At 48.0% G+C, this 280,001-nt stretch overlaps 5 protein-coding genes and 1 long non-coding RNA gene across 6 annotated transcripts; 3 read left to right on the forward strand and 3 right to left on the reverse strand.

Annotated features, from left to right (window-relative positions):
• The first annotated feature begins 12,985 nt into the window (after positions 1–12,985).
• On the forward strand, positions 12,986–16,147 carry LOC119376980 (uncharacterized). The gene has a single exon (XM_049411514.1). The coding sequence runs from the start codon at positions 12,992–12,994 to the stop codon at positions 14,786–14,788; it is 1,797 nt and encodes a 598-aa protein (XP_049267471.1). The 5' UTR covers positions 12,986–12,991; the 3' UTR covers positions 14,789–16,147.
• A 121-nt stretch (positions 16,148–16,268) lies between these two features.
• LOC119376981 (uncharacterized) lies at positions 16,269–22,684 on the forward strand. Its single transcript, XR_005180715.2, has 2 exons — positions 16,269–17,473; positions 22,501–22,684. It is a non-coding gene; the product is annotated as an uncharacterized LOC119376981 (long non-coding RNA).
• Positions 22,685–30,287: 7,603 nt separating this feature from the next.
• LOC119376982 (uncharacterized) lies at positions 30,288–36,085 on the reverse strand. The gene is made up of 2 exons (XM_049411516.1): positions 35,966–36,085; positions 30,288–33,676 (listed from the first exon to the last, which is right to left on the reverse strand). Exons 1-2 carry the CDS (start codon positions 36,083–36,085, stop codon positions 33,287–33,289), a joined length of 510 nt encoding a protein of 169 aa, XP_049267473.1. The 3' UTR covers positions 30,288–33,286.
• Positions 36,086–36,483: 398 nt separating this feature from the next.
• LOC119376979 (uncharacterized) lies at positions 36,484–46,604 on the reverse strand. The gene is made up of 3 exons (XM_049411515.1): positions 46,535–46,604; positions 46,046–46,144; positions 36,484–36,704 (listed from the first exon to the last, which is right to left on the reverse strand). The coding sequence occupies exons 2-3, from the start codon at positions 46,122–46,124 to the stop codon at positions 36,484–36,486; spliced, it is 300 nt and encodes a 99-aa protein (XP_049267472.1). The 5' UTR covers positions 46,125–46,144; positions 46,535–46,604.
• Positions 46,605–47,250: 646 nt separating this feature from the next.
• LOC119376977 (uncharacterized) lies at positions 47,251–49,518 on the forward strand. The gene is made up of 4 exons (XM_037646629.1): positions 47,251–47,752; positions 47,809–47,918; positions 48,041–48,257; positions 49,360–49,518. The coding sequence occupies exons 1-4, from the start codon at positions 47,294–47,296 to the stop codon at positions 49,516–49,518; spliced, it is 945 nt and encodes a 314-aa protein (XP_037502557.1). The 5' UTR covers positions 47,251–47,293.
• Positions 49,519–67,996: 18,478 nt separating this feature from the next.
• Positions 67,997–220,079, reverse strand: LOC119376978 (WW domain-binding protein 2-like). Its single transcript, XM_037646630.2, is given in 10 exon segments — positions 67,997–68,396; positions 69,934–70,064; positions 130,805–131,017; positions 141,222–141,308; positions 141,311–141,370; positions 158,537–158,629; positions 183,831–183,969; positions 200,187–200,211; positions 200,213–200,287; positions 219,847–220,079. Coding segments are annotated over 10 exon segments (927 nt in total). The 5' UTR covers positions 219,903–220,079; the 3' UTR covers positions 67,997–68,348.
• Positions 220,080–280,001: the final 59,922 nt, after the last annotated feature.

Consider the following 280,001-nt stretch of genomic DNA (forward strand, 5'->3'; position numbering starts at 1 on the left):
ACGGGGTTGATCATAACCTTGCATCCCCACAGATTCTGACATTACCGTTTCGCTTGGGGACTGGAACAGTGGGTGTGGTCCACTCCGCAGTCTTGACTGGTACCAGGATGCCTTCTTGCTGCAACCGTTGCAGCTCCTGGGTGACCCCGTCCTTCAGTGCGAACGGCAGTGGGCGAGGCTTGAAAAACCGAGGCCAGACTCCCTCGGGTACATGGATGCCAGCAATCGTACCGGCGAATGTGCCCACCCCTAGCTGGAACAGTGACTAAAAATCTTTTGGAAGGCTCGGGATGTCTTCTACGACATGTAGGGCTGCTTCCTGGCCTTCTGGCAGCCGAACATCCAGTGCGCAAATCCAATTTCTGCCGAGCAGCGTCGGTGACGACCCCTTGGTCAAATAAAGAGGAAGGGTTGCTTCCCTGTTGCCAAAACGAACGCTGACCTATGAAGACTGCCTTCATAGCACCAGACGGCCTCTTTGAGTTCAAGGTCATGCCCTTCGGTCCTTGCTTGGCGCCTGCGACTTTCCAACGCGTTCTGGATACAGTACTGGCAGGCTTGAAGTGGCAAACTTGCCTCGTGTACTTGGACGACATCGTTGGGTTTGCCTCAACCTTCGACGAGCATCTGCAGCGCCTTGAGGCTGTAATTCAAGCAATCAAAACCTCTGGACTCACCCTGAAGCCAGAAAAGTGCCGCTTCGCGTATGAGGAGCTCTTGTTCTTGGGCCACGTGATTAGCAAGTCTGGAGTTCACCCGGACCCACGGAAAACAGCTGCCATCGCTGCCTTTCTGCCGCCCACCGACAAGATGGCCGTACGCCGATTTCTGGGCTTGTGCGCCTATTACAGGCGCTTCGTCAAAGGATCTTCAAGGATCGCAGAGCCGCTAACGCACCCCACGAAAAGCAACGTGGAATTCAAGTGGGGAACGGCACATGCCGAAGCATTTCAAGAACTGAAACAATGCCTGCAGACGCCACCGATACTTGCGCACTTCGACAAATACGCCGACACAGAAATCTACACCGACGCAAGCAGTGTAGGGCTCGGAGCCGTCCTAGTGCAGAGGACTGACGGACTAGAAAGGGTTGTCAGTTATGCTAGCCAGTCACTATCTAAGGCGGAAGCAAACTATTCCACAACAGAAAAAGAGTGCCTTGCCATCATCTGGGCTACATCAAAGTTCCGCCCCTATCTTTACGGGAGGCCTTTCAAAGTTGTGAGCGACCACCACGCCTTGTGTTGGCTAGCTAACTTGAAGGACCCTTCAGATCGACTCGCACGGTGGAGTCTGCGACTTCAGGAATTCGACATTACCGTTACGGTTTTTACAAGTCCGAACGAAAGCGCTCCGACGCCGACTGCCTGTCCCGTGCCCCCGTTGACCCACTGCCACACGACGACCAGGACGGTGACTACTTCTTGGGAACCTTCAGTGCTGATGACTTCGCCGAACAACAGCGAGCCGACCCGGAACTCAAGGGTCTTGTGGAATACCTCGAGGGCAAGGCCACCATTGTTCCACAGGTATTCAAGCGAAGACTGGCGTCGTTTTTCTTGCGGAATGTCATTCTCCTAAAGAAAAACTTCTTGCCACTCTGGGCCAACTACCTCCTCGTAGTACCTTCAGCATTACGTCCAGAGGTTCTGGAAGCTTTACACAACAACCCGACGGCTGGACACCTACCTCAGTGTTTCCCGCACGCTCGCGAGAATACAAGAAAAGTACTACTGGCCTTGCCTCACTGCCGACGTCACCCACTACGTAAAGACTTGCCGAGACTGTCAGCGACGGAAGACACCGCCGACAAGGCCAGCTGGACTTCTTCAGCCGATCGAGGCACCTCGCCGGCCATTCCGGCAAATCGGGATGGACTTACTGGGGCCGTTCCCGACGTCGACTTCCGGAAACAAATGGATCGTCCTAGCTACCGACTACCTCACCCGCTATGCCGAGACAATGGCCATGCCCAAAGGCAGTGCCGCCGAGGTGGCCAAGTTTTTCGTTGAGAACATCGTCCTGCGTCATGGCGCCCCAGAGGTCCTCATTACTGACAGAGGTACCGCCTTTACTGCGGAGCTAACTCAGCCGATCTTGAGATACAGCCAGACAAGTCACCACCAGACCACCGCCTACCACCCTCAGACCAATGGCCTCACAGAACGTCTAAACAAGACCATCACCGACATGCTGGCCATGTACGTCGACGTCGAGCACAAGACGTGGGATGCCGTCTTTCCGTACGTGACCTTCGCAGCTGTCGTCGTACAAGTTGGTCTACGGAAGGAGCCCGGCAACGACGCTCGACGCCATGCTTCCAGCTACCACCAACGAAGACAATGTCGACGTCACCACTTATTTGCAACATGCCGAAGAAGCTCGACAGCTCGCCCGCCTGCGTATCAGGAACCAGCAGAGGATCGACAGCCGTCACTATAATCTTTGGCGACGCCACACGGAATACCAGCCCGGTGACCCTATTTGGGTCTGGACTCCGATACGCCGACGTGGACTCAGTGAAAAACTTCTTCGGCGATACTTCGGGCCATACAAGGTGCTTCGACGTCTCGACGCTCTAGACTACGCGATCATCTCAGACGGCATTACGAACTCCCAGCGAGGCCGTGCACGACCTGAAGTCATCCATGTCATGCGCCTTAAGCCGTTTTTTTACGCGTTCGTGAACCTGTGGGCTCTACTCTTTGCTTTTCTGTTGTAACTTATTTGCGTAGACACTTGTTTTTACCCCTTCTATGTTCTGTCACAAGCATCGGGACAATGCATTTTCAGAGGGGGGCAATGCCACGCGCGCTTCTTTTGCTATGTTTTTGTAACTTGTCCGTTGCACGTGTAATCGCTGTCTTGCGCGGACCGCACCAGAATGTCTGGGAACATTCCAGACTGTAGTAGATCATTTTGTCAAGATTGCGCACATGAGGTGAATAGTCAAGATTATTCCAGAGCTTGCGCGACCACCAGTGATAAGGCTGGAAAGTTCGATGCATGATGTGTAAAAGACAGCGTGTCCCAGCCATGATGAGTTTTATCGACGGCTGACGCTCTGTTTGCCGCTATCAGTGTACAGTGTGTATTGCTATAGTTTAACTTTCCGTTTCCCGGCCACAAGTTCGGCCAAATAAAGAGTGTTATCTTCGACACGCCGACTGCTGCCTTCATCTACGTCATGACCACGTGACAGTATACAGTTAAAACTCAAACTAACAAAACCCAATTTTCAGTAGTTCCCAGTCTAAAGAAGAAATTTGTATACGCCGGCAGCTACTCGTAAGGTACAGTGTTGTTGTCAATCCGAACTAACAAAACTAACTTGGAAACAAAACCGATTTAAAAAGTTTTTCTGAAATTAATAAGTAAAAAGAAGCACTAATTTTCTGCCTTTTTTTTACACAGATGGCTGTTTTCTTCAAGCGTGGACACTAATGCTATGGTGTTAAAACACCTGTTGCCTATAGTCACAAGCCTGGATTTATTTTGACAAGGATACACGTTACTCACATGCACTCACATGCGCAGTGAACTCAACAGTCGTGCTGTTACGTACCAGGTGGTACTACGGGTGGCGGTGGTTTATTCCCGTCAGTGCTCCCACAGGAACACTACTGTGTGCTTTCATTAATTCATGATTTATGCGACAGATGACCCTGATCATCTCGCAACTTTCGTGCTCGCCCTGCTCGGAAAATCGTTGCATTCGTTCTTCCCTTGCATTTCGGCTGCATGTCATATTTCATGTGACTGTCTACCTGGCCTCCCTTGCCTGGACCACATACGTGAGGCTCAACGTTCGGTAAATCTGAACACACTTTTCTCACAAGGATGCGTGGGTTAGCAGCAAAAACAATGCTGTGGTAGATTTTGGGTCTGTCTGTTACAGTTTAAGTTTTCGAAGGACTGAAAAACCCCCTTCCCAATTTAACTAAGTAATTGTGGTGATGACTTTGTGGGATGCCGTGTAGATGGAAGGACGCATCCCAATATAAAACGTAACGACTGTGTATTAGCGTAGTAGAAGCAGCGGGGCGAGCATACTGACGCTGCGCTCAGTCGGGTAGCGAAGGAATGGGAGCTTCCGAGCTTGGCAGCTTGGGTTTATAGCCACCGTCGGTGACGCAAGCCTCCGATGATGCTGCGATGCTGTCCCTTAACGGAGGCGTAGTGCAGCATGCAGCCGTGTCACGCTGGGCTAGCTAGTGACGAGGTGGAGGCTGCGCCGGTTTGTGCGCAGTGTGTCGTCACAACTTCATTCAATTGAGTTCTAACTGTATAAGTGCGATAACTTTAGTCAGTATTTGAAACATTGTCATAGTAAAGAAAAACAGAAATGCAGCTCCACTCAGAGTATCTACCAAATCTTTCCAAATTCTCTGAATTTTCCATGACGATTCTAAGCAAATTACATGACTGGTAAGTCTGCTTGTAAAACTCTGTGCACTGGAAACAAACCCTCGAGTGGTTTCAAAAAAGATGGAGCACTCACGTAAACTGCAAGCCATGCCACTTTATTACATTGGCTGAAAGCATCCTTTACAATAAACAAAATATTTAAAAAACAATAACTGTATCTACAAACAGAAAAGCTGGTTTATTTGCATTGGCAATAGTTTTACTGTCAAAGATTCAAGCTCTTGCTGCACCATAGAGTCTTGAAGTCGTGTGTCTTCTATCAGCTTTAGCTTCTTACGATTCAGTCTCGTTCAGAAGAGCCAGTTATCTTCTTTCTTTCAACATCCGATAAGTCCAACTGTTCCTTCAATTTCCTCTCCATGTCTCCTTTCCATCCGATGCTGGCACTTCAAACCATGTCAATCATCTTGTCTGTTATGTCAACTTCTGCAACACCACCTCCTCTGGACACCTCATCGTACACTCTACGGAAAAATTTCAATATGAAAGGCAATGTGCCATCTTCACAAACAGCATTAGTTCAACAAGGTGTGGGTTCGAGCTAGGTGGTACTCCATGATCAACACTTATTGCGCCCGTCTGTCTGTTTGGTCCGTTGTCTAAGGAATTTTTGCCCAAGAAGTGTTGAGCATTAGTTATTTATGAGAACTTTACCATAGTTACACCCACAGTGTCACTAAGAGCTCTCTTGTGCAATCAAACTTTCACAAACGCAGGGGTGAGACGGCTGAAATTGATTTGGGAGCAGTTTTGAGCAGCAAAATTTCGATTTTGGAGCAGAAGAACCCTGATTTGGAGCAGTTGAACGGAATTTTTTTATGTCATCTCAGGAGCTTGAAAAACAGATTTGTAGCAACTTGGGGGGACAAGTACATATTTAAGTTGGCCTAGGATAAACGTAACACAGAAGCAGCCTTTGGAGAATGTATCACCAGTTATGAACTATACTACCTCTTACTACCTCTTTAAATACTATGCGACCTATCTAGCCCGGGCAAAAAACGCATGAAAAAGGTTTTGCAAACTAGGTTCACTTCATAAAAGATGTGAAAAAAGCAAAAAAAAAAATGTGATTGCACAAGAATTGCAATTACATAGCAGTAGGCCTTTTTAAGATCAGTGATATAATTTAGCAGATTACTGCTTTGGCTTTTATTTCGATAGCAATTATATGGACATTCTAAAAAGGTTTTTGCCGTCGGCATCGCAGTCATGTTCCGTACAAAGTCCAAATCGATAACATCCCGCGCGCATCATATGTTTTACCCTTAAGTAAGAGCGTGCGAGCGAGGGCGACGAACGTGGCTGAGGCACAGATGTAAAGAGCCGACCGTTCCCACTCATGCAGAGAGGAAACGCGCCGCCAGTCTTGAAGGAGCACGAAGGAACGCGAGGGGGGGGGGGTGTCCCTCAAGCAGCAACTGTAGACTTTGACTTTAAGGGCGCGGTCGCGATCTCGGCTGGCATTACAAATGGCTCGTATGCCCCTCTAAGTGCTGTGATCTCAGCGCTTCTCTCCTTTGAGCAGCCGTATTCTCTTACACCAGCGTTTTGTAGTTACGCGAGATCGGATCCATAAGTGTTGGTTAGCTGCCAGCCTTACTTCGTATAATATTACAATTTGATGCTATCGCATTCATTGCTTCACTAGTGGTGGAACTGATTTTATTGCGATAGCTATTATATGGACACTCTTGGCTGATTTTTGCAGTCGCCGTCTGTCGACGCCGTCATGTCCCGGATATGTATATGTATGTGTATATATAAACAGGGTGTCTACCAACCGGGAAAACCGGGAATTCTCAGGGATTTTGGCTAGTCTGGAAATTCTCAGGGAAAACTCAGGGAAATTGTGCTCCCATCAGGGAAAATCCACAGTAACTTTATTCAAAGGGAAAGAAAGTCGCGGTATTGCTGGCTCGATATTTTGTGAACGCATTTTTCAAATCAAACGGCCGCTGCGGCAGCGGGGAAGTGGCGCACCTCGATGCTGTCATCACCTTGGGAGCGGTGAAGTGGGAGAGAATCCGGCTAATGCGTGGCATGCGGGAACCATGAACCACGACACATCGTATCGCGCAATGTTGTCAGAGTGTTCTGTGACTACGCGGTGTAGTTCTGTATTCTTTCTCGCGCGTGCTGTGCGTTAGCGCCCGATATGGTGCTTTTTCTATCGCTGCGTGTCAAGTAACAAGCATGATTAGTTGTAGAAGCGGTAGCAGTAGATGTAACGAGCTTGAGTTATCTTGCAAGCGATCGCGATCGTTCAGGAAGCGGATGTCTTCGACAAGGCTGGTATCTGGCAAGCCATCCCGATCGGCGAGAAAAAAGACGACGCTTGTTGGCTGTTATCGGAGAGCTCACTCGCTCTGATCCCGAGCATGAAAGATGCTATTTAGGACTCCGTGAAGAATAGAATAAATTTCCAGGCGAGAGCTAGCGTAACTAACGGGCCCATTCACATCAAGTGAAAGCTTTTTTCTTTCTTTTTTTTCTCGATGAGGGCACTGCTGAAACAAGTTTTAGGCAGTCGGCCGATATTTTTTGGGGGCTGCAGCTCGCAATTGCTAGCCACACCACGTGGATGTCTGCTACAAAGCCGAATTACAAAACTTTTCAGAGCCAAGGCATAGCGGCGACCGAAATTTGCGACACCGGCACTGGTCCCACTTTCTGGATTGAGCGTGCGATGTCGGAAAACAATGTTTCCACAATAATCGGATGTGCCGTAATTCAAGCTGTTGCCGTGCTTTCATGCGATATTAGCCCGCAGCTATATCGCTTTCGCTTTTTTTTGCGATAGCAATTATGTAGACACTCCGACGTGAATTTTTTGCCTTCGCCGTGATCTTCCTTATCAAGTCCAAATTGCCATTACATCTCCCCGCGCGTCATATGCTCCATGTGTGAGTGAAAGCGCGCGAGCGCTGCCGACGAGCGGGGCTTAAGCAGAGATGAAACGAGCCGACCGTCTCCTTCGCGCGATGGGCACATGGAGATAATAGCCGGAAGGTTGGGGAGGGGGGGGGGCTGCGTGAGTCTGACAGGAAGTGCGTACTTTGTACCAGCGCGCGTGGTCGCGTGCGTCGCGGTATCTTTAGTGGGGATCAGTAGACGGCTCATACCTTTGTAGGTGTTGTACTCTAATTGCAAAACTTCCGTTGAAGCCATAGCAGCGGCGGATCCAAAGGGGGGGGGGGGGGTAGCGGCGATCGCACCCCCCCCCCCTTAAGTCAGCCCCCGCCCTCTCCCTTAAAGTGCCTGTCGTCCACCTCCTTTGTCAGGCTGCCTGTTGAGTTTGCCCCCTTTTAGATGCGTAGCAGCTCTTTTACTAGCCTGTGTAACGCTGTCCGTCCGCACAAACGCAAGGCAACGCGCTTCCCTCGGTGCAGGTGTTGGAGCGGTGCCAAGTAGGTCACGCCGCAGCTGGGCGTTGGCGTCACGCACCCCTCGCACGCTTCCCTCGCAGGTGCGCGCGTACTCCACTCTCTCCCTCACCCGCCGGAGCGCCGCAGCTGCCGGCTCCGACGCCCGCTCGCCTCCCGTGTCCGCGTTTCAAACAAACGTTTACACCAGTAAACGCTACACCGAGTTTCGCTTCAAACGAATCTTCCAGTGCTCACCGCAACACCCGCGTTAGCGCCGTTCAACCCGTGACGCCACCCGTGTGCAACGCTGCTGCTTCGCATCCCATCAGCGTTCCCTTCGGGGAGATGGTCCAATTTTTTTCAGGTTGCTTTGCCTGTCTACCTCTCTCATTGCTGTACCCTTTCCTGCTTCCCTATGCACATTTACAACGAAGGCTTCTTAGGCACCGCCATAATCCCATCTGGGCTGTTGTAAATATGCGTGACCCACCAAAATGCACTGCTGAGCGGGGGCTTCAGCCTTTGTTCCACCCCCCCCCCCCCCCCCCCCCCCCCCCCATTAGATACCTGAATCCGCCCCTGAGCCATGCATAGATGCATAGATCCGATGCATAGATCCATGCATAGATCCGCCCCTGAGCCAAGTGCAGCGGCTGCGTTTCCTGAAGGAGCGACCTGCTAGCCTATATTCATATAAAATTCCTCTTTGTTGCTATCGGATTTACTATTTTGCTCTCGCGGTGAAACTGTGACTCTTTTTTTCTAACGTGGGATGGTTTTCGATGTTGTGCGTTCATGGAGAGCAAATGGTTCGGCTGGGCAACATGATAGCAAAGGCGATAGGACAACTACCCACAGCAGCAGAACAAGCGCAATTCCACAGTGCATTATACCCGCATTTGTTTCGTCTTTACATGTGACACTCTGGCAAGGCATCTAACTGTGATTGCTGCACCGCAGGCTCAACAAAATTGATTTTTTTTTCACGCAAAAAATGAAAAAAGTTTTTTCTTGTCGCCATATTAGTCGAGCATTCTTGTGGCATTTTTAATTTAAGATTAATCCTTCAGTAACTACGCCTTGCATGAAAGGTCAAATTTCAGTTTAACGAAGTTTCGAAATAACGAAGTGAGTTGTCGCTTTTACCAACTTCGCTATATTGAGGTTTAACTGTTCTATGTACTATTCAAATGAGATTAAGTCGTTTTTATTTTCTAACGTGCGTATTAGAGAGTGACATTACCGAGCGATATGGTCTCTACCCATCTTGACATAAAACAAAGTTCGGTTTCACTCAGGGAATTTTGCAAAAACACTCAGGGAAAACCTGGAAAACTCAGGGAATTTAGCAATGTCAACTTGGTAGACACCCTGATAAAAAAGGCACAAAGAAAAATAAAGCAGAAGAGAAAAGTTCTGAAGTACCGGACCGCAGATTTGAACCAGCAACCCCTCGCTCCCCAGCGTGCTGCGTTAGACAACTCAGCCACACGCCACGTATGCGCCGGCGAAATAACGGTGAGCTATTTATATACACCATGTACCGCTGGTGGTAAGCAAATCTCTGAGGAGCGTGAGCGTGTTTTCTATCACGCAACGCTCCTAATTTTCTTTCAATTTGAAAACTGCCCTTGAGTCACGCACAACAAAGTGGCCTTTTCTGTACCCACTCGTGATGAGGAAGAAAAAAAAAAAAAGAACACCGGGAACACCTTGCATCAGGCGCCCCCGTGTGGCTGGAGACGCACGGGGTAACTCCACGCGCCACAGTTTAAAAGAAAAAGAAATATCTAAGAGTGTCTGATTCTCGATTGTCGACACTTGCAGACGTAGCGCTCCTAATTTTCTTTCATTTCGAATACTGCCCTTGAGATGCGCACGACAAAGTGGCCATTTTCTGTACCCACTCGGGATGTGGAAGGAAAAAAATTGGCCGCGTATCTGCGTGCTTCGCTGCAAATGTCGTGTAAAGACGATAGAAGAGGCGCTGTGTGAGATATGGACGCCATCTGGCAATACGTCGGGAAACATGAGTGCTGTGTTGCGTGCTGGTAGTCCCGGCGCAGCAGCAGGCGAAGACCTTTGCAGAGAAACGTCCGCACTCAACGAGTACTCTCCACACACTCTTTTATTTACACGTCGCCTGGGTAAAACAGGAACGCCAGAGCGGCGCCCACAACCGGCAGCCTGAAGGCCGCCCACAACGCTGCTTTTTCATTTTTTAAATATTTTTTTTTCACCTTCTTGGCCTTCTCAAAGCTAAAGTTTTTCAACACCAACCCATGACATTCGTACAGTGCAATACAGAACCGAAACCGAAACACAACAATGAGCTCGTGCGAAGGGCACGGAGGAAGGCAAATTTCAGCGCAGTCGCATTTTCAGCTTTGTTGAAACAGCGCTCACTAGACGACGACGAAGTAAAAGAAGGCACAGGACAGGCCTGTCCTGTGCCTTCTTTTACTTCGTCGTCGTCTAGTGAGCGCTGTTTCAACAAAGATGAACGCATACCAACTCGCTCAAGCTTCCATTCTTATGCATTTTCAGCGCAGCTTAAAGGGCCCCTCACCAGGTTTGACAATTTTGAGCTGACGAGTGCAATGCATGCACTGGGCGTTCACGATTACGTCTGCCAAAATTTGCAACGCTACGCGCCGCGTAAATGGGTCAAATTTCAAGCTGAACGCTGCTTTCCCTTCTTCTCGCGTCCGCGCGCCCAGAGAATGAGGGGATGACGTACGTGAGAGAATGGCCCTACGTAGATGGTAGTGCTGTGACATCGCTCCTCTACGTAGACGACTGTGCTCTGACGTCGCCAACAGTAGCACGTGACACTGCGATAATTATTTGACACGACGTGTAGTTTGTGTAATTTGTTGCTTGAATGGATGAATAAAACTTGAGAGCAATAATAAAACACACAAACGAAATGTGTGCGTTTTCTTTTTTTAATTTTTACTGCGAATCGCAGCGAGATTCGAGACTAATCTACCTCCGTTTCGCACGCGATCGTGTTCTCGCGCCTTGCGCATCGTGCAGACGCCACCCTTTGCAAAGAAACTAATTTTCTACCGCGTTCCAGCGCTCATTAGGCTCATTTATCCTCCCGCGTCTAACTATGTTCATGCAGCACACCGCTAGTCTCGCGTCCGTACAAATGTTGCAGCTTTCGTGCTCAGTAATAGGTTAAAAGCCAAGTGATCGGCGAGGGCGCATTCGGCATAACTTGCAGAGATGAATCGAAAAGAACGCCGCCACAACACCGCTCGCGTCTCGGGGGTTCGGGCTGGTTCGGGCACGTCATGCGCTCGTGACATTTTGTGCGCATGACGTGTTCATGCGTATGCGTTATGTGATCCTTCTGCTCGCGTGCCGAAGAGGGCAGGGAAGGGATTTGGCTTGCGAAGGCTACACGGGGCGAGCGGCAAGGGTTTGCAGCTCGCCTCCTCGCATCATGGTTTCGCGCCGCTACAAATTATTGTTTTTCTCAGCTTCTAACCGACCGATTAGAAAAACTCTTGTGGCAAAATGCTCTGTATTGGGCTCGCAACAACTTGCAATGTCTAACTAAAATTCGTTAGGTCACCTGGTGAGGGGCCCTTTAAGAAACTAGGGTCCTTAAAATTACGTATGTATGCATTTTCTATTAAAGGAACACGCCACCTAATACTTACCTAGTGATGTTGCACCTCAGATATGCATGATATTTACTTTTTGAACGACAACGTTCACAAGTATGAACAGCTGTACCAGTTCAAGACGGCTGGCCCTTGGGCAAGTGGTTCAACTTTGGCCGAGTGGCCGAATCGAGGGACGTGCCGACAAACAGAAAGACAGACAGACAGAAAGACAGACCAAAATTTCTGCGTTTAAGTTCCCCAATAAAGACTATCGTCTTTAAAAAAAAAAGACAAAGGACACCGGGCGCACCTTGCATCAGATGCCCACTGTGGTAGGAGACGCAGAGGGTCACTCCACGCGCCGCAGTTTAAAAGCAGAAATATCCAAGAGCGTCTAAATTCTAAATTTCCCCACTTATTAACCGCCGGTTTCATGGCCAATCCCCCGTAGTGGGTAAGAGCCAAGAATTAAGGGTCAAGCAAGCAAGCGTCTGATTCTCCATTGTCGACACTTGCAGTGTGTTGATCAAGCACATAGGGGTAACAACTGTGACAGTTGTTAGTTCACGCTTGCCCTGTGCATGCCTGTGCGTTCATTTAGGGCGTCCTTCTTTGTGCTTCAGCAGCACACTGCAAGTATCGAGCTGCTTCTGGTTCTTCGTGTGACATTTCGATTTCTTGCTATCGCATTCATTGCTTCGCCCTTGCGGCGAAACTGTGATTTTTTTTTTTGTAGATCTGCTTATTTAGCTTTTCAAGCTTCTCCAGAGCTTCCTGTAGGTCAGTGTTTGTAAGGAGGACATCACAATAAGCGCCTTCAGCTCGGCCACGCAGTTGGCGTAGCGTCAAACCCACTGCACGCTTTGAACAGGTGAGAACAAAGGCACGCTACCGCCGTTCGCTGCCCCCTCGTGCGGAACCGCCTTTGAGAGCGCGGCGCGGGCGCCAAGATACCTCGCCGCATTTACTATCTCATAAAGCTATCTCGCACTGACTATCGCGTACGGTACTGCGAGCATAGCGCCGTTGTAAGCATATTTCACACTTTTATTGGGGAACGACGCGAAGGCGCTTCGCATCAGTCCGCTGCCAGCTTCGGCGTGAAAAACCGCCAGAGCATCTCAGAGACGCGCCGTATGCAGGAAGCTAGTTGTCGCTGCGTTGATGCAACAAGGGTGATGCCTCTCCCGTGCACGGTATGGGTCGTAACGGTACAAACATTCCCACAGCAAATGCGCGCGTAGGTGACCACACGCAGCAGCGTCGACGTGAATACCACTGTGACCGGAGGAGCACGCTACGCACAATGAAGAAACTGAGAGCCATTCCAGTGCCTCCTCTATAACTTTCAGTGCCTGGTTGAACACCCTCCTGCGGCCGTCGGCGCTTTCGTTTCTCCCGCTCGCCACCACTGCGTGGTGGCGCTGTGCAAACAGGGTCGGGTGCTCTGCCGGTAGTGCTGGTGCGGGCGCGGCCTGGAGCGCTTGTTTGCCTTGTTGTGCCTTGACACGTTGAATGCGGTGGAAGTTTTTTTTTTTATCCTTTGTCGTGAGCACGTAGCTTGCATGACTTGCGATGTCGTACTGCTGCGTGCCGCTGTGCAAGTCGGACGAAAAAAAGAAAGTGCCTGGACTATCTTTCCATGAAGTTCCTGCTGCCGCCGACGTACGAGAGAAGTGGTTGGCCGCTATTCGGCGGGACGGCTGGTCGCCAAATGCAACGTCCTGTTACACGAAGGTATGTAGCCGTCATTTTCGCGTCGAAGACTTTCTTGAAGGAAAGAGACGACGGTTGAAGAAAGGTGCAGTGCCTTCAGTTTTTGAAGATTACCCCAAACACTTGCAGCCAAAAGGAAGTGCTGAACGAAGCACAGCAAGCATTGAAAAGCGAGCTTGTGCTCCGTTGAGACTGGGGAGCGGTCATGCGACAAGCGGCGCTACTGGGCTGTTGCCACCTGCAGCACCCAGACCACCAGAACCTGAATGGGAGGAACCAGAGCCCATGGACACCGCCGATAGTGTCAGCCAAACCGATCAGCGCAATGATGTTACGCATGATAAGGAAGGTGCACTCAAGCCTCGTGCATGTGACCGAGGTATTCAGGTCGACAGCAGGCAAGTGTCAAGTTTGCTGACCACAGAAAAAGCCAAATGGAAAAGAAAAGAAAAGGACCTGAGGAACCAGGCACTTAGGTTGCAACGGACTGTGGAAAAGTACAAATTGGAGCTAAGAAAGCTGCAAGAAGATTCCTTGGCGTCAGATATCTCGTATATCAGACAAAGGGCCACAGAGCAACAGCCTGCAGCATTGTTTTTGCTAGACCAAATCACAAATTTTAAGAAAAAAAGGCCAACCTGGTCTGAAGAGACAACTCGTCGGTGCGTGGTCCTTCGACATTTGTCAACAAAAGCATACGAGCACATGCGACGTGAAACGCTTCTAAAACTTCCAAGTCGAACAACCCTGACGAATTACATTGGCACTACCAGTGGTGAGACAGGCTTCAGCAAACTGGTTGAAACCAGGTTAGCTACAGAAGCTAAAAACTTGGACAAGCCTCAGTCAAGGGTCTGCTCTCTCATCGTTGACGAAATGAGGATAAAAGAAAAGTTACAGTACCACAAGCAAAGGGATTGCTTTGTTGGGCACGTAGATGTTGATCTAGAACAAAACAGCAGCAGCCCTGTTTTAGCCAATTCACTTCTTTGTTTCGTGATTAGTGGCATGAGCACAGCATTCCGAATACCAGTGGCTTACTACTTTACGAAGGGACTTACCGGCGACCAACTTCATAAATTGATTGTTTTTGTAATGAAGAAAGTGGAAGCATGTGGATTTAAGATTGTGCGGCTAGTGACCGACAATCACAAAGTTAATGTGAATGCCATCAAACTTCTCGGGAATGGATTGGTAACCTACAAGACTGAACATCCCTGTGACCCAGACAGACTCCTTTTCATGAGTTTCGACCCGTGTCATGTGTTAAAGAACGTCCGGTCACAACTGTTGTCGCATGATATTGGGCCAAAATGTGAAATTTCTGCTTCCTTCATCAAGGACCTGTACGAGATGCAGAAAGGTTTAACTGTAAAACCTGTCCGATATTTGAGCCGGAAGCATGTTTTCCCTAATAATATAGAAAAAATGAACGTTGGAAGAGCTGTTCAGCTCCTCTCCCCAAGCGTGACGGCTGCTTTAGAGTACTTGAAAGGTCAAGCTGGGCATACATGCTCCAAATCATTTTCCCATGCAGGCCCAACCATTACCTTCATGAAGAATTTTTACCGCTGGTTTGTACTGCACGACACAAGCAATACTGTGCAGCACATATATCAGAATTTTGCTGATGCTCGACACTATGACGACGTTTAAGATCCTAGGCTCGAATGGCTTGAAGTCACCTTTCCATTGTATTTGGATGGGCTGAAGAAGAGGTGCAACCATCCACGAGAATTTCTTACGAAGGAGACGTACGAGGCTGTTCTCGTCACCACTTACTCTACACTGGCATGTATAAGATACCTGCTCACAGATGAGAGCTTCTTCTTTGTTCTTACACGCCGGTTCAACAGTGACCCAATAGAGTCATTGTTTGGAACATTGAGGATGTCATCAGGCACAAATGACACGCTGGATGTTCGTGCTGCACTTTCGGGTCTCGAAAAAATCCTGAAGACCGGAATCGCTGCGGCTAGTGCAGCATCAAATGTTGCTCATGCTGAGAGTTCAACATCAGTGCCCCTACCTGCCGGTGCTTCAAGTTCGCAACCGTCGTGTACTTTGTCCGTGCCGCTTCCTTCTACTGCAAACACAGATGTGCAAACACCACCTTCTATGAAAAAGGCAGTTGTGGTGTTGCAAAGGCTAACCGCTTCTGTGTTGCCTCAGTACCTGCCATCTCTTCAAATATCGGCCACAGCATATGTAGGGGGCTACATTGCCCGTGTGGTGAGTGAAAAAGTGAACTGTGAAAACTGTGTCTCTGTGTGTTCGAAGCCAGCCAGCAACCAGCCGCTCCTGCAGCTGACACGCCACCAGGACCGAGGTGGTTTGCTGTATCCATCTGACCAGCTCCTTTTTGTCCTTGACACTTTGCGAGCTTTTGCAGACGGTGCGCTCAAAGACAACCCGACTTTGGCAAAGCCACTCAGTACCTTGACAAAGTACACAATTCCAGCCCTCTGTGCATCAAGGCTCCTTAAATGCCACAGTGATGGCAGCTATGACCACAGGGTGCGACTCATGAACATCATATGTATTTACTTCCTCAGGCCACTCCTCTCGAACTATGCATTTAATGTGACTGACAAGCAGGATGCTTGCAAATATTTCGCGAGGAAGCCACTTTCAAGGAAGTATGTAAGGATTTGAGAAAGGTTGTGTCCTTGTGTATTATGTGATATTTTATTTTGTCAACAAATATTTTCATTGCAAGCCATTTTATGCAGCGCTGTGATAAATATTCTCTTATGCAATTTATGATATTTTTTTCTTGTCAGCAAATGTTTTAACCTTAGGCTATTGTATGCATGGCTCTGAAAAATAGTTTTGTGCAATTTATGATCTTTTTTCTTGTCAGCAAATGTCTCACTCTTAGGCCAATGTATGCATGGCTGTGAAATATTGTTTCCTTGTGCAGTTAACGTTTCTTTAATTGCCACCAAATGTTTCACTATTATGCCAATGGATGTAAGGGTGTGAAAATCATTGTGTGTGTAATTTTATATTTATTTTTTTTGTGCGCAAATGTTTTAATAGCGGGGCAGCATATGTACGGCTTCGAGAAAGGTTGCTTTCTTCCAATAAATTTTTTTTTTCCTTGTCACCTGGTGATTTAATCTTAGGCAGCAGGTTGGACCCTGGACAGAGAAACAGCACGCCTTTTTCTTAATGTTGGGTTAATATTTCACGAGATATATTGAATTGGGACAGCAAATTGGTTCAGTTGGATTTGGTTAATGGTGGAACGTAGACTGATTTTGAATCGGGTTTTGTATAAACTTGCTCCGCGGCCGAGCGCCAAGTCAGCGACTGCGGGTTTTGCCAAGTCTTGTGTTTGTTGCGAGCGAGCTCAAGAGCTTAGCGATCGAGTAGGCCTTGCTTCTACCGATCATTGTCAGCATCTCAAGAAACCCTGAAGTCGAAAAAATCGCGACACGAAACTAGCAGCCGCACCTGCGCAACTGATGCGCGGGCAGCGAGCGAAAGCGGCGAAAGAACGCGAAACCCTGTTTGGGTGGCGGCGCCTGGCGGTGAACCGTTGTACTCGCGCCGACGGTCGCGCCTTTTGTTCTCCTCCCCGTCCACCAGGCACTGAAAGTTATAGAGGAGGCACTGGCCATTCCCACTACACATGCCACTTGATAGCGCCAGAGGACACAGCCTAGCGAGAAGCAGCAGCACGCTCGGGGCACGGCAGAACATTTTTGGGGCGCCACGTATATTTACAACTCAGAGGAGGTTATGGCGGCATCATGGGAGCCCTCATTAGAAAGGTGCATAGAAGCACGGTTGGGCGCGTCTACGCGTTTTGCGAACGTCTCATTTTCTTAGTATCCCAGTCTCTGCTATAGGTGCAAATTGGAAAATCATGTTGTCAACTCTGCCTTTTTTCCCAATGAAGCTGACGTGGGCATAGAAATTCTGGCTTTCGAGGCTGGTTTGGAGCAGTTCGGCGCAATTTTTGCGATTTTCATGCTTTTGGAGCAGCTTGGCGCAGGAAAACGGAATTGTATCAAAAATGCGCAATATGCGCAGCTGTCTCACCCCTGCAAACGCACTTTTGCAGTGCTGGTCAAGCACGCTTGCATGTATGACTGACCTCTGTAGTTTAGATGAACTTGTTGTTGGGCAAGTTGGTGCATCTTAACAAAAAGTAAAACCCTGTGCAACCGCACAACCCACACATGAGCACAGTTTGTGTGTCTGGTATATGTGTATTTGTGTTTTTTCTGTGGCGGCACAGAGGAATTTGTCATGCTGCAACAGACGGTGGGGCAGCACCATTGCCGTATCAGGAGGCAACAGTTTCCTCAATTCCGTGGAGGAATCATGGAGGTCGGTGCATTCCTTTCATTTACGTACTCTTCGATAGACACGATGCTCAAAAGTAATCACAGATTTAATAATACGATTTCAAGAAACCGAAATGAGATGTATAGCTGCAGTTATGCCATGCTACCCTTGAAACCCGAGCTACCAGCAATAAGTGTATAGCTGAGGACATTTTCTGTTTCATTGCCACTGAATAAGCTTGACATGGCCTGGCGAGCCTCTGCTGATGGTACTTCTAGCCTATCCAGCATGCTTTCAAGCTGAGCCGAGATTATGACCAAGACAAGGATGCACAAACTTATCGGCGTGAGTAACGTCGTGCTTGGGATTTGAGAGATACTCTGTGATCTGTAGAAGCAACAGTTATGCACTGTCTCTTTTTTTTTTAATGCTTCTGCTTAGGTGTTCACTGTCACTGCAGCCAAAGGAGCGATTTTTCAAGCTCTGATAAAAGGTAAAGATTATTTCCATGACGGTCACACAGACTGCTGTCAGTTTCCATGACCTGGCCAGGTTTTTCAGAAATTCCATGACTAGTCCCTGACATTTCGAGATGTGTCCAAATTTCCTGACTTTTCCAGGTTGGTAGACACACTGTCCACTATTGTGAAACCTGAGGAAGTGCGTAGCACTAGGCACCCAACGATTCCCGTTGCGCTGTTATAGGGGGCATGCACTGAGCCTTGATCCGCAAGGTGGCAACACCATCGCCGTGCCATCTTGGAGGTCTGTTCGTATACGCCGTCCGTGCGTAGGCGTGCAGGAGGTGTTATGGAGGTCTCTAGTCATTTGTGCCGTACGGATCTCTGACACAGCACGTGCGGAGAGTGCGCGGACCGTCAAAATGGCAACCCCACCGCTAGCGCTCCTCGCGGATGACGTCATGTGCATACCCCCTATTGTTATTGATGCTAACAATTGTTGTTGTTGCAATGTGGGTATTATGGTATCGTGAGGTTTTAATGTTATGTGCTGAGTGGTAATGTGTAATGACGATTAAATGCTGTTATAGTATGGTTGTATTGTTGCTGGTGTTGTTGCACACAGGAAAGGTAGTTGAGTTATTCTGGTGCATTTGACATTGCGCGGCAGCTACCTTCTCGCGCACCATGGTTGAATTAGTCTGGTGCTGTAAAAGTTTCACTTGTGCTTGCTTTACCTTGAGTTTACGATCGGCTTGCCTGCACTAACGAGCCGCAGCGGTCCTAGCTTTAGTGATGCCGGGGTTCTGTTGTCATCCCTTACGTTCTGCAGCTGCTCACTGGGAGTTCACATGGAGAGGCAGTGGCTGTTGTTGCTCTTGTCAAGTGGCGGCTGCTTGTGAGCGTTCACCTTAGAATTTGTCTGGCGTCGACGCTGTCTTGCGCGAGCCAGCGCTCACTGACACTCGATGCACTCTTGCACAGCTGGATCCATACGGAGAATTTAGGTGGAAAAGCGAGGAGTGGTTTATAAAGGTTCCGTGCAGGTGCGGTTGCAACACAGCACGTGCTAATTGGCCGCCAGAGTAGGTGCCGGTGGGAGGAGCCATCGCGCACTTGGCGAGACGGCGGCGCTCTCTCTTGTGCAACGCCGGAGTCACTCACATGTTTCCAAAATGTTTTTTGCAGTGTTAAGTTAATTACAGCAATTACTTCTTTGTTACTTCTGTTAATTATATTATTTTAAAACTGGTTCTTTCATTTTAACGTGATTTTGAGCATTGCTAGCCTTGTTATGGCCTTCACTGAGCTCTTTACTGTGAGCGTGACTACGCCACATGAGATGTATGGATGGACGACAAGCCGGGCCCCTAAAGTTCTCCGCACTTCAAATCATCATGTGGATGCCGTTTTTTAGTCCTTGAAAAACGTGCGACAGGCTCTTGAAATTCCTTGAATTTTCTTCTTTGAAACCTGTATGAACCCTGCGGGCCCTAATTGTTGCTTGCAAGAGGTAAAGCCACATCGGCGAGGCATCTAGCAAGGGCTCTGTGTACCAGCCACATGGCTTTACCAAGATTTCTTGTCTACCAATGATTGTGCCACAAACAGCAACTCGTGGATGCATTTAGCTGGGCTAGTTGGTACTGATTGAATGCTTCCATATTACTAGCGAACACACACAAGGACTACAGCGAAAGATACAGGACAACCGCTAGAGGTGATTCGCTCCGTGGAATTCATGTGCAACGGTTGCGTCGTCCGCGATGCCTAGTCTTCTCCGCCTCTCGCCGATCGTCATGCCGTGATGGTTGCCTCGTCCGCCAAGCCGTGTACCTCTCACCGATCAAGGTTCGCCTTTCCGTGATGTACCCGTGCCCCTGGCCGATCGTGGCCCCGTCCCTGAACTCTGTTGACCGGACACCCCACTCTTTCCTATTATTCTTTTAACCCCTCCTTATCTTCCCCCTGAGAACTACTGCTGAGGTGTCATCCCAGAGATAGACAGTTGCGGGGCTCTTATTTTTCTTCGCTTCCTGTTTTTTTTATTATTAAGAATCACTACCCCCCCCCCCCCCAACTGCTAGACTTCAACTGAGTTAAGTCTAGCGGTTGTCTGCTGTATACATGCTCTGGCTAGAATAGTTGGACTTTTATTTGTTTCGTTGCCTAGCACGACACTTTGCAAATATTGCATACTATATTTCTCTGGTCTTTCATAAATGCGAGTATAGGGAGGGCAGAAAACCTTTATATGTAATGTGTATCCCATATAAAGACAGCAGCTGCTGTGAGGTACATGGTTCCTTGACTCAGCAGCCTGATTCTTTGGGATAAATGGTGTTCAAGATATCTTGTATAAAAAGGAAATGTCACATCGAGAGAGTGAATGAATGTTAAAGCAAATCTGGGAAAGAAATAAAATATTATTGGCTGATTTGCAAAACTTCATGTCATTTAATTCTAGTTAAATGAAAATTTTATACTTGTTTTTGTTCTAGACACTTGTTTGCAGTAAAAAAAATGCCTCATGATTTTCCTCACAAACAGTTGATCTCGAACGTTAGGTGCTTGATGCTCTATTAGGCAAGCGTCTCGTTATGGCAGACTCCATGCCTTCAGGTAGTATGCAAGGGACTTTTGGTCAGCTACCAGCTCGTAAAGAGCTCACGTGCTACATAATGCTAGCAGGCAGAACAAGAGTGTTCCACACTCGCCATCATGACTACGAGAGGGGTGATTAACACTCCCAAGTACCCGTTAAAGTGGACGGGAGGATGACTGCCGCCGTAGCTGAATTGATAGAGCATCGGACGCGTTATTCGAAGGTTGCAGGTTCGGTCCCTGCCAGTGACAAGTTATCTTTTCGTCCAGTTTACTTTCTTCACATTTGCATCATAATTACTATAAATAACATCCCCTATACTCTCCTGGGCTTGATTGTCTATTTCTCATTAATGTTGCATCTACCCCCCCCCCCCCCCCCAAAAAAAAAGCCGGTAAAATTCACCTTTGTTCTATTAAGTTTCTAATCCATGCACATGTTTATTTCCTTGTGAATAAATCTTATTGGTAACCACTTTCTAATACAAAAACGTAATGTACAGTATATTTTTGGTGGAAGTGTGGACAAAATTAGGCAGCAAGCAGACCAAATTACGCAGTCTTCCACTCCAGTGCGAACCACCAGAAGATAAGTAAACTTAATTACATTGTGTATGACACGGTGCCGATCCCGACTGCGGCGGTTAAACACTAGAGGCCTGTGTACTATGTGTTATCAGTGCACATTAAAGAACCCCATGCAGCGAAATTCTATGGAGCTATCCACGATGGCATGCATCAGTCATGATCATGTTGCAGTGTTGGCCATAAAACCCCGGAAATTATCAGCAAGTGGTCTTTTGTTAAACATTTGTTACCCTTACTAGAATTTTTTATTCTATGTAAATGGCGACCAGCATGTTTGGTTCAGTCACCAGTTAATAGACTTTGTATAATTTTGCAGCACACCTAGGGTAGTTGTCAATCCCTTTAAGGAATGCGTGGATTTATTTTCTGCCTGAGAGTGAACCTACTGGGGACTGGCTATTAATACAAACATTTAGACTTGAGAGTCCGTGATGGTGTAAAACCCCTGCCTCATGGCTTCTTTGGTTTTGTGAGGGTTTGCGCTAGGGCTTCCATTGTGTTTGCTGAGCCAGTCTTGGGTGAGGCGCAGGTAGATAAACTGTTAGCGGCCATCCATATCTTCTTTCTCTCAATCCTCAAAGAGGCATATCCACCAACCTACCATATTTTGCTGAATGTAACGCGAGTTTTTTTTTTTGTATTTTTGCTACTAAAGTCAACCCTCGTGTTGCAATCGAATACCGAAATTCTATTGAAGTCACCCGTCACGTTACAATCCAGTAAATACGGTATGTATTCTTATGGAGATTTACAGGGAAATTCTTCCCCCTTCCCAGAAAACTGGACCCCCAGCTTTGGGGACGTTAAAAGGACACTAAAGAGCAAAACAATTTTTCTCATATTAGTAAAGTACTCTTTCACAATACCAAAAACACTAAGCTTGCTGCGAGAAGACGCTTAGTAAGCGAGAAAATGCGCGAAAACAAAATGTGGGTGGGGACGCCACCTTGAAGTTTCCGCACCATTCGCTGTGACATCACGTTTTTGACGGCGCCTACCCTACTATGTAGTTCCTAATCAGTAAAAATGAAGTACATTGTCCTCTGAGGGGGCCATGGACTTAACATAGCAAGTTTGCTGTAATTTGTTGAGCCAATGGCGCCAAAATACGATAAATACACTTTGAAATCCGTGACGTCACGTGGGGAGATTTCAGTGCGAAATTTGAAAATGAAACTTTGAACTTGATTTTGTCCTCTATTAGTAAACCTATGATGGCGAAATTAACGACATTAGAGTTCTCGGAGCACAATTTATCTATCTAAACCGATCCATTTTTTCTCTTCAGTGTCGCTTTGAACTTTGCCCTTCCTTGGTAACGAGACAATGATCTCAACACGAGGCGCCCTATTGCAGGGCGGCACAACAGTTTAATCTACGTTCTAAAGCTGTCAATGCATCCATTTCTTGCTACAGTGAAACCTAGCTCCCAACAAACGTGGCCAGCAGATCACTGACGAGGAAGAGGAGGCTCAAGTAACACTCCTCAACCAAGCTTGGCGGGCTCAGCTGCTGAGGCCTGTGGAGCCCTGGACTGGGAACCTCACCGACATGCTTCTCCAACCTCTTTCCTTTTACAATAAATAATTCTCAGTTAATACTTGAAGTCATATGCCATAACCAAACCTGCAAATGGTTCAGCCAATTTAATATAGTTGTCACTGACACATGCACTTTTGATTGCAATCGGGGCCGATCCGGATCGGACTTCTTGAGCGCGATTAGCAAGTTGGTCGCTGCTACGCGGTGCAGCCTGAGCCAGGTTAAGTTTGGCATGGGCATCAGCCAAATCGTGATGCACGAATTGTGATAGTTTTTGATCGCAATTAAATGTGACCGTGTAGCAGCTCCTTATCCAGATCAGCCCTGATCGCGATCAAAAGTGCCCATGCGACACCGGTATAAGACGCACATGATGCTTGCAGAGGATGAACATTCCAGATGTCTTGCGGTTGGATTATGTCCAGTGTGACAAAAGCTCATTAATGAACAATGATTCCTATTGAAGCCCTTGTCTTGTCGTATAGAATTTGCCACACAACTTAGGTTACAAAGTACGGTGCCCTACGATGTCCATGACTGAATCCCCCCCCCCAAAAAAAAACATCAGCATTGAGTGACATGACTACACAGGTGAAATTAACGAGACACTACGTGCTTCATATGCATAAATAAAATTTCACTTGCGAACTATTTTCTGTTGTTGCAATAGTCGTCCTGCTACAGCATCTGCTGTACCAACCCAAACAAATAATGTTATATTGATTTGGCAGGCTGGAACTAGACCTCACTATGCTAGTTCAACCAATAATACAGCAGTTTATATAAGTGTGATGGCACGGCAGAGGTTTGTGGACTGCAGTAATGTAAATGCTATGCGAGTCCTTAGACTGGAGTCATAGAAGTGCCTTGTATTTATTGGTTGCTGTTGTGGTTGTAAACTACTGAATTTCAAACTTCAATGTCACGTAGCTGCCAATTTTCTTCTGTAAATATTTATCGCCATGTACTACCTGTTAGCCATACACATGCACTTGCAAAAATGTAAATACTTTCCGTAAGCCTGTTTATCTCATAAGCATTCTTTTTGAAAACTCGCCAGACATATGTCTTAAGCAGTTAGCAGTCTCAATATGGACAGGTGTCAAAGAAGTTCATGATAAAACGGTGCCCTATTCAAGGTGAGCAAATGCATGGAGAAACTGAATCCTCTTGCCAGACATCTGTCTTAAGCAGTTAGCAGTCTTAATATGGACAGGTGTGAAAAAGATGTTCATGATAAAACGGTGCCCTGTTCAAGGTGAGCAAATGCATGGAGAAACTGAATCCTATAGATAGCTTGCACGTGACGTCCTGGACGCAGCTTCTGAATATACTGGCACTCCACGATGGCAGCTTTGATAATAAACAGGTTGCGGTTAACCTGCTTCAATGTGATAATGACGAGGCAAGAACGCCTCTGTGCATGAATAAAGAACGGACCTGCATGCAGTGCTTTGATAACATTAATGTGACACTGCAAACACCGTGTCCCCCCATGCTGGTACTCCAACACGGCACTGCGGTTTCAGTGACGCCCCTGCAAGCCATCTATTGTCTTTCCATTGCAGATCCTGCATTGATTTCAGTTAAAACATCTGAGCTACAAATGACGAAGACTGCCACAAGAAAATATGCCTTTTTGCTGCTAGTGTTGTGCTAATGCTCTGGTTTTCTTAATAAAAAGCGCACAACTTAACCAAATTATGGGGCAGTTGCCTATGCGGTCCTTATTTGCGCTAAGAGAGCACTTGCGGCCACTTTGCACATATATTAGACGCACGCACAACATCATGTCGGCGAATTCAGGAGACTGCAGACTGGGTGCCTGGGCATCCACAAAACGCTCCCGCGCACGTATAGAGCTCGACACCCTTGTCAAGAACACTGCAGCGCCGCATTTATCTTTGAAACTTTATTCATTCCATCATTTGGGATGCTGAGTGCTGGGGTCAAAAAGCCTCTTCACGGGCACGACTAGGACCACGACCCCGTACAATTTCAGACTGCATAAACGGCGTTTACTGATAATGCGTGGCTTGAGATAACCCTCATCTATTTGGACGAATGCAGCGCGATTTAGACGAAGTCAGGAGAGACGTGTAAACACACGACTCGCCCAAGTCAAGGTAGTATTGGAACCCAAATTTAAGCATGCGCAGCTACGAGTGATGCATGACTAGATTGGGCTATTTCAAACCAGACTTCATCGCTAGACGCCACGTGTGCAGTCCCGAACTTGCCGCTCAAGCGTTCTACACAAGCGCGTTGAGCTCTGTACAACTTTGCAATATTTTACTAATATCGCGCGAGCGTTGACCCCTAGTGCCTAATATATGCAAGAAGTAACGAGATTTCCTGCATGACGCGCAAGCGCAGAGAGCACACCCGTGTGCAAGCGCCGTATGCAGCGCTATTTGCTAAGTGATTCGTGCACGCTATCAGCCTTATTTGTGCGATCACATCTTCAGAAAGCCGGTGTGACGCTGATCGTCGTATCGCTGATCTCGTTGCTTCCCTCCAATATCAAAATCTACCGTATCGTAGCGTCGACGCTCGCGCGATATTATTACAAAATTGCACGAGTGTAGGGATAATGATCAGTAACCATAGTTATCTCATACTTTCCGCTATGCATGCAGAACCATCACAGACCGTACAACACACAGTGCAAGAGAACATTTCGAGTAGCAAGAACGTAGTACAGTCAATACTTACTTGTGTATGCGCGAAAGCTAGCGCAGTTGCTGCGGTTCCGCTTGGTACTGACGGAGACACAGGCCTCTTGATTTACCGACATCAACAACAACTTTTTGAGCACGCGCACATTGTTAATAGCAAGTTGGATACATCGATAAACCCATGGCTGTTGAGCTCGCAGCGATTTCTTCGCCGCCGCAGTGGTCCATATTGTAGTGCATGGAATGCAAGTCAACAGTAGTCACATAATGGCAGTGAATAACAGTTAAACAGTTCAGTGGCGTAGACCGCACCGCAGCAATTACTATAATTCTCATCAAACCCCACAATTGCATTACCCGCGCTCCGCTGCGGCGCCACGGTCGCGTACGAGCAGCGATGGCGATGGGGCTGGACTAGAACAAACAGCAAGATATGCATTTTTTTTCTGCTTAGCCGCAGTGCAGTTCTCTTATGCAGTTAAACATGCACAATGTTTTCAATGGCTTGAAAAGAGGGTGTAAATCGGTGCAGCAACGTAAGAAACGGTTGAGAAGGTCTACTTGTGCACTTTTTACACGTTGAGGCACTCTCCCAGCGACAGGAACGCTTCAATGAGCAAAACATTACAGTAATAACTGTACATGCTCATCCGTAAAAAAATGTCGCATGAAAAAGCAAGTTATCAAATCATGCACCGCATATGAGACAGCGCACAATCCGTTTTCTTTTTTACTACCTCCGTCCTTGGCACTGCTTGAACAATATCACGCGAGAAAAGCTCGCGGCTTACAATTTTTCCGTTCGGGGCCAAAGTAACGTGATAAGTAGTTTTGAACAACGATTACCAGTAGTCGTTAGAGGTACCGGCGCTCGCAATTATAAGACGCGTCCGCGAATGTACTATTACGAAACCCTTTTTCCACTCATAGTGCACTTCATTGCACGACACTGCTGTAACGCAGCGAAGTAAACTTCTGCAGCGCAGCGCGCAGTCTTTTTTTCCCCCGCGAAAGCAAAACAAGCTGTTGCATGCGTCACACTTCGTCTACTAGGTACCACTTTACGCTGCAGTACGACGCGCAAATGATCACTTGTGTGCTAGTTCCTGATCGTAAAATAACAGCGCAAAAGACGACGGACGAACACACGAGACAAACGAGCGCTCTGTGTGTTCGTCCGTCGTCTTTGGTGCTGTTATTTTACGATCGTGAACAACCAACTAGCCCGATTTACCGCCATCATGCTAGTCAGCAAGAGCGACTTATATGAACATAAGTGATTTACTTGCACTTAACAAAACCATCGGTGCATGTTGCCGCAAGCAAAAGTAAACAGGGGGAGGTGGGTCCAAACCCTTCCCGAATTTTTTTCAATTTAGCCACTATATTTATGCAATATATGCACGCACGAAAATGCATAAAGTGCACAGCTACGGATGAGTCGGAGTTCTAAAGTTCAGGAATTCGTAACACCCACTGAATTGAGTGCGATCCGGGAATGGTACGAGAAATAAACTTTCTCGGTGCATTTAAGGGGTCAAGAAAGGCTGCAGTAACCAGGAATTATCGTCAGAACTTCACTTACACCGAAACCTCACATTGAATGGTGTCACCATCCGTAAATTGAAGGAAACCAGAGGGATGCACACGTACACAATTCACTTCAACTATTTACTTCTTGAACGAACATTATAATGAATACACACAAAAAGCACTGCCCACTATATTACATGATTCGACATCGCTAATAAAAAGTCCAAATCACAGCCTAATGTCGCGGCACGTAAAAAAGTCCACATTTACTTTCGTTTGTGTCGGTCGCCGTCCGGGGTTGCACTTGTGAGCCGTCCCCCCCTTGCTATCGACCGCCAAAGAGGGGGAAGCCAAGTCCCTTTACTCGACCAACGCTAAGGTCGCCACTATCTACTCTCGCTCACCCCTATGATATGACCATGTGACCGCATGAGTGTATATATTTGAGCCTCGCTTTGGTGATTAAAAGAGTTGGTAGTCTAGCCACTTTCCTGTCTCCTTCACCGTTTCCTGTGTTCGTCTGTTTTCGGCTGGTATAATTCCTTGATGCAATGCACCAACTAGCCCAACGAGTTCTACAAGATGAAGCAAATGAACCACATCATTGACGATGTAGTAGGCAACCAACAAGCAGTCGTAGTCAATTTAGGGGAGGACACAACTGAGGAGGAGGAGAACAGTATGGACGATGAACACTTCGAATGGCAGTGACTTATAAAAGTTGAAAAAACTTTCCCGTAACATTTTCTTTACCAGTTACGCAATAAACATTGCAGTACGATTTTACGTTGAAAAGCATGTTTTGTTTATTCACTTATTGCTCAACTGAGGGCACGCACAGTACGTTACACACTGAAGCACCCACAAACTGTAACGGGAACTAAATATTGAGCTGTCAGGTTGTCAGTATCAAGCTACTTTCGGCAGTACCATAACTGAGCCTTAGTGACTTTAGTTGGAAGATATAATCTTACACACTTCGCGAATGCTGTAATATACGTAACGTTAAAATAGCCACACTACGTGTAGATAGGGGTGAGGGGAGTTATTAGCCTTATTTATTTATTTATTTATTTACATTTTCTGGCGTGAAAACAACCTATGTCAACTGTGGAGAGCAAGTACCGAAAAAGCAGGTGAGCCGACGCCAAAGAGACGCCCTGCAGACGACGCAACACGGATTAATAGATCTCGAGGGGCTTTCGAGTTTCCCATTGGCTAAGACGCCCTCCAGCTTACACAGTGCTGAGATGGAGTATAGATGGTTCGGAGGAAGGTGCGCTGCACGCCAGGCTCTCCGGTGTCAACGATGTACCACCAGAAGACCTTTATCTTTCACACTTTCCTCTCACAGTGCTCTTGGATAGAGCATGCTCTTTATAATGGGGCGGTGACGTGTGCAACCAGGCTCGAAAAAAAAAGAAAAAAGACGCGCCGTTGCTACAACCGTCCCATTCGGCGCGTTTGCAACAGACGTGTAACTTTGTCAACGCTTTAACCAGCGCTTTAACACACCGCAAGGTGGTGCTTTTAGCCGCTCATAGCATCCATCCATATCGAAAAGTAGCTCTCCGACGCTTGCCTGGCTCTCGCACCGCGTTCCCCGCTCGCCCTGTGAGAATTAACGGCCAGGCTAGAGGGATGACACGACGCGCGTAGCGTTCCTCTTCGCGTTTCACGACGCTTTGAAGGAATGCATATTGAGTATCAGTGTTTACTATGCGCTTGTTGATGCCATCTTTGCACGGGATTCACCATATGCGGTGTCTGGGTATATAATGACAATTTCAGCTACCGCAATGGTTAAATCTTGATCTTGGGCGTTAGTCGTCGGTACGGAGATGTGCCACTAGGCGTTAACGTGAGGGCGTTCACATCAAGCGGTGCTATATCAGCCAAACAACAGTAGACATGGTACAAGCTCTCATATACCAACGCACTCTAAACAACCAACTACATCGGTGACAACATGTTTCACTTTCATGTTATCCTGATTCCTATGACAGAGGGATCAGCCATCTTTTTTTGTTATTTATAGCGGCTCTCCGGCCGCCATCTTGAATTTCGGTTCGGGACCGAGCAAGCACCCCCCTCCTAAATCTGGTCGAATTATCCTTCGCCGCATGGGGGAGCGCTTGCTCGGCATTTTACGGTAGTTTTTTTTTGCCTCAAAGAATGTGTTCATGCTATGAAAATATACCAACATATTGTTTCGCTCCCCTAATAATAATAATAAATAAATAACAAATTTGCCCCGCAGAATTGTACTCTAAAACAAGCAAAAAACAGCTCCAATACTGTGAAACCTGACGAAGTGTGTAGCACGGGCACTCAGTAATTCCTGTTCATAGAGTTTCCGCTGCTCTGTTTACGAAACTGTGGATAATGTCAATGTTTGAGGTAAGCATGTAGGGTTTCCCTTGCATGAGTAGAATCTTGTTAGGGAGATTCGCTAACTCGGTGTGTGACACACGCAGTACTTTTTACAGCGAAAGCTGTTATGAGATCGTCTCACCGGCCGTTTTTGGCGCCGTAGTTGTCCGCCGCCGCTGCCGGTGTTCGTAACCGCTATCGCACGAAATAAGAAAAAAATATCCAGGATGGAACGGGGTTCGAACCTGGGCCCTCTGCGTGGGAGCCCAGTATTCTACCTCAGAGCCATGCCGGTGCTTCAGAAAAAGGCCCTATAGAGGCTTCATGTCGAGAAGGAACCACATTAACATATGTAATATAGCATGGTAGAAGAGCAAAATAACTACCAGGCGTCACACAACGCAAATCCTGTAACCAGGTGTCACACAATGTGAATTGCGTAATGAGTGGGTTGTTGAATGCGTCCAACCCATTACAAAGCGCTCTGCCATAATTCTTCATCGTCGTCAGGCACAGCATCAACAAAGTGCAAATAAGGCCTTACAGGTGTTTGGCGAATACCACGGTTCTCCGCAGAATGACGAATAATGTCATAGTTGCTGCTTGCCTTCTTCAAAAAAATTATGATGATTTATAGCGTAGTGGGTTCCTCCCAAGTGCACTTGTATTGGTTGCCAAGGAACCCCATAGGGCCCCCATGATCCATTTCCTCAGGGTCTCAATAAAGTTCTTTCCCTCTCTCTCTCTTTCTCACATTAACGTATGTAATAGAGCGTGGTGGGAGAGTGAAATAGTGACCGGGCATCACACAATGCGAATTGCGTAGCTAGTTGGTCATTTAAAGCTTCCAACCCATTACACAGGGCTGAGCTGTAATTCTTCATCGTCATCAGTCGTCCTCCAGCGCGTGCTAATCGCGCGCAATGAAGGACCTCAATAAAGTTATTTATCCATCCATCCATCCATCCATCTATCCATCAGTCGTCGCATCAACAAAGTGCACATAAAAATGCCTTTCAGATGTGAAGCTGGTTCCTCGCTTCTCCGCAAAGTGATGTAAAGTGGCGTAGTCAGTGCTTCCCAACTTCACAAAAATTTATTTGTTTATTTATTTGTCAAATACTGTCAGCCTTTCCCAGGCCATTACAGGGAGTGGGTCGAAAGGTACACATAGAAGTACAATGCACAATAAATCAAAGAAGACATTAATAACGACAACCAAAACAACAAACAATGCATAAACCTCGTAATCAGGAGAAGAAAAAGATTGTACAAAAAATACCGCTATGCTATAGTGTACAAAAATATTCTTCTACCCTTTCCACAAAGCTGTCTACGCTATTCATGCCAATAATTTTCTGGGGCAACGCGTTCCATATTTCAATGGAAGCCGGAAAGAATGAAAATTTGAATGTGTCGCAGCGTGTGGCGTATTGCCTGATGTGCTTATCATGGCACATTCTACGGGAGTGACGATGCGGAGGTTTCAAGTGCTCGTGTTTATCTATGTTTAGGTGATCATTATAGAGCAAGACAAGAAATTTCACCGCTGCCACCCGCCGCCGGCAGGCTAGTGTAGGAATTCCTGCGGCATTTCGAAGAGCAGTGACACTATCATAACGGGAATACTTTGAAAAAATAAAGCGTAGTGCCTTGTTTTGGATTCTTTCCAATCTATCTGTGAGGTATACCTGGTGGGGGTTCCAAACTATACTGCCATATTCAGGGATGGGGCGCACTAGAGTTTTATAGGCAGCTAACTTAACGGATGCAGGAGCCGCAGCCAATTGCCTTCGCAGAAACCCGAGTGTTTTAAATGCTTTTGTGCATGTGTTTTCAATATGAGCGTTCCATTTTAGATTACTTGTGATAGTTACACCCAAATATTTTATAGAGTCTGTTCGTGTTATATCAGAGCCCGCCATTTTATAATTGAATGTAACAGGTGATTTCCTATGGCTAATAGTCATACACTTTGTTTTGCTGACGTTTATTTCCATACCCCAGGTTACGCACCATTGAGCAATTTTATCTAGAGAAGCATCTAGAAGCTTCTGATCGTCAGTACCGCGCACACACGTGTACACAACCAAATCATCGGCAAATAAACGCACTTTCACGCCTTCTTCAACACAACTAACAACGTTATTGATATAAATAAGAAACAATAGCGGTCCTAATACTGACCCTTGAGGTACCCCCGAGTACACCTCAAGTAAATCAGAGTTAGTATTATTAACAGTGACATACTGTGTACGATTGCACAGATAGGCAGTAATCCATTCTAATAATTTTGATTCAATACCAACAGACCTTAGTTTCTCAATTAATTTAAAATGCACTACGCGGTCATATGCTTTTGAAAAATCAATGAATATAGCGTCGATTTGGGACCTATCATTAATTGCTGATGCAAAGTCTTTAGTGATCTCTAAAAGCTGCGTTACAGTAGACAATCCTTTTCTAAAGCCATGTTGCATTGGGCTCAAGAGATTATTTTGTTCTAAGTGGGTCATAATTTCTTTGTTAATTATGTGCTCAAGCAACTTACAACAGCAACTTGTTAGTGATATCGGCCGGTACTTATCTACCAGCGTCTTTTTCCCATCTTTGTGAATGGGGGTAACCTTTGCGCATAACCAGTCCGTGGGTAACGTTGCTGTACTAAGCGACTCAGTAAATATGATGTGGAGGTAGGGCGTTAGCTGCTGCGCATATCGTCTCAGAAACATATTGGATATGTTATCGGGACCGGGCGCTTTCTTGGTATCAATTTTTAAAAGAAGGTTCAAAATACCCGACTCTGTTATTAGAATTTCTGGAATAACAATAGTAGGCTCAGCCAAAGGCGTGCTTATCCTGGGTGAACGAGTGAATACGGATTGAAAATAATTATTAAACGTATTTGCTATGATACTTTCATTTGTTACCACTGAGCCACCAATTTCTAATTTACTTGCACGATCCTCTGGTTTAGATAGATACCTCCAAAACTTTTGAGGTTGGTTCTTCATAAAATTGACTAATGTATTTGAAAAGAAGTTATTTCTTGCAGTTCTGACCTCCGACTTTAAAGCCCGTGATAGCTGAGGTATGTCTTTACAGGCATTCTTTTTATTCCTCATTCTTTTGAGTTTCCGTTTAAGGTGGATAATGTGTCGTGTTATCCAAGGAGACATATTCCTGATCCTCTTGCGTTTTATGGGTATAAAACTCCTTTCACAATGCATGATGGCTTCCTTTAATTTCAGCCACAATTCGTTAACACTTCCACATGACTCAATTGAAAAATTGTCGAGTTCTTCCTCCAAATAATCTATGACGCTCTCGTCGGCAGCTCGGCTGTAATCTCTAATTTCAATACGCGAAGGTTTAATGCGATTACTAGTGCCCATATCTGAGGTGCGCACTGTCAACACTAAAATCTTATGATTCGAGATACCATCATCTATGCTAATATTTGTTGGCAACGATCCTGACACGAGAGCTAAGTCTAGCACCGATGAGGTATTTCCCTGCACACGTGTCGGTTCTTTGACAATTTGCGATAAAGAAAAACTGAACAATATATCTAAAAGTTGCTCACTACATTGTTTTTCTTTTGTGCCCACAGTTAATTCATCCCAATTTATATCTGGTAAGTTGAAGTCACCTGTTAAAATTATTTTAGTGCGAGAGTTTGTCATGCTTTGTAAATAGTCATGTACCTGTGCTAGGTATTCATCCGGCGCTCCTGGACATCTATAAATAGCTCCTATTAGGAGTGAAGTGTCATTAAACTTAACCGTACACCACGTGCTCTCGTGATTTACTATACCTATTTCTCGTTGGAAAGGTAGGTGATTCTTTATCGCAATGGCCACTCCACCTCCCCGTCCGGTACGATCGGTGCGTAACAATGTATATGAGGAGGGGACTACTTCTGAGTCATGGATTTCCGGATGAAGCCAGGTTTCTGTAATGATGATGACGTCTGGAGAGTACAGCAGTAATATTTCTTCCAATTTATCAATTTTGTTAACAATGCTGCGGGCATTGAAACAAAGCAAGGAAAGCGAGGCAGAATTTCCGTTTCGTCAGGCGGTCGTGCCGCTATTCGCCTTCGCCATGTCCCGCTTAGCCTGGCCTATTTGGACTCGCTTATTTTCTCGATCGTCCCACACGAACAGTTGGTTGCCCACTTTAAGTTTGTCAAATACAAGGGCTACACGATTTTCTTTGGCTGACTGCCATAGTTTTCTGCGTCTTTCGCGAACCTCGGCAGAGAAATCTTCAGATATAGATATCGAACTGTCTTTCAGCTTGAAAGCATTGCGCAAGATTGTCAGCTTTTCTGTGAAGTCATAAAAGCGTAAGATCACGGGACGCTCTCTATTATCTTTTTTAGAGCCAACTCGATGAATACAGTAGACTCTCATTAAACGGAACCTGAAGGGACCAGGAAAATGTGTTCCATTTAACAGGAGTTCCGTTCAGGGCCGTACCCAGGAATTTTTTTCGGGGGGGGTTTGCGTGTAGAACGGCTGCCATTTTTTAAGATTTATACTGGCTTATTTTCGTGAATAAAACAAGTACATCGCTTACTTGTAATAATTCGATGGTACTTTTCAATTATTTGTACCCAAATAAAGAAATTGGTATGTCAACCTCAAATTCTGGTTAAAGCAAGAAATAAGTTTGGACAATAGCACCACCAAAGCCGGGGACACCGCGACCAACGGCTCCTGATGAAGTAACACAATGTAACCGCGGTACAAAAACGGTATGTATGTGTTACAAGCTGCCACTCTAGCGTCGCCAGCGCGAAGTCGGCGACGGGAATGGCAGCAGGTTAGGTCGTTCCGTACGTAAGCAGAGACAGTGAAGAGATCAGAGACGTGTGAGGGGAGGCGAACCAGAATGTGTAGGTGCCATGCCACTCACCTTCCTTGGGCATTGCCCAGTGGTAAAGGCGTCACTTTGCCCAGCGTTGACTGTAGAACAAAGGTCACTTGGAGTTGCACTGCGGCCACCATCATTTCCCGGCGGCGCATGGGTGTCCTGCTTGTGTTCGTTCTCAGGTGATTCATATAAACCGGTGCATTCTCCTGAGTCGCTACAGAAGTTCGGACGCGCTTGGCTTTCCACCAGTGCTGAGGAGGGCGAAGTTTTATCCTTCGAAGGAGGCGGTTCTTCTCCGTCCGCTTCATCGGTTCGAACTTTCTTGAAGTAAGACGCAAGACTCCTTTGCTTCGTTGTTGCAGAGTGTCTTTTCATTTTGCTGCCGCAATCCTGTGCACGCACACAGAAGTGGCCAGTGGCTCCAAAAAGACGTTTGCAACTGCTTCGACTGCCTGGCGTGAACGGCGGGCGATGTTTTCTTCCTCTCTTATCCACTTTACAGTGGCTAGAATGTAGAAGTGTGATGAACGCGCCGGCTCCCGCGTGGCGCATGTGTTTTCTGAACGCCGCTACAGCTGGTGTGCATGCAGGCCCATTATTGTACTCCAGCTGCAGCAAACTGGATTAACGCTACTTAAAGACCTTTTCACAGAAGACTCCATGGGCACTGCATACTCCCCTATACGTGAACCCCCAAGAATGCACTGCCGAGACATTTGCACTCCCGTGGTACAGTCCAGAAAGGAGGTGTTGCTCCATTCCTGTGAAAAAGTCACCTTTTCACAGACGGCTCCCTGGGTGCCTGCATAATTCTCTCTGGGCTGCGCTAATTAAATAGCCGTGACCCCCCAAAAATGCACTTTGTAGGCTGTGACGTCAGCCTCTGTACTCCCGCGCACAGCCCAGCTTGGCGGCGTTTTTTCTCTCCTGTGAAAGTTGACCGCTGGTGCCGGATTGTGTGCCGGCTGTATCCTCGCTTTGTGCGCTTTGTAGGGAGGTGCATATACCTTCTGTGTACAGAAGAGGTAGATTTCCTTGCGTGTGGTTAAGGTTGTTCGAAGTTGCTCGGATATGCCAGTCTTTCAGTAGATGTCATCTTCGATGATTCGTTTCGGTGGCGAGGACTACAGTTTGAGAAAAGTTTACCCTGCAGCCTGCGTCCTCGGAATGCGCCGCTGAGTTTTTCCGCTTAGGGGTTTCGTTCCCTGGCAAATTTGCGCACGTCGTGTTGGTGTTGCCGTTGCTGTCGAACTGTTTACCTTCACAGAAGGAGATGCGCTTTCCGTAGGAACCCAAAGCCGACACGTGCGGTCCGCACAGATGGATAACTTCTCCAGCGGCAATGGACAAGGAAAGCATCTGGAATCGATAAAGGAGCTGCTACGGGGTGAAAGACGAAAAAAAAAAAAAGACTCGAAGGAACGCGAGGGCAAAGTGCAAAGCTGTACAAATAGGGCAGGTGCGCGTGCGGGGGAGGGAGCGCTGAGGTGTTCTGGTAAAAGGGTAGGTTTGAAGAAAGGAAGAAGAGGGAAGCAATGCCAGGAAAGTTGCAGTGTAACTTTGGCAGCTGGTGGTCGCTGTGAAGGCGTGTAAATATTTTAGTATCACCCGAAAAGTTAAAGCATCAAAAAAATTTCGGGGGGGGTCAGAACCCCCTCAACCCCCCCCTAGTTACGGGCCTGGTTCCGTTTACTGAGAGATGAACTGCATTGTAGCGTTCAGGTACGAAACCAATCATATCGGAGTCAGTTGTTCCATTTAAGCAGCAGTTCCGTTTAACAGATTTCCGTTTACTGAGAGTCTACTGTACGTTCCAAAGAACGTACTTCAATGCCTAGTGTATCCCTGATAACGTCTTTTACAATTTTTCATTCAAGTGTTGCGTTGTCCTCCCGTGCGCTTTCCTTCAAGCCGTCGACAACGATATTATTTCTTCGGCTGCGGTTTTCCAAGTCACAAATTTTCTTGCTCATTTGGCTGACATCTATGCGCATTGCTGTGACAGTTTCTACGCACTCATCAACTCTTTCATGGTATTGCTTTAAACTAGTCAATGCCGTTTCTACTTGCGTTAGCCTTTGCTGTACACGCCTGTGAAGACTTAATTGAAGTCACCATGGCGAGAATTTGGTCCAGCTTATCTGGACCGGGATTCTCCTCGACATCACCACTAAGTTGTAAAAGCATCAGGACAACAGAAAACGATTCGTAGCAACAAGATAGCAGACACTGTGGGCTTGGCAGCACAATAAGGCCTACGTAATTACTCTTTACGCAGTTGGCAAAACACCATTTGTCACTAACCTGGACAAAGAAGAGCACGAATTTTAACATCGTGCGCTGAACGATGCCGCCAAGCCCACTGTTCTGTTCGTGCCATAATGCTCCGCTTTTAACCGTTTCCCACGATGTAATCGATGACGCTGGTAATCCAGGGGGCGGGTCCAGGCGGAAGGTTGCTCGCAGGGTATCCCTGTGATGCGGCGGCGTCAGCAGGGGCATTAGCTTGACTGTCGGGCGAGGCAGCACAGGTTGATAGTCGGTTGTCGAACTTTGGTGATGCAAGAGCAAGGGCAAGAGGCCATTGCTTGAACTGCGTACTTCCACGAAGACCTGGACAAAGAAGAGCACGAATTTTAACATCGTGCGCTGAACGATGCCGCCAAGCCCACTTTATTATGAATCATGGAGTAGTGGGTATCTTGCTATTGTACAAGGTATTAGCAGCCCCAAGAGAGTTTACAACGGGCTCAAAAAATGCCGCTCTTCCAGCTTTCGCTGTGACTGTGCTGCGCTTTCCGCGCAGGCCTGCCATTTTTTTGCTGCATTTTATCGACTTCCTGCCTGTTACGGCAGTTGAGATACGTGTCGTCTGCAGCAACCGCCGTCGGGTTGTTTCCCCCTTCTGACGAAGTGACGAAGGCGGCAGAGAAGCGCTGGTCAGGGGAGCGATTGCGCGCTTTGCGAGGCAGTAGCGCACTCTCTTGAGAAGCGTGGGTGTCAGTCGCATGTTTTCAAAGTGTTTTAGCAATTCTAAGTTAATTATTGCGATAACTTCTTGATTATTTCTGTTAATGACATTATTTTAGACATTGTTTGTTTACTCGAATCCAATTTTGAGCATTGCTAGCCTTGTTTTAGCCCTGTATTTAACACTTGATCTTGAGCGTGATTACGCCACATGAGGTCTACGGATGGACAAGGCGGGCCCCTAAAGTGCTACGCACTTAATAAATAAAAGACTTTGCTGTCGTCTTGCTGGGGGCGCGGCAGTTGCATGCCACGTCACTGCAGGCAATGCAATGAAAGGGTGGAGAAAGCGTTCATACACCCTGAAGAACTACAACATAAGGATAAACACTGATAATTGCAAGTTGTTCCTACAGTGAGTAAGATACCTAGGCCATGAAGTTGACAAGAATGATTACCACTACAGACAAAGTAGCAGTCACAAAGCAATTGTTGAGTCTGGACAACTTAACTCAACTGAAAGCCTTTTTGGGGTTGATTAATTTCTACTCAATACTTTTGCCTAAACTAGATATGGTTCAAGAACCCCTGCATGGCTTGTTGCGTAGAGAAACAGCATGACATTGGCCGCATCAGTCTCATGGTGCACTTAGAGCTTCTAAAGAAATTCTGACCAATGAGAGTGCGCTTGAGCTGTATACTGTCAAAAAAAAAAAAGAAATATGGCAAATGTGTGATGCAATGGAATACATTCTTGGTGGGTGCTGATTTATCCCATGTCGCGGATGGAAAGGAGATGCCAACTGCATCTGTGTCACGGTCACTGTCACATACTGAATGCAGTTATGGCCAGGTAAAAAAAAAAGAAATAACCTTTCAGCACTGCGTATGGTGTGAAAAATTTTCACTACCACTTGTATGGTTGAGCTTTTAATGTACTAACAGACCATGAACCTCTAACTATGCTTTTCGACCTGAAAGAAACTGTGCAGCACTTCATGAAGTGTACAAATTCAACACAGCTACCACATCTGGCTCTGTGCAAAATGTGCGAACACCTATCATTAAGGGTGCACCTTGACTTTGGCAAGAAAGAAGGGAAATTGTTCCTTTTTGATGTGTACAGCAAGTGGTTGTAAGTTAAAGTGTGTAGCTCAACAATGGCCATCATGACAGTTGCAGTAATTAGGTCTCTGTTTGCAGCACATGGTCTGCCTTTAGAAGTGCTATTACATTCCAGGCCACAATTTCATGCAGATGGGTTCCCAGACTTCTTGAACGTGCAATATGTAAAGTACACATTCAACCCTCCATACCACCTGCAGTCCAATAGGGTAGCTGGGCGCGCTGTACAGACTACAAAGACAGCACTGCTCAAGCTGTTGCTGGAGGACAGAGAAAAAGGCAGTACAAGGACCTTGCAGCACAGAATACATAACTTTCTCATGCTAGTGAATAATGCCACACACATTCACCAGGACGACATTGACAGAATTGTGGCAATTGTAAACCAGATTTTCTCTGTCAATCTGACAAGGGCCATGACCAAAGAAGAAAGGGTGAAACAATAAGCTGATAAGCGCAAAAGGAAGCCGCAATAATCTGTAGCTAGTGGCCTTGGGCTGGTCCATGCCATGTGAGATGAACCGGTGAAGTGGCTGCCTGGAAAAGTTAAGCAAGTGGAGTCTCCAACTGCTTATTTGGCTGTTATTAGAAACAAAATGAGTTTTGTACATGCAGACAATTTAGACATTCTGTGCTTGACAAGGGAAACCAACATAACAGGGAAATTTGCTTGCCATTCACATTCGAGGCCACCTCTCCTTCGCTGCCTGTTGATCAGCTAGAGCCTCAAGTTTAACCAATCTGATACCACAAACACAGAGCAACTGCAAAAGGCTGCCTCCTGCACAGTAAGGCTACACCTGCTTCTGATCTAGCATAGATGTAAGTGTTGCATTCATAAGCGCATCTACCAGGGGAACGCTAGCCCCCCCTTTGAGAAAAGTTAGTGGGGCGGAGCCCCCCTACTTTAAAAAGTGGTCACTGTATGCTACACACTGGGAAACCAACAACTAAGACAGCAATCATTCAACACGGCAATCACGTAATCATATAATGAAATTTGTCCGACGCTTCTGCTGTGAGGATTGTCCTCCGTGTCTCAGGACTACGCACCGTAGGCTCTCAAGGTGCAGGCCGCTAATCGGTGAAGTAGCCAGGGGGGGACACACCGGGCCCGTGCCCCCCCCCCCCCCCCGAAAATTTTTATTTCCATGGGATACAGAGCAAAAAATGACACTCGACCCCATTTATCTGCCCAGACCCAATGTCGAATCTAGGAGGTGCCCCCACCCCTGAAAAAAATTTCTGCCTATGCCACTGCCACTAATGCGACGCTTTCACGCATTGCAGAGGAGGCTACTGCTGAGCAGGGGCGCTATAATGTAGGAGCACTCTGTCATGCTTTTGTTCTGCTCTGCCTAGCCTAAGTTTACATCATCGACGATGCAGATATGGGAGGAAATCAGTAAACATTTTGTGGACCGATCAAATATTGTTCCTGTTTCAGGGAATTTATTTTCTTTATTCGAAAAAGAATAGCTTTGAGCTGCATTGAGTCAATGAATGTGCAGAAGTGTTGAGTGTTTTAGTTGGGCCGAACTAGAAGAGCTAGAAAAGATTTCTGCTTTAGTCTCTGATTAACCTTCTTCACCTTGCTTATCATACGGTAGCTTGCAGCAATCACAGAGGCTTGCAAGGTGACAAATAAGGTAGGTGACTAGAGCGATTGGGATCCCCTCTTTCAAGCTTACCCCTCATTGACCTACCGGACCAGGGAGATGGTCAGTGTCCATGGTTTTCTGGACCAAGGAGATTGAATTGGAAGTCGGGATAGTTGGGTTTATTCATCTTGAACTACCTTGAACAGCGCAACATACAACTTGGACTGCAAAGAAGCGCATACACTCAGAGCTCTAGGTTTGTCTCTCTATCTCTCTTTTTCTGAGCAAGGATGAGTTCACAGAGTTCTATACATGCAGAAACAGCTCAACGTCGTTATACTGCATCTGAAAATATTTATGATACTCATATGAATCCATCTCACCAACCGCTATAAGTAGCCGCTGCCAATGTGATCGGCGGGCAGCCTTCCTGAATTACGTTCAGAATGAGACACTGTCCGGTCATTCCAAAAAAGTTTAGCTTTTGTTCAGCATAGTAATGCTCTGTTTAGTGTGCACACATCATTTTAACTCTGCAAGATTTCACAGGTTTGTGACGTCGCATACCAAGCAGGTGATTTTATGACACAACCAAAAATTTTTGACGAATGACGAAGAACCAAAGGCCAAAACTATGCTGCACTAAAAATAGTGTATTATCTTAATTTTTTACGCAGTCGTGTATAAGTCGTCATTACGCGATGGATAATTTTCGCCTCATATGTTGCATCACGTTACAAGCAGGTGCTGTGTGTGTAACCCAGAAAATTTCGACCAGTCATAAACAGCTGACAACCAATGCGGAGTATTTTAACGTTATAATCACCCACATTTCTTCAAAGACGATTCACGCTTACACCGTTTGCATAGGTGTGTCTGCTTGGAGTGGCCAAGAAATGTTGCAAATACAAATACTACAAATAGGAGTATAAAGTATGTACTACACCTCAGTACCACAAGTTCTTACTTTTTAAAAGATAATTCATGGTTGACAAGTTAGCAATAATAGTAATAATAGTCAAGTAATAATGCATTAGAAGCGCTATTCCAACTAGGGGCAAACAAGGTAAAATATAATATACGCAAACCTGAATATGTGAAGGAAAGAGTAGCACTGATTATGGAAAAGAAAAGGCGCAGTCACTATTACCTATATTAAAAACGCAATTATTAGTGAGCAGCTTTTAGACATTAGCGAAACTTCATTGAATGATAGAAATCTATACTATTGGGAAGGCTGCCATCGAGATAATTGTATTCATGCATAAAGTTGTGTGGTGAACGTATAAAAAATGTTGCTTGTAACACTATGACGTGCATAACATGCGTATGTATGGTTGTGCCAGTGTATGCCACATATAACCGTACTTCTTCTATAATGTTATGAAACACTGCTAAGCAAATTCTATCTCTGTATATGATATATCACATCAAATTGAGTGCGACTTTCCCAATATATATATATATATATATATATATATATATATATATATATATATATATATATATATATATATATATATATGGGTGATTCCACGTAAGATCGAACAATCGATGGCTGGTCGACCTCTCAAATTTATTTCAAAATTTTATATATTATTGCCTGATGAGTGGAAAGAAGAGATCCGCAATTTGTTTTGCCGACAAAAATTTTTTCGAAGCACAGGAAATCAATAATGACGAAGAGGTGGAGTGGAGCGCTCATCCACTCTGCTGTTTTGGCCAACTTTCGTTATGAATTGCACAAAATATATTAAAGTTAGGTAGATGAAATTTCTGTAACTAAATATATGCATGTTTTTGCTTCTGCTCAGGTATTTTTAGTTTTGATGTGTAGTGTAGATGTTTTTATAAAAAACCTCAAAATTGGCCCAGGAAACGTTATTTTCTTTACTTTGAAGGTCTTTATCTCGAAAAGTCCTTGTAGCAGAGCGACAAAAATTGCGCATTACGTTCTTCGCATGCTTATCTACCACACTGTCCGAATCTTACATTTATATAATTTTTCAGTAAAGAGATATGATCGGGCAAAGTTAAAGAAAACACCGGACAATCAAAACTTCTGATGACAATTAAAAAAAACCCCATTTTTTAGATTTCTTAAACTTTGTCCACTTATTCTCCTCCACATCAGCTTTCATAATCATTGAAAACATGTTGCATAATGTCGTTGCACTAATAGTTACGACCCCTCCAATGAGACCCTTAGGCAAGGATTGGCAATTCCGACTTCTTGCCCAGCAAGTTATAAAATGCAGGCAGGATTGAATTGCTTTTTATCAAAAGGCCAGCAGGTACCGAAAAAGGTGTCTCCGGCACTGAAGACGTTAATTTTGAAATTATTTCGTCACTGCAGCGGCCACGAGCGCGGGGCTCCCGAGCAGCAGTGAGAGCTCGTTTTCGCGTCCTCAGACCGATTGAGTGCGAAACAGCAAGCCTCTCCGGTGACTTGAACGCACGTGCACTGGAGCTTCGCTATTCTATCCGCCCTCTGTTCGGATCGCAGCTAGGCGCTGATAACAAGGCGGAGATGGAAGCAAGATGAAAACTCTATAAGGGAGCTATGAGCGCTCGCTTCACTCACGCTGCTGCCAGAGAAACTGCGCTGCGCCAGTTGCGATCAGTGGAAAGCATTAACGTGGCGCTCTAGTGGCAAAGCAAAATACGGAATGTCAAAGGAAAGAAAAGCAAAACTATCGGTAACCGGATGCGCTTGCCTATCTTAGATGTCGGCAGCAGACGGCCTGAACTAGCCGCGCGTTCAGAGCGCTGTTCACACTTCATTCGGCGCGGATGGTTCTTGTGCTTTGCTCTTACTCTACTCCTCCTGTGCATCTCATGGCGAGAAAGTATAGCTCGGAATGAGTGTATTGTGGAGACTACCTTTCGAAGCTTAAGAAGCTTAAAGGCCAACTCTGGCGATTTTTTGGCCATGTCAAAGTAATGATGCTTTTATGTTCCTGAGACGCTCCTGTTACGGGCCCGATAGCAGAAATACTCGGCAAATTGGAGAATAATTTTAAATAAGCAAAAAAGCGCGACACCGAAACCGAAACCCAACCGAGTGTACTGTCTACGTATGACGTAGACGTTGTTACGAACGAACCGGAAGTCGTGCGAAGCATGCCGGTTACGCCGGCGCGAAGTATGAAAACTGTGACAGCCGGGACGACCAGCGAAGCGCCGGCCAAAGCAACGCTGTCTGTCGCCTTGTTCACAGCAGACGCTCGCTGTAGCAGCCGAAGCGCCGAAGTTAGCGGTGCCCTCGGCTGCGTCACTTCCGCCGCCTTCCCAATACTGACGTCACAGACGCAATGTTGCCAATAATTGTGGGAAGCCAGGAGGGCGTTTGCAGACAATCTTTAAAATTCATTTGCAAACAATCTGCGCATGTCTCAAGCCTGTAATTTGGAATAAATGACGGAAACGTGTAAAGGAACGTACCCAGCGAATTTCGTTGAGATCCATCGACCTCGAAAAATCGCCGGAGTTGGCCTTTAAAGGAGTACTGACACGAATTTTTAAAATTTTCGGATTGTTGCTCTAAACAAAAATACTGGTGTCGAGAAACCTAAAACGACTATTGTGGTGCCTGGGAATGCATCGTATATATTTTAATTAGCGCCACCTTAAAAAGACACTTTCGGGTTAGATATCGAGAGGGTGTCTTCTCAGTGTCGTTTCATAGCAGTGTGACGTCACGGATATACAGAAAATCGCGACGTACTAGCAGCAAATTCGTCATCTGCTCGTGGTGCACATAAACAACGATTAGTGAATTGTCGTCCTGTGACCCTGACAGTGATTTCTGCGATTTAGGCTGCATGCAGGACGCAGAACTCGCATACTCGGGCGAACTGTCTTGACTTGTCGGGATAATGTCCTTGCAGTGGAGCTGGCTTGCAGATGCTCAGCGACGAAAACTTCAAAGTCAAATTAAAATATTTTATACATGTTCTCCGACTCGAGTGTGTGGACAGCGTTGACACTGCATACCAACGAAGCAAAAATGTCCCTTTTGCTATGTCTCAAAATCGTGTCAGTACTCCTTTAATTATTGCAAAGAAGCCAAAATTTCGCAGAGTTACCGACCTAGGCATATACGCTTTGAAGAAACGTTTAACGCCCGAAAGATCAGTGACTGCCAGTGAGACGGACTACTTGTGCTACGCGTGCTTTTGCTACCACTGCAATGAAAGATCTTCACGGAACGCAGTTTAACGATGACATTCTTATGCCCCCTGAAAAAGAAATCGACGTCATTAACCAGATCACTGCGACTACCGGTGTACGTGCGTTCAAGTCACCCAAGAGGTGTTGCTGTTTCGAACTCAATCGGTCTGAGGACGCGAAAACGACCTCTCACTGCACCGTCTCTTACAACGCGCGCCTGCTCGGGAGCCCCGCGCTCGTGGCCGCTGCAGTGACGAAATAATTTCAAAATTAACGTCTTCAGTGCCGGAGACACCTTTTTCGGTACCTGCTGGCCTTTTGATAAAAAGCAATTCAATCCTGCCTGCATTTTATAACTTGCTGGGCAAGAAGTCGGAATTGCCAATCCTTGCCTAAGGGTCTCATTGGAGGGGTCGTAACTATTAGTGCAACGACATTATGCAACGTGTTTTCAATGATTATGAAAGCAGCTGATGTGGAGGAGAATAAGTGGACAAAGTTTAAGAAATATAAAAAATGGGGTTTTTTTTTAATTGTCGTCAGAAGTTTTGATTGTCTGGTGTTTTCTTTAACTTTGCCCGATCATATCTCTTTACTGAAAACTTATATAAATATAAGATTCCGCAGTGTGGTAGATAAGCATGCGAAGAACGTAATGTGCAATTTTTGTTGCTCTGCTGCAAGGATTTTTTTGAGATAAAGACCTTCAAAATTAAGAAAATAACGTTTCCTGGGCCAATTCTGAGGTTTTTATAAAAACATCTACACTACACATCAAAACTAAAAATACCTGAGCAGAAGCAAAAACATGCATATATTTAGTTACAGAAATTTCAGCTACCTAACTTTAATATATTTTTTGCAATTCATAACGAAAGTTGGCCAAAACAGCAGAGCGGATGAGCGCTCCACTCCATCTCTTCGTCATTATTGATTTCCTGTGCTTCGAAAAAATTTTTGTCGGCAAACCAAATAGCGGATCTCTTCTTTCCACTCATCAGGCAATAATATATAAAATTTTGAAATAAATTTGAGAGGTCGACCAGCCATCGATTGTTCGATGTTACGTGGAATCACCCATATATATATATATATATATATATATATATATATATATATATATATCAGGGGCGTAGCCAGGGAGGTGGCTTATGGGGCTTCAGCCACCCCCCTCCCCTCCAAAAGCTTTTCATACTGCCATGTACCGCCGACCAAAACAGCCACCTACGCCACAAGTCATCCCGGATTTTTTCTAGAATTCCTTTTCACAGTTGAAAAGACATTTTGTTGCAGATATTACTGACCCCTGGAGGTGTTTTATCTGGCTGTGCAGCGCATTACCGTCAGAAATACTTTTAAAACAGAGGTGTAGCGATACGCTGATTAATGAGCTCCGCTCTCCCAAGCTGAGCCCTGCTAAGACGAACTGAACGCTCGGGATTAAGCTGTAGATACGGTATTGTGAATACACCTTTGCGGCGGGGACATCTTAAACATGAAAGGATTATATTTTGCTAGCGGAGCTTAGTCGAACACGATGGTGACCCGTTGTGTGCAGTGTCTCGGAAAATTGGAGAGTTATAATTTCCCCGCAGAAAGCACTCTTGCGCAAAAAATCAACTCCAGCGCTTGTTAAATGGGTGCCGCAAAGCTATACAGGTGACTTGCAGAGAGGGGGCGAGCCCCTACTCATAAAATGGAAGAGGCGGCTGCCCCCCCCCCCCCTGCCCTACTTAAAGCCCTGGCCCCGATCACACAAAGGCAGGAAAACGTAGAAGTTATTCGTGAATCAATTGCCTCCATTGCAAGCCGAGCACACACCATTTACATCCGCCATCCCCTTTTATGGGTACATAGATGTGTGCAAACTCTGTGCCATGGCCAGCGTCACTTCTGGCCGTGACAGTGATTATGGCAAGATCTCTTCTGCCCAAGAGAATCACAAGATTTCTATATTTCAGGAGCAGTCAGCTGACTATAAATCAATGTATCAGTAAATGTTTTGACTGAACACAGTGAGCACACCAACGTTGCACCGAATATCAACATGATTCCACTCCACACGTGAAGTCAGTCTTGCCTTGCCTCGAAACTTCTTCAGAGTGCTGGTACTGCAATCAGCTCGGTTCTCCGCAGTGCCAGATATCCGGCTCCGCAGATCCATCAGGGAACTGGAATGGGCACCTGCATAAATAAAAGATCTTTCCCTAATTCTTACACCGCGAAAGGTGCCGGACTTTTCGGCGTGCATAGTACTAACGCACACTCCAACCTTTTTAGTCAATATCCCGGGGGAATGCCGTCAGATTATCGACAAAGTGAGAGAGGCGACGAGTGAGCAACTAGTCGTCGAGCCGCAGTAGAATGGCTCTGTATAACGCAATCTAAATCGAAGCAATCAATCTGCGTGACAAATGCTCGATTCGGCGACCTCGAACGCCCGCCGGGTGTCGCAAAAATGGATCGCGTTTTAACAGCCGTGCACCTCCGTACATTAACCCGGCAAACGCTTTGGCGTTAAACCTGTCTACGTCAGATTAACGCGCCTTTAATTTCGGCTATTTGAGGACTTACCTCGCTCGCAACTCCCATATTCCCCGCGCTCGAGCGGCCCGCCACAACACTCGGGCCCGCCGACATAACCAGCTATAACCTAGGGATAAAACGCGACTCACTGACCTATCTAGGGAGTACCTAAAGTTTGAAGAAAAAAAAAATCCCTAACACTGCAATTGTTTTTTTTTTTTTCGCGCATGCGCAGAACGGGGATCAGAGCGCGCGTGAATGTCAGGTCGACGTACTACGTGACACTACCGCTACGGGTCACATTTTTCTGCTGCGCGTCGGTGCTGCTCCTGCACGCGTTCGCAGCACTCGTTTGTGATCGACGCGTCATGGCCCTGCTCCGCAGGTGTTGTAGCGCTGTTTGTTCCTGCGTGGTGTGAGTAGCGGACTTCTTTTTTTCAGGAAGGAGGAACTTCGCGATCTCATGCGGTAACCCGGCGACCTTCCGCGACGGATTTTTCGCCTGTTTCTCGCAGGTTTCGGTGAGGTTTTTCCTCTTTTCTGACGCTTTTTTTCTTTTTCGGATAGGCTAGCTTTAACCTCAGTTTTTTCGAGGGTAGGCTAGCTAGTCCGCCGCTCGCCGCCTCGTGGTCTCTACCGCGAGGCGGCCCCTCCGCAGCTTCCGGCCGCTGACGTTTTACGGTCGTGTTCCTAGGCACGACCAACGTTGACATCTGCAAGGAGCTCGTGAAGCGGTTCTCCGCCAAGCGAGCTCAAGTGTGTGTTCAAGACTTTGGCGCCGGCAGATTTGAAGTTACCTTTGCGACCATGGCGGCAGTTGAGCGATTTCTCGACCAGTCTGTCGTCAAGGTTCGCAATGCGGAAGTTAAGTTCGAGTACCGTGGCGTTCGTGTGAAGACTGTGCGCGTGTTGGGCTATCCAGCCGATGCCAGTGACAGCGCGCTCCTTAACGGGTTAGCGGCGTACGGCAAGGTGCTTGGTATGGACTACGAGCACGTTCCGGAATTTAAGACTGTCCTCACGGGCAACCGACGCGTACGTGTCGAGATGGCGCGACCCGTTCCCAACCTTCTTCCGGTGGGGAGCAGGATCGTGCAGTGCGAGTACGATGGTGTGGTTCGCCTGTGTCGCAGGTGCTTTTTTCCGGGGCACCACGCGGCTGACTGCAAGGTCCCACAGTGCGAGCGTTGCGCTGAGTTCGGGCATGCCCGTTGCGAAGCGGTATGCAAGCGCTGTGGCGACGACCATGCTTTGTCTGCCTGCAAGGTGCGCACATATTCGTCCGTTGCTGCGCGTGCTCCTGCTCGTGTTTCTTCCTCCAGGTGACGAGCGGTGCAGCTGAAGGCCAGGAGGCACCTTCGAAGGGTCCCGAGGGCTCCCCCCTGCCAGAGACGGAGCCAGTTCGTGCAGAGGCTCCCGGGGGGCGAGCAGGGTACGAGGCCGGAGTTAGCCGAGGCTTCCGACCCTTCCGCCGCCTTGCCGCCGCCGGCCGCTTCCACGGACGTGCCTGCGGCGCCTGCCGACGTGCCTGCAGTCCTGCTGACGCGCCTGCAGCCGAGAGGACCAGGGGGAGACCATGGATGCGGAGCCGTGGAGGCTGGTTCGAGGAAAGAGGCGCCGGGCGCGGTCCAGCGACTCTTCTGACGAGCGGCCGGCGGCTGCGTGCGGCGGACCCGGTGACTTGGAGGAGGGCCTGCCTGGCGTGAAGCGCACCGCAGCGGCGGATTCGGACTCGGAGTCAACCAGTCCACCGTCAAGGGCAGTACCGAGGGTGAGACGAGCCTCTTCTCTTCTTCTTGCCCCTACTGCGGTCTAGGCACTTGCGATGGTGATTGTTCACCCTTGTCTGACCGAGTGTACTCGTCCACACACGAGGACTCCTCCTCTGACGAGGAGAGTTCTCAGTAGCCTTCCACAGGTAGCTTTCAGTGGGGCTAGTATTTTCGTGTACTAGCCTTCCCCATTCTCTCCACCTTTTTCTTGTTTTCTAGTTCCCCCCAGTCCCTTCTTGTCCTTAGCCTTGTTCCCCCCTTTTTCTTTCATCATGGCTACCCTTCTTTAACTATAGCTACTTTCAATTGTCGCGGTATTTCTCGAGCAGCTAAACAAGCTGAGGTTATTCACTTAGCTCGGTCTCGAAAAATAGACATCCTCGTTTTACAGGAAACATTCGTGTCTAGACTGGGTCAGATTTACAACTTTGACAGACAGTTTGGCACCAAATCCTACTGGAGTTATGGCGCGGCACATTGTCGGGGAGTTGCCATCATCTTGATGCCACGATTCACCGGCTCTGTGCTGCGCCACGCCAGGGATTCGGAAGGCCGTGTCCTGTCAGTAGATCTTGACTCTGGTATTCGGATTGTCAATATTTATGCTCCCACTCAGAGGAAGGAACAAAAGGATTTCTTTTCCTCGTTGGATCCGTATTTGGTTGGCCCTTCTCGAGGTATTTTAGTCGGTGATTTTAACTGTGTTCTTGAACAAGTGGATCGCGTATCCCTTAAGGGAAATCCAAAGTATAGAGACAGGAAAGGCGACTTAGAGCTGCGGGAGCTTGTTGATGAGCTTGGACTGGTCGATGCCTGGCGCACCCTTCGCCCTGTACAGTCAGGAATGACATGGACAGGGAGGGGCAGCCGATCAAGGATCGACCGCTTTTATGTCTCGCCATCCCTCGTTCCCAGCATGCACTCCTCCTGGTTGTGTTCTTCCGCTTTGAGTGACCATTGCCTCCTTGCTTTGAGATTCGCCGATTCCAACCTCGTAGCACAGGGCAAGAGACCGTGGCGTCTGAACCCACGGCTCTTAAAAGATGAAGAGCCGCTAAAGAATGTTGCTGGCTTCTTTGCCGTTCGTTGCTTGGCGGACAGGACTTAGGCGGCAGCGAATGGGATGCAGTGAAGGCCAGTGTCGCGGAGTGCTTTCGGGAGTGGGGCAAGCGGCGGCACGCGAGGAGCGGTGCTGAGATCAAAATCGTCTCAGACGCTATCCTCCTGCTCTCAAAGCCGCTGTCCGTGGCCCCGGAGTAACCACGGCTCTGACTTTCGCTTCGCAAAGAACTTAGAGTCCTGCTTCAGCGACGCTTGGACCGCTTGCGAGCCACAGCGCTGCTGAGCAGTGGAAATGGAGGCATGTGTAGCAGTAACGTCCTTCGTAGGCACTTAGCTCGAAAGAGAGCGGTTATGACTTCTCTCACAGATCCAACTACTGGTAATCTTGTTGAAAACGCAGGACGGAGTTTTGGAGCTGGCGAGGCAGTTCTACAAGAACCTTTATGCCAAACCACCTTCCTCCCCGTACTCGTTCCCTTCGTCAAGTCCTATGAACAGGTCGATATCTGCGACTCCCCACTTGTTGAGGAGGAGCTTCTTGCAGCCCTCAATCTATGAAGCGCAATCGCAGCCCAGGCTCGGATGGCTTGACCGTTTGAATTTTACGTCAGTTTTGGAAGGTTTTGGGGAAGCCCTTTACCACTCTTTAAACAGGCTCTTCGTGAGGGGACCTGTCAGCAACTCAAAGGGGAAGGGCTCATCACTCTCCTGTGCAAGGACGTCGAGACGCACTGACCTGAGAGCCTGGCGGCCCATCACCCTTCTGAACTGCGATTACAAGCTCATAGCCAAGTGCCTGTCCGTACGACTCACTCCAGTGCTAAGGCACGGTTTTGGGTCCGTACCAGGCATTTTTGTTCCAGGGCGGTCCTGCCAGCTTCATGGCTTTGCTATCAGGGACCTGATCGAATGGCGAATGCACGGAATCTCAGCGGCATTCTCTGCTCATTCGATCAAGAAAAGGCGTTTGACGTTATCAGTCACAGGTACCTTTTCAAGGTTTTAAGAGGAGGCCGGGCTTCAGCGGCCAGTTTATCAGTATGGTTAGGGCTCTCTATTCTCGTCCCAGCTCGGCTGTTGTAATACAGGATCGCATCTCAGAACCTTTCGACGTAGGTCGTGGAGGTTAGGCAGGGGGACCCGCTCTCGCCTGCCCTCTATGTGCTTGCGTTCGAGCCGCTTCTGCAGAGGCTTTCCAGTGACAACAGCATCGGTCGATTTCCCCTTCCACCAGCTCCCCTCCTGTCCGCACTGTTTGCCCTACGCAGATGACCTCTCCATTGTTGTCCCTACGAGGCCACAGTTTGCACCGTCTTGGACGTCATGGAGGGGTACTGCTCGCGAGCGGAGCCAGGATAACAGGTCCCAGAGTGTAGTCATGTATCTGAACTCCGCTCCTTCCAGTCCGCGTCCTGTTCACGGGCCTACCCGTGCAACAACGCCTACGTATTCTGGGGTTTTCCATTTCGAACCGGATGGCCTGACTACTGAAAACTGGAGGCTGGCTAAGCAAAAGCTGACCGACAGGATTCAGGAAATCAGTGCCTATGGGATGCCCATTGACGGCCAGAGTAACGATCATTCGATCGCTGCTCTTTTCTTTTCTGACCTATGTAGCTTCCGTTATGCCGGTTGCAACCCGAACCAAGCTAGTCTTGGAGGGGCTCCTCTTTCGTTTCCTATGGAGTGGCTCCTCTATGTATGTGGCGCGTCCTGTGATCAAGTTGCCCAGGAATAAGGGAGGACTCGGAATTCCCGACCTGGGCATCGTGGCCACTGCGCTGCATCTTAGATGGACACGGGTAGCTCTCGAATCGGATATGCTCCTAACTCGAAGCTTTGCGTCGTTTTTCCTAAGCACACGACTGCGGCTGTTCTCACCTGAGGCATTTCTAACTCAGTGCCTCGGGCGGGAACTCCTTCAACCCTTCTATGCGGGGGCCGCCTCCACTCTGGCTCGTCTCCGTGATGCCAACCCAGGGATAGAGCTAGATTCTCTCGAGCTCCATGATCTAGTCGACTTACTCACGCCGGACCTCCCGGCCCACTGTGTGAGATATGACCTGTCCCGCCACAGTCCTAACTGGAAGTTAATCCATGCCATTTTTCTGGACGCCAAGCGCGCTACATTCATGTACCGCATGGCAAGAGGGTGCCTGCCCATAACATTCAGGCCCTTCACAAAAATCCCTACCAGAAGGTAAAGTGTCCGTTTTGTGGCAGTAGGGAGGATTTGGTTCACATCTTCTCTCAGTGTGCACTCCCAGCAGCCCTCCTTCAAAGGATAGCTAGCTTGTATGGCCACCCCGGAGTTCCATTCGAAACCGTTCGGTTCTTGAATCCCCTGCCTGCGCAGGCGGTTAACCAGTACGTGCTACTTCTCGTCGAGTGCTCTTACCAAGTTTGGGTGGCACGGTGCGCTGCCGTTTTCGATGGGAGGCGGCCGGGTCTTCACGAAGTACTTGCAAAAGTGCGGAAGGAGATCTGGTTTGTCCTCCACCGGAGCGGCAGCGCCTGGGCGTTAAGAAGTTTCTCGAAACCTGGCACCGTCCAGCAGTCATCTTTAGTGAGTCAGGAGGGCAGATCACCATCACCTTTTAATGATGGCTCCCTTTAAGGTACACCGAACTGGCCTAGCGTGCCAGTCACTTGTGTTTGCGGAACCAACAGCCCGAGCCGGTCTGGGTGCATGCGACTTCGGTTGCTACACCGCGGTGATGACGGTCGAGGTCTCCGCTGTTGCTTACCCGTCCTTTGCATGCGCCCGGGTAATCCAGTCGCCTTGTTGGGCTCCACCCACGAGGTCCACGTCGGTCCGTTTCCGTTCAGTGCTCGGTGACTCTGTTCGCCGCGACGAACGGCGGCCCCCTTGTCCGGGTAGGACACCCGCTGGCCTTTGGCCACGCGGTACTCCCTGGGTACGTCTAGTTTGGGTGCGGTGACCAAGGTTGCCGCGCCAAACGATAGCCCCAATGTGGTTGCAGTTCAGTGCGCGACGATTGGACTCGTCGAGCCGAACTGTGGCCCCCGCCGTCCGGGTAGGACCCCCGCCGGCTCCCAGCCGTGCGGTATTTCTCGGGTACGTCTGTTTTTGTGTGTGGCGACTGAAGTTGCCGCACCAAACTGTAGCCCCATGGCCGAGTCTCTCTGGCTGGGGCGTGAGACTGGCTACGTCTGTTTGGCGCTTCGCGCCGAGCGGTAGCCCCCTTGTCCGGGCGGGACCGTCTTTCCGAAACAAACCTTCCCCTCCACAAACCCGAGGGGGAGGAGTGCCGGGATAGACGTACGGATGATGATGGGTTGATGAGTATCGTAGAACTCCGGGACAAAGCGCCTCCGGGCGCCGCGTCTCCTTCCCATCTGACAACGGCACAAGCGCGTCGACCTGACTTCGCTTTGTTCCCGCTCCGGCTCCCTCTACGGCGCCACCTTCCGGCTTGAGCCTACGGCCTACCTCCTGAAACACATGGCGACGAGTTACTGAACCCGGTTCAACAGGCGACGCCAGGAAGAGCACGACCGTAAGTGACACTCACCTCGAGTCGCAATTCTCCTGCACGTCGGTGCTTTGTCCTTCCTGCTTGCTACATTGGCGTCGACCTGACTTTTCTTGTTCCCGCTCCGGCTCCCTCTACGACGCCAATTTCCTGCTTGAGCCTTCTGCCTACCTCCTGCACACATGGCGGCCCTTTTTTGCCAACCTTCCTCCATTCCTCGACGTGCCGGCACGCCTCCTATTCCGTGGCATAAATGGAAAAAAATTTTCCAGGTACACCTGAAGGCGGCCGGCGGAAGCGGCTGGGAGGACGAAAGACGCGCGTCAGCACTTCTCAGCGCGCTCGGTGTCGAGGGCCAGCGGAAATACTTCGCCGCGCAGGAGCAGCTCGAAGCTCAAGGCGTCCAAAATGCTCCACACACAGCCAGCACGCCGGCGGCGTTGGGCACAGGTGCGGTGTCGACGACGGAAGCGGCGGCGGCGACGGAGTACGACACGTTGCTTCAATTCCTAGACGGGCTCTTTGCCGAGACGACTAACGTGCTAGCCGAGCGGCACCTATTCACGAGCCGCGAACAACTGCCCGGCGAAACCTTCCTCGAATTCGTCGCAGCTCTCAAGGAGAAAGCCCTCTCGTGCAAGTTTGGCGCCACTTACGACGACAGAGTGCGGGACCAAGTAATTCACGGAGTCGCCAACGCACATGTACGGGCCAAGCTACTGTCGTACGGGGAAGCCCTTACGCTGCAGAAAGCCGAAGAAGTTGGACGCGACTTGGAAGCGCTCAACAAAGCCAACGCGGCATTCGGAGAGAATGAACGGCTACTCGGCTCGCTCGCCGGGGACGGCGGTAGCGTCCAGCGCGTCGCACGTGGCTACGCAGCAGCATCACAAAATGGCGGGTCGGCTTCCTCGGCGGCCCCGCATGTGACTCAACATGGCGGCGGCTTCCCCCCCAACTCGGGTGGCCGCGTCCAAGATGGCTACGCGGGCTCGTCAGCGCGCCTCCAGGACGGCGTTCGCGGCCAAGACGGTCAGCCCGCTTCCAAGCCTCTAGTGGCCCTTGTTTTTCGCTGCGGCAAGTCAGGGCATTTGGCCAATTCCAGAAATTGTCCGGCAAAAAACAAAACTTGCCAATTTGCCGCATCAAGGGGCATTTCGCGGCAGTCTGCCGTAGACGGCAAGCGTCGGTGCAAGAAGTTGCCCCCGTCCAAGACGCTGACTCCGGCACTGCCACAGTCCTGTCCGTGCAAGCTGCGCCGACTAGCCCAAGAGACTTGCGCATCCCTGTTATCGTCGGCGGACATAGCCACATGTCATTGCTGGTGGACACCGGAGCCACTGCATCATTAATGACCAAGAAGGACTTCGACATGCTTTTCGCTTCGAAGCACCGACTGCTCCAAACGTCCATCCAACTGCAGAATTTTTCGAAGCACCGCATACCGGTCCTAGGGTATTTCCGCACAGACTTGCAGCACCATGGCAAGCGGGCCTTTGTCACCTTCTACGTGACCGCACACGGCACTTCACTGCTGGGGCTCGACGCCATCCAGCAGTTGGGACTCCTGATCGACGGCGCAACGCTAACGTGTCGTCTGGCTTCACCCGTTTCCTCGCAGCTTCCTGCAGGTGTGCTCCGGGGTTCGAGCACCTGTTCGACGGGAAGCTGGGACTTGTCAGGGACTACGTCCACCGGGTCAAGAGGCGGCCGGACATCGTACCAGTGTCCGCCAAGCTACGTCGCCTGCCTCTGGCGCTCCGGCAACAAGTCGCCAGCGAGCTGCGTCGACTCGAGGACAACGACGTCATCGAGCGGGTGTCGGCATCCGAATGGGTGTCGCCACTCGTGGTCGTCCGTAAGAAGGACGGGGACATCCGCCTATGCGTCGATCTGAGAGAACCGAACAAGGCCATCGTCGTCGACCGGGTTCCCACTGCCCCATGTGGATGAACTGCTTCAATGTTGAATGGTGCGTCATACTTTTCAAAATTGGACTTAGCATCAGCATACCACCAACTGCTCCTAGAGGAATCTAGTAGAGATTTAACTACGTTCATAACACATGAAGGATTGTTTCGTTTTAAAAGAGTATGCTTTGGTCTAGCCTCCGCACCTGCGGTATTTAAAAGAATGATGTCTAGTATCTTGCAAGGCTGTAACAATGTTGCGTGTTACTTGGACGACATACTAGTATGGGGAAGCTCAAAGTCTGAGCATGATGCGAATTTGAAGAAAGTGTTAACCTGCATTGCGCAGAGTGGCATGAAACTGAACCAGAAATGCATTTTTGCGGTGAAGGAGTTAACGTTCCTGGGGCATAAAATTTCTGCAGAGGGTATATCGCCCATGGAAAGCAAAGTTCGGGCAATCCTTAATGCTCCTCCTCCTACGTGCCTGAAAACCCTTCAGTCCTTCCTTGGCCTTACAGGGTATTACGCAAAATTCCTTCACCACTACGCAGACCTCGTTGAGCCACTCCGCAACATGCTCAGACAGGGCCAACAATTTTCTTGGTCAGAAGATGCGCAACGCAGCTTTGAACAAGTGAAAGCTCGCCTTGCATGTGCTCCTGTCGTAAAAATGTTTGATCCTTCATTACCGGTGGTTGTTACGACAGATGCTTCTGATGTTGGTCTGGGTGCAGTGTTACAGCAACTTGTCGGTTCTCAGTTACACACCATCGCCTTTGCATCTAGGACCTTAACTCCTGCAGAACGAAAGTACTCTGTGGGCGAGAGAGAAGCATTAGCATGTCTATTTGCATGTGAGAGGTGGCACATCTATCTGTGGGGAAGGCGTTTCACGCTCAGGACGGATCACCAGGCAGTAGTTGCCCTGCTAGCGGCAGGTAACTCGGGCAGACGTCCTCTCCGTATCTCCAGGTGGTCGGCCAGGCTAATGTATTACAACTTCCACATAGAGTACTGCAAAGGGTCTGAGAACCGTGTGGCTGATGCATTGTCGAGGCTTCCATTACAAAATGATAGTTCTACTGTTCAGGACGAGGAGATTGTCTCCCTTGTAACCACTGTAGTCGACAAGCAGACTGTTCAGGCAGCTACTGCGTCTGATGAAGCACTGCAACGGGTCATTCACTACGTAACTCGAGGATGGCCCCCAAAAAAAAACTCTAGACACAGCACTGATGTCCTACTTCCACGTACAGGAAGAGCTTTCTTTCGTTGACGGACTCCTGATGCGGGGCGAACGTGTAGTTATTCCAAATGTCCTAATACAGACTTTCTTGCAGTTAGCCCATGAGTCGCATCAGGGTATTGTTCGCACTAAGCAGCTGCTACGTGAGCGCTATTGGTGGCCTCACATGGATAGGTGTGTGGAAGAGTTTGTAAGGCAATGTCACATCTGCCAGCTCGCTGATAAGTCAGCTAAAACTACAGTACCTCCATTTCAGCCAGTACAGTGGCCTGAGCAGCCATGGCAGCAGTTAGGTATGGACATCATAGGTCCTCTGCGTACAGCTCCTAACCCTACATATGCTATCACCTTAATGGACTATTATTCTATGTGGCCTGAAGTCCTTTTTACCAATTCAATCACGACGCAAGACGTCATTAAGCTCCTCAATGCTGCTTTCAGCCGTGAAGGTCTCCCTGAAACCTTAGTTACAGATAATGGACCCCAGTTTACGTCCAGAGAATTACACGATTTCTTAAAGGAAAGAGGCATTGTCCATCACTTCTCATCCACCTATTACCCGCAGGCAAACGGGCTAATCGAGAGATCAAGCTGCTCGTCAGCTTTTTCTCCCTGCCTCCCTCATCTTATGCTTGATGAAAAATAAAGGACCTATTATTATTATTATTATTATTTAACCGTGTTCTCAAGGAACACATTCAGGTAGCTAAACTGCAACAGAAAGATGTCATTCAGAGCACTACAGAGTTCTTAGGGTCTTACAGGATCACTCCTCATTCTACTACTGGTTGTTCACCAGCTGTTCTGCTTCACGGTCGCCAACCGCGATCAACCTTAGACATCAGTAAACATAAGCTTCCGGGTTTGCCACAAACCTCTCCTGCAGCACTTCGTGAAAAGGTTCAGCAAAAGCAGCAGAATACTAAGTCCTATGTAGATGTGCGCAAGGGCGCCAAACAAACTCTGATTAAAGTAGGCGACAAGGTAAAGGTTAAGCTACATACGAAAGGTCCATTCAGGTTCAGCAAACCCCTTACAGTCCTACAACAAGTCAATCCGTCCACATTCCTCCTCAGCGATGGCAGGAAGTGGAATGCTTCAAAGTTAACGCTCGTTCCACATGTAGCTACAGCATCCCTTCCGTTAATGCCTCATTCTGAGCCCATCACTGATGCAGATCTCCTGTCTTGTTACGATGACTTGGGTAATCTTCCCTCTACTTCCAATACAGAGCTGTTGCCTCGGCAATCCATTCCTAGTGCCCCGGCTGTCCAGTGCGACGGCGCACCAGCTGAAGTGCACACTCCGATGCCTGCGACCCAGGATCAACCATTGGGTCTTCAGGAGGAAAGTCCTGGGTGTTCCTCCTCACCTACAGTAAATGCACCAAATTCCAACATGGGGGAGGGAAGAGATGGGAATGGGTCTTCAAAGTCGGCTCAAGACAGCCGCAGCCCACGAAGTTTTTTGCCTGGGAGTGATGGGAATGGGTCTTCAGAGTTGGCTCATGGCAGCCACAATCCGCCAAGTTCTTCTGGGAGAGATGGGGACGGGTCTTCAAAGTCGGCTCCCGACAGCCGCAACTCTCAAAGTCCTCCTGCAGGGCCTGGGTCACGTCGCCCACAGCGGACGCGCAAGCCCCCAGCCCACTTGAAGGACTACATCACAGACTAAAGTAGTCCGCGTCTTCTGGGGCTATACTGCCTTAAGAGGCCCGCAGTATAGCCGCAGAGGTCTGTGCGTTTGTGTGAACTTTTCGTGAATAGTGCAAGCTGGCACTTGTGTTGGTATGGTGAAGTGACTTTTTTTTGTGTGTGTAACATAGGTTGTAATATGTACATCTAGGACTGAACTTCTGCGTATTGCAGGTGCCATCTTTATCGGAACTTGAATGTGAATTTTTTTAGTGGTTCCTGATGTACCACAGTTACAATTGTATAAGGATGCAATTCTTCCCAGGGCGGGACGATGTTGTGTCGTGCGACCCCTGGTGCCATGCTGAGACACCAGTGCTGTTGTGCTTTCTATTCATGCTACTGGGGGGAGCTGGGTCTCTGCCATGCCTCTGTGCTACCACCAATCCGGCGTGGCCATGCCGGTCATGTGACCCGTGCCTCGCGGACCAATAGCCTTTCTTCTCGCTCCTTAAAATCGCCTGCAATAAACGCGGGAGAGCAGTCTCCCGTCAGTCTCGCCGAAGCTTGGTCTCTGCGTCGTCACTCCGCGCGCCCTCCCGTCGTTCGGCCTCTCCGTCGGCCCGCCGCGGGTTACGCCGCGCTCCTGCCCTACACAACAGGGCCAACGACAGTGCAGTTGGCCAGCGACATCAGGCCGACATTTTGCCAAGGATAAAATGTTGCTTGGGACGATGCTCGCCGGTTCAAGGCCATTCGGTCCCACGCCGAATGGCCAAACACACGCCCAAGTGGATGTGTTTCTTGAGCGTTCTGGCCGGCGGCATATTTTTCGTTAAATTCACGGAAAGAGTGGCGTCACGTACACGAAAATTAGCTGAGTGAGATATCTTGTAGAACGCGAAATCCATAATTTTTGGTAACTGAACTCGATAGGTCAGGTACAATTTTTAAGGCGAAAGCCTTAGATGCAGTAGGGTACGAATTTGGGCTGGTTGGTGCATGACTTCAAGTAGAAAACAGCGCTACGAGACGGGACAAAGAAGGGGCACAAACACGGCGCTATCAACCAAATGTGCTTTATTCCACCAGTCCGCATATTTATACTCGACCAAGACTAAAGAAAGCATAACAAAAAAAGCAGAAAAACCCGGTCAGCCTGCGCAAAGGCAAGAAAATTTTTTAACTCGAGAGAAATGTTATCCCTTCGGAAGCAGTGAAATCGAGAGGAGGCTAACACATGCCTCGCCGCCTTTACAAATGTGATACGCTTCGGAAACGAGACGCGCACGTTCGTCATAGTACTTTGATAGGAAAGTCGAATCTTTAAAAGATGGCTGGCAGCTGCATTCATTGCAATGAATGGACAGTTGACTGTCTTTTGCTTGTTTAGAGACCTTGTTCGCGTGCTCGCGCAAGCGGTCATTAGCGCACCGGACAGTTTGATCAACATAGTAACGCCCGCAGGAAAGAGGAATCTTGTACACAACAGAATCGCAACATTCAACAAACTTTTGCCGGTGCTGCTTACTACATCTTTCCGTCTTGGTTTTAGGGGCGAAGCTCCTTAAAGCGGCACCCGTTCGTCCCCGTCGTAGTGCGTAACCAGTCTTAACGCTAGTACCAGATCTTGACCTCCAAGGTGGTGCCGGTGGGAGATTTCTCCTGTGCGTTGTTGAACAATAAAAAATTCGCAGCGTGCGCGTTAACTAAAAGCCGAATTCTTCTGTCTCTCATTCCCCATTAGCAGCCATTAGCATGTTCCAGTAGGAAACGTTAGTAGAAGTAGAAGTGTAAGTGTTAGCTAAAAGCCGACTTCTTCTGTCTCTCATTCCCATTAGCAGCAATTGTTTACTTCCAAGGTAGTATCTGGTGAGATTTCTCCTGTGCGTGATTAAACAATAAACATTTTGTTCAAAACGCCGTTGATTGATGAAATAAACCAACGAAAGACGCCAGATGTTTTCTAAAAGCAAAACGAAAAGACGCCAGATGTTTCTAAAGCAAAACGCAAAGACGCCAGCTGCTTAACGAAAGACGCCAGATGTTTCTCCTCTGCTACGGTCCAAGCGCCTGTGTCGTGTGTTCAATCTTTCTCCGTCCCGTTTTTTGCGCTGTTCCCCTCAGTATGATGTACCAACTGGCCCTTCAAGAAACCCTTCTGCAATATTCTAATTACTACAAATAACACCCCCTATACTTTCCTTGGCATTGCTGTCTATTAGTTCTCATTAATATTGTGTCTAACAAAGAAAAAACGAGCCCTTAAAAGTAATCTTTCCTTCATTCATAGCGAGGGTCTCGTTCTGGCAGACATGATGCCTTCAGGTAGTATGCGAAGGATTATTGGTCAGCTGCCTGCTCGTAAATAGATCACGTGCTACGTGACGCCAAAAAGTCAGAAAAAAGAGTGTTCCACACTCGCCGCCATGGCTGCGACTTGCGCTGACTGACACTCCTAAGTTTCAGTCCACATATATACCCTATAAAGTGGACGGGGAGATGAGCGCCGCCGTAGCTCAGTAGTAGAGCATCGGACGCGTTATGCGAAGGTCGCAAGTTCGGTCCCTGCCGGCGGCAAGTTATCTTTTCGTCCACTTTTACGACAAATAACACCCCCTATATTTTCCTTGGCATTGCTGTCTGTTAGTTCTCATTAATATTGTGTCTTACAAAGAAAAAACGAGCCCTTAAAAGTAATCTTCCCTTCAAGCACATCACATAGTGCATTTGGCGTCGTCCTAAACAAAAAAAAGTACTAAATGTCGAGGTATGAATGCAGAATTTTAGTGACATCATCTCATGAAGTGTTGGTTTTATTTATTTATTTATTTTTACATAATGCAGCCTCAGTGAGGCTATTGCAGGAGTGATAATAGAGAAAAAAATACACTAACAGCAAATCAACATTCATGAGCGGGCTTCCAGAAATTTTTTGAGTGGTAAGCAACGCACACTTCCGGGCAACACAGACCAGAATTTTTTAACCTCGCACGCAGGCTGCGCGCACGCTTTGATACTCTTAGAGTTACTGTATATGCTACCTTTAGGTAGCAGAGTTGCGCCACTCTTTTCCGGACGCCGCTCGCTCTGCCTTCGACGATTCCAGCAACGCTATTCGCCGAGCGCCGTCACGTGGTCATAGGTGGCTCCTTTGCGCTGCGGAGAAGCCAACACTGCCAACACTTCGCAGGCGACGCCGACACTCCGTAGATTGCGGCGGCTCAAGGGCGGTTGACATCGGCGCTGTTGTTATTAGACAGGTATTAGATCAGCGTTAGCGTGATAGCGGGGGTTAAAGGAATATCGTTACCATGCCGCAAACGTTCGTTGTGGACAGCGTGTTTTAGTTTAACGGAATAGCGCTTACGTGCCCAAGCTGGGACGGTGGCGCCACCTAGAGGAGGGTGAATGCGTTAAAAAAATGTGAACAGAAAAGACTGAGAATTCTCACCTGTATACCAGCACGACGCAATATTACTACTTTTTTGTATATTTGCTTGCGTTCACTCTTTTAGAATGTGACGAGTGCAATAAAAGCCCCATGAAGATCTGTTTAAATCAACACTGTTAATCTGTCGCGCGAGCGCGGCTCCTACGCGGATGGTGAGTGGCTTTCCCGCAAGACTTCGGAGCCCAAGATGGCGTACCTTGGCGCAACTCTGCTACCTAAAGGTAGCATATACAGTAACTACCTAAAGGTAGCATATACAGTAACTCTAAGCTAGACTAGAGTCACTGTATATGCTACCTTTAGGTAGCAGAGTAGCGCATAGGTCCGGCTAGCAACCACAGTTATGCGGTGAAGTCGCACTCCATTTTTGCAGGCGACATGCCTACCGCGTCGCCGATAAACATGTCTGGCGTGTCGAAGGCCGGCGATAAACACTGGCTGTCGATGACTAGTGTTAATTGAGTGAGCTGCAGCGGCGGCGTCGAGAAATACAAAAATTTGCCCGAGCGTCAGCTTCTCCGCAATGCATGGTTGCTAGCGGCGTTGGAAAACAGATGCGCAACTCTGCTACCTAAAGGTAGCATATACAGTAACTCTAAGCTAGACGTGACTGCAGCGCCACTAGTTCTCACGACCGCCACGCGGATCGCCTCTCCGGCGGAGCTTTTAAACTGAGTTTGTTCTAGTAACGTTGAGGTAGGCATACACCAAAGGTTTGAGGTTTGTTGGAACATAAAATGACAGGCCCTTCAAGAAGTGCTGGATGGGGGAGTATATGATGAGCAGCTCACGGCCAAAAAGCTGTAACGAGTCTCCGCAGGTTGCATATTCTGAGAAAAACAACCCAGTAGGTGCCACTGGAAGTCGATTCTCTACTGGAGAACAGCGCCGATGGCCACGCTGGAAGGATCTACCATAATGCGAGTGGGCACGTCAGACCTCGGGTGGAGGAAGAGCACCACATTGGCGACAGCTTATTTACTGGCTGTGAAAGCAGCTGGAGCTTCAGCAGACCAAGAAATCATGAATGAGGAGCTCTTGGTTCTGCGAAGAAGTTCGGTGAGTGGGTGCACAATCTCAGCAAAGTGCGAAATAATGTGACAGGGAAAATTCCCCAGGCTCAGGAACTCGCGCAGCTTCCGCAGGTTGGTGGGTGCTGTGAGGTCCTTCACGGCCTCGATGTGAGAGGGCATGGGTCGGTCGAATTCCCACCGCCGAGATGTGGTGACCCAGGAACTCAAGCTCGGAAGAGCCGAAGACGCATTTGTGAGGGTTGACAACCAGGCCAAAGTGTTGAACGCGTTGAAAGAGTTCTTGGAGATGATGCTCGTGGTCTTGTGAAGTGCGGCTCGTGACGAGGGTGTCATCAATGCAGGAAAACACAGCAAGAAGGTTGCGTTTCGTAAGCCAAAGGTATGTGCACGTAATAGAGGCCGAATGAGTGTCTTCGGTATATCGGCCAGCAGGCTCCACTGGGACAGGGCTGGGCAGCAAGGAAAACACATGCATCTTAGATGCCATCCCACATATCATATGGGTATCTTGTGTCCGTTTGGCAGATGGGGTATCAGTATCTGTTGTAGAAAACAGATTGAAGATGGAGCTGGCGACGAGGAAGAAGAGGTGGCCAGGGAGACGCTCTATACACATATTTTTTTTTTGCTCGTTCTGACAGCAATAAACCGAAGACGTATCGGTTCTGCGGTCTCTCTGGTCCTTTAGTTCCGTGACCAGGATACTTAAAGACAGACGCGAAGACTTCAGCCCACTTCGCAACAACGGGTTGAAGAACGGACCAGCGGCGTCTGGCTCAACATCGAACCGTCACGGGAAGGACCACGACAGATGACCGTTGGCAACGCAGCTACACAGGCAAGGGCCCTTTCAACACGATTTTAAGCATGAATAGAGAAGTCCTATTGAAGAAGCAGAAGACGCTTTGAGCAAATGTAACGACACTTACAATCGAAATTGATAAAAAGATAGAAGACGCCGATCGAGCACAATTAATGATGCTTCTAAACCAGATGAAGAGCGTGTCACAGGCGTTGAACCAAGTTAACGAACAGATTGAATCGCTCATCGAAGAGGAATACGTGGAGGCAGAATTTGAAAGAGTTTTGCATTATGAGATGAAGATCATCGCAGAAACGACGAAGCGATTACGAGAGTTGGAGCGAGCGACGCAACTAACAAGAATAGTGACAGACCAGGCGAGAACAGTGCAAGGTACTAACCACACCTCGGACATTGTTAAGTTGCCATGTCTTGAAATGGTCAAGTTTGATGGGAAAAAACAGCGTGGCCTAGGTTTTGGCATCAGTTCGAGACATTGGTGCACAACAGATCGAACATGCCGAACGGTCAGAAATTTAATTACCTCCTGGCGTCACACAGCGGAGAGGCTGCTTCTCTAATATGTAGAAAGTTTAAAGTTCTCTGATGAGAACTACGATCATGCAGTTGACCTTCTGAAAGAAACGTTCGGGCAACAAGACAATTTAAGAAAGACATACATAAAAGAGCTAGCAAATGTAGAAGCAGTGAAGAGTTCCAGAGATGTGGACGGATTGAAGAAACTATTCCAAAAATTGCAAGTAAATACACGAGCATTGCAGTCGTTAGGCATGGAAATGGACAGTTATGCCAGAGTGATAATGCCTGTCGTGAAATCTGTGCTACCGGTGGACATGAGGATTGAGATGAAGATGAAAGAAATAGAGAAAGGCGCAGACAACAGTCCAGCAACGACGGCGTCGGACTCAACTTCAAGAGAGAGCACGCGTGGTGTGAAAGGAATTGTCGAGTTCTTAAACATCTATATACGCAGCAGAGAAGAAACACGTGAGGGGAAACAAGCCGAGGACCAGTCACCACGTAGTACGAGAGGGACAAGAAGATGTGCGCTTCAAAGCACCTCGATGAAAAAATGCATTTTCTGTGAGCTGACTGGACATTACACGGAAGACTGCAGAACAAGCATAACGATGGACCAGAAGAAAGAAGCCTTGCAGCGGGAGCGAAGTTGTTTCATATGCACTAGACCTTACCATACGGCGAAGATATGCCGCGCCAACGTACGCTGCAAGACATGCACGGGAAGGCACGCGACATCCACGTGTCGACTACGAACATCTGGAACGTCAGCTCAACAGTCAAGCAGCAGTGGTGGACACGTACGTACAAGCGCCCAACTTAATCAGGCAGACGTCAGCAAGTCTTGCAACATGCACGCACAAGTCTGGTGAGCGCAAGTGCATACTACTGCAGACAGCCTTTCCATGGACGGAGGGAGAAGAAAGCGGGTGATACACATGGATTATGCTGGACAATGGGAGCCAGAGGACATTCATCCTCAAAAGATTGTCGAGAAAACTAGGGTGCAAAGTGAAAAGATCTGAAAGAATCACCGTTGGATCGTTTGGAGGAGGAAAGGTGGAACTCGATTTGAAAGTCGTCGAAGTGAATGTGAAGAAGGACCCTACATCCGAACACATCACTACTGAGGCGCTCGAGATAGAAGTGATATCCTGTGATGTGCTACCATCCTTTGGCGGGTACAAGAAACAGCAAGATCTTTAGGAATTTCTTTCGCTGATGACAGTAAGAAGGCGGGCAATGGCGGCGAAAATCTCGAAACTTCCATATTAATTGGAGCAGATTATTACTGGACGGTAGTCACTGGTCGCATTCGCGAGATACAGCCGAAAGTAATGGCAGTAGAAACGATGTTGGGATGGATGGTTCAAAGCCCTGTAGATCGTTTTGTTCCACTGAAATCAACGGTTATGGTCCTCAAAGTCAGCGCCAATTCTGACACGATTGTCGATGAACTGCAGAAGTTCTGGGATTTGGAAAGCATGGGAATCACGGAAAAACTCATGACAAAGCCAAGCAATGACCGTGTGATGCAGTACGTCAGAGAAACAATGGAGTTCAAGGCAGGAAGGTGTCAAGTGTGGCTGCCATGAAAGAAAAACCTAACACTGGGTGACAACAAGGCAATTGCAGAGAAGAGGCTTATGCAGGTTACAAAGAAATTATGGAAGGATTGCGATGACCTTTAAGCCTACGACAAAGCTTTCCGAGAATACTTCTAGAAAGAAATAGCAGAAAACGTCGAAGAAGCTGCCGGATCAGACATACAGAACAAATTTGTCTATTATATGCCGCATAAGGCTGTGATCAAGAAAGAAAGAACAACGACAAAGATACAGATCGTATGTGATGCATCGTCAAGTCAGAACCCAGGGGAATCATTGAATGACAACTTGGAAAATGGGCCAAACCTTAACACCGACATCACAACTTTGCTAATGAACTTTCGACAACACAGGATTGCCATGTCATTAGATGTGGAAAAAGCGTTCCTGCAGATAGCGATAAAAGAAAATGACCGAGAGACACTGAGATTTCTGTGGTGGGAAGAAATACCCAGCAAATTTATGCCAAGCCCGGAGATAATAACATGGAGGATGACGAGAGTAACTTTCGGCACTACACCAAGTAGCTTTCTTCTAGCGGCCACAATTCATCGACACTTGGATGACTTCGAAGAAAAATATCAGGCAGTTGTGGCGCAACTCCAGAAAGGAATTTACGTCGACGACGTCTTACTAGGAGCCAACGAATACTCGACAGCTGCTAAACTGTACAAAGAAGCAAGAGACATTTTTCGTGGTGCAGGAATGAATTTAAAGAATTTAAAGATTTAGATAGAAGAATCAGAAAAGAGGAACAAATCAAGGTTTTGGGATTGAAATGGAATTTCATCGACGACGTGCTGAGCTTCCTAGACACTACGTGGCAACAGGACGTGCATTCAAGACAACTTTCAAAACGTCAGGTTTTGCAAGCTACGGCAAGGCTATACGACCCTTTAGGTTTTTTGACAGCATTTTCTGTTAGAGCAAAGATGCTGATGCATAAGATTTGGATAGAAAACCTAAAATGGGACGACCCGTTACCAAGCCAGCACCGATCAGCGTGGAAGGATTGGGCAGAGGAGCTTCAGCATCTGGATAACTTCACTATTAACAGGTGCTACGACTACAAGCAAGCTGAGGTGAAAGCATCAACTGTACACGTTTTTTCAGATGCAAGCCCAATGGCGTACGGAGCACCAGCATACCTTGTAACAGAATACTCAGGTGGAAGCAATGAAGCCAGTTTACTCATGGCAAAAGGTAGAGTCGCTCTAATTAAAAAGATTACACTGGCAAGAATGGAGTTGTTGGCCACCACAGTATCAGTCCGATTGGTCAGTCATATAACTGAGAATTTCATCAGGAAAGCAAGCGTGAAATTCTGGACTGACTCTCAAATCGTGTTTTGCTGGATCAAGTCAAGCAAGACGCAAGATCTGTTTGTTCACAACCAAGCACCAGAAATCAAGAACAAGTGAAAAGGGAGTCAATGGGGTTATGTTAAAAGTGATGAAAATCCTGCAGATTTGATGACAAGGGGCGTGAAGAAGAAACATTTACTGAACAGTGAATTATGGTGGAAAGGCCCCACGTGGATCAGGAACGAAAAACAAAGGCCTGATTATGACATCAAGCTAGAATCGGTCAATGGTGACAATGAACACAACGAAGAGATCGTGGCAAGCCTAAATACCACCATGAGTCAAGAAAAAATAATTTGTGTAAACAGGTTCGCATCGTATAAAAAGGCATTGCGAGTTACAGCGTGGGTGATGCGATACATTGGAAATCTAGGAAGAGAAGCGAAAACAGGTTCGCTAACAGGAGAAGAATTGGACAAGGCAGAGTAGGTACTGTTAAAGCAGGAGCAGAAGACGTTACAAACGAAGTGACATGAATAAACGACAAGATGAAACTTTACAGCATGGACATCTTCGAAGACAATCAAGGCGTCCAAGAGTGGAAGGGAGGCTTCAATGGAGTGATTTAAGCTTTGATGAAAAGCATCCCATTGTTCTGCCAAGAGAAAGTTGATTTTCAGAACTCTTAGTACTACATGCGCATCAAGTTACCATGCACGGTGGTGTTGCATCAACATTGACACATTTAGGGATGAAGTTTTGGATTGTTCGGGGCCGACAGATTGTAAAATACGTTATAAAAAATGCATCACGTGCAGGAAGTTTAATTCCCAACCAATGACGCAAGAAACGGCACCACTTCCAGCTGACAGGATAACAAAGACAAGGCCATTCGACATGGTATAGACTTCACTAGACCGCTTAATGCTCGAGTGGAGAAAAGCAGCAAAATTACGATGTTCTACATTGCGATATTTACGTGTGCAGTAACAAGAGCTGTACAACTAGAGTTGGTCAAGAGGATGTCATCGGAAGTGTTTATACAAGCGTTCCGAAGATACAAGCGTTCCGAAGGGGACATTATTTCTTCTTTTTCGTGAAAGGTGGGCCGTGATCGACCCAGCCCACCTTTCACCAAATGGCGATGCCATGTGATGACGTAACGTGTAACGTCACGTGATGTGACGCCATGGCGACGTCACAATTTTGGTGATCTGTGACGTCGTGCAGACTCGGAATCATTCAAGCACACATACAAGAGGGGCCAAATTAAAGGCACACAGGGCCCTACAAAGAAACCTGCTGAAGACCAACAAGCCCGCATCGCATCCCTTGTCGCTCAAGAAATATATTTTACAGGGAAGCTGTACATGGCATGACTGCCCGTCGTGTGCGGGCAGAAATGTATGTGCCACAAAAATTGAACAAATCCCACTACTTGCCCCTGGTCCATTAAAAATTAAGGAAACACAGGCAAAATGTTTGCATGCAAACTGGGAACTTGCAACGGCCCCAACCATGGAACTATAATGCTGAATAAACTAATGTATCGCAGGATCTTTAGAGTTACTCCTTTAACAGCCCAACTTGGGTCTTCACTGTTAAGACCAGGTGGCAATATGAAGCAAAAGACAAAGAATATGTGTCCAGTCAAACTATCATAAACATCTTTATTACATAAAACCATACAGCCAAGTATAATCTGTAAACATGACCAGAACCACTTCAACAGACTACACGCTACACTGTCAGTCGTGCAACGTATGATGCCAAACACCACAGTGAACTTGGCGAGAACTGGAGTACTATACGCAAGCGTCTTTTGCCCTGCACATTAACAAGAGATAAAGTGTTCTCCGCTCACATGTTTATTTCCCCATTTTTATGGGTGTGAAAGGGAATGTCATCCCTGCACTTGCAGACAGGTTAGAGACTAATCCAGGCAAAGGAGAAAGGGGGGCTACTGTGCACGGGAGGAGGCCCAGCGCTGCCTGTCCTCAGTTGGTCTTCTTGGAACCCTCGGAGTACGGTGGCGGTGGTCCCTCCTGAAATTACAAGAAAAAGATTCACAATAATATGGTTGGTTGCCAGAGAGCCCAGGCGTCAAGTGAAAAATATTGCAGGTAAAATAGGGGTACGCATTATGTTTAGTGAAGAAGAGCTGCTCAAAGACCATGTACTGCTCTTCAATTTTTGATCTTGTGTTTGTGATTGTTGTGTGCTGATGTGTAGTGAGGCCGGTTAATGTATACGTCGTGAGGAGTTCCAAGTATGAACATAACATGTGCTGTGTAATAGCTTCAGTCTAAATGACGCTCTTCGATGCTGCAGAGGCTTCCATTTTAGTATCACCTTAGATTCCGTTGCACAAAACTGTCTGTTATACATGGGTACATTTAACACATACCTTGCCAGCATGGGCTGAACTTTTTCTAATCTTTCTTTGTTAGATGCTGTTGAAAGGTCCCACACACAGCACACGTATTCCAGCACTGATCTTGCGTATACTCTATGTAATAACTCCTGGGTTCACGGCAGAAATGCACGTGTATTTCGTCGTAAAAATCCCAACCTCAGACAAGCTTTACCTACGGTACAATGCACGTGCCAATTCCATGATGAAAAGGGCAAAAGCAAAAGCCTAGGTATTTGTATTCAAATGCCATTTTTACTGGAGAGCAATTTATTCTGTATTCAAATCCACCTGAACTTTCTTTCTCTGGAGAACCTCATGCACACCATTTTCTTAAGATTCAGTTTCATTTCCCATCGCTCACACCATGCGTGTATCGCACACAAGTTGTTTTGGATCAAAGAGCAGTCAGTTTCAGGGGTAACTTTACGGTATAATGTGCAGTATGCCTAACATGAGATATACCTTCTCCACTTGTACTGCAAGTTGCTGTGATGTACAGTGTAACACAGCAACTTTTATTATTTATTTATTTATATTTATCAAATACTGCGGACACGTAGTCCAAGCACGGAGGGCAATAAAATGGTACAACAATGAACACGTTTGGCAAAAGTTGGAAAGAACAAAGGAAATAAAAACAATATTAGAGAAATAGAGTCAATATGTTTGGCAAAACGCTATATAAAACAAATCAATAATAATAAGGATTATGATGTTGATTCGATTATACAATTCCATTTGGTTATAGTACGAGGGAAAAAAAGAATTCTTAAATATGTTCGTTCTCACGAAGTAAGGTGTTGATGCATCTTGTCTATGGTGGCATGTGGGTCTGGTTAATAGGGGTGAGAGATATAGAGATGAGTCTAGTGGTGAATTGTTCGTGTAGAGCAGTTTAAGAAAATCCACTCTTTTTGTGTCTTCTCATCTCGAGTGGTTCAATATGGTTAGCTTTCATAAGTTCTGTGGGTGAACCCAATCTTCCTCAAGTTCAAGCAGGATGAGTTCAATATTCCTGATGTTCAAGCAGGATGAGAAGTTATGTCAGAAACATATGAACCAAAACAGAGCGTGACTGGGCAGGGAGGAAACAACTAGAGATTGCTTGAAGTCGTAACATGCATGACATGTCCAAGCCATGACTGTTGAGCCAAACTCAAGCTCACCGGTGGTGCACTGGCACTGGCCTGGTCAAAGGATGGCGGAGGGGCCGGCACATACATGGAACCTGGGTTGGCTGGGTTGTAGTAGGCCGAGTTGTGCGATGCCTCGGCTGCCTTGGCCATGGCTGCTGCCGCTGCGGAAGGAGGGCAAACCTAGTGTTACCCCCCGAAGAAAAAGGCGTGGGACGAACGCCCTAGAAACCACAGCAGGGCAATAGAGTCGAACCTCAATACTGACGCATGGTTGTGACAGTGAACGAGGCGGCGGTCGGGCTGTTAAAGACAAGACTCTTTATTGGACGAACTTGTACTCAGGAAACGAACAGTCAAAGTGCAAGAAATACACACTGATAGCGGCAACCACAGTCATCGGACATCGGTAATTTGATTGGCAACGAATTTCATCAGCTTTTACAGATGCGTCACAGTGCATTATAGTGCAGTGGTTCTCGAATGGGGCTCCATGGACCCCAGGGGTTGCGTGAAGCCATTTCTGGGGGTCCTCAAAACCCACCCTCGAAAAAAGAGCAAAGAAAAAAAAAACGCATATTTTGGAGGCACAGTATGTCCCGTGACACAGCCCCTTCTAATTTTTAATATGCTTCTCTGCATAACATTTTGTCATTGCAGCGAAGGTGACTTATGTTAGCTGCTCTTCATGAGATGGTTGTAAAGCTTTTTGTTGCAGCTTTCGACGACGTGCTGGTGGGCATACATTTTCTAGGCTTGCATATTTCAAGAGCAAACATAGCCCGACACCGGTTGAATGTGGCTGCAGAGTGCACAACTTATTGACAAGCTGTTGAGATCGAATTGGCACGGCCTTTTAGTTTGACCACTGTTTGCCAGGGAGAAATAAAAGGCACCTATTTCAAGCTGCATTTTGTGCTAAGATCTTTTCCCTCACTGCAAGGAGCTTCCTTCATCAGTTCCATCGGTCCACAAGGGGTCCCCGAAACCTCCATGGCTGAGAACCACTGTTCTAGTGTTATCACTAGAGCTGTGTGAATGGCAATATTCTGGATGCCAAGCAAACTCGAATACTGAAAACTGGAGTGCGAGTAGAATAGAACATTTATCGAATACTTCCAAGCAAAATGCAGAAAAATGTTTCAGAGCATTCCTAAGCATATTCTCATGGCTAGGTTGGTGTTAGGAGGAGTGCTGCAAAGTGGTGTTCCAGGGCAGTGCCTCTATCTTTCTGTGCCTGGGCGAAGGAACGTAGCGCAATGGGAACGACCGTCGGCGTTAGTGCGGCTTTTAGCCGCCGGGCGCCGCCACCGTAGTAGACCCGTCGTCGCTCGCGGAAACGAATGCCGTGGCTGCATTCGAAACTGCTATATGGTTCAGTTTTCGGCTGTAGTTGCGTTGTTTAAAGTATAACGAAAACTTGTTAACGGGAATCATGAAGCACTTGTCGTTCTGGGCAGCCAGCCCATTTCGAAGGCATGTGTCTTTCGCGGCTATTTGATCGAGATGCTCGCGCGTCGTCTGCTAGCCCGATACCAGAGAGTGCATGCCAGTGATGCGCGGAAAACTGTTTTGTCACCGTTATATTCACTTGACTGAGAGTCGGTTATTGACTGTCTGAAAGTCGATTTTCGAAAGCAGTATTTGCCAGGAGCTAATACTGAAAGCTGGGGCGCTTAATGTTCCCCAATGTGTGCTATCATTTACTGGTGTAGCGCACTATATGCAAGCCTGGAGTTAATGCACTAAATAGCACGAAATGTTACTAGACTGCTTCCAGGGATATACGTGATCACCTGTTCCCTGCGTAAAGCTTTTGAGAATTACATTTGTTGCCACCGGGAGGAAGCAACAGCTGGTGCCAGAAAAAGAGGAAGTATGCCAAGTGATTCCACCATTCAGAGCTTAAACCAGTTAACTCGTGGTGGTACGAAAAACAAACAGAAACAGCTGCATATGCCGCGCGCTTCGTGCAACACTGACCAGTGTGTGTGAACAGACGTTACCTAATAATAATAATAATATCTGGGGTTTAACGTCCCAAAACCAAGATATGATTATGAGAGACGCCGTAGTGGAGGGCTCCGGAAATTTCGACCACCTGGGGTTCTTTAACGTGCACCTAAATCTAAGTACACGGGCCTCAAACATTTTCGCCTCCATCGAAAATGCAGCCGCCACGGCCGGGATTTGATCCCGCGACCTTCGGGTCAGCAGTCGAGCGCCATAACCACTAGACCACCGTGGCGGGGCTGAACAGACGTTACCGTTCAAGTATAAAGTAGTGCCGACTCAACTTGAGCCAATGTGATAGGCGTGAAAGATGGCGCAGCCTGTTGTGAGTTGCTTGAGCTCGTCTTAGTATTTGTCGATGGATTGTTGTAGCTTCAGTATCGGGCTCCTCAGGTATCATTCTTTCCTCTTCCATTTAACCTTAGTAAAGTGAAGCTTTGGGCTAGTTGGTTTTGCATTATGAAATGGTAACAGCGCGATATTCTGCACGGGAAAATATTCAGATGAAAGCAAATAGCGCGAAAAAACGTAAGACAAGACGAAGAAGGCTACAGCACAAGCACAAGCGCTTCGTCTTGTCTTACGTTTTTTCGCGGTATTTGCTTTCATCATGAATTACCAACTCACCCAACAATCAATCCTTCTAACATATTCAGCTTTTGTGGACACATAACAGCCAGCGCCCCTGGCGGGTGCGGCGCGGAGCTAGCGCGTTTGCAAAGGAACTATCGAGTTTTTCCCAAAAAATTAAGCACAGAGGTTGAATGTTGAAAAACGCAGACCACAAAGCGCTTCTGGGAACCTAAACGCACGAGAAAACTGCAGCGATCATGTTGCAGTAAGCGTCAATTTTGTTCCCAGAGCAGTTAAAGATTGTACAATGGGAGTCTATGGAAATGACGAAAAATGTGGCCTGTTTTTCGAGACAAAAACACTCACTGTGGTAAAACTAAGCAAGTTATATTATTGGTCAGTACATCACATGTAGTTCTGACACTCAGCTTTCGATTGAAGCCATTCTCAACTTTTCGCAATTGGCATAACATTGTTCTCTAACGCGTTTTTTTTGAAATGCGGTCCTTCAAATGCTTGTGGTATATTGATAAACCCTTCCTTATCACCAGCGACAAGGCGTCATCCGTGGCAGAGTGAGTTAATCGCTCACGTTCGAAGCGCAACATTACCGCATCGTCATCGGTTTGATTCCTGGCGTCGGAGCTCTAGTTTTTTTTTTTTTTGAGCCCGTGACTTAGTTCCACAGCTTCCCACAAGATATCGCTGTAGAAACAAAAGAAACAGTAGCGGAAGTACCAGTGCGCAAAGGCAACTTGCAAAGAGCGGTTGTCGACGTAAACAAAGAGATATGGCGAATTAGACGAGAGAAGGGTTTCGAGGTAGTGGATATAAACAGGGAGGTGCACAAGTGGGGCGGTGTCCAAAGAGACAGAATTCACTTCCATAAGAGGCTTGGTCATGAGGTGGGCTGGCGACTGGCAGGACGCGCAGTAGCTTTTTTTGGGGGGCATGCGGGCCCTTCGAAGTCCGGGGTAGCTAGTAACAGGGAAAACAACCAGGACTTTTTGAGAGGTAGTATTGCGAAAAACCAGAAAAAAGGTAAAGGAAAAAGGGAGAGGGGGGCGTGTTGCAATTAGTTACATAAACATGCAGGGTGGCAGAAAAAAGGCAAAATGGTTAGAGATTGAGGAGCAGTTAAACAAATAACAGATAGGCGTTTATGCAGTTACAGCAACACACCTTAGATACTTGGAAGAGCCACCACATATTGAAAATTATGTTTGGGAAGGGTGCAACAGGATCATATCAGAAAGGAAAGGTGGGGGTGTAGGATTGCTAATTCACCGTGGCGTTAATTGGGTAAGAGTGAAACAGACGTGTTCAGAGCACCTCTGGGTTTTGAGCACAGTAGGTGGAAAGGAAACGTGGCTAGGGGTGACCTACTTGTGGACGGGAAATAACTGCAGAGAAAAGGATCGGGAGATAGTGGATTGCATGAGTGCGGATATTCAGGAATTTGGTAATGGGGCCAAAATCATCCTTCTAGGGGACATGAATGCCCACATACATGACCTTGACGGATATTCAGACACAAATGGGAAGTTATTACTAGATCTCTGCGAGCAACATAGTCTGGAGGTAGTTAACACGGGGCCTAAATGTGATGGCCAGATCACATGGGAAGTCGGAAACAAGCAATGAAGTACCGATTATTGTCTCATGACTGAAGGAATTTACCACAAACTGAGAGAAATGAGAATAGACGAGGAAGGGATTAAAAGCTTGGGTAGTGATCATAAATAAATAACATTACAAATGGGATATAAAACTGGAAATAAGAGCATGGAATCAAGGTCTGGCACCTCGTATTTAAATGACAAACAATTAATAAATATAGCCACAACACTCGAGGAAGAAGTGGGCAAAATACCAGGCAAGGACTGGGAGCATAGTGAGCTGTTACACCGAATGACGAAAGAGATAGGGAGAGAGAAGAAAACTACTCGCTGGAAAGGAAAGAGGTAGCCAAAAAGTTCGGGGAACAAGAAAATCCGGGAAGCGATCAGGAAGCGGCGTGGAGCATCACGGGAGCATAGAAGGGCAGGGCAAAAAAGGAGAAGCGGCCACAGGACGAAGTCAACAAAACATGGGAAATATATTTAGAGAAAAAATCCATTGTACAGAAAATGGTCGAGGCAAAAATTAAAGGTGAAAGTGAATGCTGGGTGACAGAGATTCACGAAAAAAAGGAGGCCGCAACTAGGATATTTTGGAGACACATAAAGCCACTAGGTAGGAAGTCTGTCACAATGCAACAACATATTGTAGATGAAGGAGGAAATCAATTGGAAGGGTACGAAGCGCTAGGTTACATCCGAAAAGTAACAGCCAATTTGTTTGAAAAGAGCGTCCCAGGGGATTCCCCGGTGAGTAAAAGTGTGGCGGATGAGAGCAACCCAGGAAAAGCTAGTACTGGAGAATCTCAACTGTAAAAAGGCCGAAGGAAAATTTCCAAAGCGCACTGCCGCGGGTTTAGATGGGATTCCCGTTAGCCTCATTAGCGAACTAGGGCATAACACTAAGAAGCACTGCTGAAAGCCGTAGAAAAAGGTTTACAGGACAGGCAAATACCGGACAGTTGGCGAAAAAGTAGAATGAACTTAATCTATAAGGCAAGGGAGGAAAAGGACAAGATTCGCTCGTATAGACCACTAACCATTACATCGGTGCTATACAGGTTGGCGATGCAAGCAGTAAAATGAAAGTAGAAATGTAGGCGAACATAACGATATTTTGGGAGAACTCCAGAATGAATTTCGAGGTCGACAGGCGGTTAGACGATCACCTGTTTGTTCTCACTCAGTGTATAGAAATATCTAAAATAGAAAATAGACCCTTGTACGTGGCTTTTCTAGACATCACTGGTGCGTACGACAACGTTAATCAGGAAATTTGTGGGATATAGTGAAAGAAATGGGCACAGGCGACGACTGTATACAGCTTTTGAGGGAGATATACCGAGAAAATACAGTTTGCATAGAATGGGAAGGAGTTTGTAGCAAAGAGAACGTTGATATTAGCAAAGGGCTGAGACAGGGATGTCCTTTGTCCCCGCTGTTATTCATGCTGTACATGGTGAGTATGGAAAAAGCGCTAGTAGGTAGCAACATTGGTTTTAATCTGTCACACAAACAGGGTGGCATGATGATTGAGCAGAAGCTTCCATGATTATTTTATGCTGACGATATCGTCTCATTTGCTGACAGTCGAAATGATATACAGCAGCTGGCAGATATATGCAGAAGGGAAGGTGAAGCTCTAGGACTAGGATTTAGTGTAACAAAATGTGGATTGATGGTATTCAATGATCCTTGTGATCAGGCGGAGTCAATACAGGGCCAACAAATACCGAGGGTGAGGGAATACAAGTACCCCGGAGTATGAATAAATGAGGATGACATGTACATGAAGGTACAGGAAAAAGCCTCGGCAGCAAAAAGAAAGAGGAATGCTGCAATTGTGAAGCACAGAGCATTGTGGGGATACAATAGGTATGAGGTGCTTGGAGGTCTGTGGAAAGGTGTAATAGTTCCAGGGCTTACTTTTGGGAACTCAGTGGTGTGCATGAGGGCAGAGGTGCAATCGGGAATGGATGTAAATCAAATGACTGTGGGACGCCTCGCGTTGGGTGCTCACGGGGAAGGTGACAAATGAGGCTGTAAAGAGCAATATGGTATGGGCAGGTTTTGAGGCGAGGGAAGGAGGTTCACTAGTAAATATACGGCTGGTAGTGTAAACAATATGTCAACAAAGAACGTTAAGCGAAAGTCAGAGAGGATTTACTGGATGGCAGCTATGGAGAAAAAACCGGCTTTGAGTAATTACCGAAAGGGCAAAGATGAAATAAGGAGGGAGGCATTTTACAATAATTCAAGGGGAAGCGCTTTACTGTTTGAAGCCAGATCGGGTTGCCTTAGAACGCACAGTTATAAAGCGAGATTCAGTAAAGAAGAAGAACAACGCACATGCTGCGGGGAAGATAAGGAAACGGCTGAGCACTTTCTGATTGAATGTGGAGGTATCCACCCAGGTGTACGTTTGGGCACGAGCCTGCATGAAGCCTTGGGTTTTAGGGACAACAATGGAAAGATGAACACACCCGCAATTGAAATAAGTAAGAGACGGCTAACAGCGCAAAACAGGACACGGGACAAGGAAGAAACACACGTCTGTGTTTCTTCCTGGTCCCTTGTCCTGTTTTGCGCTGTTAGTCGCATATTCAAATCAAATCAAATCAAAAAAATCTTTATTTGTCGCAAAAGAATATACACGCATGGGGGTTAGTATATACAGAAGGAGGTCCCATAGCACAAGGCTGAAAGGGGACCTCCTGTCAGAAAATTACATGTTGATAAGTACAACAAAATGGCAACTAAAAAGCGTTGAGTAATTATTGATAGTAATAAAGACAACGCAAACATGCAATAAAAAATGCCAGTCAAAATGGTAACAAAATAACGTCTAGTAATTATACAAAGCTATGAAAAGAACGAAACATACAATAAAAATGGCAGTAAATCGGGAACATAATGACGTTAATGAATGATATATAGCTGTTGAAATAACTCCAATGTGCATGAGTAATAAATGTGAAAAAATAATGAACACAGTAATGGCTCTAAATGTAAGAGAACGCCGATATAGAAATACAGATGAGTTATGATTGCGAGATAATATGTTTAAGTTCTTTTTTAAAAGCTGGTAATGACAATTGTTTAGTGCTTAGTGGTATTGAGTTCCAAAACTGAATGGCTGCAAATATGGTAGTATGTTTGCCGTAGTTAGTGCGTGCATGTGGGAGTAAAAAGTTGTTGTTTGAGGCAAACCTAGTAGGATTAGAGTTTGACAATTGAAATTTCTCCAAAACATTGGCTGTTATGGTACCGTTAAGACATTTAAATACAAGAATCCCCAATTTATATTTGAATAAATTACACACTGTTAGTACACTATGTTGTTGGAAAAGTGGGGACGCGCAGGTGATTGGTGAACTGAATGTTAGGATGCGAATGGCTTGATTTTGGAGACGTTGAAGTGGAAGGATATGAGATGGATAGGTATTCGCCCATGACGTGATACAGTACGTGATATGACTGTGGATGAAGGCGTAGTACAGTTTAAGCAAAGTCTGCAAGGAGAAGAATGGTCGTGCTTTAATTAATGTTCTGATACCATGAGCAATCCTCTGCCTTATAAGTGAAATGTGATGATGGTACTTGAGATGAGCATCTAGAACTACTCCCAAGAATGTGCACTTAGTAGCACTAAGAAGGCTGTGGCCGTTGATAGTAATAGCGGGTGTAGGTGAAAGAGCATTATGACTGGAATGGAAGACAATGAACTGTGTTTTATTGGTATTAATTGTTAAACCATTAGCTGTGCACCAATTCTGAATGTTATAGAAGTCAGAGGACAATTTATTAGTTAGCGCATCGATGGACTTGTCTTTAGTTACTATAGTTGTATCATCTGCGTACAAGAAAGGTTGACTGTGTGTTAAAATTGAGGTTAAGTCATTAATATAGATTAAGAATAAAAGCGGACCCAGTATGGAACCTTGCGGGACACCTTTGTCAATAGATTTAAAAGTGGAGAGGATGTTAGAGACACAAACAGCTTGCTGTCTATTGGATAAGTAGCTATTAATCAGCTCTTGCGCACTACCTACGACACCTATTGAGTTAAGTTTAGCTAATAGTATATTATGAACTATAGAATCAAATGCCTTAGAGAGGTCAATCAAGAGAGCTCCGGCAAAACAACCAGAGTCAAGAGTGTGTTTAATATAATCGGTAAAGGAGAGTAGTGCGAAATCTGTTGAATAGCCTGCACGAAAACCAAATTGTTGAGTGGATAAAATACGAAACTTAGTTAGATATTTAGATAATCGTTTTTCAATACACTTCTCTATGATTTTGCTGTACGACGAAAGAATGGCAATAGGTCGGTAGTTAACAATAGACGTTCTATCGCCTTTTTTAAAGACTGGAATTATCTTGGCCTTTTTAAGCTGCGATGGGAAGATGCCAGTTTTAAACATAAGGTTAATGACATAGGCTAACGGGGTCGAGATCACGTGAGAAATGCATTTCAGGTGAATAGGCTGAACGTTATCGAGACCAGCACTTGTTATTTTCATGTGATTAATTATTTCCACCACCTCATCTGGGCCTGTTGGAAAGAGGTAAAATGACTGGAGACATTCCCTAATTGTTGGCGGGTAATCTTGAGGCAAGAGGGGAGTGTTAGCACAGAAGTACTTGTTGAGGGCGTTCGCAATGTCGTCTGCATTTCTAAGAACGCCCTCTGTTGACTGTAATTCAGTTATAGCTGGCTCGCTTAATGATCTGTTTAGAAATGAATTAATTGTTTTCCATTGATCTTTGCTGTTATTACCAGCATTATGTATCCTGTTCGTATAATAATTTCTTTTAGCTTCTTCAAGGACTTTGTTAAGTATGTTGCAGTACTTTTTATATCGCAATCGCAGGGCAGTATTGAAAGGCCGTTTCTTTAACTTTTTATATAAATTGTCTTTCTTTCGCAAGCTCTTCATTAAGCCAGCTGTTAGCCATGGGTTGTGAGGGGCCGGAAAATTCTTTCGACATTTGACAAAGCTGGTCGAATCGTCTATGCACTTTTTGATGGCAGATGAAAAAGAATTAAAAGCAGCTTCAGGGTCACTAAGTAGTTTTAAAAAAGACCATTCTATGGCTTCCACACGCTTGACGAAATTCGTTTTATCAAATATATTTTTTTGAAAAGAGCTTAGCTGATTAGGTATGGCACATTCAAATCGGCAAAATACAGGGTAGTGGTCAGTTAAGCTGGCTTCGAGGACGCCACAGTCGTTTGATGGAATGAAATTTGATAAAATGTGATCTATTAAAGAACTGGACGCACCAAGTACACATCTAGTAGGAACCGAGATTAGAGATTCATAGCCAAATCCTAGAAAGCACGCAGTGTAATCAGAGTACGCTGAGCTGCTGATATCAAGAAGATTGATGTTTATGTCACCTAGAATGACGACATTCTTATTTTCAAGTGACAACTTATTGAAAATGGAAGAAAGTGATGAACAGAAATCGGGAACAGAGGATGACGGTGAACGATATATGCAGCCTATGATTGTCTTATTACCGCTCGATGGCAAAGATGGGTTAGCAATTTCAATCCATACGGACTCGGTATTCTCAACGGAAAGGCTGAGATCATATCTTCTTTGATATGGAATAGATGCAGATACGAATATAGCTGCACCGCCAAAGCTACCAGACACTCGATGACAATACTCGGGAACGTATGATGGGAAACAGAACATATTTTTGTCGTGAGGCGATAGCCAGGTTTCAGTGACGCAAATGAACGAAAAGTTCAAGCGATATGACGACAAAAATGCATGTATGCTATCGAAATTTTTTTTAAGACTACGTGCATTAAAGTGAACAACAGGCAAAAATCGATCGCAGCAAAACTGCTGAAGTTGATCCGCGGTGAAATACATTGTGAAGAACCGGTAAAATAGAAATAAAAACGAAAAAAAAAACAAACAGATAAGATATGCGCTGAACTGATCGCGGTAAATAAGCTATAAAAAAGGTTCAGCCGGTCTGCTGGAAAACAGACAGGTCTTCTTCTGAAGAAATACGGAAAACACGGCTTTCGTTCGACTTTCTGGCCTTAATTTGGCAATTGTCAGTCCAGGGACAATTAAGGGGCAAGATCAGCAACGTTACAGCGGAAGACTGGAAGAACAATATTAGGCACGTAATGAACCCTGAAGCAAAGTTCAGACTTGACACGTCAGAAAATGATTACATTCAGCCCATTGTTATCCGAATGGGTGAAGGATAAACTGGAGAGAGCGACTTTAGCTTCGAGCTATCTGGCATTGAGCCACCCCAAGAGGACTAACGGCTTTTTATGAATGAGAACATACCCAGGTTTCAGGGACACTGGATGATCAGCGCTTCTAGCGGCCACTGCTGGAAGCTCTCACGTTTTCTTTGGGACAAGGTCATTTTTCAGCGATAAAAATCGTAGAGGCGCAACTTCCAAACCTTCTATGAAAGGCACGTTCTAGGAGCTGTACCGCACTTCACAAATCCAGCATTGTTAACATTGGGGCTTCACATTCTGTTCCCACGATTGCTAAAATTTAAACAATGGGCACGTGTGGAAGCTACCGAAATTACGCTTTGTTTTTCCGGACAAAAACGAGCCGTCTGCAAAAACTAGACGGAAACCAGCAAATCTGTCGGAGATGTGAGTAGTACAAGACGAAGCTTTCATTTGAGGCCACAATCATGGTTTTGCGTGAAGGAAAACGCGTTCCAAATTGAAGTTTTCTACAACACAGTCGTGTGTTTGACCATAGTACCTTTATAATACCTATCGTATCACGTGCCAGGCGCCGTGCGCTGTGGCTGAATGGGTTGATCGTACATGCTGGCTGTTCGAGCGTAATCATTGGGTGCGGGTTCAAATCCCAATGCGGTTTTTTCTTCTTTTTCTTTGTCTCTCTCAGAATTGCTGATGTTTGCCGCAGTGGTACACCGGTTACAGTGCTCGCCTGTTGACCCAAAGGGCACAGGTTTGATGGTAGCTCCAGCATTTACGAACGAGCGAAGATGCTAGAGGCTTGTGTACTTGGATTTAGATGCACGGTAACGAACTCTAAGTGGTCAAAATTTCCGCAGTCCTCCTCTACGGTGCGCCTCCTCATGAACATATTGTGGTTTTGGGACGTAGGGCTCCAGCAATTGTTATTACTAGTGCAACACTACTGACGAGTTAGTTGCTTGTTTTCTCGCTGGAGCATTGCACCCAGAACCTTTTCTGCAGTTTCGGTTTTGCTTCTGGAAATGGAGCAAGTCAACTTCTCACATTTTATTATTACTACGCAACCCATTACTTAATGAAGGAATAAAAGGAACCACTGGGCCCGATTTTAGTTCACCTCCACCATAAGAAGGCAATACACAATGAAACCAAGGCAAGGATGAGGGCAGCCATTGATAATATAATGAAGCGTTTTAAATAAGTACTCCACTATTAGGACAGACCGCAGAAACGTAAGCAGCAATAGTAAAACCAATGCAAAGCTTGTATCGTCGAATTGTCGCTTTTTTTCTACGGGAGCAGCGTTCTCTGCTTCTGCAAGTAGTCCCGCTCTATTACATTACATTTACTTCCCCTCCGAAAAAGAGCCATCCCTGGCTAATTACGGGCAGACCACTGCACAGTGACAGTGAGGCTTTAGCAGGTCTATATGCACAATCTCATGCCTCGACCATGCCTCGACATTGCTTTATTACAATAAGTCTCAAGCGGCTTGACGGCGTAGGTCAAGTATGAGGCTTGCAGACCACACGGTACGGGCCGCGGTACTTCGGAAGAAAATTCATAGACCGACTGGGGCCACCTGGGGAAAATCGTAAGGTTTGTGTGTGTATATACATGCACACACATAAACGTATGCAAGAACATACATAAGGTATGAATAAATACCCCCTTCGCTGACTGGCGCGGGCTGGCAGCGGGAACCGGTGTGCGCGGAACAGACGGTGAAACTGTAGGCAAGCAGATGCAGAAGCGCAACAATGCGTGGCTGCGTGCCGTTGCCATAGTAAACGACGAAGAGATTACCACCGGCTGCTTTGCTGCTAGCTTGCGTTTCCTTTCTTGAATTCTCAGCGCTCGTCACCTTCCTATCAAGAATGCTGTCTCACGCTGATCACGTGCATGCCATTTGTGACCTGGAACTGCCAGGCGCATGGCGATAATGCAATCGAGAGGCATGCAAGATATCAGGACTATTTTTGTGAGGCAAAACAACATCCATTCAACACGTTCTTCAGTGTACGATGCTTTCCTGATCAGCATAGGTAATTTCACCGGGAATATTAGCCGATGACACACTGCCTTTGTTGCCGCAACGCCACTTCACGCTGTTGAAAGAGTAAATCCTGAGAGGGAAGTTCAGGCATGGACACATGCATGTTGTCTTTACTGCCGACTTACCCGGAACATGTACCCACGTCAGCAGCAATGTACAACAGAGTGAATAAAAACAGCGAGAAAGAAGACTTGAAAACTAACAAGGTCTTTTCGCATTGAAGTTCTGCTTACAGATTCAATGAGTCAAATATTCGATGCTCACTAAATTGCCCTCTAGACTGTGTTGTGAGCCAAACCCAATAATGGTTCATCAAACTATATGAACAGATCAAGCTCACCTTGATTGTTCGCCTCAGGTTTATGACTAACGTGTCACTGATGCACTATATATATATATACACATACAGCAAAGCCTCGGTGATACGAATCTCGCGAGGTTACCAAAAATATTCGTATCATCCGAAATTCGTATCACCAGAAAACATGGAAAATTAATAAGAAAGTTGGCATACGTTTTGATATAGTGTTTCGTAGGGCCGTAGCGACATCATGAACAGCTCTGAATGATTGCCAGTAAAGTTTTTAGACGTCAACGACTCAACGCTCATACTTGTAATAGTAAATATACGGCGCATGCACGCGTGTGTAATTAATGAACCAGATGTGTTGTGCCCTGTGACCGCTAGTAGCCCCTTCCTAATCTTACTACGCCTTTTTGCATGACATCTAAGTCCTGCGGCGAAAGTTACTTAAGAAGCGCTTTGCACGCGATAGATAGAGGCCAAGCTCTTTTGCCAAGACCGTCCGCTTCGTCTCTTGGGGTCTTCGTGCACGTTTCATGGGACTTCATGATGGACCCGCAGCCCAAGTTTCAGTCTTGTTTCATAGAACGTCTGATTGCGGGGACATGGCTTGCATCGACGTGGCAGGCACGTGTTAACACAGTACAAAGACACTGCTGCATCGAGTACAGGAGCACACGTCAACGCGTCGAAAAAATTGGCCGCGTATCTGCGTGCTTCGCTGCAAATGTTGTCTAAAGACGATAGAAGAGGCGCTGCGTGAGATATGGACGCCATCTGGCAATACGACGGGAAACATGAGTGCTGTGTTGCGGGCTGGTAGTCCCGGCGCAGCAGCAGGCGAAGACCGGCGGTGACCAACGCAACCGGCGGGGACGCCAGCCAGCCCGAACACGCGGTTTAGCGCGAAGCGCTGAAGCACAAGAAACGTCCGCACTCAACGAGTACTCTCCACACACTCTTTTAAATGCACATGCATTTCTTAGTCGGGGCATGTCAGGCGTCTGTCGGTGTCCGCGCGCCGGCAGGTGTTATCTCTCCCGCTCTCACTCCCTCTCCCATAGCAACAGCTGCGGGCGCGCGCGCTTATCCTCGCCCTAGCAACCGGAGCAGGTGGTGCGGGCGGAGTAGCGGAGAGTGAGTGGAGAGGAGGAGCGCGCTCTGGCGTGTGAGGGCGCTCGCATCGCGGGAGCTCGGCGGAGCTCCCACGTGTGTGGAGAGACTGTAGGAGAGGGTGGGTGCAGTGCTTCACCGCTCCTTCTCTCACCGTTCGCTCTCTCTCCTCCCTGCGCCCCACTCTCCCGTCCGCTCGCTCGCTCGCACGTATATAGACCGTTTTCACGGAGAAGAGGAGCGTAGCCTCGAACTGGTGTATTTTCACCGCTTTCTCTCTCTCCACCTCGGCCGACCGCTGCCGCTGGTGTGTGCGGATTCCCGAGTTTTGCACTGCGTGGTGCGTGAGAGGTCAGCGTGTTTCCATTTTTGGACGCGCTGAAGCAATTGTGCTGCTGCAAATCGAAATGTCGGACAAGAGCAGGTCGACAAGCTACCACTGCGCTGTGTTTGGCTGCGGCAACAGCTACGGAAGCCTGAAAGACTGGGAGCCAAGGCACGCGAAGTGCACAATGTTTTTAAATGACTTCGCTTCTCTCAGGTCGCACGCCTTCTTCTCCGACAAATAGTATATTATTATATGTGGTGTCTGCACTTATGGCCATTTTCTCCAAGTCACCACACCAGCTTGTGATTGTGCTTGGGTGCTGGTACACTTTATCATCTGCACCAAAGAGAACCAATGTCAAGGCTGACGATTAATACACAAAATGTTTGGCCAAGAGTTGTTCTCATGAACCTCTCTGATTTCTATGCTACAGCACATGATTTACAATGCCTGCGGCTAGAAAACGTTCCATCCTAGTGCGTGCAATTTCGAGATTATTGAATGAGCACTTTTCAATCTACATGACAGAAAGGCCCGCATGACATGTGTTCTTTGGCGTAGGTACGCGTTTCTAATGTTTCATCGAGAGCACGTTCTTTCTCGACTTGTCAATTTTGTGACGATAACTGGGGTAGCATTACGACAACCGCACTTTCTTTTTTTGCGCGGCAGCCTGGGTGTCGTGAATAATCGGCCCACGTTCGTTAAAGCCAGGTCGTTACCTGGACACGTGCGCTCGTCGTAATGCTTCTGAAATACTCGTCAGAAAACAAATTGACAATAATGTTACCAAAAACGAGCGCCCTTTCGGCGTACCGCTAGTGGTGGCGGCTCGCGCCGAAGCGAACTTACGCCATGCTACGATTCCAGATGTGCAACAGGCTTATTTTTATTTTATCATCGGTGTTGTTTCTACGCCGAATTTTGAGCTCACACGTCGTACTTCTGTTCCCTATCCTGTGCAAGGATCAGAGGCCACAAGGTACGACGGCGACACGAATAAACACAGGCATCGGTGTTTGTGCTCCTGTCGTTCCGTGAACATTGTATTGCGACGTGCCAAGTGGAACCAAAATGGTCTGTTAGGGATTAGAGTTACGTTGCACTTGAATAATCACGGCACGGAAACCCGGCAGCTATCTTAAACACTAATGCGCGCACCTAGCGCGCAGCCGGACAATGGCCTACGTGCTCGCTCGTCTCCATTTACGTTTCTCTGATTATACTTCGACAGTTGTCCTAAATGTTAACGCTCTTTTATAGTGATTATTCCAAGAACCTCACCCGGCCAGCTATAACAAAGCATACAAAGCAATTACCAATTTACACATGCTGCTTAAGAACTGCATTGGCATTATTCTCATCGTCGGCGCTGCTGCGGGAACGTCTCGTGGGCCGCCGTTGCTTGCTGTTTCCGCCATTTTGAAGCTGAAAGCTTAGCGATTATTTATCAGCGCCTTTACACTCGAAAAACGTTGCCCTGTTTTGCCCGTGTACCGCGAAGAACAGCAATACCTTGTGAACCGAGCGCATATGCTGCATACACCGCCGCGGAACCCCACACACCGGAAGGACGGCGAAACGTCGCAGTAGTGATGCAGGACTATCGATGGTACTATCGATACTATTGATAGCCGAGTCACTATCGAACTATCGATGGTAAAAAATATTATCGATAGTGCTATCGATAGTAAGTACTATCGATAGTTTAAAATCAACAGCGCGAACTCATTGCAGAATAAATTTGGCTCCCCGCGCGCGTGGTACAGTGGAGCCGAAGGAGCAAGTTGAAGGGCAAGAAAGTTGACATGCTTGCGTTCATCACCAGAGTACTTCGATGACACATGGTCATAAAGTCAAACTATTAAGCTGTAGCGGAAAGGAAGCCGTTACATCGGGTGGAACTGCGCGGCTTCAATTTTATATTGTATTTGATGAATGCAAAATAAAAAATTATCAAGAACTAAGTTTGTTAATTGTAAGATGTAGCTAGTTGCTTATAAATATTAATTTATTGATGGACATATGCCACCATTTTCACTGCGCAAATAATTTCTCTCGATAAAAATTTCCTCATAAATGAAGCGAAGCTGATAGTAGGCTATCGCAAATATTTTGGCAATTTGGCCAGCCAGCAACAGCATCGTTATTCGCACCACTATGGATAGTTTGTCACGTGGTTGTGACGGTGAAGAATACTGCAGCAAGACTGGGAAATACGAAGCTCTTTTTTTGGTCGAACTTGTGCCCAGAAAATCAAAAGTCAGAATACAAGCGATACACGCTGCGCACTGATTGCAGCGAGAACAGTCGCCGGCCGTCGAGTAATCTGACAATCGGTGGAACGCTTCGTCTTTTATACATCAGTCATCAAACCTTCCAGTGTTATCTCTATTGCTCGCGTAAGCTCTCGAATAAACTTGAATATTCGCGTCCGGCGTGTAACCTTAAAATGTCAAAGAATCGCGAAACTTCTGAAACATTGCGGCGCGGCCTGCGTCAAACGCAGCTAACAGTCTGTGGGTGAAACCCGAATACATCAAAACAAAGCAATAAAGTAGCTGACTGGGCTAGTTGGTTGTGGATTCGATCCCGCGACCTCCGAATTAGCATTCGAACGCCATATCCACTAGACCACCTCGGCGAGTATCTCCCTGGTTGTGCATGAGCAGGCGGAAGAGATTTTGTGTTCACCGATTCCTGCCTCTTCGTCGTTTTACTGCTGCGGTTCGAGAACCCAAAATAGAGCGCACAGCTAGTGCGATAGCAGACTGATATCCCACAATTCCTGGCCGTGACGCAGGTGCAAGACATGTATGAAGTATATGGAACGATATTTATCTAAACGTTCTGTATAATCGCAGCACTGCAGCCCAACCCTGTTTCGACACAGGAAATATCGGTCCGCGCCAGCAGTTTCGTGTTCTGTTTAGTCGAGACTTTCTGTTTCCCGAGGCCATTTGAAACTGGGGCTAGTTGGTTGTGCATACTTAAGGTTAACAGCGCGAAAATAACACACGGCAGACAGGAAAAAGACGAGACAAGCGCTGACTTCCAACTGAATTTTTATTGAGAAGAATGCTCTTATATATACCCGGGTGAACAGAAAACAATCGGTAACAGAAGGTGAAAACACAAGCAAAGATAAGCAAAGCGAGTCGGCGTAGCAGGCTCAGTGATAGTCGATGTATAGACGGTTTCAAGATTGCGATAGCAGGAGCACGTGGTGTACCCCAGGGAACTTCCGGTTACCTCATTTATTATTCTGCAACACCGAAGCGTAAAGCGTTCTTTTAAGATTTGTCAGAGTAAGGGAATACTCTTTTTCCAGTTTCACATAAAAGAAAGGCGCTTATAGTTAAATACTAACTCTTTTAGTGTTGTGTGTAGCTTAGAAGAATATTTAATTCAAATATTTTGCTAGACACAGGGAGAAAAGTGTTGAAACTCTACTGGCTACTCGCCAAGGCTTTTGTTCCCCGCCAATCCTGCTAGGCTACGCCAGCGCAGGAAACCGGAAGCGGTCCAGGGCCTGTGTTAGTAAACAGTGAAACCCTCTATAGTTATTTCATATCTTTATGTTTTCACCTTCTGTTACCGATTGTTTTCTGTTCACCCGGGTATATATAAGAGCATTCTTCTCAATAAAAGTTCCGTTGGTAGTCAGCGCTTGTCTCGTCTTTTTCCTGTCCGCCGTGTGTTATTTTCGCGCTGTTAACCTTAAAGCAATAAACACGCGTGGCAGTAATATCGCTGCTAATATTACCAATGGTACTACCGATTCGACTATCGATAGTTTATCGATAGTAGTACTATCGATAGTTTGTTTACACTATCGATAATTTTAAAGAAACTATCGATACTATCGATAGTTAATTTACCGATAGTTCTGCATCGCTACGTCGCAGACGATAGACGGCGCTGCGGTGGTGGAGCGCTTTAAAAATGGCAGCCTCCTTGTGAAATTGGTGTATATAAATGGAGTGAAGCGATTACTACGCCGTGTACTCTCGGCGCAAGAAATGCATTCGCATTTCCTCACGATTCCCTTCGGGGAGGTGGGGGCATTTTTTTATTTACACGTCGCCTGGGTAAAACAGGAATGCCAGAGCGGCGCCCCATGGCATTCGTACAGTGCAATGCAGAACCGAAACCGAAACACAACAATGAGCTCATGCAGTGGGCACGGAGGAAGTTTCAGCACAGCTTAAGAAACTAGGGTCTTTAGAATACGTATGTATGCATTTTCTATTAAAGGAACACACCACCTAATACTTACCTAGTGATGTTACGCCTCAGATATGCGTAATGTTTGCTTTTCGCTTGACAATGTACACAAGTATGAACCTAGTCAGCCGTTCAAGATGGCTGGCCCTTGGGTAAGTGGTTCAACTTTGGTCGGACTATCTGAATCGAGTGACGTGCGACAAACAGAAAGACAGACAGACAGACCAAAATTCTCCGTTTAAGTATTCCAAGAAAGACTATTGTCTTTAAAAAAAAAAGCGCGACGTCACCGTCATCTGTAATCTAAACACGAAGGCGCATAAAGGCCTCCAAGATTCGCGCGAACTATCTCGGAGGCAACGACGCACCACTGATGGTCGCGCAGCGCGAATGCCCACGCCTGCGCGTGACTGCCGAGTCTTCCGCCACAGCGCGCGCAGCACCTGTTCGTACCTGTGCGCTAGCGTACGTTCGTATCAAACGTAGTGGGGTGCAAACCGGTTCGCAACAACCGTACTCCAATACATTACAGGCTAATGGGCATTGGCCGCGACCAAAGAAAAATTCGTATCACCTTGAAATTCGTACGAGCTGTGATCGTATCACCGAGGTTTTACTGTATGCAGTAAAAGCTCGTTAATTCTACTCTCGTTAATTCGGAAAATCGGTTAATTCGGACACGTCATCTGGTCCCTGTAAATATATGCATCACTCTATGAGACTGGGCGCTCGTTATTTCGGACAGATTTGACCGCAAATCGGATAATTCGGCGACTTTCAGGCCGCTGGCGAGGCTCGAAAACGAAAAAAGAACCATTCGGAACAAAAGTGAAGCTCAAACTCAGCATCGCCATGGACATCAATTATCGGCTTGGCTTGACTTGAGACTGGTTGAACGCCTTTTCTTCGCGCGGGATAGTGCCGTGATGGGAGCGTGTGGTTTGGCGCGGTGTCATTTTTGTTGCTTTGTTCCCGTTGGTGTGCTGCATCGTTAAACGCCGTTTTACCGAGGAACAATTCAGTACGGCTCCTTTAGCTTGATCGTTGCTGGTGCTTTTGTGCTGACTTCTCGTGTGAGCGCACTCTCCGCCGATGGCAACTGCGGCGAAGCGGTCCAAGTACGAGGCCAAAAACTTCACCACCAAAGTAGAAATTTTGCGTGCCCTGAAAAATGGGCTCTCCCGGCAAGAAGTAGCTCCTGTGCCATGACGTCGGCAAACAATACGACGTGAGTCTCCTAGCGCAGTTAGCATTCTTCGCGTATGTGTGGCAGAGCACGCCTGCGCACGCCATTGCCAACTGTTTCAGGCACAGTGGCTTTGTTGTACCCGACTCCAGCGATGCCGCAGTGGCCGAAGTAGAGTGTACTCTAGCCGAAGTGTCGCCGAACGACGGTGCCAATGACGGGCAGGATTTCGGAAGTGTTATGCCTGATGCAGTGACACTCGACGATTATATCGGCATTGATGGCGTTGCCACTGCCGGCTCTCTGACTGATGAGCAAATCGTCAAGGAAGTGATGCATGGCGACGAATCCAAGAACGAAGAGCCTGAAGAGGTGCAGCCACACCATGAGCCACACAGGCCCCCTCGTACTGTGAAGGAAGTCGCGGAGGCCCTCGTCGTCCTTGGAGGATTTTGTTTTGGCAATGCAGACAGCACGCGAACTGCTGAGCACCTTAAAGGGCTCAGAAAAATTGTGCCCGCGCGAATTTCTGCTCGAAAACAGACAAGCATCCGCGATTACTTTGTAAAGTAAAGGTATGTTGAAAAAACTCTTGCATTTATTGTGTTTATTTCGACCATTCGATAATTCGGACATTCGGTTAATTCGGACATTTTTTTTCGGTCCCTAGAAACCCGAATTTACGAGCTTTTACTGTTATAGGTGTGTCCAGATAGATCGAACACGAGGTCCCGGTCACCATTCCCGATTGTGATGAAATTTACTGTAGGTCTAGGTATTACACCCAGAACAATGGTTTCGCAGTTAGTTTTACAAAAAAAAATTTTGTTCGCCTGAAAAAAAATATATAAATTTTGGCCGCAAAAAACGCTTTTCCGCCAATTTCGCGATTTCTGAATTTTGAGCGCACCTAGGGAAAAAACGGTGCACTTCTTCGTCACAATATTTATTCCTCTTAAAGAACAAGTGGAATACAATCTTATGAGTCTATTATTTCCCTTGCTTGTCGAAGCACGTTTGAAGAAAAAAATCACAAACTTGGCAAATCCCACAAAATACCTCTATTTCAGGTATTATTGCTGCAAGCAAGTTAAAGTGAGGATAATGAAAATCGGTACATAATAACTTTGATACTTTTGCTCCTTTTAAAATAATTTGTGTGGTTTATCGCGCTCCGTTTTACACGATAATTGGGCTGAAACGTAAGTGATTTACCAAAAACGCCGAACTTTGAAAATGATTTTCTCAAAAAGGCCATTTTTATTTTTTTTTTTAAATCCTCTGATTGAAGTCAAGGACGTCATCTACCATTCTGCAGAAAGAAACGTTGCATTATTTTGTTCTAACAAGTTATAGTGCGTCAAATTTGACCATGCCAGCCTAGTGGCCGCGTCGTTCGTTATGGGCTGAAACTCGGATATAAGTTGCTAAAAATACTTGTACGTGACATAATCACAAATCAGCAGCTCCACACCAACAAATGCGCAGCCCGGTGTCATGGTTCAGCAAGCTTTGTCTTGCGATCAGCCGCTTGACAAACCCGCAGCAGCGGCCGCTCGATGCTGCGGGCGCTGACATTACATGAGTGCCGCTTCGACTGCGGATGAGCTCCGCTTGAGCGCCAAACTACGCCCAGAGGACAAACGAGAGAAGGAATGCATCACTGTGAAAGTTAAAGGTCGTTCAGTGCCAACAAATGTCATAGCATGCAACGAAAACTCCGCGGGCGATTTCCCAGTGAGCGCCTCCAGCAGTGCCCTCATGTGTTGCTTTCTCTCTTCAGATGGCCTAAATATCATTAGGTTCATTCTATGAGCAACATATGCCACAAAAGAAAGCCATTGACATCTAAAGAAAGCTGTCATACATGCTTCTGATGGTCGAGCAACTCAAACTGCAGTTGTTCATCTCGTGCCAGAACACTTGTGTCAGCCGGCTGTGAAAAGAAGTGTGCCCAAGTCCTTTACTTCATTAAAGAACCGCTTTTACAATACTGTATTGTTGGGCGTCCGCAGATAGAATATTCAACGCAAGTCGAGCGTTTATCACGATATTATGCGGCTTCGGGCATAACAGCAGGGAAAAAAATACATCCGTGCTGTATTGAAGGCGCTCACTGGGAAATTGCCGGCAGAGTTTTCGTTCCATATTATGACATTTGTTGGCACTTAACGGCCTTTACCTTTCACAGTGATCCATTCCTTCTCTCGTTTGTCCTCTGAGCGTAGTTTGGCGCGCAAGCGGAGCTCATCCACAGTCGAAGCGGTACTCGTGTAATGTGAGTGCCCGCAGCATCGAGCGGCCACTGCTGCGGGTTTGTCAAGCGGCTGATCCCAAGACAAAGCTTGCTTGACCATGACACCGGGCTGCGCATTTGTTGGTGTGGAGCTGCTTATTTGTGATTTTGTCACGTACAAGTATTTTTAGCAACTTATATCCGAGTTTCAGCCCATAACGAACGATGTGGCCGCTCGGCTGGCATGGTCACATTTGACGCACTATAACTTGTTAGCAACCAAAATAATGCAAACGTTTTTTCTGCACAATGGTAGACGACGTCCTTGACTTCAATCAGAGGGATTTTAAAAAAAATTAAAATGGCCTTTTGAGAAAATCATTTTCAAAGTTCGGCGTTTTTCGCAAATCACTTACGTTTCAGCCCAATTATCGAGTAAAACGGAGCGCGACAAAACCACGCAAATTATTTTAAAAGAGAGCAAAAGTATCAAAGTTAATATGTACCAATTTTCATTATCCTCACTTTAACTTGCTTGCAGCAATAGATACCTGAAATAGAGGGTATTTTGTGCGATTTGCCAAGTTCGTGATTTTTTTTCTTCAAACGTGCTTCGACAAGCAAGGGAAATAATAGGACTCATAAGATTGTATTACACTTGTTCTTTAAAGGGAATAAATATTGTGACGAAGAAGTGCACCGTTTTTTTTCCCTAGGTGCGCTCAAAATTCAGAAATCGCGAAATTAGCGGAAAAGCGTTTTTTGCGGCCAAAAGTTGTATATATTTTTTTTCAGGCGAACAAAATTTTTTTCCGCAAAACTAACTGCAAAACCATTGTTCTGGGTGTAATGCCTAGACCGACAGTAAATTTCATCACAATCGGGAATGGTGACCGGGACCTCGTGTTCGATCTTATCTGGACACACCCTATATATAGGGTGTTTCAAGAAACGTGTCCAACCTTCCCAAAAAATCAGGGAAATGAGATATTTGATTGCTGCCTTCAGAATTGATTTTTCTGTAGTGGCAGGGATTTTAAGATGGTTAAAGAAATTATTTGGGACTGTAATTAAAAAAGTTAAATTAGTTAACTTTTTAATTAGTGGAGTTAGGTGGTTGTGTCAAATGGGAGAATTGAAGTTCTTCATGCCAGAAACCCAACCCAACTTTGAGATTTCGAAAAAGTGGCTTCTAGTAATAATTACGAAGTAATGAAATTCAACCAAATTCAATGGCGAAACCTAAACAGAAACATGGAAGAACGCAACTGCCACATTCTTCTGAGACGTCCAAAATGAGTGAATGACTGTTAGAGACATGACTTGTTAGAGACAAGATTGTTAGAGACATGACTTGATACAGTAATTAAGAAAGTTAAATTAATTAACTTTTTTAATTAGCAGAGTTAGGTGACTGTGTCCAATTGGGGAACTGAAGTTCTTCATGCCAGAAACCCATCCCAATATTGAGATTTCGAAAAAGCAGCCTCTAGTAATAATTACGAAATAATGAAATTCAACCGAATTCGATGGCTTTTGCTGTTGAAAGCCGTTGCATTTGGTTGAATTTCATTACGCCACAACAATTACTAAAGGACGCTTTTTTGAAATCTCAAAGCTCGGATGGGTTCCTCGCATGAAGAACTTCAATTCTCCCATTTGACACAATCACCTAACTCCACTATTAAAAAGTTAATTAATGTAACTTTCTTAATTATACTGTCCTAAATGATGTCCTTAACTACTTTAAGATTCCTGCCGCTACAGAAAAAGCAACAATGAAAGCCCCGAGCAAATATCGCAATTTCCTGATTTTTTGAGAAGGTTGGCCACATTTCTTGAAACACCCTGTATGTATGTATGTATGTATGTATGTATATATATATATATAGCTGTATGTATATATATATAAGCTGTTTATTGGACGGAACTCCATGACAATGCACTATGGCAACAGTCAAGGCCAAAGCACGGGCTCCGAGAGCGAGCGGCGTTTAGAAGAGAACGACCCACTAGGAGCCGCTGGAGAGCGCAACCGTTAAACAGTACCAATTGGTTCGCCCCAATTGCCCCGAGTACGAAAAGGGAGCCGTCCGGCGACCTAACAGCTCGTCACTATGAGTGGGTCATAGTAGGCCTTGAGGCGCTCCACGTTTACTATGTCGCGCCCTTGGCGGCGCTTGTCCGAAGCTGGTTCGATGGGTTCGATCAAGTGTTGATGGGGGACGTGCGCTCGACGACCCCGGTAGGGGCCTTCGTATTTCGGCAGGAGTTTTGATGAGAGGCCACTTGTAGTGGTAGGGACCGAGAGCCACACGAACGATCCAGGGAGGAACATGGGCTCAGAAGTGGTGGTGCCATCGCGAATACTCTTCTGCAGCACTTGTTCCTGCATCGTAAATGTCTTGGCAGGCTCGCGACACTCTTCAGCAAGCCTGGCTGTGTCAGAAATAGGTGCACACTCAGATGGATCCAGTTTGCATGGAAGTATCGTGTCGATGGTGTGCGACAGGTGCCTTCGTACAGTAAGAAGAAGGGTGAAAAACCAGTAGTGCTCTGAGGGGCGGTGTTATAGGCGTAGGTGACGAAGGGCAGAATGGCATCCCAATTGCTGTGATCGGCGGCGACGTACATTGACAGCATGTCGCCAAGCGTGCGGTTAAAGAGTTCGGTTAGGCCATTCGTCTGCGGGTGGTAAGCCTTTGAGAATGGCTTCCACGACTTCCGACAAGAGGACACGGCCTCGATCGCTGAGAAGCTCTTGGGGTGGACAGTGATGCAGTATGAATCGGTGTAGTAGGAAGGAGGCAACATCGCGCGCTGTAGCCGCTGGGAGGGCGGCGGTTTTCGGCGTATCGCGTTAGATGGTCAACAGCGACGATGGCCCAGCGGTTACCAGCCGAAGTCAGAGGAAGTGGTCCACACAAATTGATGCCCACGTGCCTAAACGGACGGTTAGGGCAAGGTAATGGTTGTAGACCTGTTGGTGACACGTGCGTTGCAGGTTCTCGGCGTTGGCAATCGAGGCAGGAGCGAACGAACTTCTGCATGTAGCGGTACATCCTTCGCCAGAAGTATCGTTGTCGAATGCGGTGGTAAGTTTTGGATACCCCAGAGTGTGCACATTGCGGGTCAGAGTGGAAGGCCTCGTATATTTCAGAACGCAGACTGCGGGGTATCACTAGTAGCCACTGGCGGCAGTCGGCGTTGTAATTGCGTCGGTGCAGTAGGCCGTCACGAACGGCGAAATGGTGGGCTTGATGACGCAACGCGCGAGTAGATGGTGTTGCTGACGGATCAGTGAGCAAGTCGATCAGTGAGGTGATCCATTTATCCTTGCGCTGTTCGGTAGCGATGGTGTGAATGTCGATTGAAGCAACAGCTATGTGAGATACTGAGCAGGGGGCATTGTCGTCAGGCAAGGGAGAGCGTGAGAGGGCGTCGGCGTCAGCATGCTGGCGTCCGTTGCGGTACAGCACGCAGATGTCGTAGTCTTGTAGGCGAAGTGCCCAGCGGGCGAGATGGCCTGAGGGATCCTTCAATGACGACAGCCAGCATAGTGCATGATGGTCGGTGACGACATCAAATGGGCGACCATACAAATAAGGTCGAAACTTTGTAAGGGCCCAGATGATCTCCAGGCACTCTTTTTCCGTGACTGTGTAATTGGTCTCAGCTCTGGTAAGCGTACGGCTTGCGTACGCCACGATATATTTGGGGAACCCTGGTTTGCGCTGCGCAAGGACAGCGCCGAGGCCTACACCGCTGGCATCCGTGTGTACCTCCGTTGGGGCCGTAAGATCGTAGTGGCGTAGTATGGGAGGAGACGTCAACAAATGACGGAGCTTTGTGAACACGTCGTCACACTCGGACGACCACGAATTAAGGGGTCCGTTACTTCCAAGGAGCTTCGTCAGCGGCGATATGATGGTGGCAAAGTTTCGTATGAAGCGTCGAAAGTACGAACACAGTCCTACGAAACTGCGCAGTTCTTTGACGGACTAGGTTTGGGAAATTCGGCCACAACCCGAAGCTTGGCCGGACCAGGAAGGATTCCGTCCCTGGACACGACGTAGCTGAGGATTGTCAGCTGCCGTGCTGCGAATCGTCACGTCTTCAGATTAAGTTGGAGGCCCGCGTCACGCAAACGCGTCAAAACATGCTGCAGACGTTGAAGATGCGTGGAGAAGTCCGGAGCGAGAACAACGACGTCGTCCAGGTAACACAAGCACGTGTGCTATTTCAAGTTGCGCAGAACAGTGTCCATCATGCGCTCAAAGGTCGTGGGCGCATTAAACAGACCAAACGGCATGACGTTGAACTCGTACAAACCGTCGGGCGTGACAAAGGCTGTCTTCACTCGAGCATCATCCGCCATGGGTACTTGCCAGTACCCTGAGCGCAAATCAAGAGATGAAAAAAATTCAGCTCCTTGCAGGCTGTCAATCGCGTCGTCGATTCGCGGTAGCGGATAAACATCCTTGCGAGTGATCTTGTTGAGCCGTCGGTAGTCCACACAGAACCGCACGGAACCGTCCTTCTTCGCAACGAGAACTACGGGAGACGCCCATGGGCTATCCGAGGGCCGAATAACGTCGCGTCGAAGCATATCGTCGACTTACTCATTAATGACCCGACGTTCTGCGGGAGACACGTGATATGGACGTTGCCGCAGTGGTGGTTGGGCGCCAGTGTCGATGCGATGCGTAACAGCGGAAGTGCGGCCGAGAGTTTGCCCGACATCGAAAGAAGAATGAAATTCTTCCAGCAGGCACAGAAGTTGGGAACGCTGGACCGATGTGAGGTTGTCAGCAATGGAGGACCTAAACACATCAGCAGGCGACGAATCGGACGTGGAAACAGCACTGAGCGTACCGGAACTTCGAGGGTACTGAACTTCGAGGGGTTCCACTCTGCCGAGACATTCCCCTCGCACCAACGTAACAATGTATGGGGATGGGTTGTTAACAAAAAATAGTGGTGCTGCCCTGAGTGACTTGGACGGTCGCGAAAGGTACCAGCAAGCCTTTCCTTGTGCAAACGTGGTCAGATGGCGAAATGAGAGCAATGGTGTCTGAGAGACCGGCGCAGTCGACTGACACAGCCGTCGACGAGGTTGGAGGCACTTTGGTATAGTCTTTGACGAGGATCTTGCTCGATATCGATGAAGTGTCTGCAGGCGTCAAATCTGAGACCAGGGAGAGTTCGATTTCGGCTGGTGCGCAATGAATTACGGCGTCGTGACGGGAGAGAAAATCCCATCCAGGATGACGTCGTGAGAGCATGCAGCAATTATAATAAACTCGACGTCGTACAGAACATCCTCAATGACGACGCGAGCTGTGCATATTGCTGTAGGATGAATACTCTGGGAGCTGGCTGTACGGAGAGACATCCCAGAAAGTGGCGTCCTCACTTTTCGTAGTAATCGGCTCAATTTTTGGTCCATAACGGATACGGCGGCTCCAGTGTCGACAAGGGCAGATGCAGGAACACCGTCGACAAACACGTCTATCACGTTCGATGGGCTTCGCTGAGGGCTATCGCAGTTCGATAGTCCTCGTGGACTGCAACGACTAGTTTTCCTGGTCACGTGCGACCGGACGTGGGCGCATCGGCGACAGTGAGTGACGTCGTGGAGACTGAGAGCGCCGATAGATGGGGCTTGGCGTGACGTCGGTGACAGAGGCGTAGGTGAGGCGTAAAATGTGCGGTTTGACTGGCTGGTGGCGCGCGACACGAGTTGAGGCGGCTGGACGCGATTGCAATAACGCGCCACGTGGCCGGCGTAACCGCATGCGAAGCATATAAAAAAAGATGGAAAGAAAATTGGGCAGAACAGCAGGCGCGCGAAAAGAGAGGAAAAGTAGTGCAAAGCGGGAATAGGGGCGGTTGTCAGGTGTGCGCCATCGGTTTGCTGGAGCAGGGCCCGCCCATGGCGCAGGACGTGATTGACGGGGTGGCGACTGATATGGCGGCATCGTGGGCTGCAGTCGTGGCCTCTGCATGACGTCGGCGTAGGTAGCCGGCACAGCCGCTTCGAAGGACTGACGTCTAGCGGTGCCTTCGGCGTAACTGTGTGGGGCTGCCGTAGGTATTACTGGAGACGTCCTGGCGACAACTTGTGCGTAACTCAGTGGTGCAGGAGGCGGATGGTGCTGGTGGAACTCAGGCATGACCTCCGCGATTTCCTGCTCAATCGCTCGACGGAGGGGAGGGAGAAGAGCGGTCGACGGCTGTTGAACGTACTGAGGTTGAGCAAAGTCCAGCAGAGAGAAATGGCGCGCGATTTCCTCGCGCACGAATGACTTCAACTCTGCGAGTAAAGCGGAGTGGTCGGATATGGTTGACAAGCCAGCGAGCTCGGCGTCGCGGGATGGAGAGCGACGGGTCATCGACCGCTGCCGGTGCAGCTCCTCGTAGCTCTAGCAGAGCGTTATAACCTCGGCCACTGTGCTGGGGTTTTTGGCGAGCAGCATCGAGAAGGCATCGTCGTCGATGCCTTTCATAATATGCCTCATCTTGTCAGATTCCGACATGGTGGCGTCAGCTTTCTTACACAGAACTTGCAACTACGTCACACCGCGGAACTCTGGGATACGATCTCGGAATGCGCCGCCATCACCGAGCACATCGCAGCAGACGACACTGAGTGAAGCTGTAAGGCGGTCGCATTTCCCGTCGACACCGTAGATCGCAATGGCGATTTGTGCAATATTTGGCTGCCGCGCGAGAAGCAAGTGCAAATCAAGTCAAAAAGGACCAGACGCGGGGATGTACTGTTTGCCGAAGGTGATCGCAAATCAGTGCGCCCGCACGAAAAGAGCTGTCAGAGAAGCGGCGAAGCACATGGCTGGCGCGCATCAACAGGAAGGACCTGAAGACCCTGAACAACGTTCGTGTATGCGGGCATCACTTCATAACAGGCAAATTTTGTTTCGAACTCTCTCCACCTTTTCGCTCAGTGTATCGCCGCGGAGTCGATAAGTGCCCAGTTCGTTATGCGCGAGATAAATTTTTTTCAAAAGGTGATGCACCGAATTGAACACAGCGAAAGCGCTTTGTTTTTCAGGGAGGCTCGCTAAGCTCTTGGATGAGACAAATCCCGACTGGGCGCCGAACATCTTATTGGGCCATGGTTGCATGGAGCAGTCGGCGACGAAATTTGCGCGGTACGAGCACCGTAAAATGCGGGCAGCGAAAAGCGCCGCTGTAGGTGACTCGTGCGAAGTTGTGTCATTGCAAAGGTATCGAAAGGTGGGCTAGTTGGTAATTCATACTTCTTCAGCTTACTGGGAGCGCGGGTACACACAATAGACAAAGGAAGAACCACAGAACACGAGCGCTCGTGTTCTGTGGTTCTTCCTTTGTCTGTTGTGTGTACCCACGCTCCCTGTAAGCTGAAGAAGTAAGTTGTGTCACCCAGTACGTGCGACACCATGTATACCCGGACGCTGCAGACATGGAGGATCCGAGTTCCCCAGTCCCGAGTTCGCCAGTCAGCACTGCTTCACCAGGCTGACTCGGCGACGTCTCCCGCGCAGCCCAGAGAAGTCGAAGTTTAATTTTGCCCAGGTTTGTCTGTCATTTACGTGGTTATTGCTGTATATTTGTAACGGCTATGCAATGCGGAGTGCACTAAACTCACCCGACTAAGCACGACAACACGCTGAGACGGCAACTTCTTGGCAGTGATGTTCCGGACCCATCCGCTTGTAAAGCAATTGTTTGAGTCCAGCGATTTGTAGGCCTTCATCTGGTCAAGTGAAAGATAATTTGTCGATAGTACCAGATAATTTATAATGTCGACATGGGTAACCGTGGGCAGCAGGCTTGCATCAATAGCGGCTTGAGCACCGACCCGTAGCTCATAGGGATCCACGCCGTCGCACAGGGCTATTTTTTCTTTGTACCTGGCCCGCGTTGGTCCTACAAGTTCATCAAAGTATGCAGGATAATGTCCTGAATGATTCTCCTTCGCCATACGGGCAAGGCAAACGATGCAAACACGCGCACAACGCCAAACGATCCGCCGCACAGGCGTAAACACAGCACGGTCACTGCGACGTATGTGCTCGGTGATGGCGGACGCAAAACCGGAAGGCGGGAACTGACGTCACTTGCAAGTTATGTACACAAATCGAGGATGTCTTCAATGTAGCTGGTAAAGGTTTCACCGGCCTGCTGAGCTCGTTCTCGCAAACGCTGTTCGGCCTGCAGCTTACGAACGGCAGGGCGGCCAAACACTGTGATAATGGCGGTCTTGAAGTCGGACCACGTCGTAAAATCGGATGTGTGGTTGTTGTGCCGCAGACCTGCCACACCCGCGAGGTAGAAAACCAAGTAGGTCAATTTTCCTGCCTCGTCCCATCTATTGGGGACACTCACGCGTTCATAAATCGCGAGCCAGTCCTCCACGTCAGTCCCATCTGCGCCAGTGAAGACTGGAGGGTCGCGGATACGAGGGACACCGGGACATGAGGTCGGTGCAGGCGGAGGCGTCTGTTGGGAGGCGTCTTGAGGCATGGTAGCTGGTCGGGTACGGGATCGAAGCTCCAGTGGCATCGAATGGGAGCAAAGCACTCTCCACCAATTAGTTAAGCTGTTTATTGGACGGAACTCGGCGACAATGCGCTATGGCGACAGTGAAGGCCAAAGCATGGGCTCCGAGAGCGAGCGGCGTTTAGAATGACCCACTAGGAGCAGCTGGAGAGCGCAACCGTTAAACAGTACCAATTGCTTCGCCACAATTTATATGTATATGTATGTGCATATATATATATATATATATATATGTGTATGTATATATATAGTTGCGCGCACAGGAAAGGTTTAAAGGGGGTGTTTAATGAGCACAGAGGCACGAAAGACCGTGATGATTGCAGGAGCAGTGCCGTCGTTCTCTTCTTCTTCTACCGCCTGACACCGCGAGAAAGCGGTAGAAGAAGAAACAACGGCGCTATATATATATATATATATATATATATAGATATAGCTATGAGGTGTCCCCGCAAGAGGACACCGTGAGAAGCGGTAGAAGAAGAAGAGAACGGCGGCGCTGCTCCTGCAATCACCACGGTCTTTTGCGCCTCTGTGCTCATTAAACACCCCTTTAAACCTTTCCTGTGCGCGCAACTATATATATATATATATATATATATATATATATATATATATATATATATATATATATATATATATATAAATACATACATATGTATATATATACATACATATATACATACATTGAAAATAGCATATATGAATATGGTGTACTCAAATTTACTTCTGAAGCGGGCATTTCAAGTGATGATTTCTTGTGTTTGTTGCAATTTTACTTAACCTCGACCATTATACAATGGAACCAATCTGTGTTACTGCACAAAAGGGTTGTTTGTATTGGCTCCTGTATCGCCCCAATGTTGAGTAATCTTCCCTTAGATGAACTTGACAGAGGCCTGGCGAATCATCTCGAAGGAACTAATGTACGGAAAGTTATTCGATACGTGGGTGATTTTATCATTTTTATTGGCTGCCCAACTGGGTGTTTCCTGAAAGAGTACCGAAGTACTGAATGAGTGTTGTGCTAGTCTTAAACCCCTGAAAGTCACCGTTGAATGGCCGGTTGATGGGCACATTAAATTTCTGGACCTTATGCTAACCTGTTCGGACAACCAGCTATGCTGGTGTTATGCACCTTGCGCCAACAAGGGATTAGTACTTCTCTTTCACTCTAACCACTCAAAACTGACCAAGAGGGGCATTACAGCTATGTGCCTCAGTAACGCTATAAAAAAGTCCTGCACACACCTCATGGGTCACAGTTTCACGCAACAGATTTCACGTCTAAAAGAAGCCAGTCATCCTGAGCATGTATTGGTCTAGGTAGTACAAAAGAACCTCAAGAAACTTCGTGCACGATCGAGCAATCCTGACCCACAAGACCTCGCTGCTCCTGAGTACAGGAACACAGCCGTCATTCTATACATTCATAAACTGTCTCATAACATGAAGAAATTGGCCTTACGGGAAAATATAAGGGTAGTTTTCTCTGTGCCCCACAAGCTAGAGAGCCTCTGTTCGAAAACAAATCCCTCTAGGACAGAAAAAGTAGAATGTGGCATCAAGCATAAACACAAATTAATAGATTGTAAGGCATTCGTCATCTACCGTATCCCGCTGTCATGTGGGAAATGCTACATCGGACAGACTGGCAGGTGCGTGAACGTGCGGCTAAGGGAGCACAAAAAATTCGGCAGATCCCACGCACTGTGGGAATCGATGTAATGCGAAGCAGCCAGCAAAGAGCTGCATACATCGCCTTGTTTGTCTTTGAGCCAAATGAAATCATTCATGCCATGGCATCTAGTCCACCATATATCGCATGTTTGCCATGCACGCATGCATGCACAATCTAGTATACACCATGCCAATGAAATGCATATTCTGGTATATACAATGCATGACCTGTCGTTTATGTTCATCACGCATTCGAGTCATGCCATACCAATTTCGGTATATATCCAGTGAACAAAACGGCCGGAAGCACACCATGACAGTGGCATGTAAATCATACCGTACATGACATGCATAACATGATTCGCATGTTAAGACCTCTCATTTATGTTCGTCATACAGTCACATCGCGCAACATCAATTTTGGTGTATATCAAGCGAGCGAAATGGCCGCGAGTGCACCACGAGTATAGCATGTAAATCATGCCATACATGACATGCATGTCATGATTTTCATGTTAACACCTTTCATTTATGTTCGTCATACAGTCGCTTCGCACAATACCAATTTTGGTGTATATCAAGCTAGCGAAACGGCCGCGAATGCACCATGAGCGCGGCATGTAAATCATGACATACATGACATCATGTCACGGTTTTCATGTTACCACCTGTTATTCATGTTCGTCATACAGTCGCGTCGCGCAATACCAATTTTGGTATATATCAAGCTAGGAAAACGGCCGCGAATGTATCATAAGTGTGGCTTGCAAATCATGTCGTACATGACGTGCATGTCATGCTTCCATGTTACCACCAATCATTTACGTTCGTCATGCAGTCGCATCACGCAATACCAATTTTGGTGTATATCACGCAAGCGAAACGGCCACGAATGCGCCATGACCATGACATGTAAATCATGTCGTACATGTCATGCATGTCATGATTTTCATGTTACCATGTCTCATTTACGTGCGTCATACAGTCGCTGCGCGCAATACCAATTTGGTGTACATCAATCTAGCGAAGCGACCGCGAATGCATCATGAGCGTGGCATGTAAATCATGACATACATGACATGCATGTCATGGTTTACATCTTACCAACTGTTATTCATGTTCTTCATACAGTCAGTCAGCGCAATACCAATTTTGGTGTATATCAGTCTACTGAAACGGCCGCTAGTGCACCATGAGCGTGGCATGTAAATCAGGTTGTACATGACTTGCATGTCATGATTTTCATGTTACCACCTCTCACTTACGTTCGTCATACGGTTGTGTCGCGCAATACCAATTTTGGTGCATATTATGCCAGCGAAATGGCCGCAAGTGCACCATGAGCGAGGCATGTAAATCATGACATACATGTCATATATGTCATGGTTTTCATGCCAGCACCTGTTATTCATGTTCTTCATACAGTCACATAGCACAACACCAATATTGGTGGATATCAAGCAAGCGAAACGGCCACGAGTGCGCCATGAGCATGACATGTAAATCATGTCGTACATGTCATGCATGTCATGGTTTTCATGTTACCACGTCTCATTTACGTTCGTCATACAGTCGATGCGTGCAATACCAATTTTGGTGTACATCAAGCTAGCGAAGCAGCCACGAATGCATCATGAGCGTGGCATGTAAATCATGACACACATGACATGCATGTCATGGTTTTTCATCTTACCAACTGTTATTCATGTTCTTCATACAGTCACTTCGCGCAATACGAATTTTGGTGTATATCAATCTACTGAAATGGCCGCTAGCGCACCATGAGCGTGGCATGTAAATCAGGTTGTACATGACTTGCACGTCATGATTTTCATATTACCACCTCTCACTTACGTTCGTCATACGGTCGTGTCGCGCAATACCAATTTTGGTGTATATCATGCAAGCGAAACGGCCGCAAATGCACCATGAGCGTGGCATGTAAATCATGACATACATGTCATGGATGTCAAGGTTTTCATGCTACGACCTGTTATTCATGTTCTTCATACAGTCACATAGCACAATACCAATTTTGGTGCATATCAATCTAGCGAAACAACCGCGAGTGCGCCATGAGCGTGGCATGTAAATCATGTCATACATGACATGCATGTCATGATTTTCATGTTATCACGAGTCAGTGATGTTCTTCATACAGAAATGTCTCGTCATACCAGTTTTCGTATATATCCCTTCATTTAAACGGCCGCGAGCGCCCAGAGACCATGTCATGTAAATCATGCTGCACATGACATGCGCGTCATGACTTGCATGTTAGGACCAGTCATTATGTTCGTCATGAATTCTTGTCAGGTCGTACCAATTTTGGTGTCTATGAAATTAACGGAACGGCCACAAGAGCCTAAGGTCGTGGAATGTAAATCGTGCTGTTCATGACATGCGTGTCATGATTTTCATGATATGAGATGTCATTTATGTTCGTAATAAGGCCATGTTATGACACACCAATTTTGGTATACATCTGATTAACGAAACGGCCAGGAGAGCACAAAGTCGTAGGCGGCTAGATAGATAGATAGATAGATAGATAGATAGATAGATAGATAGATAGATACGCTCAAAGTCGCAGAAGTTCGCTAAGAAATGCTTCGCATTTAAAAGACAAAAAAGCTGCCGCCTGATGGGTTCCTCGCTATCCACACTCAGTCGTGCGGGTGCCGGCCGAACTTTCACCGGACAACCATTTTGGGACGTCACAAGGATGAAATCACCCGCCTCATCATAGAAGCAGAGCAGATCGACGCCCTGGGCGATGGCTGCGTAAGCAAACCATCAGTATCATTATCTTCAAAAGTGTTAACCCATTAGGTACCAGCGTTACCATATGGTCACGCATATACCCACCAAGCGTTTCAATTTACGCGGGTTTGAAAAACCGCGCCAGAATCAACGCAACGTGTCTTTCGTGAGCTTAAGGTACCCCTTACCGACACCAGGTGGCAGAAGTTGTTGATGTTTATTTGAGAGCTGCCAAAAAGGCGCGAAACAGTGGTTCTGCATTTCGGCGCGTCGATATGCAACGCTCCCGCGGGTAAGTGGATTTCTTTATAATATTCTTTTTTGATATAACATGATATACATGTCCATGTAGAGTACTTGTAGTAAGGGGCCTACGGTGACAATTTGAGAGAGATAAATTGATGTGTTCATTGTGAAAAAGAGTGTTATTTTACGCGTTGCCATATGGTCACGCTGGGCCTTCAGGTTCCGTATTTTGCTTAATTTCGTTACTTCATTTTACGCTCCTTGTAGGGTAATTCCGCGGCACTAATGCGTCAATCTATTGTCTGCCCAGGTTGATTTTAGAAGAAATAACCAGAATACTCGAAGAGGACGATCAAGATGTGTCGGCTATCTACATTGAGCCACCGGAGGCTACCATCTACTCAGACGAAGATTCCGCTGATGAAGATTCTGGTGGCCTCATAGACAACCTCAGTAGTAGGCAGCTTAGAGCAGGTGCTGAAACCGTCCTCGCAGACGGCCGTCGTACTGGTGGATGCGATTCTGATGAAGATGAAGGAGAGGATGAACAACAAGGTGATAAACCACCAAATATTTCTTCAGGAGCAGGAGACGAAAGCGCTGGCGCGAATTTGGCTTCAGGTATCAAGTGGAAGAATGGTGACCTTGTGAAAAGTTCCGCAATATTTCCAGACCCAAATTTCGCCGCTTACAGGAACCTTTCGCCTGTAGAATTGTTTGAGCTCTTTTTGATGATAGTGTCATAGATCTTTTGGTAGAACAAACAAGAAGCTATGCTTTATTTTGAATATGCCGGACCCTGAGGTCACAAAAGAGGAGATCAAGTGTTTTCTTGGCGTGCTGGTTCTTTCCGGTTACAACCGCTTGCCGGGAAAGAAGTGCTACTGGGATAGTGGAACCGACATGCGTAATGAAATGGTATACAACGCCATGCGAAGAAACCGTTTCGTGCAAATTATGCGGTTTCTCCACTGTGCCGACAATACGAGCCTCACCCTGAGCGACAAACTGACAAAGTTGCGCCCCCTGATGAAACTTCTGAAGGCAAAGTTCCTGCAGCACTTTCAGCCTGTGCGTCAATTGAGTTATGACGAAAGCATGATAGAATATTATGGTCGTCATGGCTGCAAGCAATTCATACGCGGAAAACCAATTCGCTTCGGTTACAAAGTGTGGTGCCTGAATGCAAAAAATGGCTACCTTGCAAACTTTGAAGTATATCAAGGAAAGCAGAAAGACACTGCAACAAGCACGCAGTATGAAAAGGTCGTCGGAAAAGCAGCAGCACCTCTCCTTGAAATGGCGGATGAACTTCCGGTCGATGTTCGTCATCTGCCATTTCACTTTATTTCGACAATCTCTTCACCAGCCTGCACCTACTCAGGCACCTGAAAGAAAAGAACTATGAAGCCACGGGCACAGTGAGGCAAAACCGTGTGCCGAAGGAATGCCCCATCGCTCGGCCTGATTTCATCAAACGCAAGACCCGTGGGTACGAAGAGCACGCGCTTTCGGATGACGGGATAATCATCGTGCGCTGGATGGATAACTCTGTTGTAACAATCGCAAGCACCGTGCACGGCGTAGAGCCCATGTCATCTGCAGACAGGTATTCCCGTGCACAGAAGAAGAGGATCAAAGTACCTCGCCCTACTGCCGTTACCCAATATAACTGCTTTATGGGAGGCACTGACCAAATGGACGCGAACGTAGGTGCCTACCGAATTGCAATTCGCGGCAAGAAATGGTGGTGGCCGATATTCACTTGGCTTTGCGACGTAGCCATAAGCAATGGTTGGGCACTTATTCGCAGCACAGGATCCAACATTACTCAACTTGAATTCAGGAGACAAATCGCTCAAAGCTACCTCACATGATGGGAAAACAAGCCAAAAGGACCTGGCCGCAGAAGAACGTCGACGCTTGGTGACAGTGCGCTTTGTGGCCCACGATATGACAAAACAGCCCACTTCGTTGGAACCGTGCCTAACGGCAAAAAGCGCAGGTGCGCTGGAGACAGCTGCAACAGTTTGGTGCGCACACAGTGCACAAAATGTGATGTCGGCATGTGCATTCCGTGTTTCATACCATATCACAATAATTGAGTGACTGACAAATCACTAATTACATTTTTCGCAATGTATCGTGGCCTGAAATAAAATTTCTCACTTTGTGATTTTTGCTGCAGCCTAAGGGCCCAGCGTGACCATATGGTCACGGGCCGTATTTTGTAAACTGCGAGCCCGTTCGCAATGAAACTTTCAGTGCGACTTATTTAGATGCTTATACGATAAAAAATGACATCTGTTTTGACAAATCTCATAAAAAAAGAAACCGGTCCCTAATTGGTTAAGGTTCCTGCGGAAATGCTGACGTCCTGCTATTATGCGGTTATCACATGTTATGTTGTTGTTAGATAGGTGATTCTCTCGCACGTGTCGGTTGTTATGATCCCGTGACCTGTGGTTGCTGCTGAGGTAGGGGTACTTAGGGCGGTGCGGGTCTGGAAAAATAAACATTGTTGTTGCTAGTAGCGCTGCGTGTGTCGTCTTCCTTCTCGTGTCCCTGTGCCAAGTTCGCGCTGCAACCAAAATTCGTCACAACTTACCAACAAGCCCGCTACGCAACTCTTGTCGTCTCCAATGTTGTACGCCGAGGCAAGTAGCCGGCAGCAGTCATAAAAACGCGTCTTTTTTTTTCGCGCTTGGGTGGCTTTTTTCATCGCCGCAACTCCGATCTTCTGGCAGACTGTCACGCGCTGCGGCTGTCATAACGTGTCATAACGTCCCAAAATCACGGCGTGATTATGAGAGACGCCGTAGTAGAGGGCTCCGGGAATTTTTAATCGGCTGGGGTTCTTTAACGTGCACATAAATTTGACGCTGACAGGAGTATCTAGCTATCTAGCCTGATAACCGCTTTCAGTTTGGGCAGTTTTCTATACACGTCTATGTACGGCCTCACACCCTTAGACGTCTGCAGCGATGTATTAACTGCAATGCCAGCTGCCGGAAAGTGGACGTCCCAATCGTCCTCTCCTTTCTGCTCAACTGCATTATTCGGAGCGAGTCTTTCTGAGTACTCAGATTAGTTCGCTCGGTAAGATAGTTTGCCTGGGGATGGAACACAAATTCGTAGCGGTGCTGGATACATTCTTGTAAAGGTTCCTTCGTAGTTTCAGGCTGTGAAATGTTGTTGACATCAGAAATGTTGTTCAGGTCAGATAGATGTTCATCAGATTCGGCAAGCGATGTCTAATCAAATTTGAGTTCCAATAAATCGACTAAATGAACGGAGGCGAGAGATGGTATGGCTGCCACTTCCACTTATTTGGACGGATAGTCCACAGCTACAATGATGTAGTGGTTTCGAGCTGTGGTGGTGGTGGGTAGTGGCCCTATGTATAGACCGTTGCATCGGGCGAGGAGGACCGGGCTGGCAACCAGCGCTTTCCTCCTTTCTGGCTTGTGCTCGACGGCGCGGAGTGTGCGGGCTGGTGCTTGGATGAGTGGCGTTTTCGAACAATTTTTGCATGTTTTAGGTCGACCTGCAGATTTTGGTCTCTTTTATTGCGATGTCAGCCAGCGAAAGGTCAACGAGCAACCAGTGTGTCTTTTTTGGTCGTTCTAACAACTGCTGAAAAAAGGAAAATGCTGTCTGAATAGTATGCGACGTGCATCACCAAACGTGGAGTTCGTGTGGTTGCAAACTCTTCAAGGTACAGGCTGTTTCACACTTAGGGGAAAACTCGAAGCACATTGCAATGCGCTCTTTCCCCTAAGTGTGAAACAGCCTGTACATCGTTTGTGTTACGTTACAGGTTCTAAATCGGCATCCGAAATTCCCAGTGTTCCACGCAGTCAAATGTCAATTGGATGGCCAGATTTGCAAACAAACATAAGCAGTCAAGTACGGCCATGTACGCTAAAGTGCAAAACATCTAAGCACCACTTGAGTAGCCACCTGAGTTCTCGCTTCGTTTTATTATGTTATTTCATTATGAGGTATATGGTCTAAAGATTACCTTCGTAGCTCGGCTCAACATGGTGATCGCTGCAGTTGATGTATACCTGTATTAGCACGGACGATAAATCCCTCACTTCGCAGCGGGGTAACCGGCATCATACATTTAATTATTGCTCCGTACCAGCCTTGTAAAAGCCGAACATTCAATGAACACTACATCAAAAGGACAAGGCGAGATCTGTGCCGTTAGGTTACAACTTCCGTAAGACAGCGGAGTGTATCGCATACAGTGTGCGATATGAAAGCTGAATAGTAAAAAAAGAAAAAAAAAAGAATTCTGTCTCTTCGTGTGTAGAACAACTACCTCAGGAAGACAAATTTTTATGTGGTCAAGAACCCTGTCCGACAAATCGCGCAATGATATACAACATAGTTAATTCTCTTCCAAGCAAGATACAGAAACCACATTGTTACGCTTGTCTAGTGTTTCTTGAACTGCCAATTTTGCTGCTTAGCTTTGTGAATGACAGCAAGAATTTCACAAGAACAGTACATCTGGTATACGAAGTTATATATAAAAACAATGTGAAACACCTCCGATGCCGATCAAAGGCTCGAACCCGCGCGCTTCGTGCCTCACAGCAGAAGAAACTCTAACCATCTTCATTTTATTGCCGCTGAATGCCAACCAAATATCACGACTCTTAAAAGAAAAAAGAAAAAGAAGCGCACCGGCATGTCAACGTCAGCATTGTTTTTATGTACCAGTGCCTCCCTGTAAACAGCTCTAACTTCGTCTACACCGGTGGGCAATAAACAAGCGAGTAATAAGCGGTCACTTAAAAGTTGAGAAACAAGATAGGCACCTGTTTGTGAGCAACAAACAGGTGCCGCGCCATGACATCGAGACTGCGTGTTTACGCACGACCGCATGTACGAGCAGTAGTCGGTGCGACAGCATAAACACACCGTGAAAAAAACAAAAAAAACTAAAAGATTACAGTCCAAGAAAAAAATTCATTGTATACCTTAAGAGTGGCAGAACTTGCTTGCCCTGCTAGAACGAGTCCAAATATTTGAGGTGGTTTTCCAACAGACAGTGCCGAAAATATATGACATCGACCACTTGCGACATGTTTGCGTCGCCGTATATTATTAACATCATTGACCCTCAACAGATCAAACCTTTTCAAGACGTCTCACAGACCCATTTTCTACGTATACCGTATCTCTTGATATGAAGGAAAGAAGTGTTAATTTCAAGGGCTCGTTTTCTTTGTTATACACGATATTAATGAGAACTAACAGACAATAATGCCAAGGAAAGAATAGGGGATGTTTTTAGTAGTAAATGTAAGGTAAATGTGAAGAAAGAAAAGTGGACGAAAAGATAGCTTGCCGCGGGCAGGGACCGAACCTGCGACCTTCGAATAACGCGTCCGATGCTCTGCGTCCGAGAGCATCGGACGCGTTATTCGAAGGTCGCAGGTTCGGTCCCTGCCCGCGGCAAGCTATCTTTTCGTCCACTTTTCTTTCTTCACATTTACCTTACATTTACTACTAAAAGTATCTCTTGATATGAAATTCAGCGCGCCAGAACGAAAAAGGCCCACTGCAACTGCAGCCGCATGCATACCTTCCATACAAACGCGGAGCTTCGCACGTGCCAGTGGGTTGCCAGACCAGAGACGGTGCCGCCTGCTAGGCAATATGGCGGCGCCCACGAAACAAAGGTCTATATAGTCACTGCCAACCGCGTGAACATGTGATCGGGCATTATCTGTACAGGTCTTCGCAGCCCAGAATGGCACCCCGACTGTCGCTTAAACTGTTGACACGCTTCGCAGCAGGCGACATAAGTGTGCACATTGCTTTACATATTCGGCCACCTGAAGGGTTCTTGTAGCTCATGGAGCATGGATCATTGGCCGATGTGCCCTCCTTTGGAGTCACCCCGAACGGCTTCTAGTATTTCTGTACGGCGAGGAGGTATCGTTCTTCCGAGAAGTCCTTGTGCCATTCATGATGGTACAGTGTGTACGTGATTGTGTAGTGCAAACATCGGGTTTGTATCTGTGCTTGTTATACAGGCAGTGATTGGCGACAAGCGTCTGTCCTCTTGTTGGGCTTCGAGCATATGTACTCGGGCGAAATACAGCATAGACCGCTTATAACGTAGGTCGCGGGAGCCGGGAAAATCCGCATTATAAGCAGTACCGCACTATAACCAAAACGTCACTTTAAAAGCTTATTCATATGCAGGTACTATTGTAAACTCACCTTTAATAAGTTTTTGACAAGGCAACACGCAATAAGGCATTGGAATGCACACCAAAACGAACAAAAATTTATTTTTCAATGGAAAAATGCGGTGATCTTTGTCTGGCGCCGAGCCTTCACTGCATTGTGCACCATTTCGTCTTCAACGGCGATGATATGCTGGAGAGCTTTCTCGCTCAAGTTCTGCACGCAGAACAACTTAAGCTTACTGACATAATCCAGAGCATCCCTGGATGAAAGTTCTGGTGTGCGGTCCTCCTCATCGGTATCGTCGTCCGATACCTCGTCACCGCGATCCTGCACAGCTGCCACGATTGCCTCGTCCGTGTCTGCTTGTTCGCAGACAATGTCGTCACAGTCGTCGTTCACGAAGCCTTCGAAGGTGTCGTCCTGACCAACAATGTTGTTTCTCATTAGGTCCGACCACACATCATCCACATCGACGGCTTCGTCGTCATCATCGTTCGTTGTATCCCGATCGCCTGCTGCGGTGTTGCGAACGAACCCAGCCTTAGCGAAACACTTGGCGATGGTCGATGGTTTTATCTGCCACCAAGATGCCGTGACCATGTCAATGGCGTTACGCAGATGACCTTCATTGGTTGATCTCGCTGAATGTTTATCAGCAGCCTCTCGCATATGCGCCTTTTATAATGCGCCTTCACTGGCGCAATCACGCCTTGGTCCATTGGCTGTCTCTTGCAGTCGTATTTGCGGGCAAGAATTTGAGGCTTACCGCCTTCAGCTTCAAATTTACATGATGAGCACTGCAGTTGTCAAGGACCAAGACGACTTGCCGCTTTTCTGACATCATGTCTTCATCAAATTTTTGAAGCCAGTTCGCAAACAGCTCCCGTGTCATCCAAGACTTGCTGTTTGCTTTGTATGTGACTGGAAGGCACTCCCTTTTTTGAAGCAGCGCGGCCGCGCCGACCTCCCAATCACAAACAAGCGCTTCTTGTCGCTGCCATCCATATTGGCGCAGAAGAGAACGGTAAAACGCACCTTCGAAGCCTTTCTACCGGAGCAACGCTCGTGGGGCAGTGTGAGAGTTCGGTTTGGAAGGAGATTATAAAATACACCAGCCTCGTCCGCAATGTATATGTCCCTCTCGGCGTACTTAGACAGCATGGTCTCCATGTTACATTGAGCCACGCCTGAACAGCCGAGTCATCGACTGCTGCACTCTCCCCGGAGATAACACGACAGCTGATTCCGTGTCGGTCCTTAAAGCGCTGAATCCACCCGTTTAACGGGTTGAAGCCATCGATTCCCAGTAAGGTGGCAAATGACCTGGCTTTCGCTTGCAGCATCGGACCGCTCACAGGCACATTTTGGGCTCCCACCTCGCAAAACCACTTGTACAAAGCGGCGTCCACGTCTTCATATTTTGAAACACGAATCCGCTTTCTTGCGAGTGATCCAGCATCCCCTTGAAGCTGCTGTTGCACCTTCTCTCTGTTTTTCCAAATCGCCGACACTGTTGTGTCGGCGATGCCGTACTTCTGGGCGACGGAAACCTTCTTCATTCCACTTGCAACATCTTTTATGATGCTCTGCTTTGCCTCGAGAGATAAAGCTTGCCGCTTTTGTGGGTTGGAAGGACCAGGCGGCATGGCAGCTCAGTGCAGCGCGACACAAGAAGCCAGAAGATCGATAACACAACATGTGTACCGGCCACGCACAAGGCACAAGGCACAACGCACACAAACACGTTTTCCGGTGGCTAGGCCTACGACACTGGCGACACTCTTCGAGGCATGCACGTAGAGAGCCAAAGAGTGAAGGATTGGACTGTGTTGTCGGGGCAAGTCTGTCAACCGGCCACCCCCCACGAATGAATGAACCTTCCCGACGACTTCTCTCTCGCCCGCGTGGGCCTCCCGGTCGGCTCGGCAGCGGTGCCGCACGAAGGAGGGAAAAAAAAAAAAGGAAAGCGAGAGAAAAGAGAGGCCGGTCGCGCTTCTTTTCTTTGCGCATTTCTTTTTTCCCCCTTTCAGAGGGGTTGGCGACGAGTTCCATCGCTGCGTTTTTCTTTTTGTAGAGGGTGCAGCGGGGTGCGCTCTTCGGAGAAACCGCACTGTACCCGGTCTGTCGTCGCGCGCACCCGCATACTACGCGGTACGCTAACACATTGAACTCAATGGGAGGTGAACTGGTGGTCACAAAAAACCGCATTATATCCGGTCCCGCACTATAGGCGGTTACGTTATAAATGGTCTATGCTGTATATGCAATTTGCCGGTTTCCTTCCATGATGCGAGTGGGTTGCGTAAGATGGCATATCGGTGATGTTATTTGAGAGCCCAGCATGATGACGCACGTCGAAATCACATTCTTGTAGCGTAATAAACAACCGGAAAAATTTCTACTTGAGCTATTACTTGGAAAATAACCACGTTCAGGCAGCATTATAAGTTACTACGGTGAATCTGCGCCCGAACAAATAGCGCCGGAATTTATCGTCCACGCTTCACCACTCAGGGCTTTCAGTCTCCCTTTATCAGAGGGGTAGCACCCATAGGGTGGTGACCTGTGTGTACATACAGGTTTCGATGCGGCCACATTGAGATGTTAACCTTGCTATTTTTTGCCCGCCGTGATGATCTAGTGGCTATGGTGCTGAGTGCTGACCCTAAGGTCATCGAGTCTCGGCCGCGGCGATTTCGATAGATGCGAAATACTAACTTAGGCGCACGCTCAACACAACCAGGTGGTCAAAATTTCCACAGCGCTCCAGCGGCATCCCTCATAATCATATCGTGGTTTATTTTTATTTTTCTAACTTCGTAGTTTTGTATCTTGAACAACTAAACGAACAGTGCTGCAGTGGACGCATACGCTACGGTTGGCACGGTGCACCCGACGTTTTCTGACCTTATCATAAGTACAAGTCACGAGGCATAAAAATAACAAAAAGATGGTTGATCCCTCTGTCATAGGAATCGGAATAACACGAAAGTAAAGCGTGCCCTTACAGAAGTACAGTACAGTCGAACTCCGCTACAACGAACTCCGCTTAAACGAAATTTCCGGTACAACGAAAAATTCTCGGTTCCCCGTCAACAGTCCATAGGCGTCAATGCATAAATATGCTCGCCACAACGAACACTTTTTCTGCTGCCGTTCCGCTTCAACGAAATTTGACGATGCCATTCGGGGCTCAAAAATTTAATTTACCGTGCAATAAACACAATCTCGGACATTTTGATGCATTTTAGAACATAAAAATACGAATTCAAAGTCTGAATCGCGTGTTGGAACCACCAGAAACCGCCGCTGTTGACTGAGCATGGGGGCCGCCATTGCTTGATAGCGACGGCGATCAGACTGCCCTGCTTTCGCAACTGGCTTGAGTTGCTTCTGAGTCGGAGACAATCCGAAGCCAAAGCTCAGTTGTCGACACTGGGGTACAATCGCGAAACGATAGCTTTTCCAATGCCTTTCCAATACTTTTCGTGCTTTTCGCGCTTCGCTAGTGGTCAGAGCGACGGTATGTACATCCGCCACATCCGCAACGCGAGCAGCCCTGTGGTGCAGTCGTGGAATGGTGCCTTTTCCAATGGTAATGCTTTTCGTGCTTTTCGTGCTTTTCGCGCTTGGCCAGTGCGACCGGTGGTCGGAGCAACAATTCGTCCGCGTTATCAACGGGATCAGCCAGCCGCGAGTGGTGGATAAGAATAGCATAGAACAATGCGTAAGTCATCACTCCGCGATAGCACGCCTGCATGTCGCCGTTGTCGGCGAATAGTTAGTGTTAGCGTGTTGGTGCAACTGTGCAGTTCGTGTTGCGCGCCCGTGCTTGTTTGATTCGTTCGCGGAAGCCGTTGTTTCTGCGTGCTTTTCAACGTGGCGTCGCTATGCATATATGAGAATCGCGTCGTAACGCTGCTGGGGACGCAAAGGAAGCAGCAGACACTTTTTTGAATATTGGAAATAAAAGTTTCACTGTTCTACTAGCTCAGGTCAGCCATATTTTTTTCGATTTCACTACAACGAAATGTTCGCTTCAACGAACATTTTTCTGAGCACCGTCAATTTCGTTGTAGCGGGGTTTGACTGTATAACCTCGTTACAACGGATCTGTTTACAACAGACATTCGGATATTACATGCCAATTTGCGGCGTTATGCCGACCTCCGTATTTGTTCCATTGATTGAGCTTCATTTACAACGGATTCTGGTACAACGGACATTCGGATATAATTGACTAAAATGTCAGGCCAGCAAGGTGGTCAGGTCTCCTTTAGAGCGGACTTTTCTACCAGGACATACCAAATTCAATAACTTCCAACTTCAAACATCGTTTAGCATACTTTCGGGACGGGAACAGTGCGCCGCGGATGTCGACATACCGATTTAAGAACGAAGACCGCCGATCTCCGGTCTGTAAATGATCAGCTATGCCTAGCTGAAGCGACAAAAAATCGACGCGCAGCGTGCTTGGTGTTGCGTTTTGGGACACTGACGCGCGAAATTGCTATCCGCTGCCACTGCTTCTCCGAGCGGGTCGCTGCGCGGCGAGCTTGGCCGGGGGGTCCGCTGCCGATGTGCAAAATGCCCATCCGCGGTTTTGAGGAGCCAGTGGGCGATGCGATTCGTTGCTTGCGACGAAGGACATTGCGGCTTCTTCGTTTTTGCATGTCCGCTAGCGCGATGTTCTTGCCCGCAAAGTTCGGATTTGTCTCGTACATCGGCACCGTGAGCGGAGTTAGGCCTAGCCACGACATTGAGTAGAAAGCTCGGTTGCGATGTGCGTGGCCGCGGTGCCCGATGTTTCAAAGTACGTCATGCTCGATTGCAAGTACAAAGAGTTGTCCCGCGGTGGTCATCGTCATAAGCTCCGAAGTGCTGATAAGAAGAACCTCTAACAGCGGGTACGAGTCAACGCTATTACAGTCGCACGTCTGCGACGTTTGCGACGAGTGCGGCGCGCTATCGTAATATGATGATAGAGCTTCCACTTGCAGCATCGTCGACCCGTGAACACAGAACGAGTGCGAACGCGTCACTAAGTAGCGCAATGTTCGACAGCTACGACCTCGCGACGCACAAGCAGCAGACGACGATCCCGAAGCGAGCATCACGGCAGAAGCAGCCAATCCTTGAATTTAACTTCAAGCATGTGCATTTTGTACGCTTGTAACTGAATAGAGAAGCCAGCTGAAACGGAGAACTTGAACACTGAGAAATGCTCTTTACGACGAGTCCAAATGGTGGCGACTGGTTGCGCCGTTGCCAAGCTATAATATTCAAGAACGCTGTTTTTTTTTTTGCTATTTTCACCAATTTTCGCCAAGTCGGCAGACGCAATATAAAATTTTATAGCACTTCTACGTAGTTTTCAGTGAAGATATTTTGAAACCAGATAGAAAATGGGCTACAGAAACTGAAAATGCGATTTTCCAAAAATCGCATATTTTTTTGTTCCCCGTTAAAAATAAGACCATGTTTGTGACTCGTAATTCTCTCCTGTATAACAGACCCATTCAGCGTTTACATAAAAGTCTGTTGTAACAGTACTTGGATTTTACATACTCCCTTTAGAACAGACCAAAATCCTCTTCACTATGAAGGTCTGTTGTAATGAGGTTATACTGTAATGAATGTTTACTGTACATTGATATAAGAGAGTGTGCACAATGTATATTGATGTCTGGCAGCTATAGCACCGTTTAACGTGGATACACCCACTGTGATGATGGCGGTACATCTCCATCCCGACGACTAACACCCGTGTTAAATGATTCAGCAAAACCTTGTGCTAGCTGTAGTAGTTAACGGTGAAAGCGTAATCAGAGAAGAAGGTAAGAGAGCCAGAAGAGAGTCCCATATTGGACGCAGAACTTGGTCGCCATCCCGTGGCATGTTGAAATGTGATTGAACACCACGGCCGGACTGAAAGCACATCGTGCCGCCCCGCCCCGGCCACGATTTTTCTCGGAGCGAGTGCGTGAGCCAGGAACGCGGTGTTACAGCCAGGTGAGGCAGGCGCACATCGCAGAGCCATTTTGGTTTGGATTAGCGTGATGCTATGAGCGAGGCCGATGCTTTTACGATGCTTGGGCTAAGATTGCCACCTCGCGGTATGTTAAGGCATTGACAAAATTGAACTTCTATTCAAAACTCGCCGAATGGGACGGACGTGTAACGCGTTGCAGGTGTTAAATCGCGGAGGCCACAGTAATGACGAATTATAGTTTGTAAGGGTTGACGCTTGGGCAAGTTGGTGTGGATTCATTTCAAATGTTTCAAACGGCACTCTTTACCTTGTTGTCTCATCCTTCCTAATCGTTCTATGCGCTGTTAAGGGGGGACACTGCTCTTAAAACTTTTTTTTTTCTTGATCGATTTTGATGAAACTTGGCGACTTTATGTATTTTGAGTGCCGATTTCAAATATGCAATTATTTTTCCATTATGATGTGTAGTTTTTTAAATTACAAATATTTCATGTGCCTTTTGGGGAGCAAGGTTATTTCTAAGCTGACTGCATTACAAAGTAAATGAGCATATCACGATAATCTGCAATCAGAACTGTGTGCAGTGCAACAAAAATGCAGTGATGCTACCGAGGACTTCTGATTTGGAGCAATTTTTGGAGCAGCAAAATTTCCGTTTTGGAGCACTTTGGAGCAGCAAAATTTTCATCTTGGAGCACTTTGGAGCAGATAATTTTGCATCTGGGAGCACTCTGGAGCAGTGAATTTTACATCCTGGAGTGCACTACAGAAGCATATTTGAATACCATTGAAGCACTGGAATATTACTATGGGGCTCTTATGAAGGCTAGAAATATTTCGATTCATTGCAAATCTCATGAAAAAATCATCTCAGGAGAACTCCATATTCACTCGCTAAAAAAAAAAAAGAAATAAGGGCTCATGCACTTGAGTGTTCTGGATTAACCTCTTCGGCGATTATTTTCGACACTAGCAAATAAACAGAATACCGGATCAATAAAATTGCACTTCATGAAATAACACTCTAAATACATCTATGTGGTCATCAGCAGATATTGTAGACAAACGCCGTGATGTACAGCAGTGCCTCAATGCCAAAGAGCCAAACTATCCCTAATGCATTCCCCTAAGAAACTCCAAGGCGAAAGCCAGGTTCTTTTTCTTCTCGATCGACGGGTTGATCCTCCCCCTCCTTCTCTGCAAGCTATCTGCACCTCACCTGGTTTTGCGCTAGCTCCATGATTGGCGGACCAATTACGGAAGCAGTGTAAAGCGACGATGTCATGCGATGGCGTCATCACGTGACATCACGATATATGACGCCATGATGACGTCACAAGTTTGACGATCTATGACGTGATCATGACGCCATCACATGATGATTATTTTTTGCATCAATCGACTGACGCCGCCGACGGTCAATTTACGTGTTGATGCATTAATGCGCATTAATGTTTGATGCATTAATGCGCATTAATTACGCATTAATGTTGCGTATTGAACGTTAACAACCTGGCCCTTACATACCAAACTGTCCTCCACCATGTCACCTCTTTGCCATGCGCGAAACAGCTTCGCTTATCATCCACTTCACAGAGTGAAATGGCTCCTCGACTTTTTTTAAATGTTTATCGTGATAACAATTACATGGACGCTCTCCGCGGATTTTTGCCGTCGCCATTGCCGTAATTTTCTGTATAAAGACCAAATTAATAACATCACCTTGCGCATTCTAGCCGCGGGTAAAGCTCGCGACCGCTGGCGACGAACGCGGCTGAAGCGGAGATTAAACTAGCCGGCCGTCTGTCTCCGTCGCACGGACAGCGCATGAGATAACATCTTCCCGCGTGCGGGCCTGCCGTCGATTGCTCATCAAACAGAGAGGGAAACGCCCCGCGCGTCTTTCGTTAGGAGCATGAAAGGACACCAGGGGAGCGGAAGGGGGGGGGGGGGAGGGGACCGCATCGTTCGAAGGGCGCAGTCGCTTGCGCGCGCGCTATCTCGAGGCATCGGGAGACGGCTCGTAAACCTGCTGCGCTCTCAACGCTTACTTCGTGTTTAGAGAACTCACAGCAAGAAAACGCTTCGGTTCCTGGAGCGGCCATAGTCCCTTAAACCAGTGTTTTGTTAAGTTACGCGAGATCGGATCCAAAAGAGTTAGCTGCTAGCCTTACTTCGTTGAACAATACAATTTGTTGGTATCGCATTTATTACTTCGCCCTTAAGCGAAACTGAGTTCTTTTAACCGTCAGCTCTGACCCCCGAAAGCGAGGGGCGGACGTGTAACATGGGGCAGCCGCTTCACTGTGGGCCGTCAGCGACGGGCCTGCTACTGACAGCTGCGCACTTGCAGCTGCTCCGACCAGGAGATATGCTTTTATTAATGAGATGTCAGTTTTAAAAAGCAAGCAAAAAATTCGAATTGGAACCCTAGCACGTGAGCTCGAAAGGGCAGGGCCTTTTAGGGGGTATTTACCGCAGAGTGATTACAAACTCGGACGTGCTGGTATAAGCAATTACGAAAAAGCTCTTCCGAATGAGATCCATGGATAAAGTATATCTGAGGAAAAGTGTGAATGCGTTTCCACCGTTCGCGTGCTCTTCCATAGACGCGAACAAGGAAAATTCGATATTGTCCCATATATCTACTGCTAGCGATCCCAGACTTCATTCCGCGATGTCCGGAAACAGAAGATGACAGACATTTTAGCAGCACACGTGTAGTTATTACTGAACATTGCTTTCATTACGTGCCGTGCGACGCTTGAAACGAGCTATCAGCAGCGTTTCTAGAACAGACGACGTCCGCCGATGAATCGCCGTCGCACTTCCTTGCTACCGATAGGCCTAGACGTCACGAGCCTCTGCGGAGAGCGCGTTTTGCTGTCGAGCCGACTTGCAGAACAGAAGCTGCGTCGGCACCGTGCATGGCATCGTGGCTTACTCGAGACGCATGCGCGAGCGCTATTTATTCAGCGGAATAATTCTTGGTCCATGGTTGCGACTTTGGCAGCCCCCAAGATCAAGCTGCACATGTCTGACGCGCCGGCCGTAGCGATTGTCGGTGATAGACGCCCCCAAACCGAGGCTTTGGCGCAGTTTGGCCGCATTTTCGTCGATATTATCAGGATGGCGCAGTAAATACAATTTGGCGCACTTTGGCGCAGTTGGCGCAGGAGTGGAATCACTGAAAATGGATGTTCTAACCCATTTGAACAAAAGTTATGGTACGTTGAACGTTCGCGAGTGAGTCAATTTCACGCTAGAATTTCACTTGTGAATGTTCAGCATACCATAACTTTTGTTCTAATGTGTTTAGAACATCCATTTTGTTGCACTGCGCACAGTTCTGATTTGCAGATTACCGTGATATGCTGATTTACTGTGTAGCTAACTTAGTTTAGAAAAAATCTTGCTCTCCAAAAGGGCACATGAAATATTTTGTATTTAAAACTACACATCATACTAGAAACATAATTGCATATTTGAAGTTAGCACGCAAATATACATAAACTCAGGGAAGTTTCATCAAAATCCATCAAGAATAAACTTTTTTTCAAGTGCCATGTCCCCCTTTAACATTTTGTAATGACGATTATTTACTTTACCGCTCCCAGAGGGCAACACTACCCCGCCGACCGGGAAAGTGGTAGATATAAAAGGCGCATTTGTAAAGCTTCTAGAGTCCTGTGACCGTGGCGCAGTGGAAGCGTGCCTGGTTGTAGCGGACATAGCGGTCGTGCGTTCGATGCCTGTTGACGGAACTTTCTTTCTTTGCCATCTGATCGTGTAAAGTTTTTAGACGTCATTTCCGTGACGGAATACGTCACTGAAGTCTTGGTGGACCCCAACATAAACACTTTCGTGTTAATACATTCCTCAATAGCTCAAGGTGGTGGTGCCCATATCTCTTATGAAAAATCGTCTATACATCAGTGATTGAACCTTCCAGAGTAATCTCTGGGGCTCGCGGTAAGCTCCAGAACAAGCTTTACTACTCGTGTCCTGCGTGTAATCTTAACAGAACAATTGATAACAAGTCGCGAAGCTGGCCAAACATTCCGGTGCTTGCACGGCGCCAAGTGCTGCTTGCAGTTTTTCGGGTCTACCTTTCCAGAGGTGCACTGAGGTACGGAGGCAAAGCCACTTTTCTTTTGCTATTGTTTGCTTTCTGACATAATTTCCATTTCTTATTTTTCTTCCTTCTTTCTTTTTTTTGCGTGGAGCGTCTGCACATGTTCTGAGGCGATCAGTTTCGGTTTCGCCGTCAATTCGATGATGAATATCTCAAACTACGTGCAAACTTTTGCGATTTCTAAAAAACAAGTATGCCATAAATTGGCACGCACTACAACTTTGTAATATAAACACACTGCCCTCAAGTGAATAATGAAAAAGTGAAATAAACGAATTTATGTTCATTAGTCGCTACAGCATACTTGCCAACCTCACAGCATGAAAATTCGGGAGACCGCAGTGTGTGTTGTGTGTGGGGGGGGGGGGCCTTTTACATAGTGGAAATTACCGAGACTGGAGACTGACATCAGAAAGGGGTAAGGATGTTTGTTTTGAGCTGCTTGAACCAAACTTCTTTACTTGTGAAGGCAATCAAGGCAGTTCACAGGCGCACGTGGTACAGAATCCGTACTTGTCACCTTTCCGTGAAGTCACAAAGCGTGGAACACCAGCTATGTACGAGTACAGAAACACTTGCAAGTACTTTGATTTTGACGCCGTCATCGACCTTCTAACTGAACTCTGGAAACACGCAAACCCCCAAGGCAGACGGCGTAGCGTACAAATGCGGGGGCCAAGATGGAGACGCAAAAGTTCTGGCTAGGCTCAACGGGAAACGACTGCTGCAAATGACTGAACGGTGGCCGGAGCGGCAAGATTGCGACACGGGGCGCTGTTTCTCCCAAGCACGCCGATAATCGAGAGTGCAAAGCACAATGGGGGCCGCTTACTTACCACTAAAGCCCCTCCATCGCGTCTACTGCCGCTTTTTTAAGTACCGCCATCTATTGTTCGACGACGACGCCCGCTTCCGGTTCCGGAGCTTCCGGAAGGAAGTTCTTGAGCCACTTCCTTCCGCTTTTTCCTTCCATCTTGTTTCTGCGCACGCATGTGCACACGCGAGAAAGCACATACAGTCGAACCCGTTTATAACGAACTCGAAAGTATCGCGAAAAGTGGTCGTTATATCAGTAGTTCGTTGTATATGGACTCGCCCTTAAAAACGTGCGCTTAGCGGCCAAGCCGTTTTTTTTTTTTCATTGCACTTTTATTAAAGTGCTAACAACCCTTCGGTGACAAGCTAAGCCTTTTCGCGTCGTGAAGCGACGCCCGCTGCGTGCTCACGAGTGAATTAACCGCCTTTGCAATGAGCTGACACCGTTTGACCGAAGCGCGGTACCGCTATGTGGAGCCGATCGTCCCTGACTAGTTGCGTGCAGCGCGTCACTTACTCGACTCGCGGAGTCACTGCCGGGCCGCTTGCTGGATGCCGTATGCGCGCGCTTGTACGTTCTTCGTGCTTGCTTCACTCCGGACCGTGCACGGTTGCGGCGAGTAGCTCTTCGTTCAACGCGGCGAAAAACAAGCATTTTGCAAGCAACGCGCACTCTACGTCTCCGCGATGCTCTCGCGGCCCTGCACGACGATGCGCGGCGCACTTGATTTGTCACCTAGTCAAACACGCAGTATACGCTGGCTGTCAGTGCATCGACGTTTCTCGGTGCCCGCCGCTCAACAACAGCGAGCTACTTTCGTTTCTACAAGCGACGCACACTTTAAGCGGTCTCGCACGACGCGGCGGCGGCGAACGGCAGCATGGCGCGCTCGTACCGCCGTCAATCCGCAGTGTACGGCGTACGCCACACGCGCAGCCGAGCAGATATACAGATGACTGTGATAAGGTTGTCCGATAAGTCATAATGTTCATCGACGGCCGCCACCTCGCCTTCGCTCTTTTCTGATGCTTATCCGCGAAGGCATCGCCGCAATCGCGCGGAAGTCGTAATCACCGATCGACCGGTCTCTGCATGCCGTTACCAATAATACGGACGACCTTTCGCGGCACATTGTGGCGTCGACGAGTTTAGGGACGCAGTGATCCTTTTTGCGATGGAAAGTTATCGCGGTTATCACTCCTTGCATTTATGCCTTCTTGCGTTCCAAGGCATTGTTTGGTTCATCGCAGGCGGTCGTAGCTGCAGAGAACGGCGTCAGGAAAGGTAACCTGCGAAAGCTGACCGCAAGGCTTCATGCTGCCCACTATTTTTTTTTTTCCTCACTGCCATTCTGCCACTCAAGAAACGTCTGGAAAGTGAGCGACCTCGCTCGCAGCGTCCGAAATCTGCGTGCGGTGCTCGCCGATCTGGGTACTTAGTCGCGAGTAAACTGCAGCGGGGCACGCGCGAGTGCGCGCCCCTTTCACGCTTTAGAAGGCATGTTTTAACTTTTTTCGCTTCGTGTGCGCCATATTTTTACCGCGACCGTGTCTGAAGTGTTCGTTGTAAAAGTAGGAGGCTTTGAAAAATGTTCGCTATATGTGGACGCAGCTTCAATGGTTAGCATAGGAAAATCGTAAGTGCACCCAAATATGGTCGTTATAACCGATAGATCGTTATATCTGGGATCGTTATAAGTGGGTTCGACTGTATTTGCTTCTCCGTTTCGCAAGTGTTGTTGTTTTGAGGTTCGTCGTAAACTGCCTGCCGCCGAGCAAGTTTTCGCTCGGTGTTTCTGCGTCGCGAGGGCTTTGGCAGGCATGGGGCAGGTGCATCAACCGGAAAAGCAGCAGAAACATCATGGCGGCACTTCGGCTTCCGCTAGGCGGGGAACCGGTGTAAAGGGAGAGGGGGCGGACGAGTTGGTGCTACTTAACCTAGCCGGCGGAAAACGCATGGAGAGGCTTTACTTACCACCAGTCTACCGGCCACACCTTCTTTGGAAAATGAAATGTGCTCGACAGTCTCGCCGTCTCATTATCGGAGCGCTCATGCAGCACCGCGGCTCCGGCCGCCGTTCACATTTGGCAATCTTTTTCCGTTGAGACTGTATCTTTTCCCTCGCCTTCTTTTGGTACGGTGGCGAGCGCTTCTCACGGCCAGGCCAGCCTTCGCCCAGATGCACAGTGCCTAGAATGTACTCAGCGGTACTCTACGATACGGTTACAATGAAATAGAAGTGTGGTGGCAAGTGCTCTTCCGCAGCACCGCCACAGCAGGAAAGGCTGACGTACGTGCGTGATTTTAAAAAAAGAGAGAAAAAAAACCCGCCTCTGTTGTGGTGGCCACTTTTTGGGAGATTCGAGATGACATTTGTACAATCGGGAGATTAGGTCCAAATTTGGGAGTCTCCCGGACAATTCGGGAGGGTTGGCAGGTATGCTACAGTGTCACGTTAACTGCGGTAAAGTATTTCCGCCTCGACGTGGAGTTTGTGTGCGAAAACGACAGGAGCCTCACTGTCATAGGATTTTTATAAAAGTCTGTATTGGTTAAGGAAAACACCCTGTATATACATCTTTATATATATCGCAACAACAAAGGGTTTCTCAGTCTGGCGAAATATTCATCACAGAAAAGTCACAGACGCGCGTGCGAAGCAATTCTAATTAAGTTTCGCTCGGGGTCCAAGCTACATCTAATGATGCTCGGACAATCACCAAGTTAATATAAACAATTCCCTTGAATCGGTCCAGAACCACGCTGCCAGGTTCATTCTTTCCGATTATTCCTACTGGTCAAGTGTATCCGCCCTAAAATCCCAGCTCTGCCTCCCCTCACTTTCTTCTCGCCGCAAGACTGCTCGTCTAATATTATTTTTTAGATTTTTCCATTCGCTGCCTCCAGGAAACCAAATCATCATCCCTGCACATTGTTCCTCTCGCCACTCGCACCAAAATGCTGTGTATCTACCACGTGCACATACGAGCACCTATCAACGTTCATTTTTCCTCCATACCGCCGGAGAATGGAATGCCCTTCCATCCGATATTGCCCTCATCACCGACACTGCTCAATTCAAAGCTGCCATTGAAGACCATCTTTCAAGTCATGAAACCTAACCTGAACCGCCAGTTTTTTCGTTCGCACACCCCTCATGCAATGTCCCAGGTGGGACCTTTGAGGTATTACGAATAAAAAAATTTAACGTAAGGGTAGGCAGATGGTAAACATGATGATCATCAGCTAGACTTGGCACATGACATATCGCTGCGGCAAGTTCAGGGTGCGATCATTACACGAGTGCGATCATTATTCGAGTAAATATGGTATGTGTTTTCGCTGAAAAAAACAATTCTAAAGTAAGTGATTTAGCCTTATTGACATTACAAGCTATTCTCTCAAGACTATACCTTAACAAAAGATCGACAGCACGTTGCCTAACGCTGATGGTTTAAGTTTTACCGTCCTAAGATTCTTTTTTATTGCTGTTAATGCTTTTTCTGAGAAAAAGCTGTCCGGCATAATTACAAAATACCCTTCGTTATCTGAAATTACTGGCCTGAGTTTCTTCTCCACACAATAATCAACGAAAGGCCAGAACCCTTGATACTAGCAACGCAGTCTGAAATGCAGTGGGAGCGCTCTTTTTCAGGAACTCGTCTAGTGATTGTATGCGGAACGTCTATTGGTTTCAGGTTCGGCTTAAAACAGCTAGACTAGTTCCTGAAGAAGAGCGCTCCCATTGCATTTTAGAGTGCGTTGCTAGTATCAAGGGATCTAATATGCACCTCAAGTGTCCTGATCCTATCCGGCCTTTGGTTAATTATTGCCTGGAGAAGAAACTCAGGCCAGTAATTTCAGATAAGGAAGGGTATTTTGTAATTATGCCGGACAGCTTGCTCTCGGAAAAAGCATTAACAGCCATAACAAAGAATTTTAGGACGGTAAAACTTAAACCATCAGTAGTCAGGCAACGTGCTGTCGACCTTTTGTTAAGACATAATCTCGAGAGAATAGGTTGTAATGTCAAGAAGGCTAAATCATTTACTTTAGAATTGTTTTTTCAGTGAACACATAAGAACGAGATTCCATTTCGAGCAATTGTTTCAGAGGCAGGCACCTGGCAAGTCGCTGTATCTAGTTATTTGCAGAACTGCTTAACTTCATTGAGTTTTTCAGACCCTTTTCGTATGCGCAATTCTCAGGTGCTAGTTCAGTTTCTCTCAGAGGAGAACCCCCGCTGTTGTAAAGCTTTTAGTATGAATATTGAAGACCTTTATTTCCTTGCCGCATGAGGACTTGTTAAAATGTGTTAATGAATGTATTAATGAACAAGGGCACGAGACGGTTTTCACCATAAATGTGATGTTTCTACCGGGCTTTTCTAGAAATTCTTTCCATGTATTTAAAGTCGACGCTGGTAGGTTGGAAGGAAGGCATTTATGTGCAGAAATCAGGGATATGTATTGATTCTAAGGTTGCTCCGGTTCTTAGTGATTTATACCTTAGCGAGAATGACAAACTTTTGGAAGGTGCCTTAGGTAATTCTGTCATTAAGGTATTTCGTTATGTGGACGATTACTTGATTTTTTGTAGTGGTGGGGGCTTTGAAAGTAGTAACCTCAGTGAGCGAAAAATTTGAATTAAATGGACGAGGGCTGAACTTTACTAAAGAGTTGCCTCAGAATAATGGAATACAATTTCTAGACATTTCCTTAACATTTCAGAAGAACCACGTGCTGGCAGTATGCTCCTAGATCTTCAAAACGCTGTTAAATTTTTTGTCGAAGCACTTGAAGGTTGTAAAAAAAGGTATCGCCATGTCTTGCCTTACGTCTGCCCTTACCAAGTCGTGCGAGCACAAAATGAGTGATAGCTTGAACGCACAGCTTACGCGTCTTTTAGATGTAGGTTATTCCCGTGATGCAGTGGCCACTGTCGCTGAGCGTTTAAAGAAGTCCATGAAAGTTTTAAAGAGATGTCATCATTACACGCATTTGTATTTTGAACCCGTGAACGTACACTGGACACTAGAATTGAGTAAAAAGGTGATTTTTTCTTCAGACGCTACCAGAGGGTTGTCGTACCACGTGGAGTCAGCATAATTGTGTCGCATAATCGAGGTTTTTAATACATCATTGCTATGAGGGCTTTGTCGAGACCAAACCGATTCGTCGTAAAATGTAGGACATCACGAGACCGGGGGACGTATCATTGAGGTTCTCCTGCAGTCCTATCTGAACTGTATCCGTAGGTGCGCTGGTTGCACACTCTTCCAGTGATGGAAGTGACATTTTGCTTTCTGGAGCAAATTCTGGAGCAGAAAAAATGCTGCCTTGGAGCAGCCATAAGTGCTTTTGGAGCAGAAAAAGATGGTTTGGAACAGCAATTGGTGTTTTTGGAGAAAATGGCGAAATATTCCGTGTGACTCCTGGAGTTTAAAACATAATTTAAGCATTTCAAAAATATTAATATTATTATTAAACATACTGCACATACAACAATCGCTGCTAATTGCAGTGATTACAGTGATTGCAGTGAAGAAACATAATTAACCACATGGATGGTCATTGAACACTAAGTAAGATGAGCTATAGTATTTAAGATACCAGTACTTCTGGCAGAAATCAAGCGATAAGGCTGAACACCAAATTATAAAAGTAACCGCAATCACATGTAACCAAAGAAGCAGTTTATAAACGGTATGAGATCAAGGCAATCTTACTTTCATACACCAAAACAGCCGGCACTGAAAATTAAAAAGGCAACTAAATGAGCTAGCTATACACTTAAAATGCCACCTCTTGTGGCATAAGTGAGGTCAAAGTTAAGTAAGTGATAAAAGTAAGCCACACACCACATTCGTCACAGCACCAGTTATTGATCAGTATGATCTTGAACTAATCTCACACACATTTCACCAAAATGGTCTGCTTCTCAGGTACATAGCTAAATGAGAGATATATTAACAATGCTGGTATACAGCTGGTATACAAGCGGCATACTAGTATGATAGCGTACAGCTTGTTTTTGCTTTTGTTTAGGCTCGCTGGATGATCACACGGTCAAAGTTCATTGCTTTCAGTTTTCCAGCGCCCTTTCGGAGCAGGTTCGGAGCAGTTACTAATCAAAATCAGTTTAGAGCAATTGGAGCAGCACTTGCATCACTGCTCTTCTCTGCACAGCTGCACAGTAAAACTATGAAGCATACATGAATACAGTCGAACCCACTTATAACGATCCCACATATAACGATCTATCGGTTATAACGACCATATTTGGGTGCACTTACGATTTTCCTACGCTAGCCATTGAAGCTGCGTCCAGATATAGCGAACTTTTTCAAAGCCTCTTACTTTTACAACGAACACTTTGGACACGGTCGCGGTAAAAACATGGCGCATATGAAGCGAAAAAAAGTGAAGACATGCCTTCTAAAGCGTGACAGGGGCGCGCGCTCGCGCGTGCCCGCTCCAGTTTACTCGCGATTAAGATACCCAGATCGGCGAGCACCGCACGCAGATTTCGGATGCTGCGAGCGAGGTCGCTCACTTTCCAGGCATTTCTTCAGTGATAGAATGGCAGTGAGGGAAAAAAAATAGTAGGCAGCATGAAGCCTTGCGGTCAGCTTTCGCACGGTAACCTTTCCTGACGCCGTCCTCTGCAGCTACGACCGCCTGCGATGAACCAAACAATGCCTTGGAACGCAAGAAGGCATAAATGCAAGAAGTGATAACCGCGATAGCTTTCCATCGCAAAAAGGTTCACTGCGTCCCTAAACTCGTCGACGCCACAATGTGCCGCGAAAAGTTGTCCGTCTACCAGAGACCGGTCGAACGGTGATAACTTCCGCGCGATTGCGGCGATGCCTTCGTGGATAAGCATCAGAAAAGAACGAAGGCGAGGTGGCGGCCGTCGATGAACGTGAAATTATGCCTTATAGCCGACAACCTTATCACAGTCATCTGTAGATACTCGGCTTTGCGTGTGGCGTACGCCGTACACTGCGGATTGACGGCGGTACGAGCGCGCCATGCTGCCGTTTGCAAGTTCGCCGCCGCCGCGTCATGCGAGACCGCTTTTTTTTTTTAAGTGCGTGTCGCTTTGTAGAACGAAAGTAGCTCGCTGTTGAGCGGCGCGGGCACCGAGAAACGTCGATGCACTGACAGCGAGCGTATACAGCGTGTTTGACTAGGTGACAACTGAAGTGCGCCGCGCATCGTCGTGCAGGGCCGCGAGAGCATCGCGGAGACGTAGAGTGCGCGTTGCTTGGAAAATGCTTGTTTTCGCCGCATTGAACGAAGAGGCTAGTCGCCGCACCCGTGCACGGTCTGCATTGAAGCATGCACGAAGAACGTACAAACGCGCGCATACAGCATACAGCAAGCGGCCCGGCAGTGACTCTGCGACCCGAGTAGGCGACGCGCTGCACGCAACTACCCAGGGATGATCGGCTCCACGTCGCGGTACCGCGCTTCGGTGAAACGGTGTCAGCTCATTGCAAAGGCGGTTAATTCACTCGTGAGCACGCAGCGGGCGTCGCTTCAAGACGCGAAAAGGCTTAGCTTGTCACCGAAAGGGTTGTTAGCACTTTAATAAAAGTGCACAAAGAAAAAAAAAACGGCTTGGCCGCTAGCACACGTTTTTAAGGGCGAGTCCATATACAACGAACTACTGATATAACGACCACTTTTCGCGACACTTTCGAGTTCGTTATAAACGGGTTCGACTGTATACTCAGAGCAACAAATATGTGCAACAAAGAGCGCACTTATTTTATTCATGCAAACTTCTGTGTTTATGAAAAGGCGCAATGAAAGGACACGTAACACAGACGAAGAAGATGACACGAAGACAAGCGCAGTCTTGTCATCTTCGTCTGTGCAACGAGTCCTTTCGTTGCGCCCTTTCGTAATCATGATCCCTTACCAACTCGCCCAACTATCAGTGCTACTGAAAATGAAACTTCTGGGTGCCTGGCTCCCAGGTTTACTGCGTCCGCTTTGTCAGCCTCTCACAAGTCAGCCACGCACTGCACTGGGTCCAGGATTGGACTAGATCAATGTGCACACCTTGCCTGGTGGTGACACCAAAACTCCCACTACTCGGTGAACGATTCTACGCTCACACAATGCTTTGCACAGCGAAACCTGAGACCAGATTTTGGCCACCTTTTTGGGCAAGTGTTGAACCACCCACTCAGTGCAACAATCGGCAAAGCCATTCCAGGAAGAAAAAGCAAAATAACTATTTGCTTGAAAAATGCTCCGAATGACCAGAACCTGGAAGGATGCATTATTTTGTTTAATGATGACTCATCTTTGGCATCCCTCATGGAGTACCAGGTGGCAAGGCAGATAAAAGGGAGTTCCAGATTGAAAAAATATGAGAGATCACGCTGAGGTTACGTGGCATCGTGAGCTGCCTTCAGAAAATGGTGCAGGAATTATCGCTACTTTTGCAGCAGCACTGGCCCAGCTCTTAACACCTCTGCTTGTTCAAAGCCATTGTTTTCTTTTCGTTTCATACAACCGGATGCGACATTGATTATCCAACCTCATGTGGCATTTGGGAGAGTGTGCCTAGGCATGATAGGTGAAGCACCATACACTGATAGGGTCCGGAGGGCTGTGCAGGAGGGGGTCCCGAGTATCCAGCCTGGGGCACGTTGAAACCCGGTGCAGGTGCGGGACCACTGGGCGGCACCACACCATTGGGGTAGCTCGGGGGCGCCCCTGCCGGGTAGCCGCCAGGGTAGTACTGGGGGGGACCATTGACACCGGGGTACGGGGGTGGCATGTCGCTCATGAACACGGAGTTGGCTGCAAACAAACGCAGCAGGGACACACACTGAGCGGTGAAAGGAAGCAGGGCACTTCTTTCACTTCTGGGGTTTAACATCCCAAAGCACATCAGGCTACAGCCGGGAGCTTCAGACAGTTTCTAACCCCTCTTTAAGGTGCACCGATATCCCTAGCATTTTACCTTCATCAAAATGCATCTGCCATGGCCGGGTTCAAACCCCCGATTTCTGGTTCAGCAGCCTAGCATTGTAACAATTAAGCCACCTTCAGCAGAACAGGTCTAATTAGCGTAGCTGCACCAGTACACTGCACTTGACGCCAGTGCAGACAAGTTGCCACGTGTCTCTTCCAATAATAAGGGGTTTGAACAGTGCATGCAACAGTGCAACATCATAGCGACAAGTCGCATAACTGATGGATTGTGTGTATCTCCTAGCACGTCAAAAAGCCATCTTGCAGAAATCACTGCTCCAGTGAGGTGGTGATTTCCCCTAATCATTCATGCTTATCTTCAAGTGCTTATCAAGGGGGAAGCAGTTTGTTGACATAAAGTTTTATTAAATATTGAAGCTACGGTTATATAAAACATTCTTGACTATGCATATTCATTTGCTGATATGACCTCAGTTTTATGTACACTGCACCATTAATTTTAGAATTAGCTATTAATGAAAACATGTGATCAGAGTTTCATTGAACTGGCAACACAGAAGATCTTGAATGCTATACATGCCTAGGAGTGCCACAAATAACGACTTCTACCGACATTATTCACTTACAGTCTGCCCTCAGTAAACTAACAGATTGGTGTTCCTTATGGCAGATGCAAATCAACATAGATACAGTTAAACCTGGATATAAAAAATTGACAAATTCCCGAAAAACTTCGTTATAAAGAGGATTTCGTTATACGGAGGTTCGGCACGAAAATTCGAAAAAAGAAAAGCTTAAAGGGACCGACAACTGGCCAGAACGGGTGATTAGATCCTAGTGGAAATGAAAAGGCCGTGAATTATAGTGACCGATTCCAGAATACTTTTCGCGATCTGGGTAGGATTATATTTTAAATCGCGTTTAAAAGTAACAAAAACCGGTATGTCGCGCAGCCTAGCGAGCGCCATGAACTAGACGTATGCAGTCTTAAGCACTTTGTTGTACGTAGTCCAATGCTTTTACACGCACCAGAACGAGGGCTGAAATTTTGAATATGCCATGGTTATTGTCAAATCCCGTTTGTTTTCTAAGGTAAAAGAGTAAACCATGAGATGTGGCGCTGCTTGTCGTGGCTTCCAGTGAAACGGAGGCTGCGGCGCATGCGCGAGGCGTCCGGCGGCGTTTCCCGCGTAGCTCGACTCCGGTCGTATCGGACTTTTGAAGAGTAGCACGCGAGTTTGCGCTGCTGCTCGCAAAATGCCATCGACTTACTGTTCTGTGGAGGATTGCTACCACTTCATGAACACCACTGCTCGGGTATCCTCCCACTTGTTTCGTTTTCGGAAGGCTTAGCTTGGCTGGCTTGACTAAATGTGATAAGCGACCTGTGTACGGCCAAAGTCCTTCTACAAGAAGCCCCAGAAAAGCGCTATAACTATTGTAAAATAATTTAATAGGCTAGAAAGCAGTAGTCGCGGCACCACAGGCTTTGCAAACGTAACATTGCCTTTTTATACTTAGGGCATAACTTGTCACCACTGCTGGCGTATAATCGCTATCGCGCTCACCTCTCCTGATTGCAGCATGTGATATTAAGACTGCATAATCGCTGCAGATCGAAAAACTCTGATTACAAATGTTTTACGGCGTTCTCCGCGTTACCACTCCGTGATTAGAAGCTCTGACCGGTAAGCTTCCCGTTGCACTCAAGAAAACGGGTACCGCAAAAGTTGGTTGTCGGTCCCTTTAAGCAAGAAAGTAACTGCAGCAGAACTCACCCAAAACATTATTTCATGGTAAAAAACTGCGTGATTTTGCTCTGTTGTTTGTTTATAATGGACGGCAGCATTGACCGTTCGTACGACATCAATGAACACAACGCTGCTCCGTCATCATCCAGCGAGCCGGTGGCACGGCGCAAAAGGTCGATGGCGTCCAGCACCTCCTTCGGGAGGGAAAAGCGCGTGCCGAGTCGTCCTCCAAAGGTCCGTTGTCGTCACGCGGTCTCGGACAGTTTTCTGCCAGAGCCTCATCCGTCATCTCCTCAGTTGTGACAGCGCAGTTGTCCGCAATATAAAAAAATCGCAAATCTACACATCGTCGGGGGCTCCTCCATTCGTGCGCAGTGAAATCGAAGCTTCGGCGAGATCGGCGGACATGAAGGCTCCTCCTCTCCGGCGTCGATTTCCTCAGCCTGAACCTCTTTTGAGATTCGGGCCTTGTGGAAGCAATTCGCAACAATTTCAGCGCTTGTTTCTCGCCAGGACGCTTCAAGCATCTCAATTGCTTGCACAATGTCCACCTTCGTATCTCGCTGCAGACGAATGTCAGGAGCAGTTTTGGATTAGTTGCCGACGATATGAGCACTTGACACTGATAATAATACCTTATCAAGGGGCTGAATGAGCGATGTACAGTTCGCGGGTTAAAAACTCCAGATCAATGTAGGAGAGCTCGAGCCCTTCTACGTGGTGAGCAGTGCAATTGTCTATGAACAGACAAATCTTGCATCCTTGCCTCTTGACGTCGTTGTTGAAATCCGTCAGCCACTCACTAAATATGTCGCGCGTCATCCAGGCTTTTGTGTTCGCCACATATTTACGGGCATCCTGTGGGTTCCATTGAAACACCTAGGTCGGGCGCTTTTGCCGATGACCAGCGGAACTCTCTTGTCACTTCCGTCTGCATTTGTGCACAGCAGCAAGTCAAACGACGTTTGCTCTGCTTACCACCGTGGCAGACGTCGCCTTTAAGGGTAAGGGTACGGTTCGGAAGCAACTCGTAGAAAAGCGCCGTTTCGTCAGCGTGTACACATCCGATGCTTCGTAGCATCGGATGCGTAGTGCTACAAAATACCTGGTAGTTTGTGTTGGATCCAAGAGTCGGCGCCATCTCTATCCGCAGAGGAGGACTCGCCACTGATCACTTTGCCGACGATCCTGTACTGCATTTAAAACCTTCGAGCCACCCGTTACTGCCTTTTAAATCATCGCAGCCCAGGATGCAAGCATAATCCCTTGCCTCTTGCTGCAAAACAGTGCCGCTGATGGGTACGTTTCGTACCCGCATGTCCATAAACCATGTGAACACAGCTTTGTCGACGTTGGCGTATGTTGAAGATTTCAACTTCTTTTTGCTGTCCGTGCCACGCTCCACAGCGCTGGGAATCGCATCTTTCGCGCTTAAAATCGTCGACAAAGAACTAGCTGCGATGCCAAATTTGGCAGCTACATCCTTCTTTTTTTGGCCTCCAGAAACGGCGTCCAAGATGGCCATTTTGTCCTCAAGAGTCAGTATCTTGCGTTTCTTCGTCGAAGCACTCATCCTTGGATTGTCACAACGGGTACTGGATGCGTGGCCACGTGTCGGTTCGCACAAGCGCGAGGCGTCGGAAACGAAGAGCGAGCAACACGATGGCGTCGTACCGAAGAAAACAAACAAAGAAAGACACTGAGAATGCAGAAAGGCACAGCGCCAACAGCGCTACCGGCGCTGCTTGCAGCTCCCCCTTTTTCTTTTTAAGTAGTGTCACCTAGTGTCAGGTTAGCGAAGTGAAGCGCAGAGACTTGCATAGTAACCAAAGAGTGGCGCTGCCAGCGCGCTGAAAAAAAAAAAAAACATTTTTTTTCTTTCTCTCTTTGGCAAAAGCAGCGTGCCGGCTTGGCAGGCTAGGCCAGCTGCAGCAAGTGGCGGGATTACGTTTGAGGAGAGGGGTAAAGGTCACGCCCGCGGGCCCGCGGCGGCAAATTCGCCGGGTCGAGAGATGCAGGCCCGCCTCGCGCACGCTTGCACGCATGCACACGTGCGCTCGCTCTCGCCGTGCCTTCAAGCGCGCCAAGCACGATGCCGCCGCTTCGCATTCCGTCGCGGCGAAGAAGGTGCTTCGGGTTGCTGCTCGCGCAAAAATGACAAAATTTGGGCCAAAATCTTTAGGTCGTTATCGGGGAAAATTCGTTATTTCGAGGGGGTCTCCCGCTGCCACTTCGTTACGTAGAGGTCTCAAATACATGTGCTTCTATGGAGTAACGGTGGGGAATAGAAAAACTTCGTTATATACAGGAATTCGTTATATGGAGGTTCGTTATAAGCAGGTTTAACTGTAAAACTAAACACCTTAAGTTTAGCATGACAACAAATTCTCAGACCAATTCATACACAATTGACAATATCATAATTGACACAATTTTGACATAAATACTTAGGTGTTATATCAATTCGACCTTGACATGGAATGACCACATAGAATACATAACCTCTAAAGCCTTAAAAAAGCTCGGTCTCTTGAAGCGACGCCTTTAGTATCTCGCGAACCATGACACCAGGTTATTAGCTTATAACTCGCTCATTCGTCCCTCGTTAGAATACGCATCTGTTATTTGGCATCCCCATCACATCACCTGGACAGATCAGCTCGAAGCGGTCCAAAACAAAGAAGCCCGGTTCATCTTACCATCTTATTCTCGATTTCAAAGTCACAAAACTAAAAAGCACCCTTGATAAGCATTCACTTGCCTTGCGCCGAACACTTGCCCGGTTATCCTCTTTCACACCCTCTACCATAGCGGCACGCCCTTTTCGTGATCTCACATTTATCCCGCGCACCACATCTCTTCTAGATTAGACCACGCCTATAAAGTCAAACCAATTTTTTTCTCACACCGATAAATACTGCAATTCACCTCTCGCACTCTCAATAGATCAATAGAATTCACTTCCATCTAGCATTGCCACCATCAACAATCACCAGTCCTTCCAGTCAGCGCTCCACTCGTTTCTCGAGCACGATACCACTTTTTATAAATCATTTTATTGTACTTATACCGCATGGATTCATTCATTGTGATCATCTCAGAAATTGTACAAACATGGAAAATAATCATCCCGACACCATTGATATTTGTAAATCATGTGGTTTGCATTGTATTAATAATATTTCATTTTTCCTGTATGCCTGATATTTGTTAATCATGTGGTTAGCATTGTATTTATATTATTTCTTTTTCCTGTATGCCTGAATTATCATCTTTACGTTTTCGTATTGTGTTGATAGTATTACCTTTTCACTTACTGTATGCCTCAATTGTAACTGTATCTCTCACTTCCAAATTAGACGTTTTCGCATTGTATTAATAGTACAGTAATCCCTCGTTAACTCGAAGCCGTAAAATCCAGGGAAAATTTCGAGATAAGCGGTATTTCGAGTTAAGCAAAACGCCGAAAATGTTTGCCCAGGTCACTGTAAAAGAAAAGCCAGTGCTGCCAGGAAAAGCTCCACTGCACGAGACGGCAACCGTAGTAAAGCACAAGAATTCAGAGCGAAAAAAAAAATTTATTACCGAGGACCAAAAAACTGCGTGATGCTCGCCTGTTTCGCGTTCGCGTTCGGTCCCAGAAAGGCGTTCTCCAGTTGCTCAACACATCGCATGAGCCGTTGGTCGCCACCGCTGCATTCGACCTTGTTGCGGAGCAAGCGCAGCACGTTACGTGTTTCTGTCGTCGTAGGCACTTCTCGGGGCTCTTCCTCGTCTGCATGGTCTTCTGCGTCGTTCACGGCCATCTCAACGATATCGGCGTCCGACAGCATTCCGGTAACGGGGACGTCCGCCTCGTAGAGCGCATACTCCTCAAAGGCCATCTCGCCGTCTTCAGTATCGTTCACGCAGCCAGTTGCCTTGCGCACTTCATTGCACAGCTCATCACAGCCGCTGAATTCTGCGCCAATGTCTTCTTCGATCGATTCGGGGGCGCGAGAAAACCCTGCATGTGCGAAGCAGTTAGCAATCGCCAGCGGGCGTAGTTGGCGCCAGGCTTCGGCCATCAGATTGATTGCACCCAGCAGATCGATTTCATACTTTTTCCCATTGTCGTATGACAGCAGAATTCGGTGCAGCAGGCTCTTCCTATAATACTTGCGGGCAATCTCAATGACTCCCTGATCCATTGGCTGGAGAACGGACGTCATGTTCGCCGCAGGAACTCCAGCCTAACAGCCGCCAAGTTGTCGATTTTTCCGTGACCGGGGCAGTTATCCACAACAAACAACACTTTCCGACCGTCCTTTGCCATCTTCCGGTCAAGCGCACGGACATGCTCTTCGAAAAGCGCCGCCGTCATCCAGGCCGTTTTATTGGCGCGGTATGTCACATCCCTCGGGAGCTGCGCATTTCGGAAACACCTGGGATTAAGCGACTTGCCAATAGAGTCAGACTCTGCCCAGGCGGCGCTGCGAAAAACACCGCCACCAGCGCCCTCATCGTAGCCCTAGCACTAACTGGGTAGTGCAAAGAGAGCCGTCCGCAAGCGAATGTGCATAGGCCGCAATATAACCCTCCTCTTTCGTTGGTGTCGAGGCGCTGTTTCCTCAAAATCAAGGACCTGGAAAGCTTCTTCCGCCAATCCGCGCTTCAGAAACAAAGGAAGCTGATCAAAGCGAACTGCGAGTACAATGCAAAATTAGTTTTAGCTATTACCACACGCTGCAACTCGCAAGTACAAGCGAGCATCACACGACACCGAGTTCGAGGCAAGCCCTCCGACATCCGTTCTCTAGAGCCTAAATGCGTTAAAATCGGGTATATACGTATGCCACAGCGATAAAGTACCTACATACACGATCAATTTACTTAGCTATGCATCTTACGATCAGTGGTACAAAACTCGGTTCATCAGGGACGAATGGCTCCGGCGATTTTCGCCTTTTCAGTTACATTCTCCCTTATTCATCTCTCGCTTTCTGTGCAATTGGAGTGTTTTATTACGCATCCTCAAATGGTCTCTTCATGGTCGTCTTCCGTTTGTATGTACTGCAAATGGGGATACGTGCATGTCCACTTTCACGGGGTACAACCAAAGGCAAAAACCGTGGCCTCCGAGATAGCTACGGCAACAGCGGAGGACACGGTCGAAACAACCTGAAGGGGGTCGCGACCAACATTCTGCGATTTACTTGTATGACGCACGTGGTGCTGTTAGCTAGTTAGAACCAGAACTCTGAGCCTTCAAAACGTACGTCCGCGATGCTGTGTTGTGACGACCAACTCGTCGCGGTGTACGTATCACGCGTCTCCAGTCTGCCTCTAGCTGCTCACTTCGTGTTACACGACAAGCACCGCGGTCAGAGCCTCTACTGAGCTTCATAGTCAAGGTTACCACGGTTTTGCATCAGGGCTACCAAAACAACAGCAGAGCCACATTCATGCCACCGGCTGTGGAGAACGCGGGTACTTCGCTACCCAACACGCTCGCAACGGCCGTATCCAGCGCTCTCGTCTTTCTTCTTCGTACGACAACTATGGAAATCGGAAAACTGAACGTTGTTATTCAGTTTTTACGTCCGTGGCAATTCACAACGCAACAGTGCGTCTTTTGCGGAGTTTCTTCGTAGCGTACGGAGGGTATCGTCTGCTGCTGTTTTCGCCGTCGTTCAGGCGAGTGATCCAGCAAGCACTTCACGACGGTTCGGTGGCGCGTCCGACTAGCGGAGAGCAATTCACAGCTCTCGTTCTGAGTGCTAAATGCGCAAACACACGCGATATTAAGCTCAATCGTTGTTTCGCACTCGCTAGTTGCACCTCGTCCCATAGCAAACTGTGCGAGAGAGTCGGTCTATGCACTACTCAATACTTCTCCGACAGGTGGCGCCACAGTCTTGGAAACTCCAGAGTCTGACGTCTATAATGAGGAGGGGCAGCTTTTCATCGCCGGTAGCGTTGGCACCAAAAAGAATGGTTATCCTGTCTTTGCGTTGCTTAGCGCCGAGCACGCTTCGCCTTTTGGTGTGTATGTGCGGTTAGGCAGCATTTTGTAAAAGAGAGCGGCTTCGTCGAGGTTAAAAATGTCCTTGTCCGCGTACTCCTTTTGCAGCTCGGCGAGGCGTAGGTTGCGCCATGCGTCTGCAGCCTGTTCGTCGACAATGCCGCTTTCGCCGTGGATAGGCTTCGATGACACGTTATTTCGCTTCTAAACCGCTCGAACCAGCCATTGCTGCAGCTGAAGTCCGCGTGACCCATCTGCAGTGCCAAAGCGTCTGCTTTTTCCATCATCATTTGGGTTGTCACGGGAAGATTGGCTGCTCGAACGTTTTGGAGCCACAACAGAAGTGCTGATTCGACGTCCGGGAATTTGGACGCTCGAACGCGCTTCGTTTGCTTGAGAAGCTTTGCTCGAAGCCTTCCAAACCTTTTGTTTGTTTGAGCACTGTCGAGAGGGTTGACAAAGGGATGCCGCGAACTTGGCGATGCACGACTTGCTTCGACCTGCCTTTTCTACTTCCTTGATTAGCTCGACTTTTCTCTCCAACGTCAGAGATTGCACTGCTTTGGGCGGGACATCGTGGTCGATATTCGGAAGCGTCCGTTGCCACACCACTCACTACTCAGCAAAACTGAACTCAAGATGCGTCGTGCGCAGATCGCGGGGAAAACAAAGAATACCAGCTCGCACATGCAAGGGTTAGGTTGCGTACTGACTGGCCCACGCTTGCACACGCCGCCCACGGCGCATAAGTCGCGCGCAGGTGCGCACATGTGATCACTACCACGGTTGCTTGACAAGGCTGATAGGAAACGGCTGCGTCCGCGGGAATTTCAAATTCGGCCTTCACGACCGCGTTCGGCACGTATAGTAAGACCTAAGCGTTCGCATGGAGCCCTCGTTTCCTGTTGGGAGTGGACTTTGCCTTCGGCCCTCCCGGTCAAGATTTCGAGATATCCGCTGTTCCCTCCGGAAAACGTTTCGAGATAAGAGGGGGCAAATACATAGCACCATATGTGGAGGTTAATGCACGGGCGAAAAAAAGTTTCGACTTAACCGAGATTTCGAGATAAGCGAGTTCGAGTTAACGAGGGTTTACTGTATTACGTATTCAATTACTGTATGCCTGAATTGTGACTGTATCTTTCACTTCCAATTAATCCCCCCCCCCCTATGTAATGCCCACCGGGCCCTTAGGGCATCCAAAATAAAAAAAATAAGAAAAATAAAAGTGTAGTAATATGGTTCTAGCTTCCCTAGAACAAAGGCTGGCAAGCCATCACTTGAAAATGTACTCATTCTTTTCTTCGTGATTTATAAACATTTATGACTTCCAAACATCACAGCTGCCGCCATTTAGCAATCTCTGAACATTCAGCTTTTTAGCACATCAAAAAAGACCGAAATTGAGTGTTCCAAGGCTGAGAAAAGCTTGTATCTAGAATGTAAGGTTGCAAAAAAATACTAAACAAAATAAACAGTCCGAAAGAAAAGAAGCTCTGTCAGTCACTGATGTGATAAAAAGGCTGTTGCCAGAAATATATAGGATGCATGAAAAATTGGTGAGGTTATGCCCGAGAATAACAACAACGAAATTTTCGAAAATGGAATTCTTTTTTTAGTATTTTGTCTTAAAAAGCAGCTTCCTCCTTAAGCAATGAGAGAAAAAGAAACCACAACATAAACATGAAATGAGGCAAGCCATTCATCTGCAAATGAAATGTGTATCCATGTGGGAACAGCAAGAAAAAAAGACAAAAGATAGGAAAAGCAAAGAACACAAACAGGTGCTGATCTTTCAAATTAAACTTTAGTCCAAAAACAAGCCGTTAAATGTTCCTGTGTTTTGTCCATTTGTTTTTGTTTTTTAGTGCTGTTCCCATAATGAATCAATTGGTTCAGATAATCGCACTTCTTAACTGTACATTGTGCACATCACATTCTTTCATGATGAAACCAAAATTAGTGACATTGCTCTTACGTGCAGCAAGCATAATGACTGAAAACTATCCTCCGCATAGCTGGCAAAGTTTTGTGCAGAGATGCATACATAATGTGTACTGCCTTTCAGAGCTCGCAAGTAAACACTAAGTTAGTTTCTTAGTGCAAAATAAGCTCCGAATATTTAGTCCAAAAAACTGTTTGTGACTTGCAAGAATTTTCCCAATGCCTAAATATGAGCCTTCACGCTTCTTAACTAAGCATAAAGCATAAAGTTATGCAGTATTTTTATGGTTTAGTTTCTTTGCATCAGAGTCAATTAACGCGTGCATCACTTTTGTTCACCTTGCTTGTTGTTCACTTAGCGCTCACTCACCTGGAGGTGCGTCGGGAAACACATTGTAGGGAATGTTGAAGCCGTAGTCCACCCCTTGGCCTGGCGTGTACGCAGGCGGAGGGGGCAGTAGTAGGGACCCGGAGGCGGGAAGTACGGCGGGGGAGCCATTCCAGCCGCATGCTGGGATGCTGCAGGGAATATGCAAATGAGGCAGAGCCTAGTACACTCTCTGATGTGTGCACACCCACAAAAACAGTCTCGGGGGAGTTTCTTGGTGCATACATGCCTTCCAGGGCATGCACTGCCATCCAGTGCTGGAAGGAAGAGAACAACTTGTGCACACGAGGTCATCGAAGCAGCATGGCTTGCCACTGCTCTCTCGATGGCACTCGGGCAAAGATCAGCAATGCTAGATGGCACTGGCTGCCCAGGAAAGCCTACGTATACACTATTCCTTCCATATCACTGCCACAAACAGCTCCTAGTTTGCATTCTGTGTATCTCGTTTTCTCGTCGCGTCCACTACCCTTTTGTGGTTTTGAGCAAAGAAAGCTCATCCTCTGGCTGGCTTGCATTCACTTTCTTGAAGAGTTCTGTGCTGGCCACTGTCTTATCAAGAATGCAGTATCATGTCGACAGTGCAGTGTGCACACCATTCGTGACCTGGAAGCACCAGGCGTGCAGCAGACAATAAAGAGTTTGGCTGAGTGCCGCTTACGCTCCACTTTGCACAGAGATAATGGCCCAAGCCAGTGCAAAGAACTGCGTAGATTGCATGTTTTTAACAAGCTCGTCTTGTCGAGACGCCATCAGCTCTGCTAGCTACAAACTGGCGTCGAAACCAACTGGACACACCTTCATGCAGCGCTCATGTGACTTCACAAGCGGAGCGAGAGTGTTCTACGTTCCCCTGCCTGCACAATTGTTCTGCGCATGCACACTACAGTTCCTTCTACGCGCCTGTATGTAAATCGCTGGCATGTCCAGGTCTGACTGGAGTGGACCGTATACGCTCAGCTGGATGTGTCCAACAACTGCTGCAGGACAAAAAATCACCACATCTCGAAAGAGTTGGCAGGAAGACCCTGTGAGAGGGTGCTCTCTTACAAAAACTGCAAAACCAGGATCCATGGACTATGTCAACGGGTTTCCTCTCCTATTCCATAGTGCTTTTTTAGCACAAAAAACGACGCACAAGAAAAAGAAGACAGACACAGCGCTACTCTCAACTGACATATTATTGCGTCAGTCCACTCTTTATATCCCCCGATACTGGTACGTGCACACTCATTGCAGTGGGCCCAAATGTGCCCCATCTTTACCTTTTGTGACAGCTCGTGTTCCCCGGCACGCTCATTCACGCACCTTTCCCTCTGGCCGACATATGTCTTGCCGCAGGAGCGGAAATTCGTAAACAACAACACGAGCTGAACACGAGCTGTCACTAAAAGGTAAAGATGGGGCACATTTGCCGGCCCACTGCAATTCCCACAAGTGTGAGCCGTATCTGCATAAAATTCAGATTCTTGGGAGAAGCAGGGACACCACTGCTCGGGAGCTGTTGGAAGCTTTTCACATAAAGCACGAGGTTTATTATGCATTAGTGACACTTCATTGTTCCTTTCGCAGGCAGAGAGCATGTTCTTGCATCGCAGGTTGTGATTAAGATGGTATCTGATTGTTGTGAGCCTCCCTTTGCGCATGTCTATACCTCTGTATGCATTGCACAAAATGTTATCTGTTCGTTGTTTGCCTCGCTTTCTGCGCGCATGCGTTTGCATATATATACTACTGCAATAAATATGGAATAAACAGTCGAAAGTTTGCGCTCCCCAACCCTCCCCCTTGTGTTTTCTTTGCGCGAAATAGCCACTTCCGTGGCTTCCGAAAGAACATGAACCGACTAGCCCAACAATGTGTGCTTCTGCATGCAACATAGCTCTGCGCGGAAGCAGTGCAGGAAGCAAGTCGGTCGCGCCGCAGAGTCACGTCTAACACAGGCCACGAGAGTGGATGGTACGGATATGGTCGAGAACCATATATAGAGCTTTCCAAAAAGAGTGAGAGTAACGTCTCGAGTAAATGCCAACCGATTTGTGTGGGACAATTAAAGCAGAGTGTAGAAGCAATGGTCGAAAACGGAGAGCTGAGTCGAAAGCTCCGTCAGCACAATGTGATGACGAGGGCCGGCAAGATGACGCAGATGGAAGGGTCAGTAGTCTTGAAGAACAAGACTCTGGACTGGTACAAAGTGATCCCCAAGAAAGCACTATTTCACCAGTTCTTTGGTATTGGAGCAGTAAGGAAGCCCCTTTTGCTCTATGGCGTCTTGGGCTGCACAAGTCCTTCTTTTAAGGTTTCTGAACCATTAGAAGCTAATGGGCCGAAGCAAGGCATTCTCGTGATGGAAGCAGCCGTTCAAACGCTCCTGCGTTGGTGCGCCTGGAAACAACGCCACCGACTGGGATGCAGACATTCCTGTATTGACGCTAGCATTTGGTGGATGAGAATCCGATACTTCACAGGTTTAGGTACAGACGAGCCTACGGTGGAAAATTAATCCAAGGGCGTCAGTTTCTTTTCTCTAGCCAGGTGATCAGGGCTGTTCGGCTTGTTTGGGACGCTATAACTTCAGTGTCGAATTCAAATAATCGGTTGCTCCTTTTGGATTTTGATTGCGGACCATCGAGGTGTACTTACTGTAAATATTTTAGCTCATTAAGACTTCTTACAGTGATACAAGTGTGCATGTGTTTGTGCAAACTCAACGTATCCTGTGTGGCGAAACACGCATCCTGCAGTTTTTTTCCGTTGAAAGAACTTTTCGAAAAAGGGCATGTTGTGATAAGTGAAGTGCGTGTTGTGTGAAGTGTGCGAGTGCAACCAGTGTGTGGTTTGAAAAGTGCACGAGTGCACCGGCGCGGGAAGACGACGACGACCGATTGTGTGGACGCGCGCTTTCGCGGTGTATTCGGCGAAGGAAACAATGGGCAGACGGGGCGCGTGAAGTTCCGACCAATGAGAGGCCCCCACGCTGGTTTGGAAGAAGCCCGAAGGAAGAACGGGGCAGACGTGGCCGGGACGCGGCGGAGGCAAGCAGGCGACCATGGCGCGGGGGTGGCGGCTGAGTTCCTGAGCAAGGCCGCTGCGGGCTCCCACCTGGCCGTGTACCCGAGCGTCAACCATCGTCTGGTGTTGGTCAGGCTGCTTGTCATCTGGCGTTGGCCAGGCTTCTCATCGTCTGGCGGTGGCCAGGCTGTTCTTCGTCTGGCGTTGGCCAGGCTCGTCCAGTATCCGGTTCCATGTCCCAGCGTCGGAGGACGAACGCTGAAAGGGCGCTGACCCTGGTTCTCCCAACACTACCTTCGACTGAGCGACGCTTGTACCTCAGTCTACCTTGAATGCATCTCGCCTCATCAACCCTCGACGTCTGCACGAGTGCCGCTGCTGAACGTGACCGTCGCTTCTTCGCATATGCTGAACTTATGCACACTTAGCATGTCGCGGTTGTTTGACTAGTTCAGTTAATTTCTCCCCTCATTTGCATGCTTTGTTTGTGTTTTCCTCCTATTTCTTTCTTTTTATCTAGTTTATTAAAATATATTCAGTTGTTTTTTTATTTTTCTGTGCACAAACGTCTAGTGTCCCTTTTCTCGATGTCGGTTTTGTCATCGAGTTGTATGTATCCGAACCTACACGAAAGCTTATTGGTTGACTAACCTCGTGACAACCACGAAGCTTCGCAGCGGCCTCACCGTCCAGTTTCCGGCCATGGCTACCACTGACAACCGCCCGTCTCCGTCTACAGCTGCGGCGCCAACCACAACGTACCTTACGGTGTCCCACCCCCGCGACCCCGGTACATTTTCCCCCAAGCTGGCCTTGATGTTACTACTGGCTCAGCATGTACGAGCGTTGTCGGACGGAGCAATGCGGCGCCTGCGGCTCGTATAAACAAAACCGAGCTGCGGCGAATGCCGGGGGTCGGCACGTATATCAGCTGGCTTCGGCGGCGTTTTCCTGAAGCGCGCCTGCGGAAACGCGTGGTGTGTTGGCCGGAACATCTCCGTCAGCGCCTCGTACGACCGTGCGGTGGGCGCAAGCATTGCGGGGGACTCGGACAGCGACGGCAGCGAGCGTCTGCTCAACGAGCTCGGAGCTCAGATTTACGACTTCAAGTGCTCACCACGGACTGCGGCTCTGCCGAGCTAAATGACCCGACGACTGCGGTGTTGTGCTCGCCGTGCTCGAACCGTGGAACGTGACCTCCGCTCGAGAGTGCCGTGCCTGAACTTGTGAAGACCCCGTGCAGCAGTGTTTTAAGAGACCTGGAGGGAGGGTCGGGAGAGACGAATTTCGGAACGCGCCGAGTGCGCATCGGAATAAACGAACTGCATTTTACCCAGTCTAAGTCTCCTCTCATCAGCGACATACGAGAGCCGGCTTTCTCGTTCACACCGGAGAAAGGGACACACGAACTTCACTACGTGTTAACCAAACTCACTGATGGGACCCCACCATGATGCTTGCAAACGTAATCTTCTACTTGGGAGGCACCCCGCGTGTCTGGTTCGAGACCCATGAGACCGAGCTCACCAGCTGGAAATTTTCAAGGAGCGACTACGCGATCTTTGGGACCCGTCTGGTCGCCGAATGGCAGCACGAAAAGAACTTGCCACCCGTGTCGAGTCATCGACCGAGTCGTACGTCTACATTCAGGGCGTACTCGTGCTATGCCGAAAGTGGACGAGCAAATGTCCGAGGTTGACAGGGTGGGCCATGTACTCAAAGGCATCGCGGACGACGCTTTCAATCTGCTGGTCTACACAAATGTTCGACCATCGACTTCATCATTAAGGAATGCCGTCGCTTCGAAAGGGCCAAAGCCGCCGCGTTGTGCCTCAATTCGCTCGGCTACCGAAAAAGGCTGTCACATCAACGTGCTCTGATTTCGGCGCCACAACCACCCTTTAAGGAGAATGCGACGCGCATCGTTTGACAGGAGCTTCAAGCGGCAAGTCTAGCGCCCTTCCACACACCTCCCTTTGACCAAGCCGCTGTCCAAGCACCCCGCCGCGGTCTCTGTTTTCAGGCCGTCGTGCGGCAAGAAATTGCCAATCGCAGTTTCCCTGTCGCCTGCTCCGTCTCTTGACCCGAATATTGACTGACGCCAACGAGTGCACCCCGCAATGACTCCTATTTTCCTCCAAGATCCCGCAACCCATCGAAATGGAGAACTCCCGACAACAAACCCCGCTCAACTGCACATTATGAAGTTTCTTTGCGGAAAGTGAGTGAATGTAGGTGCGTCTTATATATTAATTTTATCATAAAAACTTGCGAAAACTGCGGGGTGTCTTATACAAAGGCGCATCTTACCACCGGAAAATATGGTACACTGCGCGATCGCTTCCACAAAACTGACCAACTCCACGCTCGCGCCTCTGCCACCACCGCGTCACGCGACAGGAGGAGAGAGGCTGTGTGGCATTCGCCGGTGCCGTAATCACGTTGTGGTGTAGTGGCGCCATCTATAAATGGCGTGTGCACTGAGTGCGCGTTAGTGTGTAGTAATGTCAACAGATGTCGTCTGTAACGGCACACGTGATTATATGCAGCCAATTGCATGTGCACACGTGTCCGTTGTGTGTAGTTCGAATAAAGGCCGAGACAGACGGTACGATTTTCCATGCGATGCGACGCCGACGCGGCGGTGAGGCAGCTGGAGTGGTGACCTTTCATAGCATCGGACAGCCACCATTCTGGCTGCCGCACCGCCGGGTAGGACGTCGCACCGCATGGAAAATCGTACAGTCTGTCTCGCACTTAAACGGCCGCTGGCTGGCTCAGTCTTTGTGTCGGGCTTCCACAGGCTCCGGACTCGCTCGCTCCTACTGCTCGTGTCGCGGGCCGTGGCGGCGCACGTCGCGTCTCGCGTGCAGTCATCGGGACCTCGCCGTCGGACACCGCCCGCCAACACAACAACAAGGCGACGAGGATGTTCTTCGCCTCGGTTCCGGCCGCGGCAGAAAGAACCCACCCACCTCGAGGCAGCTGGCGGCAGCGACTGGAACGACGCGCGTCAAGCGTCGGCGCTCATCAGCCTGCTGGGACAGGAAGGACAGAGGAAATATTTTGCGCCAGCAAACAGGAAGAAGCCCGAACGACTCGAAGCAACGCGGCGTCTGACCCCAATTCTTCGGCTCCCACCGCTTCGAAGTTTGACAGCCTGGTCAAGCAGCTTGACCGGCTTTTCACAGCATCCACCAACCCGCTAGTTGAACGTCACAAGTCGGCATCAACTCCCCGGAGAGAGCTTCCTGGACTGCGTGACCGTTCTGAAGGAGAAAGCCGTACGATGCAAGTTTGGACTGACGTACGCGGACGCGTCCGCGGCCAGATTATCCACGGCTCGTCCAACTTGCGGGTGCGGGAGAAGCTGCTGGCATACGGGGAAGAGTTGTCCTTAGAAAAGGCAGAAGAAATCGGTTGGACACTCGAGGCGGTGTCGTGGGCCAACCAAGCGTTTGCTCCCAGTCAACCTGAACGTGTTCAAGCCGTAGGGCAAGGCGCCCAATATGGCGGCTTGCGAAGAAAAAATGGCCGGGGCAGGCGGGGAGGCCGTGACGTCATGTCAACACTTCTGGGAGGCCACAACGTCACTGAAGTTCCGGCAAGCAAAGATGGCGACTTTCAGCCTCAATCGTGTGACCGCTGCGGGAGCAGATGGCACCAGTGAAGTTTTCGAAATTGTCTAGACCGAAGTCGACGTTGCAATACATGCGACACTGGGGGACATTTCGAGTCGATGTGCCGCAAGACTGCCCCTGTACAGCGCGTTTCTTCGAGGGGAGTTGTCGACGTCGTACTGGAACAGCAGGCCTCCACACAGTTGAACTTATCTTCAACCTCGTCAGTGTTATCTTCGGATCGTCCTTCGTCATACGTGCTGACATAGCACCTCGTCCAGAGAAGACTTAGTCGTCCACGCAGTGGTCGATGGTGTTACCCTGCAACTACTGGTGGTTACCGGAGCATCTGTGTCCTTGATGACTGAAGAAGACTTTTAGCGTCATTTCAGCAAACAGCACAGCCTGTCCAAAGCTGTAGCTGACTTGCGGAACTTCTCCGATCAGTGCATCGGGATCATTGGCTCCTTCCAAGCTTCAGTGAAAGTGTTGCAGCGGTCTTGCTCCGTTGTCTTTTCGTTTCACATCGTTGTGTTGTGTTAGTGCCCATTATGGGTGTGCGCGAACTGATCTCATCCACGCCGCTCGTGTGCTGAGAGCATTCTAAGGTGGATCCTGGGACTTGCTTCAGTGTTACCCTTAGTGTGGATCCTGGGACTGGCTTCAGTGTTACCCTGTGAGATTGCTTACTTTGCCGAGGGGGGGGGGTGATGTGGTATAGTAAATGGCGCGTGCACTGAGTGCGCGTTAGTGTGCAGTAATGTCAACAGATGTCGTCTGTAATGGCACACGTGATTGCATGCGTCCGTTGTGTGTAGTTCGAATAAACCATAGAGTTAATATACTGACTCTAGAGGAAAAGCTGGGCCGCGAGACCGCTAACCACAAGAACGCTGACATCTTGGAACGTTGTCATTCTTGCCATCACATATCAATCCTAAAGAAGTATTTGCACAATTAAAAACGTGCGGATATTGTTTTGTGTTTATTTTGGATACTTTTACGATTAAAAACGCACGGATATTGTTGTGTTTACTTTGAGTACTTTTACGAAAGAATACGACGGCTATCTATGCAATTTACTTTGCGCGGAAAGGAGCGTTTGCAGGCTGGTTTACTAGATGGCGCCACCGTATCAACGCCAACACTCGAGAGAGGGCTCGTGGTCGAATGCACTGATTTGCGCGTCATGTTAAAACCCATGTAACTTCGTTTACGTCGTGTATCTTGTAGTTGTCATAGTGTCCCGTTGTGTGCGTTTTCTGTTGCCACGTACCACTCGACTTCATGTGACAGCCATTTTTTCTTTCAAGCTGAAAGCTTCAGTGCAAACCAGAACGGACTGCAAAGAAGATATGAGACAAGCACTGAAAGTTATGTACCAACTAGGCGCAACCGAAGTTTTTTTTTAGTCTTTTTAACGGCGATAAAATTTCGTGTGCCGTGTATCTTTAGTTTTGATTCAAGCTTTCGGGTGACGTCCCAACCACGTTCGCCGCTGCATCCTGCAATGGACATTTTTCTGCTTTATGGCACTCTGCGCTGAAAAGTACTGCAGCAATGAGCTGACAAAGAAGTGGATACGGGTGTCTCGTCACTGCAAGTCGAAGCACCGCGTGACCACGGCCTACACACTTTTCTTAGAGCTGCGAATCCGTCAAGTGACCCTTCTGCCACCGAGCGGGGAAACTCTATTCGTTATGCATTACTGGTAGGGTGTGCCTACTAAAAACCACGCACAAACAGGTGGAAATGTTGACTGTTATCAATCGTGCCAGCTGCACAGACAATGCTACACTAACACACGGCTTTGCTCCCTGAACAGCGCGTAGCTGGTTTAGGTTTGTAGATTAAAACTGATTACTACCGTCAAATATAGCGAGCATCTCAGGTCTGGCCACGTTCATTTTGTTCCATCATGACGGAACCTATGCAGTTATAGGTTTCAATGCATGGGCCCTATGAGGAGCTTTTCCTCCAGAGTCAGTATATTAACTCTATGGAATAAACGGCTGCTGGCCAGCTCAGTCTTTGTCGGCTTCCGCGGGCTCCGCACTTGCTCACTTCTACTGCTCATGTCGCGGGCCATGCCGGCGTGCGTTATGTCCCGCGTCCAGTCGTCGGGCCCTCACCGTCGGACACCGCCAGCTGACACAACACACATGACCCAATCCACCTTTGCCGGCGTGAAATCTCACCGGCTCGACGACCCTCGCAGCATGAACATGGGACAGCGAGATTTCGGAAAAATGGACAGTATGAAGCAGATGACGCGGTTGGCCTAAGTAGCCATGGGGACCACCACCCTCTGCCACTGAGCCGGAGCGACCTTCGTCACCATGCAGCTACGTAGGATGTTGTGAAAATGAGCCTCGCTCGTGCATGCAGAGCCGTCTGCATACGGTAGCCCAAGATCGGCGCATGGTGAGCCGCGATGTCGCTAGCGCGGCCTGGCCTTTAGGTAGGTGGCGGCTGTCGTCAAATCATGGTACTCGAATCTAAGCCGACACCCCCCCCCCTTCGCACATCGTTTTTTCGAAAAAAAAATCATCGGCTTAGATTAGAGTAAATACAGTACCTAATTCTGAAAGGTCTCTGAGGATTCTGATCCGCCATGTAGTATCTTAGGCCATCTCCATATCAAGGAATACCGATAGAAAATGTTGCTTGTGAACGAAAGCTTCACGAATGTGTGCCTCGATTTGTATGAGGTGGTTGATTGTCGATTGGCGCTCTCAATAACTGAACTGACACAAGTCAAGCAGTTTGTTTGATTCTACGAAGTGTAGTAGCCAGCAGTTTAACATTTTTTCGAACAATTTACAGAGGCAGCTCGTTAGGGCTATAGGCCTGTACCGTATTTACTCGCGTAATGATCGCACTCGCGTAATGATCACACCCCTAAATTTTGTCGTCTAAATTCGATTTTTCTTTTTCCCCGCGTAATGATCGCACCCCGAACTTGCCGCATCGATATGTCGTGTGCCAAGTCTAGCCGATGATCATCACGTTTATCTGTTGAATGTTGCATTAATAACTCTTCCAAACTCGCCAAGTGAACTGCACGCACCAAACATATTCGTAATTTTTGCCCACCGTTGGTGGAAACGTGCCATTTAGGATTGCAGTAAAGGCAAATGCCGCAGTTTTCACTGAATTCCCGCCATGTGTTTTATGTCTGTGGCAGCTGAACGCGCCCATCTTGTTTCTGTGATCTGAAAGCAGGCATCACTACGCTAATGCCATAAATTTACTGATTTAAATGAAAGCATTCCTTATTTAGACAGAAGAGACTGTTTTGACGCGCGTGACGTACTCACAACCACCGTGACTGATGAAAAGAAGAAAAAAAAAATGCGGTCGCTTCGCTCTGTGGGCCGCCATGTTTGTTTTGCTATCCCGCACTGTTACAGCGGCGGCCGCCTGTTGGTCGACCTGTTGTCATCCCGCAGCAACAAGCTGCCGACGCATTCCCATAATTCCTGAAAAAGCCGTGTCGCCGCCATCCCAGTCGCTCGTCACGGCGTCACTCGACACCACGTTTTTTTGGCTGTGCTTTGTGATCGTCTGTTGAAGCACCGTTTCACCATGGGGCGGTATGCGAGCTTTACTGCCGCGTTCAAGCTGAAGGCGCTTGATTACGCGCTAGAGCACGGAAACCGTGCTGCCGGCAGACATTTCGGCGTCAACGAAATCTGGATCCGATATTGGAAAAAACAGCGCGAGAAGCTCATGGCTACGAACAGCACGCGCCGGGCTTTCCGCGGACCCAAAACGGGCAAGTTCCCTGACATCGAAAAGGCAGTCCTCGAATACGTGAGGGACATGCGCAAAGACGGTTGTGCCGTGTCGTTAGACATGGTACGGACACAGGCACGCACAGTTTCCCAGAGGCTTGGAATAGCCACAAAGGACTTCCGCGCCAGTTCCGGCTGGGACACGCTTCATGCGGCGGAATGGACTGTCGCTGAGGCGGCGGACGTCGTTGTGCCAGCGACTTCCATCCACGTACGAAGACAAAGTGATTGATTTTCACAGGTTCGTCACGAGGATACGCCAGAAGAACGGTTTCCTGCTGTCACAGATAGGCAACGCCGACCAACGCCGTTGACGTTTGACATGCCTCGAAGCACTACTGTGAACGAGAAAGGTGCTCGAAGTGTGCTCGTGAAAACGTGTGGTGCGGAGAAGCAGCGGTGCACCGTGATGCTCGCAGTGACGGCAGACGGGCGGAAGCTGCCGCCGTACGTGATTCTGAAGCGGAAAACAATTCCGAAGGGAAACTTTCACCGTGGCATCCACATCCGCGCTCAAGCAAAAGGGTGGATGACGGCAGACCTCATGGACGATCGGATCAAGACGGTTTGGGGGCGAAGAGCAGGAGCGCTTCTGCTTCCTTCACTTCTTGTGCTGGACAGCTTCCGGGGCCATCTCGTTGACAGTGTCCGTACCGAGCTGAAGGAGCGGCGCACGGAAATCGCAGTGATGCCTGGGGGTCTAACTTCGCTGCTACAGCCTCTGGACGTGTCACTGAACAAACTGTTCAAGGACAACGTCCGGAGGCTGTACGCAGAGTGGATGGCGGCGGGCGACCACGATTTCACGCCAAGTGGCAAAATCAGGAGACCCTCCATGGAAGTCCTGTGCTCATGGATTCTCGAAGCGTGGAGTACCATTTCCGACGAGGTGGTCATCAAGAGCTTTAAGAAGACTGGCATTTCCAACGCGCTCGACGGGACAGATGACCGTCTGTGGGACAGTGAAGACACTGCCGATTCCACAGGGAATCGTGCGGCGACGACACTGACGCCAGTGACGCTTCGGACTCAGAATGAACGTTAGGGGTCAGAGAGTTCAAAAATAAAAGGGCAGTGTTCCATGCATGTAGCTCCTGCGTAATGCGTGCATTTTTACAAAGGTAAGCCTTACTGTACTTTTATTTTTGGTTATGTTCATGATAGCTATCGTAAGAATTCAGATTAGCGACTTCTTTGCGTTTTCGGTGCTCAGAATATTGTTCACGGAAAATTTACCCCGCGTAATGATCGCACCCCGAAGTTGGCGTCAATTTTTTTGAAAAAAAGTGCGATCATTATGTGAGTATATACGGTAATTTGAGACCAAAGATGGATCCTTGCCCTTTTTCAGAATAGGAATTACTATAGCTTCTTTCCAGCCAGAGGGGATTTCACCGGAAGACCATACAGCATTGTAGAGAGAAAGGAGGGTTTTTTGTTTATGGAGGGTAGGTGTTTTAACATTTTGTATAATACACGGTCGGAACCTGGGGCGGATTTATTGCAGCAGTTCGGAGATGCCTGCAGCTCAGCTAGGCAGAAAGGCTCATTGTATGCCTCGTGCTTTCGCACATTTTCGTTGTAGTTTCTGTTTTTCTATTATTATTTTGTGCCGTTGGAAAGTTTCAGAGTAGTGCGATGAACTCAACACATTTTCAAATTGCGCACCCAGGAAGTTTGCTTGATCTTCCAAGGTGTCGCCTTGTGTGTTTACCAACGGAAGTGTATATTTTCTCGCACTCTCACTTTATTGACCATGTTCAAGACTATAGCCTCGTCTGTGTACGAGTTGACCCCTGATAAAAACTTACTCCAACTCTCCCTGCGAGCCTGCCGGCACGTCCTCCTTTCTTGAGATTTATATGTTTGAAATTCATTAGATCCACCACTGTCGGGGAATCTCGGAGTAGCCTCCACGATCTGTTTTGCCTTTTGCATGCTTTTCGGCATTCACCATTCCACCACGGGGCACGTCGTTTGCAAGCCAGACTATTTGTTCCAGGGATACATTTCAACACAACGTCGACCAGGAAAGCTGTAAAATACTCAACAGCAGCCTCAACGCTTAACCCAGGTAAGTCATCCCATGAGATACTACTGAGAGTTTGGAACTGCTCCCAATCAGCTCTATCGACCTTCCACCGAGGAGCCTGTGGTGGGAATTCAATCTCTCCTTCTTTTTAAGCAGTACGGGGAAGTGGTCACTCCCATAAGGATTTTTAATCACTTACTATTTAAGTTAAGGTTAGAGAGTTGGGGATACGATACTGAGATCTATTGAAGAACGCGTTTTTTAGAAAGGTTATAATATGTGGGTTCCTTTTCAATCAGTAAACATGCTCCAGAGGAAAAGAGAAATTGTTCAATAAGGCGACCTCATGCATCGCAACGAGAATCGCCCCCAAACTATTGTGGGCACTGAAATCTCTGAAAATCATGCAGGGCTCTGGGAGTTCCGCGATTAGTGATTCTAATTGTGTTTGTGAAGCTGATAATGTGGTGGTATGTACAGGGAGCAAAGGGTGATGAGTTTATTTTAAATTACAGCTCAAACGGCCACTGCTTCTAGGTCTGTTCGTAGTTGCACACATCGAAATGCTACATGTTTATCAACTACAGTAGAACCTCGTTGACATGTTCCCACTTAGTACGATTTCCCGGCTCCTACGCTCGAAATCGCGAAAATTAAAAATAACCCAATACAGCTGTGTGTAACACATTCCGGTTAATACGTTCCCCAAAAATACGATTATTCGGCAGCAACGTTCAGCACCACGGAAAACTGCAGTCGTATGATATGTTTTGTACTCGGAAACTGTCATTCAGGTGTGTGCAAAAAGGGCCCTCTCGTGTACTTGTGAAGAGCGAAGTGGCAGACAACCGCCGCGTGGTGGTGGCGGCGACTTCTCCACAGTGCCTTCCCCTATCCGCACTTTCTCTGCTTTGCTCAATTGTCCCCTCGCGTTTTCTCCGAAGTGCTCGATCGCTGCTCTGTGTCAACTACACACCGACCCTAAGGCACGGCGACGCTGGCCGTCAAAATTTTCAAGCGGCTTAAAAAAAAAAAAAAAAGTATTTTCTGTAGCACTTGGCACGATTTTGCTGAGCATTGCAAATCCTTCATCCGTAGCACGGTACATAGATGTACACTTGTTCCACACACCTTTGTTCAGACACCATGGCTGCAACAACAACCGAAGGAACTAACAGTGCAGCCCAAAGAATGGAGGCTATCGCTCCTCCAGTCCGCCACGGTTCGGTACTACGAAAACGCACATGCCGCCGCCGCATCGCCGCCGCTGCACAACACGCCGCGACACATAACCATAGCAACGCTGCCATTGTGCCCAGTGAATATGGCCGATAATTTCCCCCACACAATTCCAGGCACTATACCCACACTTTTCTCCCGAGCGCGTTCATTTTCGGGTTGCTCAGCCCATCACGTGGCGAAATTCCAGCCGGCGTTCGTTTTTCTCTAGCTGGACAATTCTGCCTACCAGCGGGTCGTCAGAAGCTGCCAGAAAAAATTTGTTCTCGAAGATATCTGGTAGAATCTGTTGCTGGGCCTGTTGGTACATACTTTAACAATATCTGGGAGGCTTCTGGTTATCAGACGCCAAAAGAGATGATGCGCGCTCGCCGCCACCTTTGTGAGGACTCGACGGATCGCAATGCGGGCGCTTGAAGACTTCACCTTCGGTTGCCATTACGCCAGGCGCCATCTTTTAAAGCCCCTTCCGCCATGTGAGATGGTGCGATTACGAGCGGCGGCGAACGTGCCAGCGCATGTCTCAAGTTAAGACAGAACGCAAAATGAGCAGCGCGAGTGTGCGACGTAGTATGCGATAGCCGCGAGCAGCTGTCGCTTTCAGGGACGCTTATCACTTTTGCGAGATTTCGCAAATCGTGTTGTACCGCGATTATTATGTGCACTGGGAAGATCTCAGCTTGTTAAGCCTTTAGCAGGGCGGCAGTTTTCTTCATGGACGGGGCGAGTCGCACGTGATCTTGCGAACGTACGTGATCGTATCCCAAATGTCTATGCTCGAGAATATCACTGCCGCTCTTCGGCAAACCTAGCCCCATATTTCCAAGTGGAAATGCAGAAAGAACCGACGCTCATGCGGCGCAAAGTTTCGTCTGCTGACACGGTGGTAGCGTTTCTTTACGTTTCCGTTGGTTGTCCCAGAGTTCGATTTTGCAATATTCGGGTTGTCTCGGGATTTCAACACACGTGACCATGATGTTATTTCCTGTCAGGACCGAAACTAGCTGGCTGACCTCTGGCTGCCAGCGAGATGCCAGGAGTTCGAAAATCAAAGTCTCTCCATGTTTTTTGAAAAATAAATGTTTTTTGCTCTTGCACCTCAATATGGGCTTGTCAGCCTCAATCTTTAATGGATTCGGATCGTACGTTTTCCCAGACCATATGTTTATTTTCAGTGTTTTTTTCGGAAACATATCAACGAGGTTCTACTGTATAATGGCTACACCACCAGATGCTACAGCACCATCGTCATGATCTTTACGAAAAACAGCATAGTGATGGAGAATGTTCGTGTGTTTAGAGTTTAAGTGTGTCTGTTGCATACACAGCACTTTAGGACTAAGTTCATATAAAATCCTGGACATCATCGAGGTTACTGATAAGACTTCTGACATTCCATTGTAGCATTATATCCGTATTTATAGTGAATTTGTGCTGTGTGTAGGGGAGATAGAGTTGCTTAGCTCACAGGGCCCTTCCCAGGCACTGTAATGTGGGATTTATCTTTTTTGGAGCGGTTGCTAGAGTCGCGCCGCTCCAAAGGCGCTGGTAGCGTTGACGGGCTTGGTGTTGTGTCCATTACCTCTTGAGAGGCACCGGACAAGCGCTCTTGCAAGCGGGACATTTTTCACAAAAGTCTTGCCGCGAACGATGAGACCTTTGCCCCCCCCCCCTCCAACCCGGAGGTCGACGGGATTGCTTTAGGGTCCGGGTTGCGGTGGTTCTTACTAGCGCTAGCAGGAGCCACTGCAGTGGCCGATGAGTGCGGGGAGGGTGGGGCAGTTACGACTGTTCCCCCCGCGGGGGCTAATGGCGGGACTGCCGGTTCACTGGCCGTGTAATGAGCAGCCGCCTTTGGCTGTAGCGGTGAAGTCCCCTGAGACGCCGCATTGGCATAAGATCTGCCTTTAAGAATAGAGCAACGCTGACGTGCTTCTTTGAACGATATGTTGTTTTTTTCTTCAAGAATATTATTTCTTTCTCTAGTTTCCACTTGGGCCATGACCCCGAGTAAGCGGGGTGCCCGCCGTTGCAGTTGGCACAGTGAAGTTCATCCTGGCAGCTGTCTGCTGCATGGTCATTTGCAGCGCATTTAGCGCACGTCAGCCGGCCGCGGCAGCTCTGTGAGCCGTGGCCGAACCTTTGGCATTTATAACACCGGCGGGTACTGGGAACATATGGTCTGACACAAATCTGGATGTAGCCTGTCTGAATAAACTCTGGTTGGTTGTTCATCGCAAAGGTCAGGATAAGATGCTTTGTTAAAATTTCTTTCTTTTCACGTCTTATCTTAATTCTTTGCACATTAATCACATATTCCTCTTTCCATCCTTCAAAAAGTTCTGCCTCAGTGAGTTCCAAGAGATCTTCATCCGATCTTACGCCACGGACTGTGTTCAGTGACCGGTGAGGAGTACTAATAGAAGCTGGAACCTTTCCCAATGCTACGAGGTTGAAGAGCTTGCTGTACTGTGTAGGGTCACACAGCTCCAGCAGCAAGTCACCAGAAGCCATATTTGTTGCCTTGTATGCAGCACCTATTGCTTCAGAAAGAGATTTTGTCACGAGGAATAGTGAAATGCCCGAACGGTCTTCTCCGGGTCTTCACTATGCAAAACATGGAACTTGCGGAAACTTTTTTGTTTTAGAGAAAATGTTTGGTGCTCCTTTGGTGCACTACCTCTTTGGAGGGGGACGATCAGGAAGTGGAGGGCAGGCTGATCCCAACGCACAGATAATGTATGTTCGGCAATGATGCCTGCCACCCAACAAGGGGACGTGACAACATGGCAAAGGGAACATGCATACACATCAGCAGTACATCATTGCTATAACCAAATATCATAAACCAGTGTGTTATCCGACACAGGGATAACCAATCCTTGCCACCAGAAAAATGGAAGTAAAAGGAAGACAGAAGAGAGGAAAGAAAAGATCTGAAGTGAGAGAGAAAGACGAAGATGAGGGGAGAAGATACAGGAAAAGGTGACTTTCCCCTGGGTGGGTCAGCCCAGGGCTGCTGTCTACGAGAGGCCGGTACCTAAGGGGAAGGTCCAATCACCCGGCATCGGCTCAATCCCCAGGATCCCCTTTACCCCGGATACAGCAAAACCACGCGCAGCAGGCATTGTGTGCGGGAAGGGGTCAAAACTCCCTGTTAGCTCGAGTCCGTGGTGTCGCTACACACCAAACCCCTGCTTGCGCAGATGCCCCTGCGGGAAGCAATGCCACTGTACCAACATGTCAGTAGTCTTGTGCTCGCTGCTTCATTGGCCCAGCTTTTCTTCTGTTATGTTAACTCTATAGAAACAAGTAAGACCAACTTGAAAAGGCCAGTGTTGCCAGACTACAAATGTGTTCCAGAGTAAAATGTAACAGAGGAGTTGCTGAAAGACTGAATTCAACTAGCTTTCCAATGAACTTAGTGATTGCTCTGGTGGTATTTCTGTAGCAAGTTTAATCTTACATATCTGTATATTTGCATTTCCGAGTGTACAGTTTTTTTTGGATTATTGGTTTATGTTTTGATGCCGGATTTGTCTGAGTATGAGCATCTGAAAATTGGTAACAAGTGGAATAAAACAGCAGGGCACTCACCCGTCTTTCCAGCCTCCATCATGGCCTGGCCAAACTCAATCGCACCTCCCTTCATAAACTTCAGCTTGAAGGTGCACTTGCCCGTCCAGTTCCCTGCACAACAAACACATCAGACGAAAAAACGGGCCAGCTGCTTTGGCTGCATGGTGGAAACTTTGTGCGCACCACACAAAGACACAATAGAAAAATTGGCCGCGTATCTGCATGCTTCATTACAAATGTTGTTGAAAGACGATAGTCTTCTGCCGGCCCTACTACATCAGTCCTCCTCCTCCTCTATGTTGAATCGCCGCATCTGGCTCACAGAGTCACATTTTCAGTGCAGCCCAAAAACACTAGCATATTCGGCACAGCCTAACAAATACTATGGTCTTCAGAATTACGTATCTATATACTTTCTACTAAAGGAACACATCACCTAACTCTTACGTAGTATTGATGTTGCGCCTCAGATATGCGTAATACTTACTTTTTAATTGACAATGTTCACATGGTGAAACATATAGCGCACAAAAAAAACACTGACAAAGAAAGTGACGACTGGACGATGCGCTTACTTCCAACAGAATGTTTTTCAACAGAGGCGAAACATATAAGTTGAACAGTGCGCACAGGCACTTAGAGTCCTGGCTGGGCCAACAAAGCAAAATCAAATGCGATGAAAACTTGGGACCAGCAGAAGGCTGATTAAAGCACTTGACACGTGCGGAGCCACGCCACTGCGTTTTTGTTTAAGAATGCAAACTCTCTGTTAGGTCAATCGATGGCTGTGCTGATACAAAAGCTCCCGCTTTCGAGATTTCCACTGCCTCAATAATCTCACGGGTTGTCTTATTGTTGCTAGTGCCGATTACGATGCAATTATCAAGTGAAGGTTCACAACCACAGGCTTTACAATGCTGACTAAGATGACCGTGCTATATTCCGAGAACTGTTAAAATGCTCACGAAGTCTGTTATTCAGGCACCTGCCTGTTTGTCCGATGTATTTCTTTTCACAATGACAGTGGGAAAGAGTACACGACGCCTTTTCGACACGAAACGAAAGGATTTCGATGTTTGGTGACGCATGAGTAGCTGACCTTTTTGTAGCTTGCCTTACAAAGCCTCGAAAGTTTGTTCGGTGCGGAAAAACTACCCGTATGTCCGCCTTGCTGGCTACCTCCTTGAGACGGTGTGGTATGTCGTGTATAATGGGATAACAGAGATGCGTTGCTGGTTGATGCGATCATTGGTATCACCTGGGAATTTGTGCATGTTCCTTTTGACTGTCCTTAAAAGTTCTTCAGCTACTGAAGTGATGCCATGCTGGGGGTAGCTGCTGTGATCAAACGATTTGTTTGGGCGAGAAAGCTGGCCTCATGTGCGTGCAAACAGGATTTATTTAAAGCATTTCTTAGGGTATGTTTGGTGATCCCTCGTTTAAACGAGCTTGGAATGGCCTGATGAAAAGGACAGAGAGGCTTGCTACCGCGTGGCTCATATTGCCAGCAGATGTGGTCAAGTGTGAACGTGAGCTTTAGGTCAAGAAGCCTCAGGGAGTCTTTCACTGGTGCTTAATGTGTGATTAGCAATGGATTTAAACACTCAGTGAACATTCGAAGAGTCCCAGTCATACGAGTCTGGAGCGTGTCATTGTCGACGTCTTCCTTGAAGCCCCCCAGTACAACCAGTCATCGACATATCTCAGAATTTTTACAAACAATGGAGCGACTGAACTTGCAATTAATGTCTCTGTCCTTTTTTGCAAGAAATAAGTCAGTAAAAATTCTGAGATATGTAGATGACTATTTGGTTGTACTGGGGGGCTCCAAGGAAGACTTCGACAATGGCTCGTTCCAGACTCGTATGACTAGGACTCTTCGAATGTTCACTGAGTGTTTAAATCCACTGCTAATCACACATTAAGCACCAGTGAAAGACTCCCTGAGGCTTCTTGACCTTAAAGCTCACGTTCGCACTTGACCACATCTGCTGGCAATATGAGCCACGCGGTAGCAAGCCTCTCTGTCCTTTCTCATCAGGCCATTCCAAGCTCGTTAAACGAGGGATCACCAAACATACCCTAAGAAATGCTTTAAATAAATCCTGTTTGCACGCACGTGAGGCCAGCTTTCTCGCCCAAACAAATCGTTTGATCACAGCAGGCTACCCCCAGCATGGCATCACTTCAGTAGCTGAAGAACTTTTAAGGACAGTCAAAAGGAACATGCACAAATCCCCAGATGATCCAATGATCACATCAACCAGCAACGCATCTCTGTTATCCCATATACACGACATATCACACCGTCTCAAGGAGGCAGCCAGCAAGGCGGACATACGGGTAGTTTTTTCTGCACCGAACAAACTTTCGAGGCTTTGTAAGGCAAGCTACAAAAAGGTCAGCTACTCATGCGTCACCAAACAGCGAAATCCTTTTGTTTCGTGTCGAAAAGGTGTCATGTACTCTTTCCCACTGTCATGTGAAAAGAAATACATCGGACAAACAGGCAGGTGCCTAAATAACAGACTTCGTGAGCATTTTCAGTTCTCGGAATATAGCAGCCGGTCATCTTAGTCAGCATTGCAGAGCCTGTGGTTGTGAACCTTCACTTGATAATTGCGTCGTAATCGGCACTAGCAACAATAAGACAGCCCGCGAGATTTTTTAGGCAGGGGAAATCACGAAAGCGGGAGCTTCTTGTATTAGCACAGCATCGATTGACCTAACAGAAAAGAGTTTGCATTCTTAAAACAAAACGCAGTGGCGTGGCTCCGCACGTGTCAATGTATAGTTTTCCAGTGCTTTAATCAGCCTTCTGCTGGTCCCAAGTTTTCATCGCATTTGATTTTCCTTTGTTGGCCAGCCAGGACTCTCAGCGCCTGCGCGCACTGTTCAACTTATATGTTCCGCTTCTGTTGAATAAACATTCTGTTGGAAGTAAGCGCATCCTCCAGTCGTCACTTTCTTTGTCCGTGTCATTTTTGTGCACCATACGTTTCACCATGTATCGCCACCAACAAGCCCATTTTACGTTCTTTCAATGTTCACAAGTATGAACCCCGCTACCAGTTCAAGATGGCTGGGCATTCAGCAAGTGGTTAAACTTTGGCTGGGTGGCTGAATCGTGTGACAGACAGACAGACCAAAAGACAAACCAAATTTCTGTGTTTAAGTTCCCCAGGAAAGACTATCGTCTTTAAAAACACACAAGGACCTTGTGTACTTTTTTCCTTGCGTCTTTATGTGGTGTGTGCAGATTTTACACAACATCAACCTACGTGGGCCAGCCACCTCAAGGCAGCAGCTCCCTTCACGTCCTCACAACTAACGAAATCCAGCTCATATCGCATCTTCGTGTCAACCAGAGAATGTGAAAGCCTTCTCAAGATGGCTTGCATCAGAGGCATTTCCCCAGTTTGATTGAATCGAAGCCCATTTTCTTAGCCTAACCACACAGATGCCAGCATGCAACAGATTCTGGTTCTCTGCCTTCGCTTTTTCAGCCTGTACGGCCAAATGATCTGGCAGAACACATTTGTTTTTCATTACCCATGAAAATTCAGAGGCGCACCTTCCACAAAGATTACTGATCTCCTCCAGCAATAAGTGAACCACATTTAACAATGGTCAACAGCAACAGACCAGATGAAAGAGAAGCCGGTGTTCAATCCATGCGGTTGTCCCATCCACTTAGTTTGCTGCTGTCTCATCCACTGTGCTTCACTGTTGTTAAAAACGCTTCTCAATGACTAGCGGCAACAAAATGATTAATAAATGCTTGATCTGTGGTGCCACCTGTGATGGTTCATGAAATGAGACAGCATGCTGCGGCACCAGCACAGTCTCGTAGCGTGTTACAGTATGGTTTACATTTTCTCACATATCACACAGCCCTGCGTGTAATGCGCAGTGCACACACAGCTAAAAAAAAATTTTTTAAAGATACATGCATACTGCTGTGAAGCTACCTTCCTTGCATTAACGTGAAGCCGTGCCGTCAAGCCAACTTCCGCGCTGAAATTCCCACATGGCCCACAATTTTAAGTTTGGCTCCGAATAGTACACGCGGATCTACTAAGAAAATATGGTATTAGTGGTGCCGTGTTGTTCTGAACAAGGCACAGTACTACTATTGCCTTCCCAAAGACGTCATCCACAATGTTCAATCTCTTTGACAAAATTTGGAGGCACAAAGAAATGAGGACGAGAAATGAGAGGACCGGTGCATCCCAGGAGGTAACTTCAGGCGCATGTGCAAGTCACATTGATAAGCACCACAGCGGAATGACCAATGAACTTTATTCAGCAAGACTTGCCTAAAAAATGCAATTCATTGCGATATAAATTCACAGACTGCACACGGGAGCAGCTGGTGAGCACATGGGCTGAATCGGTGCGGCAAATCAAACTGATTTCAAGGGAATGGCAGGTGGACAGCAATGAAGGTCTACAGACAAGCTAAGTCAGACTCTTTCTGAGCTTATATGACACTCCGCATGCGGTGCACGCGTCTGTTTTTTGGTGTTATGTAGGTGAGCGAGTATGAGGTTGCCTTTGTTACTCTTGCATCGGATTGTTTTTTACCTTGCATTTCGCCCTCCTCCTGCTCTCTCGGCTGATGCCAGCTGAAGCGTTTGGGGGTGTATAGGAACAGTGTGTGTTTTGTCTCTCCATGGTGGGGGTTGTTTTGCACAGCCGCATCAGGCTCATCAAATAAGACTTAGGCGCCATAGGGAGGAAGGCAGACAGGAAGACGGGCTCAGGGTCATTCTCAAGGAGTGAGTTTTCTGCGTGGGTTGTGAGGTTTCGGTCGACTTGGAGTGTACGCGGTTCGAGACTGTCGAGAAGGCGAGAGCTGTGCCGGCTTCTACGTGTCGACAGTGCGAGAAGATCGACACTGTGAAGGCTGAGATAACATCTCTGGTAAAACAACAGGCCGATGACAGCAAACTATTGATTGCCAATTTGGAGGCACGTTTCGAGCGTGAATGAACGCCTACAAGAACGAGTGTGAGGCTTTGAGGGTTACACTCCAGGAGAAGAGGGAGGAAAAGGAGGGGAGCACCACAGAATGTGAAGCGCTAAGGCAGGCGCTACAAGAGGAACAAAGCAGTGCGAAATCTTGCGAGATGAGATCGCCGCTTAAGACTGGCTTTTGAGGAGATGGCTGCGTGCCGATCGGCGGTGGTCCCCTCCAGTACAGCGGTGGCGCCTCGGGGGCGGTACGGCCTTCCATGAGGATGGAGCAGCGAATGCGTCGAGTTCGAGCGTGGACTGTATGGTGGCAGGGGAACCCGGAAAACCCCACCCACACCAGGGTGGGACAGGCAGGTGTGCAACCAAACAAGAGGAGAGCGCGGGGCGCCCAGGAGCAAACGGTTCGCAGGCTCAGACTGCGAAGTCCGACGTAGTTCGTGGGGGACATGAGGAAACCTCTCTCCAGGGCGGAGAAGAACAAGGCCTGGCAAGACCTAAGGATCAGGTAACGCCCGAGGCTGCTCCCAAGCGGCACCTGGAGAAGCTGGGCATGTCGGCACAACAGGATAGATGTGCCTTCGTATATGGGGACGGGAACGCCGCCAGGCTAAAATGGGCAGTGCTTAAAGCTGTAGGCTGGAACAAAAGGGTGATGTTCCGTGTGAAGGAAGGTGCCACTCTACAACAGCTGTGCTCAGAGGTGGACCTGGCAGAGGACATATGGCAAACCCCAGCAGCCATAGCAGTGCTCCGCGCTGGCTCTCTGGAAATGTCAAATGGCAGTTCAACCCCAGACAGCTCAACATCTCAGCTCCGAGCCCTGTTGACCAAGTGGCTGCAGAAGGCCCAGAGGCATCGGTTTGTGGTGTATGCCCTAACGGAGAGGGGATCTGGCAGCGAGACCCATAGTACTTCATGTAGGGATTGGAATGTGGCTGTGCAGAAAATGTGCGAGGAACAGGGGCTGCGAGTAGAATTATTGGGCGCTAGTTGGCGACTAGGGCATGGACAGCAGGGCCCGTCCTACTGGGCTGACATAGCTGATGAGCTGGGACAGCACCTGGGGAGGAGGTTGTGTGCTTTTTTAGGCCTACGAATGCCCACCAGACACTGGGGGCCGCCCAGCCAATCGCACCCAGCCGTGGGAACGTTGATGACAGCTCTGGGACAGGCCATCATACAGATGGCGGAGAGACAGCACCCCCATCACCCCCATGAGGACAGGTGGAGGTGCTCCCAGGGGGGCCCAGGTGGTAGATATAGGGAGCCACTCTGGGCGGGCCTGCCACGAGAGGCATACCCGCAAGAGGAGGCGCTGCAAGCGTGGGGGGAAACAGGACATGGTCTTTTACCTTAACCTGCAAGGAGGGCGAAAGGAGGCGAAGTGGGAGGAATTTCTCCTACTACAGAAAGAGAATGTTACGGTGGCCTGCCTGGCTGAAACTCACCTACGTGACGAGGAGACACCTCCTCCAAAGAGGCAGTTTGTCTGGTAAGGCCTAAACCGCACTAAGGGAGAAAGAAAAGGTGGGGGCCTTGGTCTTCTCACCAAGGTAGACACCCAATGGGACAGAGTCCAAAGAGACTGTGAGAAGCACGTCACAGGAGAGATTGGGGGTGTTGAGATTGCCCTGGGGCTGGTGTACCTCAACAGAGAGACCCTGGCCTGTCTGGAGAAGGACATTACACAGATAAACAGGCCAGTGGTAGTGGTGGGGGATTTCAATGCCCACATAAAGGCATTGGATGGTACCATTGACAGGGCGGGCAGGCTGCTGCTTGAATGGACTCAGTGGCTGGGCCTAACCTTGCTCAACGCAACTGAAAAGTGTATGGGAAGATAACATGGGCGGTATGCGGTATGTCCTCCTGTATTGACTACTGCTTCCTGTCCCCTATCCTACTCCCAAAGCTGGTGTATGAGCCTCGATAGCACTGGTAAACGAAGCCTGGGGAGTGACCACACAACATCTTTCTGTCTTTTGGGACTAACCCCCCAGAAACGAAACGCGATCCCCATGCAGGTACCCGGAGGCCTCTGTCTGACGAGGCCTTGGAAAGGGTGGTGGATCAGCTCGAGAAGATGCACCTCGTACGGAAGGGCAGGGATACGAGGAGCTGCAACAGTGGATCAGGCGGACAATACAAGATGAAGCGGGGACCGGACGAGTGACGAAGGGGCGGCACCAACGGAAGGCCTGGTGGGATGGAGAGGTTGCCGAAGCCCTGGCTCACCGCAAACAATGCTGCAGACACCGGCATGCTTTGGGGCATGGAGCAGATGAAGCTGAACTTTCTGCACTGTGGTCGTTATACCTGGAGGCAAAGAATGAAATGGCTTCGATGGTAAAATGTAAAATGAGTACGGTAAACAAGAAGCTGCTGTGTACCATAAAGGAAGCGGGGCGTGACTCAAGCAGGAAGTTCTGGCTGCACATAAAGGTCCAGCAGATGAACTCCGATCTCCCTAGCCATCAGCTGAGTGATACGGAATCAGGGAGGGTAATGGACGGTGTTACGAATGGGGTTTTCGTGACGTTGAAAGCCGGGAGGCTGGCGAGCCGATGATGCCGGAGATCGGACTTATCGCTGAGGAGCAGAGCAGGGAGGCAAAACGTTTAGAAAACGTAACAACGTTTATAGCAGGAATAGCAGGTCATCGCAGTTTATAGCGGTACAGAGCCTGCCTCCACCAAGTCGGCTGGGGCGTCTCTCTCAACAATGGACCAGCCTGGTCTTAAATAGGGGACCAGTCCATTGTTGACAGGGTGGCTCTTTGGTCCCAGGTGTGGACAGGGAGGCTCTTTGGTCCCAGGTGTCGAGCAGCCTTTCCATCATCCTCAGAAATGCTGCTTTCCGTAGCTGGGTAACTTGGAAGAACGACTGGCATCAGTCGACGGGACCGGCTGGGCGAAGACGCCGTTTTCCGAGATTGCAGACAAAGCATGCAGGGGTTGATCCCTGCTTCCAGGTAGCAGGAGTTGGCCCTTTTCTTGGTCGCAGGGCAAACGCTGACCGCGATGCCGTGAACTTCCAACGAAGTGCAGGTGTTTGTTCGCTTCCCCGTTCGGTCAGTGCTCTGGCACAACAGCACCCCCGCCACAAGACAATGCATCCAGAGTGCGAGCTGTCAAACGCAGCTCGGATGATGCGATGCTGGTTGACCGTTGTCAACTGTGGTTGTACCACTCTTTCCTCGAGGAGTGACCTCCACGGCTCAACAGCGGTTTACTGGAACTGCCAAGAAGCAACACAAAGCCAAACCACTCTGGCCAAAGCAAGTGCCCTCCAAATGCTGATCAAATCGCCAGACCAGCATAAAAGAACAAAACATTTCCTAGAGACTACGCTAAGCTAAAATTAAACATCACGAGCAACGTATCTCAGGAAGAATACCAAAGTGAGGACGTGCCTCTAGCTAAGTGTCATTACGTGACACTGCTAAAATCAATCAGAATGTCTTCGCGAGCGATTCTCAATGGTGACATCGGCAGATTGGGGACAATCGGAGCAGCTGGGGAAGACTCAATTTTGCCCCAAAACTACAAACACTTCACCAAGTGCTCCCTAAATCGTGCGCCTTACAAGCACCTCACTAAGTGCTCCCCAAATCGTGCGCCTTGGCACCACTCGCAAGCGTTCTAAATGTTTGTCAACAAACATTTCAAGATAAACAACACTAGCCTTTCGCTAAAACGCTCTCGCTCATTGCACTCGGCAAATGAGTATTACATCAAGAAAACAAAGCGCTTCAAACTAAATACGAAGTAAAACAGAAAATCAAACTCACGCGTTTAACCCAAAACGAAATAAACTGAAAATCAAACTCACGCGTTTAACACAAATCAAGGAGAAACTAAAATTACACTGACGCGCATACTAACACGTACTGAAAAACAAATTAGTAGTACGTTAAACAGAGGCTTTTATCATTTGGCCTTCGTCTCTGTAACTACTACGAACAGCTCTCCTCTACTCGAGTGCTAACAGTTATGTTTCTAAACACTAAAACAAATAAATAACCAAACAAACATCTCAATGTCTGCTACAATGAGGAGGAAAGTAACAAATTACAAAATTTCACTCCTCAATTCGTTAGTACACATTAACACACTAACTTCTTTCAAGAGGTCAATTCGTTAGTAAACATTAACACACTAAGTTCTTTCAAGATGTCAATCCATCTTTATGCTGCGGTTATCCCAGGGTGTCTCCAAACTCACCCTTTTAGACGAGCTCTGGGGAGCCGCACATTCCACACTTTTCGAGGGGTCCGATCTCGACAAAGGGACAGGGAATAAACCTGTCCGACACACTTAGTAGCGGCTACCTTTGTGAACTCAGACAAACCGTAATACCAGCGGTTTTGTCTGCCCATTGTACCCCTCTGGCCTAAGCCGGTACCCTTTCGTGACTGTGGGGAACAGCCTTTGTCGCTGTTCAGGTGTACGCGACACCTCGCTGTGCTCCTGCCCCGACTAGGCCGTGAAAAGGATGAGACCAGGTGAAGACTTCGGCGTCTGAATTTCACTGAAATTCTTTTCTTCGCGACGCGCTTCACGCCTAATCTCGGTTTCCGCAGGAGTCTCAACTTGACACTTTTTCTAGCAGGCATTTTCGGAATATCCTGCCTGACCTTTCTCTTGGTGCGCCTTTTCGTGATCTGAGGCCTTGCCTTTAGCTTGGCGTCTCGAGAGATGACGTCATCGCGCTTGGCCACTTTAGCGTGCCTGACGCCAAATCTAGATCTCCGCAGCTGTCTCAACTTCCATCTTTTCTTAGCGGGCCTTTTCGATTTCTTAGGCCCAACCTGGAGCTTGGCGTCTCGAGAGATGACGTCATCGCGCCTAGCCACTTTAGTGCGCTTAACGCCACTCGTCGCTCTCGCGTTCGCCTTCCCGCGTTTTCGCCGACGCCTTGTCTTTTCGGTACTGCTCGGAATGCTCGCAGCATCGGCACTCGTACTCGCAAGTACGCTGCATTCTATTTTCTTTGCCGAGGCTTGAGACAACTCAACTAACTGATTCTCGGGCGTGCTGCTAGGTGTCTGTGTCTCTGAAAGAACGGAGTCCCGATGCTTTCTAACCTAGCCGGCTCGCCTTGAGCTGTCTCTCTAGTTTGGGGTGATCTATCGCTATCGTAGATAGCCCCTTTTCTCAGGCCTTCGAAGTCGGCCTCCTGATCATTATGACGCACAGCGGCGTCTTGCGCCTCGCGACGAGTTTCAGGCTTTAGCACGTCGCGACGTTTCTCGACCTCTTGGTCTTCGCGACGCGCCTCATCCTCACGCTCTCTCTGACGCGCTTCCTCCTCTAGCGCCTTGCGACGGGCCTCGGCCTCTAGCGCCTTGCGACGGGCCTCGGCCTCTAGCGCTTCACGACGGGCTTCGGCCTCTAGCACTTCGCGACGGGCTTCGGCCTCTAGCGCTTCGCGACGGGCTTCGGCCTCTAGCGCCTCGCGACGGACCTCGGCGTCCTCAAGCGCCTTACGACGGGCCTCGGCGTCCTCTATCGCCTTACGACAGGCCTCGGCCTCCAGCGCTTCGCGACGTTTCTTGACCTCTTGGTCTCTGCGGCGCGAATCGACCGCCTGCGCTTTTCGATGCGCTTCATGCGCTAGGGCTTTAACGTCTCGACTTTCGCAGTCAGCGGGACCTGGAGCAGCGAAGTGGCACAACAAGGCTTCTTTGGCCTTATCAAAGTCTTGCGCTTCCTCAGCGGATAAGCGCTCCAAAAGAGCTGCGACCTGGCACGGGAGCAACGCGAGAAGTCTCTCCACCAAAAGGCCTTGGCTAACACCAACCTCCTCGTAACCATTTCAAACTTAATGAGAAAAGACACAATGTCAACGCCTATCTCGAAGATCCTGAGTTGGTATTGCGCTCGCTGCCATTTAATCGCCTGAATTTCCTGATCCAGCCTTTTCATTTTGAGAGCATGTTCATGCTCCTCGCGACGCCTTTCTTCGCGCCTTTCCCGTTCCCGCTTTTTGCCACAAATCTCCTCCCACGTCTCCTCAGCTTCCTCGATCGTCACGTTTCCCGCCCGCATCACCTTGAGAATCGCTTCCTTTGTTTTTGCGGGCCCAGCGGAAATGCCCAAGTCCTCACAAATTTCAAGGAGGTCCTGCACTAGGTACTTCTCCATCGCGATCTCGTCCCTCGTGATGCTTTCCTACAAAATTTACTCCTACTTTAAAACGAATACCATGGTCCAAAGTGAGTAAAAGGAATCAATCAAAAAAACAAAACTCTCTCCTAACATCTACCTGTGCTAGAGAGGTCTGGCGAAATGACCAGTAAACGTTGGGCACTCACCCAACCATAGCGGCTGACTCCGGTCGAACTCGTGGCTGCCGTCGAGCGCTGTCGTGAGCGTCCTCGCTCCTTGGGCCTGCAGGGATCCGATCCGGCTCTCCAAACGTAGGGTAGCGCATCCCAGCCTGTCCCACGATGAGATGAGGGTAGCGTATCCCAGCGAAGCCAAACGTTGAGATGAGGGTAGCGTATCCCACCGCTGCCACCACTGTTACGAATGGGGTTTTCGTGACGTTGAAAGCCGGGAGGCTGGCGAGCCGATGATGCCGGAGATCGAACTTATCGCTGAGGAGCAGAGCAGGGAGGCAAAACGTTTAGAAAATGTAACAACGTTTATAGCGGAATAGCAGGTTATAGCAGGTTATCGCAGTTTATAGCAGTACAGAGCCTGCCAGCTCGACCAAGTCAGCTGGGGCGTCTCTCTCAACAACGGACCAGCCCGGTCTTAAATAGGGGACCAGTCCATTGTTGACAGGGTGGCTCTTTGGTCCCAGGTGTGGACAGGGAGGCTCTTTGGTCCCAGGTGTCGAGCAGCCTTTCCATCATCCTCAGGAATGCTGCTTTCCGTAGCTGGGTAACTTGGAAGAACGACTGGCATCAGTCGACGGGGCCGGCTGGGCGAAGACGCCGTTGTCCGAGATTGCAGACAAAGCATGCAGGGGTTGATCCCTGCTTCTAGGTAGCAGGAGTTGGCCCTTTTCTTGGTCGCAGGGCAAACGCTGACCGCGATGCCGTGAACTTCCAACGAAGTGCAGGTGTTTGTTCGCTTCCCCGTTCGGTCAGGTGCTCTGGCACAACAACGGCGAGGAGTGCCTGCACCTGATACGAAGGGGCATAGCCTCCAAGCTTCAATCTGCGGTGGGCCGGGAGGAGGACGAGCTGGCATCGGCACTGCCTCGTTGTGACAGCATCACCCAGCGGGAGCTGGACAGAGCAATAGGTCGCCTGGCGGGCAGTTTGGCGAATGGCCCAGACGGGATTCCTCCTGGGCTGCTAAAGCGCACCAAAAGGCAGACTCGGGAGGTCCTTTTGGAAGCACTTAATGGAGTACTAACACGGCCGCTCAATGAAAAACACACGGTGCAGCCTGCCGCGTCGCGGCGCAGGCAATGGGTGAGAGTGGGGAAGCGGAGTTGACAGTTGTCGCCGCATTTCACTAGGAGGGCGCAGTAGTAGGAGAGGGCTCCACGCGACGTGCGGGCGAGAAGGAGTGCGCGTTGAGCGGGTAGGTCAAGGTAGTGCTTGTTTTTCTCCACATGAATCGCTCGCACTAAGTGTCACTCAAGACAGTTTCCGCATGTGTGATATTTCATACGTTAGGCAAAATGCCGCATAACTGTTGTGTGCCGTTGTGTTCCACGAATGCATCGAAGGACCAGCAAATACGCTACCACGAGTTTCCCAGTAACGCAGAACGCAGGGCAGCATGGCTGCGAAACATTTCGCGTGAAGGACCTGGCAGGAAGGGAACAGTGTGCCAGCCTAATGACAGGTCCCTGGTGTGCGCCTTGCATTTTACGGAGCAGGACTACAAGCAGACCGAGAAGTTGAAGATACCTTTGCCAACGGCTGTGCCGACAGTGTTCCCCGGTTATCCAAGCTACATGAGCACAAGGAGCACGCCTGCTCCGAGGAAGAAGCGGCCACGCTCCGAAATAGAAGCCGATAATGCGCAGTCGCGTGCCGAGTGCTCGGGCAATGCTGCTTCAAAATAGCAGTTTTGTCATTAGCCAAAACGGCTCGTCAAGTGACAGCACTGAAGCCACGATGACCAACAGCTTTGAACTAGGGAATAAAACCTCTGTAGAAATGGCATCATTTTCAGATGCATCATGTCAAACTACATTCGACCTTGTTAAACTGACAGAAGAAACTAAGAAAAATGCGCTGCTTCCAAGCGAAGATCGTTCGTACGAAAGGAGCACTGCAGGCCCTTCAAGAAAAAGTGGATGAGGCTGAGTAGCGCGCGCAGTTTTATGAAAATAACATGGACATTGCCTGTTTTATGAAGGTGCTCAATGGTGCTGCTCAAGGTGACAAGACTGCCGAGTTCGTTAGAAACCAAGTCCACAGTTTCTCAACGAAGAAGCCCCACTACAGTGACGTCATTCTAAGGGAATGTGTAATATGGAAGGCATGCTTCAACAAAAGTCATGAGCATGCAAGGTCCAGAAATATCTTTCAGCTCCCTTGTCGCTCAACGCTCCAGAAATATGTAGGCCATTTATCAGGTGGAATCGGCGTCACTTCTTTGATAAAGGAGCGGCTGTGCATCGAATTCAAGGGTCTCACTGCAGAGCAAGAAGCGTTCTGCTCTCTGATCATTGACGGAATGGCCATACAGCAGAGGATCATATACGACCGACAAGTCGACAAATATTTGGTTTCGTTGACCGTGGTGAAGAAGAGCACTCAACAGCGGTACCCCAAGTGGCAAACTGATTACTATCTTTTGTAATAAGAGGCTTGTCAACATCATTATTATCCTGTCGGATATTTTTTCGCGAGATGTCTGAAAGGTGACCAGCTGTTCTATATGACCACGGAAGTGCTGAAAGTGGACTTGCGGGGCGGACGACCACGCCATGGAAGTCTGCAAAGTTTTCATCAGAAAGCTCTTACGAACGCTTCTTGCCAACTGGGCAGGAAATGTTAATATGTCTGTTGAGCGTCTCGTACGCTTGGCGCAAAATCCTCTGGCCAGGAAAGTGCTGTGCCCGTGATTCCCATAACACAGTGATCCTTTTTTCACGCACAAGCAATAAAGCAATTATGACTCCCCTGATGTTCACAATGCTTTTGTTTCTAAGGTGTGAGCAACAGTCATTCCGGAAATACAACCACACCTGTCAACGAGCGACTCTCTGTTGATAAAATAACTAGCACAAACATGCATTATCGAGGGTGATCAGCGCAACGGCAACAAAAGAGAAAAACATGACGCAAAAAATCGCAACTCGCACGAGCAACCACTTCAGATAAAAGTAACACTTGCTATATTTAGGTTGAAGCATTGCTGGCGCACATTCAGTAGGATGATTACCAATATAGTTAACACTATAGCAAGTTTATTGTAACCCTTTAAAAACTAACAAGCGCATAGCAGCTGCGCTGTCAAGCCGCGATCCGCCGCAATAATTCCGGCGCTCTCGCTTTCGGTCTCCCCAGAGGCTCCCCCACTGGTGGCGCCGCGGCGGCAGCCAGGAGCACTAGGCGCGCGACACAGTATCCGCTCCACGTGGCAGGCTGCACCGTGTACTTTTCATCGAGCGGCCGTGGTACTAACATCAGGAAAAATACCACAGGCCTGGAGATGTATGCGGGTACACTTGATATGGAAGCGGGGAACAGATAGGGCGTTGCTGGACAACTACAGGCCCATCACCGTGACATCAGCTATGTATAGGCTGTTTTGCCACGTTATCAAGGCAAGACTACAGCGATGGGCGGAGGAGCATGTCCTAGGGGAGCTGCAAAATGGGTTCAGGCCTGGCCGTTGCCTGGAAGACAACCTATTTGTTGTCACCCAGGTGATGGAATTGCAGTAAAGGAACAGCGCCCCCTCCTGTTTGCTTTCCTCGGCATATCTCAGGCTTACAACACCACTGAGCAGGACAGGCTATGGCAGATCTTGCAGGTGCTTGATATGCCAGAGGAGTGGCGCAACCTACTGCAGCGCCTTTATGCAGACGCCAAGGCAATGGTTCAGTGGGGAAACTTGACCACTCCCCGGATTCAGGTATCTAGGGGACTCAGGCAGGGCTGTCCGATGTCCCCACTGCTCTTTATGCTGCATGTAGCCGGAATGGAGAGGAAGCTTTGAGTCTGGACTGGGGTTCAATTTGAACTACCTAGAGGAGGGTTTTCAGAGGGAACGAAGACTGCCTGCCCTCTTCTGCGCAGATTATATAGTCCTGCTGGCGGACAATGCTGCCAAGATGCAGGCTCTGCTTGACATCTGTGCGGGGCTGATCTTCAGTGCAAGGAAGTCGGCGGCCATGCGGTTCTCAGTCCTGCTGGCGGACAATGCTGCCGAGATGCAGGCTCTGCTTGACATCTGTGCGGGGGAGGGTACGGATCTTGGGCTGATCGTCAGTGCAAGGAAGTCGGTGGCCATGCGGTTCACACCACAGAAGGAGGTGCGGGACCCGCCCCTCCTGCTACAGGGCAAGGAAATTGAATGGGTGGACAGGTACAAGTACCTCGGGGTAACTGTGACGTCAACGACAAACTATATATGCGGATACGAGAAGGAGTTGCGTGCCAAGGCCTTAAAGCGCCGGGCCTCCCTGGGCTCACGGGCTCTGTGGGCCTTCAGCAGATACGAGGTCACCAGGGAACTGTGGAAGGGTGTTGCGGTCCCTGCCCTGACTTTCGGCAACGCTGTGGTGTGCCTCTCATCTGCGACTAGGCAGGCGCTCGAGATTCGCCAAAGGGAAGCAGGTCACACAGCCTTGGGGGTGCACGCCTTCACTCCTAATGAGGCAGTACAGGGTGACCTTGGGTGGTCGTCGTTCGAGGCGAGGGGGCAGTCACCAAACTCTCTTACGGCAGGCGCACCTCAGCGGCCTGCCAGATGGCCGTTGGGCCCGGGAGGCGTACAAATACGTACACATCCGTCGGTACAGACAAAATGGGTCGCCCGAACCCGCTCGCTGTCGGAGTGATACAGGGTGGAGGCTATCCGGCTGATGGCCCCCCTCCAGCGTGACACAAGGAAAAAGGTGCGGGAATCAGTCAACGCGGTGGAGACAGAGAGGTGGAGGGAGCCGGAATGGGTGAAGAGGGCCCTGGCCTTGTATCAGGAGGGAAAGATGGATATTGCTAAGGAGGCTTTTTATGACAACTCCAGGGGCAGTGGGCTACTGTGCAAGGCGCAAAGTGGTGTACTTAGGACACGCTTGCTGCGCGCCAGGTACACTGACGAGCTTGACGTGATGTGCCCCTTGTGCCAGGACGCAGAAGAGACAATCCGGCACATTGTGCTGAAGTGTACTGGCCTGCGACCTGTGATACTGATGCTCAGGACTCTGGCACCTCGGGACAAAACGCAACGGGCGCGACAAACGACAACAGCGCATTGTCAAGGGCTCTTTCTTTTCGCGCAGCTGGTGAGCCACCAAGCTGGAAAGCGGTGGAGGCTACGAAGCGGCGGCTCGAATACTGGTGCAAAAAACAGGTCAAGCAAACGTGCGCGCTGCGGCGGCTATGATGCGCCGAAGGTGCATTGGATTTGACCAATCTTTTTCTTTCCCTTTCTCCTTCCACTTTTTACATTTCTTCTAAACTTAACCGTCGCTTTGTTTTTTCTTTTCCTTTTGCCCGATCAGGCTTGGCCCGTTGATCTCCAGCTCCAAAGGGAAGAGGCAGCAGATATCATCATCATCATTATGCAGAAGGCCTCCAACAATTCTCTGGCCACCTGGTTGTGACTTCTCCCAAGCATCCTGGTTTCAAAAAAAAATGGGGCACGCATGCTCGTAGACTTGCAGTGAGAAGGCATCTGTAATTCACAAACATTCTTAAGTGGGGATGCGGGCCTAAATAGCAACTTTTGAAATGCTGCACTAACTTTGATGAAAATTTCAGGGATGCCCCACCTTTTGATATTAGGACATATTCCAATTTTCAGCACCCTAGCATGATTACAAAAAACCTAGAGCTGTTATAATGATCAATAATGTAAGTTAACTTAGGAAAACTATCATTTTAAAAATAATGAAAATGTAAGAGTTATTTACCATTTTAAGGCCTCTAGAAGGTTTGTAGTGCATGATAAGGCCAGTCAAGCATTTTTTATGACGTTTCTGTAAAAATGCCATCACTCTAAAAGCTAACATTGTTTCTTTCCTTGTCACTGCATGTCAGACTACTGAATTTTCTGGTGTGTTAGAAACTACTTAGGGATCAGAAAAGTACCTTATCTTGTTCCCGACAAAATTTCAGTCTACAAACAGCCTTGTAAGCAGCGTTTGGCAAAGCAGTTTAGAAATGATAGTTTTCCTCAGAGGCTCATTCCCCCCAAAAATGCGAGCTGAGAAAAATGAGTTTAAAGATTTCACAACATATTTATTTCAATAGTAAAAAAAATTGATCCAAATGACTTCCTGCACAAACACGGCCTTCCCCATCAACATGACACTGTTCTGTGACAATTTCATGCACTTGTCTTCAATTTTTCACAGCTTTCAAGCTGTGATGGTTGCTCAAAACACGTGTTGGTCACAATACGGACCACGCACTGATCAATGAACTCCCAGGAAAACCAACATATAAGCCGAGTGTCACACAAACACAGCAGGAGTAACTCAGAATTGGTGCGAAAGCAGCGTCGGATGGTCACACGATGTATTTCCACCAATTTGAGCCTCAGTTCCAGTTTTCCAACGACTCTGTCGGCGCGCAGCTCAAAATGTGCCTTTTTAATTTATTTCTTTGCCCTCTGGTGTACTCTCGACAGAAGGTATTCTCTGACAGAAAAGCGCGAAAAACAAACAATCTAACATGGCCATTCACTTCGCGTTCGGCTTCTTGCCTGCTTTGCAGCCGTGTCTTGAAAGGGGTGTTTCAGAGACACTCTCCCCAGCAAATTCACGCCACCCTCTCGTAAAAAGAATTTTTTATTCATTTCTGCTGTACAGATGACAACCAAACTTGGTGAGCATGTTCATTAATGAACCATCTATCCAAAATAACTCAAATGTGAAAATGCATATCTTTTTCTTCAAAAATCATGTTTTTAGCCCCTCATCCCCCCTCGTAAGGGCGGTGATGATGAAGACAAACTTTATTTATGTACAGGCAAAGCTCCTGTGGAGTGCCTCGAAGGGGCCTTGCTGATGGTCGGGTCCTTAGTCCAGGGCTCCGCTGGCTCTTGCCATCCGCTCTGCTCTCTGAACGAGCCTGATCTGGTCAATGAGGGCCAGGCTGGACAGCAGTGCCTCCTATTGCTCACACGAGGTGTTCATATTGTGATGTTCGAGGTTGTGTAGTGTGCACTCCCACGTAATGTGGTACAGGGTTGGTGTGGCCCCGCACCATGGGCATCATCCCTGTAAGATGTGGGGTGCATGCGGTGTGTGTGTAGGTCTTTGTAGGTTCTGGTTTGGAGTCTACGCCATGCACTGGCCTCCTTCGTCGCAAGCTTTTGATGAGGTGGTGGATACCGTAGGCGTCGCCCTCTGTCGTAATTCAGTATTGTGGCGTACTGGAGGTCAACTGGCTTCGGGTCCGCTGCAGTCGATGTAAGGAGCGCTCGGTTGTGTACGAAGCGTCGAGCTGCCCGGTTGGCGCGCAGGTTACCCGTGATGCCAGAGTGTCCTGGTATCCATATGACGGTCTGTATGTAGGAGTCATCCTTGCCTTCCCTTGGTATTTGTGCAAGGACATGTGCAGCAGGCACACCAATTCTGCCCTGCAGGAAGTTCCTGCAGGCCTGCTGGAAGTCCGCGAGTACTGTCAGCGGCTTGTTTGCATGCAGGCTTTCACGGATGGCAAGTGCGATGGCCAGCTCTTCGGCTTCTGTGATCTTGCAAGGGCGGACTGATGCTCCAGAGATTATGTGGCCTTGGCGGTTGCATACCACTGCCACTGCTCCTTTAGTCGTCGTCCCATACATGGCGGCGTCCGTAAAACGGGCTGTAGTTTGGAATCGATAGGTTTTCAGAAAGTATTGGGCCCTTGCTTTCCTTCTGCCGCCGTGTAGGTTGGGGTCCATGTTGTGTGGGATTGGAGCAACGTGATAGCCCTCCCGGACATGACGAGGTATCTCGCAGGTTTCCTGGGCTCTCGTTGTCGAGGCTTGGAATCCTAGGGTTTGTACGACCTGCTGGCCCGTGCGAGTACGCTCAAGTCTCTGTTGTTGTGATATGTGAAGGGCTTCAACAAGTTCGCTGAGGGTGTTATGAAGACCGAGTGCCATCAATTTCTCAGTGGATGTACTCGTCGGCAGGCGGAGAGCAGTCTTGAATGCCATTCTCAAGAGGGTGTCGGCCCGTCTGGTCTCAGATTGTGTGAGATTATAATAAGGTAGGCTATATGTTATTCGGCTTACCATCAGGCTTCGAACGAGTCAAAGGGTGTCTCCTTCCTTCATCCCTCTGTTCTTAGATGTCACCCGAGATATCATGCGTGATATAGCCCTGACGCTGGTTTGGAGGAGCATAAGGGTGTGGGTGGCTCGTTGGTTACTCTGCAGCCACATGCCCAGGATCCTGATCAATGGTTTCTCTTGTATGAGGTTTTTATTGAGGTATACAGCATAGACCGCTTATAACGTAAGTCGCCGGAGCCGCGAATATCCGACTATAAGTGGTACTGCACTATAACCAAAACAACATTTTTGAAAGGTTGCACGTGTGCAAAATATGACCAACAGGCAGTTGCACGATCCCGACTATCGAGGCATGAGACTGGGACATAAGTTTGCATCCGCTTACATTTGAAAATGTTGAACAGTTAGCGTCCGCGGAGCTGCGGTGCCAACATAACGAACACGCAAAAAATGCACCGTAACGGGAGGTCACCACGGTAACACACTGCGCGTGCGCGATGTCGAAAACGGTGGCGACCACGAACCACCACTTGAGTGTTTCACATGCACGCCCGCGTTTTCGTTAAAGGTGTAAGTCACCCCTTCTAAATGCAACAACTGCAAAATTCTTCACTGACTCGGCACCAAACCACTTCTGTAGTCCGTGGCCACCGACATATGGCAGCTGGCTCATTAGGCCTAGCGTGCACGTTGCAACATGGCATGCTGTCGTGAGAAGCTAGCCCTAGAAAACACTGAGATCGGGCATAGAAGAGATCGCACTCACGAGCTAAACCGGGAGCATCATGCGTGAAACAAAGTTTCGGTTCGCAGTTGGGAGAACAGCCGCGGCAACTATCCTGAAAAAGTCTTCCAAGCTTGTAAGTCCGCCTGTTGGTAGCAAAGGCGAAAGCTCAATCGCGTCTCAAAGCATTGTTACTTGCGGGGGAATCGAGCTTGCACGCGCGATATCTGCGCTCTACGATGAAGCAACTATTTTCCCGACGGAGACAAACAGCGGTAACGCGCTCTTGATGCAGACGGGCGCCCATTCGTAGCGGAGCACGCATGTCAAGCGGCCGAAGTAAAGGGGGCAAAGGATTCTCCGCCTGCCACGCAACCATTCCCCCTCCTCACACCACGCACCCGCACCGGGCTGCTGCCTCCCACCACCATCCCCCTTTTTTTTCTCCTTGTTTGTTTGTTCAACGTCCCCTCCTCCTTCGTAACGCCGTCGCCTCTCTCTCCCGCACCAGCGCATTTCCGCTGAGAAGCACGCTCGCTCCCTCGAATCTCTGAGAACGTTCCGGCAGCCGCATTATAACCGGTCTCTCATCGGGGGACTGCACAATAAGCGGTATGCATATGCATGGAGTTCTATGGGAGGGCAAACGGGAGTCCGAAAAAACCGCAGTATAGCCGGCGCTGCACTGTAAGCGGTTACGTTATAAGTGGTCTGAGCTGTACCTCAAGTTTTTGTGATGGGTCTGTGGGGGCTACGTGGTTACGTCTGCTTCGCCATACACGTAAGACTTCAGATTTCTCTGGGGGGTACTGTAGACCCCGTTGGCTGACATATTCTTGGATGACGTGAGCTGCAGTTTGCAGGTGCTCTTCCTTTTCAGCGAGTGATCCTTTTGTGGTCCAGAGTGTCATGTCGTCTGCATAGAAGGCGTGGCGGAGGCCTTCTACCTCCTGCAGTTTTCTGGCAAGGCCGATCATGGCTACGTTGAAGATCGTGGGTGATGTTACTGCTCCTTGCAGCGTGACCTTGTTGGAAGGTTGGTATGCAGGAGTCTGGAGCTCTCCGATCTTCAGCTCCGCTGTGTTGGCTGAAGAAGCTCTGAATGTACTTGTATGTTCTTTTACCACAGTTGGTATTTGCGAGCCCCTCCAGTATTCTTTCGTGGCTGATGTTGTCGAAAGCCCCTTTAATGTCGATGGCTAAGAGGACGTCTTCACCATTGCGGGGAACGTTGCTGAGAACCTCTTCCTTGAGTTGTAGTAGTACGTCCTGCGAGGACAGGCCAGCACGGAAACCGAACATGATGTCGGGCAGGTGCTTATTATCTTCCAAGTGCTTCTGCGGTCTTGTGTTTATGATTCTTTTGTACACCTTGCCGAGGCAGGATGTCAGCGAAATGGGTCTGAGGTTTTCGATTGCCAGCTTCTTGCCTGGTCTGGGAATCATCATTATTCTTGCATGTTTCCACATCGCTGGCCCCGTGCCTTGTTCCCAGTGTTGGTTGATGAAGGCCGTGAGTGCAGAGATAAACTTGTCGCTGAGATTTCTTATCATGGCGTTTGTGATGCGGTCTGTGCCCGCCGCCATGTTACGAGTACAGTCAAACCTCGTTACAACGAACACCACATTAACGAACATTTCAAATTAACGAACTTTTAAGAAATCCCGTGCCGACTGCTTATAGTTTCAATGTAAAAATATTTCACTACTGCGAATTTCAGAATAACGAACATTTCAGAATAACGATCGTTATTTAATTCCCGTGTAATCTTAACAACACCTCAGTACTACGAACTTATGTCCCGAAATGCGAGGATTCTTAGATTTCAGTGTATCGGCCATGGCAGTCGGAGCTCTAAGGTAGCAGACGACGCAGCGCGAAGAGCGGACGCCCTCCCGCAAAAACCAGAGATGGCGCAGGAGGAGAAAGACGCGGGCGGAGAATTTTTTTTTCCCCTCCGTTGCGGAGGCGACAACGCATCAGGTTTTGTAAAGGCCCAACCGCATGCATTGCATGCGACTTTCGAGCGAAGGCGGCTGCGAGCCTGCGAGAAACGGGCTTCGTCGCGCTGTCGCGACCGGGCAAATTACGAAAAAGAATTACAGAGTACATGAATGACGACATGCCAAATTTATTATTGTCTTGTTTGAGATAAGGATGCCATAAAAGCGTTTCGTGACTTTCTTTTTTCGCAATCTTATGTTTAACCGCGACAGTAGTCTGCTGTGATCCCATGGGGCGCCCGGAAGCATACGCTGCCTACGCTACGTCGCACTTTGCAAACTGCGTTATGTTGGGGTTAGTCCACGAGGCGCATCTCGACAACGTTTCCTCTTGCTGTCATAGAACGTTTAAGAAAAGCCGCAGCGTCTCACATCGTTGCTTCGCAGGGAGAAGGGCTACCTCACACGACGACGATGTTGACATTGCAGCAAGCGACCACCAATGCAGCAAGCTACCATCGAAACATCAAAACGAACCGTCGATCAATATTAACGACAAAATACGGCCGCTGCCTCGCTCTCCGCGTGAGATGGGGCTGTAAAGAAGGTAGTCTATAACTTGTATTCCTTGAAGTACGCGCCGATTGGAAGCATCACAAGCAAATTGCAACCGAAGCGAGGGTCAGAGATGCCGCCATTTTGCCAATCCGGGCGACAAGCGATGTTTCCTGGCTTTCCAGAAACCTGCGACGCGACAAGCGACGGCGATGGATGGCCCTCCGCGGCAGCAAATCCTGTCGGCTGTCGCTCAAAACTCGCGTGCATGCAGTTGGGCCTTAGAGGATTGCAGTGATGACATGGAGGACGATGTCACGGTAGCACCCGAAGATCGCGACGAGTCCGTGTCGGCCACAGATGCGTTGGACTACTTGAGGAAACTCCGCTTATTCATAGAAAAAAGCAGAACAGCGACCGAAGCGGCGCATAAAAATGCGGACGGTCTAGAATCGTTCGTGACGCAGAGTTTGTGCTGCACCCGTCAAAAACGGTCACGGCCTATTTCAAATAAACGTGCCTTGTTTGACGTTCACGTGTGCATTGTTGTGAGAAACGAGTTCAAGGACGTACCGTTGCAAAGGTAGGACGTTTGCGTTACTGAAATTCTATTGTTATGGTAAATTTTTGGGCTTTCACTATAACGACCTTTCAGAATAACGAACATTTTTCCGCGGTCCCCTGAAGTTCGTTATACCGAGATTTCACTGTAGTAGCTGCGATGGCCGCTGTCATTTCATTTTCAGTTATAGGTTCATCCATTGTTGGGTTCGGTTGTCCCACGTATGATGTTGTACGTGGCTCTGTGGGAGCAGAATCTCCACAGCACTTGGTCTTGACGGCGTCGATGAGGTCTTGTTGGCTGCCTGGGTGTGTGTGTAGTAAGCGCTCCAGGGCCTTGTGTCCCTCTCCATTGGTCTTGGTGGGGTCGGCGATGGCTTTGAGGATGTCCCATGTCTTGGCTGTACCAAGGGTGCCATCCAGGGAGTCACAGAATTTATACCTTTTCGCCGAGGCGAGTTGCCATCACGCGTTGCCATCTTCTGTTCCGCTGTTATTTTTGCTATGCGTGTCCTCAGTTTCCTATTGTTCTTCTGCTTTTTCCAGCGGCGGGTAAGCCCTTGTCTGGCGTCCCACAGATGTAGTAAATGGGAATGCACCTCCGGGAGGCCGCCCAGGATGCCACAGACGGCAGCAAAAATGTTGTAATGCAAGGGACGATGATGATGATAACAGGAAGGGAGGTGAGCTAATAAGGCGGCAATAGATGCTAGTTGGTATGTCTTCATGCTTGTAGTGTGCTGCCAGTGGACACGGACCAGAAAAAAACAAGGAAATCGCCCTGTGTTGTTTTCCTCGTTTTTTCTGGTCCATGTCCACTGGCAGCGCACTACAAGCATGAAGGGAGGTGAGGAAGAGGAGAAGAAAAACCCGCATGTAGGCCGTCAGACGTCTGCACCCTCCCGTACGCTGCAGATCTGAGGCAGCTGGCCAGCCTTCCTGCGAGGGAATCCTGTGAGGCTGCAACTCACCAGTGGCACGCTGGTTGCACTACTTTCCCGAGTGAGGTCTGGGAGGGCAACCAAGTGGGTAACAGGTGTGGTTTAACCTGCGGGATATCCTTCAAGAAGCTTTAGGGGCTCGCAGCGGTCACCTGGAAGACTTCGATTGTGGAGCTGCACTCGATGGCCTCTTGGCACCCTCGCTCAGCGCACCAGCTCTCCAGGTTTTATACCCGGTCACACTGGCAAATTTGGCGTCATTTTGAGCGAGTGCACTTACGCTCACAGAGTGTCACTTTGGCGGCGCGCTGCTACACGAGAAAGATAAGTGTGCTTTGGAAATGATGGCAGTGGCAATTGGTGGTTTAGTAGCGCAACATATATTTGTTATTTTTGGCAATGCTCGCTGTTTAGTAGCGTATTATAGGCATGAACATAATTTACAATAAACTTTGCGCGCAAATGAAGTAAATGTTGCAACCACATAACATCATTGGTCATCGCGAGCCGAGACAAGACAGTGTCATATCAAAGACGAACTGAAAAAAAAAATTGCGGATGCCGGTGCAGAAGGGATGCGTAGTGGTGACGGCCGTTTGGAGCGTGTTTCGGCAGCACTTATTTGCTCCTCCCAAAGGCGTATGAGCGCCCGCGTCCCTGCGTCGGACCACTTTGTCTTCGTGGAAGTGGCACCTGTGGCACACGCCATCGCAAATGACTAAAGAATGACTGATCTACACATTTCTGAGAAATCCGTATGGATTTCTTTGTGGCTTCGTGCTACAAACGGGTGGTTGTCTATTTTCCCTTTCTTAACCTCACAGTCATAGCCTGTTTGCAAGATAAGGTGCCTCTAATGCTTGGTGTAATGTACCCTAAAGTTCAGCACAGTCTAAGCACGATCGACATAAGTAACACCAACACCCTGACAGCACACTTTACTTTCACGGTGCACAAATTTAATTTTTGATGTAACAAAGTTAATCGTTACATTGTGGCCAAACTCTACTAGTTTACCTTTCGCCAGTATGACTGCTGCATTCTTTACTCTCACAAGCATGAGGCACACCACTCTTGGTACAATCATTGGCTCATGCAGATGAGTGTGAAGAGCAGGCCTTGTGTGCTCAATAAACAGCAACTAAACACAGTCTAAACATCCCATTGGGCTCTTCATCAGCTTAATACGCTAGTTTCCTTTCAATCTCAACATAGTGCCGCTAGAGACAATGCGTTACCGTTCTGTTCGGCCTTGACAGTGCCCTTGATGTAGTTTGCACCGAAGATTGGCTGCTCCAGGCCAAGGCTACTCATGGTGAAGAAAGGAAAGCTGAACGACTGCAGGAAGTCTTTGCTGTTGCTGTTGGTGAACACCATCTGCAATGGACAGAGATAAGCTACGCTTGCCTTGTGGGTTATAAATATAAACGCAGCCGTTTGGAGCACTGCTCAAAACCACAGAGCCCGCTTTGATTTTGCAACATCAAGGAAGATGCTGCACCTGCTTCATCGGGCCCCACTAGACTACAGAATACTCTCCGATTTTGCTAATATTATCACAACTTTCAATTATTAGAAGTTTTAATAAATATGACTCGGGGCAACACACCAACTATCATTGTGATGTTTGTTGCAGTGCTAAAACAACATTATAGACAGCTCTGCATGATTGTAAGTAATGTTTTTAGGCATCAGCCATCACACTGGTATTCATTCTTATACAACATGTGCACGTGCGTGTAATTAAGGGACATGTGACAGCTGGTAGTGCCTCCCCAACCTCGAGACACTTTCCCACACGACACCAGTGCACTGCGGCGAAAGTGACTTTAAGAAGCATTTGGCAGATCAAGGCCAGGCTTTCTTTTTGCTAAGGCGAAAGCCTCCTCAAACATGAAAAGTTGTCATCGGCGTTGGCAACATCAACACGAGTGATGCCGAAAATCACGATTATGTGATGACTAGAGGCCGGATTTTTAGGCATTAATAAGCTCGTTTTAGGCACCAAAAATAGGCAGTCACAACAATGTTTCAGGTTTCCAAAATCGTAAATATAGGCCCAATAAATTTCACATAAATTCAAATATTTTCAAATGAAGACGTGCGCGACCTCTGTCTACGACAGGAAAACAAAAATTTTATTGTTTAAGATGGCACAAAGGTGCCAACAGTTGAACATAGTCGTGCCATTGTGCTTTGTCCCGCATGGTTCAGTGGACACTTGACGGTGAGTCAAGCGTCCACTGTTGAATCAACACACTCCTGGGTGTCTTTTTGGCATGACTGAGAAGGGCAGAGCAGGAGCAGATAGCCAGATCGCTAAAAGACCAGAAGGGAAAGATTCCTCCTATTGGCCCGGTCGACTAGCGTGGAGGCAATTTTTCTCCTGGCAGTGAACCACTGGTGTAACCGGGGGGAGGGGAGGGGGTTCGAAATGCCAAAAACAGGTATTTCTAGGCACTATAAAAACACTATAAAAGCCCTTCTTATTTTCTAATTCATGCTCATATATCAAAGTGGTGCGATAGGAGTACAAGGAACAAAATAGGCATTTGCTTATAATGTGGTCTCTAGTGATGACGTCACCATAGCATCACAGGTCGTCATGAAATAACATCATGTGACATCACATGATGACGCCATTGCATGACACTGTCGCTTGATCATGGAGGCACTGCAAAACCACTCGAGGTGCAGAAAGCTTCTAATTCCTCCGCAGTGCAAAACTACACTGAGTGCGGAAAGCTTTCAGGCGGGCGGGAAGGGAAGCAATACAAGAGACTCGGAGGAAGAAGAAGACGGCCTTCTAGTCATCTTAGGCATGAAAGACAATACGACTTTCTTCCACAGTCAGTACGCGATTGTTGGTGCATGCGATTTGGCTAGTTTGGCCATTTTGTAGGCAGGCAAACAGCTTTATTTGCAACTGTTAAACGTGTATGTTGAGTTAGAAGCAACAAAGGCAGCAGATATTTCTAGGCATGGACAAGCAAAAAGTTTTGCACAATGGGCAATTTGAACTAAGCGGTTTTAAAATACATTAAAAACATGGCAGACCAACCAAAAATTAAAGATTTATTTGAATGAACTGAAAGTCTGAATTATTGAGAGTCTGCTTCACATTTCTATTCAGCCTCACCCCATGAACATGTCAGCACCAGATGGTTTCCTACGTTATGGCCGCTTCTTGCAGTACAATTTGCCATCCTTTCATGTTCTCACAACATCTCCGATGTTGAGCTTTGTAGTTCAGAGGCATATCCAATAGGGCTTGTTGTTGACTAATCATACAGGAAAACAGTGCACAGAACCAACAATGGCAGCCTTGTGTGAAAACAAGCTGATGTTTCTAAAGACCACAGCTATGATGGTGGTATAAGCACATCTGTGTAGACATGTATTTAAGAGCGCAGCTCCCATTCCTGCATTGAGTGCCACAGCCTAGCAAGGGTGAGGCCTCGCATGCATGTCCACCAATCAGAGTTCAGAGTGCAGTCAGATGGTGTGGAATTTTGGTTTCTTTTGATGTCTCCTATGGCCCTACCCTCGGCACATCTCAGTAAAGCCGGCGTGCATTGAAACCATACAACGAAAAGACAATAGTGGTGCTAGTGCCTATTCCCGCATCATCTCCACCTTTCGCCTGTTACTGTAACTGTATAGTGTTCAAAATGGACAGAGCAACATTTAATAATTACATGACAAACATTCTTATTGTAGAGATGCTGGGGTTTTATGTTCCAAAACCACAATATGAACATGAGGGACGCCGTTGTGGAGAGCTTCGAATTCATTTCGACCACCTGGTGTTCTTTAATGTGCACCTAAATCTAAGTACACGGGCATCTAGCACATTTTGCCTCCTTTGAAATGCAGCCCCCATGGCCAAGATTCGATCACGCAACTTTTGGGTGAGCAGTCGAGCACTATAACTACTAGACCACCATGTCCGGTATTCTTATTGTAGCGTTTGGTAACTTTAAAAGTAGATAACTTGTGCAGATATGCACGCAATTCATGCCATTGGAATTTACGTTCTCTGGCGACCCGGGAAACAGATGTAGAGTTGCGTTCAAACTTCACATTGGGGAGTATTGTAACCACTGGCAATTTCTTTTTCTTTTTTCAGTGCTTGGCAAATATAAAAAAGCTGCTCATCAAAATAAATGTTCTGTTGAAAGTACAGTGCTGTGTGTGTCTTTTCTTGTGTTCTCTATTAGTCTTCCACGTCGCTTGCCCGTACTCCGAGATAAGGCAAGAAAAAAAGAAAAGTTACATTGCTGACAGCAAGGTACGTAAGCTCTGACATACACCACTGGGCATCCTACCGAGGGTCCATCCCTTGCATCATATATTACAGCAGTGCACGGAGCGGTCTCAAAGGACATCACCAGAGAGACAGAAATTACTGCAAAACATGCTTCGGCCCCGTTGCACAAGTATTTGCACGAGTGCTCTGCAATCATGCAGGTACGCACGCCAATATTCAACCCACTCTTCATACGAGCAGCTTCCAGCGAAGTGTGTGAATCCCCACAGTGCTCACAGTAAAGTGACCATCACAAAGCTAATAAGCAGTTTCTAGACTTTTCATGGCAACAAAGCCCTGCTTAGCCAAGAAAAAAAATCGCAGAAAGTGCTACTCCACATAGGTGCTCTTCAAACGACGGACATTTGTGATAATGAGAAACTGATTTCGTGTTCCAAGCATTCAATCTACAGCATTCGCGAATAATTTGAGGCAATACGCCACCTAGGGGAGAGAGCGCGAAACAGGCTATTGAGGTCCATGTAGCAAACGACATTCACTTTCACACGTACGGTAGCGGTTTTGGGGGATGAATTCATTGTCAGCGAAGAAAAAAATGCGTTGAGAACAGGGTGTCGGAACGAAATGTTTTTCGTTTCGGTATTAGTTTCGTTCCACCGCAAAGAGTTCCGTTCCGTTTCTGTTTCGGAACGAACAAAAAATGTTTCGCAACGGTTCGTAACGGTTTTTTTTTGTATGCAGAATTTTGAAGTTAAGGTAATCATAAGGAACATTGGATTTGTGATGTAGTTACCTGCCCTCCTCTTAAGAAAGTGGGACAAGGGTAAAACACTTTCTTCAGAGGAGCAGAAGTAACTGTACCACGAATTCCTACCAACTAGCACAAACCAAATTAATTTCAAAGTCATAGTACTTATTTCTCAAAAGACAAATACGAATTTTTTTGTATGCAGAAATTTGAAGTTAAAGGGGTACTGACACCTTTTTTCGAAGGCGAGTTTACTCTGCCATACAAATCTGCTGTATGCAGAGATGGCTCTGAGCAAGTGTTAAGCTCAGTGAATGCTGATAAAGTATTTTATTTTGATATTAAAATCAGTTTTTCCATGGCGCACCTACTGACATCGACACTAGCTTGACGTCAGGCTACAGTACAAATTCTGGTGACTTCACACAGCAGTATGGCTAGTTGTGATGACGTTAGGTACCAAAACTTCCAAGATGGCCGCTTGTGCGTCATCAAAACTTCCAAAATGGCCGCTTGTGCGTCACCAATGAAGCCACGGTGCGGAGCGGCCGTGGAAACGTCACTATATATTGTACGAGCACGTGACGAGAAGCTCATACCGTGTTGTGACGTCAGGGTACAGTAGAAACCTAAACCAGCTTTTAAAAACATACTGTAATTACTTTTTCAGGGCGCACTCGCGCTTAGCATTACCTTTTCTAGGCTCTTGAGTGCTTGACCTTTCATCTGACGCAAAAAAAGGACAACTGAAAATATTCGTGTCAGTACCCCTTTAAGGTAATCATAAAGAACATTGGATTTGTGATGTAATTACCTACCCTCCTTTTAAGAAAGTGGGACAAGGGTAAAACACTTTCTTCAGAGGAGCATAAGTAACTGTACCACGAATTCCTACCAACTAGCACAAGCGAAATTAATTTCAAAGTCATAGTACTTATTTTCTGAAAAGACAAATCAGAATTTTTTTAGTAGGCTCAATGCTTTGTGTCAAGGGAGTGAGTACGATCTCAGAAGCAGCACGTCATTGAGTGTACTACCTGATGTATGAGACCGCTGTTCTGATAAAAAGATCGCCAGGCCTGCCTGGAACACGCAGCACAGTCACAGTGAAAGCTGGAAGAGCGGAGTTTGTAGAGCCCGTTGTAGAGTCTCTTGGGGCAACTAATACAAGTACACATGCAAGGTACCCATTACGCCACAAATCGTAATTTTTCTGAAGTAGTTCCAACTATGCCATTTTTCGTCATTCTTCGGAGAATCGTGGTACCCGCTACACATCTGTAAGGCGTTATGTGCATTTTGTGGTGTGGCTGATGACGATAAAGAATTATTACTGAGCACTTTGCAGTGGGAGGGAAGCAGTGTTGCGAAATCGGCACCTCCATTCGATTCCAATTCCATTCCGGGGAATTAGAACTTGCCGCAATTCCATTCCTTTCAAATCCTCGAAATGAAAAAACTTAGTCCATTCCCACTCCGGGAATGGCCGGGCAGTTCAATTCCATTCCTGTAATTCCTCAACGTAGTAAAGGTATCTGATAGTTTTATCGAGTTAAGAATGAATGCCCCATAAAGCTGATGTCATCAGATGCATTAAGAACTGCAAAAGTACGCAAAACACAGTACCAATGTCAAGAGACAGTAGCTAGGTGACGTATCTCGTGCAGTAAAACCACCCTACTTATTCCCATAGGGGTAATTCTCCCGCTACCTATAGTATTTCCATGGTCAGCATGTTTGAACGAATGGTGATGTTTTAATATTGTTTAAGCCTAAATGTGTTAATGCTAAAATGACGACTTAGCGCATTTTGATGCTGACAAAAGTAGTCTTCAAGAAGACTAAGCAGTTTTGCCACGAGTCTGGAGCGGTCGTGAATATGGAGAAAACTAAGATTTGGTTAATGGGGAACAAAACCCTCTAGGTGTGCTGGTATTACTTGGAACAGTGCACCGCTTGGGCACCTTGTGCCTTTGCACTGAATACGGAACACTGGGCCGCACTGCTCGTCAGCACTCACACTTGTCAAGCGCCTCGCAAGCATGGATGGGGTGAAAAGAACTTTCTGTGTAAGCCTGTGCGCAGGTATGACTGCTCATGAAATAAAGATCCGGCTGTGCATAGAGCATTCGGCACTTTCGTGTGGGAGGAGGAGGAAAAGAAAAACTGAAGGACAGGGAGGCTAGCCAGTTCTCAGACAGGCTCGCTACCCTGTGCTGGGGAAAGGGGAAGGGGGAGTGAAAGATGATAGAAAAGAGATGTTACAAAAAAAGAACAGAAAAACAACAATACGACAAACTACACCGCTTAAGGTCTGTCTCTGAGACTAGTTGTGCGCAAAAGAAGCAACAACGCTCTCAAAGCTTTCCGTGCCGAGGACGGTTTCGGCCAGTGTCCCAAGAGCTTATCCTTCCCACAATGGGCGATTGTCAAGTCTATCTAAAGGCCTGAACACATGGACACATTGCAGCGTGTCAGCGCGTGACCTTTTGACAAGGAGTCGCGCCCTCTCCCTATAGGAAGAGCAGGCGCGTGGCTACGTGAAGCTGCGTGCCCTCTCTCTCCATAGGGAGAGGGCGCGGCGCCGCGTCAAAAAGTCACGCGCTGACACGCTGCAATGCGTACGTGTGTTCAGGCCTTTAGACTTTGGACAGTTCTTTTCTTGGTGCATTGAACGTGAAATCAGTGCGAATTAACCAATGCGCAGGGGTAACTTGTTTCTCCCTTCAGCATCTGCTAGGATAATGCATTTGTTTGTACACTAATTTAGGACTCGGTTTGTAGTAGGCGCGTTGCTTATAAATGTGTTAAAAATACTGCTTTATTGTGAAATTCGAGGCTTAACTTACTAATGTTTTAAGTTTGAAAAAGAGCACGTAGACGAAAACGTGCTCTATTTTAAAAAAGACGTAATTCCATTGCCATTCCATTCCGAGCAAAAGGCGCTTAATTCCATTTCCATTCCATTCCACGAAGCGTTGTCCCCCTTTCATTCCGGTGTCGTGAAAATGCGGAATGATTCCTGAGTCATTCCAATTCTGGAGTGGCAACTCCGCAACACTGGTGGGAAGCAATAAACCACACACTCTTTGCGCTATTAGCATTGCGTGATGACTGGTTGTTATTTTACTCTTTTGCCACGCTTATTACATATGCATACCTGCCAAGTTTGAAAAACGGAATCCGAAAGACTACTACTCAGGGGGGGGGTTAAAATATGTCGTCCGCGGGGAGGGGAGGGGGTATAAAAGAATGCTGACCGGGGGGGGGGGGGGTACTGCGATAGGAATTATATGGACACTGTCAGCGGGATTTTGTGGTCGCCGCTGATCTGTACAGAGTCCAAACCGATAACGTCGCTTACGCATCGTCTGTTTCACGTGCGAGTAAAGCGCGCTAGCGCTAGGGACGAACGCGGTTGAAGCAGAGATGAAATGACCCGACCGTCACTGTCGCACGAAGGGCACATGCGATAACATCGCTCTGCGTGCGAGGCCTGTCGTCACTTGCTTACCAGTTATTTCGTCGGGCAAGATTTTGTGTGTACACAAACGCATCATCTACGAAATATTAACGGCTGATATAACCTATAACACATTTGGAATGTGGCCAGATGTGGCCAGACAACTTCGCTCATGTGGCCAGACAAAGCACTGGACGCGTGGGGCGAAATTAGATTTCCGGGAGATTTTCCTATGACCCATACAACCGGGAGAAACGTTCAAAATCCGGGAGTCTCCCGGGTAATCCGGGAGACTTGGCAGGTGTGCATATGTTAACACGATTCCTTGCCCGACATGACGCCTGTATAGAGTATTTTTGCAAAGGAGTTACAAGCACCAGCGTGGCACCGTGGTGGAAAACCTGACTGCCACGCAGAGGGCGTGGGTTAAAATCCCATCCGATCCTAGAAATTTGTTTCTCATTTAACTTTTTTTATTTCACGCGATAGCGGTCACAGACGCCGCCGCCGGCGGACAACTATGGCGCCAAAATCAGCTGTCGTGATCTTATAACAGCTTCCGCTGCAACAAACTTCAGCGCCGACAATGACCTCTCCACTTTGGCCTGCGTGACAGGCGCGTAAAAGCCCACTTGCGTTAATATAAACATCTCTGGTTGCCACTGTTTTCGTTTTTCACACAATTTCAACATATCTTTGCTGTGGAATTCCTGCCTGAGGTACATTGTGAACCGAAAAACGATAAAAAAATTTCGAATTCACTGTGGAACGAAATAATAGATAAAGTTTTGGTTACGTTTTCGTTCTGGTCAAAAATGTCTTTTTTTCGTTTTTCGTTTTCTATTTTCGTTCCGTTCCGACACACTAGTTGAGAAGTAGTCTTTCTGCGTTTCGCGGTGTACGTGGCGAGGACAATGGGATAGTATCTCTCGACAAGTTTCCGTTTACTGAGTGAACGGCGAAGAACGCCGTAAATAATTAACCTCTGCTTCGGCAAAGTTACTCCAACGATGATTTGTTCTCGGCACTTCAGGAACAATACGCCGCTGTTCTAAAGATTTGGTACACTCTTCGAACGACATCATCGAACACTAAGGATAACACAGCTGGAATGAATCTGAATCGGTTTATGGGAACATGACGAAGCGACACAAGCTAGAGACGCTGTAGTGGACGGCTCCAGATAACCTCGACCAGCTGGGATTCTGAAATTGTGCAGTACGCGTGCACCTAGCATTTCACCCCCATCGAAATGCGACAGCCACAACTGGGATCAACCCCACGTCTTTCGGGTCAGCATTCAAGCACCGTAACCGCTGTGCCACAGGGGCGGGCAAAATCGAAATCTACGTAGTGTTGATGTCAGCGTGCTTGCTGCGCAGCGTCAAGGAAGGCCTGAGATGCTTGCTATATTATGACATGTAGTAGCTTTAAGCCTTGCTTTTAGATGTTGCGCGCTCGATTTCCTCGATTTGTGGGCACGCGCCCAACCTAATCTAGTAATGTTGGTATAGCCTGCCTGACGTCTCATCATAGGGTTCAGGGAGGTACGAAAGGGCCAATTTACAGCTACCTATAATGATACATTGCTGTAGCAGCAAGTAAGCAGAAGAATTTGCGGGCATGATAATTCCACTCATATACGCAGATCAGCTGACACACGCACGAACAGACAAATCAATAAGGCTCTGCGCATTGCAAAAAATGGTGAACAAGTTTCCTGCGATCATTTCTTCAGCAGTTAGTAGTAATTGTTTCTCTCCGCTTCTTCTACATAAAGCCTTATTTCGCTCAGTGTACCATCACCGCCTCATTCTTTGGATTTGAACACATTTATACAAGGACGCGACGAAGTAACTGGCTGACAAAGTCACTGCAAAATACTGACGCGTCACCGTGATGCTCTAGGCAATCAGCATTCGATAAACGATACCCACCGGTAAAACCGAGTGCGTTAGCCCACCTACCTTCAAAACACTGCCGAACAGTTTGTCTGCCTTGCCGATTGACACGGCCCATGACAGCACAGCAGCACTTACCTAGCAGTAGACTAGAATGGCTGATATGCGTTTTCACTTAGCTAAAAAGCCAGCAGTGAAGGGCGATTGGCCATCGAAGATCACAGGCTCAACAAAAACACTTCGCAACCGCGCTGGGATTTCTTGTGCATCCGAATACATGCCTGTTGTTTACATGAACAGTGCAACAACATTTATTTTATCGTCGATCTTGCCCTTCGCGACAACCAAAATGAGGCACTCGGCATTAACCACACTCTCACCTTCGACAAAACACCGCGTTTTCACATCGCAATCTAGTAAACACAGTATTTCCAGCAGCAACAATCCGCACACGGACCTCCTTACCGTCGCCATCTCTCTGCGAGTGTTGCCTAACTTCGCAGCGCCCCCTGGATTTCGTTTTAGGTGCAAATAGAAGCCTACTTTGCCCTTAAAAGCCAAGGGCAGCAATTCTTCAATAACATAATTCCTGGGGCTTTACGTGCCAAAACCATAATATCAGTAGGGGCATACCGTAGTGGAAGACTCCGAATTAATTTCGACCACCTGGGGTTCTTTAATGTGCACCTCTAAAAGTACACGGGCCCCTAGAATTCGCCTTCATCGAAATGTGACTGCAGCAGTAGGGTGCAGCAATATTTTTTATACCGAATACCTCGTTTATCATATACTAGTAAGGTAGAAACCTACAGCAGTGCTGTTTGTCTAGCTAAGCAGTGTTTGCATCGAAATGCAACACTAGCCATCACTTTCCACAAGACGCGTGCCGAACCGGACTACTTCGCGTAGCAGTACATGCGCAGACGCTCCGCCCCATAGCTTTCCCTTCATTGCCAAGAAAAGTTGTCCGTGAGTATACCGCACGAGCAGACAGCGGAAGGGCAAGGTTCTCCCTGCGCAAATATTAGAAGAAGCAAGTGAGCTGGCCGACGACTTTTAAATGCGTCCATTTAGGCAGCCTTCATGTGAGCGCCTCCGTCAGAGGCACGGAGGCGCGCACATGAAGGCTCCCTACGCCCGTTGTGCTCCTCGCGCCATCTCGCTGGTAATGAAAAAATGCTTATAAGCGCCTGCCGTCTCTGAGTCCTGCCAGCGGTAAAGGGTGTGTATACTATAACGGTCGCCGTTAGCTACATGAAGGATCTGCTCTTTGTGGCGTAACGACTAGCGCCACGCGCTGCGGAGCGAGAGGTTGCTGGTTCAATTCCGCGCTTCGCAAGCATTTTTCTGAATTATTTTTCTTTTGAGCTTTATATACACAGTGATGCTACCGAGGACTTCTGATTTGGAGCAATTTTTGGAGCAGCAAAATTTCCGTTTTGGAGCACTTTGGAGCAGCAAAATTTTCATCTTGGAGCACTTTGGAGCAGATAATTTTGCATCTGGGAGCACTTTGGAGCAGCGAATTTTACATCCTGGAGTGCAATACAGAAGCATATTGCATTAACATTCAAGCACCTGAGTACTATTAAGGGGCTCTTATGAAGGCTAGAAATATTTCGATTCATTGCAAATCTCATGGAAAAAATCATCTCAGGAGAACTCCATATTTCACTCGCTAAAAAAAAAGAAATAAGGGCTCATGCAGTTGAGTGTTCTGGATTAACCTCTTCGGCGATTATTTTCGACACTAGCAAATAAACAGAATACCGGATCAATAAAATTGCACTTCATGAAATAACATTCTAAATACATCTATGTGGTTATCAGCAGATATTGTAGACAAACGCCGTGATGTACAGTGCCGTCCACTCTTAGGGTGAACACGGCTCAGCGTGGCCGCGCTCTGCGGAGCGCCAGAGCATATAGCGCGGTCGCGCATCGAAACGAAACGGCGCAGGCGCACGGGAACACGCTGCTCTTGCTGTACTACAGTGAAGCAATCGCGGGCGTGACAGCACCGGCCAGCACTGCAGCAGTCGATGCGATGTAGTCGCTCCTGTGGATTCTTGTGCGCCTGCGCCACTGCGCTTTGATGCGCGGCCGCGCTGGATGCACTGGCGCTCCGCAGAGCGCGGCCACGCTGAGCCGTGTTCACCCCAAGAGTGGACGGCACTGTACAGCAGTGCCTTAATGCAAAAGAGCCAAACTATCTCTAATGCATTCCCCTAAGAAAACTCCAATGCGAAAGCCAGGTTCTTTTTCTTCTCGATCGACGGGTTGATCCTCCCCGTCCCTCTCTGCAAGCTTTCTGCACCTCACCTGGTTTTGCGCTAGCTCCATGATCGGCGGACTGATTACGGAAGCAGTGTAAAGCGACGATGTCATGCGATGGCGTCATCACGTGACATCACGATATATGACGCCATGATGACGTCACAAGTTTTGACGATCTATGACGTGATCATGACGCCATCACATGATTATTTTTGCATCAATCGACTGACGCCGCCGACGGCCAATTTTCGTGTTTGATAAAGCATCTGAGGCTTTCGCATTAATATTGCGTATTAAACGTTAACAACCTGGCCTTACATACCAAACTGTCCTCCACCATGTCACCTCTTTGCCATGCGCGAAACAGCTTCGCTTATCATCCACTTCAGAGAGTGAAATGGCTCCTCAAATGTTTATTGTGATAACAATTATATGGACACCCTCCGCGCATTTTCGCCGTCGCCATTGCCGTAATTTTCTGTATAAAGACCAAGTTAATAACATCACCATGCGCATTCTAGCCGCGGGTAAAAGCTCGCGAGCGCTGGCGACGAACGCGGCTAAAGCGGAGATTAAACTAGCCGGCCGTGTCTCCGTCGCACGGACAGCACATGAGACATCTTCCCGCGTGCGGGCCTGCCTTCGTTTGCTCATCAAACAGAGAGGAAACGCCCCGCCCGTCTTTCGTAAGGTGCATGAAAGGACTCCAGGGGAGCGGAAAGGGGGGGGGGGGAGGGGACCGCATCGTTCGAAGGGCGCAGTCGCTTGCGCGCGCGCTATCTCGAGGCATCAGGAGACGGCTCGTAAACTTGCTGCGCTCTCAACGCTTACTTCGTGTTTAGAGAACTCAGAGCAAGAAAACGCTTCGGTTCCTGGAGCGGCCATAGTCCCTTAAAGGGACACTAAAGAGCAAAACGATTTTTCTCGCATTAGTAAAGTCTTCCACGATACCAAAAACACCACGCTTGCTGCGAGAAGACGCTTAATAAGCGAGAAAACGCGCAAAAAGAAAATACAGGTGGCGACGCCACCTTGGATTTCCCGCACCATTTGCCGTGACGTCACATATTTTTGACGGCGCCTGCTTGGACCTACGTAGTTCCTAATCGGTTAAATCGAAGTACATTGTCCTCTGAGGGGGCCAGAGACTTGACATAACGAGTTTGTGGAAATTTCGTCGAGCCAGTGGCGCCAAAATACGTTAAATGCTCTTTGAAACCTTTTACGTCACGAATTACAAAGTTCGGCGCGAAATTTAAAAATGAAACTTTGAACTTGGTTTTCTCCTCTAATAATAAACCTATGGTGGTGAAATAAACTACACAAGAGTTCTCTGAGCACACTTTATCAATATAAACCAATTCATTGTTTCTCTTTAGTGTCCCTTTAAACCAGTGTTTTGTTGAGTTACGCGAGATCGGATCCAAAAGAGTTAGCTGCTAGCCTTACTTCGTTTAACAATACAATTTGTTGGTATCGCATTCATTGCTTCGCCCTTAAGCGAAACTGAGTTCTTTTAACCGTCAGCTATTGACCCCCGAAAGCGAGGGGCGGACGTGCAACATGGGGTAGCCGCTTCACTGTGGGCCGTCAGCGACGGGCCCGCTACTGACAGCTGCGCACTTGCGGCTGCTCCGACCAGGAGATATGCTTTTATTAATGAGATGTCATTTTTAAAAAGCAAGCAAAAAATTCGAATTGGAACCCTAGCACGTGAGCTCGAAAGGGCAGGGCCTTTTAGGGGGTATTTACCGCAGAGTGATTACAAACTCGGACGTGCTGGTATAAGCAATTACGAAAAAGCTCTTCCGAATGAAGATCCATGGATAAAGTACATCTGAGGAAAAGTGTGAACGCGTTTCCACCGTTCGCGTGCTCCCATAAACGCGAAGCAAGGAAAATTCGATACTGTCCCATATATCTACTGCTAGCGATCCCAGATTTCATTCCGCGATGTCCGGAAACAGAAGATGACAGACATTTTAGCAGCGCACATGTAGTTATTACTGAACATTGCTTTCCTTACGTGCCGTGCGACGCTTGAAACGAGCTATCAGCAGCGTTTCTAGAACAGACGACGTCCGCCGATGAACCGCCGTCGCACTTCCTCGCTACCGATAGGCCTAGACGTCACGCGCCTCTGCGGAGAGCGCGTTTTGCTGTCGAGCCGACTTGCAGAACAGAAGCTGCGTCGGCACCGTGCATGGAATCGTGGCTTACTCGAGACGCACGCGCGAGCGCTATTTATTCAGCGGAATAATTCTTGGTCCATGGTTGCGACTTTGGCAGCCCCAAGATCAAGCTGCACATGTTCTGACGCGCCAGCCGTGCGATTTCCGGTGATAGACGCCCCCAAACCCAAGACTTTGGCGCAGTTTGGCGCAATTTTCGTCGATATTATCAGGATGGCGCAGTAAATACAATTTGGCGCACTTTGGCGCAGTTGGCGCAGGAGTGGAATCACTGTATACAGTAAAACCTCGTTAATTCGAAGGCCTCGGGACCGAGAAAAATATCCCAATGAAGCGGGATTCCCAATTATCCGAAACAACGCGAAATCAAAGAAATCAGCCAGAAAACGTGATGTACGGAAGTCACACCTTTATTGTGGCAAGTCAGCCTACTTGGAGAAAAATTCCTCCATGCGTGACTGACGCGTTCGGTAGTTCCCAGCACTGAAAGTCATATTTTCCAGCCTGTCAATGAGGCGCAGCATCTCAGCCTCGCCGCCGTTGCACTCGACGAAGCTGCGCACAACACTCAAGGCATCGATGACATCCGCCAAAGGGGGTGCTCGGGAGGGCTCGTCATCGCTGTCAACATTAGAGGCCGAATCGGTCGATCTCGCAGCTATCTCGCTGTCGATGTCGGCGTAACACGTCTGCACTGTGCACTCGACATTTGCGTACTCGGAGAATCCGATTGGAGTGCACTCCCGTCCGCGTGCAAAGCCTCATATCGAGCGCAGAGAGTCTCCCCTTCTTCATCAAACGGGCAAGTGACAGCGGTGACAGCAAACTCAGCGGAGGTTGCCTCTTCTTTCACAAAACCTGCGTGCTCAAAACACCATCGAATAACGGTGGCCTCCACCTGCCTCCATGCGTGAACAATGAGGCAAATACCACCGAGGAGGTCAATGTTATACTCCTTTCCGTTGTCATAGCAAAGGAGCATTCGCTTCAACAGATTGTAGCGATATATTTTCCTGGTATGGTGTATGACGCCCTGGTCCATCGGCTGCGATAGCGACGTCGTGTTCGGGGGTAGAAAGACCAGCCTGATTGCCTGCAGGTTCTGAATGTCGCCGTGAGCTGGGCAATTATCGACGACGAACAAAACGCTGCGCCCTGCGGCCGCAAACTTGCGGTCAAGGTGCCGCACGTATTCTTCAAAGAGTGCAGCCGTCATCCAAGCTTTCTGGTTTTTTTAAAAGATCAGGTCATCCTTGGATGGCAGTCGTGCATTTTTAAAACAACGAGGCTTTTCTGTCTTCCCAATAACAAGCAGTGGCAGCTTGTGCTCACCGCACATGCTTGCACCAAACAAAACAGTGATTCTATCTTTGTTCTGTTTCCGCCCCTTAATGTATGCCTCCTTCAAAGCGAACGTCTTCGTAGGCAACATTTTGTAGAACAGAGCAGCTTCATCAAGGTTGTAAACATCTGCTGCTTCGTACTTGGCGAGTAGTGGAGCCAAGGTGTGCTGCTTCCAGCCGTCGACAACAGACTGATCCGCGCTGCCACTCTCGCCACAAACAGTCACGAATGTCAGGTTGTTGCGCTCCTTAAATCGGCAAAACCATCCATTGCTGCATTTAAACTCAGAATGTCCAAGTTGCAGCGCCAGCTGGTTGGCCTTCTCACGCAATATGGTCCCATTCACAGGAAGGTGTGCTGCGTTGGCTTTCTGCAGCCAGTCGATCAGAGCTGCTTCAACGTCGGCGTACGTAGGCGGGCGTACTCGTGTACGCTTTGACGAGTGCGTCTTGCTGTAAGCATCGAGAATTTTCTCCTTATTCTTGATGATGTTGCACAGCGTTGACAGAGGCACGTGGTGCTTTTCGGCGAGAGCCGTTTTCGACGCCGTCGACTTGCTGGCCTCTTCAATTAAGCACACCTTTTCGTGCAGGGACAAGCTCTTGTACTTCGGCATCTTCCTTCCAAGCACACCTCAATCAACTAATTCACAGGGAAGACACTCAAGCGGAGACAGGAGACAAATGGAGCAGTCGCACCGAATCGCACAATGCTCGCCAGCCGACATCCAAATGGCACAAAGACTCCACAAAACATTCACTTCGCTAGAGTGGCTAACATCGCTGTTGAGATGATGATGATCATGATCGCAACCGCACGCATCGCCGCCTGGCAATTGCTAAAACATGGCGTCTACGACGTATTTCCGGTAAAAAAAAACATGGCCTTCGAGATCCGTACATCAAAAAAAAAAAATGCACGTTTAGTTACAGCCTCCGAGATTCGCAACACCCTTTGCATATCTTGGAAGTCGCGGCCAAGTGTGCCAATTAACCGGGAAGTCGCAGACTGGCCGCACCAATTATCCGGTTAATTTACATGTAAAAATTTGGGACCGCGCAAATAATACAAATTATCCGGGATACCCAATTAACCGAGTACAAATTACCGAGGTTTTACTGTATATATACATACTTATACATATACGGTGCATGACGGTGGCGATAGGGATGGCAAAAACCAGCGGAGACTGTCCATATAATTGCTATCGCAATAAAACTTAAATACGACTACATCATCTCCGAGATATCTTGTAGGGTGTTAGAGGCAGCTGTAAGTGGCAATTAATCTCAGAGTTCAATGTTAAGAAGCTTCATGCTCTTGATCATGCATCACTTTTGGCAATGGCAACATTTGTGTTCTCAAAAACAACGTTTTTCACACAGGCTGAGACACTAACCCGGTGTGTGGTGAGGTAGATGCGCTTTCTTGGTGCCATGGAACTGATGTGCATCCGAACCCTCGAACGTCAGTTCCACTCCGTCACAGTAGAGCAGAATGCTGGCAAGAGAGAAGAGAACGCATGCAAGAGAACCGTCACAGCAGATTCCACAAGCTCAGATTTTCCCCACTGGCCTCAGAACATTCGTTTATCCTATTCTTGCTGGCATTACACTGTCCCTTCAGTGAAAGCTTGGACTGGACCCCACGATCCTGCAGCAAAGCACAAGCTTAAGAACCAGAGACTCTACACACTATTCTGGCTTGGCTGCCATCCATCTGTGTTGTCTGTGCGTGTACTTTCAAGACCACAACAGTCAAAGTGACAGTGCAAAATTCCTCTCTCAAAATTAACTGTGAAAAGCAGTGAACATAAATCGCAAGATAATGTTTTCCTTTTGTGTGTGCAAGTGCGCATTACAATTTTCCATTAAAATGCCAGCCTTACAAGCTCCTGTTCACACTACAACCAAAAAAGCTGTGAAACAGGAGCAGCTGCCCGTGCATGCAAGACTTGCTAAAGTTACACAGCCGCTAAACAAGTTTAACAGGATAACTTTGTAAAACAAGCAGAGATCCACCATTCTTCTAGCTGTCTATATTTTTTAAAATTTTTTTGTATACATACTGCAGGCCACATTCAGGCCGAAGCAGGAGTGCTGACGAAAAAAATCTTCATATACATAAAGTGGCAAACATTGCACATGGTCATTCAAAAAAGAAAATAAGTAAAAATACAAAAATATTAATCACACAACGTTGCTTTCCACACATGTAAGTTCAAGAAGATACAAAGTAAATTGTGCGACACTGGATTGTGAACACGTTACACATCAAAGTTGATATTTGCAATAACGTTAACAAATGTGTCTGCTGAAGCAGAGGAAAGTGCACTTTCGGAAACTGCACTATATATGCGATTACCTCAGCTTTTCCTCTCTTTGTTACCAAGTTTGGCAGGTTAACTACTGACTACTTCAGTGGCGTAAATCTAGTTAAATCACAAGCGGTGACACACATATTGCCATGGCGGCCATCTTGTTTTATTTTTATTTACGTAAAAGTAAAATCATGCTTTGAAATAATATTTTAAAAATGAGCATGGGTTCCCCCAGCTCAAGTAATTGCAATGTTCCATCGAGTCTTCTCCAAAAGCGGTCAAGTGGCGATTTCGATAGTCACACACAGCTGAACGGTATTAATGAGAACTAACAGACATTATTTTGTGTCTAAAAAACAAACAAAAACGAGCCTTTAAAAGTCATCTTCTTTCCTTCATTCATAGTTGAAGGGTATGGAACACAGACATTACAAAATAAGCAGGCATTAACAAAACAGTTATTGCACTATACTTAACTCTCAAGCAATTCAAATATATGGTGTTTGAAAGACAAATCTCAAGGGGGGACAATGCAAGGAGTGTCCCCCTCACCCTGAACACAAGAGGGGTCAGGACTCCCTGACTCCCCGGTGATTTACGTCAGTGCAGATTTTTAAAAGCTTCCTGATGGGCCTCACAATTTATGACTAAAATGCATCACTTTTTGTACATAAGATCAATATTTGTGTAGCTTGAAGCCCTATCAGCAGGACGACAGACTGAAGAAAGGGCAAAATCAAGTGGCTAGACTTGTAGGTAGTAAGTATAATCTATTTTATGAAGGAAAGACATTTGGTGCAACAGCATTACATGCAATTAAAATTTTCTGCACCAACAGTTGCTGTCATTGGGCATCAGGTGTATGGATTAGAGCTGTGCGAATAGCAAAATTTTGGTTGCAAAGAAAATCTGAATAATAAAGTTTGAGTGCAAATTGAATAGAAAATTTCTTGAACATTTTACGAATACCTTGAAGTGAAATCACAGAAAAAAAACTGCACAGGATCCCTAAGCATCTTTATGAGCAAAAAAGCATCTCTTTTGGCCAGGCCCAACTGATGTGGCGGACAAGGGCACGCATTGAGTTAGACGTTCCTCATCTGCTGCTTGGGTGGCCACCTGCCCAGTTTTAGACTGGCCCGACCAGTTTTTTAGATAGTGGGCCGGTTGGCGGTCCCCACCTAAGATTTGCTGCCAATGGCTGTTCTGTATGTCATAATATGCCATCATTTATTCTCTCGAGTGTTTTATAAGCGTCAGTTCAAATACAACGGTAGCTATTTATCATCAATCACCAAAACTCTCATGCTATTAGTCAGCCAGTTTTTAAGATACCTTCAAGCATAGCGATCACTGGAGCATGTTATTGCACATGTATGTATACAGGAATATCTGATACCTTTGTGGCATATGTGTGGTACACATTTTAACGTTTTTTGTCTGTGCAATATCACTGGCCTGGTGGATTCAGACACGAAGAAGAGCTTCTTATGGAAGAAATATGTGTGGTTCCTTTTCAGTGCAGCACATTTAGGGCACTAAGAAAAACCTCACTTACGTTTAGTACAAGGGTAATTTCAATAACGGGTATTTTTATGCCACAATTAGACTAGGCTAGCTCCGTGCTGTGGTTTTATGTACATTAATTAAGTTTATCTTGCTCAAGGAAAGCTATGCCCCATTAAATGGCACTGCATGCCGAAAACTTAATATGATGTCTGTTGTGCAACATTACCTTAATCTCTCGTAACTACCCCCTGAAAGGGTCATGAAGCACCCCTTGGGTTTGTTGAAAAACACATCCTGCGGAAAGCTGACATGGCTATGAATTGCTCAGCCAAATATTGCAGTCGTGCGCACCGCGTCAATGCTACCAAGCGGAGCGCAAAGTTGTTGTTTTCTCAGGCGCCCTCTTTTCAAACAAAGGCCGGTTCTCACTTTCGTCGGTGGGCGGGGCATCTGCCAGCCGACATCGCGTATCTGCTTCGCCGCGTTGCATAAGACAGCATCCTCACTGGCCGACAGCCGACATAAATCGAGAGCGGCGTTCGGATCAGATGCACTTCTTGCCATGGGGTGCCACCACTTGCCGGCACCACACTCCTCAGTCTGCTAACTTTACACGGTAGCCGCACTCACGCATGCGAATCACAGCGGGAGAGCGATCGCGTTGCATGAAGCGCGCTGACGTAACTTCTTTCCCGCGTGCCATCCCTCCCTATGTAGCTTCCAGTGCGCTCGTCGGCACGAGCAAAGAGAGAAAGCGCTGAGAGCGTGCACCAAACCCCCGTAACTCCGCTCATTCTTGACGGATCCCAGAAATATTTGCAGCAATAGATTCAGGAGGCAGTAAACTCCGATACTGAGGTCATTAGATCATTACTTTGAAAAGTGGTTCATGATCTCTTGAAGGGTAGCTCTTCTTTTTTTGGAGAAAGGTGTCTGCTGTTTCCCTCTCCTACTCTGTGCCAGTTGGCGTAGACGTCAGTTCCAGTGGGAGAGGTCAAATGTTTTCCACACGACTTTTGCGGATGCCGGATGAGTGGGCGATTTCACGTTAGAACGTAGTGCAAAACATAGCCAAACAGAAAACAATTCCTGTTTCACGGTAGCCTGTAGACCTGGCGGCAGCATGCTCTCCACTGCTTGAAAAGAAAACTGTGTTGCAGGCCGTCTGTCGCGTATGACACAGATTACGTAATGCACAGTATCGCCACGAGCTTGAATAACTTTAATATTTTGCTAGACACAATATAAATTAGAACAGACAATAATGCCAAGGAAAGTATAGGAGACATTATTTGTAATAATTGGGATATAAGTGTATAGACACAATATAAATGACAACTAACAGACAATAATGCCAAGGAAAGTATAGGAGACATTATTTGTAATAATTGGGATATAAATGTATAGACACAATATAAATGACAACTAACAGACAATAATGCCAAGGAAAGTATAGGAGATGTCATTTGTAATAACTGGGATATAAATGGATACATTTATATCCCAATTATTACAAATGACATCTCAATTACATTCCTTGGCATTATTGTCTGTTAGTTCTCATTTATATTGTGTCTCACAAAGAAAAACGAGCCCTTAAAAGCCATCTTCTTTCCTTCATTTAATAGTTTGCTGTACTTCAAGTGATACTAATGAATTTGATATCACAGGCTGATTTTGCAGCGCCAGGACATTATCCGGAAAACTTATTTCGGAAACGAGTCGATCAAGTACGAAACTGAAACCACGTTCACAGCATTAGCAACAGCCAACCATCAGTGGCAGACAGTGACACTGCATTCACAAAATGGCGATGAAATGCATTTCAAAGGGGCCCTGCAACACCTTTCAAGGTAATCTTTGAACAACTTCATTAAAGGAGTTTGCTGTCCCACAAATTGACTGCCACAAAAATTTTTAAAAATCCGTCAAGTATGCGCGGAGTTACAGGGATTTCTGGCACGCTGCAAGTGCTCTCTCCCTTCTCTTGTCCTGACATGCACCCTGGGACGTAAGCAGGCAGGGATGGCACGGGGGAAGGAAGCTGCATCACACGTCACGAGGACTCTCTCGTTTTAAATGCGAAGCATTTTTTAGGGAACCCCAGGCACTTTGAGCGTTTCTATCTACGTATCTATCTATCTAGCCGCCCACGTATGGGTGCTCTCGTGATCACCTCCTCAGCTTGGAGTAGACCGAAATTGGCATGGGGAGGTAAGAGGGTTTGATGAATATGACTGTCTGGTCATGACATGAATAATGCGAAAATCCTGCCGCATATGACGTCAAGGCAAGTGTGGCACATACCAGTATACCACGAGCCATGGTATAAGTGGGTATGCACCACAGGTGATTGACAGTTCATATCTACCCAGGGACGGCGAGAACAGACATTGGTAATTTAAATGCGAAAGCATTAAGAAAAACTGACATTGGCAGTGTTGGCCCAACGAATGGAAAAAATAAAATGCCCCCACCTCCCCGAAGAGAATCGTGAAGAAATGCGAATGCATTTCTTGCGCTGGGAGTACAAGGCGTAGTAATTGCCTTGAGAGGCACCCAGCCATGAGGCGTGCGCTTCACTCCATATATATATATACGTGCGAGCGCGCGGACGGGAGAGTGGGGCGCAGGGAGGAGAGAGAACGAACGGCAAGAGAAGGAGCGGCAAAGCACTGCACCTACCCTCTCCTACACTCTCTCCACACACGGGGAGCTCCGCCGAGCGCGCGATGCGAGCGCCCTCACACGCCACAGCGCGCTCTTCCTCTCCACTCACTCTCCACTACTCCGCCCGCAGCACCTGCTCCGGTTGCTAGGGGCGAGGATAAGCACGCACGCCTGCAGCTGTTGCTATGGGTGAGGGAGTGAGAGCGGAGAGATAACACCTGCCGGCGCGCAGACACCGACAGACGCCTGACATGCCCCGACTAAGAAATGCATTCGCATTTAAAATTATCATCCCAGCAAGACTCGAACTAAAGCATTCTGTGTGGCAGTCAGGTATTCTACCGCAGAGCCACACGACGTCTTGAAACTGTTTTGGAAAAAGACCCTATGGAGGCGTAATGTCAGTGCAAAGTCAATTGTGCTTGCAGTGCTGGCTATCTAATTTTAGAACAAAGCAGTAAAAATTAGATATGTTCTCCTGGTACAGGCGTCATGCCAGATTAACGGCAATTGTGGTTCCAGTGTTGGCTCCGCTTAACAAACACATATTACACTTGTATTCCTATGATTCAGGAAGCTATAGTCAAGCGTTGCTCAACCCCGCAGGAATATGCTAACGAAAGTTACATGTGATATTCACATAATCGCATCGTAGAGTGCACTTCGTTTCGATAATACTGATGTATGTGCTATAAAGTGAGTGCTGACATTACATCAGTCTATGAGTTACCCTTTAAACGCCAGTGTACTTGACGTGCCTGCAAAGCCACGATGTGCACACAACTACTCGCTTATAAAAGCACGTCAATGCACTTCATAACGCTTGGCTGAAAGCCATAAAATGCAGCACAGACAACTACTTGCTGATTGCTTCACACGTGAAACCGATTCCCACAAGGCGTGGGATCTGTCAATTTTTCCTTCGAACGTGCGGCTTACTTTCACTGGAATCACGAGCGAGCACATCGTGCCATCTCACAGTGGTTGCGGTAACTATGCAGCTCACAATGCTCAAACGAGCCAATGGCCGTGGACTTTGGGCTTATGGCACGATTTGTCAAGAGAGGTACGAACAATTTCTAGCTGACTGAGAATTAATTGCAAGTATGAGACTGCATGCTGCACTATAATGTTTGGTTCACATGCTCTCGGGAGCCTCGACTATCGATCAGCAGCGTTTTCTGACCACGCTCATTGCAGGGCCCTCTAGTCCGCACAGGCTCACTTTATGCTTGACTACAGTCTGAGTGTGTCAACCTTGTTCTCAGTCAAGTGTACATGGTGACACGCACCTTGATTATGAACACTCATATCAATGGAAAGTTATTTCACATGTTGAGGACAGCTACGTCGCGTCTATTCTACGTGATTCAGGCAGCAGTGCAAAGAATCACATGGATGTGGGACAGCGCTAACAACTCAGTGTTTATGGTACATGATCACACAAATAAATAAATATATATACAGAACAACCCACAAAAGAAAAAAAGGGGGAGGGGGCAGACAAAGCATTTAACCACCAAATCAAACGGGCAGCTGATGCGAGAAAACTGCCATTTCCTTCTCCGGTAAACGGATTGATGGGCAAGCTTACAATGTCTATTTTGACATTTCCTCGCGAGTTGGTCAGAATTCGTTGTCCATGTGATTCTTTAATGTTACTGCCTCCATTATGTACCACCAATAGACATCAGTCTGCCATTTGGTCCTATTCTGTATGCCCAAAAAACCCGTGTCCATGACTGGTGCAAACAAAGGAAGGAAAACATTCAGCTGATGTCTACGGCCTAGTTCCACGGGCCAAAAATGAGAGAATATCCGGATCTTGATGACAAGCTAGCAGGCGTCTCAAGCAGCTACATTTAGACCAAGCTTGTCAAGGTAACGACCTTGAAACGGCACACGATCGAGGCATGTCCAGAAATGACCTTAAAGCCTGAAGGAAAGGAAATGACCTTCGCTGGAAAGGAAAGGAAATGACTTTCGCTGAAGGAAAGGAACTGCTACCAGAAAACTTTCTATGAGGGACAATGTGCCCTTTTTTTCTTCTGATCATCAACACAACGGCACGGCATAGTTTTTAAAGCATCCTGTAAACATTTACACGTAGATGTAATATTTATTTAGAGCTCTCGAAAACTGGGCGTGCATTGCAATTGATTAAGTACAGTATAAGCAGGCTGGCGCTTGCCCTTTACGCTGCACTCTCATAGCCTGTGTGCAGTACTGAAGCTACGTTGTCTAAAATAGCGTCCAGTCGTGGTGACAGCCAATAAGCTTTAGACATGTTGAATTTCGCGAGGAGAACTGCGTTTGCACGCATCATTTAGAAGCGCTGTGAGAAGCGAACGAAGCATTATATTTATTTTGCGAAAGTTCGAATACTTCGAGCAGTAAAATTCCAATGTGAATGAATAGCAAACAGTACTCGAAAAAATATTCGAAAGGTCGAATATTTGCACGCCCCTAGTATGTACGCACTCATCGACATGATTCTCAAAGTACACTGTTAATAACCTAATTTCATGAGTAGGCTCGCCTGTCAGTAATTAACCAAGGTATAATGCAATCATCAGCCATAAAAACAAATTTTGTAAGAAATGTGGATGCCAAAAGTTGGCTTATCAGAAACAAGCTAAGCTTTAAGAAAATAATGCCTGAGAAGTGAAACATTTCCTTCCTCAGAGCACAAGTCATCAACCGATACTAGCTACCACATAATAAAGTGGCTGACTGGGCTAGTTGGTTGTGCATACTTAAGGTTAACAGCGTGAAAATAACACACGGCGGACAGGAAAAGACGAGACAAGCGCTTGTCTCGTCTTTTTCCTGTCCGCCGTGTACCAGAGCAGCCAGCAGAGCCATCGTGAGGGGTGCCTTCCTTTCAGCAGCAACTCGAAAGTGGCTGCCGAGACCTTGTACACTTGCACCCTCCTCACTGGAGCACCAAGCATTTGGCTGCTCGAGTGATTAATTGAACAAACACTAAGTGCTTCGGGGCCCTGTTTTATTAACACGCCGCTTTATTAGCCTTGACACACGAGAGCGAGCCTTGCATCACTACTTGGGAACAGAAAACTCTTTGCTCTGCATTCAACAAGTTGACAAGACTGGCTGCGGGGCCCCTCACCAAGCCACACTTAGACCTGTGTGCGGGACCCTAAGTCACCGGCGGCGGTGTGTGAATGGCGGGGTTCATCAGTTCGGCGGCGGCGTGGCGTGGGCAGGGAGGGGGGGTTAGATTATAGAGGTTGGGGGAGAGAAATTTGTCCCTTGAATTTTGAAAAAGATTTGTTCCAATGAAAAAGCGAAGCTGTGAATGTGATAGCGACATGCCGTAATGTTATACGAACCAGCATGAAACTTGGGAACAGTCTGAGACCCTTGTTAAACGCATCTGCACTGCCCAACTTGGATATGACCTGACATCAGCTCAAAGGGCACATTGGGTAGGCCGTTTTAATGAACGGAGAAAAAGACCAATCATTGTGAACTTTTCAACTGATAAAGAAAAGGAGGCCATCCCAAAGAAAGCTAAGAACTTCAAAGGTACACAGTATAGCGTTGAGCAGGATTATTCATTTGAGACGCGTACGTTGCGAAAGAAACTTTGGGAATACGTTAAAGTGAAAAGGGCGGATAAGAAGAACCAGGTTAAGCTAAAAGCCGATAAACTGATTATAAATGGCAGAGCGTTTAGATCGGACGATGAAAAGGAAGAAGTCGTTGCCTTGTCTAAACGATGACATGAAAATTCTACTGCTTGCATTCATCGCGATTTAATTATTGCAGTGGTAAATTACCGAAGTGTAATAAACAAAATAGATGAGTTTGCTGGCTTGGTTGAGTCTGCGAAGGCAGATATCGTGTTCGGTACAGAATCCTGGCTCGATCCATCCACCGCTGATAACGAAGGGTTTCCCAACAACTAACTGCCTATCGTAAAGATAGGCCAAGTCTTGGCGGTGGTGTTTTTTGTTAGTTCATTTGTCCCTCTCATCCTGTATTCTTCACATCAATAATGACGCAGTCGAGTCGGTTTGGTGTACTGTTGCAGTGGGTAACAATTTTTCTTTCGTGGCTGGGGCGTTTTATCGACCACCATGCGCAAACTTCGGAGCTATGTAAATATTAGGTGATATCGTTTCACAGGCGTCTGACCGTATTATATTATTAGCGGGTGATTTTAATTTACCCGATCCAGAGTGGAAAAAGGACTGGTGCGAGGTGTTGCATGCCAGCCGTACTAACCTAGAAATGAAAAACATTGTTGATACTGTTGGGTTGATACAGTACGTTTTGGAACCCACAAGACAATCATACCCTTGATCTTCTCTTTGTAACTCGCCAAATGTAGTAAGTACTGCTCATATTATTCCAGGTATTAGCGATCATCAGGTTGTTGTAGCAGGCATTAGAACAAAAATTCAGAGAGTAAGAAAGCGTGCCAGTAGAAAGGAGTTCTTTTTTGATAAAGGCGACTATTCGTCAATTTCCGCAAGTCTTCTCGATTATTTGCCTGTATTTGAATGTTTGGCAGAAGAACACAACGTAGATTACTTGTGGAACATATTTAAAAACAAGTTACTTGAATTTTCAGAGCAGTTGATACCGAGTATTGACTTGGATAAGCTTAAGAAGCGTAAAAAGCCATGGGTGACTTACGGTATCCTGAAACTAATTAAGAAACGAAGGTGCGTATTTAAAATATGCAAAAAAACAAAAGGTAAAGTTCATTATAAGAAGCTACAGGAACTAACACGGGAATGTAAACACGCGTCAGAAAATGCAACGTAGCACTTCTTCAAATGATTAAATAAAAATATGACTAAATTCTAAACCTTTCTGGCAGTATTTAAAGGGACGTGGGTCTGATCCCGTTGGAATAAGTGAACTTATTTTCGATGTACGCACTCTTTCCGACGATGCAGAAAAAGCGAAGTGCTTAAATAATTACTTTCAATCAGTTTTTCTTCCTAAGTGTGCATTGAGCTCACCCTTGCCAGGTAGTTGTGTTCCTCTTATGCAACCACTCGATATTATGTGTTAGCGGCATTGAGGCCTTGCTCGGGAATCTCGACGAAAGTAAAGCTACCGGTCCTGATGGTGTCTCTCCAAGAGTACTAAAACAGTGTGCTCGCCCCATTGCGCTTTATCTTTATCTGATCTTTGAAAATCATTATGTACTGGTCAGTTGCCGCAAGACTGGTGCCGCGCAAGACTGGAAGATAGCAAACAAAGTCCCGCTTCACAAAGGAAGTTACAAAAAAGATGCCACAAATTATAAACCTATCTGACTTACATCGATATCGTGAAGATTATTGAACATAATATACAAAGCTATAATGAAGCATTTGTTGGATTACGAGTTAATAAGAAGGCTCAACACAGTTTTCGTAAAGGCTTTCATGTACAACCCAGCTTCTTGAGTCCTATAACGACCTAGTATCTGCAATTGATTTAGGTGGGCAAACAGACTGCATCTTTTTAGACTTCAGCAAAGCCTTCGACACTGTTTCCCATCCTCTGCTCCTTGAAAAATTACGAATACTCAAGATAGATGAAAGAATTTTTAATTGGATCGAGAATGACCTGGCACGCCGCCAATGTGTTGTCTTGAATGGCATTAAATCGGATTTTCTTGAGGTCATGTCATGGGTCCCACAGGGATCTGTGTTGGGGCCTTTGCTATTCATAATTTTTATTAATGGGTCCATAGTGACATTAACATAGGCAAAAGCTCAAGTATAAGGCTCTTTGGTGATGATTGCGTTGTTTACAGAAAAATCCAGACTGAAGCGGATGTCCTTGAATTACAGGCTGATCTCGGAACGTATTCGTCAATGGTGTCTAAGTGGCAAATGAATTTAAACACGAATAAGCGCGTCCATGTGTGTTTTACAAAGAAGAAAAAAAATTAATTGATGCAAAATTATCATTTAAGTAGAAATAATTTAGACAAAAAATTCAAGTACAAATATTTGGGAGTGTGACTGTCGCATGATTGTTCCTGGAAGGCGCATGTGGATTATGTGGTTTCCAAAGCCGTAGTAGCATTGAATTATATCCAAAGGAATTTGAGATGTGCAGATTCTAGCCTTAGAAGCACAGCTTACCTCACTTGTATTTGACCGATTTTAGAATATGCCTGTACTCTTTGGGACCCATCACAAGTAGGTTTGATTAATAAATTGGAAAGAATTCAAAACAGAGCAGCCAGGTTGTCTTGGGCCAGCATGGAAAAAATCACAGTTGTACCGAATGAAAAAGGAGTTAACTGGGAGTCACCGTTGTCCCGTCGTAAACAATTTCGTCTGAAGCTTTATACCAGATATTTCATAAAGAAACGGAATAGGCGTAGCATTTACTTAAAAAAGCCAGATTATATTTCTCAACGCACAGACCATGAACACCTAATAAGGCCATACCGGGCCAGGACGAACCTGTATGCCAACTCGTTTTTGTTAAAACTATTAACCAATGGAATCTGAGCAAGTGTCCAGTGTCAATGAAAATGTATTTTTTAACCACGAAAGTGTTTATGCCGGGGTCCACCAAGACTTCAGTGACGTATTTCCGTCACGGAAATGACGTCGAAAAAATATACACAATCAGATGACAAAGAAAAAAAGGTTCCGTCAACGGGCATCGAACCCACAACCGCTCGGCCCGCAACAACAGATGCCAGGCACGCTATCCACTGCGCCATGGTCACAGACTCTGGAGGCTTTACGAACACGCCTTTTACATCTACCACTCTCACGGTCGGCTGGGTGGTGTTGACCTCTGGGAGTGGTAAGGTAAAGTAATTCGTCATTGCTGTGGCCTCCGCGACTAGCCACCTGCAACGCGTTATGCGTCGTCCCATTCGGCGCGGTTTTCAATAGAAGTTTACTTTTGTCACTGCCTTACCACACAGCGAGGTGGCGACCTTGCCCAAGCGGTCGTAAAAGCGTCGGCCTCGCTCAGCATCACGCCAATACAAACCAAAAAAGCTTGCGACGCTGCGCCTGCCTCACCTGGCTGTAACACCGCGTTCCAAGCTCACGCGCTCACCCCCGAGAAAAATCGCGGCGGGCTACTGGGCGGCACGACGCGCTTTGCGTTTCCCTCTAGTCCGGCCGTGGTGTTCAATCACATTTTAGCATGCCGCGGGATGGCGACCAAGTTCTACATCCAATATGCGCCGCTCTTATGGCTATCACACCTCGTTCTCTGACTATGCTTTCACCGTTAACTAATACAGCTACACAAGGGTTTGTTTAATCATTAGCATGGACGTTAGTCATCGGGATGGAGATGTACCACCATCATAAAAGTGGGTGCATACACGTTAAACGCGCCATTAGCTGCCAGACATCAATATACATTGTGCAAACTCTCTTATATCAATGTACAGTAAGCATTCAGTTACTTCTGTAAGGGCACGCTTTACTTTGTGTTATTACGATTCCTATGACGGAGGGATCAACCGTGTTTTTTGTTTCAATTCTGTAACCCTCTGCTGTAACGCCTTGAGGCAAAGCAGGGATATGTAAGAATAAAGAACTATGGCTAGCAGCTAACTTTTTGATTCGATCTCGCATAACTCTACAAAACGGTGTATTGAATACGGCCGCTCCTGAGAAAGAAGCGGTTTTTGTGCAGTTCGTAATATCAGTGCTCGATCATGAAGCGGTGAGATCACAGTGCGTACAAGGGTATACGAGCAATTTGCTGACGTCTGCCAAGATAGCTCGCGTGCCAGTGCTCCTGACCGCATTCTTATAGTGAAAGTTTAGGGTTTCTACTCGAGCCACGCAGCCCCTCTCCTCTCCCGGCGTCTCTTCGTGCTCCTTCTCTCAGCGAAAGAAGAGCGGGGCGTTTCCTTTCTGGCCTCAAAACAGGTCTCGCACGCGGGCTGATATAATCGCATGTGCCCTCCATGCGACGGAGATGGCCAGCTTGTTTCATCTGCTTCAGCCATGTTCCTCGCCGGTGCTCGCAAGCTTTTACTCGCGGGTAGAAATGCGATGCAAGGAGGGATGTATCGATTTGCACTTTCTACGGAACATGATGGCGACGGTGAAAACCTGTCCATAGTGTCCATATAATTGCTATCGCAATAAAAAAATTCGAAAAACCATGGATGCGGGCTAGCCTCCGTTGGAAGAATAAAATAATCCGGCGCCTTTTTCATTGGTTTAGTTCTCGCCTTCACTGCCCTTCTTACAGGTGATATCTCCTCGCCACTTGTTTCTTTATAAAGTATGCGTACAATGTCACAACTAAGCGTTGAACCTATCAGGATTTCGCGCTTGTCGGCTACACTCTATTATCTCCCCTTTTACAGGCAGAAACACACAAAATGGAGCGAAATCAGTTGATCGCGCACGGTGGCCATGCGAAACAAGAAAGAATGGGTGGGCGACTGCATGGCAAAGCAGGGTATGAGAGAATCACAAATGATATTTCTCGTATGTGGACCTATCGAGAGTATGTACCCCAATGATGTCACGTGAATCACCGTTATGGAGTCACTAAGTGCACCAAACAGATGAGAAACGCTAAGAGACAATAACGTGCTTATTTTTTAACAGCGAAGCTATTCTAGCACGGCGTAAGGTGTCTGACCGTGCCCGAAAACTATCACCATCAGGAACGGGTATGTGCCACAGAATTTGGGCAAATCCGCTACGGCATGGCCTGTATAACCCTGATGGGTGAGAGAATGACTACAGAGAGAGAGGGAGGAAAGAAAGAAAAAGAGAAAGAAACAGAGAGACAGAAAGAAAGATAGAAAGAGAAAATTCTTCACGGAGCCGAGCAGCAACTGTGAACTTTGATTCTAAGGGCTCGGTCGCAATCGCTGACGCCCGCGCTATCTTGGCAGGGATCAACGGTTGGCTCGTATACCCTTCTTTCTATGTGCTGCGCTCGCAACGCGAAGAGTCTGTGCGAAAAGCGCAGCTCTCCCTATAGTGGCCGTGTTCTGTTACACCAGCGTTTTTTGTAGAGTTACACGAGCTCAGATCCAAAAGAGTTAGCTGCCAGCCTTACTTCGTATAAACATTACAATTTGTTGCTATCGCATTCATTGCTTCGCCCGTGCGGTGAAACTGATTTTTTTAACATAAGCAAAGGTATAATGTTGAAAAACTTGCCTTGTGAGAAGAGCCAGGGTCAGGGCCAGTTTGGTTGTTCATAGTGTATACTTTATCGCGCTGACAGTAGACGAAAGTTACGTAGCTATGTGTTGTCCCGTGTCCCTTCCTTCTACGTAGCTTTCGTCTACTGTCAGCGCGATAGTATTCGCAACTTTCACGGCCTATAGGTGGCGCGACTGTACATCCAACATGGCGGTCGTTGAGATTATCGGCCCGCTGCAGACGATTTAGGAACGTACATGTTTGGCGAAGAGTTCAGTTCTTTGCGCTTCGGCTGCACTCCGATTTATGTTTTAGTGAAAGCAGGGTTGCGGTGACATATTATAATAAGTAAAGGAATGTCGGTTACGTGACTGGAACCTCATTAGGAAGATAAATATGCACACAATTGTAAATAAAGCAAACACACTAGTCGCGCTACTTGCGGCGCTTAATCGCGTGTTGCAACCCCCGCTGTGTTGTTAGCACGATATGGTAGTAGGAGACTCAGTAAAGATGTCTCACTAATATCAGAGACATTCTCGGAGACATGCTTTATCTCATTTCTGCTTGCATTGCATTCTGCCGCGTAGCTAGCTCAGCTCCCTTCAAAAGCACGAAGTAATGTAAGTAAACGAAAAAAAAAAAGATGTGTTGCCCTTCGAGACCGAAGCACAAGAACCATTTGAGGCATGTGCGATTATCGGAAATACGATTTTATTGCGCTTTCTTGGTAAAAAAGAGAAAAAGTAAACAGCGGAATGCCACAATAGGTCGACAAGCAGCGAATGAAACCAGCACAAGACGCAATTTTCACGTTTAAGATGTAACGTTCCTGTTATCATCCTACGCTTTCGGTGTTTATGAGAAGTGCAATAAGTAACATCGTACGGGACAGGGACGAAAAAACAGCGCCATCAGCAAGTAATACCGAACAAAAAGAGCTGGAGATGTGAAGGTCACGGAGGCACTTCACAGCCACTTCAGACGTGGAATGGTGGGATGGACGCTTTGAAAGCGGACTTTTCATTATATTCTAGAGGCGGAACGCATTCCTTATCAGTTCTGGTACTGTCTGCACAGCGACTGTGTTGAGCGGAGGAACGAAGCGCAAGAAAGGTGATATGAGGTAGTAGACATATACTAAAACACAAAATGGGATTCTACATACATTCATGGGCCTTGGTTATTTGCTTGCGAAGTTTAACCCGCTTAACCACTCACGGGTTTTCGAGGCGCTAATCTGAAGGGGAGGCTTTTGCTTTGCCTCCCGCTGTACGCTGTGAGCACCGAGGCCCGCAGTAAATCAGTTGCCTTTTTCTTTTATTTTCCGTTCACATTGAGGAACCGAAATTGTCACTTATCGAGACGTGCACATCGTCGCAAAACGACCCCAAATGAGACAAAACAAGTGGCAACATTCGCTGACTCAAGCGGGTCCAACATTTCAATAATCTCAACAGAGCTTCCGGCGGCCACCACTCGGCGGCGCCACGGTACCTGGAAGTTGCGAATACAATTGCCTTGTGAGGCAACCTCACCATGCATTGTGTTTGCTGCGGCTGCAAGCCCCTGTTCAACTGCTCGCATTCGCTAGCCAGAAATTCTGACCAGCTCACGAGGGAAACCACTGATGCAATGGAGATAAAAAACAGAGATGCTCTCACTTGAAAACACGTCGTGTTGGTTTCAACTGGACGGCTACATTTTCCTCACCCTTTGCGCAGTGTTGTACATAACGTGCAATAAAAACTTGCCTCGCTCTTTCGTCACCCTTCGTGCCAATTGTGACCCCTTTCATTGAAGCCCTCATGTCGTGGCGACTAACACAGAGCATGCTCACAGAGGCTCCCTTAGATACGCTGTGCGAAGTCAGTTTCGCCACAAAAGTTGTCTTTGGGATGATCACATTATAATGAAGCCAACCGTCTCTAGAATTGAACAAATGCTAATGAATGCTATACAAATAAATATAATATTCCAAGTGAATTTCGGGCATTTATGCAATGCGCAGGTCTAATCAAGCACTAAAAAAATTGGCATTTTCGGAACTATTTTCAAGAAATAACTTTGGATGTAGAGAATTAAAGATATGTGAGGTCGAAGCAAGTCAACTCTAGATGCAACACAGAACATTACTTACTTATTGCCTTGAGAACCTCAGGCACAACAACGCTATATTCTATTTTCCCACCAACGTACCTAAAAATTCGGCAGATCCCACGTACCGTGGGAGTCATTGTTATGCGAAGCATGCGGCGGGTAGGTGACTGTGGCGTAACTTTTTTGCTGAGCGACACGTTACCAAATGGCGCTAAAGATTTGTATAACTTTTATACGCACACTTATATATGTTGAAGAGCCGCATATGTGTTATATAACCAGTTGTTTACGGTTGGGTAACGCTGCCAATGGCAACGTGGGTATGACCAACACCAGAAGCGGTAAGCTGATATGTAGAGTACGCCCCGCCGCGGTGGTCTGGTGGTTATGGCGCTCGATTGCTGACCCGAAGGTCGCGGGATCGAATCCCGGCCGCGGCGGCTGCATTTTCGATGGGGGCGAAAATGTTTGAGGCCCGTGTACTTAGATTTAGGTGCACGTTAAAGAACCCCAGGTGGTCGAAATTTCCGGAGCCCTCCACTACGGCGTCTCTCATAATCATATCGTGGTTTTGGGACGTTAAACCCCAATATTATTATTATATATGTAGAGTACGTGTCCCGAGAACGCACACACGTTTCACGGACGCTTGTGCATGTGTGCAAGAAGTTCTTGACAGTTCTTGAACAAGGGCATCATCACCGTGATCAGTGAGCACCAGCAGCTGGTCATGACTGCTTATAGGATCCGGTCGAGATCGTGGTGACGAGGGGTCCATGTGTAGTGAAGTTTGTGGTATAGTAGAGCTGTTGGAATTCGTGGATGCCTCGGTCATTTCGTCGACAAATTGTCTGTCGACAGAGCCGGCGACATGTCGGAACCTGAAGCCACCCTTTGCGTTGGTGAGGTATAGGCCGTCGAGACTGGTAGGCCTGGATAGTGCTACGTAGACCAACATCAGTGGATGGTGTTTGTCGTATTTGTAGACTACCTGGGCGTATGTGGCCTACGTAGCCTAGTCTACAAAGCGGCTGTCAATCAATCTGGCATCATCCTCGGTCAGCATGAGGCCATCGCCAGCCTCGTAAGAAATGAAGCGGACACTGCGTCGTTCTGGCGGACAAAGTGCACTTTACGGTGCGGTGCTGTGGATATCATATGTAACTTTCGTTAATGTATTCCTCCGGGGTCGAGCAATGCTTCAGTATAGCTTGCTGAATCAATCATAGGAATACAAACGTAATGTTTATTAGACTGCTATAAAAAGCGGAGCAAACACTGGAACTACAGGTGTTAATCTGATATGACGCCTGTATCGTAGGAGTAGACATCGTAGGAGTATCATGTAGTGTTTATTGCTTTCTTGTAAAATTAGATAGCCAGCACCACAACCAAAATTGACGTGCACCGATATTACACCTGCGTAGGCTGTTTTTACAAACCAATTTATAGACCTGGCGTGGCTCAGTGGTAGAATATCTGATTGCCACGCAGAATGCTTGGGTTCGACTCCTGCTGGGATCCTAATTTTCATTCTTTCCATTCGTTGAGTCAACGCTGCCGATGTTCGTTTTCCGTAACGCTCTAGCATTTAGGTTAACAATGTCTGTTCTCGCCGTTAGTGGGTAGATATAAACTGTCAATCACCTGTGGCGCATACCCGTACACTGCGGCCCGTGTAAACGGGTATGTGCCACACGTGTCTAGTGGAAAGGGTTTGACGACGTACGCGACAGGACTTGAACGTTATTCATGTCATGACCCGGCAGTCATATTCGTCAAATCCTCTTACCCTCCCATGCAAATTTTGGTCTACACCAAGTTAAGGAGGTGATCATGAGAGCACCCAGACGTAGGCGGCTAGATAGATAGATAGATAGATAGATAGATAGATAGATAGATAGATACGTAGATAGAAACGCTCAAAGTGCCAGAGGTTCGCTAAGAAATGCTTCGCATTTAAAAATGTGGTCAAAATGCATGCATCTTCGGTAGGAATTCACAAGCAGGTAGCTTAACGCTTTGGTGCCTCATGAAACAGTATGCTGTGCCAAGAGGCTTAGCTGAACATGCCCGTCATGTGCAGTGTCTCGAGGAAATGCATGCAGCAGTACGAGGACACCTGTTTGACTGTTTTGCTCACACCACATCAACCAATAATCGCGATTAAATTGTTATTCAGAAAATTGGAGAGTCAGAATTTCCCAGGACACGGCACTACTGCCAAAAAACTCCAGTGCTTGCGAATGGACGTACAGAGCTACATTTGACCCGGGGCCAAGACTTCCCTGTCCCCCCTGACTCTCAAGGCCAGGATGAAGAACTATGTTGACAAGAGGGATATTTATGCCCAGAAAGCAAGGTCCTTCCACCAGTGTGAGCAACACTGGGCTTCATTTACAGCAACCCTAATGAGTCAGAACAAGATGCGGTGCCCACGAAACACCGGGATGGTGCGTGCGTTTCTCCGCATCAGTGCATTCTTCTCGCGGTACTTCAAGCTAGCAAAACAGTTTCAGACAGCAAGGGATTAACTTTCGCGAAAAAATTTTGCATTCGTCGCGTAGACATATTTGGCAGCCGGCGTCGAAACGCATTAGAAACAGTCACAACCAGCTGCTTATTCGGGCACACCTTTTTCCGGGCCCACGGTGCTGAGACGACGCGCATTGAGCACGTATCCTACACAGCGGCCGCATCATTTGAGTGGCACGTACTCGAAAAGCAGCAGCGCCGTGATAAACACAAAAACGTCTACAGCTTATGGCGCTTCCCGAACAGACACCTCGGCTGAGCCTTGCATTCAGCACAGCAGGGTGCATGAAAATCTAAACGCGGCACGGAGAGGCGTGCCGCCCACTTGCTGTTGTCCATAGAAAGCTGCACCGATGACGGTCTATCGTCACCGACTGTAGTCTACGTTCGCGTACCGCACGCGAAGGTAAAAACCGAAGATCGCATCGCCAACCGACTGCGGCAAAGGATTTCCACATGCGACCGATGCGATTACCTGGCGCGACAACCGACGGGGCAGTGACAGCGAGCCGTCTGCAGAAAAGTCTCGAAACGCAACCGACTGCTGCTGTTCACTGCGGCGGCATCCGCTAGCTGACGCAATGGGTTGCAAAGCGCGGCATATCCTTCGCATTGTCGGGCCGCTCGACAAAAAAAAAAAAAAAAAAAAAAAAATACGCATCCAGAAGCAACGGCACGTCATTTGTAAAAACCGTCCACACGCACTTATGTTCCATCGACCAACACCATGCCGAAACGTCGTCGACAGCGGTCATCACTCATTAAATGAGAAGCTTATGACAGGTACGGAAACTTACAACTCGCCTTTGAAGATGAGAACGCCGCCCGGCGCATGAGCAGTGTTCAGAGACATGGTGCCGCCTCGTAGTATTCCTCGACACTTCCTCGGCACTTGCAATGTTTACTCAAGAACGGTTGCTCACAAAACGGATAACAACAAGCTGCCTCAGCGCTGGCTTGCTGTTACTCGGCTATTGCGCACTCATTGGCAATATGGTCATATGGTACGTACAACATACAAGATATGGAGGGATGAATGCTGTATCAGCGCCTCCTCTATTTTTTAGATGCCCGTCAGTTCGTGCGCCGAACAATAGGAGCTCGCGGGACGCCGCGCTTCGCACGTTTGCCGCGAAGCGGCGCTGCCAGCTGACACTATCGCCGGCCTGTCGTCTGCTCTGGACGAAGGTTCGTTCGGTGATGCTCTGACTGTGCCATCTATAGCTTTGAAATTCGTGAACAACCTACAGTTTGTACGCGATAATGTTAATAAGCTCGAGTAGCAGAAAATACGGTGTTTTGTATCTCGCACGCGGCTGTTACGACTGCGACTTTGGATTGCGCGAGACTTCGCCTTGTGGTCATTCAGCGATTTTATTGTAGCGTGCGTTGGGAACCGCGTGATGAACTATAACCAAGCTATTGCCCCCCTAACGCAATAATTAGTCTTGTGATCAGCTTTGGGAGATTGCTTATGCATGTTTCATTTCAGCAGTACCTAACTCAATATAAGTAGTTGCAACAGGCAAGTAATACCTTTTTCCTCTTTCGATTTTCTTTTTATTTCGTTTTAAGTGCTGAACATGCCCAAAAAAGTTAATATTGCAATTAGCCTAGCTGTCCATTTAAAAAATTCGGCAGATCCCACGTACCGTGGGAATCGATGTTATGCGAAGCATGCGCGGGATGGTGACTGTGGCGTAATTTTTCGCATTGAGCGAAACGTTACGCAATGACGCAAGAGAAATATGGAAGTGGTATACGTACACTCATATGTTGAAGAGTCGCATATGTATTATATAACTAGTTGTTTACAGTTGCGTAACAATGACAATAGCAGCATGGGTGTTACCAACACCAGACGCATTATGTAGTGCTTATATTCTTCAATACTGGATAGCGCGAATCCGAACAGGACGAAGAAGGAACAGAGATGCACAGGACATGCGTTACTCGCAATTAACTAAGCTTCATTTAGGAAAGTTGCCCTAGATATATACACAGCCGAGTGGCACGCGCTGACGCGAGTGGCTTGATGAACTTCCTGCAGAGAAGTTCAACAAATTCTTTTCTGTGGGCACGGTCTTCATTCTGACACTTCAGGATAGGGAGGTCCACCAAAACACTTACAGCATGCTCCACACTGGTTTCCAGTGGCTGCACAATTTGTTTCCTATAGTCAAGAACAATGTCCACAAACTTGCTGAGGCTTACATTAACAGTGTTATGAGTTCCATTGTGGGGTACTCGAGTCCACTCCTGTCCTGATATGCGATCAGTCCATCCACAGATGCGTTTCCATTTGGTTTCTCAACTAATTCTAATACAGCCCTGGCAGTTTAATTTTCTGCCATGACTCGGGCTAGGTAGCCTCCAATCAAGCAAGGGTTGCGATTTCTAGATTGGGAAGCCATTGGTTGGACCTGGTGCAAACTTCTCACAGTTTATTTATGGCTGCCACAGGGAAAAAACTTTTCTCTGGAGTATTGGTGCTCCCAGTGGTAACGCTGGAAACAGCTGTAGGCCGCACAAAACGATGTCGAGTCATTCACATTGCTCTGCAGCGACGAAGAAATAATGCCGGTATTCAGCATTTTCTCGATACCGCAGAGCACAGTTCTCATGGCATCATTACACCTCGCGGTTCTACGAAGAAAACCAAATAGTTTAGGGTCGCTAGAAAGTTTTCTTGCGAGTTCGAAGATGAACTTTTTTTCAGTCAGCAGAAAACCTGATGCACATTACATTTGATGTTGTCGTAAGCACCATGGCAGCATATGTCTCCTTGCTCAAGAAATTGTCAGGGGGAGAAGCAGGAATGGGTGAAGCGACGGGGAGAAGCAGGAATGGGTGACGGCGGCTGCTCACAGTGTCAGCTGGCAGCGCCACCAGCGGCGAATCGAGGTGAATGGGAGAGAGCGACAGGAGAGGGCTCGCGGGGCCAGCGGCACCCTACCTGACGGGCATTGAAAAAATAGAGGAGGCGCTGGCTGTATTGGCTGTATGGCCTCGAGGCCCACCACTGGAAACGCCGGCGCCACCGTCGGCGTGACGTGCTTGGCAGGATCACGTGGTCTCAGCGGCTGCGTCGGCTGCTTGTGGAGCGCTGCCGCGTGCTTTGAAAACGAGTTTCAAGTACCACATGCGCTGCGGTCTGTTCAAACACGGAAGTTTTCTCACATTTTCTGCTCAATTGAAACCATTTTAATGGAGTGGTTGCCTCCGAAGGCGACGAACATGGGGCTCTACCGCTCGGTGCCGCAGTGCCGGGCTTACGCAACGGAGCCCAGTGTCAGCATGCACCGCTACCCGCGGGACAAGAAACTGCGTGAAGCATGGGTTGTAAAGCTAAGAACCGGCAAGTAGCCATCGGCTACGAGACTTGTGTGCAACAAGCACTTCCGCGACGAAGACTTTCGTTACTGCGTCGGGCCTGCGATGTTCGGTGAGTAGCAGACAGCGCGCACTGAGACGATGGCTCACGCGCGCTTCCCGCCGGCAAATTATGCTTATCTGCCACAGGATGGAAAAGGCGCTACCTTTTACCACGTGCGATACCATCTCAGAACCCTCCCGTGCGACCTCTTGATCTCCGGCCCCGTGCTCAGCATCCACAAAATCGGCTGCAGATGCGCAAGTCGTTGTTTAGATACGTTGAATTAAAAAAACTCACAGGGTCTCTTATGCATTCGCCAAAGATGACTAGAAGGTGAAAACCATCTTCTTCTTCGCGCCCCCCTCCAAAAGCGTTCTGCACCTAACGCGGTTTTGCACGGCCTCCGTAACCGATCATGGAGGCAATGCAAAGGGACCATGTCGTGTGAATACGTCACCATGTGACATCACGTTATGGGACGTCATGGTGATGTCATAATGAAGCAGGGGCGGCGCCAGGATTTTTTTAGTGGGGGGGGGGGGGGCACCCACGACAAGTGGGTTCCTTCAGGGGGGGGCAGAGAGGCTGGGAACATATGCATTGTATTTTGACTATGCTTGCTCCTGGGGGGGCAAAGGGGGGGCAGGCGGAAATTTTGGGTGGGCTGGAGCCCCCCAAACCCCCCACTGGCGCCGCCCCTGTAATGAAGTTACAAATTTAGGAGGTCTGTGACGTCATGATGACGTCATATGTTGACCTCATCACGGGACGATTATTTTTGCGTCACTCGTCTTGACGCCGCGACGGTCAATCTTCCCGTTTGAAGAGGCATCGATCTGGCTTTCGCCTTCATAAGCTACGCGACGTTTGCTGGTGGACGTACATAGCGAGAGAGTCAAATGCTGCGGCTGTGGGCTGCATTTATGTTGGCAATAACATTTTTTTCAGTCAAGCTTGCGTTGCCCTGACGCAAACACTATGTCCCAAATTTATTTGTGTCACTCTCAAACTGACGTTGGGCCTCTCCAACCCCATGTATTTTCTTGGAGCCTCATTTATTACATGGGAAAGATATATGCCACTCTGTTGGCGTTAAACATGACACTGCTGCCAAAATTACCGGGGTACTCGTCAAATATTTACTATCTTGTTCTGCGCGCCTGCTGGTTGCTGCAATAACTTCTATTTCATTCACCGCTATTCAAGTTCACGTGGGTCCTAGTTTACAGCCGACGTTTGCAGAACAAGTCCGGCGAACGTTACTGTATTTTCTGTGTTTTCCTTGACGTTGCATGCTACTACCTGCTCGATCTCGTAGGCTGCGTCTCCTTCCACCAGCAATCTCGAAGTGGTGAAGCTTTGGTCTATGAATATGTTGATTACAGAGAGCGGCAAGTTCACTGGAATGCAAAGGGAACGATAATTAAGGAGCATTAAAAAAAGGCGTCGCATTTGCTCACGTACGTTTTGTGTGAGAACGATACGAAACGAATTAAAGAAACAGAAGCAGCGGCATTTTCCCGCTGAGAAGGCCGATCAATACGCAGTGCGAGACAACTGTCAAATGACATTGAAACGTACACGAATTTAGACCGAAAAAAAAACTGAATCGTCGGGACGGCACATCACAAAGTTGCCATGCGCACCGAAGCCGTATATATATTTGTAACGAAATTGTTTTTCAACTGCTCTGATAGCGTCCGCGCAACAGTAGTTGTTTGTGTACTCACAAATTCTGATATTCTGAGGCCTAAAGTTCACAGCTCGGTGCCAAAACGTGCTCGCAGCAAAAGCGAAACCATCAGTACGAGCATACATGCAGACGCTCATACATGCAGAGGCACCGTCAGTCGTCGCGAACCCGTGCGATCGCTGGCTTGAGGCTTCTTTCTGTTATGCTCCGTTTGATTATACAGGCAGTCTACTCTAACGAGATATTTCACGTATTTTGCACTCGGCGACTGACTACCTTTCACGCAAGAAGCCGGTTCAGGGGTCTCCAACGCGGTGACCGCGTGAAGCGGGTGCTCGGTTTTCTGCAGAGATACAGCGACTGTAGACTATCTTGTGCTTTCTGTTCGTCGAAAATTATTCCTTTGACAGGAAAGAATATATTTCTTTTCGAAAGTACCTGCAGAAATGTCCCGGAGGGCTTCCGCGAGGTGATTTTGTAGAGCGCCGACAGCAAAACCTATGGGGCGCGCGCCGGTGGCATCCTGCCTAGCACGCAATCGAGGCGCGTCCGATAGAGGGCGACTCCGTAACTCCTAAGCTGGGCCGCGAGACTACGGCATACTACGGTCCCTAGAATATTCTAGGGACCGTAGCGAGACTGCTAACCACAAGAACGCTGACATCTTGGAACGTTGTCATTCATGCCATCACATATCAATCCTAAAGAAGCATTCGCACAATTAAAACGCGCGTATATTGCTTTTTGTTTACTTTGAATACTTTTACGCAAGAATGCGACGGCTATTTATGCAATTTACTGTGCGCGGAAAGGAGCGTTTGCAGGCTGGTTTACTAGATGGCGCCACCGTATCAACACTCGAGAGTACGCGAGCAACTCGAGCACGCGAGTGTAGTGTGTGATTGGTGACATCGCGGCGGATTGCGCCGGTCTGCGCGTCGTGTAAAGCCCCTGAAACTTGGTTTACGTCGTGTATCTCGTAGTTGTCATAGTGTCCCGTTGTGTGCGTTTTCTGTTGCCACGTGCCACTCCACTTCATGTGACAGCCCTTTTTTTCTTTCAAGCTGAAAACTTCAGTGCTAACCAGGACGGACGGCAAAGAAGAGATGAGACAAGCACTGAAATTTATGTAGCAACTAGGCGCAGCCGAAGTTTTTTTTCCCTCTTTTTAACGGCGACAAAATTTCGTGTGCCGTGTATCATTAGTTTTGATTGAAGCTTTCGGGTGACGCCTCACTCACATTCGCCGCTGCATGCTGCATCGTCACAGGATAGCGCGCACTTACAACGTGGACAAAGGGAGAAGAACACGACAACACAAGCGCTAACTTTCAACTAAAGTTTATTCAAGGAAAAACGGAAGAGAAGAAAATAACACAAAATACCGCGCATGCGTCACTGCGCAGAAAACATAACTAAATTATAAGCCACACATAATATCAAAGCCTAACAACATGGTAGTTGATAACCAATCTGTTCACCGTTGCAAGACGCTAATCAGTGTGGCCAAGAAAAGACAGTTCTTTATCTGTTAGTGCCAATGACGTCTGGCTTACACATCTATGTCCTTCTTTTTTGATTTGGAAGGCCTCACAGATCTCGCTTGTAGTCTTGTCCTTGTGACGGAATAAAACTGTGTGGTGCCTGTGAAATCCGCGGAGCACCCGCAGTCCCTGCAATGCATGCCAAGGTGTGTCGAAAATGTAGGACCTCTAACTGCATTCCTATGGTCATTGAGGCGCAGATTCAGACATGCCCTTCTGGCCAACATAAACGCGGCCACATGATAACGGGATGCTATATACGACTCCCGAGGCGCAAGGTACGTGGCTGTAGGTGTGGTTAATGCTGCAGGCTTGACTGTTCCTAGAACTCAACGGTGAACAGATTGGTTATCAACTACCATGTTGTTAGGCTTTGATGTTATATGTGGCTTATAATTTAGTTATGTTTTCTGCGCAGTGACGCATGCGCGGTATTTTGTGTTATTTTCTTCTCTTCCGTTTTTTCTTGAATAAACTTTAGTTGAAAGTTAGCGCTTGTGTTGTCGTGTTCTTCTCCCTTTGTCCCCGTTGTAAGTACGCACTATGCTGTGACGATGAATACATACCAACTCGCCCAGTTTTCTGCTTTGTTGCATGCTGCAATCGACATTTTAAATGCGAAGCATTTCTTAGCGAACCTCAGGCACTTTGGGCGTTTCTATCTACGTATCTATCTAGCCGCCTACGTCTGGGAGCTCTCCCGGTCGTCTCCATAGGTTGTAATGTACCAATAATTGCATAGCATAGGATGAGTGTACGACGAACACGATTCACTGGTGATGGCGTGAATAACGCAAAGTACCAACACCCTGAAAGTACCTGTCGCGTACGTCATGAAACCCTTTCCCTCAGACACGTGTGGCACATACCCGCATACCAGAGTTTATGGTATGTGGGTATGTGCCACAGGTGATAACATAATCTCAATCAACGCAGTAACCGCGAACGAATAATTGTTCGGGTTTTACGTCCTAAAACCGCGATATAATTGTCAGAGACGCCATAGTGAAGGCTCCGGAAATTTTACACATCTGGTATTCCCTACCCTGCACTGACATCGCACAGTAAACGGGCCTCTAGGATTTCGCCTTCATCGAGATGCGACCGCCGCGGCAGGGATCGAACCCGCGACCTTCGGGTCAGCAGCCGAGCACCGTAACCACTACACCACAGCGGCCGACGCAAGGAAAGTGAGGGAGCTGAAGACAGAGCACCCCTGGAAGACGCTGGGCTGCCATCCACTCGTCCACGTGGTCCACAACGTCGACCATGTGGATTGCGCAAAAACCGGAGTCAATGGTTCCTACAATAACTCTGCCTAGAGGACCATGTCTCTGCTGATTACCGGTGACTTCAGCGTTGATTTATGAAAACCAAACAACGTCTGGTTCCTTAAGCTGTATTCACACGACGGACGAAATCGCGATTCGAGCCTGCGGATTGCGTACTACGTCACCATACGTCAGCCGTTTCCGCGTCCCCGCTTCGGTCCGCGCGGAGCGATTCGTGAAACGACGGAGGCCCAAATCACAGTTGGGATCCTCGGGGATCAATGCCGAAATCCTCGCTTGTAGCGTGAATTCTCCCCTGTCGTGTGAATGCTGGCTGCGGAGAGATCCGAATCACGTCACGTGTCACGTGACTGATCCGTCCGCGATCACGTCCGTCGTGAGAATACAGCTTTACACGGCATGAAAGACGGTTTGGATGTGGACAGGGCATCACAAGACCTTGGTGACACGCCCAGGACAGAAGGCATAATAGATCATTTCTTCGTAAAAGCCATTCGCGGTTTCCACCAGCTCTACTATACCTCGCACTTCACTACATTTAGACCGTTCGTAGCCGCGATCACGAACAGATCCGATAACAAGTGCTCTCCAGTTCACTGATCACAGCGATGATAACCTTGTTCAAGAACTGCCAAGAACCCCTTCCACACATGCACACGGGTCCGTGAAACGTGTGTTCGTTCTCCATCAGAACGAATAGGTATAAACGTAACAACTGTAATGCAACTCTAACAATTGCAACTGTGACTGTAACGTACGTACAGTGCGCCTGCGCGTGCCACTCGGCTGTGTATATATCTAGGGAAACTTTTCTGAATAAAGCTTATTTGTGAGTAGCGCCTGTCCTGTGCATCTGTGTTCCTTCACTGTCGTATTCGAATTCGCGCTATCTAGTATTGAAGAATGTAAGCACTACATATCAGCTTACTGTGTTTGGTGTTGGTAACACCTATGTTGCTGTTCGCATCGTTAAGCAACTGTAAACAACTGCTTATATAATACGTGTGCGACTCTTCAAAATATGTGTGTACGTACACCATTTGCACATTTCTCTAGCGTCATTCCGTAATGTTTCGCTCAATATGAAACATTGCGACACAGTCACCTTCCTGCGCATGCTTCGCACAACATCGATTCCCACGGTACGTGGGATCTGCCGAATTTTTTTTCTTCTTTATGGCTCTCTGCGCTGAAGTACGGCAGCAATGAGCTGAAAAAGAACGTGGATACAGGTGTCTCGTCATTGCAAGTCGAAGCACCGGGCGACCACGGCCTACAAACTTTGCTTCGAGCTGCGAATCTGTCGAGTGACCCTTGTGCCAGCGAACGGAGAAACTTTATTCGTTATGCATTATTGGTAGGGCGTGCCTAGTAAAAACCATGTACAAACAGGTGGACATGTTAACTATTATTAATCGGGCCAGTTGCACAGACAACGCTACGCTAACACACCGCTTCACGCATGAAAACACAGCCATGGGCGTCGGCAGGAATTTTTCTGGGGGGGGGGGGGGGGGGGAACCCGTTACGTTGACGCGGGGGGGGGGGGGAGCTGAAATAACAACAGTGAAACTCCATAGCGTCCAAAAGACATCACGCAGAAGAATGGAGAAATCTTTCTGTTCCTAAGGGTTACAAAAGTTTCAGAATATTTATTAACGCTCACGCATCACACTGACAAAAAAAAAAAAAAACTCCGACATCAAGATAGAATTTTCAAAAGTTTTGAGACCACGAAGCACAAAGCTGAATGTTACCGCTGCTTAGGCAGACAGCCTTGAATTTAGATTTTCCGGCTACAACATGTACTATGCAACCGATTGCAGTCAGAAATTGCTAGGAAATTCAAAGTTTCCTCTTCTATAAACTTTTCGCGTCTTCTATACAGTTAAACGATGTTGCGAGGCAGAATTACCGAAATTTAGTACATGCCTGAAATGTCCTTACAGTCACTCGGTGTCTGTAAATGCGAGCGGCATGCGTCTAGGCGCACGAATAGCAAACTGGTCTACAACTTTCTCCGCGAAAGCTCTTTGTCCCTCCTTTTCAATTTTTTCACGATGCAGCGAAAGCATGCAGAGTCCAGAAAGGCGGTCATCCGACATCGTCGAACGAAGCCATGTCTTCACACGCCGCATCGTGCTGAAAGAACGTTCGGGACAACACGTTGTCGAGGGGAAAGTTATGGCCGTTTGAAGAGCACGACTGATGGCGGGATAGATCCCCTCAGCGAATGCAAGAAGATCGATCAGGTCTCCGTTGAAGCAGAGTCCTTCAATGCTTTTCTGGTCACGAAACTCCTCCGTAACGCTATGGGGTGAGCTCAGAGCACGGCCACCTGGATCGGGGCGCGCGGCGGTGTTGCTCCGGCCGTCCCATTCGGCGCGCGCCCCTTTGAAAAAATGTAATTGAGGTAGTTCAGCCGCGCGCCGCGACGCGGCGCTCTCCTCCCACCCCTTTGTGGATGATGCCGCGCTGGCCGCGCCGTAGACAGCCGCAGATGTGTTTGGAAAAATGCACACTGGACATCGTGCACGTGGTGACTGGAATCAAGGTACGCTGTTATGTATTGTTAATCGGGCTTTACGCAGTGAGTGTTGTTTTCTGTAGCATATTACGGTCGAGATAGAGCCAAGCAGCGTTCTTAGGAGACTTCATGTGGCGCTGCGCGTTCATATGCCATGACCACGGCCGCTACATAAGTGCCATGACACATGTATTGTGCCGAGTACGTGATTTGCCGTGCTTCTCATTCTTTGTTTTGGCGCTCGTTTCTCCCACGGCCGCCTGGACCGGCGCGCGCCATGCTTCTTTCTAAAGGAAATGCATTTCGTCGTCGTCGGCACTGCATAACTATCTTCTGCGGTCGAGCGCTGTCTTAAGAGCATCACGTTGCTGGAAAACTAAATTGCGGTAATGATAATGCTGTAGTCGTTTTCACCTTGCCGATGATAGGCAACATTTTGTTGTGGGCACGTCTCTTTGCATTCTGAAGTTCCCACGATACGACATTGATGTGAATGAGACGTTCTTATATAAGCGCAGGCCGCATGTAGGCGAATTTGAACGCGAAAGCGATGAGTGACGCTTGTCGCCTGCGAATTAGCTAAGGGTCGGTCGCGCAATGGCCACTTTCTCTCGTTTTGGTATCGCTTGTCGTTTTAACGCGACAGCATGAAAGAGCCCGTTTCGCAGTAATTCCGGTGTCGGCGGCGGTGTGTGTGTCTGCACGTTCGTGTGCGTGTGTGTATGCGCGCAGATATCGCTGTCGCATTTAACTCTTAAAGGCGAAGCTTAAGGGTCCCCTAGTTTCCGCCTCCATTATTGCGTGCATGCAGTTTGCCCTTTAAGATTCGAACTAATCTACCGGTTCGTTGGCTGAGCGGCTGCTGATAAGGCTTTCTGCGACTAGCATCGACTAGCATATATGTTTTCATATGCATTTTCACATTGTCATACCACGTTGACTTCAGGCAAGTAATTTGTTTTTTAGTCTGCGTTGGGATTCCATGTGTAATTTACCGTGTTTTTCAGAAACGTGCTGTAGTGCTGCGTGCCTAACTGTATGTCAACACCAACAAACCTTACGTTGCCTCGACGCCAAAGTGGCATTCCTTCTAGCTGGTAAAGCTGGCGCACTCAAGACCGCAGCATCCTAAGGGAAATCCGCCAACCTCCTTTAAGCAGCGGAACCAACCTTCGGATCGTTTCCCCTATTCTGGAAGCACTCAGAAAAAAAAGGAGTTTTTAATAAACCTCGTGCTTTCCTCCGCATGTATACTTTTTTACTGATATGCTGCACTTAAGAACACCAAAACAATTTTCTTGAAAAGTGACTCACGGGTGTTTTCGCTTCGGTCACCATCATCACGACAAGAACTGGCGCGCACACACACACACAAAAATAAAGAATATAGCGATAGCCGCCATCCATCCTTTTATGCGCTTTCTTGAGGGTGGGGGAAGTGCTATGGTAACCCACGGTTACTCTACAGCGATATCTTCAAGGCGCCGCAAACCTTCCCGCATAGAGCGCAAAGGAATGGAGGGGTAGTAGGCGCGCGCCGCGGTGCGGCGAAAGGAGCGGTCACGCCCCTTTCTGCAATTACGCCTCCTCCGTCCGAATGGGACGGCCGGAGCAACACCGCCGCGCGCCCCGATCCAGGTGGCCGTGCTCAGAGCCACGGCCGGGCTAGACCGCACGCGCGCTTCTTTCCTTACGGCCTTCTCACCCGTCGCGAAAGCAATGGGAGAGTTTCTCAGTATGTTTCGCCGCCCGGCGGCGGTAGGGGCGCTGCGACCCTGACCGTGCATCTCCTGCGCCGCGCACACGGCACAAGAGTGTTGCTCGATGTGAAACCGCGGCATTGGGGTTCTCGACGGAGAAAAGGGAGGGGGATTATTCAAGAAGTCGGGGGTAGAGGGAGGATCGTCTCCTTTTAAAAAAAACTAATGTTATCAGACGGCTCGCCGCATAATGTAGGCATGCATGTGCTCGTGGATAATACAAGCTTAAACTCAGTAAAACTGCGGAAGAATCGGCTAACGAGGCATAATGCAGGAGGGTAGCGAATTGGGCGAGTTGGAAAATGCTCATGATGGTTAGCGCAAACGCAACACGGACGAAAAGAAGAAAAAACGACGACACAAGCGCTATCTAACAACTGAATGTTTATTGGAAAAATCACAAATATATATGTATAAGAAAGAGAAAAAACAACAAACCCGCACATTTGCCAAAGAAAATTGACAGATAAAAACGTGTGTGCTAACAAAACTACGCCCTAGCAAAAATTCCCAATAAAAAACCAATAGCCTATTGGGTTATCGACACCTATTGGTCTATTGGTTCTATAGGTCTATTGGAACTGTATTTGGCCATTGGTCTATTGGTTCTATATCAGCCTACTGGACCTATATTGGTGTATTGGTTCTCTATTAGTCAATTGGAATTATATTGGCCTATTGGTTCTGTATTTGCCTGCTGGCATTGTATTAGTTTTGTATTTGCCCACTTCTCAGCCCCATTAGAATTAGTCTTGCGCAAGTGTTTTATGGGTGTCTTGTCGTCATGCAGAAGGCCCACACTGTGGCAGCGCCCCTGCAATGATAATCACAGTGGATGAATGAGACGTATGTTCAAATATATTCTCATAATCAAAACTACAAGTGCTTCTTCTGGCCCTTGATGATGTTGGCGATCTTGCGGGCCTCATCCGCACTCGAGGAAGTGCCTGAAAGATTCTGTAAATAAACAGAGCCATGAAATCAGAAAACAGTAACACATGTTTAATTAAAGTTTACCTTCAAAGCAATGTATAGAAAGTAGACAGCACAGTGAGAAATTATCTAGACCTTAATTCACTGCACATGTTCACAATGTTGCAGGAGCTGAACTATAGCAAAAAACTGAGTGAAATATTACACACCCAACTGTGGCTTATTGCGTGGAAGAAAACAGTATATCGGCAAAATTTTGCGGCAAAAAAGGAAGGAAAAGAAAGGGGCAAAATTTTTTAAAAAATTAAGCAGCACCTTATCCCGTTTACACGCTTGCGTCCTGTGTTTTTTGAGCTGTACCCAAGAATGAACTGCAAACTCGTCCTTAAATTACAGCAAACTCAATAATCACTTACTATCTGTGATGTGCTCTTTTTCACGATGGTGGTGCGACTATCATACTAGAGCATGCCACTAAATCTCAACTTAAAGATGGCATGAAATAAATTAAGCTAGGGTAGATTCACGATGAGGCAACGGTAATATGTAAGACAGTAGTAAAGGCAGCCTAGATTCCATATCGTTGCAAGCCCAACACAGCAGTCAGGCTGCAATGAGTTGGATATAACACACGTGCTGCATGTTACGTGCTTATGCAATTAAGCCAACAACATTAATAAATCCACTCCTGCGATAGCCCTAATTGGGCTGCAGTATGTAAAATAAAAAAAATATGAAATAAAAATCGCACCAGTGCAGTACATATGCTATGCACATTTGTATAATGAATTATCATGTGGCCTTCTGTGGTTCTTGTGACATTATGTCGAACAAGTATGATAAGCCGATTGGCGCGCACTACAACACACAAACAGCATCGACTAGAGCGTTTACTATGAGGCGATAAACGCGTTTTCGGCTTAACACGCACGTTGTAAATACTTACAAAGGCCTTGCGAGACTCCAACTACACTCACGAGCAGGGCGCCTGTCCTTTACCTCTAATCTATGCTACGTTTCTTTGTGCATACTGACAAACACAAAAACAAACTACAATAATATGTGCGCTCAATCATTCAACTTCTGAGAGCGTGTGGACTTGCAATCGAGGCGTTGCTGGTCTCGCTGTCATCAAATACCGGATACAAAGGACGAGGGACTTGTTTTCCCGACCTTTCAGCTTCGTCCCAAGTTTGAATACAAAAAAAAGGTGATATCAAATAAATAGTAAATAGGAGTAACTACCATGCCCACTCAACTCACCAAACAATCGGAGCACATGGGCCTTGTTGCTCGTCTTGCCATTATTCTTGGTGCCACTTTGTAGAGTCGAAATCGGTCGAAATCCAAGACATTTATGGCTCAGAACGTCTCCATCTGGATGCACGCTGAACACAGTCTTCACGTTATCGTCGCGGAAGCACACTAAAGCAAACATCGTGTAAGCAGGCTTACGTGAAGCATCGAGATCACACAAAGCGCGCGCTATGGCGACAGACACAACGTTTTGGCTTAGCTTGGCCGCAGGCTGGGCTTGTCTTCGTATCGGCCGAGCGCGGATGGCGCGCCAAACGCACGGTCGGTCGCGTTTGCAGATCCACAATTCTTTCTCCTGTATCTTTACAGCACTACTTATATTGCTTAGCATAAATAGTTATAAACTTTACATATTATCCAAAGCTTATCTTAAAGCTTAGCACATGGCTTAGCCTGCTTAACCAAGGAACATGTAAAAAAAAATGTTCACACATGCAGCGTCGCCACGCCGCGCACCGTCTCACTTTTTTTGTTGTTGTTCGTCACCTGGCTGGTTCTATGCCGGTTGTGATCTCATGGCGGTTTCTTTATTATTATTCTGTGGTGTCTGTGTTGTCGATTCCTTCGCAAGTTCTTCTTTAGCGTGTTTTACTATAGTGCCCGTTTACCGCACGGCATGTACGGAGACACCGTACCGCCGTGGTCGACACGCAGCCTTTTTATATGACTCTTTTAGTCGCGTGAGTTGCTAACTGCACACGGTGTCTCAGGGTGTACGATTAAGCTCAATCGGGATCAGACTTATCAAAAGTGAATTGATCCCGTCTGCAGCTTGCGTATAATATAGCCAATCATGATCAAGAAATTTGATCGGGATCGGGTCCGACGCGCTCAATCAGTCATAAGATGTTATAAACAGCTACCAATAGGCGGTAGCTGTTTGAACAATAAAACTCCTGTTGGCCTTATACATCTTCTGTTAGTACACTAAGAAACCAATAGGAGTACTTATTTGACCAATACAACTCCTATTGGCCCAATAAGTCAGATAGGCAGCACCGATTTGACCAATACAACTCCTATTGGTCCAATAAGACACCAAAAGGCAGCCCCTATTTGGCCAATACAACTTCTATTGGTCTAATAAGACACCAATAGGTGGTGGCTGTTGGTGTCTATTGGTACCCATAGAAGTCTTATACAACCAATACAGCTCCAATAGATGTCCTATAGAACCAATAGTGATTTCCTATTGGACCAATAGGAAATCCTATTGGCATTTTTGCTAGGGCATGCATGTGCTCGTGGATAATACAAGCTTAAACTCAGTAAAACTGCGGAAGAATCGGCTAACGAGGCATAATGCAGGAGGGTAGCGAATTGGGCGAGTTGGAAAATGCTCATGATGGTTAGCGCAAACGCAACACGGACGAAAAGAAGAAAAAACGACGACACAAGCGCTATCTAACAACTGAATGTTTATTGGAAAAATCACAAATATATATGTATAAGAAAGAGAAAAAACAACAAACCCGCACATTTGCCAAAGAAAATTGACAGATAAAAACGTGTGTGCTAACAAAACTACGCCCTTTCCAGGAAAGACAATTCCTCATCAATCAAAGCGATAGAAGGGCAGCTCACGCAGTTGTCTTTCTTAGACATATATAGTTGTGATTTTTCCAATAAACATTCAGTTGTTAGATAGCGCTTGTGTCGTCGTTTTTTCTTCTTTTCGTCCGTGTTGCGTTTGCGCTAACCATCATGAGGCATAATGCAGGAGGCATGAAGCACTGGCAACGACCAGAGAGAGAGAGATAAACAACGCTGCACCTGTTCTGCAAGCAGAGAGCACCAAATACCTTTGGCCCTTGGTCTCGTTGGACAATGAGGCCGCAATTAAGAGGTCGCCTTCTCTTTGCTAGCTATTTTCTATTTCTTTATTTTTCCAAATACATTTGGAGTGGTTTTCAGGGCTAAAAGCTGCGGTATGCAGCTTGACAGCTCTTTGAAACACGTACGTGAGTTGTATCTCTAATGGTTGAAAATAACTGCGTATAGGGAGAAAGAAAGTAAAAAAAAACACGAGAAGACTCTTGCTGCTGAATAACCCCTTCAGACGGCACGCCCCGAGAGTGGTACCTGGTGTTAACACCACCTGGAAACATTAATTCCGGGGACCCCGAGCTCTTTTGCGTTCCTTTTGTTAGCGTCAGGATGGCTGGGCCGTAAAATAAGACACAGTAGAAAACGCAACGCACGACACACAGTTAAAAGGGAAAAAGAAGTTTACATTTAATTATCAATAACTTGGTTACAACGCAAAACTCATAACACAAAGTCGCATACGCATATTCGCTCAAACCGCACTGCTAACAACGCACAACCGCTCTAATCGCACCGCTAAAACGCGCAACCGCTCAAATCGCTCGCAGTTTTCAGACTCTCCTCGTCACTGATTATTATTATACAGACCTCGGATTTGACTCTTGCGCATCGCTGCTGACGACCAGCAACAGGCAGCATCAGCTGTACACGCTACTGCGAGCACAAGACAGGAACGAACTACGCAACCCGAGGACTGAGTTTCTATAGCTCTTTTGGTCAAGATAGTGGTCTTTTTCGATAAGGCCTCTGAACACCTGACACGCAGGAATGTACTAGAAGTTTTGGAAACAGCAGTCCTGCCCTACTTGCAACGCGCTCCCATCTTAAGCTGCCCTGAAGGCGTTGACGACAGCCACTCCCGACGATCCGTAGATCTCATAGCCGAAAAATTCCTAAGTATTCTCCTCGTCAATCATTTAAACCAACTGACTGACGCAAACGACAAGCCTTCCACCTACGCACACAAGCCGACTAGGAAGCATTTTAGGTTGTGAACGAGACATTTGTGAAGTCCGGCAAAGTTTTCATTTGAAAGCGTTCAACTATTTGCGAGTGCTTACGAGGAATAAATATTTATTTCCAAACCTCAGAACGTCTACACGTTTGATGGCGGAGAGCTGTACTTTCGGCTCTAGCATTTATACGTTTTTCGATAAGCTTAAGCTCGATACACATATAAGAAGTCAGAATAAACCATTTGTGCGTCTTCAACGATTAGGCAACCTGTTTTTCAACGCGCGGTGAGTGAAGAAGCGCGCCCGAACTCACGTGCCGGCGTTGCGCGCGCTGCACGGAGCGGCGGAGGATGGATGGATGGATGCTATGAGCGTCCCCTTTAAAACGGGGCGGTGACATGTCTGCCACCAGGCTCGAAGAAAAAAAAAAAAAAAAAGCTTCCTTGTTTCATGTTGGCCTAATACCTTATCTACATTGATTAAATCTATGTTATTATACCAAAAAATATAAATTCACGGTCCATCTCTCTGCCTCTTAAGGCAGAATGACCTTATTTTTCCCCCATTATTTATTTTTGTTCTTTATCTCTACTTTTCTGCCACCAATACTCTAACCGTCTCTTACTTATTTCTATCGCGGACGTGTTCAGCTTTCCATTGTTGTCCCTAAAACCCAAGGCTTCATGTAGACTCGTGCCCACACGTATACCTGGGTGAATATCGCCACATTCAATCAGTACATGTTCCATCGTTTCCTTAGTTCCCCCGCAGCATGTACATTGTTCTTCTTCGTTACTAAATCTCGCTTTATAACTACGCGTTCTAAGGCAGCCCGACCTTGCTTCAAACAGTAAAGCGCTTCCCCTTGAATTATCATAAAACCTTTCCCTCCTTATTTCGTTTTTTCCTTTTCGGTAGTTACTCAGAGCCGGCTTCTTTTCCATCGCTGTCATCCAATAAGTCCTCTCCGCCTCTCTGACCTTCCGCTTAATGGTCCTTAAAATTGTTGCCATATCGCCCGCACTGCCAGCCGTATATTTACTGGTGAGCCTCCTAGTTCTTTTTCTCCACTGCGTGTCAACGCTTTTTCTATACAAATACCTGAAAACCTTCTCTGCCCATCTACTCTCCTTCATTTTCCTCAGCCTCTCTTCGAATCTCATTTTGCTCTGCGCTTCCCTCACTTCAAAGCCTGTCCATCCCATATCACCCTTTACCGCCTCATTTGTCGTCTTCCCGTGAGCGCCCAACGCGAGGCGGCCCACCGTCCTTTGATTTACATCCATTCCTGATTGCACTGATTGATTCCATCCATTCCTGATTGGAGGAGGGTCAGGGTCGCAGCGCCCCCCTCAAAGCAGCGGCGAGAGGCATGTACTACACCCGATGCGAAGGCCGTAAGAAGCGAGCGCGCGCGCGCGGTCTAGCCCGGCCGTGTCAGAGCTTGCTATGTTGCCGCTGCGGCCGCGCGGCGGCGCTAGGAGCGCGCAGTGGGCATTGAGGAGAGCTTCGCTATGTAGGGAGAGCTGGGGGCCCGAGGAATCCGGTGGCATCGGCGTTCAGTTTTCCCCTTTTCTGAATTTGTGTGACCGACAGGTGTGAGAAATGTGTGCGAGGGCATGGATAGTGTACGTGAGCGACGGTGCCGAAGACTTGCTGTGTACCGGGTTGTCGCTCCGGCTACGAGGTACGAGCGGAAAGCTGTCGTTGTTTAGTTTGCCGATGGACGGCGATGAGAGGGATGAATAGAAACGTGCAATACCGCGACAGGAAGCTGCCGGATTTCCCTTCGATGTTGAACGGGTTAGAATGTGCGAGAAACATTTTGACGCCATCGACGTTATTCGAACGGACGACTTCATAGTGAATGGAGAAAATGTGTCTTTGCGACGCGAGAAGGCAAAGTTGCGGGCCGTTTCTTTCGCACCTTGCTAGTTTTTTAGAATAACAGAGAGCCGAGCTAGTTGTTAAGTATTCATTCTAAAAAGACATGGCGTGCAAACACGGACACAAGGAAGAAGTAACGATACCAGGCGTTTGTGGTGTCGTGACTTCTTTCTTGCGTCCGTGTTTGCACGCCCTGTCTTTTTAGAATAGTTCTTTAGGTTATTTCCAGCTTATTAAATGCTTTGCATTCTTTCCTTGTTTGCCGTTGTTAAAAAAGCGTTTTTTTTTTCATTTTTATTGACTGAATGTCAACTAAGCTATTTTTTTATTTTTATATTGTACTTCAGAGTTTTCCTTGTTTTTTGCATTAGCTTGGTCCCTCCATGTATCGGCCGTGCAGCACGCTAGGAAAATGACGCTCATAGCTTTCTGTTTTCTGAGGTATTTTTGCAATAAGAGTACTTCTATCTTTCTCTTTCAATCGTAGCATTCTTGCTTCGTTTACTCTATAATGTCAGTGGCTCGACAGTGGGATGTTCTCAAACATGTGCATTAAAATAAGCATATATAGTGAAGTATAGACTCAAGGGGCGTTAGTGTTTCCTCAGCTTGACACGTTTTTGGGTATTTTGCCCCGTGTTACATTTTCCACGTTTTGAATAATTCGAAAGCGCAACAGAGCTCTGCTTGTGACCACATATGTGCTTATTTTCTCTAGATTAGCGAAACTCGGTTTCGTTTCACGTAATCACGTCTCCCTTGTGCAGTCTTCATTAAGAAAATCGTTGCATCACGCGGTGCAGACATAGTCCATCTAAGCAGTCAAAGTAACGCGCGTTTTGATTTGTGAAGGTACCACGAGCGCGAAGATTGGAGATACCCGCGAGTGCCTTTTCGACGCTGCACAATGTGAAGTGCTGCACACTTTCGCTCGTGCAATGTCCACGTAACATGAAATTGTCAAAGTTACTCGTAGAAAATGAACAAAACGTGGTTACAAACTCTGAGTTAAGGCTAGGTTAGGTCCTAGAGATCAGCTGGTGTTCACCCGGCAGACGGACGCTATACCTTGCGAAAGCTTCGTCACTCCCGATTTCAAGTGTTGCCGAAGCTTTGTGAGGTAGGGTGCAGTGGAATGAAGTTAGCTTTTATAAACTGTAAACACAGGAATGTAGCGCTTTTCTTTTTTGTAATGCGGCTGTGTTAAACTCCCGCGGCGTAGACGACCTGATTTAAATAGCGCGATCGGCGTTGGCTCAACTCCCGCCACGAAACTTCAGTTTACGAGTTGGTGGGTTTGTAAGGCTTGTGCAGTGGGACAAGTCTAGGTAAATATCCCGTGCTCCACTGCCTGAGGTAAGGAACCTCGCTGGAACAACATGTACAGCTAATATTGCCGCGTCTGCACGACTGTATGCATCGCAGCCTTGATATTAAAAAAAAAAAAAAGACTCGAAATAAGTTTTTTACACGCGTATGCGACTAACACATCGTATGTCAGGTGAAGTATGAATGGTAGTTGAAATATTGCGGTTTGATGCACCGTTAGACCATTGCCTCCAACCGGCACAGCATTCAGCCGAGCGCAGCGCGCGCTCACGAATGCCTCCGCGTTGACCGCGGCGACCCTAGCGGCCGCTTCTGTCCCTGTATGAAACTGCGGGCGGAGTTTCGTGACCAGAAAAGCATTGAAGGACTCTGGTTGAAGTCTGTTTTCATCCATGACCGACGCCACAGTTCCACTTCGCAGTCGAAGTTGTCGAAGTCGAAGTATTTATTAACAGGCTCGCAGAGCTGCTTCTTAAAACCTTCATTGGAAAGCTTCCTCAGCGCGTTTGGGTGTAATAAGAGTAGCGCAAATGCGGGAGTATTACGGTCTCCAAATTTTTCATCCAGCGCTGAGAGCAGAGAGTCCAAGTAAGGAATGAAGATGTTACGGCGGTGGTATTCTTCCGGAGTTCCCAGAGCGTTCGGCCTGTGCATTTGGCGCGCAACCATTCGCGGCACACTGACTTCTGCACCAAGCTGTTCTGCGGTCTCCTCGGTCGCAGAATAAAGGTCCCTAAACACTTCTTCCGCTTTTGCCCTGTGCTCACCAATTGTTTCAGACAGGAGCCGCATATGCTGCTGCACCTTTAAAATGTCCATCTGGGGGCTTTGCAGCATGTTTGTCACCGGTTCAAGGAGAGCAGAATATCTTGCGATAATGGTCAGGCAAACCAAAAATGAAGGCGAGCATAGACTGCACGATAGTTGGTGTGCAGTTTCCCGCGTTTGCCTGTTCGCAGACGATGACAGTGTTGTCAGGGCCTCCATAACTTCAACGAAGTGTTGGCGAAATATACGAATGCTTTTATATTAGGAGCTCCACCTGGTTTCACAAAGCAAGGGCAGCGAAGGGGCATTCTTCCTCCTGAGGGGGCTTTCTCGAAAGAACTTGATTGTCGCTTTGATGGATGCCACCGCATTTCTGATGTCCGCCACCGTGCTTGCCTTGTTCACAACCAAGTTTAGCCGATGCGAAGCACAGTGAAAATGCATGGCTCAAGGGTGTTTTTCTTTGATTCTAGCCTGTACGCCAGATATGTTGCCCGCCATTGAAGAGCAGCCATCGTACCCCTGGCCTACGATGTTATCAGGATTGAGGCCAAAGTAGTCAACAGCTTTGAGAATTGTGGCAGAAATGGTTTCTGCGTTCATGCTTTCCAACGGAATCATGCCAACAAATTCTTCTCGTACAGCCTTGAGACCTGTGTCTACAAACCGGATACCAATCGTGAGCTGTTCTGTGCCTGATATGTCCGCAGATTCATCTGCCAGCAGCGAATACTGCCCGGATTTGTTGCACGCACTTACAATGTCTCTCCGAAGGAGGTCCTCACTGATTTTTATCAGCTCGTTTTGAATACTTGCTGATGTGTACTTTCCGTTTTTGGCGCTATTGTCGAGATGTGCTTGTAGCGCGTGGTCCCCAGCGTCGACGCGAAACCTGAGAAGGTCCTGAAAAATCCCGCTTTGTGCTTGTTTCCCTCGCAGAGGCAAATCGTGCATGCCGCAGAAGAGCACAGCCGCTGTAATCGAGACAAGTTTCTGCTTATTGCATTCCGCTTCTTCCTTTGCGGCTGTGTCGAGCTGCAGTGCGACATCGGTTGCCTTGTTGAGGAGGCGAAGAAAGTTATCGCTCCTTTCGGTTGCGTCCTTGTGCCATTCGCACTTTTCATGCTCCTTGGCGGACTCGTGAAGCTTTTTGTACTTGGTGAAAGCAGTGACGATAAAAGCTCCTTGTCGTCCTTTCCCGGTTACTGGCTTGAAAACGACACATTGGCGGCAGAGCGCACCTTTAAGCACACTGGAATACGCCAGCCACGGATACTGCGATAGCCACGCTGGTCGAAACGCCCTGGCTTGCTTCAGGTCTGCAGCATCCGCTTTGAAATTGTACGTATCTGGAGGCGTCCAAGGGCTAGTCAGAAGTTTCCGTTTTAAGTCATTGTCTGCAACAAGGAAAACGGGAACGATAAGTGTTACATTAGCTGGCCTCAGTATGTAATCGCCGTATCATTCTCCCAAGAATATTTACTACGTTTTACTTAAAACTGTTACTGTATACATAAACTGCTTATATCCCTACGTGGCGCCGCTATCAAAGCGTCATTTAAACACATACGGTTGGTACATGTTTACTGCTAGGCTAGTGGCGCTCCACATGATATGTCGCAATTAACCGAGGACCATCCATAAATTTAGCGAACGTCATTCAACCGAAGTTGTGGAAATATTTTATCAGCTTTTTCTATGTGATCGTCACTACAAAATTCAATGCTAGATATGCCTTTGTGGCAACACACTGCGCACAAACTGGCGCAGCCTCCGCCTCGTCACTATCTAGCCCGGCGTGACACGGCTGCATGCTACACCACGCCTCTGATAAGGGACAGCGCCACCGCAGCGTCACCGGAGGGTTACGTCACCGACGGTGGCTATAAAACCAAGCTGCCAAGCTCGGAAGTGTCCCTTCCTTCCTTCGCTACCCGACTGAGCGCAGCGTCGGTATGCTCACCCCGCTGCTGCTTCACTAATAAACAGTTGTTACGTTTATGTTGGGATGCGTCCTTCTATCGACACGGCATCCCACATCTGGTGACCCGGAAAACGAACGCACCGCACCGCCATGGCCGACCTGGAAGCGCTTGCCGCTCTTCGCCAACACGTTCAAGAACTTCAACATCAACTGCAGGCCCTGCAGCAGCAACATCCCGGCAACGTCTCCGCACCCCTGGCCGTACCTGCCGGCGCCGCTGAGGATGTCAGAGCCCCTGCAGAAGGCACCCCGCACGCTGCCTCATACGACACTTGGCGTGTCGCTCTCAAGCTTCCACCGTTTTGGGCGGACTCGCCCGAGGTCTGGTTCGCCCAGGTCGAGGCCCAGTTCTCCCTGGCGGGCATCACGCAAGACCGGACCCGCTACAATTACGTCGTCGCCCACCTGGACGCGCGTTATGCCAGCGAGGTCCGGGATATACTGGCCAACCCACCAACGGCCAGCCTCTACGAACATCTGAAGACCACACTCATCCGCCGCCTGTCGCTCTCGGAAGAACAGAAGGTGCGACAACTTCAGTCCGCAGAGCTTGCCGAGCGCAAACCTTCGCAGCTCCTGCGCCACATGCGTGCGCTCGCGGGCAAGCTGCAAGTCCAGGATTCCTTCCTGCGAGCGCTTTGGCTCCAACGACTCCCGCCGTACGTCCAGGCAATTCTGCAGGCTCAGGTTAGGCTACCCCTCGACGAACTTGCGGAGATCGCTGATCGCGTCGTCGAGGTCTCCTTGCCGCAGCTGTCGCCCACCACCCAGGCTGTCGCCGCATCGCTGAACACTGCGGAGCTTGCACGCCGTATCGACGACATCGATCGACAGCTCACCTCCATTCAACAACGCCTGGGGGAACGTCTTCCGATGCACCAGCGCCGCCACTCGCAAAGCCGCGACCTTAACATCACTTCGTCGCGGCAACCCGATAATGGCCCGTGTTACTACCACCAACGTTTCGGGGACAGAGCCCGGCAATGTCGACCACCGTGTTGCGCTGGGCATGCGGAAAACGCCAACGGCAGCTCGTAGAGACGGCCGCAAGCTGCCAACCCGGAGGCCGTCGCATCTTCGTCACCGACCAAATCACGAAGCAGCGGTTCCTTGTCGACAGCGGCTCCGACATTTGCTGCTACCCGCGATCCCATCTTCAAGGTCCTCGTCCGCCTACGTCTTTCGAGCTCAGTGCGGCAAACCGCTCCACAATCAAGACGTACGGCTCGCTCCGCCTGCACATCCAGCTCAGAAACTTACGCCGTGACCTTTGCTGGAATTTTGTCATCGCCGACGTCGCCGAGCCAATCATCGGCTCAGACTTTCTGGCCCACTACAACCTCCTTCCAGACTGCCGCAACGACCTCCTCATCGACGCGACAACGGGACATTCCACACCAGGCCAGCGAACGACCGCCCAACAGCCAAGCATCAAGGTACTCAGTGTTGACAATCATTCGCCGTACCACGCCATCCTCGCCGAATTTCCTGGATTGACGCGCCCCAGCGGACTGCCACGCAAAGTGCAGCACACCACCGTGCACTACATCCGCACCACATCAGGCCCTCCGGTTTTCTGCCGCGCCCGTCGCCTTGCCCCGGACCGCATGCGCATAGCCAAAGCAGAGTTCGAGGCCATGCTCCGCGAAGGAATAGCCCGCCGCTCCGACAGTCCATGGGCCTCGCCACTCCACCTTGTTCCGAAGAAGACCGAAGGCTGGCGGCCCTGTGGGGACTACCGTGCCCTCAACGCGCGCACCATCCCGGACAGGTACCCCGTCCACCACATACAGGACTTCGCCCATCGCATTTATGGCTGCCACGTGTTCTCCGTGCTAGACTTGGTGAAGGCGTACACACAGATACCCGTCAATCCGGATGACGTCCCGAAAACGGCAATCATCACTCCTTTTGGCTTGTTCGAGTTTCCCTTCATGAGCTTCGGCCTGAGGAACGCTGGACAAACCTTTCAGCGCTTCATCGACGAAGTCGTCCGCGGCCTCGACTTCTGCTTCGTGTACCTTGACGACATACTGGTATTTTCCCCGCGACGCCGAAGAACACCACAGGCACCTTCGTCTGCTCTTCCAACGCCTCGATGAGCACGGTCTACTCGTCAATATCCAAAAAAGCACGCTAGGCGCTTCCGTCGTCCGCTTCCTCGGCCACGAAGTTTCATCTGAGGGAACTCGGCCCTTGCCCCAACGCATCTCGGACCTGCAAAGTTACCCTCAACCCACCACCGCTAAAGACCTTCGCCGTTTCCTTGGCATGCTGAACTTCTACAGGCGTTTCTTGCCACATGCAGCCGACTACCAGGCTTCCCTCCATGATGCTTTGGCTGGCCTACGAGGGAACCAACCCGTCACGTGGACACCGACGTTAGCGAAAGCTTTCGAAGATTGCAAAGCCGCCCTCTGCACCGCCACGCTTCTCACCCATCCCGTGCCAGACGCTCCCTTGGGACTCTTCACGGACGCATCTAGCTTCGCCATCGGCGCCGCCCTCATGCAACGTGTGGACAACACCTGGCATCCCTTGGCGTTCTTCTCCAAGAAGCTCGAAGCTCGGAAAACGACCCCTTCAACCGCCAGTTCCACTGACGAAACCACGACCACCGCCCCGACAAGTTTGCCAGCCTACTACAGAGAACTTCTGGCGATATACGAAGCAGTGCAACACTTTCGCCATATCCTCGAAGCGCAGAACTGCACCATCTATACCGACCACAAGCCTCTTACCTACGCCTTCTCTCAACGTCGCGACAAACTCCCGCCTGTACAGCAGAACCAACTCTCGTTCATTTCACAGTTCACCACCGACATCCAACATGTCAGCGGGAAAGACAACGTGGTCGCCGACGCGCTTTCACGTGTAGCAGCCATCAGCTCTGTGCAGATAACAGCGAACGTCCTCGCCGAGGCTCAGACTACAGACGCCGAACTGCAGCAACTTCTCAAGGGCAGGTCCTCACTTCAGCTGCAACAAGTCCCCATCCCAGGGTCGACAACCACAATCTGTTGCGACATGTCGACAGGACGAAGCGGGCCCTATGTGCCCCTGTCTCATCGCCGTGGCCTTTTCAACCAGCTCCACAACCTCAGCCATCCCGGCATACGCGCCTCGACACGCCTCGTGGCTGACCGCTACGTCTGGCCCTCTATGCAGCGGGATTGTCGCACCTGGGCGCGCTCCTGCATTCAATGCCAACGCGCTAAAGTAACCAGGCACGTCACGTCACCACTCGGAACATTTCCTCGGCCCTCTGGTCGGTTTGAGCACGTCCACCTCGACATCATAGGACCCTTTTCTCCGGCTGGACCCTATCGCTACTGCCTCACCGCCATCGATCGGTACACTCGATGGCCCGAGGCATGGCCCCTCGAGGGAATCACCGCGGAAGACGTCGCCTCGGCCTTCTTCACCGGCTGGATTGCCCGTTTCGGCTCCCCTTGCCGCGTAACCACTGACCAAGGACGACAGTTCGAGTCGCACCTTTTCAGGCTCCTCGGGCTGACCATCGGTTTCGAACGCTTGAGGACCACCAGTTACCACCCCTGCGCCAACGGAATGATCGAGCGGTTCCACCGACAATTCAAAGCAGCCATTATGTGCCACCCGCACTCAACCTGGCTCGAGGCCATCCCAGCCGTCATCTTCGGCATTCGCGCCACCTTCAAACCGGACATCCAGGCTACACCAGCAGAACTCGTCTACGGGGAACCACTCCGTCTCCCAGGGGAATTTCTCGCTGCACTGCCATCCAGCACTACGACGTCAGATCCCACCGACTTCGTCGCCCGGCTTCGACGCACCATCGCCGCCTTACGCCCGTCACCTGCAGCCCACCACTGCAAGCCTACACCTTTCGTCTTCAAGGAGCTAGCATCGTGCACGCACGCTTTCCTCCGCGACGACACCGTCCGCAGGCCTTTCCAGCCACCCTACAGTGGACTCTACCTGGTCGTCCATCGCGACGACAAAAACTTCACTCTGCGCCTGAACGGGAACGACGTCCGCGTCTCGATTGACCGGCTCAAGCCCGCATACATCGCTGCGAACGATCCGGGCAGCGCCACTCCACCCACAGGCGTCTATCCACAGCCGCCGACGTCGCAGCCCGCTCCGGTCACGACACGCTCTGGACGTCTGGTACGCCTCCCAGATTTCTACAGACCCTGAGGGCTCTGCACTCCGCGGGGGGGTGATGTGGCAACACACTGCGCACAAACTGGCGCAGCCTCCGCCTCGTCACTATCTAGCCCGGCGTGACACGGCTGCATGCTACACCACGCCTCTGATAAGGGACAGCGCCACCGCAGCGTCACTGGAGGGTTACGTCACCGACGGTGCTATAAAACCAAGCTGCCAAGCTCGGAAGTGCCCCTTCCTTCCTTCGCTACCCGATGAGCGCAGCGTCTGTATGCTCACCCCGCTGCTGCTTCACTAATAAACAGTTGTTACGTTTATGTTGGGATGCGTCCTTCTATCGACACGGCATCCCACACCTTGTTGAAACCGATAGTCAAATTTTTATAGCATCAGGCTAAGCCTGCCCGTCCCAACGTGGGAGAAGCCCACTGCGCGCTAGTCGCGTCTCTCAGGACTATATTTAATAAAGTTCCACCATCCATCCATTACGTCTGTCAATACATTTGCAAATAAGTTAAAGTTACGAAATTGTAACGCACCCTTTTTTGAGAACTGGCACAGCAACTTCCATCCATTAGCCTGCGGACACGATCTTGGGTGATGGAGCAGGAGACCGGGGTGGATGATTGTTTGGCCTGATTTGAGACCCTTGTTATCTATTTTGGCCACAAAGATGGCCAATATTATTGTCGGTAATTTTAAGAGTTACCGAAAAAAGGTGTCCTTTGTCGACCGGAACAAAAAGCAGAGTCAATTGGAAATTTCTTAGATGACGTCTAATTATGAGAAACTGCCCGCACATCTTCGAAACTAAGTACAGCGGTACTTGTCGCACCCCTTTGAATTCCCGGTTAACTCATCATCCAATGACGGTGCACTATTCTGCAATGTGACGAATGAGCCTTCCTACATGAACAAGGACGCCATACTCCTACGGAACTTTTATTTTAAACTAAAACGGTGCATGCTGCAGTTTCCTTGTGATGAGTACAACATCTTCATCAGTGCAACATCTGGCTTCCCGGTATGATGCCCGACAGGCCCATCTGGGCAATGTTAAAATTATTAGGCCAGCTTTTATGAAGCTAGCCTAAATCTGGTTTACCGACTGAAGGGTCAAAACAAGAAGCACGCTAAATAATTAACACAAAAGGCATGCATGCTGCAGGTTAACGGGCCAGCATAGTGGGACATGTTAAAGCTGGGACCACGCAGAACAAGGTGCTTGTCCTCAAAGAGTAAGAAAAAAAAAGAAATCGGCTATGAATCAACTTCTAATGACTTTTTTCCCCGAACTGTCGGTGTGCCCAAAGTTTCGTATGGCAAAGACTGGAGCCGTACTATTTGCTGTGATGTAGCTTACCTGCGAGAGAGGATTTGAGGGCGCAGCCGATGTCGAGATGGTGCCTTGATGTTGGAGGCTCCTCAAGTTCGGAGGAAGTGGTAGAAATATCTTCGGATTCGGGATCGTGGTCCAGCGGGAAAGTTGTATCTTCTTCATCAAACATGGCGCAACGTCAGTATCAGCTTTCCTTTTAAAGAAGCTTCTGATGTCCATTTTCGCGTTGCGGTGGCACTGTACAACAGCTCCACGATGCTCACGACGTGCGCTCACTTTGGCGCAGGCAAGCTGCGAGATTCCCCAGCGGAGCGGCACTTTTTCCTGTTCTGTTGGGCACAAGCTCTTTTTTTTCACCGTGGCGGGTACACATTGAAGGTAAACATTAGACAGAAGTCTGTCTGGTTGGGTAAGTAAACTGAGATAACTGATATTTATTCTCCAACCAAAGTTACGAAAACACGTAAAAACCCGATGTTTCGGAACCAGCTCGGTTCCTTCCTCTGGGGGGACTGCGGCGGCTTGGCAGCGGCCTCTTTAAGGCACTCTCGCGGCGGTTAACGACCCCACGCATTACCGCGGAGCGTAGCCCATGCGCATACACCGGGGGAGAGTTCCGAGGGAACGGTTGATATTTTGAGTGGTCCTCTGTATGTGCCACGACTCCAGTAGCAACCCCTCCTCCACTTGGTTTCCCTTTCGAGGATGGCGGTTCCGTTGAAGTCTATTCTGTGTCGAATGTCTCCGCGTGCTCGGCGACGACGCTGCGTTCTTTGTTGAGTTTACGGACGTCGTTGACGTGTTGCCTAATTCGTTCGGGGAAGTTTTTGGTCTCGCCGATGTATGACGAGGGGCAGTCGGCGCACGGTATTTTGTAAACGACGCCGGGCGCCCTGTCCTTTGTTGGTCGGTCTTTCGGCCGGGAAGGAAGCGGCCCAGCGTGCATGAAGGCACGTGCGCGATGTGCACGCCTTCTTTTCTAAAAATCCGGGCCAACGCCTCGCTGGCTCCCTGGACGTATGGGACCGACACGCATTTTGGAGAGCTGTTCGTCAATGCTGGCTGGGAGTCGCGTAACCTCTTTTGCTCTGCGCGGCGGGCGACAGATCGAATGAAATTTCTGGGATAACCGTTTTTTCTGAGGTCCGCAATTACGCGGGCCTCTTCTTTCCGGCGTTCCGTGTCAGTGGAACATATCTTTTTGGCTCTCTGAAGTAATGTGGACACAACGGAGGCCTTGTGGGTGGAGGGATGGGACGAATCGTATTGAAGGTATCGGCCGGTGTGCGTCGGCTTCCTGTAAACGGAGAACTCCAAGTCACTGCCCCTTCTTGCCACCTGGACGTCGAGAAAGGGGAGGGTGCGGTCGCGATCACACTCGACCGTGAACTGTATGGCGGGTGAACGGAATTTAGGTGCAGTCTGAAGTTTTCAATTTCAGATGTCTTCACGACACAAAGCAATCGTCCACGTAGCGAAGAAAGAGCTTGGGTCGCGGCGAGAAGGAGCCAAGTGCTTCCCTTTCTATATGTTCCATGGTCAGGTTTGCCATTGTGACAGAGATGGAGGCTCCCATTGCGGTTCCACTGTTTTGCCTGAAAATTGTTCCTTTGTAGGAAAAATACGTGCTGGACAGGCAGAATTCCAGTACCGAGGCGTTCCAGTAGCGAGCCAGCGAGGCGTTGGCCCGGATTTTTAGAAAAGAAGGCGTGCACATCGCGCACGTGCCTTCATGCACGCTGGGCCGCTTCCTTCCCCGCCCGAAAGACCGACCAACAAAGGACAGGGCGCCCGGCGTCGTTTACAAAATACCGTGCGCCGACTGCCCCTCGTCATACATCGGCGAGGCCAAAAACTTCCCCGAACGAATTAGGCAACACGTCAACGACGTCCGTAAACTCAACAAAGAACGCAGCGCCGTCGCCGAGCACGCGGAGACGTTCGACCACAGAATAGACTTCAACGGAACCGCCATCCTCGAAAGGGAAACCAAGTGGAGGAGGAGGTTGCTACTGGAGTCGTGGCATATTGGACCACTCAAAATATCAACCGTTCCTCGGAACTCTCCCCCCGGTGTATGCGCATGGGCTACGCTCCGCGGTAATGCGTGGGGTCGTTAACCGCCGCGAGAGTGCCTTAAAGAGGCCGCTGCCAAGCCGCCGCAGTCCCCCCTGAGGAAGGAACCGAGCTGGTTCCGAAACGTCGGGTTTTTACGTGTTTCGTAACTTTGGTTGGAGAATAAATATCAGTTATCTCAGTTTACTTACCCAACCAGACAAACTTCTGTCTAATGTTTACCTTCAATTCAATCAGCCAGGACTTCGGCCGCGATACCATGCAGCTAGTCAAGCGCTACATACGCATCAAGGAGGGAATATCAGTCTTCAAAACTCATCTGGACTTCAATCGCACCTGCAAAGATAGGCAAGTCGTCCCTCAAAGCCTACACCTGAAACGCCCTGTCTCGACCCCCGAAGGTATGGAAATCGTCATGAGAGCAGAACAACGGCTGGTCAACGCCCGCCTGCACGAAATCAGCGCCTCTCTACGGAAAAAGGAATTGGACCTGTTCTTCGCCAAGCAAACTTCAGCACCGCATCCCTGGATTGATGCCTCCGATCGACGCATTCGCGGACTCCGTGGCGGCGTCGTCTGCAGACAGGCATCGGACCACGCAGGATAGGAAACTTTCTCACCTGTTGGACCGGGGTTCGCCCCAAGGCAACCCAAATCACAGGTTTGTCACCAATTTGTCATCCCGCCCACTCACTAATCTGGAAACGTCTGTTCTGGCAAAGGGACACGGGTATAACGTGTCAACGACGCCCCGTTTATCGAAAGTCGTCGCAGCTGTAGAGGAAGCCGTCCAGAGTGTGAGGCCAAGCGCCAGAGAAGAAATTAGACTAAAATCAATTGGAATCCTTTCGAAATTTCCGTCACAAGAGAAAAAGAACTTGACCGCAGAAGAGAGCAAAGCCCTTCGGGAACTCCGACAAGAGAGCATTCTCCCCGCGACAAGGGCAACTCAACGGTGCTGTTGGACAGCCGGAACTATGACCAGAAGGTTTCGGCCCTTTTAGAGGGTGACGCATATACGCAGCTAAAGAAGGATCCGACGAAGCAAACTCAGACTCAGCTAAACAAGCTACTCTCCGAAATTTTCAAGCACCACCCACAATTAAAAGCACTCTACCTAAGTCTAATCTGCCGCAACGGCTCCGCACCGGGTTTCTACGGACTACCCAAAATTCACAAGCCTGGCGCCCCCTCCGACCGATTGTCGACTTCACTTCCTCTCCATGCCGAGCCCTTTCAAGCTTCCTGCACCGAATCATCGCCCCTCTCACCCGGAAGACCCCAACTCATGTCCGCGACTCCAGCCACTTCGTGCAGCTAGCATCAGAGGTGAGCATCGACGAAGACGAGAGCCTGGTCTCGTTCGACGTCGCATCTTTGTTCACCAATGTGCCGGTACCCTTATCTGTATCCTGTGCACGTGCTGCTCTTGAGGGTGACGATGGCTTGAGTCAAAGGACCCCGCTCACTATTGACGAACTCTGCCGCCTACTGGAATTCTGCCTGTCCAGCACGTATTTTTCCTACAAAGGAACAATTTCAGGCAAAACAGTGGAACCGCAATGGGAGCCTCCATCTCTGTCACAATGGCAAACCTGACCATGGAACATATAGAAAGGGAAGCACTTGGCTCCTTCTCGCCGCGACCCAAGCTCTTTCTTCGCTACGTGGACGATTGCTTTTGTGTCGTGAAGACATCTGAAATTGAAAACTTCAGACTGCACCTAAATTCCGTTCACCCAGCCATACAGTTTACGGTCGAGTGTGAACGCGACCGCACCCTCCCCTTTCTCGACGTCCAGGTGGCAAGAAGGGGCAGTGACTTGGAGTTCTCCGTTTACAGGAAGCCGACGCACACCGGCCGATACCTTCAATACGATTCGTCCCATCCCTCCACCCACAAGGCCTCCGTTGTGTCCACATTACTTCAGAGAGCCAAAAAGATATGTTCCACTGACACGGAACGCCGGAAAGAAGAGGCCCGCGTAATTGCGGACCTCAGAAAAAACGGTTATCCCAGAAATTTCATTCGATCCGTCGCCCGCCGCGCAGAGCAAAAGAGGTTACGCGACTCCCAGCCAGCATTGACGAACAGCTCTCCAAAACGCGTGTCGGTCCCATACGTCCAGGGAGCCAGCGAGGCGTTGGCCCGGATTTTTAGAAAAGAAGGCGTGCACATCGCGCACGTGCCTCCATGCACGCTGGGCCGCTTCCTTCCCCGCCCGAAAGACCGATCAACAAAGGACAGGGCGCCCGGCGTCGTTTACAAAATACCGTGCGCCGACTGCCCCTCGTCATACATCGGCGAGACCAAAAACTTCCCCGAACGAATTAGGCAACACGTCAACGACGTCCGTAAACTCAACAAAGAACGCAGCGCCGTCGCCGAGCACGCGGAGACGTTCGACCACAGAATAGACTTCAACGGAACCGCCATCCTCGAAAGGGAAACCAAGTGGAGGAGGAGGTTGCTACTGGAGTCGTGGCACATACAGAGGACCACTCAAATATCAACCGTTCCCTTGGAACTCTCCCCCCGGTGTATGCGCATGGGCTACGCGCGGTAATGCGTGGGGTCGTTAACCGCCGCGAGAGTGCCTTAAAGAGGCCGCTGCCAAGCCGCCGCAGCCCCCCTGAGGAATGAACCGAGCTGGTTCCGAAACGTCGGGTTTTTACGTGTTTTCGTAACTTTGGTTGGAGAATAAATATCAGTTATCTCGGGTACACATTGTAGCCGTGAGTAGAGAGGTTGCTAGAGAAGGGCTTTCGAGAAATGACACTTCGCAAAAATCCGTACCACTGACGTGCAGGCCAATATCTACTGCAACAACAAAGAAAAGGGCGGTGGCATCCCTTTATCCCTCCCTTGACCACGGCGGCCAACAAGAGCGTAAGTACTCGTATAGGCCACCGCCCACCGGGCAGGGCCTAAACGGAAAACCAAGATATTATGAAAAACAACGGTTTTCCTCCTTTCTCATCGACACGTGGTCACGCACGGTTTCAGGAGCCGACGCCACATGTGCGGAATTTATTGCTCCCACATTCCGCGCTTCAGCGGCATCGTCGGCCAGCAAAAGGACCGTCGCCTCGAACTTGGCGCTAACTAGGCTGCTGGGGTTTCTTTCGCCTCTGTCGCGTGTTCCCGTCGCCGACCGATGTCATCAAACAGCGCCGCCTGCGCTTCAGATCTACGCAGTGTGGTCTGTTTCCTGGCCGGAAGCGGCGTCTTCCCGGAGTTCAAAAACAAGACCGCGGCGGCCGTGGTCCACCAGAGGGGAGGCCGCGCGCAACTGCCCGCGTAGCGCCATCGCAGCCGGCGCAACTGACCGCAATGCACTTCAAACACAGCGGGAGGTGTCCGGCACCAGTCCCCGCTTCGAAATCCAACCCTCTCGGCATTCTGCGACCTCGCGGTTTGCCCCTTGGTGCGAAACCGCTCTCGCCCTGAGCACTCCACACATAAAGAAAAGCTGAGCGGCCGCCGTCGGCGAGCGAAAGACACAGCCTTCTCCCCCGAAAACGTAAACACGTCAGCATTCTTAGGGCGCACCACCACATGCGGCCTTCAACATACTCGAAGCAGCCATGACGAAGGGCCGTCGTTACTCTCCCCTTGATTTAGGTGGCTGAACGTTGGTGCTGTGGATTTTACCCGTCACTGGCACCATAACCAAAAAGAAAGAGAAAGAATGGGGGGAGGGAGGGGGGGGCTTCCTTCTAAAGGAAGCCGCAAGTACGACTTCAGGCGTCACTGGCAAATGCGGCTAAAGCGTTTGCGACCGTGGCATCCAGCAAATGTTTGGTCGGAACGGGGGGGGACGGGGGGGGGGAGACGGTGAAGGTTATTTTTGCAGCCGTTGTTGGGATCACAACTCAGCGTCTTGAGGGGAAAATAGCGGGAAAGGTGACAAGCAGAGAAAAAAGGGTTGAAGTTGATCTGTTGATCTCCCTGGCCCTTTTTGCTGGACACGCCGGGGGCCCGTGGAGATTGCAGCTGGTGTTGCGTGGAGTCTCAAGTACAGATTATCGTATTCACCGAAACCTCATTCCTTTCAGTCATGCAGGGCTTAGCTGCTTTAGCGAAGTTATGTGGAAAAAGAAAATGTACATCGCGCAACCAAACGGCACCTTCCGTCCAGAATCTTTCGAAGTACTGAAGTGCAGAGAAATGTGCCTTCAGAACACATTTAGCACCGTTCACGGTGCGGTCTGTGCCCGTTTTCGTTGAGTTGCTCAGCACCTGCCGTTAGGCGAGGCTGTGTCGTTAGCAAATAACCGGAGGCGTAGCTCATGCGGGGGCAAAGAAGGTCGTCTGAAGAGAAAATTTCAGTTTCTTCGGAAGAATGCCAGGTCCACAGGTGGACCGCTTAAGTTCGCCTTTGTTGGTGCTGGCTACCTGCGTTTTCGCAGAAGATCAGTAGAAAGGTTCCCTGACTTTTTTTTTTGACGTCGGGATTGAAAGGAACATTCTGGAAGGTCTCTGGTCACCGATGTCAGCAAGAAAATAAAGAAGCACATATGGAGGAGGGGGTCTTTGGGGATGTGGGCGAGCGTGAGAGGGGGGAGGGCTGGTGCCGCTTGGGGGGGGGGGGGGGGCAAGTGCCCCTTTTGCACCCCCCTGCCGACGCCCATGAACACAGCTGATGTTCCCTGAACACACCTGAACGCGCGTAGCTCGCTTAGGTTGGTAGATTAAAACTGATTACTACCGTCAAATAGAGCAAGCTTCTCCGGATCTGGCAACGTTCGTTTTGTTCCATCATGGCGGAACCCATGCAATGCATGGGCATGGTGGCTAGAAGGAGAGGTGTCAGCATCGTCTCGGCCGCGCCGTGAAAGGAGGCGTGCTGGTATTTCATGCCGCCGCGGGGCGGCGCGCACGTCAGTACTGAGATCTGTCGAGAACACCCGCCGACCGCCGGCGCCGCACGTTTCGTCCCTTGCACGTGTTCTCGCAACGCCTGCGGCAGGGGCGTAGCCAGGGGGGGGGGGCAAAGGGAACCCCCCCCCTCGAAATTTTTCAGTTTTGCATGTGTATATATACACGCACGCACGAACATACATAAAGTATGGTTGAACCCCCCCGAAAAAAATTTCTGGCTACGCCCCTGGTCTGCGGTGTGCCGATTTGAACTTGTTCGGTATCGGTACGTACCGATGTGACCATGCCACAGTGACGACAGTGGTGTGTAAACAGCAAAGACACTGCTTTGCACCTGGATGCATTGTAAGAGTGTGTCAAAATAAATGTCTTGCTTGTACAAATAGACCTTGGTTTTCGATGCGCAAGTCATAAAAGTTAGGGGTGTGCGAATATTCGAGTTTCGAATTCCAATCGAATAATACCTAACCGAATAATTCGATTCGACTTTCGAATAGCTAGTATTCAAAGTCTCGAATAATTCGACAGGACGAATATCTAAAACGCGACAAAGGTGCAACTTGGCTAGGGTGGAGTGGATAAAACTAACGCTATAACATCAGAAAATTAGGTGGGTAGATGAGATTAAGAAGTTTGCAGGTATTACGTGGCAGCAGAAAGCACAGGACCGGGTTGATTGGCGGAACATGGGAGAGGCCTTTGCCCTGCAGTGGGCGTAGACAGGCTGATGATGATGATAACATCGGTACGGTAGGCCTTTCGTTAAAACTTTCACCGATATCCTGGTACAAAAGCGAGCGCATGTTTATTTCAAAGGCGATCATGTCATTTGCACACGTAAAAAAAAAGAAACATGAGAAAACTGTCAAGCTCTTCACAACTTCGCTTCTGAAACGAAGGCATGCACTTTCCTTGCCTAGTTCGGTCGCGTATGCCGCGGGCGACGTGGGTTCCGAAAAAACGTCCCCGGAAAAAATGTGCCCGGAAGATACGTCCCCTGAATAAACGTCCCTGGAAAAAATGTCCCAATTTGCGTTGTCGGAAAAAACGTCCCAGACGGGACCATCGAACGTTGCGCGGCCCAGTCGCCTATTCTATATTTCTCAAAGCAAAAAAGAAAAGATATGCGCGAAGATTGCAGTTTACTGAAAGAATACAGACCCACAATGACACATGAACTTCAGCCACCCGTCAATAACTATTTCTGAAAAGAAGTGTATCCGGATGTTATTATATGCGACTTTGAGAAAGCGACCATGAATGCTGTAACAGCAGTTTATGGAGAATACGTCACGATAAAGGCGTGTTTCTTCCATCTGTGCCACAGCACCTGGCGAAGCCAAAGTACCAGCTGACAACATAGTTCGTCTGCGGCGAACACCTCCCACTTACCCCCCTCCTATGTGGAACGCCTACTCGGCCTGGGGATCATGGGGGCCTTATGGGCACACCATGAATTTACTTGCTGTTGCTGTTATTCGTCCCGAGCTCTTGTTGGAGCACGCCACGCGGGTTCATCGTGCGTCTGCAGAACCTCGTTCCCCGACGCCATCACGCAATTGCTGAGAGAGTGTAAGGGGGAAAGGCCACAGCGTCTTACACAGCCCCTTACACAGGCCCGAACGCGCTAGCGCGCGCCAGCACAGGCGGTTTTGTCTGCGTTACGCCAACCTAGGAGAGCATACGGCAGCCCGGGCCCCTAAAGTGCTCTGCACGTATCATCATCAAGGCGGTCGAAGAACAAGACGAAGAAGACTTCTCCTTGGCGCGAGCGCGCGCTCTGCACGTATCAACATCAAGGCGGTTGAAGAAGAAGACGAAGAAGACTTCTTGGCGCGAGCGCGCGCTCAATATGTTACAGATGGCTATGGTAGGTTTTAGAAAGTGGACGGTCGCCAATGGAACTACGGACAAAGCCCAGCTACAGTGTACTAGTAGCCCAGCGCAAAAGCTGCTTCGCATCTAATAAGTTACAATGGCTCTGATTTGTCAGGCTACTTTGATGAAAACCTCGTGCCAGGGGCGTAGCAGGTATTTTTAAAGACGATAGTCTTTCTTGGGGAACTTAAACGCAGAAATTTTGGTCTGTCTGTCTTCCTGTTTGTCTCTCTGTCACCCGATTCAGCCACCGGCCAAAGTTTAGCTACTTGCTCAACGCCCAGCCATCTTGAACTGGTACGGCCGTTCATACTTGTGAACATTGTCAATCAAAAAGGAAATATTACGCATATCTGAGGCGCAACATCAATACGTAAGTATTAGGAGGTGTGTTCCTTTACTAGAAAATAGATAGATAAGTAATTCTAAAGACCCTAATGTTTATTAGGCTGCACTCAAAGTGCAAGTGTTTCTTAGGCTGCGCTGAAAATGCGACGCCATGAGCCAGATGGGGCGGCTCAACATAGAGGAGGAGGACTCGTGTAGTACGGCCGGCCACACTTGCAGCGAAGCGCGCAGATACGCGGCCAATTTTTTTTTTATTTTCAGGAAATGAGGGGGTGGAAGTACAGTATAATGACTATGTATGTATGTCCGTGAGTGTCTGCGTGCGTGATCACACCCAAACTGAATAATTTCAGAGGTGATTCAAACCTGCCATTTGGCTGCGCCTGTATTATGGTAAAATATGAGAAGGGACGAAGTATTACTGATGATGTGGATTTGTATAGTATGCGTGAATGCATAATCAATTCACATTCAGCACATTGGCTCGGCTGCTCTGTCTTTACAACAACGGACTTCTTAAATTGTTTTTTATAGTGCTGATAGGGCTATTCTCATTCTCCTTGTGTAGTGACTAGCTTGCTGTTGAACACGGTCACAGTATCACGTTTGCACGGAACGTATTGTTCATTTTTGTAAGGTGTATCAAGAACTATCTGTGGATCTGTATTGAAACCCAAGAATGGCCTGAATGTTTCCTTGCTATTTTATGCTATAATATCTTGTGCATGTTGCTAATAAAGAACCTTGTACAATGCAAGCATTATCGTCTTTCATTAGAGGATGGCAAGGTTGTGCAGACACAATAAATGAATGAATGCCTGCATTATTGCAATTAATGTTGCAATTAGTATGACAGCATTTGTGGCTAAATGTCCCATCCCAGCGCGTCTGTTGCACCATATGAGCTTTCATTTCATCATCCATTTAAGCAGCTATGCTAGAAGGCAAGCCCTTTCATGCATGACATCACTGAACCCATCGCAAAGTTTATTCAGCTGATTATTTTGGTTTTGTTTGAAATAAAATACAATAACTGGCCATCTGTGTATATCATTGTACGCATTTTCCATATTTTTCTAGCCTCTGTTGACCTTTTGACCACTTTATTGCTGTACTGTACATTTCTTAAATGAAATTTAGTGGCAGATGGTCAGCCACCTGGGCCTTATTTTGTAGGCATTGCTGCCCTCTGTGTACTTGTAAACCTCAATCCTCAGTACATGCATGAATTATATGTTGCACTGTACATCACCACTGTGACAAGAAGAATAAGGTGGTTTTGCTGAAGTCGTATTCGACAGTAAAATAAGAACACCAAAGGGTGGATATTTCACTTATCAAGTAATGAGATTGTCAAATAATCATTTTCGTATGGTGCTCGCGGACTGTGGGCAACTTCTTTTTGCTTTATGATAGGAGACTGTACCAGGAAGAAAATGTATAACCATACCGACTCAAAAAGGGTGCGCAATTTGCTGATGATGCTTCAATTACAGGAGCCATACGGAAAACACTGATTTCAAACTGTTATACTCGGCGACAACTTATCTTGGCATTGGAGCGAAGGCTACGGAGGCGGGGCATCCGCACATTTGTGCTACTACGCCAGCAGTTCGGCATTTTGCAGCCGACTTCTGTTCCAGTTTCGGTTTCGCTTGCTAGCGTCGCTCGGGCGTTTAGCACTACCTATACATGCAGAATAGGAACATAGTGAAATTGTGATCAGTGTGCGTAGATTCATCTACCTACAGTAATCTATATTGTCATGGCGTTGTTACGTTGACGAAGGCAGCAGTGGGCGTGTCGAAGATGAAACTCTTTATTTGGCCGAACTTGTGGCCGGGAAACGAGTCAGTCAGAGCGTCGTCTGTCAATAATTCCGACAAGTGGTAAAGCGTGTCGGCTTTTGTACATATTCTCTCGAACGTTCCAGCGTTATCGCTGGTGGCCATGTAATCTCTTGACTATTCGCGTACCGCGCGCAATCTTAACGGAAAGATCTATAACAATCGTCACGCTTCTGAAAGATCGCATCGCGATGCAGAGCATTCCAAACAGTCTTTGCGGGTGAAGTCCGAAGACAACAAAATAAGACGCATGAGAATATGATGACCGCCGCCAAGCGCACACCACAGCCTGAATACGGTGTTTGCTCGATTGTAGCGATCGCGACTGTAACGCGAGGGGCGACTTTAGGAGCAAAAATTTGGAGAAAAAGCTCGCATTGCATTCGAATAAATACGGAATGCAAGTACCATGATGCCGCTGAATTGGGTTTAGATTTAAAGATAGCTCACGCTTAATTAAAAAGAGACCGACTCAGATTACTTTGTCAAGCTTTGCTGGTCACACACGTTCACAGAGCGTAACGGCCACCAATGTTTTTCCATCTGTACATGCAGTATGTTACAGGTATTGCCCATAATACCGATTGTCACTGGCAGAAAAAAATAAAGCAAAAAACCGTTCGTATCTTTTATTGCATTGCATCCAGGCGTGATTTGAAAGAGCATGAAAGCAAAAGGCAATTATACTTTACAGCACAAGGAGGCACATTGCGAACAAAAAGAACAAAAGTTCTTGCTGCTCTAAATCAGGATTTTTCAGACGCTTCGTTAACAAATCAGTCTTGTCTAATTCACAAATCACTTTACATTTTTCAAACTAATCATTATGCTCGACAACAAAAGCATTTCCACATAGATTTCAAGCGCAAATAAGAAAGCTTTTCCGCAGTGGGGAATACAATTTTTTGGGCACTCTGTGTCAACATATTGATTTGCACTTACGGCACAGAGCGTGATAACCACAACTTTTTGCTGACACTCATAACATTAATGCACTTGTGACATAGAACATAACCATTACAACCTTTTGCTGGCACTCGATGTCAACATGACATTTTACACGTGTGAGTCATGACACAGAAGCAAACCATAACAACGTTCAGCTGGAAATCCACGGGAACTGAGATTTCGCACTGGTGACCATAGGTCGGCAGAAAAAAGAGAAAACTGGAGCTCACTTAATCAAGAAAAAATCCACAGCATATCCACGGGTGAATGATGATGAGTGGGGCGAAGCTCCGGAGGGAATCATCGGTAAACCGTGAATACTCCGAGTAATTCGCCCAGTATATGATCGAGTAAACACGTGAGATACACCGTGTATATTGAACATCAAACTTTTATTGTACTGTTGGTTTACGTGGTCCCTTCATTACAACGGTCCCCCTAGAGTACGTCGCCGCACTAAATCGAACGATTGCCTTCCACCAATGACACGCGCCATATGTGAATCTTCCGTGAATTCTGCCCAGTACATCAGCAATGAAGTGAGATCGGGCGCGTTTATACTAAAGGGTTGATGAGAGTCATGGCGACTTGCAGCTCACTTTAATTTTAGATGTACGCTGTGAATCTTTATTGTTTAATCCCGCACAGGACAAATCTCACACAGGCACTACCTTGGAGGCCAAATCCAGTGCCTATATATACGGGGTGGTCAGTGAACGGTTGTGCAGCGCGAGTAGTCAGTTTTTTCAATCAAGAAACTCGCTAGCATACGCTGCCTGCGTCGGCCTCGCGAGGCGAGACAGGGGAGGGGACTAGAGCACGCATCTGCAAGGTAGCGAGTGCGGAGCGTCGGCGTCGCGAGGCGAGAGAGGGGGGGGGGGAATAGAGCACGCATCTGCAACGTAGCGAGCGCCTCCGCGCCATATCGGGATCTTTCTGAGAACTAGGATGGATGGATGGATGCTATGAGCGTCCCCTTTATAACGGGGCGGTGACATGTCTGCCACCAGGCTCCAGAGAAAAAAAGAAAAAAAACATTCTTGTTTCAAGTTGGCTTAATACCTTATCTACACTGATTAAACCTATGTTTTATACCAAAAAAATATAAATTCACGGTCTATCTCTCTGCCTCTTAAAGGGGTACTGACACCTTTTTTGGAAGGCGAGTTTACTCTGCCACGCAAATCTCCTGTAGGCAGAGACGGCTCTGAGCAAGTGTGAAGCTCAGCAAATGCTGATAAGATATTTTAATTTAATATTAAAGTCATTTTTTTCCATGGCGCACCTACTGACATCGACACTAGCCTGACGTCAGGCTACAGTACAAATTCTGGTGACTTCACGCAGCAGTCTAGCTAGTTGTGATGACGTTGGGTACCAAAACTTCCAAGATGGCCGCTTGTGCGTCATCAAAACTTCCAAAATGGCCGCTTGTGCGTCACCAACGGAGCCACGGTGCTACAGTGACGGTGCGGAACGGCCGTGGAAACGTCACTTTATATTGTGCGAGCACGTGACGAGAAGCTCATACCGTGTAGTGACGTCAGGGCACAGTAGGAACCGAAACTAGCTTTTAAAAACATACTGTAATGACTTTTCCAGGGCGCGCTCGCGCTTAGCACTGCCTTTTCTAGGCTCTTGAGGGCTTGACCTTTCATTTGACGCAAAAAAACAACTGAAAATATTCGTGTCAGTATCCCTTTAAAGAATGACATTATTTCCCCTTATGTATTTTTGTACTTTATCTATACTTTTCTGCCACCAATACTCTAACCGTCTCTTACTTATTTTTATCACGGACGTGTTCAGCTTTCCATTGTTGTCCCTAAAACCCAAGGCTTCATGTAGACTTGTGCCCAGACGTATACCTGATCACTAGACCTGTTCACTAGAGGTGGCTACGACAGCGCCATCTAGGAACACTCCAAGAACTGGAGGGTGCTACCTACTACTACATACTACAGAGGAGGGACAGACCCACCCTAAGGAGCTCGCCCCTAAAATATTTTGCTCCGAGAGCTCACTGTGACTCACTCACCAAATTTCCCTCATCCGGACTACCTAAACCTTTTCTTGACCACACTCACTCGAGCTCGAAATTTTTATTTTTAAATAGAAAAAAATAACATGAGAAGGTAGGCTACATTAGAGCCGGCTATCACCAACAAGAAGAAAGGGCCATAACAAGAAAAATGAAAAAAAAAAAGAAGAAAGAATGAGCTGAACTATGCACATATGCAACATGGGTCGTACAACTTAGCACTTGCAGAATCCAAGGGTACATAGAGCACATAGAGGGTTGGTCACATATGTTAGATGCAAACGATGATTCGGAGACGTGAGAGAAACTGGCAAAAGAACGGTTACCTTAACAGAACAACGTTTATTTAGACAAAGTAAAGAAAACTGCTGGAGAGACAAGATACGGCGTCTCTCCAGTTGCACAGCCGTCCCTCCTCTGCCTTCTCCCGGGGCCCGCGCACAGTCGCACACCCGCGCTCACCACAGGGGGTGCACTTCGGTGTCACATTACAGCTCCGGCCACCGGCCGGCTCGGCTCGCACAGTGGTGTTGCCTGGCGCCATCTTTTGAGCCCATATCGCACAACAAGAGCGCGCACACTCGGCCGTCCTGCAATTACCGACCGTCCCGGTCGGAATCACTGTCTGAAGTATCCGTGTCTATCTCGTCCTGGCCCCACAGCTTTAGTTTGTCCACTGGAGCGATGCTGCATGCTCTCCTCCCGCGCCGTGCACTGAGCAGCATCCCGATGCGATATCGGTCGTTGCGCAGTTTTTCCGTGATGACGTACGGTCCTTTGTATTTCTCCTTGAGTTTTCTTGATTCACCACACGCTGTAGGCTCTCGCTCGACCAAAACGACATCTCCCGGTTCGTAAGTCGGCGCTTCTGAACGTTTCTTTTTGTATCTTGCCTGCTGTTTCCGTTGGTCTTCGCGAATGCTCTCGGCCGCAGATGTTCGCTCAGCCTCTACCTGACGGTCGAATTCCTCGGCAAGAGCATCATTCACGCAGTCGGCGTTGATGTTTCGTGGCCTATAGTTGAACAGCAGTCCAAACGAAGTCCAAACGGTGAAGCGTGTTGTTGATTCCCCACTGCACCTGAGGTAAAGTTGTGTCCCAGTCTTTGCCGTCCGTGTTCTTCGTCAAGCTCGCGACCACTGGGGTAATCATGCGATTGTATCGCTCGACTTGACCATTAGCTCGTGGCGTCGCAGTGGCGTTTTTCACGTGCTTGATGCTGAAGGCGTCACACGTTGCCTTGAATTTGGCGCTCGCGAAGGCAGTTCCGCGATCGGTGATCACATTCGCATGCCCTCTATCCGCAAAAGAAAGCCGACATGGGCGATACCTTACAGGTTCTTCTGATGTAATTTCGATCTTCATTTCCAGCTGCATTGGTTCGGCCAATCTCTGCGACGTTGTCGGCGAAACAGTCGCAATACTCCTCGATGAGTCGGTCGAGTTTCTCATGGTGCTCCGGTTGACGCTTGGGCCCGTTTTGTCGTTCGCGGTCGCCGGTGAGCATGGTTGCGTGGCACTGCGGCTTGATTTCCCGTCCTGTATCGGCTCTTCATCTAGGTAGCACACTTCCGCTCGTGCAACCCGCTCGTTGGCTTCGATGTTGAGTTGCTGGCATGAAACGTTCCTCACAGGAATGCACGCCTCGTTCGCCGCATCTACGTTGACGACGCAACGCGGCATGCAATGTTCGCGCCCCTCTTGGCACCTGAGTTGGGCGTCCACAAAGACATCCGCGTTGGGTTCGCTGCCCGTAACGTAGAGCTTGACAAACCCAATGTAGTTCGACGGAACCACCGTCGACTCTTTGGCCCAAAGGCACACTGGACGCCACGGAAGATCCGGAATGTTGATGGACTGTGGCGTGTCGTCACCTTCGTCCGCATTTTTTCCTCCTCAAAGATCCGCACGGTGTTCCGTCGCCTCACAATCGTAACGTGAGGTTGCTCGGTGAAGGGTTGTCCCACGATGACAGAAATCGCCTGTGACTCATTCGGCACGATCAGCACGGGGACGTCGGCTGTTGCTTGGTCGACTGTGAGGTTAACGTTCGCCTCACCATACGGCGTCACACGTCCTGACACGTAGCCCCCGATGTTCAGCGACTTCCCTATCAATGAGTATTTGATCCCGCTCCAATCTGCATTCTCCCGTCGGATAGTGACACACTGACTGCCGAGGTCAACGTACGCTCTCAGTTCGTTCCCATTAACTTAGCCAGCATGAAGTACTTTTCGTTGGCCGCGTCCGCTGCACGGCTGTTAATTAGTAGTATAGTGGTTCTTGAGGGAAAGGAAAAGGGCGCTAATTTCTGTCTGCATCAGCGACACGGCTAAGCGCCCGCTGTTAAGGTCCACCACGCTTTGAAAGAGGCGCGGCCCGCTTTCCCTTTCCCTGAAGTTTTGGGCTTCGTGTCCACTTCGGTTACAAATGCTGCACCTCGCCCTCCGCTGCGGACTCGGGCAGTTGAGAGAGAGATGACCGTACTTGTTGCAGTTAAACAGCGCAGCCCTCCTTCTTCGGAAGGGGGGTTTTCCTCCTCGGTCCGGACGGTTCGGTCTCCCTCCTCGGTTCTAAGTTTTGTTGGTTTGTTGACTCTCGTTCAAGGCCGTTTCTGCGGCTCGGTTTTCCTTGTTGCCGTGGCCTGCAAGATTCTGAAATTCGCTCGCCTTCGAATGTTTTATGTCCCGGGAGCCGACGGTTCCGACGCGCTCTTCGACACGCTTGAGGCAACACAGTAGCACCTCCGGAGAGTCGTACGTGCGGGTGCTGAGGGCTCGGATGGTGTCCTGACCGTTTAGGCCGGTGATTAATTATTAGATAGAAGCCTCGCTCAGGTTGCAACGACGTGCTTTTGCCAATTTGTCATAATAGTAGCACTCGATGGGCTCACCTCTCTTGTAGATTCGGCCCTATTTCCTGGTGAAGCCTCTGCATCCCTGCTGTCGTGGGGAACGCGCGTTTGAGCTCCACTTTCCACTCCGGCCAAGTTTTGTTAACAGAGAGGAGGGAGTCGTACCACATCTTCGCCGGTCCGTGCAACTTTGCGAGCGCGTGGCAAGATGTTACTATGTCGGTCCAACGGTAGACTTCCGCTCGGTCGTCCACACGCCAAATCCACGTGTCGACGGTTGGCGAGTTCGACGAAGTTGGGTCGAACAAAGGAACCAGGCGCGATGTCTCTCCCGCGCCGATTACAGGCATGGCTACTGTCTGTTGCGACTGGAGCTGCGCGACCCCGTTGATGGCTTCTCTCACTGCTACTTGTACGGTGGCTTGAAGGACTGCCGCCATATCGAACGCTGGTGCGGGTGTCGTAGTGGTGCCCCTGGTCGATGCGCTGTCGGGCACGCCTCGGCTTGCGCTGCCTTCCCGCCGTCGGTGCTCCGCCATTCGCCATTTTCTTCGGTTGTCGGAGCCGTCGAAGATGTTCCGTTGCGAGTGACAGGCATGGTTGGGCTCGATGGTTGACTTCTGGGCGTACGCTATCCCACTTCTTAACTGTTGATGCAAACGATGATTCGGGAGACGTGAGGGAAAGACTGGCAAAAACAACTGTTACTTTAACAGAACAACGTTTATTTAGATAAAGTAAAGAAAACTGCTGGAGAGACAAGAATACGGCGTCTCTCCAGTTGCACAGCCGTCCATCTTCTGCCTTCTCCCGGGGCCCGCGCACAGTCACACACCCGCGCTCACCACAGGGGGTGCACTTCGGTGTCACATTACAGCTCCGGCCACCGGCCGGCTCGGCTCGCACAATGGTTGTGGCCTGACGCCATCTTTCGAGCCCCATCTCGCACAAGAGCGCGCACACATAACACCTCGGATGCAGTCCACACAGCCAGTCTCCCATACAAGGACATGACATGACTGGGAAGTATTCTCAATAATACAATGCTATGAAAGTAAAGAACCATGATAATCGTAAGCAGTTCATTAAGTCTGTATCAATTAAAAATCCCAAAGACCACTCTTAGCCAGTCTTTGATTGTCAGGATTTGGCCAAGGTCCAAACCTTGCAAATTGAAGTGGTCGTTTGTCAAGTTTCTTGAGTCCAAGGTGTGACCGGGCTAGTTGGTATTCCATAGTGGCGTGAACAGCTCGTGTAATGTACAAGGACGAAGAACCGACGAGGACTAGCGCTGTCTGCCTCTGTGTCAGAAGGTGTTGATGTGCTTCGTCGGTATTCCTGGCGTGACGCAAGTGTCCCCCTAAGAAACGTTCTGTCTTACCTCACCAGAAACAACCTTTTCCTCTTGGCCTCAGACAAAGAAGGTGGGTTTCTTGTTGCTCGCAACGCATCGTTCATTTGCAAAGCTGAAGCTGCCAGACGCGTGTTTAATGCTGAGTCAAGAAAAGCTGAAACACGCCAAGAAAACAGCTATTTCTCTGTTAACCAAGCTTAATCTGGATGCGCTAACCCAGTCCGTAAAAACGCATGAAAGCTTGGCCCTACGCATGTTCTTCGCTGCAAAAACTCATAAGAGTGGCACGCCTTTTCGAGTAATTATTTCTGAAAAAGGAACGTGGCAAAAGTCTATCGCATGTTGGTTACAATATCACCTAAAATGTTACAGGTCAATGATCCTTTCATAGTTAATAATTCTTCTGATGTGATCCAGTACCTCAATGAGCATAACACTCTATCGTACAAGGGTATGTCCATCGACGTTAAGGACCTTTATTATTCTATTCCCCATCGCGCTCTCATGAGTGTCATTGAACAAGCAATCCTTGATTTCGGCGCCGTTGCTTTCCAAAACGAGTACGGTGTTACAATAGCAGGCTTTCTTAATATACTCAAAGTGTACCTCTCCTCTCCCTTCGCTCAATGGAATGGGCGTGTTTATTTGCAGAAAGCAGTGTATGTATCGGTTCGTGCATCGCTCCCATACTAAGTGACTTTTTTGTAGCCCATGTGGATAGGAACATTGAAGCGAGATTGGAAGGAACTATGTTGGCAAATGCTTCCGCGTTTCGTGGACCGACTATCTTGCTCTTTTTGAGTGAACGATGCCACTTTTGGGGCCTTGCTTGTCGTCGGGCACTTTGTCAATTTTTTAGGATTGCCTTGACCCGCTTGTCATCACACATGAGCTCGCTGATGAGGAGTGCTCAAATATCTCGACTTAAAACTGTGCTTGTTTAACTGGCATGTGCGCTGGAAGTACGAGCCCCGTGCCAAAAATACCTCTCCTGCCGTACACTTCGGCACATAGTAACTTGTTAAGAGGGAATTATTCAAGCATGCTTCCACAACCCCTTGTTAGGTTCTGCATCACTCCATTCACGACAGCTTCTCGCAGATAGGTAGATTGAAGGCAGCCGGCTATCCCCGTCACCTTCTCGTCTCTGTTGCTGATAAGCTGCGGGAAAGGTTCAAGCAGTTGAGTAGGTCTCCTGATCTTCAGGCACCAGCGAGAAATAAGGTGTGTGGTGTCCCGTATACAACTGCCATTCTCACAAGCTAAAAAGATAGGTGAAAGGCGGGCATCTCAGTCGTATTTTCGGCACCGCACAAGCTGTCTGAGCTGAGTGCCAGGACCAACCCTATAAAACGGAATGAAAGCGCATGCAAAATGAACCAAGAATAAATTCGTTGACTGCTCTAGTAGCGTTGTTTTATAGCATTCCACTCTCATGCGGACAGACTTATATCGGCCAGACGGCAGGTGCCTTAATGTACGTTTGCAGGAGCATAACCAAAAGGTACGCAGAGGGACAGAAGGTTTTCTTGCAATGCACTGTTCACAATGCGGGTGCGCTCCAGCATTTGATAACATACAGATTTTAGCTAGGCATCGTCAGGATAGCACGCGCATAATCATTGAAGCTGCAGCTATCGCTAAGCCAATTGCATCAGCAAACCTTCAATAGCCCTCATTGAAAAAGAAATAGATTACCAAAGTTCATCCGGTCAGATAACCTAGACATACTTCTGTTGCTTCTCCGGACGTCTTTTCGCGGTTTTGTGGTTTTTGCTTATTCTTTTGTTTCTCGGTTCCCTCTCCATGTCTGCCGTCATGCGCAATTCAAATGACGGTGATCACGTGTGCCTATTTGTTCTCGTTTTTCCATGCTTGGTTAATAAATTTCAGTTGGAAGTCAGCGCGAGTCCTCGTCGGTCTTCTTCTTGGTATTACACGCGCTGTTCACGTCACTCATGAGTCCGTCACCAAGTCGAACACGCTGTTCTTCATATTTCGGGCATTGTATAGGGAGATGCTCCACTGATGCCCCAGAATTATCACAATGGTCGCAGGTATTGCTCGGCAGAATAATCATTTCTAATAAACAAATCTAAACACGCAAGAGTAGGAACACATTGATAACAAGGAAGGCCAGGGTAAAATAACTCAGTAAATGAGTAAATAAAACACAAAAATGACAAGTGGTATCAGAATTTCAGGTCCCATTGCGACAGAAATGACCAAGGCAGCAAGCGCCATTGACATGAGATCAAAAAGAAAGGAACCTTTTTGAACATTTCAAATCTCACTAAGCAATGTGATTCTATGCAGCATATAGTGCTCACATTCACGACCAGGATAATCACATCCCAGCCACCGTGACGGTACCGTGCTTACAGTACCTGACTGCTGCCACAAAAGGCTCATGTTTGAGCGTGTCGCATTTCAATGAACGGGAAATGCCAGACGCCCTTTACTTATATTTGGGTGCACATTCAACAACCCCCAGAGGTAAAATCTGTAGAACCTCAAGCACAGCATGTCTCATAATCACAACGTGGTTTTGGCACACAAAATCCCAGCAGTCATTATCACATCACGATAACGTAACAAGAACATGCAAAAGTGCAACAAAGGAGATCAGCAGATAAAATCACAATGAATTGAATGAGCGATAAAAATGTAAAGAAGCAGCAGTGACCGATAGTCCTCAAAAACAGTATCACAATTTCTGGTTAGGTACATGTGCAGTCATTTGCTCGAAGCATTGGCAAGGTACACATGGAGATATCACGGCAGTTCATCAATTCCACTCATGTTGGAGCTGCTCGACTCATCTGAAGAACTTGAGTCTGTGCACAAAGAAATGATGAGACTGTCTATAATGCCATCACGCTCCCATGCCTAATCCTCAAGCCTCATCACGTGAGTGCAGTCATGGAGCCAGTTCTTTTGGGTCACAATCACGAGCCATCAAGCTCATCACGAGCTACCAAGCTCATGATGAGCTTGGTAGCTTCTCAACCTGAGCACTGTGATATGACGCATTATCCATCACAATCACAGTGCGTGGCTTGATGTTCGGTAGCAGCTGCTCAAAAAACCATTTCTGGAAACGCGAAGCATCCATTCTGTGTGGTAATCGCCAGCGCCCTCTTGGCACAGAAAATTAGGGCGGCTCCATCAACAAAGCCTTGTGCACTTCCAGCACGCAAAGCGATTAGGTGTCCTCCTTTACCGCTCGATGCACGGAGGCCAGTTGAGAGCCCTTGGCGAAATGCATCTTGCCGAGTCATCACGCTGGTGTCTGTCCAAACTCTCCCCGGCGTTTACCCAAGTCTCATCAAGGTAGTAGATAGTCCTGTAAAAGAGAAAGCAGTCTTATTGTTAACAGCGCACTTTCACTACGCACGTTCACTTTAACAGCGCGCTTTCGATCACTCACGTCAATAGCACACGTTTGGCGATCACAAATGCAAAGCACACCTATCGTTTTCGCTAACCAGTAGGTAAACACGCATGCTCACCATTCGCGTCAAATTTTTTACGAACAATCACGCGTGGTGAACAGAAAGTTTGCAGAAATAAAAAGAACGCAAGAACTTACCGCCGCTGCCTCCGCATTTCTCGGATGGTCCGGAGGTACTTGCGACGCCAAGCAATGATGTCTCTGTCGAGCAACGCAGAATTCCTTGTTCTTTTTCGGAAGGCGAACCCCAAGTCGTTCAGCATTCTTTGGATCGTACGAGTGCTGATGGTCGGCATGTCCATGTCAGGGTCGCTGATCACGTGGTTGCGTATCTTCTCGGACGTAGGTATTTCATTGCGCATGAAGTAACTGTGCACTTAGCGCCGCAGTGCAGCCGCGTCTTGCCGTTGATGCGCAATTCTCAGTTTGGCCCGAGGAATTCAATTTCTTGTGCTTCGGGCAGGAAAGTGGGGCCCACAGAGCTTCAGCCTTGGTACGCTTAACTGTTCGCTCGCTCACTCCGGTGAACTCGGCGACAGTCCGGCACACTGCATTTGCAGACAAGCCGCGCTGACGGCGCCTCACTCCAGCGCAGACGTTGCAGAGAACTTGCTTGGTCTGTTTTGATAGCCACTTTCTGTCACATTTAGTGTACAGCTTCTTCGGAGAACGAGACAGCGAGTTTGCGGCCGCACACGGTTCAAGCGGTATCGCGGACGCCATGTTTAATGAGAGAGCAGGCGTGAGGAAAACGTGGTGCTCCCCAAGAATAAAAAAGACAGAAACAAAATTGAAGTTTACAATAACTTTTTTTTCACAAACGGCTTGCGATACTAATCTCTTTTTATAATGAAGAAATCTTTATTTATTCGCGCTAGGTACCTGTTCAAATCAGAAAATAAATACAGCTACTATTTCTTGGCGCGCGCATGCAGGCACTTTGGCTCTGTAGCTTCCAAAGTGGTGCCAAGAAAGTTGTCGCCGAGTATAGCAGAAGACCATTATTGACCTACCCACTACATTTGCGCCACATTTTTTTAATTACAGCTACCACAGCTGAAGGAAAGAATTGGCTCAATGGGCTAGTAAAGTATGGCTGATATTGATTTTGTACCTCATCTATGACAAAAACATTAGCATGCCAATCCCCCTTCTCAACTCCACATGCCACAAGTTCAGACAGTTGTCATTGGGAAGAAGCTATATGCAAAGAGCTTATGCTTATTAGGGCATGGCGTACAACGCTGCCGCAGCCCGCACCATGAAGGTGTGACTGTAAAGTGTGAAGGCACACATTACATCTACATAAACAATGGAAAAACATACAGCATACGTAGTGAAAAACAAGTGCTAAAATTCCTCAAGCAGTGTCACACCACACCTAAATCAGGATAAAATGGTAGATTTTGGAAAACATACTATAAAATAGCTTGCTGATGAACTTGGCAACCAAGAAAGCAGACATCACAACTTGTGTCGCTAATTGTTCTGAGTGTCACCTAGTTAAAGCCAAGGCCATGCCTTGGGCCAACAACATGGTCTTGCCCAGAGTATTACACTATGTTGTTGTTGGTTGGTTGTGTCGGGTTTTTCTGGCGCAAAAGCGACCATGGCTATATTGCGCCAAACGCACAGTGTCTTTGAATGCACATGGGAAGTTATAAGAACAGGTTCTAAAAGCTTTGCCAGAGAGTCTTAGAGTAGTTGTAGTACCTTTACAGCTTTGAGGAATCTGATGACATTTTTAGGTTCTATTTTAGGCTTCTCCCTTATAAAAAAGGCAGGATGGAATGGCGTTGTTTGATGGTATAGAGGTTGAAAAATCTGTTTCCGTTCGTGCTCTAGTTCTGTACAAGAGATCAAAAGATGATTTACTGCCAGGATTTCTCCGCAGCTCTGACAAGTCGGTTGTTGCTCCTTACGTAGATTATAATTGTGGGTCATGTGTGTCCGATTCGTAGTCTGATTCGTAGTCTGCACAGAACTACCTCTATAAACGTTCCTGGTGTCTACAAGACTTCCATTCTCCAGTCATTGGTTCGATAACATGGAGTTTGTTATTTATTTTTATCCCACTTTAGTTGCCATTGTTTGTTAAGTGCTCGTCGGTATGCTGCTATACAGTCGGTAGATGGCATTTATAGGTTTTTTATGGGCAATTTTGTTGCCATATTTGCAGTCTTATCTGCCCTTTCATTTCCTCTTATACCGACATAACTAGGGATCCAGCACAGTTTTATAGCTTTCGCGGTTTCGTTTGCCTCAGTGATGATTCTCAGTGTCTCCTGCATTGGTGAGCCAGCTTTTCTTGTGTGATAGTGATTGGAGTGCACTCAACGAGTCGCTATATATTACTGTGCTATGGCTGTTGTCTTCTTTTTACCGCTGTGCATATCCCGAAGAGTTCAGCAGTGAAGATTGAAGCGTGATTCGGTAAGTGTATGCTCTTTTCCCACTCTACTCCAATAACTCCAGAGCCGACGTGTTCATGTGTTTTGGATCCGTCGGTATAAATTCTGTGAAACCTCGGTATGTTTTCTTGTATAGTGTAGAACTGTTGGATCAAGTGTTCTCTCGGCGTTTCACTCTTCTTGAATTTCGTTAGCGTAAGGTCCCAGAAAGCATGAAGACTTTTCCATGGTGGTATTGCTTGGGGTTTTTTCCAAACATGCATATACTCATGTAGAGTGTTTAGTTTCCGACATATCTATTCTAATCTGAGGCAAAACGGTTTTACAGCGGAGGGTTTATTGGTACAGAGAACTCTTTCTCTGCATTGCGTACCAATGTCAAAACATGGATGTGAGGGTAATGAGCGAATTTTTAGTGCATATGTTGCCATAAGTAAGTACAGTCTGTCGTCTAGGGATGGTTCTATATATACACTTTCAACTGGGGATGTTCTGTATGCTCCCGAGGCTAGTCGGAGGGCATGGTTATGTATGAGATCCAGTCTTCGCAGGTATGACGGTCTCGCTGATCCGTATACGGCACAATCATAATCAAGGTTGCTGCGTACCAATGATCGATACAGGTGAAGTATGCATGTTCTATCCGAGCCACAGCTCTTTTTAAATAGGATCGTTAGGATGTTAAGAGATTATTTGCTTTTGCTTTCAGTGCATTTATATGAGGTATAAAACTTATTGATTTATGAAATATTAGACAAAGGAACTTGTGTCTTTTCTTACGTGCAGATTCTGTTTGTTTAGTTGTAAATTAGGGTCAGGTTGCAGTCCTCTTTTGCATGAGAACAGTACAGTTGCCGTTTTTTCGTTTGAAAATCTGAAGCCATTTTTATCTGCCTATTCAGACAGTTTGTTTATGGTTTGTTGGATCTGTCTTTCGGAGGTGTTCATGTTGGAAGAGCGACAGGCAATTTGTAGGTCATCCACATATATAGAATACTCTACGGAACGGGGTATTACTTTTGCAACGGAATTCATTTTCACTATGAAGAGGGTTGTGCTTAAAATACAGCCCTGTGGTACCCCATTCTCTTGAGTGAAAGTACGCGAGAGGTTAGTGCCAGTGCGGACCTGAAAAGTGCGATCTGTGAAGTTATGTTTTTCTTGTTCGTTTTCTCCTTGATGTGGATTCAAATCCCGTCAAGGAGATGATCGACGTCGATGAAGCAGGAGGCAGGTTGGAGGTAATAAAACTTGAAGGTATATTGCAGCGAAATACTTACAGTCATATGTACAGCTTGCCGAAGCACACTGATGATATCATCAAACACAGGCATCAACAGCGTCTTACTCTTCTACTTAACTTTTCTTAAGTTAGAGCCTAGAACACTGTTACTACATACGAAGAACCGCGTCTCACTGTTCGACCACCAAGTGGTTACGGCCCAGACAAAAGTTGCATCGTACGGAGTCTTACTGATCGATCAGTTAAGTGATTTCAGTCTAAACTGAAGGGAAACGAATTTCGTCCAGTCTTTAGTACCTTGCGGTAAACAAAGAAAATGGGAGGTGGCCACTCGTGGTCTACCTCAACATTCCCTTATCCCATCTGTTTACCCTCAGATTAAGCCACTCCCTACTGGGCTGTCTCTAATCTCGACAGCAGTGTCTTTAGAGTGTAGACAGGCGTTTTGGCACTCTTTTCCATCATGGCTCTCCCTCTCCTCATCTCACGCTTTCAGGGATTCTCACGGTCGAAATATGTCGGTATCGTAGCCCTGAGGCATTCGCGCCATCTCCTACGCTGATCGAGTCGAACCCGCGGTGCCGGTCGTAAAAACGGTTCCGGGAAACAAAGGCGTTTGCGTGTCCTCGCCTCTCCCGCATTCGGACCGTGAATTGTTGCGACTCGACCCTGCATTACAGTCGGCGAGCGTTCATTAAAGTAATGGTGGGCAGAGCGCATTGTCCCCTCGAGCGACGGCGGGGAGCAGGAGATTTCTCTTCCCACGCGTTCGGGCCGCTCCTCCCCGAGGCGGCCTCTGGGAAACAGAGACGGTCGCGTAACCGCAGCCCCTGGGGCCCAGCGGCGGAGACAAGCTGCTCAAAGGAAGCCGTGCTTTTTTTTGATAACTGCAGAGTCAAAGACCATGCAGAGAGAGAGCTGAGAAAGAAGCTTTGTATAACGTACAGTGCCGCGCCGTCCCTTCTGCACGATCGACTTATGAGCGGCAAAACATAACATGTGAGAAAGTCCGATAAGCAGCTTAGCATTCTGCCTCTTATTCCCATATCGGCCAAGCCATGTAAAATTCCGAACCTCCAGGTAGTGTCATAAGCTTTTTCTAAGTCAAAGAAGACTGCTAGGCACCCTTATGTATAAATGTCTCTCGTATTGTGTGTTCTAACCGGACAAGGTGATCTAATGTTGATCGTGTTTGTCTAAAACCGCACTGGTTAATATCTAGTAGATTACGGTGTTCGAGAATGAGCATGAGCCTGACATTTACTATGCTTTAGAATGATTTTGCTAGGCAGCTTGTTAGAGCTATAGGCAGAGCATGTGGTTTCCCCGTTTTCAAGAAAGGTATGACAACAGCCTTCGTCCATGCTAGGGACATTTTGCCCGTAACCCACACCTTGTTAAAGAACTTAAGTAACGCGTACGCTGCGCTTTCAGATAGGTGCTGGACCATAGCGTAGTGAATGTTATGAAGACCTGGGGCGGTTTGCTTTCGCATTCTAAGTGCGTTTTGCAGTTCATCGATAGTAAATAGGTTGTTATATTCTTCCTTCGTACCACCTTTGCTAGGAAGCTTCTGTTTCTCTATTTCTTTTTGTATGACTGGAAAGTCGGTTTGTAGTTTGATGAGCTTGATATCTGGGCAAAATATTCTTCTAAAATGTCTGCTTGATCTTGGATCGTGGTTTGAACACCAGGAGGGTCAGCAAAGGCATGGTATAGGCTGCGTAATCCCCGTTCATTTCCGGACACCCTCCCATACTTTTTTGCTTGGTGACAAGCTATTTATAGTGGATACATACTTTTGCCAAGACACCTTTTCTGCTTGTTGCGGATGTAGCGTGCCTGGGATCGGGCTTGTTTGAAGTTTACAAGATTTTCATACGTCGGATATCTCCTGAAAACGCCCCAAGCTTTGTTTGTTTCTTTTTCGCTGCACGGCACTCTTCTGTCCACCATGGTTTCCGATGTTTTCGCGCTAGTATCAATGTTTGTGGTATTGACTTGGATGCCGCTGCAAGGAGACATGTAGTAAATTTTTCGTTTATTTCGTCTACGCTCAGACACTCGTCGTATTCTTTTTCTAGAGACGCATAACCGGTATAGAGGGTCCAGTTTGCTAGGTGTAGTTTCCACCCGCTTTGGTTTGGTGGGTGCTGGAGTTGGTTGGGTCAGATGTATAAGGTATGGCAGGTGATCGCTCCCGTATGGATTATCATGCACTTCCCAATTTAGGTGAACATAGAGATCCGCGGAGCAGAAAGCTAAATCAAGACAACTCATTTTTCCTGTGCTTGGTGTACAGTAAGTTGGGGAATTTGTGTTGAGGATGCAAATGTGGTTTGTCAGAATGAAGTCTTCGATAATTTGTCCCTGGTGTCTGTTGTCATGCTTCCCCACATCGAACTGTGTGCATTAAAGTCGCTGGCCAAGATAAAAGTTTTCGGGAGTTGTTCCACGAGTTCCTCCATGTCTCTAACGGTTATCTGTGTATGGGGAGGAAGGTATATGGAGCAAATGGTTAAGGTTTAAATGACACTACACTAACTGCAACGATTTCTAAAACAGTTTGTAGCCGGATTTCTTGTGATGTAGCATTGTTTTGTGTTTTTTTACACTGCAATGTGGAGTAGGTGACATAAAATTTACGTCTTGTTCTTTTGTTGCTATAAGAATAGAGCTGAAAGACATATCTAGTAATGTCCCTTTTCCACGGGCAGCGATTGGCTGGCGACCTGATTTACCTCGGCCAAGAGGCAAACCAGGTTGTTTCGGGGCAGGTGTCCCGATGTAGTAGGCGTTGTGTCCATTGCTTCATCGGAAAGCTGGACACTGAAGGTACACGTTCAAGCTGCTTGCCTGAAGGCGCAGCGTTTTTGGCGGTGCTTTATCCGTAGGTAGGGGTACCGTAGGGAGAGAGCATGTCGCAGCGAATTCCGCGACAGAACCCACTTGCGGTGTCTTGGTTGGTAAGGTGGGCCTTGCTTCAAAAGCAGAGAGGCCTTTTGAGCGCCTGATGGCGCCTCATGGGGGGGAGAAGGCACTGCCAGATCAGCAAAGCTGTACTACTGGCAGCCTGTAGATACCAGACGCCGCTCTGCCGCCCGCCAACTGCATCGGCATAGCGCGAGCCTGAAAACATCGCGTGCTTTCGGCGTGCTCGGGATATGTGAGATTTTACTTCACTTTCAATGCATGATTATTTTTCTTTCTTAAAGGTGTCGCACGATCTTGAGTACGCTTGGTGAGGTCTACTGCAGTTAGGACATTTCGTGACTGCTGTGTAGCGTTCCTCTGACGCCTGATTCTTCTCTCCACATTTGCACAAGTGATCGTTCCTCGTCAGGACTGCGAACCATGTCTGTACCGTTGACATTGAAAACATCGCCTTGGATTGGGGACATATGCTCTGACAGGACACCTTAAGTATGCTACATTTACCCTTTCTGGTAGATTGTGGTGGTCAAACGTGATCACTATGTTTGGTCTTTATCTCCTCGTTGGCTCTTCGGATAGTGATCCTTCGGACAGCGCTGACCCTTGGTTTCGCAGGTTTTTCAGGATATCTGTGTCTGTATCATTCAACTGTTTTTCAGAGATCACCCCTTGCACACTATTGAAGCTGCGATGCGACGTGATAGTGACTGTTTGTTCGGCGATTTCTTTGTGCTTCTGGAGAGCTTCACTTTGTTCTTTGTCTGTACTTTGATCAAGAGGTCTCCTGATCTAAGATTCTTCACCTTGTAGTCTGTGGCAATAGCCCTCTTGAGGGACTTCGCGATCTTGAAGACCGATTTCGATGTCATTGATTCTTTGTCGTCAGTGAGTGAACAACTAGAAACTTTGGGAAGGTTTCGAGAAACTTTTCTTTCCTTAGAACTTCGGTGCGGCTTCTTTTCCGAGGCCGATCATTTTCTTAGAGTGAACAGATGCCATGCGTTATGTATAAACAGAGGGTTCCGGATATGTCGACTGAGGTTCACCCTCATAATCTCAGCAAGGTCCGGAGCTTCCAACCTGATACTCAGGTGGGAGCCCATCGGCCGGGCTTGACCAAGGCCCCAACCGCCTCCGTTCGCGGTTTCTAACCCTCCACCTTGCAATCTGTGGCCACGGTACGAATAACAGCGTCAGTGTGGGGGCTAAGGGTCCGTGGTGGCGCCAAGCACCATTACCTTGATAGCTCAAAATACCCCTTGCGGGTAGCTCGGGTCCGTGGTGTCGCTACGCACCATACGCCTGCTGTAGCAGACGCCCCTGCGGGGCTATGTTGTTGTTCTCGCTTATGTAGCTGGAGTTAAAATGAACTGAGGTGTTCCTCTTGGCCATTGAGGAATGAACACATTTTGAAGCTGCCAAAGCCCTGCAAATTTCAGCTGAATTACATTTGCAGTCAGGTTTCTTTGCACAAACCTCTAGTCAGTCAGTCAGTCAGTCAGTCAAGAACTTTTATTCATCGGTCCTGAGGTGTTTAAGCCGGGGGATCCAGGGGGGATACGCTAGCAGCCGCTACTGTAGGCGACGCCAGAGTCGGGGCGGGAACGTGATGGCGTTCCGCTAGTTCTTGGGCCCTCTGGACTGCCTTGAGTTGTTGGTGGAGCTCGGAGCTCCTGAGTGCCTCTTCCCAGTCGGACTCAGTGGTGAGAGGTCCCTGAGGTAACGCGGGACATTGCCATAGCATGTGCGAGAGTGAACAATAGAGTTCTCTGCAATCTGGGCATTGGGGAGTGATGTCTGTGTTGTAATGGCTCAGTCGGCCCCGTGACAGGTACGATTTGTTTGTAGCATGTGAAAGGCTACCGCTTGCGCGCGTTCGAGCTTTGTGTGTGGTAATGGGTATTGGCGTCTGTTGTTGCGGTTGTGAGAGATGATTTCGTGGAAGGTTAGTAAGGGGTCGTTAAACTGTATGTCTGGGCCCAACTCTTCGGTGGCTGATTGATCGTCGCGGCGGGTGAGCTCTCGCGCTCGGTCATGAGCCGTTTCGTTGAGGTTGGGTTGTGCGAGTGGACGTCTTTGCCCATGTGAGCAGGTAACCAAGAGAGGCAGTGCGAGCCCGTGTGCTTTCGTGTTTGTAAGATGTGGGCTGCTTCACGCGCGATGTTACCGGTTTCGTAAGCCCGAATGGCGGCGCGAGAGTCTGTGAAGACGCTAGTGTGCGAGGGGTCGGTCATCGCTAAAGCTATGGCGACCTGCTCGGCTATGGCGCTCGTTGCTAGCCTAACCGAGGCGGCTGAGCGTAGGGCTCCATCGCCATCTACTACTGCGAGTGCAAAGGTGGAGGAGTTGCCGTATTGCGCCGCATCGACGAATAGGGTAGAGCCGCGATTCGCGGCGGCACGGTCGAGGATAGCGCGAGCGCGGCCCAGGCGTCTGCCTTATTGTGGTGTGGGTGGACGTTTCGCGGGAATGGGGCTACCATGTAGGTTTCTCGGACATCTCTCGGGAGGGTTACTGCGCGTTCAAGCTAGGGCTGTGAGGACATGCCGGCTTCGTTTAGTAGTCGACGGCCTGCCTTAGAGGAGGAGAGGCGGACCACTTGGTCTGTGGTCTGGGCCTCGATCACTTCATCAATGTCGTTGTACATACCTAGTTGGTCGAGACGGGAGGTACTCGTGTTTTGGGGTAGGCCGAGGACTTGTTTAATGCTTTTGCACATGAGGTGTGTTCAGCTTAGTCTTTTCCACTTTTATCCAGTTGTGGGCAGAGGCGACGCAATTGATGTGCCTCATTAAGAACGCGTGGTATATGCGCAGGAGGTTGGCCTCACCGAGGCCTTGCCTGCGACCCGAGACTCGCTGGATCAGTCGGAGCATGTTTTCCGTTTTAGTTGTGATATGTGTTATTGTACGTGCATGGCCCGTCTTTGGCTTGCAGTGCTATGGGAAGCTCGTGTAAAGGGGTTAGATTACGAACGCCTTGGCGAGATGGCCGGTACAGTACAGGGCTGGGCAGAGATACCCAGAAAAGTATTCCGGAATACAGATATTGAAATACATGAACTGGAAGCCTAAAATACAGATACTGAGATACATTTGCTTTTAACGTAACGGGATATTTCAAAGATACTTTTGCAATAAGACGAAAAAAGTATTCCGGAATACAGTTACAGCGATACAGGTACTGGAATACTTTTTTTTATTTGAAGGATGCTTATACTACGCAAAGACACTTATTAGTGCAGCATAATGTTGTAATTAAAGTTACAGCGCACCGAAACGTTCAGTTCATTTATTCATTTATTACAGTACCCTCAGCGCCATTAAGACATTGAAGGGGGGGGGTGGACAAAGTACATAATTAGCAAAAGACATAATTACAAGTATCAATTGCAATAAAATACACTATTTCACAGCAACAGTAACAAGGATTGGACACCGAAATCGACATACTTAGCGAACAAACTAAGCTTTGCTAGAAATAGCACACTTTAAGCAAATCACTCGAATCACTAATGAAAACCAGTGAATTGAGAAAAAGTATGCATTTACTTCGCACATAAGATCTGCTTTACTGAGAAGGTTGCTGTGTGAGCGTCTCAAATAGGCTGTCTTCTAACAGCGTCGGTTCAGCCTCAGCACAAGACTCACGAAAGAAAAAAAGTCTGTCTACCTCTGAAGGCGAGCACAAATTCATGTTACAGTGAATAAATATCGCCTTCATAGCCGGATTGCCCTGCAGCGTGGCGATATCTCTTCTCGGGTCATCTAGATACCGAAACACTTCCGCCCTCACTTGGGTTGTTCTGACCGTTGAGAATCCGAAGTCTGTCCCCATTTTCGGAATCCTCAGCCGTCTGTCCCTGTCGGCTTCAATGAAGCTTTCACCACCACCACCGACGCTACCAGCACCTATTTCAGAAAGCCGCAACAGGCGAAGTCGGCTCCGGCGGTGGGGGAGCCTGCTACCACAAAAGACCGTTTCACGCATGTAAT

The sequence above is a fragment of the Rhipicephalus sanguineus genome, unplaced genomic scaffold, assembly GCF_013339695.2.
Source record: "Rhipicephalus sanguineus isolate Rsan-2018 unplaced genomic scaffold, BIME_Rsan_1.4 Seq304, whole genome shotgun sequence".
Lineage (NCBI taxonomy): Eukaryota > Metazoa > Arthropoda > Arachnida > Ixodida > Ixodidae > Rhipicephalus > Rhipicephalus sanguineus.

Bases quoted from the DNA above. Each gene is read 5' to 3' on its own strand.
- LOC119376982 (XM_049411516.1), bottom strand. From the start codon at position 36,085: ATGCGCATAGATGTCAGCCAAATGAGCAAGAAAATTTGTGACTTGGAA. The intron at 33,677-35,965 runs GAATGAAAAATT...CCCTGAACGGAA, and splicing joins GGGAGGACAACGCAACACTT to CTCCTGTTAAATGGAACACA.
- LOC119376980 (XM_049411514.1), top strand. From the start codon at position 12,992: ATGTCGTACTGCTGCGTGCCGCTGTGCAAGTCGGACGAAAAAAAGAAA.
- LOC119376977 (XM_037646629.1), top strand. From the start codon at position 47,294: ATGGCGGCAGTTGAGCGATTTCTCGACCAGTCTGTCGTCAAGGTTCGC. The intron at 47,753-47,808 runs GTGCGCACATAT...TTCTTCCTCCAG, and splicing joins ATGCTTTGTCTGCCTGCAAG to GTGACGAGCGGTGCAGCTGA. The intron at 48,258-49,359 runs GTGAGACGAGCC...CTTGGCGGACAG, and splicing joins CGTCAAGGGCAGTACCGAGG to GACTTAGGCGGCAGCGAATG.
- LOC119376979 (XM_049411515.1), bottom strand. From the start codon at position 46,124: ATGGATCTGCGGAGCCGGATATCTGGCACTGCGGAGAACCGAGCTGAT. The intron at 36,705-46,045 runs GCAAGGCAAGAC...TTCTTTGTCCAG, and splicing joins CACTCTGAAGAAGTTTCGAG to GTCTTCGTGGAAGTACGCAG.